Source organism: Muntiacus reevesi, chromosome 1 (genome assembly GCF_963930625.1).
Source record: "Muntiacus reevesi chromosome 1, mMunRee1.1, whole genome shotgun sequence".
Lineage (NCBI taxonomy): Eukaryota > Metazoa > Chordata > Mammalia > Artiodactyla > Cervidae > Muntiacus > Muntiacus reevesi.
The window spans coordinates 216,126,913-216,381,922 of record NC_089249.1 but is presented as its reverse complement, the minus strand read 5'-3'; the positions used below and the strand labels follow the sequence as shown (position 1 = coordinate 216,381,922).

Below are 255,010 nucleotides of genomic sequence, written 5' to 3'. Positions count from 1 at the left end.
TTGGCTGCGCTGGGTCTTTGTTGCTATGTGTGGGCTTTTTCTAGTTGTTTGAGCAGAGACTATTCTCCAATTGCTGCGTGCAAACCTCTCATTGCGGTGGCTTCTTTTTTTGCAAAGGATGGACGCAAAGGCACACAGGCTTCAGTAGTTGTGGCTCACAGAGTCTAGAGCAGGCGCTCAGTAGTTGTGGGGCACAGGCTTAGTTGCCCAGAGGCATGTGGAATCTTCCCGAACCAGGGATAGAACCTGTGTCCCCTACCTTGGCAGATGAATTCTTAACCAATGGAGCACCAGGGAAGTCCTCTCTCCTTTCTTAATAACTCCATTACAGCTGTAAATTTCCTTCTAAGCACTGCTTTTCGTTGCATATAACAAGTTTTGGTATGTTGTGTCTTGATTTTCATTCATCTCAAATTACTTCCTGATTTCCCTTTAGATTTCTTCTCAGACCTGTTAATGTTTGGGAGCTCATTGTTTAATTTCCATGTATTTGTGAATTTCCCTTTTTTTCCTTGCAATTGATTTCTAATTTCTTTTTATTGTAGTGGAGAATATATCTTGAGTTATTTCTAGCCTTTTAGATTTACTGAGTTTTTTTTTTTTTAATGACTTAGTATAATATCTATCCTGGAGACTGTTCCCTGTTCTTTGAGAAGAGTATATATTCTGTTGCTGGGTGGAGGGTTTTATAGTTGTTTGTAAGGTCTAATTTTAGTGTTGTTGTTCAAACTTTATTTTATCTCATTCTATGAGGGTTTGTTTTATCCGTTATTGAAAGTGGGGTATTGGATTCTCCAAATTTGATTATTGAGTTGTGTATTTCTTCTTTCATTTCTGTCAGTTTTTGCTTCGTGTAATTTGATGATCTGTTATTAGATGCATTTATGTTTGTAACTGTTATCTTCTGATGTACTGATATTTTTATCATGATGATATATCCTTCTGTGTCTCTAGTAACTTCTTTTTGTTTTAAAGTCTGTTTTGTATGATATTATTAATATTACAGCCATTCCAACTTTCTTGTGGTTGCTGGTTTTTTTTTTTTTTTTTTTTGACTGAAAAATAACTTTATTTATTTTGAGACAGTGGGCAAGGGACCAGTCTCAGAACGTCTGGAACCACTTCATGGTTCCGGCAGCCTTGGTGGCCTTGAGCATGTTGAAACACACAGTCTTGCTCAGCACTCGCCCACTGTGACAATGTCACTGATCTGGACGTCCCTGAAGCAGGGGGAAAGGTGCACAGACATGTTCTTATGGTGCTTCTCAAAGTGGTTGTAGTGAAGGTAGTCTCGGTAGATGACAGTTGTCCTCTGCATCTTCATTTCTGTCACCGCGCCAGACAGGATCTGCCCTCCAATGGAGATATTACCAATCAAAGGGCATTTTTTTTGTCAATGTAGGTCCCTGATGCCCTCATTTGGAGTCTTGAAGCCCAGTCCAGTGTTTTTATAGTATGGAGGGAGCTTTTCTTTGCCAGCTTCCCCAGGTAGGACCCTCTTCTTATTTTGAAAGATGGTCGGTTGCTTTAGGTTCCCACGCTCATCTTCCAGGTTGCCTGAATAAAGGTCCTGTTTTTTTTAATGTGCTCAGTTGCTCAGTCGTGTCCCACTGTCTGCGACCCCATGGACTGTAACCTGCCAGCCTCCTCTGTCTGTGGAATTTTCCAGGCAAGAATACTGGAGTCCTGGAGTGGGTGGCCATTTCCTTCTCCAGGGAATCTTCCCGACCCAGGGATCCAACTGCGTCTCTTGTGTCTTCTGCGTTGGCAGGCAGATTCTTTACCACTGTGTCACCTGGGAACTCCTTCCCACCGTTTTTTAAAAATATAGACAGTTGGAAATCTATTTTTTAAAAAAGTATTTAGGGGTACTCTTTCTGCCCCCTTCTGATGCCTATGTCAGAAACTTTCTCTATCTCCTTTATACTTTAATAAGACTTTATTACACAAAAGCTCTGAGCAATCAAGCCTCATCTCTGGCCTCGGATTGAATTCTTCTCCTCAGGAGGTCAAGAATCCTGGTGTCTTTTCGTGGGTCAACAACAACCTTTCATCTTGGGGGCTCGTCCGGGATCCTTCAGGACAGGGTAAGGATGCTTGGAGCTCTAGTTCTTTGTTCTCGTAGCGAACATGTTTTCTGTTGCACTTTACTAACTCTACAGTGTGCTTGTGTGAATGAATGAAATGCCCTGCGTGAGCAAGTGAGGACCCCTGCCCTGTGGTTCCGCAGTGATCTCATACAGCTTATGGCAGAAACCTGTCGGGGGTTTATACCGACCTGCTGATACCAAGAAGCACCCAACGTCTCCTTCGAGGACCGACCAGAAATGGGCAAAGTGTGTGTGGACTGAACTCTCCTTCTCGGTCAAACTTTTCGGTCTCTTTGACCATTTCATAACTCCTCGGGAATTAGACGTACTAACCTAATCTATCAGATCATAGACTTACGGTATTATGCCGTAAGTCTACAAGATTACAAGTCAATCGTTTTATGGCCTGGGGTGAATCATCTGGTGCCAAGATTATCACAAAATACATCCTATGGATGAGGGGCCTGGTGCCATTCTGAGTTTTAAGACATTCCTTTCTTTCATTAACAGACTGCAGCTGCTGCTGCTGCTAAGTCACTTCAGTTGTGTCCGACTCTGTGCGACCCCAAAGACCGCAGCCCACCAGGCTCCCCGGTCCCTGGGATCCTCCAGGCAAGAAAACTGGAGTGGGTTGCCATTTCCTTCTCCAGTGCATGAAAGTGAAAAGTGAAAGTGAAGTTGCTCCATCGTGTCTGACTGCTAGTGACTATATAACATCCAGCTGAAAACTAGCAGGGAGATATTCTTTCTGCCCCCTTCTGATGCCTATGTTAGAAGCTTTCTCTATCTCCTTTATACTTTAATAAAACTTTATCACACACCCACACACACATACACAATTTATTTATTTGGCTGCACCAGGTCTTAGTTGGATCATGTGGGATTTCAGTCTTTGTTGTGGCATGTGAGTTTTTTAGTTGTGGCACTCGGGATCTTTAGTAGTGGCATGTCAACTACACAGTACTGCTTCCCCATTTAAATAGATATCACAACTTTGCTTGGTTGCCTGGCCCTTGGTATCAAGCCATTCTGTCTCTATTTTTTTAAAAAAATTATTTATTTTTGACTGTGCTGGGTCTTCATTGCTGCATGGTCTTTTTTTTTTTTTTTTCTAGTTCCAGTGTGTGGGCTTCTCATTGCAGTGGCTTCTCTTTTTGTGGTTGCCATGCAACCATCTCGTCCTCTATCGTTTCCTTCTCCTCCTGCCTTCAATCTTTCCCAGCATCAGGATCATTTCCAATGAGTTGGCTCTTTGCATCAGGTGACCAAAGCATTGGAGTTTCAGCTTCAGCATCAGCCCTTCCAATGAATATTCAGGACTGATTTCCTTTAGGATGGACTGATTGGATCTTCTTGCAGTCCAAGGGACTCTCAAGAGTCTTCTCCAACACCACAGTTCAAAAGCATCAATTCTTCGGTGCTCAGCTTTCTTTATAGTCCAATTCTCACATCCATACAAGACTACTGGAAAAACCATAGCTTTGAGTAGACGGACCTTTGTTGGCAAAGTAATGTCTCTGCTTTTTAACATGCTGTCTAAGTTGGTCACAGCTTCTCTTCCAAGGAATAAGCGTCTTTTAATTTCATGGCAGCAGTCACCATCTGCGGTGATTTTGGAGCCCCAAAAAATAGTCTCTCACTCTTTCCATTGTTTCCCCATCTATTTGCCACAGAGTGATGGGACCAGATGCCATGATCTTTGTTTTCTGAATGTTGAGCTTTAAGTCAACTTTTTCACTCTCCTTTTTCACTTTCATCAAGAGGCTCTTTAGTTCTTCTTTGCTTTCTCCCATAAGGGTGGTGTCATCTGCATATCTGAGGTTATCAATATTTCTCCTGGCAATCTTGATTCCAGCTTGTGCTTCATTCAGCCCAGTGTTTCTCATGATGTACTCTGCACAGAAGTTAAATAAGCAGGGTGACAATATACAGCCTTGAATTTCCTATTTGGAACCAGTCTGTTGTTCCATGTCCAGTTCTAACTGTTGCTTCCTGACCTGCATACAGGTTTCTCAAGAGGCAGGTCAGGTGGTCTGGTATTCCCAGCTCTTTCAGAATTTTCCACAGATTGTTGTGATCCATACAGTCAAAGGCTTTGACATAGTCAATAAAGCAGAAATAAATGATTTCAAAGGCAGTTCAACATCTCAAGAAAACTTGTACTATCCACAAAACTCTTTTCTCAGGGTTCACTTTCCATAAACCTTTTTTTCACTTTCTGTATCCATCACTTTATTTGTGCATTCAGAGAACAGCTACATGTAAGTCAGACTTACTTCCTTTTGCCTTAGTAAAATGTAATTCCACTCCTTATACCTTTTTAATAAAAGCACATGTCCTACTTTCCTTAAGCAACCATGAACTGTGCTTTATTTCAGCACTCTATAGATCAGTAAACATAAATCACCTAAAGCTCTTATCCCATTTGCATTTTCTTTCCTTAAAAGTTTTTCATATCAAGACTTTCCTTGTTGACAAATTTGCAATATAATAAGATCTATTATATTATATTAAATCTAGGCATAATAAAAGTATTATACTTAGTGTTGATGATCCTTAGATATGTCCATATTAATTAGATCAACAAACAAACATTAATATGGATACCAGGTATTAGTTTAATATTGAATATTTCCCAGTTCTTGTGAACCTGAAATTCATTCAGTTTAATTTATCTTGTATTTAGAATTGTTTGTTTCGTAAGCACTTACTTTTCTTTAAGCCAATTAAATTAGAGCTTATTTACAAATTAATTGTAGCGATATTATCAAAAGACAAAGACACACACTGAGACCTACATATCCAGACAGACAGAGACCTCAGGCTTGAGATTTTAAATGTCTCTTTGCCTTTTTTTTCTTTTCTCTTGGCTTGAAGTTCTACTAACTTGCCCGAGTCTGAAGTCTCAAGTAGAGTGGGCTGTGTATTTCAAGGACATGGTAAGAGTTAACTTCAGGCTTTTTCCTAGGTGAGTTTCTGTCTTTTCAAGGTAGTATGTATGAATACCAATCTCCTAATTTATCCCTTCTTCCCTTACTCCCTGGTGACCCTAAGTTTGTTTTCTACTTCTGTCACTCTATTTCTGTTTTGTAAATAAGTTCATTTATACTCTTTTAAAAAAGATTCCACAAATAAGCAGTATCACATGATATGTCTTTCTCTGACTTCACTCTGAAGTCACTCAGTTGTGTCCGACTCTTTGCGACCCTGTGGACTGTAACCCACCAGGCTCTTCTGTCCATGAGATTTCCCAGGCAAGAATGGTGGGTTGCCATTTCCTTTTCCAGATCTTCCCGAACCAGGGTTTGAACCCGGGTCTCCAGCATTGCAGGCAGATGCTTTACCGTCTGAGCCACCAGGGAAGTCCCTTCTAGGTCCATCCATGTTGCTGCAAATGGCATTATTTCACTTTTTGTGGCCAAGTAATATTCCATTGTATATATGTACCATATCTTTTTTATTCACTCCTCTGTTGATGGACATTTAGGTTGCTTTCAGGTCCTGGCTATTGTAAATGGTGCTGCAATGAATATTGGGGTGTTTTATCTTTTCAAATTATTGTTTTCTCTAGATATATGCCTAGGGGCAGGATTGGTGGATCGTATAGTAGCTCTAATTTTAGGTTTTCAAGGAACTTTCACACTGTTCTCCATAGTGGCTATCCTAAGTCCCAATAGTCCTTTAAATGGATGTTTCATTCTCTTATGACTGAACATTTATTTTCAGTATTTTAAAATTACCAATGAGGGAGTTCCCTGCCAGTCCAGTGGTTAGGATTCAATGCTTCCATTGCAGGGGGCACAGGTTCAATCCCTGGTCAGGGAATTAAGATGCTACAAGCCATGTGACACACCAAAAGAAAATCTCCCAAAATAACATAAAATCACCAATGGATAAACTTATGTATATGTATTTTTGTATGACTGAAGGCAGATGTTTCTTTAATCTGATTTATAATATCTAAAAAAATTCAGGTTCAAATCGATGAGAATTTATTAATTATATTGGTTGAAAAAAATAGCTTGCTTGCAATTTCAAGCTGTTCTTCAGTTAAACTGAGATGGAAGCTTTAAAAAAGAGAGGAAAATTTTATTTCTAAATGGAATCAAGAACACTATCTAATGGTGTGTATTCCCTATAAATATAAATATTTCTATCTATAAATAAATATAAATATAGATTTGAAAGAGCCCAATGGTATAATAAATGCTGAGGCCAAAAAATGAAAAAAGAGAAATGAAAAGAAAAAGGAAAAGATTACATCATGACTAACCAAGTGCTGTGTGCATATACTTGAGATTCTTCTAGCATTTTCTTGGATGCTGTGCACATGTGCTTTGATACTGTTCTCTTTTGCTATAGTTTTACAGGAGTAGATAATTATATAGCCCTACATTTTTTTTTAAAGAAAAGTAAAGAATTATCAGCTTCCTAATTATTGTGGTTCGAGGAGGTCAATAAATAACATTCCTGTTCTTTGGCCAAGATTGGAATGGATTGAAAGATTAGTGTGTTAACCAAGTGAGCTTGCTTATATTTCAATCCTGAATTGGATGGGCTTGCCATGTCATGTGTGTGCATGTGCTAAGTTGCTTCAGTCATATCTGACTCTTTGTGCAACCCTATGGACTGCAATCCACTAGGCTCCCCTGTTCATGGGATTCACCAGGCAAGAATACAGGAGTGGGTCGCCATGCCCTCCTCCAGGGGATCTTCCTGACCCAAGGATCAAACCTACATCTCTTCTCCTGCATTTGCAGGCAGATTCTTTACCACTAGTGCCACCTGGGAAGTCCTTGCCATGTTGTGGGTACATCTAAACAGTCTCAGCTTTTCTTGGTGTGTACGGTAGAGGTGAGGGATGGTGTGATGTGCTGAAAAGTTATAGCAGCGAAGAGCAGAAAAAATGTGCTTCATGCAGGTGGGCAGATCTGAGAGAGAGTGAGGAAAGGACTGGGAAAAGCAAGTGCGGTTCCTTCTCTGAAACCTATCAGTCATATAAGTCTGTCCTACTCTGGGAAGTGTGAGGAAGGACGCAGAGAGGGGCCAGACTTTTTACACTAACTATAGTGTTTCCACGTGGAACATGAAGAGTTGTAAACAAATGATTTTCCTATTCTTAATAAATAACCCACTTTAAAAATGACAAGAAGTTCTGTGCGGACATGGCAAGAAAAACTTTAGAAAAAAAAAGATCAACACAGAAAGATTAGATCCCTTGGATGCAGCAATCATTAAATGGTCTCTAGTGATTGCTTATAGAGAAAGCTGAGTGCTGAAGAATTGATGCTTTTGAACTGTGGTGCTGGAGAAGACTCTTGAGAGTCCCTTGGACTGCAAGGAGATCCAACCAGTCCATCCTAAAGGAGATCAGTCCTGGATATTCATTGGAAGGACTGATGTTGAAGCTGAAACTCTAATACTTTGGCCACCTGATGTGAAGAGCTGACTCATGTGAAAAGACCCTGATGCTGGGAAAGATTGGGGGCAGGAGGAGAAGGGGATGACAGAGGATGAGATGGTTGGATTGCATCACCGACTCAATGGACATGAGTTTGGGTAGGCTCTGGGAGTTGTGATGGACAGGGAGGCCTGGTGTGCTGCAGTCCATGGGGTTGCAAAGAGTTGGACACGACTGAGTGACTGAACTGAACAGAGTGATTGCTTTGTTTACTTTATAAATATATGGTTTATTTATTTTAAATTATACAGTAGTTTTAAAAATAAAATGAGAACATTACAGATAAATTAAGGGTCTTTTTGTCTGAACACATTTTTGGACTTCTAGCTCCCTTTCCAGAAGTATTCTCTATTTTTGGCTTATTATATATCCACCCATCCTCCCAGGCCTATGAAAATACTTTAAAAAATTATTTATTTATTTATTTATTTATTTATTTGTGGCTGTGCGGGGTCTTTGTTGCTTTGCTCTGGCGTTCTCTAGTTGCAACAAGTGGGGGCTACTCTTTCTTGCCATGTGCAGTCTTCTCATAGATGTGACTTCTTTTATTGCAGAGCACAGGCTCTAGGTGCATGGGCTTTAGTAGTTGTAGCATGCAGACTCAGTAGTTGTGGCTCCCGGGCTCTAGAGCGCAGGCTAAGTAGTTGTGGTGCAAGGGCTTAGTTGCTCCTCGGCATGTGGGATCTTCCCCGATCAGGGATCAAACCGTGTCTGCTGCATTAGCAGGTGGATTCTTTACCATTGAGCCACCAGGGAAGCCCGCCAGAGTCTTTTTATAACCTAATTTTGGAAATGACATCCCAACATTTCTCTCATATTATGTTTTTGAAAGAGAGTCATTAAGTGTAGCCCACACTCAAAGGGAAGGAGGAATTCCATAAGAATGTAATTGCCAGGAGGCAGGATGATTGGGGGCCACCTTAGAGGCTGCACGCCATAGGCTGGGTCTCTTTAGGGTTGCAAGATGGCTGCTAACGACAATTGATAAACATTTTTCTCTGAAGTAAGATACTTTAAAAGGATATTTCTGGCCCTATGCTGAAACCGTTTCTGACCTCCCCATTTCCCAATTCAATTCAATCAACAAGTTTTGGGTGTTTATTTTTGGCCAGACTCTTTACTACTTGCTAGGGTTATATGGACCATATCTTCAGAAAGTCCACAAGTCATATTGTCATGGTGTGTATACACATATTCATCTCTGCTTGTTCCTCTTACCTTAACCCAAGCTTCAAGACTTTTAAAAAAAATATATACCTACTTTCTCCCCAGAAGGCAGATCATGGTTTTCCAGACTCTAGTCTGCCACCCTCCTCATTTGGTGGCAAATCAACACATTTCTGGAGAGGGCAACGACAACCCACTCCAGTACTCTTGCCTGGAAAATCCCACGGACGGAGAAACCTGGTAGGCTGCAGTCCATGGGGTGGCTAAGAGTCGGACACAACTGAGCGACTTCACTTTCATTTTTCAGTTTCATGCATTGGAGAAGGAAATGGCAACCCACTCCAGTGTTCTTGCCTGGAAAATCCCAGGGACGGGGGAGCCTGGAGGTCTGTCGTCTATGGGATTGCACAGAGTCGGACACGACTGATGTGACTTAGCAGCAGCAGCAGCAGCAGCAGCAGCAATACATTTCTTCTTCCTTTATCCTCAAAACCTTGTCGCCATCAATCTCATTTGGAGTGGTGACAAGGACCAAATTTTCAGTAACACATTTATTGACACATTACTATTCAACAACTCTTCAGTTTAGTTGAGTTCAGTTGCTCAGTCGTTTCCGACTCTTTGTGACCCCATGAATCATAGCACGTCAGGCTTCCCTGTCCATCCCCAACTCCCGGAGTTCACTCAAACTCATGTCCATCGAGTTGGTGATGCCATCCAGCCATCTCATCCTCTGTCGTCCCCTTCTCCTCCTGCCCCCAATTCCTCCCAGCATCAGGGTCTTTTCCAATGAGTCAACTCTTCACATGAGGTGGCCAAAGTACTGGAGTTTCAGCTTCAGCATCAGTCCTTCCAATAGGATATCTGATTGGATCTGCTTGCAGTCCAAGGGACTCTCAAGAGTCTTCTCCAGTATCAAAGTTCAAAAACATCAATTTTTTGGTGCTCAGCTTTCTTCACAGTCAACTCTCATGTCCATACATGACCACTGGAAAAACCATAGCTTTGACCAGACAGAACTTTGTTGGCAAAGTAATGTCTCTGCTTTTTAATATGCTATCTAGGTTGTGTGAGCCTGTCACGGCTAACGCCATGACAGGCAGCCTAGATTAGGAGTGGGCCTGGTTTCCCAGGGTAACATAATTATCAGGCCACCTGGAGCTAGCCAATCAACATGGGCCTAGCAAGAAAAAGGGAACCTATCAGGGGAAAGCTGAAAGCCCACAAAGGATTGGGCCAACAAAAATTGCCTTGCAACTGTGTAACCAATCCACTTGTGCCAACTACCTGCTGTGTAACCAATCCGCTTGCGCCAACTACCTGATGCTTTTTTGACCTAATAAATACCCGAGAGAACTGGGGCTCAGGGCCTTTTCGTCCTCACACCCGTGGTGAGGGCGGGAGGCCCTGGCTCGAGTCAGTAATAAATTCCCCTATTGCAAGTTGCATTGTCTCGAGGAGTCTTCTTTCCCGATCGGGGATTCGGACTATGGGCAGAACGGTCGGTCATAACTTTCCTTCCAAGGAGTAAGTGTCTTTTAATTTCATGGCTGCAATCACCATCTGCAGTGATTTTGGAGCCCAAAAAAATAAAGTCTGACACTGTTTCCACTGTTTCCCCATCTATTTCCCATGAGGTGATGGGACCGGATGCCATGATCTTAGTTTTCTGAATGTTGAGCTTTAAGCCAACTTTTTCACTCTCCTCTTTCACTTTCATCAAGAGCCTTTTTAATTCATCTTCACTTTCTGCCACAAGGGTGGTGTCATCTGCATATCTGAGGTTATTGATATTTCTCCCAGCAATCTTGATTCCAGCTTGTGCTTCTTCCAGTCCAGCATTTCTCATGATGTACTCTGCATATAAGTTAAATAAGCAGGGTGACAGTATACAGCCTTGATGTACTCCTTTTCCTATTTGGAACCAGTCTGTTGTTCCATGTCCAGTTCTAACTGTTGTTTCCTGACCTGCATACAGGTTTCTCAAGAGGCAAGTTAGGTGATCTGGTATTCCCATCTCTTTCAGAATTTTCCACAACTCTCAGGAGCTGTCAAATGTTGAGATACATTGTACTCATTTATGAGTCTTATTTGTAATATTTTATTATAGAACATACTGTTTTATTCATTCACATCTTATTATACATTTCTTTTTTTTATACTTTTCACAAGGAAGCGGGCCTGAACACGAACACGTCTTCTGCACACTTGTAGACATGAAATTGCTGGATCATAAAAATGCAGATTTTAAATTTCACCACAAGTGGCTGTTCTTATTTTATGCTTCTACCTTGCATCTCTAAGAGCTTTCACTTTCCAGAGTCCCTTCTTCTCCTGAAATGGTCAGACTTTAATAACATTTACCATCCGGAGATTGTTTTCATTATCTTATGAACAGATAATTTCAGTATAACTTAAGTTACACGCAAAAACAGGGCCAGACAAGGCTTGATGTGGCAGAGAAGACTTTCAAGGTTTCACGGTAGGGTTTCGCGGACTCTGTTACTACTACTCTTTGGTTTCTTTCAAAGTACTACCAAATGATAAAGCAAAGGAATAAACTGCGAGACCACTGGGAGGTGCCCAGTCGGCTCTTGGAGATGAAATCTGCCTCAGGTTGATGGCAACCCCCCCCACCTCACACAGTTGGTATGTCCTGGTGGCTGCCTCCCCCCTCAGTGCAGGTTGGTTCGTCCTTGGCCGCCCGCGCATGCGCCCGCCCCGAGAGCGCGTCGCAACCCCGCGGTGTTTCAGGTTCGCGCGCGCTCGCCCGCCTCAGATTCCTGACGTGCTGCCGGAGCTCGCGACCCACTGGACCTGAGAGGAGGGGCTCATCCGCGCGGCGCGGACGGTCAGTGAGTACCAGTCGCTTCGGCACACCTTCATCCGCCTTCTTCCCGCCTCCTTTTCTCCCTCAGTGGGGGCGCGGCCCACTTTTCTCCGGGGCGGAGCCTGTGACTTGTGGTTAGGACTCTCTTGATGCTGAGGCGGATCTCTTCGGACGCTAAGGTGGGCGCCTTCTGACAGGACGGCCCTTCGGGACGCCAGGGTAGGCCCGTTAGGACCTCGAGGATGGCCCCTCAGGATACTGGGCGCTTCTGGACGCCGGGGAGGGCCCTCGGGACGCCGGTTGGGCCGCTGGGGGATCCCGGATGGTCTTCCTTCCTCGACTGCCGGGCCCGCTCCCCTCAAACCGACGATGCGGCCTTCATTCTCCCCGGGTCCCTTTCGGCCCTTCTGGGTCTCCGGGGACCGGCTCCGGTCCCCGCTTACCCCTCTAAGGCGTCTTCCTCACGCTGAGCAGCCAGGGAGGGGGCTCCGTCTATGTCGCCTCCTTCCGTGGGGCCTCACAGCCGGGACCTCTCTCGGAGTCAGGTCAACTGGGTCCCCCACCCCCTTTCTCCTCAACGCTCCCTATCTACTCCAGGCTACTGTTTTCTCTTGGTTAGTGGTCTAAGTTATTTTGCCCAGAAATTAAGATTTTTCTTGGGAATCCTTATCGTCGTTTACCACTTCCCCCTGCCACAGTAGTAGTATGTTTCCGTTCCGTACGATGATAGACTGTTTCAGGCCTTTTACAGATACACATTTGTTGAACGTTCACTACAGTCTTATGCAATAGGTACTCTTACCCTCGTTAACTTATGTATTAGATAACTGAGAATCAAAGACACACATGGTGTAAGCGGTTGAGTTGGTTTTGAATCCAGCCAGCCTGACTCAAGTGTTCTTGTATATAGTCACTGAGTATGAATAAGTGAAAGTCTACTGTCTTTATTTTTTCCTGTCAGAGGCAGTGCCTTTTAGTTGAATCAAAAAATGCCTTTTTAAAATCAGATACATTGTGCTTCAATTATCAGCATTCCCGTTTTGAATTTAAGAAATTACCAGATGTTTGATTTTGAATTTCCTAACGTGTAAAATCATGATAAAAGTGTCCTAAAATAATGAAACCTACCACGTAGAGTTTTTGGGAGGAATAACCTCTATAATGCTTTTGAGGTGCCTAAAATAGTGTCCAAGGACCCAGTAAATAACCATTATTCACTGTGTTTGGATTCTGTTTTTACACACTTGTCTTAAACTGAGGCTGAGTATAAACTGGGAAATAGAGCATCAGGGGGTGTGTGTGTGTGTGTGTGTAGTTGTGCATTTACTTTTTTTTAAATTGGAGAAACAGTAAAGCTCATGTGATCAGTTGATGAAGAGCTTGGTACCAGATTTCTTGAATGGTAACTTATTTAGAAGTAAGTCATTCAATCAGAGAGGACTGTTAAGGTTCCTATGCCTCCAGGCTTTCAGAGCAATTTTGACAGGTTTGGTAGGTAGAATGTCAAGATTTAAAATTTTCTTGTCAGTGATTGATCTTCACATAGATCAAACTGATGGATGTGTTGAACAAAAATGACAAATAATATCTTACAAATTGGAGATTTTCAAGGACACTACCAACTGTAATATAACAAGTCTCATTTTTGGGTCGTCTTTCCTGCCTGTGCATTCTTTAAGAGACGTTTTGTTTCTGTTATGATTGAGAAGAGAGTGTTGGTATCTAGACTCTATTCCTTCTTTGCAGACACTTAGTGGTAATTCCTTCTATAGCCTCTATTCAAGTAATTGAAGATAAGCCATTATTTTAGTGATTTTTTTTTTTTTTTCATTTTGAAAGATGGCAACTTTAGGAGTTCAATTATGTTAGAGTGCTTGTTTAAATTGACTGAACAGCGACTTCTTTAGGGACTTCCCTGGTGGCTCAGCAGTAAAGAATCCGTCTGCAATTCAGGAGCTGCAGGAGACATGGGTTCAATCCCTGGGTTGGGAATACCCCTTAAAGGAGGAAACGGCAACCCATTCCAGTATTCTTGCCTGGAGAATCCCACGGACAGAAGAGTCTGGTAGGTTACAGTCCATGGGGTTGTAGAGTTGGACACAACTGAAGCAACTTAGCACACATGCACATGACCTTTTTTACTCTTAGAATTTCCATGGGAATAGTGTGGCTAAATGTCATGAAGCACTGGAATTTTGGAGTCTGTGGGGTGCCTCTAACCTAATGCTTATTGATCCCTTATCTACTATGATTCTTTGAAAACCCACTTTGAGCCTGTAGATGGTTCTGTGCTAAGGAGAACAGTTTTTATTTCGTTACATATCTTTTAAGAAATTAGATGTATTTGGTGGTGTAGCACCATTGCTATCAGATTTGAACATACTGGTTTCAATAATTAAATGTACAGGAAACACTTTAAAAGATGAAAACTGTTCTGTGTAAGATGTTTTCCTAGGGCACTATGATTCCTCCTGTCTGACCCCATACTTATCCCTATTTCCAAGTCCTGTTCAAGCTGTTCTCTTAGATTCAAGGATCACCGCAAGTCTTATTATTCTCCATGTAGCACTTGTTTCCTTAGACCTGTAATTTAGCCTTTTGTGCCCTTTAGCATTCAATATTGTGCCTGTAGCATTCAATAAGTTAAATATATATAATTTAAGCATTTTATTGAATTATATTTTATAATTTAAATATATAGCATAAAGTATGCTAAGTCACTTCAGTTGTGTCTGACTCTTTGCAATCCCATGGACTGGAACTCACCAGGGTCCTCTGTCCATGGGATTCTCCAGGCAAGAATACTGGAGTGGGTTGCTATTTCCTCCTCCAGGGGATCTTCTTGACCCAGGGATTGAACCTGTGTCTCTTACATCTCCTGCACTGGTAGACGGGTTCTTTACCACAAATGCCACCAATTCATCTAATATTTATGTGTCATATCTTACATCAGAAATCCAAAGATTAAGTCGTGGAGTATTGGAGTCAGGATTTAGAGTCGAGAGATAGAAGTGCAAGTCCCTGCCTTGTGACTTTGGGCAGGTTTTGAACCTATGTTTCCTCATAATTATATATACTTCTTAGGTTTTTATAAGGATTAAATAAAATAGTCATTCACTCACAAATATTTATTATTAAAAAAGTAGTGTTTGCATATAGTGAAATGAACCAGTCTTAATTGTATAGCTCAATATGTACATCCATGTAACTGCCACCCAAATCAAGATATAAAACATTTCTAACACCTCAAAAGGATCCCCTGTGCCCTTTCCAGTTAGTACCCTCCAAAGGTAACTAACTCCAAAGGTAACTAGTGTTCTGTCTTGGTCACCGTAGCTTAATTTTTTTAAACAGCTTTATTGAGATATAATTCATATACCGTAAAATTTACCCTTTAAAATGTACAATTCATTGGCTTTTAGTATTTTCACAAAGTTGTAATAACCATCACAACAATCAATTTTAGAACATTTCTTCACCCCAAAGAGAAATTCCACATCCCTAATTCATCAGTATCAATCCCCCTGAGCTGTAAACAATCACTGATCTACTGTCTGTGTATTTAGATTTACCACTATGGGTATTTCATGTAAATGGAATCATACAGTATGTGGTCTTTCTGGCTTCGTTTTACTTATCATAATGTTTTCACACTTCATCTGTGTTGTTGAATGTATCATTGCTTCATTTCTTTTTATTGCTGGATAATTTTCTATTGTATGGATCTGATATGCATTTTATTTATTCCTTCATATGTTGATGAACATTTGGGTTGTTTGCATTTTGGAGCTCTCATGAGTAATGCTGCTTTGTGAATATTTATGTACAGGTTTTTGTGTGGACATAAATTGTAATTTCTTTCGGCTGTTTACGTAGGAGTGGAATTGTTGTGTTGTGTGGTAACTCTAATTTCAACATTTTGAGGGGCTGCTAGACTGTTTTCCAGAGACTCTTCTCTGTTTTACATATCTGTCAGTAGTGTATGTGGGTTCAGTTTCTCCACATCCTGGCCTACACTTGTTACTGTTTATCTTTTTGATTATACACCCATTCTACTGGGTGTAAAGTGGTATCTCATTGTGACTTTGATTTTCGTTTCCCTAATGGCTAATCATATTGAGCATCTTTTCACCCATTTATTTGCTATCTATAAATAATCATTAAAGAAATGTGTACTTAGAGTCTGTGACTAATTTTTATTGGGTTATTTGCTGTTTTATTTTTGAGTTATAAGAATATATATGTATATATATTCTAAGTACAATTCCTTAACACATATGTGATTTTTAAGAATTGTCTCCAGTTCTGTGGACTGTCCCTTTGCTTTCTTGATAGTGTCTTTGAAGCACAGAATTTCTTGATTTTTGATGTTCAGTTTATCTAATTTTTCTTTTGTTGCTTGTGCTTTTGATGTCATATATAAGAAGCCATTATCGAATTCAAGCTTGTAAAAATTTGTCCGTTTTCTTCTATGAGTTTTATAATTCTGCTTCTACATTTAAGTATTTGATCTGTTTTGAGTTAATTTTTGTATGGTGTGAGGGTAGGGATCAGGTTTCATTCTTTTGCATCTGGTTGTACAGTTTTTCCAGCACCATATATTAGAAAGATGATTCTTTTCCCTATTGAATGGTCTTGGCACTCTTGTTGAAAATAAGTTGACTGTAAATATGACTGTATATTTCCAGTTCTGTTCTACTGATATGTGCATTCATTCTTAGCTCCAGTGCCACACTGTCTTGATTACTATAGCTTTGTACTAGATTTTGAAATCAGGATGTGTTAGTCCATCAACTCTTTTTCCCCAAGATAGTTTTGATTGTTTCAATTATTGTTTTGAATTTCCACGTCAATTTTAGGGTCAACTTGTGAGTTTTCACCAAAAAAGTCAACTAGGATTTTATTAGGGATTGCACTGACAGTGTATGTCAATTTGAGAAGTATTGCCATCTTAGTATTGTCTGAGCTGCTGCTGCTGCTAAGTCACTTCAGTCATGTCCAACTCTGTGCGACCCCACAGACGGCAGACCACCAGGCTCCCCCATCCCTGGGATTCTCCAGGCAAGAATACTGGAGTGGGTTGCCATTTCCTTCTCCAATGTGTGAAAGTGAAAAGTGAAAGTGAAGTTGCTAAGTCTTGTCTGACTCCCAGTGACCCCGTGGACTGCAGCCTACCAGGCTCATTCGTCCATGGGATTTTCCAGGCAAGAGTACTGGAGTGGGTTGCCAGTGCCTTCTCTGATTGTCTGAGCTAGTGGAGGTGATGGAATTCCAGCTCAGCTATTTCAGATCCTAAGAGGTGATGCTGTTAAAATGCTACACTCCTTATGCCAGCAAATTTGGAAAACTCAGCAATGGTCACTGTCCTGGAAAAGTTTTCATTCCAGTCCCAAAGAGAGCAATGCTAAAGTATGTTCAAACTACTGTACAGTTGTGCTTATTTCACATGCTAGCAAGGTAATGCTCAAAATTCTTCAAGCTAGGCTTTAACTGTACAGGAGCTGAGAACTTCCACGGGTACCAGCTGGATCATAGAGAAAGCAAGGGAATTGCAGAAAAACATCTACTTCTGCTTCATTGACTATGATAAAACTATGTGGATCGCAACAGCTTGTGGAAAATTCTTAAAGAAATGGGAATATCAGACTACCTTCCTATATGTGAAGGTATGTGAAACCTCTATGTGGGTCAAGAAGCTCCAGTTAGAACTGGACATAGAATAACAGACTGGTTCAAAATTTAGAAAGTAGTAAGTACATCAAAACTGTATATTGTCACCCTCTTTATTTAACTTCTATGCAGAGTACACCATGAGAAATGTTGGACTGGATGAATCACAAGCTGGAATCAAGATTGCTGGGAGAAATATCAACAACCTCAGATACGCCGATTATACTACTCTAATGGCAGAAAGTGGAGAGGAACTAAAGAGCCTTTTGATGAGAGTGAAAGAGGAGAGTGAAAAGCTGGCTTAAAACTCAGCAATTCAAAAAACTAAGACCATGGTATCTGGTCCCATCACTTCATGGCAATTAGATAGGGAAAAAGTGGAAACAGTGACAGATTTTATTTTCTTGGCCTCCCAAAACACTACAGACAGTGACTGCAGCCATGAAATTAAAAGGCGCTTGCTCCTTAGAAGAAAAGCTGTGACAGATCTAGACAGTGTATTAAAAAGCAGAGACATCACTTTGTATCTGTAGAACTGATGCTTTTGAATTGTGGTGCTGGAGAAGACTCTTGGAGAAGACTCTTGATATCCACAGCAAGGATATCAAACCAGTCAATCCTAAAGGAAATTAATCCTGATTATTTATTGGAAGGACTGATTGTGAAATTGAAGCTCCAATATTTTTGCTACCTGATGCAAAGAGCCTACTCATTGGAAAAGACTTTGATGCTGGGAAAGATTGAGGGCAGGAGAAGAGGGTGAAAGAGGACGAGGTGGTTGGGTGGCATCATCGACTCAATGGACATAAGTTTGAGCAAACTCTGGAAGCTAGTAAAGGACAGGAGAGCCTGGTATGCTGCGGTCCATAGGTTCTCAAAGAGTTGAACACAACTTAATAACTGAACAACGACATTTGTTTTCTAGGCTGTCTTCACTCTTTCTCACTCTTTTTTTTCTGTTTGCTGCTGTGATTGGGTGAGTTCCAGCGCCCTGTCGTTAAGTGCAGTGACCTTTTTTTCCCGTGCTTAATCTGGTCTGCTGTTGAACCTTCACATTATTTTTTCCATTTCAGTCATTGTATTCTTCAGCTCTGTGACTTCTATTTGGTGCTTCCTTTTATTTTCTGCCTCTGTTTTGATATTCTCACTTTGTCCCTCCATTTTTCTCTTGAGCTTGGTGAATATCTTTATAACCATTCTTTTATATTTTTATCAGGTTAAATCACTTATCTCTGTTTCATTAAGGTCTTTTTTTGAGGTGTTACCTTGTTCTTTCACCTGAAACATATTTGTCTGTTTTTTCATTTTCCTTGACTATGTGTTGGTTAGATACGCATTAGTTGGTTATGCATTAGATGAAATAGCCACTCTTTAGTTTTGAAAGAGTGACTCTGTGTAGGGGGTGAATCTTACCATTCAACTTTGCCTTAGCTCTTGGTTGTCTCTCAAACCTTTGTGAATGTCCAAGGAGCCTACTTTATTTTCAGTGGCCCCCAGTAGTTTAAGATGTGCCAAGACCTGTCAGTATCCCAAAGTGGAAGAACTCTGCTCCTAGATAAAGACTGATTGGAAGCCAGACTCTTAGGCAGCTGCATTTAAATTATGCAGAGAGGGATTTCCCTGGTGGTCCAGTGGTTAAGAATCTGCCTTCCAATGTAGGGGACATGGATTTGATCCTTGGTCAGGGAACCAAGATCTCATATGCTGCAGGACAACTAAGCCTGTGTACCACAACTACTGAGCCTATGTGTTAAAACAAGAGAAGCCCGCGCTACAACTAGAGAGAAGTCCATGCGTCTCAACGAAGAGCCTGCACGCCACAGCGAAATATCCTATATGCTGCAATGAAGATCCCATGTGCCATAACTAAGAACTGATATAGCCAAATAAATGTTAAAAAAACATGCAGATAGATAGAGTCCTGTGGAATTCTCAGCGTAAGCCTTGTTGACCACTATAATTTGGCAATCTAGAAGTGTCTTCTGGTGGCAACTGCAAAAATCAAGGCATCAGATGAGGGTACAAGCTCTCTTCTGCAAGATACTGACAAGCTGGAGCAAATCAGAGGAAGAGTGCAAAGATGTCACCCACCAGTCTTTGTCTCTGGATAATATTTCAGCAGGTGTTTAGATGTGTGTTAAGTTAGATGCCTGCTCTAAGGCCAGTTTTTTGTGATAAGCAAATAAACCTTTTTCACAGAAAGTTTGGGTGTTTTTCAGTTGGCTTCTGTGCTGGGCTCTTGGTGGTTTTCTGTGTGTGTGAGCCCTTTGAGAACTATTTCTCAGTTTACTGTAGCCTTGTGGATTTCATGAATGCAAGCACTGTCAGGTTTCAAAGTTAGATGTATTGGGGGTCATCTCACAGGTGTGTCTTAAAAGTTGGGCTGCCAGATACAGGGTTCAAACCCTTCACTCCTCAGGGAGAAGATTGGGATTTTGAGTTTCTTCCTGATTGTGGGTCACTACATGAAAGTGTGGGATTTACTTTGAAGTAAATTTTCTCTTGTTTGTCTGATGTGTAGGAGTTGCTCAACTATGAGGTTGTGTGTGTGTGTGTATGTATAATTTTTTTTCTTCCCTGCAGGAAATTGTTCTCTATGTAGCTGTAGATTTGGTGTCTGTGGGAGGAAGTGAGTTCAAGATTCTGCTACATCATCATCTTGAACTGGAATTCCAAATTATCTTTTAATAATGCAACCTTGATACTGACATTGGTGTAACCCACTGATAGATTTCCCCCATTTTACTTATATTTATTTATGTGTTTCTGTGTATGTGTGTTAACTACTACAATTTTATCATTTGTGTGTAGGTTCCTGTATTATCCACCACAACCGAGAAGCTAAACAGTTCCAACACCACAGGAACCCCTTTTCTAACAAAACCTATGTCCTTTCTGCATATCCCCTCTCCTGTCCCTAACCCTTGACAACAATATACTTGTTTTCTAAAATTTTGTCATTTCATGCATTTTTATAAATGGAATAATATAGAACATAAAAGATTTATATATTTATTTATTTCATTTTTTGGCTGTGATAGGGTCTTTGTTGCTGCATGCAGGCTTTCTCTAGTTGTGGTGAGCAGGGGCTACTCTTCATTGTCATGTGTGGACTTCTTACTGAGGCGGCTTCTTTTGTTCTGGAGCACAGGCTCTAGGCGCTCAGGCTTCAGTAGTTGCAGCATGTGGGTTCTAGAGTGCTGGCTCAGTAGTTGTGGTGCACAGTTGCCCTGTAGCATGTGGGATCTTCCTGAACCAAGAATCCAACTGGTGTCTCTCACATTGCAAGGTGGATTCTTAACTCCTGGATCACCAGGGAAGCCCTGTATAACATTTTTGTTGTTCAGTCAGTGAGTCATGTTGTTGTTCAGTCATCTGACTGTGACCCCATGAACTGCAGTATGCCAAGCTTCCTTGTCCTTCACTATCTCCTGGAGTTTGCTCAAATTTATGTCCATTGAGTCAATGATGCTATAATCATCTCATCCTCTGCTACCCCCTTCTCCTTTTGCCTTCAGTCTTTTAGGATGGACTTTTTTTTTTTTTTGCTCCACACAATTCCCTTAAGAGTCATCCAAGTTGTTGCATGTATCTGTAGTTCATTCTTTGTCTTTCTTTTTAACTTGTTTGCCTTTTTGGCTGTGCTGGGTCTTAGTTGTGGCATGTGGGATCTTCAGTCTTTATTGTGACATGTGAACTCTTAGTTGCAGCATGTAGGATCTATTAAGGTGGTGAAAAAGTAATTGTGGTTTCACAGCCCAATCAAAAAGTGGGAAAAAGACCTAAACAGACTTTTCTCCAAAGACATGCTGCTGCTGTTAAGTCGCTTCAGTTGTGTCTGACTCTGTGTGACCCCATAGATGGCAGGCCACCAGGCTCCTCTGTCCCTGAGATTCTCCAGGCAAGAATACTGGGAGTGGTTTGCCATTTCCTTCTCCAATGCATGCATGCATGCGAAGTCACTTTAGTCATGTCCGACTCTGTGCAACCCCATAGATGGCAGCCCACCAGGCTCCTCTGTCCACGGGATTCTCTAGGCAAGAATGCTGGAGTGGGTTGCCATTTCCTTCTCTCCTCAAAGACATACAGATGGCTAATAAACAGGAAAAGATGCTCTATATCACTTGTTATTAGAGAGATGCAAGTCAAAACTACAGTGAGTTATCACTTCACACTGGTCAGAATGGCTATCATCAAAAAATCTACAAACCATGAATTCTGGAGAGGCTGTGGAGAAAAGGGAACTCTCTTGCACTGTTGGTAGGAATGTAAGTTGATACAGGCACAATGGAAGACAGTATGGAGATTCCTTAAAAAACTAGGAATAAAACCACCATATGACTCAGTAATCCCAGTACTAGGCATAGTACCCCAAGGAAACCAAAGTTGAAAAACATGTACCCTAATGTTCATTGCCTGCAATAGCTAGGAGATGGAGGCAACCTAGATGTCCATTGATAGATGAATGGATAAAGGAGCTGTGGTACATATATACAATGGAATATTACTCAGTGATAAAAAGGAACACATTTGAGTCAGTTCTAATGAGGTGGATGAACCTAGAGTTTATTATACAGAGTGAGGTAAGTCAGAAAGAGGAAAACAGATATCGTATACTAATACATATAAATAGAATCTAGAAAGATGGTACTGATAAAATTATTTGCAGGAGTGGAGAGAAGTCTCTACTGTGTCTCCAGCAGTGGAGACACAGACTTAGAGGATAGACTTATGGACATGGAGTGGTGGGGAAGGAAGGAGAGGATGGGTTGAATGGAGAGAGTAACATGGAAACATACATTATCATGTGTAAAATAGATACAGTAGCCAGTGGGAATTTGCTGTATAACTCAGAGAACTCAAACTGGTGCTCTGTAACAACCTAGAGGGCTGGGATGGGACGGGAGGTGGGAGGGAGGTCCAAGAGGGAGGGGATATATGTACCTATGACTGATTCGTGTTGATGTTTGACAGAAACTAACACAATATTGTAAAACAATTATCCTTCAATTAAAAATAAATAATTTTTTATAAAATAGGTGCAGTTTTAGATCGTGAATTTTATGTCACTATAACTAGGCTCAAACACATCTTTATTAATCAAAATAGAAACCATTACAGTCAACACATTTTTACCAATGAAAAATAAGTTCGTTTATTCCTGTAGCATAAAAATTCCTGCTTTGGGATTTAATGAACTCTTGGAAAGCATTTTCTGCCGCCTGCTGGTTATGGCGGAGAAGTCAGTGGCACCCCACTCAAGTACTCTTGCCTGGAAAGTCCCACGGACGGTGGAGCCTGGTAGGCTGCAGTTCATGGGGTCGCTGGGAGTCAGACACGCTGAGTGACTTTTCACTTTCACGCATTGGAGAAGGAAATGGCAACCCACTCCAGTATTCTTGCCTGGAGAATCCCAGGGACGGGGGAGCCTGCTGGTCTGCCATCCATGGGGTCGTACAGAGTCGGCCACGACTGAAGTGACTTAGCAGCAGAAGCTGGTTATGGAAACATTTTCTCTTCAAAAAGTTGTCGAGATGCTTGAAGAAGTGGTAGTTGGTTGGCGAGAGGTCAGATGAATATGGCAGATGACACAAAATTTCGTAGCCTGATTTGTTCAACTTTTGAAGTGTTGGTTGTGGGAAGTGCGGTGAGGTGTTGTTGTGGAGAAGAATTGGGCTTATTCTGTTGACCAATGCCATCTGCAAGCCTTGGAGTTTTTGGTGCATCTCATTGATTTGCTGAGCATACTTCTCAGATGTAATGGTTTCACTGGGATTCAGAAAGCTGTAGTGGATTAGATGGGCAACAGACCACCAGACAGTGACCGTGACCTCTTTTTGGTGCAAGTTTGGCTTTGGGAGGTGCTTTGGAGCTTCTTCTTGATCCAGCCACTGAGCTGGTCGTTGCATAAAATCCACTTTTCGTCACAATCTGATCGAGAAATGGTTCGTTGTCACACAGGATAAGAGAAGGCAACACTTCAAAATGATGATATTTTTGATTTGGGATCAGCTCACAAGACACCCACTTATCAAGCTTTTTCACCTTTCCAATTTGTAATGTTGAATTGTTTGGCAGCTTATTGTGGAATTGTAAGAGGATCAGCTTTGATGATCCTCTTAACTGGTCGTTATCAACTTCCGAGGGCCAGCCACCGTGCTCCTTATCCTCAAGGCTCTTGTGTCCTTTGCAGGACCTCTTGAATCACCACTGCACTGTATGTTTGTTAGCAGTTCCTGGGCCAAAAGCGTTGTTGTTGTCGTGAGTTGTCTCCATGGCTTTATGACTCATTTTGGACTAGAATAAGAAAATTGCTTAAATTTACTTTTTGTCTAACATCATTTCAATAGTCTAAAATAAACAGCAAGTAATAATGTCATTAGCAAAAAGACTAAAGTGAAAAATGTTCGTTAAAATGATATATCACATAACCACATTTATTTAAAAATGTATTCCAATATCAAACAGCAAATTCAGCAATGCAGAACTGCAATTACTTTTGCACCAACCTAGTAGTTCCCATTGGAAGCATGGAGTCTTAGCTTCCATGACCCACCAGGGAAGTTCTTCCTTTTTTTTCATTGTTGAATATGTTCCATAGTATATATATACCACAGTTTGCTTAGCTACTCACCTACTGAAGGACTTTGAACTGTTTCCTCGGTTTGCTATTACAAATAAAGCTGCTGTGAACATTTGTGTACAAGGTTTTCTTGTGAATATAAGTTTTTGTTTCTCTGGGATAAATACCCAGGAGTACAGTTATTGGGTTATATGATAGTTAAGAAACTGCAGAACTCTTTTCAGTATTGTACCATTTTACATTCCCACCAGCTTTGTATGAGGGATCCAGTTTCCCTGAATATTTACCTGACTTTGGTGGTGTGACTTTTTAAATTTTATTCATTTTGATGGGTGTGTATCCAATAGTATTATCTCGTGGTTTTAATAGATTCATTTTGAGTTGATTTTGTATAAAGTGCTAGCGTGAGGTTTTCTTTTTTCTTTTTGCCAATGGATTTCTACTTGCTTTAACACCATTTGTTGAAAAGACTTTTCCCTACTAAATTAGATTTGAGTATGTTGTGATGGTTTCTGAGTTCTTCTTCATTGATGTATGTCTGTTATTCTATCAATACCACACTATTTTGATTACTGTAGTCATATAGTAACCCTTAATATGGAGTGGTGTGATTCCTCTCACTTTATTCTTTTTTGTCAGGATGGTTTAAGCCTTTCTAGGGCCTGTGCTTTTCCATGTAAATTTTAGAATAAACTTGTCTAAGTCTACGAAAAGATATTGCAGGGATTTTTATAGGAATTATGTTAAATCTAAGATGAATTGGGGCTCATATGGTGAAGAATCTGCCTGCAGCATGGGAGACCCTGGTTCAATTCTTGGGTTGGTAAGATCCCTTGGAGAAGGGAATGGCTACCCACTCCAGTATTCTTGCCTGGAGAATTCCATGGACAGAGGAGCCTGGTGGGCTATAGTCCATGGGATTGCAAAGACTTGGACATGACTGAGCGACTGATAACACACACACCAAGATGAATTTGGGACAAATTGACAGCATTATTATGTTGAGTCTTACAATCAATGAGCATATATATATGTTCCACTTATTTAAATCTTTGATTGCTTTCATTAATTACTAAGAGAACTTCATTTCAGTTCAGTTCAGTCGCTCAGTTGTGTCTGACTCTTTGCGACCCCATGGACTGCAGCACACCAGGCCTCCCTGTCCATCACCAACTCTCGGAGTTAAGTCAAACTCAGGTTCATTGAATTGGTGATGCCATCCAGCCATCTCAAATATTTAGGCATAAATCTAACTAAATATGTACAGGACTTATAAGCTGAAAACTACAAAACACAGCTAGTTTTTTTTTTAATATTTAAAAATTTTAAGATTAGAAAGTTTGGATAAAGGAGAAAAGTATAATTTCATCACTAAATTGTTCTAAATTTTGTATAAGTAGTTTATTTAATAAGTATTTGATGATCATCTATTATTTACAGAGAATGTGCTAAGTCCTAGGGCTAGACCTATCCTTGTCTTTCTGAAACTTACAATCTTTTGGAAAAGACAGGTATTTCCTTAAAAATCACAAACATAAATATATAGTTATAGCTGTGATTACTTACTTTGAGGGAAAGCTGATGCATTGAGCATATGTGGTAAGAGATTTGATCAAGTTTGGGGGTCAAGGAAGACTGTCTGAGGTCGTAACTCAGCTGAGATCTCAAGGATGAGAAGGAGTAAACTAGGTGAACGGGGGAGTGTTGGAGGGAATCTTTCATGCAGAAGAAGTGTGTGGGAAGGCTTTGTGGCAGAAAAGTATGGATGTAGCTTAAGAACTGAGGGAGTGGTTAGAGCAAGAGAAATCTGGCAGGAGGTCAGATAATACAGGGCATACCATGTAGACCATATTAAGAGAAAAATATCTTAAATATGAAACAGTGAAATATTGAAGTTTTAAATAGTGGAATATTATTTATTTTGTTTGTTTTGGCCTTGCCATGTGGATTGTGGGACCTTAGTTCCCTGTCCAGGGATTGAACCCTCCAATCAGCAGTGAAAGTGTGGAGTCCCAACCCTACTGGACTGCCAAGGAATTCCTAAATTGTGGAATAATTTATTATTTGCAATTGTAAAAGGTGAAAGCTTCAGTGTATAGAGAAACTTAGACCAGGGGTGGGGCAAGGGTGAAAGTAAGGGACCTAGTTAAGATATTGTTCACATGCGAGTTGCTGGTAGCTTGGAACTAGGGTGGTAGTGGAAATGAACTATGAACTTCCAGATGTTCAAGTTGGATTTAGAAAAGGCAGAGGAACCAGAGATCAAATTGCCAACATTCGTTGGCTCATTGAAAAAGTAAGAGAGTTCCAGAAAAACATCTACTTCTGCTTTAATGACTACACCAAAGCCTTTGACTGTGTGGATCACAACAAATTATGGAAAATCCTTAAAGAGATGAGAATACCAGACTACCTTACCTGCCTCCGGAGAAATTTGTATTCAGGTCAAGAAGCAATAGCTAGAATCGGACATAGAACAACAGACTGGTTCCAAATTGGGAAAGGAGTATGTATATTGTTATATATGTATGTATATTGAGTTATGTATGTTATGTATATTGAGTATGTATACTGGGAAAGACTGTATATTGTTACTGTGCTTAATTAACTTATGCAGAATACATCATGCGTAATGCTGGGCTGGATGAAGCACAAACTAGAATCAAGATTGCTGGGAGAAATATCAATAACCTCGGATATGCAGATGACACCACCCTTATGACAGAAAGCAAAGAACTAAAGAGCCTTTTGAAAGTGAAAGAGGAGAGTGAAAAAGTTGGCTTTAAACTCAAGATTCAAAAAACTAAGACGATGGTATCTGGTTCCATCACTTCATGGCAAATAGATGGGGAAACAATGGAAACAGTGAGAGACTTAATTTTTTTGGTCTCCAAAATCACTGCAGATGGTAATTACAGCCATAAAATTAAAAGATGTTTGTTCCTCAGAAGAAAAGCTATGACTAACCTAGACAGCATATTAAAAAGCAGAGACATTACTTTGCTGATAAAGGTCTGTCTAGTCAAAGCTATGGTTTTTCCAGTAGTCATGTATGGATGTGAGAGTTGAACCATGAAGAAAGCTGACCACCAAAGAATGGTACTTTTGAATTGTGGTGTTAGAGAAGACTCTTGAGAGTCCCTGGGACTGCAAGGAGATCCAACCAGGCCATCCTAAAGGAAATCAGTCCTGAATATTCATTGGAAGTACTGATGCTGAAGCTGAAGCTCCAGTACTTTGGTCACCTCATGTGAAGAAATGACTCATTGGAAAAGACCCTGATGCTGGGAAAGATTAAAGGTGGGAGGAGAAGGAGACAACAGAGGATGAGATGGTTGGATGGCATCACTGATTTGATGGACATGAATTTGAGCAAGCTTCAGGAGTTGGTAATGAACAGGGAAGCCTGGCATGCTGCAGTCCATGGGGTCGCAAAGAGTCAGACACAACTGAGTGACTGAATTGGAAGAGAAAGCTTGCCCCAGCTTTTACTCTCCTCAAGGACTCTCAAATTTCTACTCTGTATACACCATCCTGCTTCCAGGTTTATATAGGAAACTTGGGTCTGCTGTGGATTTTGCATGCATGTACACAGCCTTTCGTCAGTCTGGGATATTTGGAGACTTTATGAATCCTCTTATGGCTGTCTGTCTTCTTGGAATTTCCTGATAAATCTTTGATTCACTCTCTGGTTTGTTGCTTGCTTCATATAGGACCCAACCACAGGCTATTGGCCACTAAGATAGACCAAAAATATTCCTACCTAGTGAGTCCCCACAGCTTTGAAAGTGAAATTGTTTATATTCATGTCCTTCCTTTCCTTGGTTGGTAGATCTAGGGGTGGGGGATATACGGGAGAAGCTGTTAGTATGAATTGCAGAGATTCATGGTGTTCTTACCCAAAGTTAAGTAGTTTTCATGAATAAATATTTTTAATTTTGTTATATTCAGTTAGTTTCCAAGCTGAAATTTGTCAGCTTTTTAAGTTTCTGTTTGAGAAAAGATTTATTAACCACTTTATTGTCATGACGAGTAATCAGAAGTCTGTGGTTGAATTTTGGTCAGAGTATGCACCTGTGTAACCACCTCCTTAATCAAGATACAGAACACTTATCTCAAGAGGTATCTTTATGACTTTTACCAGCCATTTCTTTCCCTCCCCCATTCTGGCCTGAGACAATTACTTATTACTTGTCAGTTTTTTTTCCCCCACTATTGATTATATTAGTTTTTTCCAGAATTTCAAACACAGGCATCCTCAAATACTGTGGTTCAGTTCCAGACCACTGCAGTAAATCAAAATAAAGTGAGTCACATGCTTTTTTTCCCCCCAGTGCATATAAAAGTTATGTTTACACTCTACTATAGTCTGTTAAGCTTGCAGAGTCTAAAAAAATAATTTTGTTGTTGTTCAATTGCTTAGTCGTGTCTGACTCTTTGGGACCCCGTGGACTGCAGCACACTAGGCTTCCCTGTCCTTCACTATCATCTGGAGTTTGCTCAAGCTCATGTCCATTGGATCCATCACCAATTAGTGATGCCATCCAACCATCTCATCCTCTGTTGTCCCCTTCTCTTTCTGCCCTCAATCTTTCCCAGCATCAGGGTCTTTTCCAGTGAGTCAGCTCTTTGTATCAGGTGGCCAGAGTATTGGAGCTTCAGCTTCACTATCAGTCCTTCCAATCAATATTATGGGTTGACTTCCTTTAGGATTAATTGGTTTGATCTCCTTGCTGTCCAAGGAACTCTCAAGAGTCTTCTCTAGCACCACAGTTCAAAAGCATCATTTCTTTGGCGCTCAGCCTTCTTTATGGTCCAACTCTCACATCCATACAATGTATATATTTAATTAATGGGGAACTCTACCCAATACTCTGTAGCGGCCTATATGGAAAAAGAATCTAAAGAGTGGATATATGTATAAATGATTCATTTTGCTGTACACTTGAAACTATTAATAACACAAAATTTATAAATTGACTATAATGAAAATGAAAAAAAAACTTGCTAAAAATTGCTGTCATCTGAATCTTCATTGAGTTATAGTAGTAACATAAAAGAAATCACTGATTAAAAAAAAGAAAAAAATGAAAAAAATCATTGAAAGTGGGTCACCTTGATAAATATAATGAAAAAATTTGAAATGTTGCAAGAATTATCAAAATGTGACACAGAGATACAAAGTGAGGAAATGCTGTTGGGAGACATGCTCCACATGCGATTGCTACAAATATTCAGTTTGTAAAAAAATGTAATATCTGCAAAGTGCAAAAAATGAAGTATGCCTGTAAATGAAATCATATAGTATGTACTTATTTGTGTCTTGCTTCCTTTGTTCACCATAATGTTTTATGTAGTTTCATTGGTGAAGTAGTTTTCTATGGTATGGATAGACCACAATTTGTTTATCCATTCCCCTATTGGTGGATATTTGGGCTGTCTGGAGATTTCATCTATTATGAATAGGGCTACTATGAACATGACTTTATTTCTTTTAGGTAAATAGTTGAAATGGCTAGGTCACATAGTAGGTGTATGTTTTACTTTTTACAAAACTGCCAAACTGTCTTTTCAAAGTGGCTGTACCACTTTATATTCCTACCAGCAGTGTATTAGAGTTCTAGCTGTTTCTGTATTCTTATCAATGCCTGATTTTTTTATTTTAAATTTTAGCCATGCTAGTGGATATGTCGTGGTATCTCATTTTATTTTTTTCCTTATCAATTTTATTGCAAAATGATTTATATATAATAAACTGCATCTATTTGAAGCATATAGTTTGATGAAATTTTCCAGTTGTATACACTTGTGATACTGCTGTCAAAATAATGATACAGTGGGTTCCCATCACCCTCAAAAGCTTCCTCATGCTCTCTTCTGTCCTTCTCTTCTTATACTCCTGAACATTAGTAACCACTGATTTACTTTTTGTCACTATAGGTTAGGTTACATTTTATATAAATGGAATAATACAACCTGTACTCTTTGTGACTGGCTTTTTTCTTTGACTGTGCTGAGTCTTACTTGCTGTGTTTGAACTTAGTTGCAGGATGTGGGATCTAGTTCTTTGACCAGGGATTGAACCTGGGTCCTCTCCTTTGGGAGCATGGAGTCTTAACCACTGGACCACCAGGGCAATTTTTCATTCAGCAAAATGATTTTGAGGTTCACTCGTATTTTTGCCTGTGTCCTTTTTATTGCTGAGTAATATTCTGTTGTATGAATAAATCACGATTTGTTTATTCATCTGTTGATGGACATTTGGGTCATCTCATGGGCTTCCCTGGTGGCTCAGAGGGTAAAGTCTGCCTGCAACGTGGGAGACCCGGGTTCAGTCCCCGAGTTGGGAAGACCCCCTGGAGAAGGAAATGCAACCGACTCCTGTACTCTTGCCTGGAAAGTTCCATGAATGGAAGAGCTGCAGTCCATGGAATCGCAAAGAGTTGCACACGACTGAGCAACTTCACTTCTTAGTGCTTGACATTGTGTGAAAAGCTTCTGTGAACATTACTGTACAAGTCTTTATGTGGTGATAGGTTTTTGTTTCTATTGAGTAAATAGTAGTAAGCAGAATGACTGGCTTGTGTAGTAGTATACATTTAATTTTAAGAAACTGCCAGACAGTTTTCTGTAGTGGCTTATAACATTTTATATTTCCATTGGCAGTGTATGAGAGATCCATGTGTTCCTCATTCCTGCCCACATTAGTGTTTTCAGTATTTTTAATAGTAACCATTATAATGGATGTGTAGTGTTATATCATTGTGGATTTAATTTCTATTTTGATAACTAATGATGCGGAACATCTTTTTCTGTTTGTTTTGCCTATTGGCTATTAGTACATTTGCTTTTGTGTCCATATCTTGCTCATTTAAAAAATTGGTTTGTCATTTTGTTATTGCATTATGAGAGTTATTTGGGCTTCCCTGGTGGCTTCAGTTGGTAAAGAATCCACCTGCAGTGCAGGAGACCTAGATTTAATCCCTGGGTTGAGAAAATATCCTGGAGAAGGAAATGGCAACCCACTCCAGTATTCTTGCCTGGAAAATACCATGGACAGAGGAGCCTGGTGAGCTACAGTTAATGGGGTTGCAAGGTTAGATACGACTTAGCAACTAAACCATCACCACCATAAGAGTTCTTTATATATTGTGACTATGAATCTGATGCAAGATATGTGCATTGCAAATATTTTCTCCCATTTTATGACTTGTCTTTTTGTTTTCTTATTGGTGTCTTTTGGAGAACATAAGTTTTAAGTTTCATTGAAGCCTAGTTTGTCGGTTTTTAAAAATTCTGTGTCTTTTACTCTTTGTATCCTGAGAAATCTTTGTTACTCAGGTCACAGAAATTTTACATTTAAGTGTTAGAAGGCATGCACAAACAAAAAAACCCCAAAATGTAAAAAGGTGAAATAGTCATAATTCTTAAACACAAAAACACTAGGAAACTGGTTATGCACATCAATTTAAATCTTCGTGTTGTTTCTGAAAATGAAGGGGTTTAGCTAGATCATTGGTAGTTCTAAACTCTTTTGGATTTTGAACTCCTCTAAGAGTTGGATGAAAGCTATAAGAATTTTTCCCCCCCAAAAAAAAAAATTTTTTTTTTCCCCAGGGTGCATACAAAAACAAGACAGTTTTGTACACAGTTTCAGGAGATTGTGAATCCCTTGAAGCCTAACCATAGGTCCTTTAAGGGCTTGTGGATTGACAGGTTAAGACCCCTTAGCCTGCAGTTCTTTAAGTATTTATCTAAGATTTATCTCTTTAATTTGCCAGATTCCATTATACTTTCCCCTCAGATGTCTTAGCTGTTTCTTTCTTGGTCTCCAAAGAGATTTGTTTTGTTTTTCTTTGGGTAATTTTCATTATGGCAGTAACAGACCTAAGTCTAAAAGGAGGGATAGAGCGAGTGGTTAAAACTGAAAACTTTAGTGATTTTAGTAATTTATATTAGAGTATGGCACCGTTTATACAAAGTTTTGTGCTGTGTGTGTTTTTTAAAATATCTGTTACAGTTTGGTGTTTGAAGAATTGCTCCCACAACTGGAGGATTATCATTAAAATTAATTAAAATTAATTCATTTTACTTTCAGTTCAGTTCAGTTGCTCAGACATGTCAGACTCCATGAATCGTAGCACGTCAGGCCTCCCTGTCCATCACCAACTCCCAGAGCCTACTCAAAATTATGCCCATCAAGTCGGTGATGCCATCCAGCCATCTCATTCTCTGTCATCCCCTTCTCCTCCTGCTCCCAATCCCTCCCAGCATCAGGGTCTTTTCCAATGAGTCAACTCTTCACATGAGGTGGCCAAAGTACTGGAGTTTCAGCTTCAGCATCAGTTCTTCCAGTGAACACCCAGGACTGATCTCCTTTAGGATGGACTTGGTTGGATCTCCTTGCAGTCCAAGGGACTCTCAAGAGTCTTCTCCAACACCACAGTTTAAAAGCATCAATTTTTCAGCACTCAGCTTTCTTCACAGTCAACTCTCACATCCATACATGACCACTGGAAAAACCATAGCCTTGACCAGACGGACCTTTGTTGGCAAAGTAATGTCTCTGCTTTTTAATATGCTATCTAGGTTGGTCATAACTTTCCTTCCAAGGAGTAGGCATCTTTTAATTTCATGGCTGCAGTCACCATCTGCAGAGATTTTGGAGGCCCCAAAAATAAAGTCTGGCACTGTTTCCACTGTCTCCCCATCTATTTCCCCTTTAGGAAGTAAAAATATGCCTAATCTAAAAATTTGTCTAATAGTGTTATAAGTTAAATCTTTCCACATATTCATGCTTGATTTGTTTTTTCCTTTCAAATTGACAAGTTCATGTCTCGTTATCTAATAGGATGTTAACATTTTGTGTCAGTTTGTACCTTTTTAAATATAATCAGTAGCTTTTTTCATGTATGCTATAAATATTTCTCTAATTTTGTTGTAACTCTATGTATTTAAATACATATAGACTCAAAAGTTTAGGTGGCAGGTGCCGGCTGGTCCCTAGCTGAGCCGCCGCCTGGCTGGCTGGTCCCTGAGGCGGCTGCTGGGTTGAGGGGGCAGGGTGCCGGGCGCGCGGCCTTTCGCCATGTACACCTTCGTGGCGTGTGATGAGAACAGCAGCATCTATGCCAACGAGGTGTTCTGGCTGCTGCTCGCCACCGGCCACTGGAAGCGGCTGTGGCGGGGCAACCCCAGGTTCAACCTGATGCTGGGAGAAAGGAACTGGCTGCCCTTTGGAAGACTGGATTGTGAGCCTGGGCTGATGCCGTTGAATTACTACAAAGGGGCTGACAAACTGTGTTGCAAAGCATCTTTAGTGAAGCTCATCAAAACCAGCCCAGAACAGGCTGAGTCCTGCACATGGTTCCCCGATTTATCCAACCAACCTCAAGGCCCCAGTTGCTCCAGCTCAGAGTGGAATCCATCCACCGCTCCATAGTTCAAGCACAGACAACAGAGAATTTTTCCTGACTTCATATAACAGAAAGAAAGAGGAGGGAGAGGGCAACACTTGGATCACAAAGTCATTAGCCAGAACCAGAGGTGAAGGCATCCTCATCTCCTCAGTGGCTACAGAACTGTTGAATTTCATAGACAACCAAGGCCAGGTGCACATGATCCAGAAATACCTGGAGTTCCTGGATCTGTTCCTGGAGCCTGGTCATCGCAAGTTAGACATCCAAAGCTGGGTCTTGGTGGACCATCAGTTTAATATCTACCTGTATAGAGAGGGTGTCCTGCATACTGCTTCAGAACTGTATTAGGTGGATAATTTCCAAGATAAAACCAGCCACTTGACCAATCACTGCATTCAAAAGGAGTATTCAGAGAACTATGGGAAATATGAAGAAGGGGAATGGAATGTTCTTTGAGGAGTTCAGTCAGTACCTAACAAGTGCTTTGAACATCACCCTGGAAAGTAGTATCTTACTACAAATCAAAGGTAGGATAGCGATATCTAATCCTATCTCTTTTGGTTTAAATGTGTCTTGATGGAGCTTTGGGAGTTTGTGCTTTCAAGGAATTGTTCCATTTCAGTTGTCGAGTTTAAGGACAAAAATTATTTGTTATCTCCCTTTATTATCCTTTTAATATCCATATGAACTGTAGTGATGAAACTTTTAAAAATCCTTATGCTTAATCCTTCAATTACCTTATATTGATAATTTATGTCTTCTCTCTTTCACTTGCGCAGATTGGTTAGAGGCTTTTCAGTTTTATTAATCTCTTCTAAAAGTCAGCTTTTGGCTTTATAGATTTTCTCTATCATTTTTGTTTTCAATTTCTTCATGTTCTTTATTATTTTTATTCTTCTGCTTTTGATGGGCTGGCTTTTCTTTTTCTAGTTTCCTTAAAGTATAAGGTCAGGTCACTGATTTGAGATATTTAGTTTTTTTAAAAAATATAAGCATTTAATGCCATCAGCTTTCCTATAAGAACTCCTTAGCTGCATCCCACAGATTTTGCTTTCGTGTTTTTGTTTTCATTTTATTAAAATACTTTCTAGTTTCCCTTGTGGGAAAAAAAAAGTTTATATGTAGCTTAAATTATTAGAGAAATGTAAATCAGAACCACGATGAGGTATTACTTCATACTGGTCAGAATGACTAGCGAAAAGTCTACACATAACAGATGCTGGAGAGGGTGTGGAGGAAAGGGAACCCTCCTACACTGTTGGTGGGAGTGTAAATTGGTGCAGCCACTGTGGAAAACAGTATGGACGTTCCTTAAATAAAAATTGGTCTGCCATGTGATCCAGTAACCCCACTCTTAGGCATATATCCAGAAAAGATGAAAACTTTTAATTTGAGAAGATACAGATACCCTAGTGTTCAGCACTGTTTACAATGGCCAAGACATGGAAACAACCCAGGTACCAATCTGGTTGGTAGGTTTAAGATGTGCTGGGGGAGGGGTGTGCATGCACATGTGTGTGTGTGTGTGTGTATCTGTGTATAAATGAAATGGAGTATTGTCCATAAGAATAAATGAAATAATGCCATTTTAAACAACATGAATGGACAGCGATTATCATACTAAGTGAAGTCAGATAAAGACAAAATATTATATAATAACACATATGTGGAGTTTAGAAAATAATACAAATGAATCTATCTATAAAACAGAAACAGACTCACAGACATAGTAAACAAACTTATGGTTACCAAAGGGGAAAGGATAAATTAGGGGTAGGGGATTAACAGATATAAACTGCTATACATAAAATAGAGAAGCAGCAAGGATTTACTGTATATCACAGGTTAACAACAATATTTGATATCTTGTAATAACCTGTAAGAGAAAATAATCTGAAAAAATAACTGAATCACTTTGCTGTATGCCTAGAACTAACACGGTATTGTAGATCATCTATACTACTGTAAAAAATTTATGTATAGTTTAATATTTTCATCATTTCGTGTGATTTCTTCTATTTCTTCAAGACTTAAGTCATTTAAAAATAAACATTAAGAATAGAAAAGAAATTTGTGTTTAGCTTCTATTCTTGCGATAGGGAATGATATTGTGAGTGACTAGATTGGAAGAGTTCGAGTGTGTCCTTTCTTACTATCCTCCCTTACTACTCAGGTTGTCCAGATGCTTTTTGACAATGAGGTGTAACATTTCTCTCAGGAGTAATTGAATGATTAAACAATTTGAGAAGTTTGTAACACAGTTAACATTCTTCTTAAATCAGTATTTCAATCAGTGAGTCTCTGCTTTGGTTATACTAGAAAATCATCTGGAAAGTGTTTTTTTTTTAAATTTGGGTAGATTTCATAGAACATAAAATCCAGCAGTCATCTTTTTAAAGTGTATAATTTAATGGCTTTTTGTACATTCAAAATGTGCAACTACCACTATGTTCCTTTTATTTTAAATTTATTTATTATTTTTGGCTTTGCTAGGTCTTTGTTGCTGTGTGTGGGCTTTCTCTAGTTGTGGCGAGCAGGGGTTATTCTTCATTGTGGTGCGTGGTCTTCTCATTGTGGTGGCTTCTTTTGCAGTAGAGCACGTGCTCTAGGTGCGTGGGCTCAGTAGTTGTGGCTTGCAGGCCCTAGAGCACTGGCTCAGTAGTTGCGGTGCACAGGCTTAGTTGCCCCAGAACGTGTGGAATCTTCCCAGGCCAGGGATTGAAACTGTGTCCCCTGCATTGGCAGGCAGATTCTCTGGACCACCAGGGAAGTCCACTTTCTAATTCTAAACATTTTCATCACCCCAAAAAGAAACCCAAGGCCATTAAGTAGTTACTCTGTATTTCTCTCTCCTCAAACCTCTAGTTTTCTTAATCTGCTTTCTGTCTCTGTAGATTAGTCCATTCAGGATGTTTCATACAGACAGAATCATACAATTTGTAAGCTTTTGTGTCTGGATGCTTTCACTTAATGTGTTTTCAAGGTTTATCCATTTTGTAGCATGTATTAGTACTTTGTTTCTTTTTAAGGCTGACCAACATTCCATTGTATGGATGGATGTACCACATTTTGTGTATCCATTCATCATTTGGATTATTTCTGTTTTTGGCTATTACGATTAATGATGTTAAGAACATTTAAGTGCAAGTCTTTGTTTGAATACTTGCTTTTAACTTTCTTGGATGTTTACTTGGGAGTAGAATTACTAGATGTATTTTAATTTTTTGAAGAATTGCCAAGCTATTTTCCACAGCAGCTGCAGAGTTTTATATTCACACTATGAATGAATGAAAGTTTTAATTTCTCTGCATTCTTGCCAACATTTGCTGTTTTCTCTAAGAAAAAAAATGCAACTTTATTGAGATATAATTCACTTACCATATAATCCATCCACTTAAAGTATACAATTGAAATAAAAAAAAAACAGAACTGCTATATGATTCAGCAGTTTTACCTCTGAGTATTTACCCAAAGAAAACAAAACACTAATTTAAAAAGATATATGCATACCAGTATTAATTGCAGCATTATTAACAAAAACCCAAGATATGGATGGAAACCTTTTTGCTATTGAGTTGCAAGAGTTCTTTATTCTGTATACAATTTCTTTATTACATAGATGCTTTAAAGATATTTTTCTCATTCTTTATTTATTTATTTATTTTCTTTATTTTTTTAAGCTTGTCTTAATATTGTGGTTTGGAACACAGGTTTTTAATAAGATGAAGCCCTATTTATTTATTTTTTCTTTCATTGCTTATGCTTTTGATAACATATTTAACAAACTCACCTATCCAAGATTACAAAGCTTTTACTTATGTTCTGCCTTAGAATTTTATAGATTTTGTTCTTTCATTCAGGTCTTTGATCTGTTTCATGCAGTTCTTTATTATGTGAGGTAGAGGTCCAATTTCATTCTTTATGCATTTGTATATCTAGTTGTCAGAGTACCATTTATTGGAAAGACTTATACTTTGTCCATTGAATTATCTTGGTACTTTTGTTGAAAGCAATTGACAGTAAATGTGTGGATGTTTTCTGAACTCTCTGGTCTTTTGTTCCATTGATCTTTATTTTTATTCTTGTGCCAGTGCCACACCATCTTGATAATATAGCTTTGTAGTAAGTTTTGAAATTGAGATGTGTGAGTCCTTCAGCTTTGTTCCTTTTTTTCTAGATTGTTTTGGCTGTTCTGGGACCTCTGTTTTTCCTCTGTTTTTCCTTTCCTCTGTGAATTTTAGGATCAACTTGTCTATGTCAACAAAAAAGCCAGTAGGAATTTTATTAGGAATTATGTTGTATCTGTAGAGCACTTTGGGGAATATTGCTGTCTTAACAGTGTCAAGTCTTCTAATTCATGAACATGGGATGTCTTTGCATTTATCTTTTATATCTTCCAGCAATATTTTATATTTGGTTGCAAGCTTTACACTTTTGTTAAATTTTGTTAAGAATTTTTTTATTTTTGATGCTATTAAAATGGAATTTGAAAATTTAATTTTTGGATTATTTATTGCTTATAGATAGCTGTTCAGTTGACTTCTGTATATTGACCTTGTGTCCAACAATCTTACTGAACTTGTTCATTAGTTGTAATGGTTTTTTAGTGGATTTCTTAGTTTTTTTTTTTTTTAATTGAAGATCATTTCATCTACAAAAGGCAGTAGTTTACTTCTTCCTTTCCCATTTGGATTTTTTATTTCTTCTTATTCCATAATCGACCTGTTTAGAACCTGTAGTGTAATGTTCAGTAGAAATGATGAATGCAGACATGCTTGTTTTATTCCTATCCTAAGAGGAAAGCATTCAGTCTTTTACCTTTAAGTATGATTATTTGCAGTGGATTTTTTAAAAAAGATGTCCTTTTTTGGGTTGAGGCATTGATATTAAAGAAAAAAGCTTTTAGATGAATAATAATATGCAGAGAGCCAGTTATTTAAGCTAATGTTTAAGGAACTATGATAAATTATTATATTATTCCTATTGAAATATCACTAAAAGAATGAGATTTATATATGTATTTTTTCCTTTATAGAAAAAATACAAATTTTAATTAGTAAAAGAGTTCAGAAATCCAATATTACTTCTGTTGGATAGGTATCTTTTTCTTTTATATGACCAAATGATAAATAGCATCTAGAATACTTATATATTAAGTAAATTATTTTTCCTTCTGCTGCTACTGCTAAGTTGCTTCAGTTGTGTCCAACTCTGTGCAACCCTATGGACAACAGCCCACCAGGCTCCTCTGGCCATGTGATTCTGTAGGCAAGAATACTGCAGTGGGTTGCCATTTCCTTCTCCAATTTTTTTTCTTTCTATTTCAGACAAAAGGATGCCGCGGAGAAAGAAAAAAGTTAAAGAAGCCTCTGAAGCTCAGAACCTGGAGAAGATAGATGTAGAAACTACCAGTTCTGTCAATGTGAAGAAGCGTAGACTTGAGGATGCATACATTGTGATATCTGATAGTGATGGAGAGGTCAGTATCCTAAAGAGTAGAGCTCTAGGTCTCAAACTGGGCCTTCTTATCTGTAACTGGTTTGTTTGTGAGACTGAACTTTAATGACATCTTGCCATACCATGTGGCTTTTACTCAGCTTCGTAAATGGAATTAAGAATTACTTAGAAGAAAGTAGTCATACAGTTTGGCTGTGGATGGATCATAGCTCCTCAGTTTTATAATGTATTAACTGAAGGTGATATTTTAAAACTATTTGAATACATCAAATGTGAAAATTTTCATATGTCTGTAAAGTGAGAGAAAGACAGCTTTTTAAGTCTCTAGATATACTCTGTCCAATGTGGTAGCAACTAGCCACCTGTAGCTATTTAAATTTAAATTAATTAAAATTAAATAAAAGGAAGAGTCAGCTCCTCTCTTGGACTAGTCACATCTAGTGTCTGCTGTGTTAGCGCAAGTATAGAACATTTCCCTTCATTATAGAAAGCTTTGTTGGACAGAGCTGTAATAGATTTTAAATCTTTCCCTTGATCTGTGTTTCCATTTGCTTATTGGAGATTTTTGTCTGTTTGAGGGTCACATCCAGTAAGGCAGTAAAGTAAGTCACTGTTTTTTCATCTAAGTTTACCTCTCACTCTTCTTTATCTACTGTCTCATTTGATGGTAGAACCACTCATTTGCCTCAGGTTATAAAGCTCGGAATTGTCTCTGACTCTTCCTTTTAAATTGAATTGCTTTTGTGACTGACTTCTTTCACTTGGAGAAGGAAATAGCAACCAACTCCAGTATTCTTGCCTGGAAAATCCCATGGGCTGGGGATTCTGGTATAGTCCATGGTGTTGCAAAGAGTTGGACACGGCTGAGCGACTTCACTTTCACTTTCTTTCACTTGACGTATGTTTTCAAGGTTCATTCATGATGTAGCATATAACAGTACTTAATCCCTTTTACAAAATTTTTATGTATTTATTTATTTTTGGCCGAGCTGGGTCTTTGTTGCTGCACACGGTCTTTCTCTAGTTGAGGTGAGCAGGGGCTACTTTCTAGTTGTGGTGATGGGCTTCTCATTATGGTACCTTCTCTTGTTGCAGAGCACAGGCTTTAGGGCTTGCAGGCTCAGTAGTTGTGGGGCAGGGGCTTAGTTGCCCTACTGCATGTGAAATCTTCCCAGATCACGGATTGAACCTGTGTCCCTTGTGATAGCAGGCAGATTCTCAACCTCTGGACTACCAGGGAAGTCCTCTTCATGCCTTTTTTCCCCTACAGTTACTGCACCATTTTACATTCTCATCAGCAATATACTGGGATTCCAGTTTCTCTACATTCTTGCTAACACTTGTTATTTTTAAATGTTTAATTTTTATACCACCCTAGTGGGTGTGTAGTGGTTTCTCATTGTGGTTTTGACTTGCATTTCCCTAATGGCTAATGAACTTGAGCATCTTTTTTGTACTTGTTAGCCATTTGTATAGCTTCTTTGAAGAAATGTCTGTTCAAGTTCTCTGTCCATTTATACATTGCAGTTTTTCTTTTTGTTGTTGAGTGGTAAGTTTTCTTTTTTTATTTTGCATATTAAACCTCTTATCAGATACATTATTTGCAAATATATTCTTCCATTCTAGGAGATATCTTTTCACTTTCTTGATAATGTTGTTTGATGCACAACAGTTTTAAATTTTGAAGAAGTCCAAGTTACCTGTTTTTTCTCCCTTTGGTTATTTAATGCTTTTGGTATTGTATCTAAAGAATTTTACCAAATCTAAAGTCATGAAATTGATCCCTAAGAGTTTTCTAATTTTAGCTCTTACAGTTTGGTCTTTGTTCCATTTTGAAATAATTTTTGTGTATGGTATGAGATGGTGTGTGTGTGTGTGTGTGTGTGTGTGTAGTGGTAAAATATACATAACATAATTTAGGATTTTAACCATTTTTAGGTTGTATATTTTCACATATATATTGTTGAATGGTGAAAGTTGCTCAGTCGCGTCTGACTCTTTTCGACCCCATTGACTCTACAGTCCATGGATTTCTCCAGACCAGAATACCACAGTGGGTAGCCTGGAGATCTCCTGAACCCAGGTCTCCCACATTTCAAGCAGGTTCTTTACCAACTGAGCTCTCAGAGAAGCCCTAAACATGTTTCTGCCTGTTTTCAAACCAGGGACCTTTTGTGTATGAGGTGAACGTGATAACTGCTACACTACAGAAATGCCCGTTGAATTCTAGGGGTTCTTTATATATTGTGGACAGTTAGCCCCTTGTCAGATATATGATTTGCACATATTTTCTCTTATTCCATAGATTGCCTTTGTACTCTGTTGATAGTCTTTTTATGCAGAGTGGTTTTAAATTTAGTCCAGTTTACCTGGTTTTTGTATTACTGCTTATGCTTTGGTGTCATATCCAAAAGGTCATTGCCAAATCTTCCATGTCATGAAGCTTTTCCCCTGTGTTTTCTTCTGTGTGTGCTCGGTCATGTCCAACTCTTTGTGACTCCATGCAGTGTAGCTGCCATTCCATTGTCCATGGAATTTTTCAGGCAAGAATACTGGAGTGGGTTCTCATTTCCTTCCCCATGTTTTCTTTAAGAGTTTTAAAATTTTAAGTGTTATATTTAGGTCTTTGATCGATTTTGTGTTATTAGCTTTTGTGTATGGTCTAAGGTAGGGATCTGACTTCTTTTTTGCTTGTGAATATCCAGTTTTTCCAGCACCATTTGTTGGTATTTTAACTTTTAACCTAGGTATTTGTTTATATTTTATTTGGATTTCTTGCAGGTAGCACACGGTCTGAGGTTTCTAATTTTATGCCGTCTGAGAATCTCTTTTTTAAATTGATGTGGTTAGATTGTTTATATGTAATAAAGTCACTGAAGTACTTTAAAAGGTACCATCCAACTGATTGTTTTTGCATTGGTTCTTTGTTTTCTTCCCATTCTTGTTGATCTAATTTTATTTTTGCACTATGTAGAAAATTGCTTTATTGAATAAATTAAATCTATAGAGAAAGAAATACTCAAGTTATCTTGCTTCTCCATTCTATCCACCCTATTCCACATCCCTCACTCCACTGATAACCAATTTCATTAATTTTTTTTTATTGTTTCAACATTGCTTTAAAGCAAAAATAAGCCCATTCACGTTTTTCCCCTCTCTCTTTAAATATTTATTTATTTGGCAGTACTGCATCTTAGTTGTGGCACATGGGATTTTCAATCTTTATTGTGATTTGAGGGATCTAGTTACCTGACCAGGGATCAAACCCAGGCCCCCTGTACTGGGAGCGCAGGTCTTAGCCACTGGACTCCAGGAAAGTCCCGATTCATGTTTTCTTAATTCTGCTTTTTATGTGAAATGTTGCATATCTATTTGCATCTTGCTCTTTTCTCAGAACAGTGTATCTTGTAGGTTATTCCTTTCATTTTTTCATTGTTTTCTTGTATTTCTTTAGTGACTCTTTCAGATTTTTACTTGAATCTGTTTTCCTTTGGAGACCCTTTTTTTTTTTTTAAATACGAACCCTCTTGCATTCTTGGTGGGAATGTAAATGGATACAGCTACTATGGAGAACAGTGTGGAGCATTCCAGATCAGCAGCAGCATGCAGATTCTCAGTTGGGGCATGTAGGATCTAATTCCTCCACCAGGGATCGAACCTGAGCCCCCTGCATTGGGAGCTCAGAGTCTTAGCTCCTGGACCACCGGGAAGTCCCCATTTTTCTTTTTTGAGATGGTTTTATCTATTTTCAGTTTGGGTTTTATGAAGTTTCAATTTATTCCTTTTTTTGTTGGTTTATGGTTTGAGTTTTCTGATTCTAGGCTTTTCTTAATCTGTAGATGATTCTTTAAAATTTGTTTGGAATGTGTTAATTTCCTTTTCTGGGTTGATGATTAGAGGAGAATATTCATAAACTTAAATGTTTTTATTTATATTTTCTCTTTCTGTTTTATAGTTGCTTGGTTTGAAATTTCTTTTTTTATTTTTGTATTTACTGGATAAAAGCTTCCCTTTTGTCTTTTCAGTGTACTTCATTTTAGTTTCTTTTATGGATGGTATTGTTGATGTTAAGAAGAGAGATTGGCATGTTTTTTTTTTCTTCAGGACCTGTCATTTCTTTCCTCCTTTCTTTTATGAAATCTGAGGAGTACCATTTCTTCTTTGTGCATCTCCCTCTTTTCCATTGGTAGTACATCTTTGAGGTTGCCACTTTTGTTCCTCTCACTTTCAAGCCCTTTAAAATGTAGCTGATTATGTGAAATACCACCTCTTGGACCAGTGTTTTGTCTTAGTGTCAGACATTTTGATTTTGAAGATAGTTTTGTCTGTGTTCTTAAGTTTTTCATCTCTTTTTCTTATTTTTCATATAGTCTCTTAAGCCTTCTCTTTCTTTGTTCTATTTACTCATAGATTTGCAGTAGCACTGGGAACTCTGTTAGAATTTGCTATTTCTCTGCTCACTGGTTATTTGAATTCTGTGGTATATTTTGTCTCCTAGTAATGTTGAAGGTATTGGTCATAGGTGGTGTTATTTCTGGTTCTTATTGCATGCTAAGTCGCTTCAGTCATGTCCAGTTCTTTGTAACCCCATGGATTGTAGTCCATCAGGCTCCTCCGTCCTTGGGATTCTCCAGGCAAGAATACTGGAGTGGGTTGCCATTTCCTCCTCTAGGGAATCTCCCTGACCCAGGGATGGAACCCAGGTCTCCTGCGACTCCTGCATTGGCAGGCAGGTTCTTTACCACTAGTGCCGCCTGGGAAGCCCTATTGGTTTTGTGGTTTTTCTGGGAGGATGTATGGAGAGGTAGCTCAGTGGTAAAGAATCCAGTGCAGGAGATGCAGGGTAGATTGCTGGGTTGGGAACATCTAGAGGAGGAAATGGCAACCCACTCCAGTATTCTTGCCTGGAAAATCTCATAGACATGAGAGCCTGGCTGGCTACAGTCCACAGGGTCACAAAGAGTCAGACACAGCTACGTGACTGAGCACGGATACACAATTACTGTTATCTTCTAGACCTTTCATTTTCAGCCATTCTGGATCACTTTGTTATAACCCAGTCTCTTAAATATATATATAGCGTTGAGTTTAATTTTTTGTTATATTAATTTTATTTCTTTTTCTATATTCTTTGATTTTTGACTCTGCTTTTGGCATATATTTTGGTATATCTTTTTTTAGAGTATATAAATGCTTTTCATAGTTCCTTTTTTTTTTTTTTAATTTAGCTTTCTGTAGTTTGGTTTGTCAGTTGTAAATAGTATCCTTTGACTTTCACTTACAGTGCATACAATAGAAAATGAACTTATTTTACTTTCCATTTCTGATTTCTCTCATATATTATTTCTCATTTCTGCATATAATATTTACACATTTTTTTCTATTCTTATCTCTACTTTCGTTTTAGTCTTAGTTCTAAAATTAAATGTTAAATACTTACTATCAATTCTTTTGCCAGATTTTTCTAATTATTTTTTAGTTGAATAGTGCTTGATTTTTACTAGATTTGTCAAGTAGGCCTTGTGACTATATAATTTCCTAAGTTGTTAAGTTTTTTTTTTTTTTTTTTTTTTTTTTTTTTTAGTTGTTAAGTTTTTGATACTGTTTTTTTGTAGTCTCGCTATCTGAAATACTGCTTGATGGGATCCAACATCCTTGGTTTAAAATTTTCTCTTTTCCCTTGAGTTTCTTTAAAATGCTGCCTTCTTGACTTTTGCTTTGTATGTTACATTTGAAAAGTCTGATTTATTTTCCTTTTTTTTGATAAGTGACTAGTCCTTTTTGTTAGTCTGAATGCTAAGAATTTTTCTTTAGGGTGAGATAGGTATATTATGTGTATGTGTTAGGAAACTGATTGGTCAGAGTGAACTTTCAATATGTCAGTTCAGTTCAATTGCTCCGTCATGTCTGACTCTTTGAGACCCCATGGATTGTAGCTCGCCAAGCTTCCCCCTCCATCACCAAACTCCCGGTGCTTGCTCAAACTCTTCATGTCCATTGAGTCAGTGATGCCATTGAACGATCTCATTCTCTGCCTTTTTTCCCTTGTAAATTTTATTTATTATAATCTTAATGTTAGTTTGTTTCATTGTTTGTTTTCTTCTTCAGAGATCCCAGTTATATATTTATGGGATAACCTTTGCCTGTATTCTTTTTTTTTTCATTTTTAATGACATTTATTGTTTTTATCTTAATTTTACAAGCAATACCTGTTGATTGTTTGAAACATGTAAAAGCCTACACTAAAAAATGATAACCATCCACAATTCCCACCCTGTAGAGATAACCACCATTAGCAGTTTGATTCATTTTCTCCCAACACACACACACACACACACACACACACACACACACACACACACACACACACACACGAGTAATTGAAGTATAATTTACCCACAGCACTATATTAGTTCCAGGTGAACAAAATAGTGATTTGTATCCATTTTTTTTTTTTTTGATTTGTATCCATTTTATCCAATCTATGGTACTTGTTTCCTCACAATAAATATTTTATGAAATTTTTCATTTTTACCATTGGTATAGATTAAAAAAAGATACCTACATAATTGTGAATTGCATTTCCATATACATACAAGCTCTTTGTGTATGTTTTTCTGTGAAGTGTGTTAACATATTTTTTGCCTATGGGAGGATGCTTTGTATTGATTTGTAAGAGCTCTTTATATATAAGGAAAATTAGCCCTTTATTTATTCTGATAAATATGCTGCATACTTTTCCTTGGTTGTTCTGTTGCTTTTTAAAGTACTGATTTAAAAGAAGTGAGTATGCACTGGGCTTAAACTTTATTACTGACTTTAAAACATTGAATCGAGCTTTCTCTGAACTTGGGTGCATACTTGCTGGTATTTTACAGATAGGCCAGTTTTTATATGAGCTTGAATATGACATAGTTATATCTGTATATTACAGTTTTTATTTTTATTGGTTTTGAATCTACATTTTTCTTTTTCTACCGTAAAGATCTTTTTCTGATGTTTTCTTTGAACATTTACAAAAAATGTTACAAAACATCTACAAACATTTACAAAAACACTGATTCTTTAGAGGTTTAGTAGCCTCTGTTAGCTGTAGAGGAGGGTAGAAAGAGTACTACTTTTAATGGCAATCAACCTGATCATGTTTCTTGTTTTGCAACAGGAGCCAAAGGAGGAAAATGGATTGCAGAAAACGAAGACACAACAGTCAAATAGAGCAAAGTGTTTGGCTAAAAGAAAAATTGCACGTATGTTTTCATTTTTGTATTGAGAATGGTTTGGAAGTTTCAACAGTCACAGAATTGACACTAGTTTCTTCATTAAGAAGAGGTTTCTCTGAATAAGAATGTGTGTGGTTCTTGTTAATTCTGGATTCCATTAAAATTTGTGGGGATCACAGTTACCTAGGGTGTATACAATTGATTATTAAAGGCAGCATGTTGAAATTAAGAATGTGCCCTTTCAGAGTTAGGCACACTTGGTTTTGAACCCCTGCTTCCACTTACTATGTGGACGTTAGTCAAACCACTAAAGCCTACTGCTGTTACCTCATCAATAAAATGAAGATAACATGTAGAAAATCACTTATTTTCCAATAATATAATAAGCTCCAATAATGGTGTTACTGTTTTGATCTCTAAAATTCTGTGTGTCTCCTCTACTCTCAGCACTTTATTCTGGTCATCAGATGTGTAAGGTTTTTTTTTCTCCCCTACACCAAGCAGTTCTCCAACTCTTTGCCCTACAAACTGTCCAAACTGGGTGCCCTACAGTTTACGGAAATATGACACTGTCAGATCCCACAAGCTAAAGGCTTAGTTCTGCGCGACTTCCCCTTCTTTCAGATGACAATTGCAAGTCCAGGTTATTACCTGTGCTTCTGACTGACTGGCTATAAATCAGAGGTTCCTGTGACCCCTTTTTTTGTGTTCAATTAATTTGCCAAAGTGGCTCTCAGAATTTAGGGAAGCATTTACTTATTAGATGACTGGTTTATTATAAAGGATATAACTCAGTAACAGCCAGATTGACTTCCCTGATGGCTCAGACTGTAAAGTGTCTGCCTACAATGCGGGAGACCCAGGTTCAGTCCCTGCATTGGGAAGATCTCCTGGAGAAGGAAATGGCAACCCACTCCAGTATTCTTGCCTGGAAAATCCTATGGATGGAGGAGCCTGATAGGCTACAGTCCATGGGGTCGCAAAGAGTCGGACATGACTGAGCAACTTCACTTTCACTTTTATTATAAAGGCTATAACTCAGTAACAGCCAGATTAAGATATAGGGCAAGATATAGGAGACCTGGGACCTCTTTGACCTACCCAGGCATGTCACCTTCTCAGTCCCTATACATGTTCACCAACCTGGAGACTGTTCAAACATTATAGTTCAGGTATTTTATGAAGGCTTCATTATACAGGTATGATTGATTAAATCATTGTTCATTGGTGATTGGTCTAACTTCCAGCCAGTCGCTCTTCCTTCCCTGGAGGTTAGGGAGTTGGAATAAAAGTTCTAATCCTCTAGCAACTTGGTTGGTTCCCCTGGCAACCAGCCCCAATCCTTAGGGGCTTTCCAAAAGTAAGTTCATTAATAGAATCTCTGGTGTGCCTAAAAGGTAATTGTTATGAATAACAAAAGGTACCTTTATTGCTCTTTTCATTTAGAAAATTCCGGTTGTTAGGAGCTGTTAGGAGTTGTTAGGAAATTCCAGGATTATTAGGAGCTCTGTGTCAGGTGCCAAGATTCAGTATATATTATTATAAATCACAATATCACAAATATTATTTATTGGAAGTTTTTTCTCTTCTGACTTTGTTACTCAATTGTGAAGTTATTTAATAATGACTGTAGTTTTGCATTTTAATGTCATGAGAGGTGTTTAAGTATTTCAGTCAACTTGTTAAAATGTATGTTAACTGAGATTATTACAAAACATTGAAGATAAAGCAGAATTTTTTCATTATTCATTTGAATTTAGGTGATTTAAAGTATAATTCTCAGCCTTATAAAATTAACCATAATTGTTGTTTTTGCTAAATCACTGTGGTATATCTAGAGGTTGTTATCACTATGATCTCCATGAGGCAGCAGTGAGCAGTGGCATGAAGTAAGATCTTAATTCCCTACCCAGGAATTGAACCTGGGCAACGTGGATGAAAAACAGGAATCCAGACCAGCAAAGGCTAGAGGCTATTTTTTTTCCTGGATCTTTGCCCCTAGTGAAAGATGCATTTATCATGGAGACAAAAACTGTAAATGCAGGTATAAAGTTTATTATTAGAGACATAGCATAAGAACAAGTGGGAGAGCATACAGAGAAACAGTTTGTTTAGTTAAGATAGAAGCAAGGCAGAGAGGCACCTGGAGAGAAGGGATGTGGGCATCCCCCATAGTGAGGAGCACAGAAAAGAGGCTGTTAAGTCATTTATATAGGACAGTTCTTCCTAATCTTCTTTAGCCAGTTATCTGGTTTCCTTTTTCCACACTTGACCTGTCCTAACCCTCCCCTGGGTGTGCACAGACCTTTCAGTTAAGATGGATCCCACTGAAAAGGCTTATGGAAGTGGGTGGCAAGGCTTAACTCTGGTCTGGCGCCCCCCCCCCCCCCCCCTTTTGACCCCATGAAGGGTTTTTGCATATGCATAGTGTCTCCTTTGCCCTAAGGATGGGGGAGTGTGTGACCTCTTAATCTTTTAACAGATTTTAGTCCCACTCTCTCCCTGCCCTAAAACTGCCCAATATCCAGTTATTTACCCTGTTCTTGTTGGTTTTTATATTGAGGTATAGATCTTGAAATACAGATAGGAGTCCAGTCATAAATATGTAGTCCTGGAGCCCATATGTCTCTTACTTCAGGAAATGTAAATAGGGACTGGTAATGAATGACCGACCCTAGGAGGTATGAACTGGAGGCCAGTTGTAGATAGCTGACCTGGGGCCCATCTATCTCCTGCCTCAACTATGAATGTGTATTAGTCACTCAGTTGTGTCTGACACTTTGCGATCCCATGGACTGTAGCCCACCAGACTCCTCTGTCCATGAATTACCCAGGCATGAGTACTGGAGTGGGTTGCCATTTCCTTCTCTCCATATAAACTTTAGAATGAGTTTGTTTTTTTTTTTTGTATCTACAAAATATACTGGAATTTTGATTTCGATTATATTGAATCTACAGATCATGTTTGTAAAATTGGTATGTTGACATTATATAAGTCTTTCTATCCCATGACATGGAATCCCTTTAGTTAGTTAATTTTACTTGATTTTGTTAATCGGAGTTTTGTATTTTTGCTCATATGGATCTTGTACATTATTTTATTACCAATGTAAATGATATTGTGTTTTAAATTTCAAATTCATGTGTGCATATAGTGCCTGACTCTTTGCAACCCCTGGACTGTAGCCCACCAGGCTCCTCTGTCCATGGAATTTTCTAGGCAAGAATATTAGAATGGGTTGCCATTTCCTACTCCAGGGGATCTTTCTGACCCAGGGATTGAACCTGTGTCTGTTGCAGCTGCTACAGTGGCAGATGTATTCTTTACCATTGCACCACCTGGAAAGCAACAGATTTCAAATTACACTTGTTCATTTCTGGTATATGGAATGTGATTGACTACTATTCTTGTATATCATAACCTTAGTATAGTCACTTCTAGGAATTTTGTTGATTCTGTTGGATTTTCTACTTAGATGATAGTGTGATTTGTGAACAGTTTTACTTTTTTCCTTCCTTGTCTGGATGCCTTTTATTTCCTTTTCTTGTCTTATTGCATTAGCTGGTATGTCCAGTACAGTGTTGAAAAGGAGTGATGAGAGGGCCTATTTTTTCCTATTTATAATGGGAAAGCTTTGACTTTTTTCCTTTTAGTATGATGTTAGCTATAAGTTTTTTTTATATATTATTCTCCATCAAATTGAGAAAATTCTCTATTCCTAATTTATCAAGAGGTTTTTATCATGGATGAGTGATTTTATCCATTGCTTTTTCTGAATCTGTTGAATATGATCATGTGATTTTTCTTTTTCATTCTGTTTATGCATTGCATTATGTTACTTAATTTTTGAATGTTGAACTAGCGTGCACATCTGGGATAAATTCCATTTGGTCCTGGTGTATAATTCTTTTTATGTATTGTTAGGTTCAATTTGCTAATATTTTGTTAAGTTTTTCCTCTGTGTTCATGAGAGATATTGGTCTGTACTTTTCTTGTAACATTTTTGTCTAGTTTTACTGTTAGGGTTAATGTGGTCACATGGAATAACTTATGTAGAATTCCCTCTGCTTCTATCCTCTGAAAGAGATTGTAGAGAATTTGTATAATGGCTGTCTGAGGAGGCCTTACACATAGTTGTGAAAAGACACGAAGTGAAAAGCAAAGGAGAAAAGGAAAGATATACCCATTTGAATGCAGAGTTCCAAAGAAGAGATAAGCAAGGAGAGATGAGAAAGGCTTCCTCAGTGATCAATGCAAAGAAATAGCGGAAAACAATAGAATGGGAAAGACTAGAGATCTCTTCAAGAAAATTAGAGATACCAAGGGAACATTTCATGCAAAGATGGTCTCAATAAAGGACAGAAATGGTAGGGACCTAACAGAAGCTGAAAATATTAAGAAGAGGTGGCAAGAATACACAGAAGAACTGTACAAAAAAGATTTTCATGACCCAGATAATCACAATGGTGTGATCACTCACCTAGAGCCAGACATCCTGGAATGTGAAGTCAAGTGGGCCTTAGAAAGCATCACTACGAACAAAGCTAGTGGATGTGATGGAATTCCAGTTGAGCTATTTCACATCCTGAAAGATGACGCTGTGAAAGTGCTGCACTCAATATGCCAGCGAATTTGGAAAACTCAGCATTGGCCACAGGATTGGAAAAGGTCAGTTTTCATTGTAATCCCAAAGAAAGGCAATGCCAAAGAATGCTCAAACTACCACACAATTGCACTCATCTCACACGCTAGTAAAGTAATGCTCAAAATTCTCCAAGCCAGGCTTCAGCAATACGTGAACCGTGAACTTCCAGATGTTCAAGCTGGTTTTGGAAAAGGCAGAGGAACCAGAGATCAAATTGCCAACATCCGATGGATCATCGAAAAAGCGAGAGTTCCAGAAAAACATCTATTTCTGCTTAATTGACTATGTCAAAGCCTTTGACTGTGTGGATCACAACAAACTGTGGAAAATTCTGAAAGAGATGGGAATACCAGACCACCTGACTTGCCTCTTGAGAAACCTGTATGCAGGTCAGGAAGCAACAGTTAGAACTGGACATGGAACAACAGACTGGTTCCAAATAGGAAAAAGAGTACATCAAGGCTGTATATTGCCACCCTGCTTATTTAACTTATATGCAGAGTACATCATGAGAAACACTGGGCTGGAAGAAGCAAAAGCTGGAATTAAGATTGCCGGGAGAAATATCAATAACCTCAGATATGCAGATGACACCACCCTTATGGCAGAGAGTGAAGAAGAACTAAAGAGCTTCTTGATGAAAGTGAAGGAGGAGAGTGAAAAAGTTGGCTTAAAGGTCAGCATTCAGAAAACGAAGATCATGGCATCCGGTCCCATCACTTCATGGCTGATAGATAGGAAAATAGTGGAAACAGTGGCTGACTATTTTTCTGGGCTCCAAAATCACTGCAGATGGTGATTGCAGCCATGGAATTAAAAGACGCTTATTCCTTGGAGGGAAAGTTGTGACCGACCTAAACAGCATATTAAAAAGCAGAGACGTTACTTTGCCAACAAAGGTCCATCTAGTCAAGGCTATGTTTTTTCCAGTGGTCATGTATGGATGTGAGAATTCTATAAAGAAAGATGGATGCTGAAGAATTGATGCTTCTGAACTGTGGTGTTGGAGAAGACTCTTGAGAGTCCCTTGGACTGCAAGGAGATCCAACGAGATATCCTAAAGGAGATCAGTCCCGGGTATTCATTGGAAGGACTGATGTGGAAGCTAAAATTCCAATACTTTGTCCACCTGATGTGGAGAGCTGACTAATTGGAAAAGACCCTGATGCTGAGAAAGAGTGAGGGCAGGAGGAGAAGGGAATGACAGAGGATGAGATGGTTGGATGTCATCATCGACTCGATGGACATGGTTTTGGGTGGACTCTGAGAGTTGGTGATGGACAGGGATGCCTGGCGTTCTGTGGTTCATGGGGTCGCTAAGAGTCTGACATGTCTGAGTGACTGAACTGAACTGAACTGAACTTAAATATTTGGTAAAATTTAATAGTGTATCCACCTAGGCCTGTTGCTTTTTGTTGTGCAAGGTTAGTTATGAATTCTATTTCTTTAATAGATATAGTCAGACTGTCTTTTTTTTTTTTTTTAATGTGAGTGTTGGCAGATTGTGTCTTTCAAGAGAATTGGTCTGTTTCGTTGAGGTTATCAAATTTGTGGACATAGAGTTGTTCATAGTATTCCTTTATTATTCTTTTAATCTCCAAGAGGTCTGTAGTGATGTCCCCTCTTTCATTTCTGATACTAGAAATTTATGTCCTCTCTTTGTTTAGTCAGCCTAGCTAGTGGTTTATCAATTTTATTGATTTTTAAAAAAATACATCAGCTTTTGTTTTGGTTCATTTTCTCTATTCACTTCTCAATTTCAATTTCATTGATTTCTGCTGTAGTTTTTATTATTTTCTTCTTCTGCTTACTTTGTATTTAATTTGCTGTCTCTCTCTTTTTTTTTTCTGGTTCCCTAAGGTTAGATGATTGATTTTAGATCTTTTTTCCCAGTGTATGCACTCAATGCTATAAATCCCCTCTAAGCACTGCCTTTGCTGCATCCCAGAAATTTTGATAAGTTGTGTTTTCATTTTCATTTGATTCAAAGTATTTTTATATTTCTCTTGAGATTTCTTCTTTGAGCCATGAGTTATTTAAAGTATGTTGTTTAATCTCCATTTATTTTGAGATTTTCCTGTTATTTTTCTAATTGATTTCTAGTTTAATTTCATTGTGGTCTGAGAGCAGACATTGCATGATTTTTCTTGCTTTAAATTTGTTAAGGTACCATGCCTGGTACGTTGTGGGAGTGACAGAGTCCTGTTTGTGGGAGGAGGTGGAGGATGCAAAGTAAACAGGTGGATCTATAAAGAAACCAGCCTCATAGGAGAGGGAGGGGAGGAGCCCAACTGTGAGGTATGTGGGCTCAAGAACCATGTCCAAAGTGGGAGTACATTAATCGGGAAAGTTATGAATTGGACAACAGCTTCTGGTTAACCAGATTCACTTAACTGAAGGGCTCCGGTTTCAAAGGGCTCTAAGATGTCCTTGCAGAAATTGCTGGAGTCCTTATAGGAGAACCATTTCCAAGAAGAAGAGCAGCTTCTTGTAGCGGATATGCCAAGATTTGGCATCGGGATAGACACTTGTGTCTTTCCTCTGAGGCATGGCAGTCTTCCCTTGGTTCAAACTGCAGATTACATTTAGCCCCTGGTCACTGACCCTTATATGATGGGCAGGATAGCCTGTGCCAATGTCCTCAGTGACCTCTGTGCCATGGGGGGCACAGAATGTGACAACATGCTGATGCTTCTTGGAATCAGTCATAAAATGACTAACAGGGAAAGGGATAAAGTAATGCCTCTAAATATACAGGGTTTTAAAGATGCAGAAGAGGAGGTGGGAATGTCTATAATGGGTGGCCAAACAGAGCTAAACCCCTGGATTGCTAAACCCATGGATTGTTGTGGATACAACTGTCTGCCACCCCAATGAATTTATCATGCCAGATAATGCAGTGTTGGGTGTGCTTGTGCTGACAAAACGTTTGGGGATGCAAGTGGTCATGGCCATGCACCAGTGGCTGGACATTCCTGAGAAATGGAATAAAATCAAGCTAGTGGTCCCTCAGGAGGATGTGGAGCTGGAGTACCAGGAGGCAGTGATGAACATGGCCAGGCTCAACAGGACAGTGGCAGGACTCGTGTATACATTCAATGCCCATGTGGCCACAAACATCACAGGCTTTGGGATTCTGGGCCATGCACAGAACCTGGCCAAACAGAGAAACAAGGTGTCCTTTGTGATTCATAATCTTCCTATCCTGGCCAGGATGGCAGCTGTGAGCAAGGTCTGTGGAAACATGTTTGGCCTTATGCATGGGACCTGTCCGGAGATGTCAAGAGGCCTCCTGATCTGTTTACTTTGTGAGCAAGTAGCTCAGTTCCGTGCAGAGATAAAATCCCCCAAATACGCTGAAGGCCAACAGGTATGGATTATTGGGATTATGGAGAAGGGTAACCACACAGCCAGGATCATAGACAAGCCCCAGATCATTGAGGTTGCATTGCAGTTGGCCACCCAGAGTGTGAACCCCACACCCGGTGTCACCTCTTAATCTAGGCTGAAGCAACTGTGTGGTTTTGTTTTAAATAGCTACTTCCTTTATTGTCATTTCGATTAGAGACTATGAACAAAGAAAGAATAAGGAAAATAAAAGTTTTTATTTTGTCTTCATTTATTCCTTCTTTGGTATTCTTCCTTTGTTAATATAGGTCTGAGTTTCTGATCTAGATAATATTCCTTCTGTCTAAAGAACATCTTTCAACAATATTTTACTCTGCTTTCTTATTGCTTGCGTGGTTTCTGAGAAGTTGGATGTAACTCTTATCTTTGGTGCTCTATAGGTGAGGTGTTTTTTGCCTATGACTTTTTTCAACACTTTATCTTAGATTTTCTGCAGTTTGAAAACTATATGCCTTGGTATAGTTTTGGGGATGCATTTTTGCTGGTTGGTCATTTTTTTTAAATTGAGGAATAATTGCTTTACAGTGTTGTGCTCGTCTCTGTCGTACATCAACATGAATCAGTCATATATATATATATATGTATATTTATATTTATATATATATATTCCCCGTCTTGAGTCTCTCCCTATCCATTCCCTTGGAGGAGGGCATGGCAACCCACTCCAGTATTCTCACCTGGAGAATCCCCTTGGACAGAGGAGCCGGGCAGTCTGTAGTCCATGGGGTTGCATAGAGTTGGACAGGACTGTGTGAATAAGCATAGTGTATATATGTCAGTGATACTTTCTCAATTTGTCCTACCCTCTCCGTTCCCCAGATCATTCTCTATGTCTGCATCCCCATTTCTTCTCTGTAAAAAGGTTCATCAGTACTATTTTTCTAGATTCCATGTGTATGTGTTAATACACAGTATTAGTTTTTCTCTTTCTGATTGACTTCACTCTGTGTAACACGCTCTAGGTTCGTCCACCTCACTACAACTGACTCAAATTCATTCCTTTTTATGGCTGAGTATTATGCCATTGTATATATGTGCCACAACTTCTTTATCCATTCATCTGTTGATGGTCATCTAGGTTGCTTCTCTGTCCTGGCTATTGTCAATAGTGCTGCAGTGAACACTGGGGTGCTTGTGCCTTTTTGAATTGTGGTTTTCTCAGAGTATTTGCCCAGTAGTGGGATTGCTGGGTCATATAGTAGTTTTAGTACTAGTTTGTTCAGGAATCTCCATACTGTTCTCCATAGTGGCTGTATCAATTTACATTCCCACCAAGAGGGTGGTAGGGTTCCCTTTTATCCACATCCTCTCCAGCATTTATTGTTTGTGGTTTTTTTGTTGATGGTCATTCTGACTGGTATGAAGTGATACCTCATTGTAGTTTTGATTTGCATTTCTCTAAGTGATGTTGAGCAATTTTTTCATGTGTTTATTAGCTATCTCTATGTCTTCTTTGGAGAAATATCTGTTTCTGCTGTGCATTTTTCGATTGAGCTGTTCATTTTTTGATATTGAGCTGTGCTGTATGAGTTGCTTATATATTTTGGAGATTAATCCTTTGTCAGTTGCTTCATTTGCAGTTATTTTCTCCCATTCTGAGGGTTGTCTTTTAAAACTGTTTAATCTTTCCTTTCTTGTGCAAAAGCTTTTAATTTTAATTAGGTCACATTGATTATTTTTGTTTTTATTTCCATTACTCTAGGAGGTGAGTCAAATAGGATCTTGCTGTAATTTATGTTGAAGAATGTACTGCCTGTGTTTTCCTCTGAGAACTTTATAGTTTCTGGCTTTACATTTAAATCTTTGATCCATTTTGAGTTTATTTTGTGTATGATATTAGGAAGTGTTCTAGTTTCATTCTTTTACATGTAGCTGTCCAGTTTTCCCAGCACCACTTATTGAAGAGGCTGTCTTTTCTTCATTGTATATATTCTTGCCTCCTTTGTCAAAGATAAGGTGCCCATAGGTGTGTGGGTTTATCTCTGGGCTTTTTATCTTGTTCCATTGGCCTATATTTCTGTTTTTGTGCCAATACCATACTGTATTGATGACTGTAGCTTTGTAGTATAGTCTGAAGGCAGGAAAGTTGATTTCTCCAGTAATGTTTTTCTCAAGATTGCTTTGGCTGTTTGGGGTCTTTTGTGTTTCCATATAGATTGTGAAATTTTCTGTTCTAGTTCTGTGAAAAATGTCATTGGTAGTTGGATAGAGATTGCATTGAATCTGTAGATTGCTTTGGGTAGTATTATCATAATAATAATTCTTCCAGTCCAAGAACATGTTATATCTCTCCATTTGTTTGTGTCATCTTTGATTTCTTTCATCATGTCTTACAGTTTTATGCATAGAGGTCTTTCATTTCTTTAGGTAGGTTTACTCTTAGGTATTTTATTCTTTTTGTTGCAATAGTTAATGGAATTGCTTCTTTAATTTCTCTTTCTTATTGTTAGTGTATAGGAATGCAAGGGATTTCTGTGTGTTTTATATCCTGTGACTTTACTATGTTCATTGATTAGCTCTAGTAATTTTCTGGTGGCATCTTTAGGATTTTCTATGTATAGTATCATGTCATCTGCACATAGAGTTTTATTTTCTTCTCCAATCTAGAGGTTTTTTATTTCTTTTTCTGATTGCTGTTACTGGGACTTCCAAAACTATATTAAATGATGGTGAGAGTGATTACCCTTGTCTTGTTCCTGATCTTAGTGGAAATACTTTTAGTTTTTAAACAGTGAGAATAATGTTTTCTCTGGGTTTGTCGTATATGGCCTTTATTGTGTTTAGGTAGGTTCCTTCTGTGCCTACTTTCTGGAGAGTTTTTAATTATAACTGAGTGTTGAATTTTGTCAAAAGCTTCCTCTGCATCTATTGAGATGATGGTATAGTTTTTATCTTTCAGTTTATTAGTATGGTGTTTCACATTGACTTGTGTATATTAGAGAAGCCCCGGGATAAACCCCACTTGATTGTGGTGTATGATCCTTTTACCATATTGTTGGGTTCTGTTTGCTAAAATTTTGTTGAGGATTTTTTCAGTTTGTCAGTGATATTGGCCTGTAATTGTCTTTTTTTGTGATGCCTTCATCTGGTTTTGGTATCAGGGTGATGGTGGCCTTATAGAATGAGTGGGAGTTTTTCTTCCTCTGCAGTGTTCTGGAAGAATTTGAGGAGGATAGATGTTAACGCTTCTCTAAATGTTCAGTAGAATTCACCTGTGAAGCCATCTGGTCCTGGACTTTTGTTTGTTGGAAGATTTTTGATTATAGTTTTGATTCAGTGCCTGTGATTGGTCTGTTTTTATTTCCTGTTTCTTCCTGGTTCAGTCTTAGAAGGTTATACTTTTTTAAGAATTTGTCCATTTCTTCCAGATTGTCCATTTTATTGACATAAAATTGCTCCAAAGTCCACAGTCTCAGGCTGATAGCAGGTATTTAATCTGCTGCACCTGTAGCTGCAGGAGCGCCTTCCCTTCGTCTTTGTTCACATAGTGCCTGGAGCTTAGCTTTGGTTTTGTTCCCACCTCTGTTGAAGCTTCAATACTTTGGCCACCTGATGAGAAGAACCAACCCATTGGAAAAGCCTTTGGTGCTGGGAAACACTGAAGGCAAAAGGAGAAGTGGTGGCAGAGGATGAGATGGTTGGATGGCATCACTGACTCAGTGGATGTGTATCTGAGCAAACTCCAGGAGATGGTGGAGGACAGAAGGACCTGGCATGCTACAGTCGATGCAGTCGCAGAGTCAGACACAACTTAGCGACTGAATACCAGTAACAGCTTCTTGTAGGCAACCCTCTGGTGTCTGTTCCTTGCCAAGACAAGAGGGGGTGAAAATAGCAGCTTATGGCTCACCTCTCAGTCGGGCTGGGGAGATGGAGGGGTATGGCAGACCCAGTTGGGGTGTGTGGGGAGTACCTGCTTCAGCAGAGGCCTGTGAGAAGTTGCTATAGTCTGAGGTGGTTGCTCCCTGGTTGTGTGTCCCTTGTTAGAGCCAAGCCGCATAAGTTCACAGGAAGGTGTAGACTGTGACCTCTGCCTGCTGACAGCTTGGTGGCAGCTGCTACCTTGGGGTTGGGACCGCAGCGGCAGTTTGTTTCCTGCCTATTGCACTTGCCTTGGCTTTGACGGTGGCCAGTTGGCCTGAGTGCCTCTTTCTGGGATCATAAATTGCATTTGCGGCTAGTGCCATTTCTGGCACTTGTGCCGGCTTTGGTGGTGGCTGGCCAGCGTATCTGCCTCTGGGGTCGCAATCCACAGCTGGGGCTTGTCCCATGTATGGCGCTCTTGAAGGCTGGGTCCTGTTGTCAGTGAGTGCACAGTTTTTGAGGATCCCCACAGCAATGATCTCCTGTCTCTCTGTCAAGCCCAACATCCTGGACTCCCTCAGCTGTGTTGTACTAGCCACTTCAGAGTATCTTCACAGCAGTCAACCCCAGTCCTCTCCCTGAGGTCCAACCCCCAAAGCCCTCAGCATCCAGCCCATACTGGCTGCAGCAGGGAGTGCCAGCAGCATCTTGGCTGGTAAGTGTTGGTCACCAATAATCTCGTGGTGATTTCTCTCCATTTGCCTTCTGAGCACATGTTGCTGCATTCCCCTCTGTGGTTCCAAAGCTCTTCCCCAGCCCTACAGTGAGGGGGTTTCCAAGTGTGTAGAAACTTTTTCTTCTTCATGGCTCCCTCCCCAAGGTGTAGGTCCCCATCCCAAATCCTTTGTCTCTTTTCTCTTAGAACTTTTTCCCTACCTCATTCTGTGGAGATTGGTTTGCCTTTTTGGAAGTCTGGGGTCTTGCCAGCTTTCAGAAGGTGTTCTGTAGGAGTTGTTCCATACGCAGATATGTTTTTGACATATTTGTGGGGAGGAAGGTGGCCTCCTTATTTTACTCTGCCATCTTGTGGGATCTCCCTGTTTAGTGTTCCTTAAGCTTTCTGGATCTGTGATTTAGTATTTGACCTTAATTTAGGGAAATTCGGAGTCATTATTATTTCACATAATTCTTTCGCTTCTATTTTTCTCATCCTTCTGGCAGTTGCGTTATGTTTTTATTACTCTTTTTGTAGTTGTTCCACAGTCCTTGAATATTGTCTTATCCTTTTCAGTCTTTGTTCTCTTTATGTTTTAGTTTTGGTGGTTTCAATTAACATGTCTTCAAGCTCAGATTCTTTTTTAAAGGTGTGTCCAGTCTACTGATAAGCCCATCCAAAGCATTCTTCATTTCTGTTGCAGTGTTTTTAATCTTTAGTATTTCTTTTTGTTTCTTTCTTAGGATTTCCATCTCTCTATTTGCATTTCCCATCTGTCCTTGTTTGTGCTCTAATTAATCCTTTAAAGCCCTTATATTAATCATAATTGTTTTAAATTTCTCGCCTGATAATTCCAGCATTAGCACCATGTCTGGTTCTGATGTATAGTCTATCTTTTCAAATTGTAGTTTTTGCCTTTTAGTGTGGCTTGTAATTTTTTCTTGATAGCTGGACACGATGTACCAGGTAAAAGAAACTACTCTAAATAGGCCTTTAGTAATGTGGTGTTGCTGCTGCTGCTGCTGCTAAGTCACTTCAGTCGTGTCCGACTCTGTGCAACCCCATAGATGGCAGCCCACCAGGTTCCTCCGTCCCTGGGATTTTCCAGGCAAGAATACTGGAGTGGGTTGCCATTTCCTTCTCCAGGGGATCTTCCTGATGCAGGGATCGATCCTGGGTCTCCTGCCTTAGAGGCAGATTCCTTACCATCTGAGCCACCAGGGAAGTTCCCTAATTAAGTCTCACTATTTCAGTCTGTGAACTTCACAAGTGTTTCTAATTTTTTACTCCCTCTTTAGGTGGGAGAGGATGGCTAGAGTAGGTTGGAGTTTGGTATGTCCCTTCTCACAGGTCAGTTATACTGTTAGTCTAGACTGATTACTTAGTTTCTGCTAGGGCAAGCCTTGCTGGAAAGAACAGAGTGCCCTGATATATTTCAAAATAGCTCCTCTCCTCTATCCTCTTTGGGACATTTAAGAGGAAGTTTCTCCTATATTTATTATGAGAACCTGGTTAAAATCTTGGAAATAAAACTTACAAGTCTGTGGGCCCCCTTTGACTGAGTTTCCCTGGAATTTTTAACTCCCAGACTTGTCCACACCAAGCCTCCAGCAATTTGTCCCTTACAATTCAGGTTTTCTTGGCACTGATTTCTGTGTTAGTTTTTACTCTTGAATCTCTGCTCTGATAAGCCATGACTCCCTCTATTCCCTTGTTTGTCTCTCCATCTTGGGGGCAACAGATTGCCCTGTGCCCTCCTTTCTCACAAATCCAGGAAGAGTTGTTGATTTTTTCAGTTGCTTTATTAATAGCTTTTTATTCTTCAGAACAGAGCAGTGACTTACTTCCAGGTTTCTTATATGTGGAATCAGAAATTGGTTCTATAATTTCCATTATATTTTCATATGGCTTTTATAGACTTTTATCATTTTAATATATCTTCATGATTAGTATTTTGATAACATGAGTCTCTTGAGTTAACATGCCTTATATAACTTAACAGTGGCTTTGTTTTTAGGAAACTTAAGTCAGTCACCTTGTAGGTTATAGTATGTGTGTGTTTGTGTTAGCTGCTCAGTCGTGTCCAACTCTTTGTGACCCCGTGGACTGTAGCCTGCCGTGCTCCTCTGTCCATGGGATTCTCTAGGCAAGAATACTGGAGTGGTTGCTATTTACTTCTCCACGGGATCTTCCCGACCCAGGGATTGAACCCGGGTCTCCTGCATTGTAGGCAAATTCTTTTACCATTGAGCCTCCAGGGAAGCCCAGGTTATAGTGTAATGAACATACTTTTGTGTATAACACATTTTTTTCTTTTCAGTGATTGTTCAGGATAAACTCCTAGAAGTGGTATCACTTTGAGAATGCACATCTATATGGGTACCTACACAGTGCCTTGATGCCTTCAAAAGTGTTTTATAAACTTAAATTGTAACTGGCAATGTGTAGATGTATTAAGTTTATCACAGTTGCAGAGCTATGTCTATTTTGCAAAAAAAAAGTTCTTTGGAAAAGATTTGGGCAGAAAGATAATTTATCTTTTGTTGTTGCATGAAATGTGCCCTGTCAGAACATTTGTTCTGTTCTCTTGGTTTACTTATTTATTTATTCCATGCTGGGTCTTCTTTGCAGTGTGCAGTCTTCTCAATTTTGTCGTACAGACTCTAGAGCATGCAGGCTCAGTGGTTGCAGCACATGGAGTTGTTGCCCTGTGGCATGTGGGATCTTGGTTCCCCAACCAGGGATCAAACCCCTGTTTCCTGCATAGGAAGGTGGATTCTCAACCATTGGACCACCGGGAAGCCCCTCAACCTTTTTAAATAACCACAAATTATACAGGTTATATCTATTTTTGTGTTCTGGATTGTTTGGATTGTTAACAGCCTGTTTACACATCTCAGTGGGCCAACCTGAATGTTGGGAGATGGTAATCATCATAAATTTTGAAGAGCATAATCAGAATCATTTGATAAGCTAGTTGAGCCAATTCAGTTAGAGATTCTAATGTTGACACTTGCTGACATTTCCTCCTGGCTGGAATTCCAGTTTATTTCTCCTTTTCTTCTAATGGTTGGGTTCTTATATTGTAGAGAGGTTAAGTAAAATATGTCCTAGTCAGTAGTGATGTTTATTAGACTTTAGTCTCAGATCATGGTTATATAAAAAATAAGAGTCAGTAACTAGTGAATAGGAGTGTCCTTTTAATTCTGATTGTGGTCAAAGTAAATCTGTAGTGGTGACTTTGTCAGATTATGTGCTTGTATGTTATTGTTTGTTGTTTAGTTGCTAAGTTGTATCTGACTCTTTTGTGGCCCCGTGGACTGTAGCCCGACAGGCTTCTGTGTCCTTGGGATTTTTCAGGCAAGATTTGTGAAGTGGGTTGCTATTTCCTTCTCTAGGGGATCTTCCTGACCCAGGAATCAAACCTGCATCTCCTGCATTGGCAGGAGGATTCTTTACCACTGAGCCACCTGGGAAGGCAGGTGTTATTGTTAGTGGAAGATAATAATCTGAAGTTTTGGATTTCTTTAAATAATATATAATGACAGTAAATAATTTGTTCATTGATATTAATGATAAACAGCTATTAGACACTTGTTACGTGCCAGGTACTATTCTAAATATTTTTCATGTATTGGTTAACCCTCGTAACAGACTTAAATACTATTACCTCTGTTTTTCTTGTGTGTGAAGTAAAACAAATATTATTAAATCATAATATTTATACGAGAATTCTAATGTTAAGAGTATGTTTATATTTACTTTAGATACATGGTCATGCAGATTAAAAGACACAAAGGAAAAAGAGGGAGGAAGCTTATCAGAGACCAGCACCAGTATCCAGGTTTAGAGGATAAATAACCTGCTCAAAATTTTACAACTGAAAAGACATGCAATCAAGAATTAAACCCAGGTAGTCTGGCTGTGGGGGCTTCCCTGGTGGCTCAGGTGGTAAGGAATGTGCCTGCAACGTGGGTTACCTGGGTTCAATCCCTGGGTTGGGAAGATCCCCTGGAGAAGAGAATGGCAACCCACTCCAATAGAATTGCCTGGAGAATTCCATGGACAGAGGAGCCTGGCAGGCTACATATAGTTCTTGGGGTCGCAGAGTCAGACATGACTGAGGGACTTTAATTTCCTTCCTCAGTCTGGCTGTGGAGCTTCATGTCTATGTAGTTGAAAACAGAATCCTTACTAAGTTCTTGTTTTCATGTTAACATAATAGCAAAGCCTGCATCTCTCCAGAATCTTTAGGAAATATGTTGTTCAGTAATTCAGTCGTGTTCGACTCTTTGTGACCTCATGGACTGCAGCACACCATGCTTCCCTGTCCCTCACCATCTCCTGAAGTTTGCCCAAGTTCATGTCCATTGTATCGGTGATGCCATCCAGCCATCTCATCATCTGACTCCCTCTTCTTCTGCCCTCTGTCTTTCCCAGCATCAGGGACTTTTCCAATGAGTCGACTACTTGCATCCGGTGACCAAAATACTGGAGCTTCAACTTCACCATTAGTCCTTCTAATGAGTACTCAGGGTTGATTTCCTTTAAGATTAACTGGTTTGGTCTCCTTGCTGTCCAAGGGACTCTTAATTAGGGAATACAAGATATTTTAAAAGACTGAATATTACGAAGAACTCATTTTGCATTATTACGTGGTTTTGGTTCTCTTAAATGGAACACAAAAGATATAATCAACATCAACATTTTCTTGATGAGTTAGTGACTTCATTATGAAGTCATATTGTATCATATTGTAAGAATGTCAGTCTTTTCCATTTTATCCATTCTATTGATATATAGTGGTAGCTCATTTTAACTTGCATTTTCCTCATGATTAATGATCTTTTCTTATGCTTAATGATTATTTCTTTTGTGAAGGATTTGTTCAGATCTGTTGTTCATTATTGATAAAATTAGATGGCTTGTTTTCTTACTATGAAGTATAGGTATTTCATATACTTTGGATACAAGTCTTTTGTCAGATTATATATATTGTGAATATGTTCTCCCATTTTGTGACTTACCTTTTTCTTTTCTTTCTTTTTTACTTAAAATTATTTTTAATTAAAAATATTTTTTTTACTTTATATTTTTGTAACAAAGAGAAGTTTTATATTTACTTTTTTCTTTCTGTATCATGTCTAAGCAAAATTTGACTACCCCTCGGTTACAAAGATTTTCACCTGTGTTTTCTTCTAGGATTTTTATAGTTTTAGCTTTTACATCTAGATATGTATTCCATTTTGAGTTAATTTTTATATATAGTGTGAGATAAGGGTTAAAGTTTCATTTTTTTTCCTTATGGATATCCTGTTGTTCTGGTACCATTTGTTGAAAAGGTTTGTTGGTGGAAATCAATTGAAAAAAATTTGTGCATCTATTTCTGAATTTTCTATTACATTATGTTTAATGAGCTTGTTTGAATTTTCGTTGGCATTGTGTTGAATCAGTTTGGGGAGACTTGATATCTTATTTTCTGAATTATGTTGCTATTATTTTTTTCTTAGTTTTTGTTAGAATTGACCAGTGGTGAATGTCAGATAGCTTTGGATTTTCTCTATAGCGAGGTTTTTAATTACAGATTCATATTCTTTAAGAGGTATAAGGCTGTTCAGATACTCTTTTTCTTCTGTGTCAGTTTTCATAATTTATGTTTTTCAGTGGGTTTTTAAAATTTGTTTGTTTCAGTTAAGTCAGTGTTTCTCAGTCGTTTTTTCATTACTGTTCCCTGAAGGATTCTTTTTAGGCTTTTTTTTTCCTAGCCACCACTCTCCCCATGAAATTTTAATGCCATAGATAATGCTATATATCCTATTTATGTACCGACTTATACACCTGTATTTTATATATAAAGAGAGCAAGATTTCTTGGACTTCCGAGAACCAATTTTTGTCCACTTGGGGATGATATCATGCCGGTTGAGAATGCATGTTTGTTTGTCAAATTTGTTGGCATAAAGTTGTCCATGGTATTCTGTTATTCTTTTTATGACTATAGAATCTGTAGTGATTCCTTCTTATTCCTGTGTTGTTAACTTACATGTTTTCTTTTTCTTCTTGATCAGTCTAATCAGAGATTTATAAATTTTATTGACCTTTTCATGGAACCAGGTTTTGGTATTAATTTTTATTTTCTGTGTTGTACACCATCTTCTATTTCATTGATATCTGCTCTTTATATTACTTTCTTCTTACTTTGGGTTAATTTTGCTCTTCATTATTTAGCTTATTAAAGAGGAAAGCTTGAATCTCTGATTTTAAATTTTTCTTCTTATATGATCATGTAAAGCTATTCATATCCCTGTAAACATTACGTTAGGTATTTCCACAGATTTTGACTAGGAAAAAGAAGTTTAGAAAGGATTCTTCAGAGAATAGTAATGAAAAAATGACTGAGAAACACTGACTTAATTGAAACAAATTAAAAACATGACTGCAAAACATAATTTATGAAAACTGATACAGAAGAAAGAGAACATCTGAATAGCCTTATATCTGTTAAAGAATTTGAATTCATAGTTAAAAACCTCTCTATAAAGAAAATCTAAGGCCATCTGACATTCATTCACTGGTTAGTTCTGATCTGTTTTCATTCTCGTTAAGATCACTTTAAATTTATTTGGGTACATTTTTTTATGTTGGGATTTAATCTTAGGGATCCCTCATCCTTACTGATTTTATTTTACTTTTTAAAAACAGGTTTAACATTTACCTGATTAAGTCAAAGATATACCAAAAGGTATATCATAGTCAAAGGTATATCATAGTCATATATCATAGTCAAAGAAATGTCACTCGCTCCCTTATCCCTTCCACTTTGTACCTAGCTACCTGTGTATAACCATTTGGATTAGCTTCTAGTTCATCTTTCTTGTGTCACTCTTCACATAAATTAGCATACTATATAATCTTTTGTGTTTTGCTTCTTTTTTTTTTTAAACTTAATAGTGTATCTTTAAAATAATTCTATTCCTAGAGCATAGATACCTTCCTTATTCTTCTTTATAGTTTTATGTATGAATACCAAAATCTATTCAAGCAGTGACCTATGATGGTCATTACGTGGATTACAGTGTTTTGCAAATTCAAACAACGCTGCAGTGAAAAATGTAGTACATATTTGGTTTTGTTGTCATTGTTCAGTCACTAAGTTGTGTCCAACTGTTTGCAGTCCTATAGACTACAGCATGCCAGGCTCCTCTGTCCTCCACTGTCTCCTGGAGTTTGCTCAAATTCATGTCCATTGAACTGGTGATGCTATCCAACTGTCTCATCCTCTGTCACCCTCTTCTGCTTTTGCCTTCAATCTTTCCCAGCATCAGTGTCTTTTCCAGTAAGTCAGCTCTTCGCATTAGGTGGCCAAAGTATTGGAGTTTCAGCTTTAGTATCAGTCCTTCCATGAATATTCAGGGTTGATTTCCTTTAGGATTGACTGGTTTGGCCTCTTTGCAGTTCAAGGTGCTCTCAAGAGTCTTCTCCAGCACCGCAATTCGAAAGTGTCAGTTCTTCAGTGCTCCAACTCTCACATCTGTACATGACTGCTGAAGCAGGCTGGTTGGTCTACAGGTTATGTTTCTTGCCTCTGGCATTAGAGGTCCCAGTTTCAGGTTCCAGATGAGCCCCCAAGGTGCAAGGTTGTTGCTGATCTGTGAAAGACACTGGGATTCTTTACCTGCAGAGGAGAGGGATTCAATCTGGGGCCAGTGATGAAGCTTCATTGCTCAGAACTTTTGCATGAGAAAGTTTTATTAAAGTATGAAAGAGATGGACAAAGCTTCTGACATAGACATTAGAAGGGGGCAGAAAGAGTGCCCCCCTGCTAGCCTTTAGCAGTATGTTATATACCTATCAGCAAGCTGTTAATTAGAGAAAGGAGATATTTCAGAGTGGCACCAGGCCCTTCACCCACAACATGCGTTTTGATATAACATTGGCACCAGGTGAGTCATCCTTGGCCATAAAACGATTGACATGAATCTTGAAGAAAGGCAGGTTTCCAAATAAATACATAGTTTTCATTAACATAGATAAGGAGAATAGTATATGAGTAAAGCATACAGGTTTGTTGAGCCCTTATCTAAGTCTTAAGAACAGACTTGAAGAGAGACAGACTCTGGTGTAAATACATAGTTTAACATAGCTTAAGAAAACTGTTTCCATAAGAAGAACGCATTGGTTAGCTCAAGGTTTGAAAAAAGTTAAGTTCAGGTGGAACTAGGTGTTGTCATGGCAACACAGAATTTTAGGGAAACCTTTTAAATTTGTATAGAGAAGGGAAAAAAAATCTGACACTTGTGGTTTGTTTTCTCCTGCTGCTTAAAAGAGAGAGAAAAAAATGTCTAAGACTTGCAGCCTATTTCCTCCTTTTGGAGACCCCTGGCCTTCCTGCCTGTTACCCTCTCACTACTAGAAAACCATAGCTTTGACTGTACAGACCTTTGTCAGCAAAGTGATGTCTTTGGTTTTTAAATATGCTGTCTTGTGCATATTTATTTTTTTAAAAAATTGAAAATATATCATTAGAGTACATTGCTCGAATTTGGATTGCTGGGTCATATGTGTAGTTAGTCACTGCCACAATCTTGTCCATAAGCATTATACAAAATGGCAATACTCTTTTTTATATTTATTAGCTAGAATAATTCTCTTTAGAAGTATTGCTTTTTAAATTTATTTATTTTTAATTGGAGGATAATTGCTTTACAATGTTGTGTTAGTTTTGCCATACATCAGCATGAATTAGCCACAGGTATGCATATGTCCCCTCCCTTTGGAACCTTTCTCCCATCTCCCTCCCTCCCCCGCCCCCTCTCCATTCTACTTCTCTAGGTTATCACAGAGCACTGGGTTGAGCTCCTTGCATCATACAGCATATTCCCAGTGGTTATCTGCTTTACATATGGTAATATATATGTTTCAATGCTACTCTCAATTTGTTCTACCTTCTCCTTTCCTCACTGTGTCTAACAAGTCTTTTCTCTATGTCTACATCTCTATTGCTGCTCTACAAATAGGTTAATCAGTACCATTTTTCTAGATTCCATATATATGTGTTAATATACAATATTTGTTTTTATTTTTCTGACATACTTCATTCTGCATAACAGGCTCACTACAACTGACTCAAATTTGTTCCTTTTTATGGCTGAATAATACTCAATTATATGTAGGTGAAAGTGAAAATCACTCAGTTGTGTCCAGCTCTTTGTGACCCCATGGACTATACAGTCCTTGGAATTCTCCAGGTGAGAAAATGAGTGGTTAACTGTTTCCTTCTCCAGGGGATCTTCCCAATCCAGGGATCAAACCCATGTCTCCCGCATTGCCGGCAGATTCTTTACCAGCTGAGCCACAAGGGAAACCCATTGTATATAAGTATACACCACACACACATACATATACCACAACTTTATCCATTCATCTGTCGATGGACATCTAGGTTGCTTTCATGTCCTGGCTATTGTAAATAGTGCTGCAATGAACATTGGGGTACATGTGCCTTTTAGAATGATTTTTCTAAGGGTATATGCCCAGTTGTGGGATTGCTGGGTCGTATGGCAATTTTATTCCTATTTTGTTAGGGAATCTCCATACTGTTCTCCATAGTGGCTCTATCAATTTACATTCCCACCAACAGTGCAAGAGGGTTCCCTCTTCTCCACACCATCTTATAACTCTTTAAAGAGAAGCTTCTTTTCATCTATTTGGTTATCTGGTAGTATAGCTTATACTAGAAGAATAGGACAAAAGCTTGATTCTCTATCCTTTTTTTTTTTCCAGTTTTCAAAATAATTGATTCATTATTGATTGAATAATATATTGTTAACATTCTTCAACAGTGACCAATTAGGTTTTTTTTTTTTTTAGGTACTATTATGAATTTATAGATTTAAACTTATTTGTGTGTTAGTCACTCAGTTGTGTCCAACTCTTTGTGACCCCATAGACTGTAGCCTGCTAGGCTCATCTGTCCATGGAATTCTCTAGGGAAGAATACTGGAGTGGGTTGCCATTCCCTTCTCCAGTTAAACTTATTTAGTATGTTTTAATTCATTGTATTCATTATCCTTGTTGATGTTCAGTGGTCTCATTTTTGGCCATTGAGAACCTTTTAAAGTTGAGTCTTAAGTTCTTTTGATATGACGCTAGTAGTATCTGGTAGATTCTTTGCTCATAGCTTTGACAGATATTCTAATTTGTCTTCTATTAATATGTTTCGTTCTCCAGACTTGCAGTCAACTGTTCCTCTCCAGGGTACCCCAGTTGCTTTTAATGGGAAATGGTGTTTGGGGATGACACTCTGGTCTTTAGAGATGTTCTTTTCTACTGGATAAATCAGAAAATTCTGAAAAGTAAAATTACTCTGGCTTGATGTTAAGCATAAAGCAAATATGTATCAGTATGAAGTGATAGGTATTGGAAAAACCTGGATTGGCAGTTAGGTCCTCTTATTCATTCACCAGATATTACCTGTCAAGAGCCAGGTACTCTCCTCTTGTGCTGAAGATACTACAGTGAAGAAAAGTAGGCAGAAACTCTGCCTTCATAGGAGCTCACAGTTTCGTTAATCCTGGACTCTTATAGCTACTGCTGCTGATTTTTACTGGTACCTTACCTTTTGGAACTTTCCTTATTCATAAAATTGTACTAAGTGGTCTTTAGTGTCTTCGCTTATAAAGTTTAATAATTCTGTTTCTTGTATACACACTTATTTAATGTCTATGGTGTCACTCTCTCCCTTTTCCCTATCTTCTTACAGAAATGACAGAAGAAGAACAGTTTGCTCTGGCTCTCAAAATGAGTGAACAGGAAGCTAGGGAGGTGAACAGCCAGGAGGCGGAAGAAGAGGAGCTCTTGAGGAAAGCCATTGCGGAGAGCCTGAATGTAAATATGCTATGTTGAAAAAGTTTGTGAGGATTGATCAGTAACATTTTATTTCTGCAGTGTCATGGCTAATTAGGAACTATCTGTAGTAAGTAGTTCATAGGGTTTTCAATTAACAGATATTTCCCATTATCATTTTTAAAATCTGTGTCGAATTGTGAACTCAGTTTAGTGTTTTGTTAATTCTATATGGGAGAGTTTTCTGCCTCACAAATTTTCAGTCCATGTCTTAAGAGAACCATAGTATTTGGCAGCTTCTGAAAAGAGTTACTGAGTACCAAGAAACCAAAAGAGAGCAAGATAAGGTGCTTACTTCCCCTGTATTGTGGGGAGAACAAAGGGAATGAGAACTGGAGGTGGGTTATGAAGAGACAGAATGAGCAGTATTAAAATTTTAAACATAATATTAAATTGCGATTTGAATATGTGTAATTGAAGTTATTTTAAATGTGAAAGCTGTTTGCCAGTGGCAGATCCTGAGCCATCCTTTATGCCATTCACCTTTCTACATTAGAAAAAGGTGTATTATAGTGATTTAATACAGTGCTTCATACATAGTAGGCATGCAGTACACATTGTGGAATTTATTTGAATTGAGCGTCTACGTTTTGGAGAGGAGAATCTCTTAGGGAGAGTGGACTCCTCTTTTTGTACTTCCTATGAGCCTTCATGTATCGCTATCTTAATAATAAACCTGGTCTGGTGTGGGATCACTTGTTTCAGAGTTGCCGGCCTTCTGATGCTTCTGCTACCAGATCTCGACCTCTGGCCACTGGACCATCTTCACAGTCCTACCAACAGAAAACCAGAGACTCTGGGACCACTGAAGGCATGTCTCCCTGTTCTGGCTCCTTCTTCTCATCAAGCATAACCATATCAGAGGGATATCATGCTGAGAGTAGATATACAGAAATGTCCAGAATCCCTTTGGTGGTATTAAAGAGGTTAAATCAGATAGTAGTTGAGATCTCACTAATATCCAGCATACTTTTATCTCCCAGGAGAAGCCAACTTTTGGTTAAACCCAAAGAAGAGCCTTTTTTACCCACATTATGTAATTCTTGATAAGTGATAACTTACCAAACCCTCTTAATAAAAAATGGTTTGTCCTTAGCCCTACTTTTTCTCAAATACCTACAGGCATATGGCAGCTGGTACCTCCATCACTGTTTAAAGGCTCACATATCAGTCAGGGAAACGAGTCTGAGGAAAGAGAGGAGCCTTGGGACCACACTGAAAACACTGAAGAGGAGCCGGTCTCTGGCAGCTCAGGAAGCTGGGACCAATCAAGCCAGCCAGTGTTTGAGAATGAGAACGTTAAATGTTTTGACAGATGTACTGGCCACTTGGCTGAGCACACACAGTGTGGGAAGCCACAGGAAAGTACTGGGAGGGGTTGTACTTTTCACAAAGCTGCCCAGGGTAGGGGGGACACATCTAGGCACTGTCTACCTACCCCAGCAGATGCCAAAGGTCTCCAGGACATTGGGGGCACTGTACACTACTTCTGGGGTATTCCATTCTGCCCTGATGGAGTAGACCCTAACCAGTATACCAAGGTCATTCTCTGCCAGTTGGAGGTTTATCAGAAGAGTCTGAAAATGACTCAGAGGCAGCTCTTAAAAAAAAAAGGTTTTGGGGAACCAGTGTTACCTAGACCTCCTTCTCTGATCCAGAATGAATGTGGCCAAGGAGATCAGGCTAGTGAAAAAAATGAAGGCATCTCAGAAGATGTGGGAGATGAAGACAAAGAGGAGAGGCAGGAGTCTAGGGCATCTGTCTGGCATTCAAAAACCAAGGATTTCCAAGAAAGTCCAATTAAAAGCTTGAAAGAGAAACTTTTGTTGGAGGAAGAACCAACAACCAGTCATGGTCAGGTAAGGGTCAGTGATGCTGTGATTAAGGATGATTTATTCACAGATTAAACAAGGATTATTTTAGCTGTTTTTTTGTGTCACCCTCTCCTCTCGACTTTTAAAGTAACACATATATGCTCACTATGAAAAATTAGGAAAGTACAGAAGAGTGTAAAGAAGAAAAAAATTGACCATAATACCAGCACCAAGAGGCAATCATCATTATTTTTATGCATATAAAGTTATTTTTCCTTTTAAATTTTTCAACAAAATGAAGACTTTTCTATATAAACTTTGTTTCTTTCTCCTACTTAATAGCTTATCTTAGATCTTCTCCTATTCCTTATGCATTCTTGAAAACATTATTGTATCAGATTATGTATCAATTTATTTTTTGTTTTAAAATATGTATTTCTAAAAAGTTAAGTTTTTGAATAGGTAGTAATGTTTAACTGACTCAGAATTCAAAAAGATATAAATAAAGTTTGTCTTCTATCCCCATCCCCAGCCAACCAGTTCCCCTTCCTGGAGTCAACATTTTTTACTGTTTTCTAGTGCATCCTTCTGAGGATTTCATGTGGTGCAAACAATGTGTATGGATACTTTTCCTCACCTTTTACACAGCTGATAGTGTACTCTTCATTATTCTGTACCTTGCTTTTTTCATTTACTGACTCTATGGGATCATTCCATAACAGTACATAAAGAATTTCTTCTTTTTCTTTTGGAGGGAGAATGTGTAATACATTATGTATGGATGAGTTTATTGTATCTAGTGTTCCTATTGGTGGACATTTAGGTTGTTTCCAAAATATTACTATTACAAACACTACTGCAGTGATTATTAATTTTTTTTTAATTGGAAGAGGATTATTACTTTTGTGCATAAGATGTTTCATCTACATGGGAGATTTTGTAGGGTAACTTGCTGATGTAGTTGGTAGATCAAAGTATATATGTATTTACAATTTTGATAGCTGTTCCTAAATTGCCTTCTGTAGAGGTTGTATGAGTAGCAGCTTTCCCCATACCCATACCAGTACCGTATTGTCAGGAGTTTTTTTTTGTCAGGATTTCTTGATCTTTGCCAGTCTGAGGATGAAACACAGTAGTATCACAGTGCAGTCTTAATTTTCACTTTTCTTATGTGTGCTTGAGACCCATTTGTATTTCCTTTTTTGTCTGTTTACATCTTATCGGCGTTTTTCTTTTATATCAGTCTTTTTCTTAGTGGTTTGTAGGCATCCTTTATGTATTAGGGGAAGTAGTCCTCTGTGATAGGAAGTGCAAGTAGTTTTCCAGTTGACTTTTTTCCCTCACATAATCCTGCATTTCTGATTTTTGCTTGAGATTTTCAATAATTTACTGAAAACGATTCCCTATTTGGGCATATTTGCCTTTTAATAAAGTCTTTCTGAGATACCTAGATTATATTATATATATTTGTATATATGGTAGGTTAAACTTATATTCTGTTTTTTTCTCTGAGTATTAGCAATCATATAATTATAAATTCTTTATAAACTAATTTTCAAGGATATAGAATATTTTATTACTGTACTGCTTTGTGTTGCTGTTTCTGTTATTGTACTCTGAGTTTTTGGTTTTGTTTTACAGTTATGCTGTTTTTTTCTTTTATCTCTTTTAAGGATTCAAGAAATGGTAGCTATGAGAAATTTCATTGTGCATGGATTTGGAGTTTGAATTTTTACTTTAGTGTTTTAGTAACTGCCGTTGAGAAAGCCATTTAACTTCTGAGTCTCAATTTAAAAGCATCTGTAAAATGAAAGTAGTTATTCATATCTTTCAGTAGTTTTAATGAATAAAGTGAATTATGTAAAATGTCTAGTATAATGCTTAGGAGATAATAGCCACTCAGTAAATGGTAGTTTTCTCTAAGGGACCAGAGGTTATTGATTGAAAATATATATGGGAATTTTTCTTCCCTAGCAGCTTTCTTCATCCATGTTGTAGAAAGATAGCTGTGTGGAAAGATAAAGCATTTTTCTTAATAGTTCTTCCAGTGATTTGCCTCTCTTTCAAAGGAAAGTTAAGTTATGCTTATGATAACATTTTGTTTATTCATTGTGATTCAGAGATGCTTCTTCTTAAAAGAATAAACTAAGTCCACAGAGTGAATATTTAATGATTTACTATAATTCAAGTTGTTAGCTTGAAAGATCCCAGGGGCTGGAGTTTTAGAGCATAGACTTGTGTCAGCTTCTGAGGTTTTAAACTAGTGCCTTTAGAATAGGCTGAAAGTGATTAGAACCTAGTAGCTGGCTTTTTAGTTGAAGTTCTCTAACTTCATGAAGAGGCCACCAAATACTACACATAGTTATTATTTGGTACTATTTGGCTTCAAGAACCAAATCAAGCTAGCTTAATTAAAAAGAGGACTTGATCATAAAAAAGATAGATTTTCATAAATTCTCAAACAGAATGGTAAACCAAGCCTAGATAAGGTACTAGGTTTAGAAAATTCATTCCTGGCTCATAGTTATATCTGCTTCATTTTTCTCCCTGCAAACTGGCTTCCTTTGCTTCTCTGCTATACATGATAGGTGGAAGACATTGATCCTACAGTTCCCAAAGGTAAATACAGTTTACAGGAGATTTATTCTCTCCAAATTTCAACTTCAAACTTCTAGGAAATGACTTACAGCCCATGTGGAGTTAGTAATCCTCCCCAGCCCAGTTGTCTGTGGCCCAAAGGGGCCATGATCCAAATTGTACAAATGGCTATGAGCCCACTGCTATACTACCGTTCAAGGGGGTGAGGAACAGTCCTCGGTAAAAGGAGATCAGGTAGACAACCTAGTAAATACTCAGTTTAGTCATTAACATTAATTTTAGAAATCATTTAGAACTTGAAATATGCCAAAAAGTGTAAAGAACAAAGTTGAAAGTATCCAGTCTTACCATCCAGTGATGTATTCCTTCATCTTTTTTTCTATACCTATTTTTTTTTTCTATAGTTTAGATCATATTCCTATATTTTTGTATTTTAACTTAGCATACAAACATTTTCTGATGTTAAAATTACTTATAGATCTCATTTTTAATGGCTGTTTATGAGTTTACTATAATATTTAAATTATTTTCCTATGGAGGGATATTTCAGTTGTGGTAAACATCTAAGTAAAACTTTTATTTATTTAATTACACTAATTTGTGTCTTTAGGGATAGGGAACCAGAAAGATACTGGGTTAAACAGTTATGAATATAGAAAAGAAGACCTACTGTTTACTGCTAAATTGCTTTTAAGAAAGGTTATTCAAATTGGTACTGTTTCCTTCCAGCAGTGTATGAAAATGCCTAGTTCACTTCAATCTTGCCAATGTAGAATAGTATCTTTAAGAAACAAAGAGAAATTAATATCCTAATTCTATCGGCAAATGATGAAAATCTTGCATTTGTAATTTCACATCTTGGTCTTTTGCTTTCAGGAACTGGGTAGAAAGAGTTTATGTGCTTGTTAAACATTTTCTATGGCTATGTATCACCGACTCAATGGACATGAGTTTGAGCAAACTCTGGGAGATAGTGAAGGACAGGGAAGCCTAGTGTGCTGCAGTCCATGGGGTTGCAAAGAGTTGTACACGACTAGTGGCTGAACAACAGCATGACTTTGCTGAAACTGGCAATATTTGAGACTCCTTGGTTAATAGAGATAGCAAGAGTCCCAGAAATAAGGACTCAGAAAAACATTCACCTTGAGGCAAATTACTTAGTCTATACGAAGGTTGCAAAAACTTTGTAAAGACTAAGCAATTTGAATCAGATAACTGGTTTCTGGCATCACTGCAATTATAGAGAAGATTTTAATGAAGATGGGGGGGTCATCTAAATGACTTTACAGCAGGGAGAAGAAGGGTAGTATAATGATGTGGTCATTACTTTTCAGGGTCTGATCTTTAATTTTTAGTCCAGGTACTGGGATTTCTTTCCCAGGTTGTGTGAGAATATGAGAACTGACTTTGACTAACCAAATATCAAGCTGGTATGTATACCAAATTTCTGTTACTTTATTGTGGAAGACAGACATTTTCATTGACCAGAATACAAATACACCATCACATCTTTTTCAAGGATGAAGGATCTGGAAGGCTGAAATAATAATCAGAAAATGGAAATTTTAAGGAGTGGCTCAACTAGGCTGTGGAAAGACCTAATAAGTTACTAGTGCCTGACAGCAGAGGACATTTCTGTGGTGATCAGATGATGTGCTTTCACTTGCAGATCACGGTTTTGAAGCCACTGCTTGATTCTGGGTCTTTTGGATTTTTCTTTTTTATATGTTGCAAATGATCCATTTCCATTAGCATATTTGTTCATGCAGAGTACAATGTCTTGATTAGACCACAGCTTCCTTAGTGAAAGTTTCATTCCTGTCATGCTTCTCTGTTCATTTTGATTAGCTGTGAATAGTCTAATCAAATTTTGTTTGCTTGTTTTGCTCTCTTATTTTCATATTCTGGAAGAACCTTACTTTGCCTCTGTGTTTAGATCACTGCCTTTGAGGTATAAGTTTAGAAATTAAAAATGATTTATTGAAATAAAGACAGTTTGGGATTCTGTATTGACATGGTTAGGAAGAAGATCATTTGGAATCAGAAAGGTCCAAGCTTCACTTTGAACAACTCCATGATTTTGGTAAGATGATTTAACCTGTTGAAGTTTCACGTTCCTCATTTTTAAAATAATTTAATAGCTTCTACTTCAGAAGGTTCTTGTGAAGATTAAAGGAGATAACACATGTAAAGTGATTAGCATAGGCCTGACACATAATAGGTGTAACAATAATTTTTTAAAAATTACACTGGAAAAGATCGTGATGTGCTTTAGCCTAAGGTAGAGTTGGCAGTATCATAACTTGTTGGTTAGTGCCTTATTTGTTTCTGAAGCCTAAGTCTTGATTGGCTAGTCATTCCAATAAAGTAAAATTCTATTAAATGGACACCAGGTGTCAGTATTTATCTTTTGGTGGTTTTTTAGATAACAGGAACAAAACAGTGTCTTGTCACCACTGAGTTCAAACAAATAAAGTATTTATTACTGTTGTATTTTAGTCCTTTTGACAGTTTTGTTCAACCCTCCTTTTTCATGATGACTACATTCCCAGTCATTGTACAGCTTTATCTTCTCTTTGACTGAGGACTCATCCAGGCTTTTCTTATTTGTTAGTGTATTTCATCATTTACTTGAGAGATAGAGAGGTGCCTAACTTGTTTAGGTTATTTATATTCTGTTAGGAGACCCTGAAAACTTCAGCTTTATATCTGTTGGAAGAAGCCTCACAGCCTAGGTACTTCCTCAGAAGTACCCCTAAGTCAGCAGTAACTGCTTTTCCCACTTTTGCATGCACCTACATTTAATGAGTTAACATTTGCACCAACTCTATTAATAGTCAAAGAAAATAATTTTTTCCTTATCTGGTCCCTATTTGTTGTGTTTCTTAAAAGATATCTTTTGTAGCTAAATATTAACCATAATGGCAGGTTCATAGTGAAAAGAATCTTTATAACTTTCTTTTGGATAGCCTATGTTATGTCTTGGTTCTACCAAGAGATACTTCTTTCCATTGAGAACTGAACTTTTCTCTGTATTTCTTCCTTCCACAACAAAAGCTTCATAATTGCTTTTCTGAAATCATAATTCATTTGACTCACTAATATTTATATGCCTTGTGTTTTACACAGTGCATTGTATATATTATCTTGTTTAATTCTCACAATAACACTGTGAAGCAGGTTTTAATACTATTTAAGATGAGGAAACAGATTGAGATGTTACTTTTCAAGGATTAAAAGTTAATAGGTGATTCACCTTGATTTAAATTCCAGTGTTCTGATTCCACAGAATATGTTCTTTTTACTTAAACTCACTGACTTTTGTAAAATGTTTTATTCTTATTACTTTATTACTATGTGCTGAGTGTTAATGTTGAACAATTATTGTTTTTTTTAAAGGAAGAAAAACCAGTGCATCTGTGCCTATATATTTAGGATGTTACATCTTTCTTTACAGTCTTCCCAAGGACTCTTTGTTGAAGAAACTTCTGAAGAAGGAAATTCTGTACCTGTCTCACAGAGGTAAGATTAAATATTATCGTGGGTCTGAATTCTCCTCTGATAGCACCAGAATAAAAGATCGCCACATGAATGAGACTGTATAGGAACAGCTTTCCCAGGGAACTTTTAGCTCTTTTATACACACAGTCAAAGAGAAATTGTTATCTTCCAGTTCTCAAATATGCATCTCACAGAGGCCTAGTTTATTAGGGTGGAAGAGATCTTAGAAGTTTACTTGTCTAACACAACTGTCTTGGCACAAATTCCATCTACACTATTCCTGAAAAGTGGTCACATCCTGCTACTGTTTTAATGACACTTGCTTCCTATGCCAATAACAAGGCTTTAGAATGATTTCTTTACGGTCCTTGTCCTTTCTCCCTTTGTTCCTTATGCTTATGCTTATTTTATCCACATATCCAAACCATATGCATCTTTTTAAAAGTCTTAAGATTTACATCCTCTTTGAAGCATTTATATTATTCAGGCCACACAGAATCTGTATCACCCTCACTCCATATCCAGTGTCACTTTTAGTATGATTTTATCTCATCTTTCCTTAAATGGCTGTGTTTGTATTACCTTCTCAGTTATTCTTGCTGGATGGATTGATTGGGGTTACCTTCTTAAATCTTCCTACTTTAATAATATGTAAAGGTTGATTTCATGCAAAGATGGGCTCAGTAAAGGACAGAAATGGTATGGACCTAACAGAAGCAGAAGATATTAAGAAGAGGTGGCAAGAATATGCAAAATAATTGTACAAAAAAGATCTTCATGACCCAGATAATCACGAAGGTGTGATCATTCACACTCATCTAGAGCTAGACATCCTGGAATGTGAAGTCAGGTGGACCTTAGGAAGCATCACTACGAACAAAGCTGGTGGAGGTAATGGAATTCCAGTTGAGCTATTTCAAATCCTAAAAGATGATGCTGTGAAAGTGCTGCACTCAGTATGCCATCTAATTTGGAAAACTCAGCAGTGGCCACAGGACTGGAAAAGGTCAGCTTTCGTTCCAATCCCAAAGAAGGGCAGTGCTCAAACTACCGTACAATTGTACTCATCTTACATGCTAGCAAAGTAATGCTCAAAATTCTCCAAGCCAGGCTTCAGCAATACGTGAACCGTGAACTTCCAGATATTCAAGCTGGTTTTGGAAAAGGCAGAGGAGCCAGAGATCAAATTGCCAACATCCACTGGATCACAGAAAAAGCAAGAGAGTTCCAGAAAAACGTCTATTTCTGCTTTACTGACTATGCCAAAACCTTTGACTGTGTGGATCACAACAAACTGTGGAAAATTCTGAAAGAGATGGGAATACCAGACCACCTGACCTGCCTCTTGAGAAACCTGTATGCAGGTCCGGAAGCAACAGTTAGAACTGGACATGGAACAACAGACTGGTTCCAAATAGGAAAAGGAGTACGTCAAGGCTGTAAATTGTCACTGTGCTTATTTAACTTAATATGCAGAGTACATCATGAGAAACGCTGGGCTGGATGAAGCACACGCTGGAATCAGGATTGCTGGGAGAAATATCAATAACCTCAGATATGCAGATAACACCACCCTTAAGCAGAAAGTGAAGAAGAACTAAAGAGCCTCTTGATGAAAGTGAAAGAGGAGAGTGAAAAAGTTGGCTTAAAGGTCAGCGTTCAGAAAACGAAGATCATGGCATCCGGTCTCATCACTTCATGGCAAATAGATGGGAAAACAGTGGCTGACTTTATTTTTTGGGCTCCAAAATCACTGCGGATGGTGATTGGAGCTATGAAATTAAAAGACGCTTGCTCCTTGAAAGGAAAATTATGACCAACTTAGACAGCATATTAAAAAGCAGAGACATTACTTTGCCAACAAAGGTCCATCTAGTCAAGGCTGTGGTATTTCCAGTAGTCATGTATGGATGTGAGAGTTGGACTGTAAAGAAAGCTGAGCACCGAAGAATTGACACTTTTGAACTGTGGTGTTAGAGCAGACTCTTGAGAGTCCCTTGGACTGCAAGGAGATCCAACCAGTCCATTCTAAAGGAGATCAGTCCTGGGTGTTCATTGGAGGGACTGATGTTGAAGCTGAAACTCCAATACTTGGCCACTTGATGTGGAGAGCTGACTCATCGGAAAAGACCCTGATGCTGGGAAAGATTGAGGGCAGGAGGAGAAGGGACAACGGAGGATGAGATGGTTGGATGGCATCACCGGCACGATGGACATGGGTTTGGGTAGACTCCGAGAGTTGGTGATGGACAGGGAGGCCTGGCGTGCTGTGGTTCATGGGGTCACAGAGTCGGACACGACTGAGCGACTGAACTAAACTGAACTGAAAGGTTGATTGGTTATAAACTGCATTAATTAGATCAGACATCCAGTTACTTTTCTCTTTTATCATTGACCTTTGGGGATTATTCAAGAGCTTAATTTTGTGTTAACTGACTGTCATCTCCCAAACAGAAGTTGAGGCCCAATTGTCATTTGCTGTTACTTAAGTTGATGTTCTTAGGCTTTTGGTTAAGTTAATAGTACTGGGTGTTTTCTTTCTGAGCTAAAGAATGTGACTTTGGTTTGATTCTCCTGCTGTTAAGACAGTTTTGGAAGTGGTTTTAGCTGGAGTAGCCTTCTGCTTCCTGCAGGCCTCTCTGCTTTGTTGTGGTGAGCCTTCTGCAGAGCAGATGTAGGTTTTAATAAATGATTATACGCTTTGTCACCAGGAGAGAGTTGGAATTGCAGGCAATGTGGTTTGACTTCAAATTGATTAACCCATTTAATAAATGTCAGCAAATTGTTTTGTGATGGACCCTTTGAAAAGAGCTCTAATATTACATGCAGAATAAACTGTATCTTGCTTAGGTTTATAACAAATGCTCTGAGATGTTTTATTTAGAGGGAGAAATCACTTGTGGTTTCTTATCAGGATTTAGTTATTTATCATGAATCAGTGGTGGTTATTCTCTCCTCTCTGTGGTTCTTGGTTGATGTGAGGATTTATGTTTTTAAGCATTCTCTTGCATGCTTGATTAAACTAATTGTAAAGCTCTGTGAAGCATGAGGGGGCTAGCTCAGTTGCTCAGATCTCTCAGCCATGTGCTCCTATGTCAGGAAAAGATTGCGCTCCATGAGCAGTCAGGGTAAACCAGAAGATTGGATGAGGGTAGCCTTTCATAATTATGTTTTCCTCAAAAGAGATACTTAACTTGGTTGGACAGATTTTTGCTGTAGGCAGTTTGGAATTGTATCTTATTTTTGTTGCTTGTAGAGCCACATCTTGAGATAAATAGGAAATTAAACTGCAAGGTGAGGGAAAAGCTATTGTGTCAGAAGAATCTTCATATCTTCTCTTATGAGTTTACAAAACCCTAGCTTTCAGAAGCCTGAGATGGAGACTGTAAAGCAATTTTGACATCCTTATATTGGAGTAGACTTTTTTTTTTGGTCTTCTGTGGTTCCATGGAGAGTCCTTACCCTTCACCCTTCCTTTGTGAAGACTCCAAAAGGGGATTCTTTTCATTCAGTGATTTCCCTGAAACCAAAGTTGTAAGCATATTCATTTTCCTTATTTTGGACTTGGGAGTTTTCACTGCTGATTCCTTGCTTCCCTGTTGAGCTTTTGTGGTATTGGACAGCAGGTATCAGATTACCTGTGGCTTTGTGAAAGACTAACCATTGCTTTTGGTCCTGTGTTCTGATTTATTTTACTGGGGATTCAATAGGGTTTGATTCTTTTTTCAGTGTTGCTGCTTTGACCAGTAAGAGAAGCTCAGCCTTTATGCCAAAGAGTTCTGCAGAGGAAATCACCGTGTGTCCTGGTAAGTACCCCACTGTATTTTTACTAGTTTCTGGTCCCTACCTTTTTGTGTCTATTAATTTTTCTGACTTTTCCAACCCACTCTTAGGAGGTTTATGTGTGATTGATGTGTGTATGTGTTCATACAACACATATATATACATAACACTTTTTTTGATGGGCATTGGTTCTGCATCTCACCTTTTCTCTTCTTAGAGATAGTTTGAAATTAATATGGCTCTTTTGTTTGCTTATTTACTTACTGGTGTCATCAGAGATGGCAGCAAAGCCTTTGGAGCATTTAACTCTACATTCAGAGCCAAGAGGACTTTATGGTTTGGTTTATGGGTTCTCAAAGTGGGTTGTCCTCAAATTTGCCTGTCACTAAGCAGTTTTTTCCCCCAAGACTTTTACTGGTTAGTTTTACATTGCCATTCATGGAGTCTATTGCATAGGGAGTTCAGAAATTGAATTTTGTGCACAGTTCTGTCATTGACTTATTTTTAATCTCCAAATAGATACTTAACCTGGTTGAGTATTGTACTTTGCTTTTGTTAATAATAATGATGAAAATACCCATGTACTTTGTTTAAGGTTTGAGAAAATGTTAATTGAAAGTTGCTTCTGAAAAGGTTTTGATATACAAAATAATTTAAAATGAACTAAGATATCCATTATCTAAGTGAACTCTTGAGTTGAATCATTGTATCATATGAAGAATTATTTTGTGATATGAGTCACTACTTTATATTTCTAAAATTTGTTTTAGCTTATATATATATATGTATATTTGGCTTTTCTTAAAAGTGAGGGCTAATATATAACTTATCAGTAGCCTCATTCATATGAGTAACTCCCTCTTAATGTTTAAACTCTTTGGACAGTGAGAATTGGACAGATGTTACCTTAAGTCACATCTAAGGTTGCATATAACCTGTTGGAGTCAGAGAGACTAGTAGTTTTCTTATTTTGGTTTCTTTCAAGTTTTTTCCCATAGAGACTCATACTTAATTTACACATTAGTCTAGGAAAGTCCTGCCAAAGTTTAAACATTTGGCAGCATATTGTAAAAGTCTTTCTTTACTTATTTTTAAAGTTTAACTGTGTCATTTTTGTTGAAAGTGGTTTCTTTATTATTTGAAGTTTATGTGAATTATTGTCTAATGATGTCACTACCAAGTGCCATGATTTTGGCAGAAGCTCTCAGGAATATGGTGTTATTTTTGTGAAAAAAATGAAAATGCTCCCTCTCCATCTAGGCCTCTTGACCTATGTCATCCAGAGAGAAGCAGTAAGTTAAGGATGATGGCATGTGACATCACCCTGGGATCTTGCAGGAGGAACCTGCAAATATAATAATATTGAAATCCCTAATGAGAGGAAAGTTAATGAGGAAAAAGCATCACTGTGGTTATATAACTTTTGTGATCATGATTTGCTGTCATTAACCTGCTAATTAACTCCAACTGTTTGTTGATATAAGCCACTTCTAAATGAGTTAGGTAAAAGGTTTCCCTAACATTATTGTTCTTTTGCTAAGAAAGTATAACTACTTCTTCATGGAGCTAGACTGAGTCTCTATAATTTAGTGACTTAAAGACTTAAACATAAGACACCATAAAACTCCTAGAAGAGATCACAGACAAAGTATTCTCTGATATAAATTGTATCAATGCTTTCTTAGGTCAGCCCCCCAAGGCAATAGAAACAAAACCAAAAATAAACAAATGGGACCTAATAAGACTTACAAGCTCTTACATAGTAAAGGAAACCATAAACAAAGCAAAAGATAACCAAATGAGTGGGAGACAATATTTGCAAATGATACAACTGACAGGATTTAATTTTCAAAATAGACAAACAGTTCATATACCTCAACAACAAAAACAAACAGCCTAATCAAAAAATGGGCAGGAGACCTAAATAGACATTTCTCCAAAGAAGAGATATAGATGGCCAACATGAAAACATGCTCAACATTGCTAATTATTAGAGAAATGCAAATCAGAACTTCAGTGAGGTACCATTGGCCTCACACTGGTCAGAATGGCCATCATTAAAAAGTCTACAAATAACCAAATGCCGGAGAGGGTTCGGAGAAAAGGGAACCCTCCTACACTGGGAATGTAAGTTAGTACAACCATAATGGAAAACACTGGAGTTTTCTCAAAAAACTAAGAATTACCATATGATTCAGCAGTCCCATTCCTGGGCATATATCCAGACAAAACTATTGATGTAATTTTAAAAAATGCAGCACTGTTCATAACAGCGCTGTTTACAATAGCCAAGACATGGAAGCACCCTAAATGTCTATCAACAGATGGATAGAGAAAGAAGATGTGGTGTATGTGTGTACACACACACACACACACACACACACACTGGAATATTACTCAGCCATAAAAAAGAATGACATAATGCTATTTGCAACAACATGGATGAAAATAGAGATTATCATACTAAGTGACATCTGAGTTAGAAAGATAAATACTGTATGGTATCACTTATATGTGGATCTAAAATATGACACAAGTAAACCTACCTATGAAATAGAAACAGACTCACAGACCTAGAGAACAAACTTTTGGTTGCCAAGAGGGAGTGGGGGAGGGATGAGTAGGAGGCTTAGGTTAACAAATGCAAACTGTTATATACAGAATGGATAAAAAAATAAGGTTCTTCTGTATAACACATAGAACTGTATTTCATTTCCTGTGATAAACCATAATGGAAAAGAAGTAAAAAGACATGTATATATGTGTATAACTGAATCACTTTGCTGTGCAACAGAAATGAACACAACTGGTAAATCAACTATACTTCAATAAAAATAAAATACATAATTTAGAAGCTGTGTATAAAAATTTGTCCTAAATAAGTGAAACACAGATTAGTATAGTAGTCCATCTAACCTATTTTGTTTTGTCTCATATTGCTTATAGTTCCCAGGGTCTGATACTCAAATTATAACATCATCTTAGTGAAGAAGCAGGATTACAACATCATGCCCACATTGTGCATGATGCTCACATTATTTATTTCTATGAAGCTAATGTCCTCTTAATTTGTCACTATCATTGAATACATAGTTAAATGTTTCAGCCATTTACAGAAAGCTTAATGAAAGACTTTTATTGTTACAGTAGTACAAGCAGTGAGCAACTCTTTTATTTTCTACAGATTAAATATCATTTTTGAAAATGTCTCTCAGAAAAGCTTGATAGAGAAGATTTTGAAGTTTATACACTCTAAGTCTTTTTCCAACAAGGTGGTGAAATCTGTGTGTGTAACCAGTTCCAAAAAAATTATGATGCATTACAGTATGGTTAACACTAGAAATGTATATAATCATTCTTTGATGATTGAGAAGCTACCTCAGTACCTTTTAAGTATACTATTTGCCCAGCATTGGCTCCTCATTGTATTTGTGAAGCACAGAAATACAAGTTAGATGTATAGTGTGTATAGTGTAGATAACAGAAAACTTACTGGATTGTGTTCTCAGACAAATTTCCTTTCTGGACTCATTGTCATCTTTTGAAATGTTGTTTCTGTTCTTATATCAAGTGATAGATGTCTAGACCAGAGGTTGACAAACTTTCTATTAAGTTGGTATAAATATAATTGCGGTTTAGGACTGTGAATTTTAAATCATTATCACTAGGCTCAAACACATCTTTATTAATCAAAATAGGAACTGATACAATCAACATATTTTGCCAACTAGAAATAAGTTTGTTTATTCCTGTAGTATAAAAATCTGTGTTTTGGAATTCAGTGAACTCTTAGAAAGCATTTTCTGCCTCCTGCTGGTTGTGGAAGCACTTTCTCTGCAAAAAGGTATCGATCAAGATGGTTGAAGAAGTGGTAGTCGTTGGCGAAAAAAAAATCAGGTGAATATAGATGAGGCAAAACTTTGTACCCCAATTTGGTCAACTTTTGAAGCATTGGTTGTGCAATGTGCAGTTGGGCGTTGTACAGAGGAATTAGGCCCTTTCTTTTGACCAATGCTGGCTGTGGCCATTGCTGTTTTTGGTGCATCTCATTGATTTGCTGAGCATACTTCTCAGATGTAATGGTTTGGCTGGGATTCAGAAAGTTGTAGTGAATCAGGCAGCAGACCTCCAAGCAGTGATCATGACCTTTATTGGTGCAGGTTTGGGTTAGGGAAGTGCTTTGGATCTTCTCCGTCCAGCCTCTGAGCTGGTTGTCTCAGTTGTCATATAAAATCCGCTTTTGGTCATCACATGTCACAAGCTGATCTAGAAAATGGTTCATTTTTGTTGCATAGAATAAGAGAAGACGACACTTCAAGATGACGATTATTTTGACTTGTGGTCAGCTCAAGGGGCACTCTCTGAGTTTTTTCACCTTTCCAATTAGCAACCTCTTGTGGAGTTGTAAGAGGATCAGCTTCAGTGATTGCTCTCAGTTGGTCATTGTCAACTTCTGTTGGCTGGCCACTGTGCTTGTCTCTAGGGCTCTTGTATTCTTCACGAAGCTTCTTGAACAGCCACTGCACTCTACGTTCATTAGCAGTTCCTGGACCAAGTGTGTTGCTGATGTTGCAAGTTGTCTCTGCTGCTTTACAATCCATTTTGAACTTGAATAAGAAAATTGCTCAAATTTGCTTTTTGTCTAACATCATTTCCCTAGTCTAAAATAAATATAAACAGCAAGTAATAAGTCATTAGCAAAAAAACATAAAATGAGAAATGCACATTAAAATGATGTATAACATAACTGCATTTATTTAAGAATGTATTCTAATATCAAACAGCAAATTTCAACAGTACAAAACCAAAATTACTTTTGTACCAACCGAATATAAAAAGACTAAATAATAAGTATTTTAGGCTTTGTGGGCCATACAAAGTACTTGAAATTACTCTGCTATTTTAACTTGAAAGCAATCATAGACAGTGTAAAGAAGAATGAATGTGGCTGTGTCCCATTAAAACTTTATTTTCAAAAACAGGCAACTGGCTCTACTTGACCTATGAACTAGTTGCAGACCCCTGAACCAGAGCATGAGGGGTCCCCATCTTACTGGGTTGGCCAAAAAGTTCCTTCAGTTTTTAAAGTAAAAATACACATTTTTTATTTTTACCAAGAACTTTATAGAACAGTGTATTCATTGTTTTGTTCCACTACCTTCTGCCATTTTCCAGGCAACTTCATAATTCCATTTTCCCAAAACTTTTTATTTTTTTTAAGCAAAGAACTGTTCCAGGTGCCTTTTACAGTCTTCCAGGGAAAGGAAGTTTTTTTCCATCAAGAGAATTTTGTAGAGACCAAAATAAACATACATCTGAAGATACAACTTTTGGTGAATACAGCAGAATGAACTTCCTAGCCAGGATATAGCAGTTTTTGCCTGGTCATCAAAGAAACATGCATCATGCATTATCTTGATGGAAGATGATGTATTTTCTTTTGACTAATTCTGGACCTTTTTCATTGAGTGCTGCTTTCAGTTGGTCTAATTGGAAGTAGTACTTGTTGGAATTAATCCCTTAGCTTTCCAGAAGGACCTTGTAATAGAGGGCTCCCTTCCAATCCCATTATATATACAGCATCACCTTCATTGGATGATTAGCCTTTGGTGTCGTTGGTGATGGTTTTTCTCACTTGCCTCATGATCTATTCCATTCCACATCATTGTACAGTATGTACTTTTCACTGCCCGTCACAACTTGCTTTAAAAAACATCATGTTTTCGTTACATTTAAGTAAAGAATTGCACGTGGAAGTATGGTCAGGAATGTTTTTTCTGCTTAATTTACGTGGCACCCAGACATCAAAGCTATTAACATAACCAAACTGGTGCAAATTTTTTTCAACACTTGATTTGGATATTATGAGTGTGTCGGCTTCCTCCTATGTGGTTAATGTTAATTATTCTCAGTTAATGTCTTGATTTGATTGCTGTCAACTTTAACTGGTTGATCTGACTGTGGAACATTGTCCAGTGAGAAATCATCTGCACAACATTTTGCAAACCGCTTTTGACACATTCGATCAGTCACAGCACCTTCACCATATACTGCACAAATCTTTTTTTGTTTCAGGTGCATTTTTACCTTTCTTGAAATAATAAAGCATGATATGCTGGTAATGTTTTTTTTCTTCCATCTACAATACTAAAATGTCTACACAAAACCCACCAGTTTTGATAGGTTTTTAAAAAATGCATACTGACATAACAGCTGTCAGAATACAATCTAATAAAATTGTTTGAAATGAAGTTAAAGACAACCAAGTGCTAGTAGAGCCATTGTATAGAAAAAAAAAAAAAAAAAACGAAACCTTTTGGCCAACCCAGAACTTGTTATTGCTAGTGGCCTGTACAGTACCTGGAACTTCTTTCATAAACATGTGTTGCATTAATGTTGAATTAATAGATGCTGCTTAAAGAATAATTAAAGGAAGGCATATCTTTGAGAATGTATTTATATTTCTGCTCCCAATTTTTATATCTTCTCTAATCATCCCTTTAGCCTCAGAAATAGCATTGGCAATGTTTCGTTTTAAATATGTAAATATACTTTAAAGCCAGAACTCTGCTGGAAAAGAAGCCAAATGGTTTAACACATGAATGGATAAACAAATTGTGATATATCCATACAGTGGAATACTATTAAGCAATAAAAAGGAATGAACTACTGATATATGTAACAGCATGAATGCTTCTCAAACACATGCTAGAAGAAAGAAATCAGACACAGAACATGACACGCTGTGTTATTTCATTTATATGACTTTCTAGAAAAGGCAAAACTGTAGGAACATAAAGTAGATTGATCATTGCAAGGAGTCAAGGGGAGGATTGACTGCAGAGGGGTACATAAGAACTTTTGAGGGTGCTTGAAATGTATCTTGATTGTGGTTATGTGATATAAATGATGCCATGTATACATTGTATGCATTTGTCAAATATAAATGATTGTAATTATGTGATATAAAGATGTCGTGTATACATTGTATGCATTTGTCAAAACTTACTGTACACTGAAAATTGATGAATTCTGTTGTATATAAGTTATGCTTCAGTAAAGTTCTTTTTTTAAAAATGGAGATCAGCATTAAAAATTTAAAAAAAAATTTTCTTTAGTTTTGACTGTGCTGGGTCTTCGTTGCTGTGTGGGCTTTTTCTCTACTGTGGTGAGTGGGGGCTACTCTCTAGTTGTGATGTGTAGGTTTCTCATTGCTCTGGCTGCTCTTGCGGAGCACGGGATCAATAGAGTGCAGGGCTTCAGCAGCTGTGGTATGTGGGCTCAGTAGCTGCCGCTCCAGGGCTCTAGAGCACAGGCTCTACAATTGTGGCACATGGACTTAGTTGTTCCGTGGTGTGTGGAATCTTCCCAGACCAGAGATCCAACCCATGTCTGCTGCTTTATCATCTGGATTCTTTACTGCTGAGCCAGCAAGGAAGCCCTCAGTAAAGTTTTAAGAAGAAACAAGCTTGATTTATATTGCTACTGCAGTGTTATCATACTCTAAGCTTAAGGAAATAAGTGTTTTCTTTTAACTATGAAAATACAAAATGAAAATTAATGAAGTTTTGATTTTTTAAATTGCAGAGACACAACTAAGTTCTCCTGAAACATTTGACCTTGAAAAAGAAGGCTTTCCAGATGGCAGAGAGACCCTGGATGAAGTAAGAATAATGGCAGATAAGGAGGTGAATATTACTTTTAATTTTTCTCAGTGTTTTCTTTCTACTGGTCATCCTCTCTCTGATGCAATATTGACCTTGGATGAAGAGATTTAAGTGACAGTGGGTTAGGTTTTTATCTTAGATTCTTAAAAGTGAGTTCAGTACTATTTCTAAATATAACAGTAGTTCCATTTCTTCAGTATTTTAATATGCTTTATCATGTCTAGTACAGATGGGGAAATGGAGATTTAGGATGTTTGAGTAATGTCTACCTACAAAAAATAGTCACAACCTAGAAGGTGAGACTTATGTTTTATTTGGGGGGAATTCTTGGGGGAGGGGGGCGTCAGGTTATATAGAAGCTCTTAACAAGGAGCAGGTAGTCTAAACATCAAAAGATTATTGTTAATGAAGGAAAACCAAATAACTCAAGTTAAGGAATTTAATGCTTTTCTATATATGGGAAGATGCCAGAATCTGGACTTACTGAAATCATTCCTTTCATATGCATCTCAGCTGTCTGGGGCCAGTGCTCATAATGGGGAGTGGTTGATGGCTCCTGATAGCAGGCATTGTTCTTCCTGGACTCAGAAATTCACATTTGGAGGGCCAGAATCCCTGATGGCTATGACATTCTTGTTTGATGTGACAGGAAATACTCCATTTCATAGTAATTTGCTCAAGTTCAAACTGCTAATAATGATAGTACCAGAATTTGAACATAGATTTGTCTCCAAAGTCCTGGAGCATTTTCCATTATATAAGTAACAGAGATGAACAGTCTTGGAGAAAGTTGCTACCTTTATATTAGGACCTAACTTTCAGCCCTGATTTTGAGATGTGATCAGAAATGCAAAATCTGGATAGCAGCATGATAAAATAAGTCAGTCTGTGTTTGTACTAGTACCTTTCCTAAGTTCACACATCTGACATTAACCGTAAGGCTGATTGACACAAGTTCATACACCTGATTAAGATTCAGTGCATATTTTTTCATGTTGTGTCTGACAAAATAATTTAAATATCAATAACTCTTTTAAAGAATTCAGACCTTTAAAATATATTGTAAAAAGTAGCCTGAAACTTAAACTAGTGTTTTTGAAAATAAGTTTTTTGGTTATACATGTGCATACCCTTTTATTCTGAGCAATTCTCTTATTCTGAACTTCATTCCCTTATTCCTTTTTATACTCTACATTTTTTTGAAAACAATTTTTGCCTTAGAAGTTATTAATAGATTCCCTTCCTAGTTTCTGTACTGCAGGTAACTGAGTGGAAATCCTGCTTTCATGACTTGTGCACGCTGTTTGGTTCCCTGGAACCTGATCTATCACAACTGACAGACAGAGATTCCCTCATGCCTGTGGTGTTAGTTTCCTAACACCTTTTGGTGAGGAGCTCCCTGTTTAAGAGCTGCTGAAGACAGATCCTGCTACATAGTGTCAAAATGGCCTCAGGTTCTTTTCCTAGGGAGAAACTATAACCTTCTCAATAGTGATGGGGGAACAGAGTGTTGTTAAAACATAGTTATCCTAACATGCAGGAGAAGCTCTGCAAGCCTTTAGCTAATCAAGGCTGATTTCTTACTTTGCATCCATGACTGTGGAGGTAACAGTCTTTGGGACAAAGAGCAAGAACCCTATTTAAAAGTTATGTATGAAAAAAAAAAAAAAGTTATGTATGTCTGCAGCACTACACATCAAGTAGATGGAATTATATGGTCTTTTTTACATGTAATGTCCTCTTTTTGGTGTTGCTATTTGCAACAATTATTGCAATCTGTGGATGCTCTAAATAGTCTTAGAAGTTAACATTAAAAGAAGTCGGAGATGCTGTAGTTTTGAAGTTATTGCACAATCACTAGTTACAAGTAACTTACTAGAAAGATAGAATCTGGGCATTTTATGTGTACAATGATAGTATTACAAAGGGTGTGAACTCTTGCCCTTGGAATCTGTGTATAGGGTCATTTACCCCAAAATTTCTTGTTTATTGTGCGAGGAGCTTGAGTATTGGAACTAGAAGACATGACTTTGAATTCCAACTCTATCACCTTGGTCAGATTAATTCCTTTGTTCACTTATTTGGCAGATATTATAGTTTGTGTACTGTGTGCCAGTCACTGTTTTGGAGTCGTGAGATATAGGTAAATAAAAAAACAACTCCTGCCCTCAAAGGGACACATAAACAGATAATTATAATGTGGTTTGACAAATGTAATGTTAGAAAAATGCCTGAGACATTAGGGGAGGGCATTAGAGGAATGCCCTAATGGAGAGGAATGCTTTTCTGAATTTCAGTTCTTCATTTATAAAATGTAGACAGAAGTAGCCTATATTATTGGGTTGCTCTGATGATGAAATTAGATAAAGAATATGAAACATAGCAGGGATTTGGCACAAGTTAAAGTATGCATGTGGAACTGCTTTATAATACATTGTGGCTGCTCAGTGATATTAGCTTACTTATGACACAGAATTGCTTGACAGTGTTTGAAGTATTTGGAATACCCTTGCCAGAACTGTAGTCCCTCTTGATTTGATTTCCTGCAGTGGTAAGATTCTTTTGGAAATAATATTTTTGGAATATCTTGTTTCAGTGGGGGTCTCAGATATTCATACTCAGAAGTCTGTTAACTGTAGGCTTTATTCAGACTCAGATACAGTTGACCCTTAAACAACAAGGGGGTTAGGGGTGCTGACTTTTCGTGCAGTTGAAACCTGTGTATAACTTATAGTGGGCCCTTGGTGTCTGTGGTTTCTCCCTAACACAGCCAACTGCAGTCATTTAGAACTGTAGTATTTACTGTTGAAAATATTTGTATATTAGTGAACCTGCACAGCTGTAGTCAGTTTAGTCAGTTGGTTAAGTAAACTGTATTAAATAGACTGTGTCTAAGATAAAAGGGGAGATAAACACTTTCCTAAACTATTCATAAATCTTACAGGGAATGGGTAAGGGAGTTGGTGACTGTAGGACATATTCTCATTTTCATTGGATCCATTTCTTGAGATGCAGTTTCTTTTCAGGCCATCCTTTAAGAGATCATGATTTGGTATACAAATACCTGTTTTGAGAAAATACACATATAGTATTTTAAAAGTAGAAGCAGCTCTGCAGAGACCCAGTCCCTGATTGCATAGTCCTCACAAAAGCTTCTTGGCTTGTATTTTTTTTCCTCTTGAGGCTCCTCCATTGTAGCTAATATTTAAATAGACATTTTTAATGGTGCTGGGAAGAAAACTTAGGTAAACATAAAAATGTTTAGAAACCTTCTGGATTGCCTATGAATGTGATTGGAAGTGGTCTGTATTCACAATAAAACAATAATAGATCAGCTTCTCCCTCTTGAGTACTATAATAATAGTTGAAGGTACCTTCTCTGCATTGTATAGAGCTGATGATGGAATACAAAGAAGTATAGTACTGGATGTGAATACAAGTAGCATTCATGTCATATAACTTCTATGCGCGTATGTGTTAGTCGCTTAGTCGTGTCCGACATCTTGTAACTCCATGGGCTGCAGCCCACCAGGCTCCTCTATCCATGGAATTCTCCAGGCAAGAATACTGGAGTGGGTTGCCATTTCCTTCTCCAGTTTCTATGCTTAGTGAACTTTAGAATGCCGAGTAACTGCTTAACTGCCACTAACTTTCAAGACTATTTGCAAATTATAGGATATATTGATTTTTCTTCCTTCTGCTCAAATGGCTTTGCACTTACAGGACAACTTTTCCTTTTACAAAGGAACCTGTGTTTGTGAGAATCTCAGTGACTAAGATTGAAATAAAAAACACCTAGAACTTTTAGACCCACTTGACTTACCCCACATGCTAGAGAAGAATAATTTTAGAACCAGAGTGTCTCCCAATACCTGGCAGAGTCAGCCTCCAGAAACAAAGTGGGTGAGGAGTGCTGTTTGTTTTTGTCATACTGTGGTGAAATACTGAGAGTTTGGATGCCACCATGGGTTTGAGTCTACATTGTCCACTTAGTCATTTTGTGATCAGCAGATTACTTTGCCTTTTCAAGCCTTAATTTCCTCTTGTATAATACTGGAGCAAGTGATACCTCTGACAATTAGGTTGTTGTGAGGTATGGATATGGAAAATGCTTGGCCAAGCCTGACATAGTACAGAAACTCAACCACTCTTGGTTTCTTTCTTATCTTTCTTCTCCCTACCCCCCATCTTTTTTTCCTCCCCTTTCTAAGTAAAGAGCAGGTATGTGTTGAAAATAACATTTTCTGACGGTTGTAGAAATTGTTTTACTTGGTATTTATTTAGATTGCCTGTTTCCCTCTCTGCTGGGTTAGATTCACAGGTGGTAAATTTTAGGGATGGCCTAAACTTAGAGACTAAAAAGAAAAAAACAAAAAAAACCAGTTTTCTCAGAGCTCAAATTATCTATCCACTGCAGTTTTGGTCTCATTTTGTTCTTGTATCAGAAAAGGGTTTATTTTGTTTCCTATAGTAAAGCATAATGACGGCCTAGTTGCTCCTGGCTTTTAAATGGAAGCAGTGGCTATGCAGGATAGTTTCACATTGATTGGATAGGACATGCTGTCCTTTGAAGCAAGTGTTAGGCAGTAGTGCTGCAGTGCTCACGCATACTGTTGAATTAATCACTGCAGAGTTCTTGGCTCTGACCTGTAAAGGTAAAATAAAACTGCCTCTGAGAGATACTGGGAACTGTAGCAAAAATGATGACTACAAAACACTGAAAAGGGAGTAAAAATGGCTTTGTCAGAATTGTTTTAATGATTGCCTTCAGGCCTTCTTAAATGTTTGGGTCTTAGTTGTGTTTCCTTTTTCAACCCAAAAGAAACAAAGAAAACGTTAAGAGGTGGTTTGTCTTACTGGTATAAGCTGAGGCCTAGATTCTTAACTTAAATTTTAGTTGTGTTGCTTGAGCTCTTCTTTTTCCCTCACTCCTGATGTCCGAAGTTACTTATAATGATTCCAGTTCTTTTTGTGTGTTTGTGGAATTAATTCTTTCTTTTTCTTTCAGTTTCATTGAGATATGATTAATATATAGTGCCGTTTTGGAGAAGGAAATGGCAACCCACCCCAACATTCTTGCCTAGAGGATCCTGTGGACAGAGGAGCCTGGTGGGCTGCTGTCCATAGGGTTGCACAGAGTCAGACACGACTGAAGCGACTTAGCATGCATGCATGCATTAGAGAAGGAAATGGCAGCCCACTCCAGTATTCTTGCCTGGAGAATCCCAGGGACGGAGGAGCCTGGTGTGCTGCTGTCTATGGGGTCACACAGAGTTGGACACAACTGAAGCGACTTAGCAGGAGCAGCATAGCGCCGTTTAAGGAGTACAGTATAATGATTTAACTTACATGCATAGTTAAATGATTATCACAGTAAGTTTAGTGAACACCTGTAATCTCATATAGATATAAAATTAAAGAGTTAGAAAATTTTTTTCCTTGTGATGAGAACTCTTAGGACTTACTATAATAACTTTCTAATATATAACATACAGCAGTGTTAATTATTACATTGTAAATTACACCCTAAATACTTATTTATCTTACAGTTAGGAGTTTATACCTTTTGAGTGCCTTCATAATTCTTTTGTGAGATTGAATAACTGTCTTTAAGATGCTGTTGCTAATACAAATTGAAACATAGTGTACTGACTTAACGAGGACAGTGCCTTGCAGTGGGTTAGAGAGAAATGCTGTCAGATTTTGGAGCCCAGTAATCCCTGCTTTGAATTTCATCTCTGCCACTTATTTGTTCTGTAACTTTGGGCAAGTTGCTTTATTGTTTTAGATAATACTTTCCTCAAGTGTAAAAAGAATGTAGTAATCTTTGCAAGATTACCATGAGGTTTAAATGAGCATTATTACATGCAGAATGCTTAGCACACAGTAGGCAGACACTGAATGAGTATTAACTATGTTAGTGTATCTCCCAATCTACTGTCCAGAATTTGGCAAAATGATTGGTGTCATGGAAAGTAAGTAAAATACAGGATGGAGCCTCTTGCAGTTCTTTTTGGGAAAAGATACTTTGTAAAGCTAATACACTTGCTATTTGTCATGTTCTTTAGGTTCTTCAAGTTGATAACAAGAAAGATGCTGAGAAGGAAATATCTACTTCTATCTTCTCATCTAGTGCCCAGGTATCCTGCCCACTCTGTGACCGAGGCTTCCCACCCACAAAGATTGAGCGACATGCCATGTATTGCAATGGGCTGATGGGGCAAGATACAGGTAAAGCCACTCTTTTCTTTGACTATGTGGTGGTTTTGTAGTCCTGTACAGTACAGTGCAACAGTATTTGCACTTAAATCTTTACTATTTAGGTTGTTGATTTTTTCTATTTAGCTAAGTCTCTAGTGCTTTTGACATTCTTTACTACATTGGCTGGCATGCTATTTTGTTGCACATACCTCAGAACAAGGGGATGGAAAAAATCTTTCATCTTTTAATGTTTCAAATTTATTCTTTGCTTTAGGCAGGCCATTTTACTTTAGGCAGGCCAAAGATCAGTGTGATCCCATGGACCTTGCATTTCACATTGTATACAAATACTGAAACTCCTATGAAACTTGAGGAAATAAGTTCTAGAGTTGCCTGTTTTTCATTCAGAATAAGTCTCTTGTCGGGGGGTTGTGTGTGTGTGTAAATTTTACCTAAAGACAGTTACAGCTGAAAAATATCCCTAGTTTCTATTCCTCTCCTATATGTCTCTGATGCATCACCCTGGAGCTTTTGATTATCTCTGAGAGTGCACCAGAGGCCTTGGTTTTGGTATAACATGAGATATTGGCCAAGAGAATCTGCTTGTTCATCACAGCCCTTGAAATACCACCCCTGATCTTGCCTTTCTAAACTCTAAATGTGATAGAATCTGCACAGCTCTTTGTGGTCTAAATATAATAGAATCTGCATACCTCTTTGTGGTCTAACATGTTGAATGTAACCATTCATCAGAAGATTAGAAATGTTGCAATATTTTTCTCAGTTCTACTTGGTTCCCATCACTTAGAGATGTTTAATCTGAAATTGTATAATTGTGAGGTATGGGAAAGAAAGACACATGTTATTTAACTTTTCTGATGTTATACACTTCTCATTAGTTAAATAAGGAAGTACCTAAACTTATAATTTAAATAAATTTGTTGATTTTTCTAATTATAAAGTAGTACCAGTTCATTTTTAGTACAAATAATAATAATGGCATACATTTATTGAGTACTTGAAATGAGTCAGGCACTATTTACATAAATGGGACCATGCCACATATAATTCTGTAGTTTGCTTTTTTTTTTATTTAGCAGTAAATTTAGATCTTTATATGTACAGATATAATTTTTACATAGTTGAGATCTGACTGTATGTAAAATTCTGTTTTTTCTACTTATAGCATTAAAGTTTTCCCATGTCACTAAAAGTTAGCTGTAAAAATATTTTTAATATTATATTAAAATATTTAACATAATATTCTGTAATCCAGAGTGCCTTCATTTACTTGTCGTATGTTTAGAATGCTTCATGTTGCCATGTTATACATATATGACACTGAGCTTTTTATGCCAAAAATTGTTGCTATATTTTGGGGGTTATTTTTTAAGGATATATTTTTAGTTTGGTTGCTAGTGAGAAAAAGATGGGCTCCACAGTCCAGTCAGTCTGAGACTGAGTCCTGCCTCTGTCACTTACTACTCTGTGACCCTATGCTAGTTTCTATTCATGCATCTGTCAACCAATAGAAATGACCTTATTTGGTTTTTATGAAGTTAAATAAGATATTTTAAGTAAAGTGTTCAGTACAGTGCTAGCACATAATAAGTGCTTAAGAACTTTGAGCTGCTGTTACTGTTCCCAGTAGTGGAATTACTAGGTCAGATATTTTGTCATGATTTTTAAGGGTTTTTATGAATAACACTGTAGTCTTTTAAATACACTGAAAGTTGAAGACCTAGATCTGGTCAACTTCCTTTAATTGAAGAGCACTGTAGGACTAGGATTTTAGATGCAGTTTTACTTTGATATAACTCTTTAGCTTGATTTTTAGTAGAGTGTTTTAGTGGCTAAAAGAATTCTAAGGCTGGACATTTGGTGACCAGAGAAGGGAGAGACTGTTTTGTCTATCTCACTAAACATGCTTACCCAACTGGTATTAGTTACTGAGTCAACACCTCACTCAGCACTGAGGTTCAGAAATAAACGAGTTTGAGAAACTGAATCCCCATTGAGCTCTAGGAATAGATGACCTTCTTCCAGTCATAGTTAAAAGGTAAAAAGTATAGAGTAGATTTTACTGACATCTCCTAGACAGACCACTGATAGTTTGTGCTTAAACAGGAAGCTTTGGTATTCATTTTTGTCAGATATCTTTCAGCTTTATGATACTTGCATTTGAGCTTGTTCTTCCTTATGGGGTGTGGTGGGGCAACTCACAACACCACCTTCTTGATTTAGGCTTGTTTCTGAGTTTTCTCAAACCTAATGCAGACTTATACCAGAATCAGATTATTCTCATTGAACTTGTTGAGAAGCTGACACCATCAGGTAGGCAAAGTAGACTGAGACTTGCATTGTTATCTGTTCAGAAAGTCTTTCAAGTTCTCGAATCCATTGGGCCAGTGATCCTGTGTGTTGCTGCTCAGTTGGATTTACACTCTGGGTCTTGAGGACTCTTTCAAACATTATAGATTTAAGTGTATTTTCCAATATAATTGGAAGCTCTTCTACTTTTGACACTGTATGTCTTGTAGCTCTGATCCAAATGTCTCAGACCTCCATCCAAAGATGTCTGCGGTATCCCAAATGACAGTCATACTTTTTCTTAAGGAAATTTGTTTTAAAAATTAGTTCCTTGGTGATCCAGTGGTTAAAAGACTCTGTGGTTCTGCAGCAGGGGGCACGGGCTTAATCCCTGGTCAGGGATCCTGCTTGTCACATGACACAGGCTCCCGGCCTCCCCAAAGAAAAAATCCAAAAGTATGGTGAGGACATGTTAGAATACTGCAAACTTCGTTTCAACACCAGCTTGTTTACCTAGAACCAGAAATTTGTTTTTTTTATACTACCTATTGCCTACCTACTTTAATTCATCCAAATACTTAATAGAAACACCTTTTTTTTTAAATGATGCTCAACCTTGTGTGGGTTACTAAAGAAGTTTAAGACAAGGTTTCTGCCACTAAGGAGCTTGTAGTGTCATTGGGGAGATAAGTGTTAACCTAAGAAATTAATTATAACATGGCACAAAGTGAATATTGTGTACCCTGACAGTAAGTGCACCAACAAAAAGGAGAGCTGCAGTGAATAGGGATGATATTGCCAGAGAAGGGTGGGCTTAGCCTCAACTGGATAGGTTTGGACAAACCCATAGGAAAGTAGGGGGCCCTTTATCCTCCTGTGGGTTCGATAAGGTAGGAAGCAAGGGAAACAGCCACTAAATAACAGCTTCCTCTTAATCTTCCTAGTAATGTTAGCTTACCTAAATTATCCTTTCTGGTGACATTATTTAGGCCTTACAGGAAAATTTGAAGCAGGGAGTCCTCACAAAAAATGTCCCTCTCTCTGCTTATTCCTCTGCTTTCCTGGGGACTGAGCTTGCGGCTCTGAGGTGGGGTAGGGGAAGTACATCAGATGAATTATGTGAAACATGTACTAGTGTGACTGGCATATAGTAGATCTTCAGTGAATTTGCTGTCATTTGGTTTCTCTACCAGCTTGCCTGTCCTGTCTTCCTTGTCATGTATTGTAGTGTTTGTTCTGGTTCCTCTTAGCCTTATGACTGAAGAGAAAGGGCTGTCCTCAGCCTAACATTTTAATCTTTGGTAAAAGGAAGCCTCTCTTACAATGGAGGGGAAAGAGTTTTAACATGACCTCAGGATGAGCGACCATTAGCCCAATGCCTAAGGGGATGCAATAAGAGAGGACTTTCTTTCCAGAGCTTAGGATCCAGCTTTCCCCTTCTTGTTTTTCTCTGAATCTGATCCTAGACATGCTTGGTTTGGCTGTGTAAAAGAAATAGTAATTAAAGTCATTTACATGAAGTGTCTACCATTTATGCCTGTTACCGTACAGCACAATAACAATTATGCATATCATTAAATATGTGTCTGATTAACTTTGCTGTAAGTTTTATTTGATTATAATTCTACACTCTGGTTGAGTTGGCTCAGTCTGCTCAGTTTGTTGCTCAATGACATGGCTGTCTATTCACAACTGTGGAAAAATTAAGAGAGTGTTCTTTAAAGGCACTGTTTGAGGAGAGACGATTTGCTAAATCAGTCTAAACTGTGACAGAAGCAGGTTGCCTTTACATTTGCTTTCTGGAGAATGTCTCCGAGATAATTTTTTCCTTTTTGTAATATTATTTATTTTATTTTTGGCTGTGCTGGGTCTTTGTTGCTGTGCAAGCTTTTCTCTAGTTGTAGAGTGCGGGGTCTACTCTAGTTATGGTGTGCAGGCTTTTCATTGCAGTGACTTTTCTTGTTGCAGAGCACGAGCTCTAGGGTATGCAGGTTTCAGTAGTTGTGGTACATGGGCTCAGTAATTGTGGCTCCAAGGCTCTAGAGCACAGGCTCAGTAGTTGTGGCATATGGGCTTAGTTGCACCCCACCATGTAGAATCTTCCTGAATCAGGGATTGAACCTGACTGTCCTGCATTGACAGGCAGATTTTTCTTTTACCACTGAGCCATCATTGGCTCGTTTTATTAAACATCTGGGAAGAAAAAAGGTATTCATTTGCTCACCCAATAAATACTTACTAAGTACCTACTATTAATACATGGCAGGTATAGTCAACAGAATATACAAAGTCCATGTTGTCAGAGATGTATTCTAGTAGTAGACTACTTCAATAAACAAACATAATACATCATGAGAGAAAGAAAGTGAAAGTGTTAGTCATTCAGTCATGTCTGACTCTGTGACCCCCTGGAGAGTAGCTCTCCAGGCTCCTCTATCCATGGAATTCTCCAGGCAAGAATACTGGAGTAGGTTGCTATTACCATCTCCAGGGGATCTTCCTGACCCAGAGATTGAACTCAGGTCTCCCGCATTGCAGGCAGATTCTTTAATGTTTGAGCTACCCAGGAAGCCTCCTATAATATGTCATGTTGATAAGTATTTTAGAGAAAGAAATCAAAAGAAGAGGGGAATAGAGAGTACTGAGGACAGGTGGCAGTTTAAAATAGGTGGTGTGGAAGCTTCCATTGAGAAGGTGACATTTAAACAGAGGCCTGAGTGAGGGAATGAGGTAGGAGAATTTTGAGTGGAGAGGAGAGAGTGTTACAGGCAGTGGGAACAGTTAAGTTCAGAGACCCTGAGGTGTGAACAGCCTTGGTGTGTGTGGGAAATGACAGAGAAGCCAGTGTGGCTGGAGTAGAGTAAGGGAGAGATTAACAAAACCAGAGAGATAGTTGGAGAGGGGACAAGTGAACAGATCACATAGAACTCATAGGTCATTAGTAGAACTTTAGAACTTTAGCTTTTAAATAAGGAATCATTGGAGGGATTTGAGCAAAAAAAATGAATTAATATTTGAACAAAGGATCACTCTGGATGCTGTGTGAATAGATTGTTGATTGACAAGAGTAGAAGCTGTGAGAACAGCCAGTGCTTAATTTTTGGTAATATGATACAGTGAGAAAAACATAGGCTTGGAACTAGGTAGATCTGAACTTAAATTTCAGCTGTAATACTGGTCAGCTGGGTAATATTTGACAAATTACCTTACTCTTTGAGGATCAGGTGCCTTATTTGTAAAATTAGTCTAGCATCATTAGTATTGTCATGAGAATCAGAAATACTTTTATCAAGTACCCAGCACTGTGTCTGGATTGTTTTAGATAGTCAATAAATGGTAGCTGCTGTTGTTCAATATTTCAGCTAGAGCTAAAAGAAGGATGAAAGACAGGGAAAGGCATTAGAGCCAAAGTGCTAAGAATAAGTTAGTGAGAAATAGATCCTAGCTGAGTTAGGAAAGCTAAAGGCATTAACTATATACTCTTGGGCCTAGATACAGAGGTGTGAATACAGCTAGGAGTGGATTTTCTCTTCATGGATATTTCGTGGAAACATAATGGTGGGTAAGTGCATGGGTTGTTGTTCAGTTGCTCCTTCATGTCTGACTCTTTGCAACCCCATGGACTGCAGCACGCCAGGCTTCCCTGTCCTTTACCATCTCCCAGAGCTTGCTCAAACTCATGTCCATTGAGTTGGTGATGCCATCCAGCCATCTTGTCCTGGGTCATCCCCTTCTCCTGCCTTCAATCTTTCCCAGCATCAGGGTCTTTTCTAATGAATGAGCTCTTCGCATCAGGTGGCCAAAGTATTGGATCTTCAGCGTCAGCATCAGTCCTTCCAGTGACTGTTGAAGATTGATTTCCTACTGGTTTGATCTCCTTGCAGTCCAGAGGACTGTCAAGAATCTTCTCCAACACCACAGTTCAAAAGCATCAATTCTTCAGTGCTCAGCTTTCTTTATAGTGCAACTCTCACATTCATACATGAGTACTGGAAAAACCATAGCTTTGACTATATAGGTAGAGGTAAGAATCCTTAATGGAGATTTGCCTGAGAACTATCAGAGAAATACTGAGACCTAGAATAGGTTTGACTTGGGTGACTCAGCAAAAATCAGAAGACCTGAACGTCTCTAGGTAAAACATTTCTTAAATTGGACAGAGTTGACTTTTTCAGTTTTATATATGTGTATTTACCTACCTGAATGTAATTTGTACTCCCATTCAATCTTCTCAGTTGTATTAATATGGCTTTTCTGGTATCTAGGAGGATTAAATATATCACTGTTGACAACTAACTATAGAGGTGTTAATAATACATGTCAGTATTTAGATGTATTGTTAGGAAGTAGCTTAAGTTTAGTAGAAATAGTATGGATTATGGAAACACACTGACCTGTGGGGAGATATACAAATCCAAACAAAGTGAGATTATAGTACTGTTGGGTAGATAAGACATACACATGAATAACTGTAATGCAAGATCAAAACTACTAAGGGGCATAAAGATAAATTCTGTGGTGTTTCAGAAGAAACGTGATTAGAGATTTAGAAAAAAGGCATTAATGTAAAACAGCAGGCAAAAATCGAATCATATAAATAGGAAAACATGAAAGGTGTACAAAAGAGCATGCAATTCAGTGTGATTGTAGTATGGACATAATGAAAATAAATAGTAAGCAGTTGGAGAATGACAAATGTAACGTGAATTATATGAGTTAATATAGGACAAGGTTTTTTTTTCAGCCTGTAAAAAATTATTTATGTGTTTACTCCGGTGTAGTATATAGGACTCTTTTGGGTGCAAATGTTGGAAATACAATTTAAGTGAAAAGTGAAAGTGTTAGTCACTCAGTTATGTCTGACTCTTTGCAACCCCATGAACTGTAGCCTGCCGGGCTCTCCTCTGTCCATGGAATTCTCCAGGCAAGAATACTTGAGTGGGTAGCCATTCGCTTCTTCAGAGGATCTTCCCAACCCGGGAATCAAACCCAAGTCTCCTTCATTGCAGACACATTTATTACCATATGAGCCACCAGGGAAGCCGTGGTAATCTTAAGCAAAAAAGAGAGTTTAGTTTGCATAATAATTAGGAAGCCTGGGATAGGCTTCAAACTGAGCCAGATCTGGGAGCTGAGATGATGTTTCTCTGTCTTTTGACTTTATTTTTCTCTATTCAACAGATAGACTTTCTTGTTGTTAAGGGACAGGCAAAGTGTCTGCCAGCAGCCATAGAGTTTTAGCCTTTAATGGAAAAAAAGGAGTTCTTTCTCCTGAGACCATAAATCAATCTAAGAAAGACTCTGATGATCTTTATTTAAGTAACCACCCCTGGTTTAGTTACTATTATCAACTGGATGGTTTTGTATCATTTATTAATATGTCAGAACAAGTAACAGAAAGCCCTGTTAGTATCTATCAGAAAATTTTATCAATTCTGATAACAGAAAACACCATATTAATTGATGTAATTAAGTGAGTTTAACATCTAAGGTTTCTCACATAACAAGATATCTGGAGTGAGGTAGTGGCTTAGTGACATAATGAGGACCAAAGCTTTTCTGTTTCAGCTCTACAGTCCTTGACTTGTGGCTTCTTGACTTATGGTTTCAAGATGGCTGTTATATCTCTAGACCTTAAATCTGTGTTCCAGGCAAGAGGAAAGGATAAAGGATCATGATTGTAGGTTGTAATTACTGCAGTCTATTAACTCATTCCTATAATAATCTCATGGAATTGAGTTTATTCCAAATTGTGGAAAAATTAGGTCAGTTACAAATTTAGTATTTGTTCATGTCCTTTGTGTGTGTGTTTGTGTCTTTATGTGTCTTTGAAGTCAGTCATTGATTAATTTGCAGTTAATGAAGTTTTGTGTTAGGTGCTGGGAGTGCTCACAGGGTGATAAGGTGATAAGTGTTCATAGAGCTAATTGAACCTCAAATTTGTATTCAGGAAATTCACAGTCCAGTGAGGCAGACAGACTTGGACACAACTAATTATAATACAAATCAGTTGAAATGCTAAAATAGAGGCACTAATATCAAGTGTGGGTTTTTAACCACCACCCCCCCCCCTTATTGAAAATATGCGTCTAAAATAGCAACAAGCCTTGTTAGGTGTAAATTGTCTGAATTTCTGATGTTTTCTTTAAACCACACTACAAAAAGTAAAATTACTGGATTATATGTATAAAGTTTAAGACTGTTTTCAGAAGACTACTCATTTAAATTCTCATTGGCAGCACATGAGAGAGTGTTCCTTTCACCACACCATTACAAATACTGAGGAATGTTACTTTTTTTTTTTTGTTTTTAAAGCATGGTATATTCATTAGACAATCAGTGATATTTCATTATATTTTATATTTCTTTGATTAGTACAGTTGAATTTGTTTCTTTTTTTAAAAAGCCAACTTGTATTTCTTCTTTGAAAAATTGTTATCTGAACTTACCCAAGTATCTGTTGGGTTCTTAATATTTTTCTTATCAATTTATGTAAGTTCTTTAGGAATGATATTTGTCTTTTGCTTCAAAGGTGCTTTCCAGGTTTTTCCCACCCACCCATCAGTTCTTACCAAGTTTACAGATTTGTGCAGCCTGGCACATCACCCCCTTCTTGTGTTTAAACAGTCAGAGCTTTTATTTCTTAAAGCAGAGGCAGGGCTGATCCAGTTGAAAGATCCCTAATCAGTGGCACTGGTATGGAGAAAAGAGTATTGGAATCCATGCAGTTAGGGAGAGGGCTGCAAGGAGAAATTGTAAAAAATTCATTGCTGCTGATAGTGGGAGAAGGAAGCTGAGAGGTAGGAAGAGATGGTGATCTAGTACAGAAGTCAGTACGAGCTGGAAGTAATACATCTAAGGTAGATTCGTCTTTGATAGATTTGACCCCAGACTGTTTGGTGTTTCTGTAGAGGCCATCATCTTATTTGAATGCCTGCTGACATAGAAATACATCATAACTTTTAGCCACTGGATGAACCCTTAGATCAAGTACATCCACTCCAGACTTGTGATGTTCCATTGCTTGTAACTCTCTCTTGTATGTAACTCTCTCCTCTTGTATGAATAATGTAAAAAAAAAAAAAAAAAAAAAATAATGTAAAAGAACTGTGTGGTTCTGTCCCATTCCTCCATGCTTATCATCTGAATTGTCTTCTGATAATTTTTGTTCCCCCTTTCTGTAGAACATTTCCTTGTATCAGTTCTGCTGTGATGCATACTGTGTGATGTGGCGTGTGAAATGGCAGTATGACTGCACTCCACGTCTGTTTTAGTCCTCTGTGTCTTCACTCTTCCCATTTTGTGTCTCTGAACCTTGACTTTATCTTTGTTTTAGTTATCCCTACTCATTGTGACTTGCTGCTAAAGAGCCAGACATCAGGATTTCTTTTAGCATGTTTTTTCCTTCTAGATGTGCTTATTCCTTCCTCGAAAAAATAAAATAGCTCTTATTAACACCTGAATAATACCCAAAGCATTATGTGTTGAAGGAATATTAACAGCTAAAAACTACTTAAGAGAAGTTCTCTCACTTCATGATTTAGTCACACGTTTTAATTCAGGCATCTGGAGCATTTTAAGAAAGAAGAAAGTTCAAGAAATTAATATTAGGTGAGTTATCTCCATTATAATTTTCATAGAACCACAGTCAGGACTATAAGTATCTTAGAGGTTAAATATTTTTGTTATTTCCATTTTATCCATGAGGAATCTGGTATTAGGTTTAGTTCTTGTCCAGCATCAGATAGTTAAGCAACAGAGTCAGAGCCCAAACCCAAGTCTGCCTGACTCCAGGGCTAGCGTTTTCCTTCACTGCTATTTTCTCTCTGCCTTTCTGTCTGTAAAGATGGGACACACAGTCGAGGAAAGTATCGAGGAGAGCATGTAAGTCTCAGTTTTAGGAAGGTAGAATGCAATCCTTCACCCTTGAATGCAAGTGTGAAATCCGATCTCGTCAGAAATGACCTTGTCAGCTTTTCAGTTACCTAGAGGAAACTGCTTGATGGATTCAGACTATTTTCTGGTGAACAGAGTTGGTATGACATAAGTCATCTCTGAAAACATGTGTGCAAAGTCAAAGGATCAGATGAACTATCAGAATTACTTCTGGTGTTGGCTATGGAGATTGACCATTCACAGACTTGTTACTAAGGAGTTTTCTAATGGCCTAATATAAAGGAAGCACTTGACAGCAAGATAGATTTGTTTTCCCATTAAGTAAAAGGGTTTAATTTGTCAAGTCTTTATAAATCATACCTAGTACAGCTACCATTTATGAGCATCTGCTATATACCAGAAACTGCCCTTTTCATATATTCTGTTTTAATTCTCACAACAATCTTTTGTAGTAGGAAACGAAGGCTTGATGAGAAAATAATTTCCCCAAGGTCATATCCATGATAAGTGGCAAGAACTCAGATATGCAACCAACTTTAATTCAAAAGCTTGTACTCCAGAGAATCATCCAGGAAATATTCAGATTTGTTAAAAAATTTAAGATTACTGAGTATAATATGATAGTTAATATTTTGTTTTAAGAATTTATAGTAAAACTGTGGTTTTATAGAATAACAAAGTAATAATAACAATTTTGAGACTGAAGTCTTCTTGCTGGGAGTGGGTAGAGACAGATGATGGAATCAAGAAGAAGCACAGTTAGCTAATCAGTGTTGATAATAGTGTATTTCTTAAGTTGGGTGATTAATTTGCACATATATTCTTTTGTACACATTATGAAAACATTTTAAAGAGCTTGTATGTTTTTGTTATGCTCCATTGTCTCCATTTCACTTTTGTAGGAACCTTGATAAAGGCAGCCACTAGTAAAATTCAGAGAAATTTATTTCATAGGGAATTTTTTTCTCCATATGAAGCTCATTGAGTATTGTCTTAATTTAGGTTCAGGTAGTAATATGCAGCCACTGGATTAGATTGTCATTAATAGTTTTTAACAACCACTTTGGGTTTTTTCCAGGTTCATTTATCGGTGCCACATGTCTTCCATGCCAGTTTCTTGAAAAGACAATGGCCAGTTTAACTTTGATTATTGTCTTGCAAAAGGACTTTATGTGTGCATGTTTATATTAATTACAAGAACATTTCAGACATAAAAATGGAAGGAATATTAGTGCTTTGAAACTTCCATGTGCTGCCTAGTCATCAACTCATGGTCACTCTTTCATCTGTATTCCATCCATAACTCCCACTGCCTAGATTATTTCAGATCAGATCCTAGATACCATTTCATTATTTTACGAGGTATCCCTGAAAGATAAAATCTCTTCTTTAAAAAACCTTAACTATTAATATAATACCGTTAGGCCAAAATTTGTAATATAAATATCTGGTCTGTTTAAATCTCCTTGAGTCTCATAATTGGTTTTTATAGTTGGTTTTTTAAAATAGTGTTCTAAACAAGATTCTCATATTGCAGAGCATTTTTAATGCTAATTGCTTAGGCTCGCTTAATTTATAGGAAAGTCAAATTCTGAAATATTCCTTTTTAAGACTGAAACGTTCATGATTAATACTTACAAGCTTAATAACAGTAACTGTGTCACAGTTGTTTTTATTTCCTCCTTGGCATCTTAATATAATGCTAAAAATAAAATGAAAAACATAATGCTATGCAGGAGTCCTTAGAAGATGTACTCTTAGAGCAAAAGTTGACAAACTTTTTTTTTTTTTGGCTGCACTGTGTGACATGCAAGATCTTAGTTCCTGGCAGGGGATCAAACCTGAGCCTCATGCCAGGGAAGTACAGATTCTTGACTACTGGATAGCCAGGGAAGTCTCTGACAGACTTTTCTTAAAGAGACAGGTAGTAAATATTTCAGACTTGGCATGCCTTATGGTCTCTGTCACAGCTTCTCAGCTCTGCCTTTATAGTATGAAAGCAACCATAGACAGTATGTAAGTGAATGGGCTCCCCAGGTGGCACTAGTGGTAAAGAATCAACCTGCCAGCTCAGGAAATGTAGGAGACTTGGGTTCGATCTCTAGGTTGGGAAGATCCCCTGGAGGAGGGCATGGCAATCCACTCCAGTATTCTTGCCTCTGGAAAAATCCCTTGGACAGAGGAGCCTGATGGGATATGGTCCATAGGGTCGCACAGAGTTGGACATGACTGAAGCAACTTAGCATGCACGCACAAGATGGCTTTGTTCCAATTAAAGTTTATTTATAAAAATAGGTAATCAGACCATAATTGGAATATCCCTATTCTTCCACATTGGCTTTTCACAGTGTGTTTTGTAGATCACTGGAGTTCTGGGGATTTTGCGTAAGAGCAGGTAGGCTAGCGCTAATACTACTGTTATAGTCCACCTTCACTACCCATTCATCCAGAGCTCTACTTTTACTTATTTTATTTATAGGGTCTGGAATGAGGTTTTATTTGAAAACAGGATTCTCTTGTTTAGAAAAAAATGTTGAAATTCACGGATCTATAATGTGTTCCTGGTCTTTATAATAATGACACCTACTATTACTACTGCTTTGTGCTAGGCACTGTGAACTTATGTGCTTATCCTTATTGCACCTGATCTTTGCAGCAACCTTGCAAATTACATTATATCACCCCCAGGGAGAAGTAAGTAGCTATCAGAATTCACTGAGCTAGTAAGTTGAATTGTTTGACTTTTTATTATCCAGATGAATTTTCTGTATGTCCTAAATTCCAGTCATTTGTAAATAGTATGTTGTACAGATATTTTCTTCTAGTCCGACTTGCCTATTCATTTTCTTATAGGTGTCTTGATGAGCAGAACTTTTAAGATGGAGTCTAATTTATTAATTTTTTTCTTTTATGGTTATTCTGTTCAGGCTTATGATATGTCTTAGATTAATTTTTGTGTATGGTTGCAGTAAGGATTGAGGTTTATTTATTATATATGCATATCTAGTTATTCCAGCACTTTTTGTTGAAAAGACTTCCCTTTCTCATTGGGTTACTTTTGTGCTTTTGTAGAAGATCAAATGACTAAGTATAAGTAAGGCTTGTGTTTGGGCTCTGTTATATTTGTTTATTTTTATGTCAGTACCCCAGATATCTTGATTATAGTAGTTTCATAGAAAGTCTTGACGTCAGCTAGCAAAAGTTTGCTTTGTTCTTTTTAAAGATTACTGTGGACATTCTAGGCTTTTGCATTTCCATAGAGATTTAAGAGCCAATTAATGAGTTACTTTAGTTCAGTTCAGTTCGATCTCTCAGTTGTGTCCAACTCTTTGTGATCTCATGGACTGCAGTACACCAGGCCTCCCTGTCCATTACCAACTCCTGGAGTTTACTCAAACTCATGTCCTTTGAGTCAGTGATGCCATCCAACCATCTCATCCTCTGTCGTCCCCTTTTCCTCCTGCCTTCAATCTTTCCCAGCATCAGGGTCTTTTCAAATGAGTCAGCTCTTTGCATCAGGTGACCAAAAGTATTGGAGTTTCAGCTTCAACGTCAGTCCTTCCAATGAACATTCAGGACTGATTTCCTTTAGGATGGACTGGTTGAGTCTCCTTGCAATCCAAGAGACTCTCTAGAGTCTTCTCCAACACCACAGTTCAAAAGCATCAATTCTTCGGCACTCAGCTTTCTTTATAGTCCAGCTCTCACATCCATACATGACTACTGGAAAAACACTTGACTAGATGGACCTTTGTTGGCAAAGTAATGTCTCTGCTTTTTAATATGCTGTCTAGGTTGGTCATAACTTCTCTTCCAAGGAGTAAGCGTCTTTTTATTTCATGGCTGCAGTCACCATTTGCAGTGATTTTGGAGCCCCTCCCCCCAAAATAAAGTCAGCAACTGTTTCTACTGTTTGTCCATCTATTTGCCATGAAGTGACAGGACTGGATGCCATGATCTTTGTTTTCTGAATGTTGAGCTTTAAGCCAACTTTTTCACTCTTCCCTTTCACTTTCATCAAGAGGCTCTTTAGTTCTTCTTCACTTTCTGCCATAAGGGTGGTGTCATCTGTATATCTGAGGTTATTGATATTTCTCCCGGCAATCTTGATTCCAGCTTGTGCTTTATCCAGCCCAGCGTTTTTCATGATGTACTCTGCATAGAAGTTAAATAAGCACGGTGACAATTTACAGCCTTTGACGTACTCCTTTTCCTATTTGGAACCAGTCTATCGTTCCATGTCCAGTTCTAACTGTTGCTTCCTGACCTGCATACAGGTTTCTCAAGAGGCAGGTCAGGTGGTCTGGTATTCCCATCTCTTTCAAAATTTTCCAGTTTGTTGTGATTCACACAGTCAAAGACTTTGGCATAGTCAATAAAGCAGAAATAGATGTTTTTTCTGGAACTCTCTTGCTTTTTCTGTGATCCAGTGGATGTTGGCAATTTGATCTCTGGTTCCTCTGCCTTTTCTAAAACCAGCTTGAACATCTGGAAGTTCACAGTTCACATACTGTTGAAGCCTGGCTTGGAGAATTTTGAGCATCACTTTGCTAACTTGTCAGATGAGTGCAATTGTGTGGAAGTTTGAGCATTCTTTGGCATTGCCTTTCTTAGGAATTGGAATGAAAACTGACCTTTTCCAGTCCTGTGGCCACTGCTGAGTAGCCACTAAGTTACTTAGTTTCCAGCTTTGTTTCTGGTAATGTTCTCTTTCTTGAAGTGTATTTTATCTGATAGAACAACTAGACAATTTTAGTCATTTCAGCTCTTTTATGCCTGCTGCTTGCCTGGTGTATGTTTTTCTGGACGTTTACTTTTAACATGAAAGTGAAAGTTGCTCAGTCGTGTCCACCTCTTTGCAACCCCTGTGAACAGTTTATGTATAGTCCATGGAATTCTCCAAGCCAGAATACTGGAGTCAGTAGCCGTTCCCTTCTCCAGGGGATCTTCCCAACCCAGGGATCAAACCCAGGTCTCCCACATTGCAGTGGATTCTTTACCAGTTGAGCCACCAGGAAAGCTCACTTTTAACATAAATATAAGTATATATATTTAAAGTATGTGTCTTGTAGACACCATATAATTGTCATGCTTTTTACCCATTCTGACACTGTCTAATTTTTAATTGGAAAATTTAGTTAATCATTTAATTGTTGATGTGACTGGATTTAGGTCTGCCATTTTGTTTTTAAATTTTTGTCTCTTTTGTTTTTTTTCCTTATTTTCTATCTTCTTTTGATTATTGGAATATGTTATAGAATTACTTTTTTTCACTTTTATTTTTTAAAGCCATAGCTATTTTTAGTGGCTACTCTTGGGGGAAGGTAATCTTCCACAGTCTGCTTAGAGTTAATACCACTTTATGAAGTGTATAGAAGTCTACATAAGTCCATTTATTACCTTACCCTTTCTTTTATGCTATAGTTGTCATATATCTACATATATTATAAATCCTATAAAACAATGTTACAGTTTTTTGCTGTGGATTGTAAAGAAATTAAGAGGAAAATGATCTTTACTAGATATTTACCATTTTTATATTCTTCAGTTCTTGATGATCCTCTTCAGTCTGAAGAATTGCCTTTAGTATTTCTTACAGTGTGGGCCTGCTGGCAACAAACTTCCATAATAATTCCTTAATAATTTTTTTATCTGGAAAATGTCTTGATTTCACCATGATTTTTTTTTTAAGTTTATATATTTTAAAATTCTGTCTGTCTGATTTTAACTCTTTTACTTCTTAATCTTTGCCATAATCATTGCATTGTTAAGATAAATGAATTAATAAGCAAATGCTATTTTATTAATATAACTAGTATGAAATTTAAAATGTGATTTTTTCCCAAAAGTTAGTGCTGAGCTTGGTTTTCAAAGAGAACCAATCAGATCAGAATTCATCTTTTAACTCAGTATCTAGCTCTTCTTTCTGATTTTATTAGTTCTATTAATATATATTGTTTTTTTTCAGTCATTGGAGTTCAACTTCCTAGGATCAGTATCTTTTGAATTATCAAATGCTGCCATATTTTTTTCAAGTACTACATCTCTGACATCCATTTAGGATTCATCTGCATTTCTGAAATCCTGTTCATAGGGCACTGTTCTGTTCAAATATCATCAATTGAGTTCTATATGATTTAATTCCAAAACACTCAATCCAACAAATATGTTTGAGGGCCTTGTCATCATTCTTGAAGGATGTCTTCACTGAATATAGAATTTGGGGTTGATAGGTTTTTCTTTTAGCAACTTAAAGATTTTGTTCCACTATCTTCTGGCTTCCATAGCTTCTGATAAGAAGTCATTCAAATGGTTGTACCCCTCTAAATTGAAAACAAGTCACATTTTCCTGATTCTCCTTGTATGTTAAATAATTAGGGATTGTATCCTGGAACTTGTGAATTTACATTGTGGGTGTTCTAGCATGTGTTTTATTTCTCATAAAAGTATTGTATTTTGTTTCATCAGAGAGTTCACTGGATTAGAGTCAACTGCATACTCTTGTTTGGAGAAGCAGTTCAAATCTCAGTTTGGTTATTTATCCTTAACTGCAGTTTGTTTAGTGCATGAATGGTTCTGGAGTCAGCCAGAGACCTGGGCAGTTTCTTCACAGAATATGGAATTTCTCCTCTCTGGCTTTTCCTTCTACAATATTACTCACTTTGGATTTGTCTCATGTTTTCTTATGATTAAATTTATGTTAAAATCTTTTTGGCAGGAATAATAACAAAGAGAATGTTACATTCTTCTAAGTGTATCATGTCTTTTTCAGCTTGGACTGCTCCAACAAAGTACCATAGACTGAGTGATTTATAAACAACCAGTTGTTGGATGGCAACAACAATGGTTGGATGGCATCACTGAGTCAATGGACATGAGTTTGGGCTGGCTCCAGGAGTTGGTGATGGACAGGGAAACCTGGCGTGCTGCAGTTCACGGGGTTGCAAAGAGTCGGATACGTCTGAGTGACTGAACTGAACTGACAGAAACAACTGAAATTTATTTCTCACAGTTCTGGAGGCTGGAAGTCTGTGATCATTGTGCCAGAATACTTGGGTTCTGGTGAGAGCCGTCTTATGGGTTGTAGACATCTGACATCTTGCTTTGTCCTCACGTGGTGGAAAGAGAGAGCTCTGGTCTCTTCAGTCCCTTTTAATCTCATTCATACAGGCTCACCCTCTCTACCTAATCACTACCCAAAGACCCCATATTCTAATACCATCACATTGGGCATTAGGATTTCAATATATGAGTACTGGGGGAACACAAATATTCAATCCGTAACATATTGCATCAGGGAGCAAATGATACCAGTTTTGTTATTGGGGTTCTTAAATTTGATCCTCTCTCTAAGGTAGTGTCTGCCAGATCTCCTTCCGCAAAGGTACTTTTTTCTTTTGTAATCAGTATGTCATCTGTGGGATAATATACTCTGAGGCTGTATAAATAGCCCATTCCCGAACAGACATTCACCCATGGTTTTAGCATCCATTGGCGAATATTGCTTAAATTAATTGTTACTATAATAGTAAATGGTGATTTTTTTTTTGTATTCCTGCCATTCTTCTGTAAGAGAAACTTTCCCCTTTCCCGTTGAAAGTGAAAGTTTTAGTCGCTCAGTTGTGTGATTCTGACTCTATGGACTATAACCTGCCAGGCTCCTCTGTCCATGGAAGAATGGACAAGGCAAGAATTCTGAAGTGGGTTGCCATCCCATTCTCCAGGGGGTCTTCCTGACTTTAGAATCGAACCCGGGCCTCCTGCATTGCAGGCAGATTCTTTACCAACTGAGCCAGCAGGGAAGCCCCCATTAATTTTTAAAAAATAGGATATGAATTCATTTTTAAAAATTTAATGTGTCATAATTAATTCTTTCTGGCAGCTTGTTCACATTGTTCTAGATTTGACCAGTGAAAGTCCTTTCAGGTGTATAACCTTTTGTCATGTGCTCATCAGTTTTACTTTCTAATAAAAGAAGTTACAATGCTGTTTTGACTTTTCCTATGTCAGCCGTGGAATTTGCCATTTATCCAGGAGTTCTGCTCTTAGTCATTATGCTATTTTGCCTCCTGACAATTTTTTTTAAGCATTATATCTTCATTATAGAAGATATAAGTGGAAAAAAAATTTTCTAACTGAAGTGATGTTGGTTTATAACACTGGAAAATTTTACTCAGAAAAATCTCATCCATGATTTTGCCCAATCCAATATGACAGAGGATGAGATGATTGGATGGCATCACTGACTTTTGATGGACATGAGTCTGAGCAAGCTCTGGGAGCTGATAATGGACAGGGTAGCCTGGCATGCTGCAGTCTATGGGTTTGCAGAGTCTGATGTAACTGAGCAACTGAACTGAATTGATCCGAAGCCACTGTTAAGTTTAATGTCTATCTTTTCCTTACTTTTTTTGTTTTTATTTACAGGCTTATCTTGTTTTATTGCACTGTCTTTTAGTCTGTGTGTGTGTGTGTGTGTGTGTGTGTGTGTGTGTATGTTTACAAATTAAATATTTGTGGTAGTCCTTTGTCAAGCAAGACTGTCAGCACCATTTCTCCAACAGCTTTAGCTCTCTGTGTCACATATTGGTAGTTCTTACAATATTTCAAATTTTTTCATTCTTCTTTTATGGTGATCTGTGAGCAGTAATATGTAATGTTACTACTGTAACTCACTGAAGGCTCAGAAGATGATTAGCACTTTGCAGCAATAAAGTTTTTTTTTAAATAGGACTATAGTTGCTTTATGCTACTGTGTCAGTTTCTGTTGTACAGTGAAGTGAATCAGCCATATGTATACATATATACCCAGCAATAAAGTGTTTTTAATTAAGGTATGTACATTATTGTTTTTTTAGACATGATGCTATTACATGCTTAAAATGCTACAGTATAAGAACCTACGGTATAGCACAGGGAACTCTACTCAGTACTCTGTAATGGCCTATATGGGAAAAGAATCTAAAAAAAGAATAGAGATATATCTGATTCACTTTGCTTAACACCTGAAACTAACACAACATTGTAAATCAACTGTACTCCAATAAAACTTAAAAAAACAAAGTGCTTCGTTGGTGGTTCAGTGGTAAAGAATTCACCTGCCAATGCAGGAGACATGGGTTTGATCCCTGATCGAACTCTCTGTAACTAGAGAAAAGCCTGCACAGCAACTAAGACTCTGCACAGCCAAAAATAAAATTATTTTTAAAAATTAAGAACGATTATAGTATAGTATAGATATAATTTTCATATGCATTGGGAAACCAGAAAATATATGTGATTTGCTTTATTGCAGTATTTGCTGCTTTGCACTTGTCTGGAACTGAACCCACAATATCTCCGATGTATGCCGGTAATTAGCTTTGAATAGCAGGTTTATTTTGAGACCATTTAAAAATTTTTATTGTTTAACAGTGTAATGAATCACTATGAACCCATTTTCCAGCTTCAGCAGTTATCAACATATGACCAATCTTTTTTTATATGTAACATTCTTCCCATCTACCTACTAGATTTTTTGAAGCAATTTTCAGACATATTATCTATAAATATTATAATACTAAAAGATAAAGAGTATTTTTTTTAAAAAATACAGCCACAGTACCGTTTTTTATACCAGTCAGCATCTCCCTTTCCTCAGTCATATCATAATTTTTTTTAATGGTTTGTTCAGATCAGGGTCCAAACAAGTTTCATGTGTTATATCAAAGTTACATATGTTAAATCTTGGAAGTTTCTTTCTTTCCTTTTTATTATTATTAATTCATTTTTCTGTGCTGGGTCTTAGTTATGGCATGTGGGATCTTTAGCTGCAGCATGTGGGATTACTGACCAGGGGTCAACATGGGCCCTGCATTGGGAGCACCGAGTCCTAGCTGCTGAACCACTGGAGAAGTCCCAGTGTCTTTCAAGTTTCTTTTAGTCTCTGTATCCTCTTCTCTTTGTTTTCTTTATAGTTTGTTAAAGAGATTAGCTTTTTGTCTTTCAGAATTTCCCTCCTAAATTTTGCTGATTGTATCCTTATTGTCATTTTTAACATGGTCTTTTGTTCTGAACTATATTTTCTGGACGCTTCTGTTTTGATTTGAGGCTTGATCAGATTCCATTTAGATTTTTAAAAGTTTTTTGTTGTTGTCGGCCCTGCTGTTCGTTGCTGCATGCAGACTTTCTCTATTTGCTGTGAGCAGGGGCTTCATTCTGTTGCAGTGTTGGTGGCTTCTCTTGTTTCGAAGCACAGGCTCTAAGCACATGGGCTACAGTAGTTGCAGCACATTGCGTCCTGTGGGATCTTTCATTGCAGTTCTGAGACTCTCTAGTTGTGATGCTTAGGCCCAGTAGTTGGGCCTGGGGCTTACTTGCTCCAAGACATGTCAAATCTTAGTTCCTCGACCAGGGATCCAACAGGTGTTGCCTGCATTGCAAGGTGGATTCTTAACCACTGGTCCACCAGGAAAGTCCCTAGATTTTTTTTTTTTAACAAGAGTATTTCATAGGTGGTATATTATATCATTGGAGAAGGCAATGGCACCCTACTCCAGTACTCTTGCCTGGAAAATCCCATGGACGGAGGACCTGGTAGGCTGCAGTCCATGGGGTCGCAAAGAGTCAGACACAACTGAGCGACTTCACTTTTACTTTTCACTTTCATGCATTGGAGAAGGAAATGGCAACCCACTGTGAGATATGTACTGTCTGGTTATCTTTCTTTTATAATGTTAAGATTGATTAGTGGGATCAACCTAATCCATCCATTTGAAAGCGTATTCAACTAATAGTCATTGATGATCATTGCCCAGATCCATTATTTCATTAAGGGTGTCTCTCAATATTTAAATAATTTTATAAATTATAAAAGGAATATATGCTCATTGAAAAAAATTGGCAACATAGAAGGATAATCATCCAAAACTAACCATCCCCTAGTCTCCTTGCTGCAATTACAGTTAATATTTTGGTTTATTTCCTTTCAGTCTTTATTTTAAAATTTCTGCATAGTATTTCATTCTGTATTTGAACACTGGGTTGTTTTAAATTTTTCATTGTTATAAAAATGCTTTGATAGAATATGTCTTATGATTTTGTCTAAATTCAAGTGATTTCCTCTGAGTAGATTCCCACATTTTAATTCATGGATCAGAACATGTGAATTATGTTTAAATTCTTTATGAAAGTTAAAGTGTTAGTGGCTCAGTCATGTCTGACTCTTTGCGACCCTATGGACTGTAGTGCGCCAGGCTCCTCTGTCCATGGAATTCTCCAGGCACGAATACTTTTCTCCAGGGTATCTTCCTGACCCAGGGATTGAACCTGGGTCTCCTGCATTGCAGGCAGAATCGTTCAGTTCAGTTCAGTTCAGTCGCTCAGTCATGTCCGACTCTTTGCAACCCCATGAATCGCAGCACACCAGACCTTCCTGTCCATCACAAACTCCCAGAGTTTAATCAAACTCATGTCCATCGAGTCGGTGATGCCATCCAGCCATCTCATCCGCTGTCATCCCCTTCTGCTCCTGCCCCCAATCCCTCCCAGCATCAGGGTCTTTTCCAATGAGTCACCTCTTCTCATGAGGTAGCCAAAGTACTGGAGTTTCACCTTCAGCATCAGTCCTTCCAATGAACACCCAGGACTGATCTCCTTTAGGATGGACTTGGTTGGATCTCCTTGCAGTCCAAGGGACTCTCCCAAGTCTTTTCCAACACTACAGTTCAAAAACATCAATTTTTTGGTGCTCAGTTTTGTTCACTGTCCAACTCTCACATCCATACATGACCACTGGAAAAACCATAGCCTTGACTAGATGGACCTTTGTTGGCAAAGTAATTTCTCTGCTTTTTAATATGCAGAATCTTTATATAGTGTCAAACTACTTAAATAAAAATGCCAACTATTAGAGCAAAAGATTGTCCTATAAATATACACATATGTTAGTAGGGACTACAGAAGTGATTGTTTTTCTAAGACCTCCAAGTTATTTAATACCTCAGATTGAAGAATTTTATTCATAAAAATATAATGGTTGTAGACCCTTTATTTCTATATCCTAAGTAGGAATTGTGTGGTTTAAGACACAGAATTAATTCTGTTCTCAGAATTAATTCTTTCCTTTAAGTCTCAGGGTGATGGGGGCACTGCCAAGCACATTTTTATATGAGTATTTTTGTCTTATATGGAAAAATGTTGAAGAAACCATGCAGGGGTCAACTACAGCAGCACTGAAGATTAAGGTCATTTGCTCAACATTCAAGTATACTTTTTTGAAAAAGGCAAGCTTATCTCTTCAACCTGAATGAAAATTGCTACAACTTGAGTAGGGACAGGATGCCTATGTGCCTTCTCCACAACAGAGAGGGCAGTTTGGCATTGTGGTACTGACTTTGGACGCTTAACAGACTTGGAATCGTATACAGTTTGAGGATAGCATAGAAGTTGTGAAATAATTTCTGAGAGTAGACCTATAAACTGACTATGGAGTATGGAGACATACTGGGATTGCTAGGCCATACTGAGGTGCTGCTTGAGGTTTTGGGTCTTAAATATAAGCAATAGTTAGCACATTTGTGCTGCTTAGGTAGGGACACATAATAGGTGTTGAAATAGAATTAACCAGAATTGGGTTTTGTGAGACAGTACAGTAGAAATAAGTTGAGAAAATATTCAGAGGAATGGTTGGTATGATCACCATGAGATCTAAGGTAGGTAAGAAGGAAAGTGAGGATGTTACAGGATGATGGACGATGAAAAGGTGATGGCCTGGAATTAGATGTTCTAGTGGGGCTGAAGGATTATTAGAATTAGAGTATTAAAAGGAGTGAGCTGGAAAAGATAGGTGATGGTGGTCTTGAAAGTAGTGTGATTATTATTGACAGGCTCAATCAGGATTCCTCACTGGAACCGCAGAACACAGAAAATGAATTGAATGTTTTCCTTACTTGTCCCAAGGATGATACATAACTGGTTGGTACTATTCTAAATGCAGAGGACAGAGGTTAATGCATTACATGCAATGGATGCCTGAAGGCATTATGCTTACTTCTCTCTCACAATCCCACTTGAGCAAAGCTAATATCTCATCCACAGGAGCTGATAGCAAAAAGGTCAAGGAAGTGAGAGGACAGATACCAAATTGAACCATAGCTAACCTAAGGTTGAACTACAAAAAATTGCAGCTTGCATATTCTTCAGCTAATATATAGGCATTAAAATCATCAAGAATAATGGCAAGAGGGGCAAAAACAAAGTAAGTCATCTGTTAAAATGTTCAGTGAATGGCCAGAAAAGTGGGTGGGGTGGGTGATGAAGGGGATAGTAGATGACTTCTTCAAGGTGGAGTAGCAAGGGCAGCAGAATGGTTTGTGCTTCAAAAGAGGTTTTTCCAGTAGTCTGGAAGCAACAATGAGGAGTAAGAGGGTAATTACTCCACCTCTGGGTCAGTGGTACTGAGTTGTAAGGAAGAAGAAACAGCCAGTACTTGGGAGGGTACAGGGAGAAACAGTACCTTCAGAGGACAGCCATCTTTTAATTACAGCAAGAAGATGAAGAGTACTTTCACAAAGAAGGTTAAGAACGTCAAGGATTTTTTTTTTTATCACTGACCCAAATTGCAGAGGGCAGTTATTGTGAGAGCAGTAGCGAGAGACTGGGTCATATTAGAGAAGTGTGCCCAGATGACAGATTAGTCATGTGGGAATGAGAATCTAAGTGATGAGAGAAGCCACCGGAAGCTTAAATTTCTCGGGGTATCCAAAGTAAGCAAATTTAAGGCAATGAATGGTTAGTCCTGGTTATCTCTTAAAGAAGTGCTAGCCAGTGGAACTGTCTGTAGTGACAGAAATGTTCTGTAACAGTAGGACCAAACATGGTAGCCACAAGTCACATGTGGTTATTGAACACTTGAAATTTAACTCATGTGACTGACGAGCTAAATTTTAAATTATGTTTAATTCTAATTAGGATTTAAATTCAAATAGCCACATGTCTCAAAGTGGTAGATAATGGTCAGTTCTTTTGATAACCTTTGTGTTGGGACTAGTCTCTTAGGGAAGGCTGGCAACACTGAGGCAGGCAGCATGCAAGTGGAGCAGGCCTTTCCTTTTTCCTCTAACATTTCACTAAGAAATGTTAAGTTGGAGGACAGTCAGCCTTAACAGGAACGTAAACAACTCTGTGGCCTCCCATTATTTTCTGCTGATGAGGTTTTGAGGCTGAGGGAGACAAACTGAGATTAACTTCTGTCATTCTGCCAAATCCCTCTTCTTTGTACGTATATATGTTTAACTCAAGGAGCCATTGTCTTCACTGTTTACAGTTCAAGGTCTTATGTTTTTATTTTTGATTGTTTGTCTGCTTTGGATTTTGAAAATAAATGTGCTGATGCTTACATAGTATTGGTAATTGTTCTGTAATGGTTTGGTTATTTCATTTTATTTGTACAAATTAGAATGGGAAACACTTAAGAGTAAAACCTAATCTGATAGGCTGGTAGGTGTTGATTTAAAAATGGGCTTACATCTTTGGATAAAACTAAGAAATAAATACGGAAGACTAATAACAAGAATTACATAGTAATAAACAAGTAATGTTACCGGAGTGCTTTCTGTGTGCAAACACTCTTAAACGTATTTGGATTATTTGATGTGAGCCTTACCAAAACCCAAGGGCATAGATGCTTATTATCATGTCATTTTGTGGTTAAGTCAGCTGATACTCGGAGAGCTTAGGTAGCTTATGGAAGGCAACACAACTTGTAGAGTCCCAGCTTGGGGATGGATTTGTCCAACTATAGAGTTGGTGCACATTATTCCACTGTGTGTCACTGCTTCTTTGTATCTTGACAGTGCCAAGTCAAGTCCCAAATGCAGTTTCTTAGGGTGTTTTCCATCCAGTGGTTTATAAAAACCTGAGTTAATGGTTGTAGGTTTATGGGTGGCGCTCTCAGTGATGTTCCTACTTTCTGTTTTGCTTAACTTGCCTAGGTAGTTGTTCTCCTGGAGTTGTCCTCAGACTCCATTGTTCCCTTTTGAAATCTTTGGCTGTTGTCACAAGCAACTGAGTTTTTGGATTTAAGTTTCATATTGAGTTCTCATCCTATAGCTAGTTGAAATGGCTCTCTCAGCACTCATAAACCAGAGTAGGAGACTCTTTAGAGCAACTTAACCACCTTTCTGCTCCTTTGTAGGGATAGTAGTTTTCAAAGGAAAAATGTAGCTCCAAGGCCCAGTCCAAGTCTTCTCTGAGCATAACATTCAGTATAGCATTAGCACATAATTCTCAGCCATCTGCCAAATCTCTTTTCCACCTGCCCATTTATCATTTTTTGTCTTCCCATCCTTTGCTGTCTTATTTCCCAAGAGAGGCAGCCTGCTCTTAGAGAAGAACATATATTTCTTTAAAGTCAGACTCATATTGTATTCTTGGTGCCATGTTTCTTTTTTTTTTTTTTTTGCCATGTTTCTTTGTTGTTGTTTTAGCTTTGTGATCTTGGTCAGTTTATTTCATCATATATAAAATACAAATAGTGATATGTGCCTTGCAGGACTATTGTAAAGATTAACAATTATGTTTATTAAGTCCCTGGTACAGAAAAGTTTCTCATAAAATAAGAGTCCTTTTCCTCCATGAATCCCTTGCTGTGACTTAATTGACAAATATTTATTAGCATCTAATCTTTGCTAGACTGTGTTGGGGATAGTAAAGAGATCAAATAAAAATCTGGACTCTCTGGATTCAGAAGTTCTTGTGATATAGAAAAACAACTGACAAATAACAGAAACGTGCTATTTACAGAGGCATAAATTAATGTATAGAGAGCTTCCCTGGTGGCTCAGGCAGTAAAGAATATGCCTGCAACGCAGGAAACTTGAGTTCAATCCGTGGGTTGGGAAGATCCCCTGGAGAAGGGAATGGCAACCCACTCCAGTATTCTTTCCTGGAGAATTCCATGGACAGAGGAGCCTGGCAGGTTACAGTCCATGGATTTGCAAAGAGTCGGACATGACTGAGTGGCTTAACCCCTTCACCTTCATATTAACATGAAGTGCTATAAACAATTTCTTTCCCAGCCCTGTTTGTGGAGTGGTTTTCTAAGTATTTCTTTTGGAAAAATACTTGATAGTCAAGATGGGGGACAAATAGAGAGGTGGCAGCAAACACTTAAAGGTTTATGTAGTCTGAAATGCCAGTCTTTTAAGAATTGATTTCAGCAAGGCACCTGATAAAATCTCTCAAAGTCCTTGTACATAAGTTGGAGAAATGTGGGTTAGCTGATAGAATAGGAGGTGGGTTTTGTAGGTGGTTATACAACTCTGTCCAGGATGTTTTTCTCCTGCAGTACTTTATTTTTACTTACAAAATCTCTGAGTTGGAGGGAACTTAGAAGTAGATCATTTAGTCTAATTTGTGCCTAAGTCCCCACTATAAGCTTGTCTCTATTTCTCCTTTTGAAGAGAAAAGGGAGAAACTTTAAAAAATTTTTTTTAAATTTTCTAACTGGAAGTTTGTACTTCTTAATCTCCCTCACCTAATTCCCGCCCATGCCCCTCCCCGCCCCCTGCTGGCCACCCCTGGCAACTCACTGTTTGTTCTTTGTTTCTACAACTCAGTTTCTGTTCTGTTGTATTTGTTTGCTTTATTTTTTAGATTCTGCATATAGGTGAAATCATGTAGTGCTTGTCGTTCTCTGTCTGGCTTACGTCACTTAGCATAATATTCTCTAGGTCCATCCATGTTGTTGCAAATGGCAAGGGCTTTTTTTTTTTAATGTCTGAATAATATTCCATTGATACACATATCACCTCTTCTCTATCCATTCATCTGTTGATGGACACTTACGTTGCTTCCATATCTTGGCTACTGTAAATAATGCTGCAGTGACCATAGGGATACATATATTTTTGAATTAGAGTTTTAATTTTTTTCAGGTAAATGCATATTTCTTAAAATTTTAATTCAGTAGTATAGAAAACTATATAGTGAAAAATATGTCTACCACCTATTCTAGTCCCCTGGTGTCCCTGTCATCCTCCCCAGAGACAAGACATTATTAATAGTTGCTTCTGTATATGATGATGTTTTATTATGCATATCTCTTTAACATTGTATTACAGTGATTTTAGTGTATGTGCTGTCTCCCTTAGTAGATTGTAAGCTCCTTAAGAGAAAGAACCATGCCTCATAATTTCCTGTTATCTCCCCAGATTACTCACACAATAAAGATTCTCAATAAATATTTGCTTGATTAAGTATTTAAAGAAAATTTGGACTAGGAGAAGATAGACTTCTCTGGTAACATGCCACAGTTTTCTCTGTCCTTGGCCTAGTCATTTACAACCATTTTTCCCCAGTGACTTGGATGAAGATGTAGAAAGCATGCTTGTCATATATGCAGATGAAGCAGAGCTGGAACAGAGAGCTAGTATAACATCAGATGACAGAATCAAGACTTCAGATGATCTCAACAGACTGCAGTGTGCAACTGAAAAGAACAGGGATAAATATAAAGCCCTGTTGAAGGGGAAAAATACCCAACAGTTTAGTTACCCAAGTATAGAATTAGGAGACCTGTCTTGATAGCATTTTGAAGATGATTTGGGAGGAAGGGGGATATATCTTAACTGCCTTTAAGTTCAGTTTAAGCCAGTAGAATACCAAGATTGTCACAGCATTGGCTGAATTAGTCTGAATGAGGTAGCTTGTGGTTCTTATGTTCTCTTTACTGGTCAGATTGCTTGTTGGAGTATTGGATCTGTTTTGTGGTGCCACACATATGGAAGACTTAACAGATTGGGGTATATGTAGAAGTTAACTCGAAAGATAAAACATGGGTATAAGAATCAGACAGATCTAGACTGTATCCTGGGTTCTTCTTCCTAGTTGTGATAGCTTGGCAAAGTCAATTCCTTTGAGTTTATTTTTGTATGTTTAAAATAGGACGGAATAATAATACCAGTCTCTGGAGGATCATTAAAAGGATTAGAGCTACCCTAGGCCCTCAAAAGGGTCTGTATTCCAAGTCTTACTACAGATTAGCTTAATGACTAGATAAAGTACCTGTTTTGAAGGTTACAAGTAATGCAACTTGTTCCATGTTCAAAGAACTGACTTGTGGAAATGGGGGTAAATGTATCCATACAGCCCATAAATGCAGATTGAGCTAGAAATGTTGTGTAGCAGTAGAATGGGTTTCTCTAGGAGGAAGTGAATTCTCCTCAGTAATTGGACATAGTCAAGTTGAGACTGTATAATCACTTGTCAGGGATACTTTTAGAAGCATTTTTATGAGTGGTAGGTTGGACTAGAAGGGTAGGTAAACTATGGCCTGCCAGAGTCAAATACAGTCAGACATCTGTTTTTGTAAATAAAGTTTTAAGATGGTGAAGAATCTGACTGCAATGCCGGAGACCTGAGTTTGATCCCTGAGTTCCGAAGATCCCCTGAAGAAGGACATGGCAACCCACTCCAGTATTCTTGCCTGGAGAATCCCATGGACAGAGAAGCCTGATGGGCTATAGTCCATAGGGTTGCAAAAGAGTCAGACATGACTGCAGTTACCTAACACGCACTACACCCCATTATAATGTTGTCTATGGCTGCCTTCCTGCTATAGGAACGCTCATGCCCAGTTGAGTAGTTGTGACAGAGACCATATGGCCTTCCAAACCTAAACTACCTACTGTCTGGTCCTGTACAGAAAAAAATTTGTTAATCTCTGGTCTAGGTAAATGCTTCCACAACCTAAATTATTTTGTGAACTGATAACCTTTCTAAATCTTCTATCATGGGAATTTCAAGTGTCAAGAGGGACAAAGGCAAGGTTTGAAGTGAGATGTTCGTAATTCTTGTTAACTGCAAGGAATGAAGACTGAAAAACAAGTTGGTTAATTAACTTCCAAACCCTTTAAGAGAGTGTGATTTTGTAAACATACCTTTTGGTTTGAGAAAAGAATTTGTATGCCACCTGGGCTAAAGCTGTCTATATTCACTAGAATTAGGAGGTGGTCCTAGCGTAGTGGAAAAGACTGGTTGTGTTAACTGTTCTGAGCTCTGCTTTTCTCACTGGTAAATGGAACCCTTTCCAGTGTTTTATAAAGATTGGGCACTCAGATGTAGCTATCATTGCTATGTATCAAAAAGCATCTTATTAGAGCGTATATCACACCAGACAGAATTTTCATTGAGAAAGTATAAATCCTTCCCCTGAGTGCTGCAAGTTGAGGTAGTACACAAAAACTTTTCTTGGTGTGGAATAGATCTTTAGATCTAATGGCAAATAGAGGAAAATTAGATCTCATTAGCAAATATGGAAATACCTTGCGGCTGGCAGTTTCAGTCCATATTATGCAAATAATATTCTTTATAGTAGAAAGACAAAGGTTTCCTAGTCACCTCTCCCATTTGGAACAGAATTTTAAACTTTTCTACTTCCAGTACATTTTATATTTACAGACTACTGCCAGCTAACAGATTTTCTTTCTTTCTTTTAAAAAAAATTTTTTTTATTTCTTATCTTTCTTTTTATGTTGAAAGTGTTGACTCGGAGTCAAAGAGAGGCCTTGAATAGAAGTGACAGTGTGACAGCTGCTCAGACTTCCCTAGACATTGACAAGTAAGTAGGTGCACTGTGTTTACGGAGCTCTTGCTTAACATACCATTGCTTAGACCAAATGAGAGACCAGTTCCTCTCATACCCTGGGTTTCTTTGACCAGGCAATCAAATCGTTGCTTTAACGCCTGAATTTCTGTTTAGTATTCTCAGTTTATGTCAGTATTGGTGGCCTCTTCTGTCCCTTTTTGTTACTCTGAAAAGACCCTGCCACCCACTCCATTTCCACATTGCTCTGAGCTTTCTGTTTTCTTTGAATTTGCGTTTTGGTGTTTGGTGCTTTGGGGAAGCAGTGAGCTATTTTGCAATGTAGTGGTACAGAAGTTGAGTTGCAAGAAATTGGGCAATATTGAAGACTTCCTTGGGTTGTGGGTTGCAGCTTGACTAAGAATGCACATTTGTTCCCAGCGGAGGCAGAGGCAAGGGTGGGGGGTCAGGTATAAGTGCTACCTCCTAAAAGTAAAGATATCACCAACAATACATTAGAGCAGTTAGTAATTAGAAACATTTTTCTTTGAAACACAGATCCTATCTTAGACTCTAAATTTCATAGCTGCGTTCCTTAATCCAATTGAGCAGAGCTGATCCACTTCCTTCTTTTAGAATCCTACCGTCATGCAGATATTCTTCTAGGACTGTGTTCATCACACTATTGCACTAATCTTTTTTTCTTTCATTTTTGACATTTCTGTCTCCCTGGCTAGGCTGTGAGTTTAATATTTGAAGACAGATATTTGCCTTCATTCATGTTTATATCCCCAGCATCTAATGGAATGTGTGTGAGACAGCAATGACAGTAATACCTCTTTGTTGAGCTTTTAATATTATGTGCCGGCACTGTGCTGAGTGCTTTATTTACTTTATAACTATCACAATTGTTGATATGGTAGTATTTTTTTCTTTTTAAAAAATAGCTGTGGAAACTGAAGAGAAATTATAGGTAACTAGTTAAGATCGTGTAGCCAGAACTGGCAAAGTCTACCTGACTCAAAAACTTATGCTGCTTTTACAGTGCTGCTTCTCTCGTGTAAGTAGTATATTAATAATGCTTTTTACATTAATGGATAAATCTTGAAAGGTACACTAGTCTAACTTCTCTCATAAAGCAGAGTTTCACTTGTAGTCTTTCTGATGATTAATTACTTGAGAGACTTATTTATCCTATTTTAAAGACCTCTCAGAGAAACTTTTCTTAAAGGCAGTCTAAATCTTTCTATAGTAACTGAGTCGCAAGAGCCAGAAGTTTTGGAAGGTTTTCTTTAGCTTCTTAAAACTAAGATGATCTTATGAGTCAGGCAATCCTGACTTCTGACAATTATTAGCTATAGGACATTGGGGAGAGTAGTATCTTCCTAACTGGGCCAAGGAATTAATTGAGAAATTGTGTTTAAAGGGCCTTGCACCAGTTCTCACCACAGAGAAAATGCTTCATGAGCATTCATTTTCTTCCTTTGTTTCCAGGGATTCCATTTTCACTGATGCCAATAAACCTTACCTCAAGGACATAATTTCCTCTCTTTACACAAAGTCTATGTTATAAGAAGATAAAAATAGATATATATATGAAGTTATGCAAAAGCCTGTGGCAGAGCCACATGGTTTTAGTAACTTCCTAGCTGTAGAATTGAGGAAGGCAGCATATAGACAGACTTGATTTACTTATCAGACAAGTTCACCCTCCCTGGTAGAAATGTCATTTTTGATTTAATGCTCTTGGTGTTCTCTTTTCTGTCTAAATTTTTAACTTCCCTATGAAAAAACTATTACACTTAATTTGAGAAGAGTTTGACAGAATATTTTATGTCTGGAGAGCAATCAGCATTGTTTGAGTTGGTTAGAAGAGCTTATTTCATTATCATCCTACTGCTGCAACAGCAGGATACAAAGAAACAGCCAGGGAAAACCGCTAATCACTCAGTCCTTTGGATTGGCATTGAGTTCATTTTATTGATGATCCTGCTGAGCAGTTCTGCTTTGGTTGACATTTCTCCTCCATAGAATAACTTTATGATTTAAAAGCACAATTTGAGATGTATCTAGGAGCATAGAGGCAAAAGCAAATCTTTTTTTTTTTTTTAACTGCTTTTTCTTCATTTTTTCTGGTTGGCTAGGGATGAGAAGTGTTACCTCTGTAAATCCCTTGTTCCACTCAGAGAGTACCAGTGTCACGTAGAGTCCTGTCTCAAGCGCGCAAGAGGTGACCAAGGAGATGAGCCTGAAGAGGGTGAGCGAGTACGCACAGCTGTGGGGAGGAAGCGTCCGCAGCGGCTGAGGAACCTAAAGGTATGTGTGGAGTGTTTTAGGAAAGGTTACCTAGTTCTCTACATTTCTGTTGGGGACTTCCTTTCTCCCCTTCCTCCCTCTTTCCTTTTCTTCTGTTTATCTTGAAACTAGATTTGTGCTTTTTAAAATTATTTTTTCTTTTAAATAAAAGTAATATATACTCAAGTAGCATATACTTAATATAGAAAATACAGGAAGTTAAAAAAAAAAGTATGAAGAATCAGGGGGAATTATCACCCATAATTTAGTTACTCAAAGATGACATCTTTTAGTATTTTGGCCTATTTTTTTTCCAGTCTTTTTTTTCCTATGCATTTTTAATTAATTGTATATGTACATACACAGTTATTGTAGCATAACAAACTTCCTAAGTATATTTTTAAACTGTTTCTGAAATTACTCTTAATGTTTGTATCACACAGTCAATTAACCATTCTCATATTATTGGACATTCAGATTGTCTCCAGTTCTTTTGTATTATAACGCTATGTTTAAAGCATTAATTGGTCTTTGTATTATTTCCTTAGAATAGATTTCCTGAAGTGGAGCTCTTAGGGCAATGAATCTAAACAGTTTAAAATCTCTTGAAACATATTGCCAAATGACTTTCCAGAAAGTCTTCTAGTCATACTCCCACTGCCAGGAACATATTCACGATCAACTCTGCCGAACACCTCGTGTTCCTAGCCTTATTAGGAAGTCGTAGGATCTGACCCTGGTCACTGGGTCTGTCTTCTGGCCTTTGTGATTAGAGAACAGGAAGAGCAAGTCTTGGCTTTGCAATTAAAGATAAAGCAGCAGCTCCATATTCTAGACTTACTGACATAGCAATCATTGCACACCAAGATGGAGAAGCCATAATATGTCCTGAGGGGAAAAAGGGACCCCTGTATGAATGGGGTGATTTTTGAGGTTGTAATTTGGAATTGAGGCTTATGGGTATGTGTTTATACCACAGAGATAGTTTTTTCTCTGGCATCACTGTCTCTAAAAGCTAACTTGAAACTTGTTATTTTCTGTTTTAAACTTCTCCAAATCTATCATAGGTCAAAGGTTATTATAGAATAAACCACAGTCACAGAAAACTAATCAAACTGATCACATGGACCACAGCCTTGTCTAATTCAATGAAACTATGAGCCATGCCATGTAGGGCCACCCAAGACGGATAGGTCATGGTGGAGAGTTCTGAGAAAATGTAGTCCACTGGAGAGGGGAATGGCAAACCACTTGAGTATTCTTGCCATGAGAACCCCATGAACAGTGTGAAAAGGCAAAAAGATATGACACTGAAATATGCACTCCCCAGGTCGGCAGGTGCCCCATATGCTTCTGGAGAAGAGTGGAGAAATAACTCCAGAAAGAGTGAAGAGAGGGAGCCAAAGCGAAAACAGCCCTCAGTTGTGGATGTTACTGGTGATGGAAGTAAAATCCGATGCTCTAAAGAGCAGTCTCCTTGGAAGAAAAACCACGATCAACTTAGAGAGCATATTAAAAAGCAAAGACATTACTTTGCCGACAAAGGTCCATCTAGTCAAAGCTGTGGTTTTTCCAGTAATCATGTATAGATGTGAGAGTTGGACTATAAAGAAAGCTGAGTGCTGAAGAATTGATGCTTTTGAACTGTGGTGTTGGAAAAGACTCTTGAGAATCCCTTGACTGCAAGGAGATCAAGCTAGTCAATCCTAAAGTAAATCAGTCGTGAATATTCATTGGAAGGACTGATGCTGAAGCTGAAATTCCAATACTTTGGCCACCTGATGTGAAAAACTGACTCATTGGAAAAGACCCTGATGCTGGGAAAGATTGAAAGCAGGAGAAGAGGAAGACAGAGGATGAGATGGTTGGATGGCATCACTGATTCAACAGACATGAGTTTGAGCAAGCTCCAGGAGTTGGTGATGGATAGGGAAGGCTGGCGGCGTGCTGCAGCCCGTGGGGTCACAAAGAGCCGAACACAACTGAGTGACTGAACTGGGAATAATTTGCCTTGACTCTGGTATCCATTCCTGGATATATTCTTGGCATAAAGATGTATCTGTTAATCATATTTGCCTTTTTACTGTGTAAAAGTGATAAGTCACTCAGTTGTGTTGAACTCTTTGAGATAGCATGGACTGTAACCTGCCAGGCTGCTCTGTCCATGAAATTTTCCAGGCAAGAATACTGGTGTGGGTTGCCATTTCTTTCTCCAGGGGATCTTCCTGACCCAGAGTTTGAACCCAGGTCTCCTGCATTGCAGGCAGATTCTTTACCACCTGAGTCAGCAGAGAAGCCCCCCACCTTTTTTTTTTTTAATTGTGTACCCTCCTTTATTAGAAAGCAAATGACTTCCATTCAGCTATGTCCCCACACCTCTTCTCTCGTGGAGATATCTGTGATCTAGGCTAAGGAAGTTGTATTTTTTTCTTTTTTTTTAGGAAGTTGTATTTTAGACTCTCTGTGTAACCTTTTCATCTCTTTTTCTCTGACACAGGATAAAGGCCAAAATGAAGGTCGTCTCCTCCGACTCTTGGAACAATCTGAGTACAAGACTGCAGGTGAGGCCCTCAGGACCAGTTTTCTGAGCTTTTGCCTAAGGCCTTCCAGTAAACATAGCCACTACCAACTCTTTTACTACAGTTTTTACTAGAGTTATGAGGGTACACTTTTGACACAATCAGCTGGCCTTTGAGACTTGATCTAGATCATCTCTCCCTAAGGAATATGAAATACTCTGTCTTATTTATCATGTGTTTTGTTTCAGCTTTTATAAAGCTTGAGCTTTCTTTCTACTGTCTGTTAAATTGGGGAAAAAACATTTCCAAATCATTGGGCAATGGCACAAGCCCTTTTACACTGAAAACCAGACATTACTGTCTTCTCCTGATGTTTTGTGCATTATTCATGTTACCCTTAGCTTAGTGTCTCTACCTACCCTCCTGAGAGTCTGTAGTATTGCATAGAGTTAGTGATACTGGCTTCATAGATTGAAAGGATTATATCTAGTAAAGCTCCACATATATTCCCTGATGTAAATAGGCTCTTGATAAATGTTAGCTGCTATTATTATTATTGTTCTTGTTGTTGGTAGTTGCTTTTGTTAAAATTTACTAGTTGTAGATGAAAGAGGAACTTTTACTTAGGTCTGATGAGATTTGCTTGCCATTTAGTTCTAATAGTTCATTCACACCAAGTAAATCTGTTGTGTCTTGTGATGACTATAAAAAGGCTGCCTCTCTGAGCCCCGTAGCCTGCTGCCTTTTGGTCAGCAGATTATAGATCTGCAGGTAGCATATTTCCCTTGGCAACTCGTTGTTCCTCAAGTCCAGACTTGAAGTAGGTTTATTCAGTGGTTATTCATTCAAAAGTGTTCACCTCTGTACTTTTACAGCTAAGCCTATTGGATGCTAATGCTCACATTCCATTGGTCTGGGGATTGGGGATCTGAGCTACCTGGATAAACCTGATGAAGAGCAGTGCCCAGAACATAGGAGCACATGATCAGTGAAAAGTATTATGATTGTAGCACTACTAAAAAAATTATTACTTTTTCTCTCCTATCACAGATGCAGAGACAAAGACCAAGTTTTCAGAAACAGGAGCCTTCAGGTGAATTGGGGTGTGCATTGAAGTGTGGCTGTCAACAGTTTTAGAAAAGTACAGGCCTGGTCCTATATTCTGTGTATAATGTGGTGTTCAAGCAGTTGAAGTAGAAAGCTGTGGAGCTGTGTGACCACTCTCGATATAACTCTGTGACCCTCATATGTCTAGGCTAAGAATTGGATGACTACCTCTGTTCACTCATGGTGTTAATATAAGCACAGAAAAAGCTGTCTTACTCTTTTTTGCCTGTCTATCCCTACCCAGCCCTCATCTTTTGACTTAGAATTCAAGCAATTTGGGAATTTGGGTCTGAATCCTCATTTCCTCACTGCCCGACTGTGTAGCTTTGGGTGTATGATTTACCCAGTGTCCTCAGCTGTGAAAGGGAAATGACAGTACTTATCTGACTGAATTATTCCAAAGATTATGTGAGCTAGTAGTATATGTAAATACCCCTGAGACACATACTTATTGCTTATTAGTAGGTGTATCTTGAATTCTGATGTTTTTTTTTCTCCTCTCTAGGGTGTCTTCACCAGGGCTAGAAGAAGCAGGCTGCAGCAGAGAGATGAAGAGTTCCCTTACACATCTCGATTCAAATGAGTCTCCCATCAAGTCTTTTGTTTCTGTTTCAGAAGCCACAGATTGCTTAGTGGACTTTAAAAAGCAGCTTACTGTCCGGCCACGTAGCCAGACACAAACCAAAGCAGGCAGAGGAAGGAGGAGGAAATCCTGAATTTCTAGGGCCCGAAGGTTGACAAAATCATTAGCACTAGAAGTCTGCCATGTTTATTAAGCCTTAGTGGCCTGCAGTTCATTGTTAAGGAAGTTTTGCCCCTACAGTTTCTACTACCAGCATCTACTCAGCATTCTGGTTTTTATGTTTTCTATGAGCTATACAGACAACTGTGTGTAGTGTTCTGTTTTATAACAATCTGTTTGAATTCACGTATAGTTAAAAAGAAAATTTAAATATATTTATCTATGTTTGTATGAAGTCTTATTTCAATAAGATGGAGAGTTTCCTTTTTGTCTCTGTGTTGCAGGGCTTGGGGCGGGGTGTTTTAATTATGGAGCTAGTTCTCAGACTCATAAATTGCATGTTTTGGAATTCCATTACTGGTCTCTGACATACTGCATATATTCACTGAATGTGTAGTGTACAGTTTTACTGTTTTGACCTTCTCTGACATCATTCTGGAAGATGCCAAGGGATTGAATACTACTTCTGTCTGCTGTCCTTACTGCTCAGTGACTTGTCACTTCATCTAGCTGCCTCACCCAGTTAAGAATTCTCAGCCAGGGCACAGGACCTTTGAAGGAATATGCCCAGTCATTCTTTCCAGGAATTTGTAAATGAACTCTCAAGTTATTGATTTCTATACAATTATTTTTTTCTTCCTGGATTAACCAGTGGAGATGCCTTTCATATTCATCTTCTAAAGCTGAGATTGCTTCTCTTGCCAAAAGAGGTCATAGCAGCAACAGGAAGTAACTTCTATTTCAGTACATCAGTAGAGGAATGCATATTCTCAACCTTCTTGCTCAGTATCTTCCAGTGAAGAACAGAGCTGTGGTCTATCCTCAGTGCACAGACAGACTCCAAAGATGAGAGGATGTTGAATGGCAGAAGCAACTACTTAAGGGAGATGACCAAACAAGGATGTTGAGAAAACTAGCATTGGCCCAAGTTGATTTGATGTTGTAGTGGAAGTTGGTATGAGGTGACTACCAAGCAGGAAAGGATCTTGGGACAGGATAAATGGGACACCACTCAGACTCTCCTGACTTCTGATTTACCAAGTCCAAAATTTTCTTTTCTTTTTTAAAATTTATTTTAATTCATTTATTTGCACTGGGTCTTGATTATGGCATGCAGAATCTTTAGTTCAACATGCAGACTCTTGGCAGCATATAGGACCTAGTTCCTTGACTGGGGATTGAACCAAGACCCCCTGCATTGGGAGCTCAGAGTCTTAGCCACTCGACCACCAGGGAAGTCCTTCCTTTATTTTAAAACAAATGTGAAGTATATGTCAGACTGGGAAGTTGAGAGATAGCTTGATGTAGGGCACAGCACAGGCTTTTAATGCACTGTTTCCTGCCTAGCTGCCTTTGCATACAAGCTCTTAGAGTTAGAAGAAGGCAGGATGGCAGGCTCACTCTGTTTCTTCCATGTCGTGGTGTTGGATGGCACTGACATTGTGGCCAGCATCACATAAATAATTGCTGTTATTTTTTGAGCATTTGCTATGGTTCAGGCAATGTGTGTGCCTTCGTTTAATCCTCACAGCAGTCTTATAAGGTAGGTTTTATCCCCCCCCAATTTTCAGATGAGGAGACAAAGGCTTAGAATAAAAAAATAAAAAACACTTTTTGTCTTTGGCAGTGAGACTACAGTGCTCTGCCTCTTCAGTCCTAACAAAAACACTAGTATTGATTATTTTCCCGTTTTCCTTCTAATGAGAAGTAGTTTATCAGTTATGTCCCATCACTTTAACTTTCACTAGTTTTCTTTCTCAGTAAATGGCAGTTTATTGGAGATAAAGTTCTATGAACAGGGTAGTATGTTTATCTCTCTGCCTGGAGATAAGAATAGGGAAAGAGGGCTGATTCTGGAAAGGGAATTATTTAACTTATAGTTGAGCAGTCTCCCTAGAACATGAATCAGTGGCAAATTGTTGGAGGAGGGTGTAGATCAGCAGGACTACTGATAGGCTTATTTGTTAACTAATGTGGAATCAGGAGAAAACAGATATCTCCCTAGGCCCTCCCATCTCTGTCTTTGGAAAAGGCTGCTTGCTCATTTGTCTTATTCTCCCAATACTGGTGGTTCTGTGTGAGGGACCTTAGACAGTGAAGAGACAAAGTCAGTGGAATGAGTATGACATCAACTTGAAACTGGCCACCCAATGCGAAGAACTGACTTATTTGAAAAGACCCTGATGCTGGGAAAGATTGAAGGTAGGAGGAGAAGGGGACAACAGAGGATGAGATGGTTGGATGGCATCACTGACTCAATGGACATGAGTGTGAGTAGACTCTGGGAGTTGGTGATGGACAGGGAAGGCTGGCGTGCTGCAGTCCATGGGGTCACTAAGAGTCGAACACCACTGAGCGACTGAACTGCACTGAATCTGAACCTCTGCTTCTGATACAAGTTAACATCTCTGAGACCTAGTTTCCTTTTCTATGAATTGGGGGAAAGCTTACAGGGTTCTAAAGAGTAAGATAATGTATATAAAAGCACAGTATCTATCTCATAGAAGGTGAATGAATGGCAGTAGTTGTTATTTCAGTGTGATGCTAGTTTTGTATGTCTTAAGTAGTGTCACAGGGACAGGTGGAAAAGTCAGAGAGGTGATGTGCAGATGTGAGAGGATACAGTTTGATGACCTTAGTTCCATCAAGTACCAGCCTTCCACAGCAAACTCAGGTGTCTAGAGCTTGCCTCAGGCCATCAAGTTTTGGGGTTTTGTTTCTTGTTTTTGTTTTACTTCTTAAAGAAGGGAAGCAGCTGTTCTGCTAGTGTTGTCAACTCGAGGAGCTGGGAAACTCCATGAACTTCACAAGGCATTGTGATGAATGGGGAAGGAGAAGGTAACTTTTCTATTAGGCACGGTGGTTGTGTCATTTCACTTCATCCTGATAACAGCCCTCTAACCGAAGCTGTGCCTTGCCCATTTCCCCTGGGCACTTATTGTTCTATTGCATACCCACAGGGTCCTATTGCAAGGACCTGCAACTCTCTGCCTTAGCACTTCTCTAGGCTAGTGTGCGGCATAGCTGGGAGTGCCAGGAAGTGAGGGCCTCTGGGGCAGCCTCAACCAGTGAAAATGGAATTTGGAGCATAAATTCCCCAGCCTCCTCACCTCACCAGAGTTCCCTCAGGGATTGAACTTCAGGAGCTCTCAGCTCAGCAGCAGCTTAATTATGTATGTTCTGTTGACTTCCTCCCCTTTCTGTCTCATTTCCAACTCCTGTCAGTGCTTCCTAGATCAGGGCTGGGACTGAGGTGAGGGGCCCTCACTCTTTAGTTCATGCAAAGGAAGAGTTGACACTATAAACTTGACAGGGTTTCTCCACATTTTGTAGCTGGCACTTCACATGCATTGCCCTAATCCTAACCCTGGCCTAGATTGCTTTCCAATTAAATTGCACTCAAATTAGATCCACTTCTGGAGGAACCTGTCCTAAGCATTAGTCTTTATGTTTTATACATAGAAAACTGAGGCTCAGCGAAGTGCAAAAACTCACCTTGTCATACAACTGGTAAATGAGATGGGAGTCAAACCCAGGTCTGTCTGACACCAGTGCTGATTCTCTCTACTATTCCACACTACTTCCTAACCCCACTTGAGTCACAAAATCCAATGGGAATTTTAAGCTTGGATGGGCCCATTCTCACCTGTGAGGCAGAGCAGCTTTGGCCCTAAGTTGAACTAGAAGATGGGAATTGGAGTGAGGAAAAGGCATGTAGTAAGTAGATGGTAGTACCAGTGGGAAGATGGAAGGATGTATAAACCCTGAGTGGGAAGGCTGCTGAAGCCATATGTACCTGGAAGGCAAGAAGAGTTTACTTATTTCCTCTCAGTTTCAAGAGCCCTGCACTATTGAGGTTGTGGGAGAGTTCTTCAATTTAGCAAAAATAAGCTCAGATGGTAAAGAATCCACCTGCAATGCAGGAGACCCAGGTTCCATCCCTGGGTTGGGAAGATCCTCTGGAGAAGGAAATAGCAACCCACTCTAGTATTCTTACCTTGGAAATCCCATGGGCAGAGGAGCTTGGTGGGCTACAGTCCATGAGGTTGCAAAGAGTCAGATACGACTGGGCAACTTTCACCTTCACTTTTCATCTCATGTTAGATCTAAAACACGGGCTCCAGAGATAAATAAGAATCATTCTTTGAGAGTCCACAGTGCAGTGGGGAAGGCAAACAGATTCTATTGATAGATTGTAGTCAATGCAGTGATATAGGGAGATCAAGACTATGGGATCAATAGGCTGCTACTCAGCTGGGATCAGGGCCAGAAGGAGCTTATCTGGGAAGGCTCCCAGCATTGGTGATGTCTTGAGGTGTAATTTAAAGAATGAGGAAAAGTTAAGTGGAAAGGCTGGACGGGGCAAAGAGGGAGTCAATCCAGACAGATCAGCATGAACAAAACACTTAACAGTAAAGAGCAGCTTGTTGGGTATAGGAGAGCTGGAGTAAAAGGGCATGGGGGGAAAGGCAGGAAGCTTGTTTGGGCCTGAGGGCCTGTGTGCCTGGCCAGGGGGCACTGTCAGCTGTGGGAAGCAAGCCTGGGAGCAGCTCAGAGCACGGATGGCCTGGCTCTCATCCCAGCCATGGTACCTGGGCTACAGCCCACCTTTCCCCCAGCTAACTGCCTCTCCTCTTTCCTTAGTTCCTCCTCAACAGCTGGAGATTGGTGTTTAGGGTCTATGAGCCTTGTCAGGACTTGTTCTTCCCCTTGGTCAATGGTCATCTGGTGTATAAAGAGAATGGCTGATCCCTGCTATGCCTCTGCTACAGTCAGGGCTGTCATAGTAGTTCACAGACCCAAAGCCCAGGCTGCCTCCTCCCTCCATAGGCCCTGACATAGGCCTTCTTTGACACTCTGCCTAGGGAACTGGGACCCCTGCTGCTGGGGAAATAGACATGGGACTTTCAGAAACATAGACAAAGAGCCCTGGCATTGCTTGTCAGAGGTGTATCCTCACTCAGGTTCAGGAGACAGCAAACTGTCAGCATGAATCACAGTTGGGCCTTTGGCATTCAGTTCTGTGTTCTCTCCTAACTAAACCAAGTTGAAAGAGACAAGCCCCAAGCTAGGCAGGCTGCTCTGTTGTGAATGACAGCCACTCTATCCTCCCCACACCCATTCCCAATATTCCTGCCTTTAGAGCTTATCTGCCTGATTGCTGCCCACTGAACTGTGCAGAGGAGCTGATGTCTGGCCTGTTGCCAGGTCCAGTCACGCCCTAGACTAATAGAATAGGTATCATCCTTGGTCTCCATCCTGGTGTCACGTGTAGGCCGAGTACTAGCTCAGCTGGTAAAGAGTCCGCCTGCAATGTGGGAGACCTGGGTTTGATCCCTGGGTTGGCAAGATTCCCTGGAGAAGGGAAAGGCTACCCACTCCAGTATTCCTGCCTGGGGAATTCCATGGACTGTGTAGTCTAGGGGGTTGCAAAGAGTCGGACATGACTGAGCGACTTTCACTTCACTTCACTGTTAATGAGGTAGCCTGAAGTTTTAAAGTATCTGCTCACCAATTTTGAGGGAAATTGGTGCAGTACGTCTAGTTGCCATGGTGGGTATCTTAGTCCATTTGGCTTGCTATTAAATAGTACCACAGACTGAGTGGCTTATAAACAATGGAATGTCTAAGATCAATGTGCCAGCATGGTCAGATGAAGGCCCTCTTCCAGGTTGCAGACCACCAACTTCTTGTATCCTCACATGGCAGAAGAGGCATGAGAGCTTTCAGTGACTTATGATGAGAACACCGGCCCCATTCATTAGGGTTCCACCCTTAGGACCTAATCATCTCTCAAAGACCCCACTTCCTAATACCATCACAACATAAGGATTAGGTTGGTGGGGGTGGGGGACAAAACTATTTAGACCACAACACTGGGCACAGTGATACCCCAGCTTTCTGCACATTCCAGAAGACTAGTTCAGGGAAAACCGGCTGGGTGGCCCACAGCTCCACTGCAGCTTGAGAGTCCTCTTCCCCTTCTGGTAGAGAAGTTCCACAGTGTGAAACTACCGTTAACCTCTTGGCCTATAGACTAAAGGCTAAACTCCACAGTCTGGCTGCCTCTCAGCCCACCATATGTCCTCACCTACATGTGTCATCTTGAGGTCCTTGGAGCTGCACCCCAATTCCGTGAAGTTGCCTGTGCTCCGTGATTTTGTACATGTTCTTCTCTTTGTCAAGGACACACTCCCACTCTTTCTTTAGGGCTCGGCTTCCTCAATTTCTGCCCACTCTAGGGCAGGGTTAGTCTCTTCCTCTTGTACTCCCACATTGCCTCTTATTCATTTAGTAAGTCCTTCCATGTTTTGGAAAATTGTCCATTGAATTGCATATTTCCCAGGCTAGGTTCCTCTAGTTCCTTTCCAGGGGTGAGACACCACCTCAGAACTCAGACTCGGAGTGCTTGTAAAATGGATGGAGCTTCCCAGCATTGCAGAGGGGAAATCCTAGGGCTCTTGACTCAGTTCAGGACTATCAACTTTCTGTGGTGATCTTGCTTAAATTTGCACCATGGCCCTGCCTAACCTAACCTCCCCCAGACTCAGAGGGAAGTGCACCTTCCTGAATTAGCTGGTGTCTCCTGAGAGGGTGGGGCTTGGTGACATTGTAACTCATATCACTGGTGAGTTTCACTTTGGGGTGCAAACCAGGCTGGTGGATGTCTCATTGAGAAAGAAGAGCTCAGATCTAAGGAGAGTGACCAATTGCTGCTTCTCCCAGGTAAGAGCCTCCTCTAATTACTGCCAACCTCTCTCCTACTTAGTCCATCCTGGATGAGTGGAGGCTAGAAAGACTAAGTTAGCTTTTCTTCAGTGGTAGTTCCCATCCTTGATAGAGGTCCCTGGCATACCTTTCAGAAGGAAGGCCTGTTCGATGTAATTGATTCAGTTGAAAATTGCCAAGAGGCCCCTAGTTATTCAAACATGAGACCCTAGACTGGGTTCAGGGACCTAGTAATATGGGAGACATGTCCTTTGCCATAGGGACTCTCAGTTGGAAGAGACACAAATGAATGCATTTACCAGAAGTGTAAACACTGGGGTTACTTGAGGGAAGCCTTATAGTCTCTGATGTGTAGAAGTGTTGAATAAATATTGAATAGAAGAAGGAATGAATAAAAGTGAATGAATGAATGAATGAATGAGCTAGCTGGACCTTGAAATCGCACTATGTGTGTATCCCTAGGCCTTCCTTTCCCAAAGATAATTGCCTCATTTACCCCCATGTTATCCTCAAAAGAGACCTCTAACGTATGTGGAACATACGTTTGACAGATTTGAGAGAGAGTACAGGTATATGTGACTTTGGGGAGAATTGTTGGAAACTGATTTCTTGGTTCTCTGAATAAGAAAAATCTCCCCCTCTCGATTTTTCTAGCTGCTAGACCAGCTTTACTGGCAGCTGCTTAGGCCAAGCTCTCTGCTGGGCACTGAAGAAATAATGACTCAGACACAGCAATTCCAGGGAAGGCTGTGAACAAAGGCTGAACAGCCAGAGATAGGACAAAGCTCATAGTGTGTCTGGAATATGAAGGGGAGGAGCAAGAGAGGAAGCTTGGGTTGAGGACAATGTCAGGGGCCTGCAATGCCACAATAAAGCGTTGGGGACTTGTTTTTTCTGCGGTAGAAACCATCACAGTGTGAAGGTTGTCTTCCTTTCTTAGGGGAGATGGAACTGGGGAATGACATGATAAAGTCTATTTTTGCACAGTCACTCTGGTGACATGTTTGCTATGGGTAGGGTGGGGAGGTAGACACACAGGAGCAAGAATATCAGTTAGGAGACTGTTGGAATAGTCAGATGGGTGGGAGGTCTAGGACAGTGTCTGTGGGAACTGGGAGACGGGGATACACAGGGGAGCTCTTTCCACTCTCAGCTTTTTTAGCCTGAGAAATGATTGCATAGAGGAAATGAAGGTCAGGGATGTATAGAGGCAACAGGAATGCCTCCAGCCAAGGTGAAGGACAGGAGAAGAATTTCATGGGGAAAAGTGAAGGAGAAAATGAATGTGACTTTGACCATTGAGTTTGAGGAGCCTTCTCCAGCATCTAGAGACACTAACAGACCTTTGGAATTTGGCTCAGAACAGGGGTAGATTTGAGAACCTTCACACAGAGGTTTTAATCAAACCTTGGGGATGAGTGAGATAAAGAGGAAGCATTGGAGAAGCAGGCTATGGCCAGAAACTTGAGAGCCCCATTTGTTCAAGAGGAGCAAAGTAAAGGAGTTATTGATGAAGACTATGAGGGACTCAGGAAGGAGGCCAGGAAAGACTGACGGGCACAGCCAAGGGAGAAGAGAACTTTGCAGTGAAGAGAATTCTCATGGCTCTGCATGCCTGAGAGGACGAAAAGGCTGGGACTGGGCAGTCAGGAGATCACGGGTGACGACAGGAAGGGCAAAGTCATGGAAGTGATGGGAGTGGCAGGTGAGGAGAGGTTGCGATGGAGGGAAGGCAACTTTCCCAACATTTACCTGCTATAGGAGAGGGCCAGATGCCTTTTGCCCATGTTGGGCCCTCCACTGCACCACCCCTGAAGGGCACTTGAATCCTTGAAGTCTTCTTTGGAAACTTCCTGGTCCCCTTTTCATTCATATCCAGATTGAAAAAAAAAAGGCCTCGAGATGGAGAGGGTCTTCCCAGGTGGCGCTAGTGGTAAAGAACACCCCTGCCAGTGCAAGAGATTAGGGTCGAGAAGATCCCCTGGAGGAAGGCGTGGCAACCCACTCCAGTATTCTTGCCAGGAGAATCCCATGGACAGAGGAGCCTGGTGGGCTAGAGTCCCTAGGGTCGCAAAGAGTCAGACACGACTGAAGTGACTTAGCAAGCACGCATGAGATGGAGAGACGGTGCAGCTGCTCTGGAGAGCTGTGTCCTCAACTTGGAGCACAGGGCTTTCGGGTCAGCATCATCCCAGCTTCTGAAGCCCACCGTGTTGTCTGTGTCGCACATCACAGTTCCCACAGCATTTTCCCTATTGTCACTGTTTAACTCTGGTGACAACCTTGCAAAGGTAGGTACTATCATCTCCTGTTTTTTACACATTAAGAAACTGAAATGCAAAGTCATGTATGCCCAAAGTCATAGCACTAGTGAAACCCTTTTCTGAAGTGTAGATTCGTCCATGTCCCCATCTCTCTTCAGCATGAAATTCACTCAACTTGGCATGAAGGTGCCAAGCCAGCCTGCTTGCTTCTGTGGCAGATCTTAACCCACTCCCCACTTACCTCACACCCTTTGTTCCAAACCTCTAGCACATCCCTGAACTCCCAAGTGCAGCAGCAAGTCCACCTGTCACTGCCTGTGTCAATCGTACTGTGATTACTGGTAAAGCTGTGAAGTCCCTGAGGGTGTGGCCTAGGTCTGCTTCATCTGTACACCAGCACAAGGCATTGTTGTTGTTTTAGTTGCTAAGTTGTATCTGACTCTATGTGACCCCATAGTCTGTAGCCCACCAGGCTCCTGTGTCCATGGGGTTTCCCAGGCAAGAATACTAGAGTGGGTTACCTTTTCCTTCTCCAGGGGATCTTTCTGACCCAGGGATCAAACTTGTGTCTCCTACATTGGCAGGCAGATTCTTCACCACTAAGCCACCAGGGAAGCCACGGTAGACATTAGGGACTGGTAAATGTGAATGAATGGCAGAATGAATGAATGGCTTTGGGATGAGAAATCAGCCTTGCCAGTGCTCTCTTGCTGTACATGCTCTGGAAAATGAGGGTCTTCTGGTTGATTTACTAAAGAATCTTTGATGATCAGAGATTCTGAGGTCTGCCCACTTCTTCCTACCTGGTCCCCTTCAGAAGGAAGAAAGCTAAGGGCCTTCATCACAGCCTCTGCGGTTCATCACAGGCCGTGGGGCACGTGGTTCATCTGGCTATCCCTTTCCTCACCTAGGAGGCCGCCCCTCACCATTGTGGAACCACATGGACTCCATTGGGTCTCTAGGGTTGCAGCCAGGGGAAGGAGCCCCCGGCTGCCCCCAAGAAGGCTTGCCCTGCCCCTCAAACAGCTCTGAGATGGTAAGTTCAACACTAGGTCCCTTCAAGCAGGAGCGGCCCCACCACAGAGCCATGGGCTCATACCCACGCAGCCCTTTCCAGCTTACTGAGCCTTTCATATCTGATCTAGTAACTTCCTCTTTCAAGACCCCACACCATTGAGAGGTGGGGTTTATCTTTTCCTCCAACAGGTGAGGATGAAGGGGCTTAGAGAGGTGACGTGCCTTGAGTTTAAGGCATGACAGGAGCTTGAGCTGAGGTGTTTCAGCTCCAAATATATCACTTTTGGTACGTTGGGTTATCTCAGTCTAGAAAGGACCCTCCAGGGTTTTTCTGGTAGAAAGCTTAAGGCCCTTCCTCTCCTCACTTCTCTAGTCATTCCTCTACATCTCTTTCCCCTCAACAGGGCCACTGCAGTCAGGCACACAGGGATGATTTCAGTGCTGAACTCAACTTGGGAGGTTATTGTGGTCCGTATACCTCAAGTTAGCTCAGAGTGAGTTTCTCTTTTTCCTGTCATCTTGACTAAGATTTAGAAGCCCTTCCCTACCACACCCTTCAGCAGGAAACACTTGGGTAAGCATTTCATATCTCTTCATCTCTGTTTCTTCATCAGTACAATGGAGGAAAATAAAGTCTAATCCCCCCACCCTGGCAGATTCAGTGAGCTGTTGGAGATAAAGGAACTGCCCAGAGGAGGCATTCATGAAGAGGTTCCTGAATTGTTCCCTGCCGTTTCTGTAGTTTCCCGGCCCATTCTGACATCTGCTGGATTTGGCTTGTTGCCCACACTGTGGGGGCATCATCCCTCACTGCATTTCATGCCCCCACTTTACCCTTGTCCAACCACTGCCCCAGACCCTGCTGGAAATATTTCCTCTATGCACAGCCCATAACTGGGCCACAGAAGGGAGCAGGGACTCTGCTGCAGTCTGCCCTGCTGGGCTTGCCTGCCACCACTTCCTCTCTTACTTCACACCACTCTCTCTTGAGACTTGCACACTGGTCCCACACTAACCCTGCTGGCTCAACTGCACACATGTGCAGTTTAAAGACAGTTCTCTTTGGCTTTGGGGGACCTTCACATGCAGCCAAACATCCTGTGGCCTTGGGTCCCCACTCAGCACCACAGGCCTCAGTCTCAGCTCCCCTTCCCATAGTGATCTAAGATCCACATGGTGTTGGAGCCCAGCACCACCTGCGTCCCTTCCACGTCCATTCCCTCAGGACTCTTTGTTTCCAGAAGGAACATGGAGTCAGGCTTCCCAGGCTGGTTGTAACTTGTACTCTGAGAAAAGGGAACCATGTTGAGCTTGTCCTGTAGACCGGCCACTGTCTCACCTCTTCACATCTACTGTCTTCTCAGTCCTCTCACATTACTGAGAAGGGGGTGATATTTTTACTCTTGCTTGACAGAGGAGAGGTGAGGTGATGGACCCAGACTGACCAACACAGCATGTTGGTCAAAGAGTCCCGCATTGAAGTCACATAAAATCCACCCTCACTCTCCTGGCTGAGGTCTCTCCCCACTCCTCTTGGGGGAGGTTCAGTGGGGAGATTCCAGTAGCGTCTCCTGGCTGCTGCACACCCACCAGCACTGGCCAGGGAGTATTATTATTCTCCTGGTGTTGCATAAGAGGTAAGTCTGATCATGTCAGAGAGAAGTTTGACTTGCCCAGGGCCACACTACTAGGACTTCCCTGGTAGCTCAGAAGTTAAAGAATCTGCCTGCATTGCAGGAGAACTGGGTTTGATCCCTGGGTTGGGAAGATCACCTAGAGAAGGAAATGGCTACCCACTCTAGTATCCTTGCCTGGAGAATTCCATGGGCAGAGGAGCCTGGTGTGGTACACCGCAACCCCATGGGGTCTCAAAGAGTCGGACATGACTGAGTGACTAACACTTTCACATTGCTAGGAAGTGGCAGGGTAAGGATTCAGATGTAAGCTTTCTCACCCCAAGTTCTTGATGATGGAGTTTCTTCATCAGCTTTGGGTTCTTTTCAGGTGTTTTTATAAGGCTTCACATTTATTTGGAAACACCTCTGTGTGATGAAGTTTCTTCATCAGCTTTGGGTTCTTTTCAGGTGTTTTTATAAGGCTTCACATTTATTTGGAAACACCTCTGTAGTCAGAGAGGTCTGGATTCAAGTCCCACTCTTCCCCTTACTACTTGGATTAGGCAGATGATTGGCCTTCTCTGAACCTGTTTCCTCATTTGTGACATAGTAATAGCCTCTCCTAGCACACATGGCTACTGAAAGCAGTAACGTGCTTTGAAACTGCACATCTGGTGCTCCAGTTAGAATCCTTTGCTTCTGTAGGGATCTGTTTCCCATCCTCTTCCTAAAGCAGGAGTGGGACTGAGTTGCTTCTGTCTCCCTCAGTGGGCAGCCTCCCCTCCCTGGCTCTCCCTGCCTCCTTATCCAGGTGCCTGAGTGGTACTTCTCAGATATGGGCCCAGTGTGGGGCAGCAGGTCATAGGAATTCTTTTTTTTTTTTTTTTTTAGGAATTCTATTCCTATGAGATGGGTGGTGGGGGTCTGGGAGAGTGGAATCAGGGCGTGGGGCCCTCCGAAGAACTCAAGGAGACTGCTGAGATCTCTTGGAAGGACAGGCCAGAGGGTTGTCTAGGGGAGGTTCCCACACAGACTTGAGGTACTGGAGCTTTTCTTAAGCTCCACTGAGCTTCCGGTGGAGAACCTGGTGTCCCATCCTCTGCTTTCCCTGCCTGCCTGCCCCTCCCTTCACTCTGATCCACTCCTGGCCCAGCCTTCCCCCACATCCATCCCCTTTGCTCTGAAGAAAATCCCTTTGTGTTCTTCCTCCAAATCTTCAAATGGCTCATTCCTCTCCTTCATTTAGGTCACTTCCACAGGGAAACCTTTCCTGACCAATATCCAAAAATACCTCTTCCTCCCCTGGTCACTCCTGAACTTCTATTTCTGCCTTGCTTTTCTACCATTACTACCAGAACCGTATTATGCGTTTCTGTGCTTATTTTCTGTCCTCTACACTGGAATCTGAGTTCCACAAGAGCAGGCTCAGCTGGTTGTGCAATATATGGTGCTTAGAATAGTGCTGGGTACATATTAGGGGCTCAGTCAATGTCTGTGGGAAGGATGGCCAAACTGTGGAAGGACTGTCCTCCACAGTGTGGCCCCCCAAACTCTCCTGGGCCAGGCTTGCCCAGGTGCCACAATGGAGCATATCAGAAGAGGGAAGCCCCTGAACCCGAAGTGCATTCACACATTTGTTCATTCATTTGTTCATCCAACAACAATGCACTGAGCAGCTTGGCTCTGGGTACTGGGGAACCAGAGCCAATCAGTAGTGGGGTGATAGGGGAGAGGCCTCGCCATCCCTGAATTCAAAGAAGTGGAGGGAGGTGCAGAGAGCTGACAAGAAGCCATGCGGGAATAGAGCAGGAGAAAGTGTGTGGGTCGTCGCTCCAGAGAGGAGCCTTCTGAGAGTGCAGGAGCTGGTGCAGGCTGGGAGCGGCGGGAAAGCCACGGGGGTGTAAAGAGGTGAGGGGGGGTTGCTGGATAGTTGCTGGGAGAGCAGCAAGGTTCACGGGGCTCAAGCAGGGCTCAGGTCAGCCCCTAGGAAAGCTGAGGGAAGGCTGCTGCTCTGAGTTAGGGAAGGGAGGTGTGAGCTGGGCCAGGCTGGCCTCTGTCCTGGTTGGAATTGGAGGATATGGCTAGGCCAACAGGCCGCCCGCCCAGATGTCTGCCTGTTTCTCCTCAGGTGCAGGAATGCCTACGGCAGTTCACGGTGACAGGGGCGCAGCTGCGGCAGATCCAAACCAGCCTCCTGGACTCCATGGAGCAGGCGCTGAGGGGGCGAGCAGGCCCTGCCCCTGCTGTCCGGATGCTGCCCACTTATGTGGGGTCTACCCCACATGGCACTGGTGGGTGGCACAGACTAAGATGTGTGGCCAGGCCTGCAGAGAGGGTTCTGATCTGGGAGAGAGGTGGGGTTGGGGGGGATTGTTCCTTACCCCTTGCTCCATCGCTAAGGTCCCTTGATGAGCCTACACAGGCCTTAGGAATGTTTCTGGGAGGTGGAGGCCTTGGTCTCATCAGCCACATGCCTTTCTGTGACCTGCTTGCCCACAGAACAAGGGGACTTCGTGGTGCTGGAGCTGGGGGCCACAGGGGCCTCACTGCGTGTTCTATGGGTGACCCTAACGGGCATCGAGGGGCAAACGGTGGAGCCCCGGAGCCAGGAGTTTGTGATCCCCCAGGAAGTGATGCTGGGTCCTGGTCAGCAGGTGAGCACTCAGCGCATAGTCCGGGCCTGGCGGGGCCGCCGGGGCTCCAGTGGGCAGAGTTAAGCCCCCAACCCATCCCACAGCTCTTTGACTTTGCCGCCCGCTGCCTGTCTGAGTTCCTGGCTGTGCTGCCCGTGGGCAATCAAGGTCTGCAGCTGGGGTTCAGCTTCTCCTTCCCTTGTCACCAGACAGGCCTGGACAAGGTGAGGCCGAGTGGCTATGGGGACAGCGGGTGGAAGGGCTGCAGGGCCGTGGAGGTCGTTGGATTGACCTGACTTTCCTGCCTCCAGAGCACCCTCATTTCCTGGACCAAAGGTTTTAAGTGCAGTGATGTGGAAGGCCAGGATGTGGTCCAATTGCTACGAGACGCCATCCAGAGGCAGGGAGTAAGTGGAGGCAGGGGAGCAAATAGGGCTGTGCCTTGGGTCTGGGAGGGCCCGCTTTCCTGTGCTGTTGGTATCCTTTATCCACTGAACCCTGGGGTAAATGCTGCTACCATTCTCATTTTATGGGCTTCCCTGGTAGCTCAGCTGGGATTCTAAACCCAGGAGAATCCAGGGGACCCCAGTTCGATTCCTGGGTGGGGAAGAGCTGCTGGAGAAGGGATAGGCTACCCACTCCAGTATTCTTGGGTTTCTCTGGTGCCTTAGATGGTAAAGAAACTGATGCAATGTGGGAGACCAGGGTTCAATCCCTGGGTTGGGAAGATCCCCTGAAGGAGGGCACGATAACCCACTCCAGTATTCTTGCCTGGAGAATTCCCATGGACAGAGGAAGCTGGCTGGCGAGCTACAGTCCATGGGGTCACAAAGAGTTGGACATAACTGAGTGACGAAGCACACAACACATTCTCATTTTATAGATGAGGAGACTGAGATTGAGAAGGGTCAAGTAAATATTGAGGACTAAAGGGGAAACAGATGAAAAGACTTGACCCTGTCCTCAAGGACCCTGCAAGCCTAGTGGGGACAGCATCCCAATAAAAGATTGTCCCTGTTGAGAAGGTGGTTCCGATGACTCTGGGAGCACAGGAAGGGTGCAGTGTGACCTGAGCAGATACCTAAAGGCGAAGTTTGCCAGGTGCATAAGCTGTGACTGGGGAAGTTCTAATTTCAGTGAAGGGCATTTTCAAAAGTCTGAATGGCTAAGAAAGGCTGCTCTGGATCCATGTGAACTCGCCACTGTGGGTGCTGCGGTAGTAGCTGGAAGTCAGGACTGAGAGGAGCAGGCTTGGGAAGACAGGCCAGGACCAGGGCGAGCAAGTGAAGTGCATACAGCACAGCCTTCAAGGTGACATGCTTGCTTACCCTTGTCCTGGTCCTGTGAGGAGCACTGGGGTTCCAGAAGTAGTGGCTGAGGCTGAGAGCCTCTGGGACCTCCAGGGCCTGAGACAGGGGCAGAGGAGCCAAGTGGCAGGGGTAAGAGGGAAGAAAATCCTTTATAGGGTGGGAGGACCTCGAGCATACATGGCACAAATGTGTGGACATACCTTTGGGGGACCCTGCAAGTCTCCATCAAATCCAGGGCCCCACCCCACCCACCTCCCAGGCTCCCCAACCTCTGTCCTCTCTGTTGCCCAGGTCCACGGCATTGATGTTGTTGCTGTGGTGAATGACACCGTGGGCACCATGATGGGCTGCGAGCCAGGGGTTGGGCCGTGTGAAGTCGGGCTGGTTGTAGGTAGGTCACGCGGGTGTTTGTGATAGTGGATGGATGGCCTGGATGCCTGATGGGCAGGCCCTGATGGGGTTGTCCCTGCCAGACACCGGCACCAATGCATGCTACATGGAGGAGGCAAGGCACGTGGCAGTGCTGGACGAGGACCGGGGCCGCGTCTGCATCAGCATCGAGTGGGGCTCCTTCAGTGACGAGGGGGCACTGGGGCCAGTGCAGACCGTCTTCGACAGCACCCTGGACCATGAGTCGTTGAACCCGGGTGCCCAGAGGTGGCCTAACTTCTTTCTAGGTCCTACAACTGTGTTGTTCCACTCCTGCTCTATTGTACTCTAGCCTTTAGGCCCGCGTCTCCTGCTCCTCACTTGCATCCTAGGGGGCCCTGGCCAGTCTCAAAGAAGGAATGGCTCAAGGTTCTAGAATGCAGAGTTTTCCACTTTTATTCCTGACTCTGGCCAGCTCCAACAGGGGTTAGGGGTTGGGAGTAGTCAAGCAAAGAGGTCTCCTACCCTCCTTGGGTCCTTCCAGGAGCCCCCTTGAACTTCATCTAAGCCAGGGGGGTAGTGTGGTCTAGGTAAACACCCAACTATCTCCGAGGAGGTCATTTGCTTCTGGACCCTTCAGTCAGGGACCCCAAAGAAAATGAGCCCTCTTTGGGAGTTCTTGGAGGCGGGAGTAGGAGGGCTGAGAGCTTGGGCAAGGCTCTGGCCAGCCACCCTTCCTGCCTGTAGGTTTGAGAAGATGATTGGGGGTCTGTACCTGGGTGAGCTGGTGCGGCTGGTGCTGGCTCACCTGGCCCAGCGCGGGGTCCTCTTTGGCGGCCACACCTCCCTTGTCCTGCGAAGCCAAGGCAGCATCCTCCTGGAACACGTGGCTGAGATGGGGGAGTAAGTGCAGCAGGCGAGGGGGCTGTGACAAAGCCACTCCGTGACTTGGGAGTGGGGGGGGGGGCGTGGTTTTCCCCTGAGGGAGCTGTGCATGGAGCTTTGGTGGGGGCAGGGAGCTTCTGGCCTCCTTGAGCCCCAAAGCAGCACCCTGTCCCCCCTAGTCCCTCTGCTGGGGCAGCCCGTGTGCACGCTGTCCTGCAGGACTTGGGCCTGAACCCGAAGCCCTCAGATGCTGAGTGGGTGCAGCGTGTGTGCATGGCTGTGTGCACGCGGGCCGCCCAACTCTGCGCTGCTGCTCTGGCCGCTGTCCTCTCCCGCCTCCAGCACAGCCGGGAGCAGCAGGCTCTTCAGATCGCTGTGGCCACTGGAGGCCGAGTGTTTGAGCGACACCCCAGGTACTTGGAATACAGCGTGAACCTGTGTGAGCAGGTCACCAGAGCATGTGTGTGGGTGTGATACACACCCAGAGGGCACTCTGGTACCACGGGTGCAAGGCAGTGGGTACGAATGGCTCCCCAGCAGAATTAAGATGGATGAAGGGCTAGGGGAGGTCAGAAGAGGTCAGAAGAAAGAAAGAGGGTTCTCTTGGGTGTGCAAGGGAGGGGATCACAGGAGCACTGGCTGCATGGCTGGTGCATAGATGGGTTTTGAACTGAACTGATTTGAAGTGAGGGACCCCGGGGCTTTGGCCTGCTGCAGGGGTCAGGGCCAGGTGCCAAGCCAGGGCACACCTGCTGTGTGTCTATTTAGGTTTCTCAGTGTCCTACGGGAGACAGTGATGCTCCTGGCCCCTGATTGCGATGTCTCCTTCATCCCCTCTGTGGATGGGGGCGGCCGGGGCGTGGCAATGGTGACTGCTGTGGCTGCCCGCCTGGCTGCCCACCGGCGCCTGTTGGAGGAGACCCTGGCACCATTCCGATTGACTCGGGAGCAGCTGGCAGCGGTGCAGGCACAGATGCGAGAGGCCATGGCCAAGGGGCTCCAAGGGGAGGCCTCTTCCCTCCGCATGCTGCCCACTTACGTGCGGGCCACGCCTGATGGCAGCGGTAAGGACCTGGCCTGAACATGGAGCAGGGACACGGGCTCCCAGGGGTCACAGCGTGTGTGGGGTTGGAGCCTCCAGCTCCGTCCTAGCGCTGAGGGTCTCTGCCTCACAGAGCGTGGGGACTTCTTGGCCCTGGACCTGGGGGGCACCAACTTTCGAGTCCTCCTGGTGCGCGTGACCGCAGGAGGTGTGCACATCTCCAGCCAGATCTATTCCATCCCGGAGTGCGTGACCCAGGGTTCTGGGCAGCAGGTACCCACAGCCTGGAGCTGATGTCAGGAGGCAGGGAAGGGCCTAGTGGCCCGCTCCCTGACTTGCTTCTACCCCGCAGCTCTTTGACCATATTGTGGACTGCATTGTGGACTTCCAGCAGAAGCAGGGCCTGAGCGGGCAGAGTCTCCCCCTGGGTTTCACCTTCTCCTTCCCGTGCAGGCAGATGGGCCTGGACCAGGTGAGAAATGCAGGGTCCGAGGAAGCCATCCTCAGAGGATTTCCGCTAACATGCTCTTCATGGAATGGGCAGGAGGTCCAGAGAGGGCTTTCTGGGCTGGGGAGAGGACAAGCTGGAGGCACTGCAGGGCTGTGCCATGAACCTAGCCTCAGTTTCCCCAGACTTGGCATGCTCAGGTGGAAGGGATGTGGTAAAATGGCCTGGAATCCAGGGCCATAGAAAGACATGGATGGAGAAGGACATAGTTAGTTATCCCTAGAGGCTGCCAGTGGGCAGGAGAGTGGAGTCAGGGTTAGGTCTGGGCACCTGGGAGCAGTGTAGGCCTGCAGGCTGAAGGCAGAGTTTGTTCTGTCTCTCAAAGCAGCTTGTGGTTGCATGGTTTATTTGTCCTTATCCCATTCCCAGCCTTGCTGGTGTTAGCCTGGCTCAGGGTTAAGTGCCTGGCTGGGATTGACAGAGGGGCAGGCACAGGTCTAGATGCAATACCTCCACATCCTTCATCAGGAATGCTAGACTTCTCATGCATACCCCTAAGGACTGCCACGGAGACAGCTCCTCCCAGACCTCTGATTCAAGTTCCTAGGAGTCTTCTTCTCAACACCCCCAACTTCTGCTTAAAAGCTCCTCTGATGAGGAGCTTGCTGGCCCTGAAGGTGCCCACCAGGTTCTTCCACACCTGTGCTCTCTGGAAAGTTCTACCTCCTCTACTCCAACCAGCCTTCCTGTGGCTTCCCCTTCCCCTCTGCTCCTGCTCTGACCTCTCAGACGTGGACCTCTGTGCTCCAATTTCCTTTGGATCATGCAGTGAGCAGTGTCTCTCTGCTGGTCTGTCTGTCTGTCTCTCTGCAGTGTCTCCCTCCAGTCTAAGCATTCTGGCACCTTTTTATTATTCCTTGTAAGGTGAGAGAGAAGGGCTTTCCAGGTGGCCTAGTGGTAAGGCATCTGCCTGCAATGCTGGAGACAAGGGTTTGATCCCTGGGTCAGGAAGATCCCCTGGAGAAGGAAATGGCAGCCACTCCAGTATTCTCTCCTACAGAATCCCATTCTTGCCTGGAGAGGATCCTGGGCTATAGTCCATGGGGTCTCAAAAGAGTCAGACACAACTTAACAACAACAATAATGAAAGGTGTGAGAAGCAGGTGGAACTCTGTGCAAAATCAGGCATGCAGGAAACATGGTCCTATTCATTTTCTATAACAGAACTCAATTTCTATGTTAAGCCAACATTCTTTTCAGGAGTGAAAACGTAATGTTAATCAATTCAGGGACCCCCTTATTCAGGCAGGGGCCCATTCTTTGCTGTATAGAATGTGCAAACAAGCTGGGAGTTTGGGGAGACATCTAGGTGCCAGCTATTTGGACTCCCCCTCTTGCTCTCTTGGGTCTTGACATCTCCCTTGACACCTCACCTTCCCCTCCGTGGAAGGAGGTCAGAGGCCGTTTCTGTTTTCAGATTATCCAAACCCCTTCTGTTTCTTCCCCTCCCCTACAGCAGCAGGCCCAGGGTAGAGGGCTTAGGACATCTTTCTCAGAAAGCCATCCGGAACCCGGCTCTGACTCCTGCCCACCTCACCTTCCCCAGACCAGGGGGTCTTCCCCTCATCTGGGAGCAGGGAAGCTTTGCTGTTACTCACCAGCTGGCTCTCCCTCATACCCACTCTTTTACTCTGGTTTCTCTTTTTGAGACAATGAGCACAGACCACTCTAGCCGTGGTTCTATAGGAAAAGGAATAAAAGGAAACTACTGAGGGAAATGTCAGTTAATATTTCTAAAATCTCCTGCCCCAAAGATTCCCAGATCTGCTCTTCGTGCTTCTACTTGGACAGAGCAGTCATTTCTCCTAATGGTGGTAGAATAGTTTCCCCGTCCCCATCCCACCCAGGGGAAGTACAATGAGAAAAGAACAACCCCAAGTTCAGCCGGGCCGCCGTTACTAAGTCCCCAGTTTAAGGCCAGTTTCTCACGGGGAATCGCTGTGTCCCTCCTGTCCTGCTCAGGCGTCTGCTTATGGCTCTTCCATTCACCCCTTGTTTGCATCTGAAACATGCGTGTGAACCTCCCATTGACTTAGCTCTGTCCCAGCTCGGAATTTCTCCCTCTCAAGTGGCTCTTGCTAGTTGTTTCTGTAGGAGCGGACTCTGCTGTCATTTAGACCTCTCTCTGTCCTTCCCTTTCTCAACACACAGCACTGATTCCGTTCATTCCTAACCCAATTACAAAGGACCATTCCTTCTAGGCAGATGTCTTAAAATGGCCAGACCTTCAGACCATCTCAGCATTCTGGCACTAAAAATAGAAGACCTTGGTTGGATGGTTATTAATAGGCTTCTTCACACTGGAGAGTTGAGAGGGGGCAGAGGCCCTTAGCCATGTGGGTAGAGTAGGACAGCCTCCCACTGGGGAGGGAATCGTATACACTGTATTCCGATGGGATACAGGCTTTGGGGAGGCAAAGTGAGTTTCCAAGGGGCCTCCAGCTTCCTGCCTCTCCTTGGTCCCATGCCAGGGCATCCTCCTGAACTGGACAAAGGGTTTCAAAGCATCTGACTGCGAGGGCCAAGACGTTGTGTGTCTGCTGCGGGAAGCCATCAGGCGCCGACAGGTAAGGAGTCTGTCTCCAGGGCTGCTTTGGTGCAACAGGCCTTGAAGGGAGTGAGGGGTCGCCGTCTGCCTGCTGGGGGGCCCTCTACAGTAGAGACCTCTGGGTCTGGTGCTGGTTGCTGTGACAACCATGTTGCCCAGCAACTAGAGGCATCCTTTTTTGTGCAGGCAGTGGAGCTGAATGTGGTTGCCATTGTCAATGACACGGTGGGGACCATGATGTCCTGTGGCTACGAGGACCCCCGTTGTGAGGTCGGCCTCATTGTCGGTGAGGAGCGCCCTGACTTTTGTGACCCTACTGCCTGATGCTAATTTACTGCCTTCTGTTGATTCCTCAGGTTGGACGTTCCCCTTGCTTTGGGGATGTGGTAACATTCCAACCTGAGCCCATGGGGCCCTGGAACACTATTGGGTTGAGAGGAGCTTGGGTGTCTAGCCCAGCTCTGCTGCTGACTCATAGTCATTTAAGCTCTCTGAACCTCAGTTTGCTTATCTGTTAAATGAATGTGAACTTTGGAGTGTTACAGATTTGGGTAGAAATACTAGCTATGTCAGGCTTCCCAGGTAGCTCAACTGGTAAAGAATCCTCCTGCAATGCAAGAAACACCAATTTGATTCCTAGGTCAGGAAGTTCCCCTGGAGAAGGGATAGGCTACCCACTCCAGTATTCTTGGGCTTCCCTGGTGGCTCAGACGGTAAAGAATCCACCTGCAATATAGGAGACAAGGGTTCTATCCCTGGGTTGGGAAGATCCCCTGGAGCAGGGCATGGCAACATACTCCAGAATTCTTGCCTGGAGAATCCCCATGGGCAGAGGAGCCTGGCGGGCTACAGTCCATGGGGTCTCGAAGAGTCGGATATGACTGAGCGACTAAACACAGCACAGCACACTCGCTCTGTCACTTCCACCTGTATGACTTTGGGCAAATCGCCAAAGCCTCAGTATCCTCATCTCTAAAGTGGACATGATAACATAACAGTGCCAGTCTGAAGGGGTGATGAGGATGAAATGAGAGGGGACAAAGTAAAGTGTAGCAGGATACCTGGCTCAAGACACACACAGTAGTTGGAATGCAGTGGACCCCAGGGGTGGGGGTGTGCAGAGAATGAGTTGAGATGGTCCTTTGAGTAGTCCAAGATTCTAAGTCTTTATTAAGCTCCTCTCCTGTGGCAGTTGGAGGCTGGATGTAGGGACAGGAAGACATTAAAAAGGGGAAAATATCTGCCTTCTTGGAACTGACTATTTAGCGGGGATTGAGTCCAGAAGAGCACCTGGCCATCAGAGAGAGCTGAACCCAACTCTAAATGCCAGGGTGATGAGGCCAAGATCAGAAAAGAAGCGGTCCCAACATGAGTGAGACTTGAAAAGAAAGCCTTGAAAAAAAGGATTGGCTAGATGGAGGAGGAGGGCTCTCATAGCTCCTTGGACATCCGTCTCTTAGAGCGGGGGATCTGTGGCAGCCTCGCAGGAGACTGGGAGCTTCTTGATCATAGTGCCTGGCACTGTGCTGGAGAGTGCTGTGTGGATAAGTACTTGGATGGAGGAGTTCCAGGGGCCAACACACCTGCTTAGAGCTGACCGTGTATTGGGGAGAGGAAGGAAATACCTCTATCCAGGGTGTGCCCTCTGTAAGTTTCTTGGCATCAAGGTCACATCTAAATGTCATGTTCCCGCTGTGGTTTTTCGTTACATTTGAGGCAGGAAGACTCACCTGTGCTTGGGCATCCCATGATGCTCTTCTTTGCACCTCTATTTGGGCAGCATCATAGCTGGCTGCTCATTTCCCCGGCTCTGGCAATGTGGGACTCCTCCTCATAGCTCATTTTTATGTCCCTGGTTCCTGGCCCAGCACCTGCTATTTGACTAAAGACCCGGAAGACCAGTCCAAGAAGGTGTGGGCCTCTCACCTGTGTGACTGTGGGGCTATCACACATCTCCCAGGAGATGACATGACTCTCAGGCATTTGGGGAGCACCCTGAGGCAGCATGGGAGATGGACTGATGGTGGTGCTGGGGAAGAAGTGGAGGCCCAGGGGGCTTGGTGGTGGCAGGGTCTGAAGAAGGGATGTGAGAAAGGAAGGAAGGAGGACTGACCTGGCCCTGGAACGGGCCAACGAGCATGTGGAGATGGAGGGGTAGGAAATGAGCCATCTTGGTGGGAGGGGCTCAGAGGGATCTTGTGGGCATCAGTCAATGCAGACACCCCATTTGGCCCCTCTGCAGGAACAGGCACCAATGTCTGCTACATGGAGGAGCTCCGGAACGTGGCAAGTGTGGATGGGGACTCAGGCCAGATGTGCATCAACACGGAGTGGGGTGCCTTTGGGGATGACGGCTCTCTCAGCATGCTCAGCACCCGTTTTGATGCCAGTGTGGACCAGGCATCCATCAATCCCGGCAAGCAGAGGTATGGGTTGGGCCAGGCAGATGTGACTGGTGGTGGCCGGCACTAGTTGAATGGCTGGTGGCTGGTGGTGGCTGGGGCTGGGGCCTTAGCCCTGTGGGCACACACACACGTTCATGCAGGTTTGAGAAGATGATCAGTGGCATGTACCTGGGAGAGATCGTCCGCCACATCCTCTTGCATCTGACTAGCCTTGGAGTTCTCTTCCGGGGCCAGCAGACCCAGCGCCTTCAGACCAGGGACATCTTCAAGACCAAGTTTCTCTCTGAGATTGAAAGGTGCTGAGGCCTATATTATGTCCCTCCACCTCCCAAAGGACTCTCTCCTGGGGTGGAATGCTGGTTGGAGGGAGGTTCACCCCAGAGGACAGAAAAGTCACGAGAGGGGGTGCTCATGCAGGACCCTGCCCCTCTGTTCCCTCCTGTTCCCAGTGATAGCCTGGCCCTGAGGCAGGTCCGAGCCATCCTGGAGGATCTGGGACTGCCCCTGACCTCAGACGATGCTCTGATGGTCCTGGAGGTGTGCCAGGCTGTGTCCCAGAGGGCTGCCCAGCTTTGTGGGGCAGGCATGGCTGCTGTGGTGGAGAAGATTCGTGAGAACCGGGGCCTGGAAGAGCTGACCATATCCGTGGGGGTTGACGGGACCCTCTACAAGCTGCACCCTCAGTGAGTCTGGGCGGCGGGCTCGGCAGGGGGGCCATGGCCAAATGGGACTGGACTGACCTAGGCTTACGCTGGCCTCTCCCCCTCACAGCTTCTCCAGCCTGGTGGCAGCCACAGTGCGGGAGCTGGCCCCTCGCTGCGTGGTCACCTTCCTGCAGTCAGAGGATGGGTCTGGCAAAGGTGCAGCCCTGGTCACGGCTGTTGCCTGCCGCCTTGCCCAGAGGACCTGTGTCTGAAGAAGCCTCCAGCTACCAGCTCTGTTGGTCCAGGGCTGGGACCCTGTCTGTCTGCAAGCCAGGCCCAGATACCCAGGACTTTCCAGAATAGCCATGTGTGACCCCCGCTGGGGAGACCCCTAGCTCTCCCCGAGAGAAGTAGCACTTGGGTTAGCAATATATATATATAATTTATTTACATTCACGTCCGCTAAAATCCCTACGTGCCCTGGCGGCCGGGCAAGGCTGTGTACATAAGGCCAAGTGTAAGTGCACGAATGCACTTAAAACAGAGTCAGGGCACAAACTTCACACCACAGGCCCCACATGGGGCACCTGCCAGCCCCAGGAATGGGCATGCCATGGCACACACACTCGCCATTGTCCAGCCCGGGACTCCCATTGCATATTCACATGCCCTGTTGGGCAGGGCTCCTCATGGCTGGGGGCGGGAGAGGGGAACAGGGAGGAGCCGTTGGGTGTCCCTGGGTGGGTGGGAGAAGGGCAGCATGTGAGAGGCAGGTGTGGGCTGACACCAGGCCTGAGAGACGTGAGCAGCCTCTGGGTGTACGGCATGAGATGCGTGTCGGGGGGGACACGGGTGACAGGAGCACACAGGACATGCGTGGGCACATGGCCGTGTGGTGGTTGTGTGCCTGAATGCAGGGGCCGCCCCCTGTTCAGCTGTGGCCTTCAGTCTCGAAGGCTTGGAGCCGAGCCCCTCAGATGTGCCCCTACCCAGCAGGCACGGAAATGTTTGCATAAGATCCAGCTCAGGCAGGAGCTCTGGGGCCACGTCCCGAGCCCATCGCGTGCGTGCCTGCCTGTGTGTATGCGGCCCCCTGGCCGGGGCAGGAGGAGAGGTAACATCACACGCACAGACACACACACCGATGGGCTGGTTCCAGCCTGGGCTCCAGGCGCCATCCACCCTGGGACCCGGGGGGCCCGGGCAGAGTCAGAGCAGGTGGCAGTGCCAGCCTGGCCGCGCAGGCTGTGGCGGGGAGGGAGTGCGGGCAGGGTCTGAAAGGGCCAGTGAGAGGGGACCGCGTCCGCCAGGAGGGGGCCTGTCCGCGCAGCTCTCCCCGGTGGTGGGGAAGGGCCCTGTCTTGGCTTCTGCCTGTTCCTGGCGGGCGCCAAAGCTGGTGAGAGTGTAGGCGTTGTGGGCCTCGCCGGCCTCAGCACTCGGCCTCTGACACTGTGAAGAGGCCGGCATCTGGCTGGCCCAGCCCGGCCACTGCTGCCGCCAGCTGGCTGAGGTTGCCGTTGGGGAAGTGCCGTGCCTCCCACAGGTTGAGGATCATGGCTGTGGGGCTGGGCTTGGAGGCAAAGAAGCTGAGATGGCTGCAGAAGGGAGGGGAGCGCGTCAGCGGCCTGGCCTCACCGGGGGCTGCCGCCTCCGCCCTCCTAGACCACCCGAGGACAGGGCCTCCCTTTGCTCAGCCAAGGGGAAGCTCCAGCTGCTGGGGCTGTACCACAGGCCCCACCGTGCATCTTGTCCACCCCCGCACCCACCCCACATCCCTGCCTAAGCTGGGCTGCAGGTGGCCTTCACATCCCCTCCCTGACCCCACCGCCCACCCACCTGTCCAGGTGGAGTTTCTGGGCCAGAGTCCGCCAGTCGGCACCCCGACTGCAGGGTGGGTCCAGGCTGGTAATGATCTTCTGCCGAATGAGGAAGGGGATCTTGAAGGCACTGGGGCCCACTAGGGCTGGGACCCCCCCTTCACTCTCCAGGACCAGCAGCTCAGCGAATCTCGTGTCCTGGGAGTGGGGAAGGATGGAGGTACCTGTCAGAACTTGCCCAGCCCAGCCCACTGTTCCTGGTGCTGTGTGGGGGGGGATGCTTGGACCACCCTAGGGCACACATGGGCACTGTTGCTTCTGGGCACCCACCATGGGCCAGGTTCCTGCTCTCTGGAGTGTGGAGGTGCAGCGACCTGCCCATAGTCACACAGCCAGTGACGGGAGGAGCCTCTGACCCCATTCTACTCTCCTCTCCACCCCTCCCTAGTCACCCCTGCCAGCCTCTGCTGACCACTGAATTCCTTGCTCTCCTCGCCATCTCTACCCTCCACACTGCTTCTTCACTGTTGCCTCATCTACCTTGCACTCATCCTTCTGAGCCCCAAACAAGCCCCTCCTCTCACGGAAGTCCTCCAGGGCCCCCAAACCAGCTGTGTCCCCCTCCCGTCCTGTGGCTCCTCTTCACGGTCTCTGTCTACCTCTGTCTACATGTGCATCTACACCTCCTTCCTCGGGACACTTGGAGGAAGCTGCCACGCGGTTTCTAGGAGATGGGCTTGGGGGGCCAGGTAGGCCCAGAGCAGGGAGCAGGTTATGCGGTGCAGCCCACCTTGGTGATGTTGAAGTTGACGTTGAAGCTCTGCCCATCGCCCTCCACCTGCCACACCCACACCTTGCAGGCCAGGTCGCTGGTGCTGGGGCTGACACGCTCCAGGGTGAAAGTGCAGTGCAGGTACTGCTGCGTGCCATTCCAGATGTGATAAAAGGGGATCTCCTGGGAGCAGGGGGGTGGATTACAGAGAGGTGGTGTCAGGGGAGCGGGGCTTGGGTGAGCCTGGCTCCAAGCACCCTGAGTGTCCTCACCTGGTAGCTGACGAGGAGCTTGCTCTTCCACAGGGAGCTGGGCACATCATGGATGGACAAGCGCAGGTTGTGGTAGCTGTCTTTGAAGTGCAGGACGCGGGGCTCCTGGATCAGCTGTCCTCCTAGCTGTTTCTCCAGCTGTACCACCTCCTGCAGTGCCCCGGGTATCAGCCAAGCCCGCAGGGGCGCCCTCTCTACTGCCCCCCTCCCAGGGCCAGGGGTGGTTAGCCCTCCGGGCCAGCCTCTGTGTGACAGGTACCTTGAGTGCGTCGTGGGTGTCGTGCAGGCAGTAGACTCGGATATTGTACTCGAGGGAGGTGCAGGCCACTGGGGCGAACAGGAGCAGCTTGAGGCGCTTGGCGGCAGCCACGCTGAGGGCCTCTCCCACCAGGGCGAAGCGGCCCAGCTGCTCCGTGAAGACATAGCAGGCGCCGGCCTCTAGCTGGCAGTAGTAGAGGTGAGAGGGCGCCTCTTCACCCAGGTGCAGCACGTCCTGTGAGCAGGCCCAACGGGTCAGCTGGCGGCCAGCTGCAGCTCTGAGGACCCAACGGGTCAGCTGGCGGCCACCTGCAGCTCTGAAGACCCAACGGGTCAGCTGGCAGCCACCTGCAGCTCTGAGGACCCGACGGCTCAGCTCATGGCCAGCTGCTTCTCTAAGGAGTGGCCAGAGACTAGGGCGGGCGCGGGGCCCAGGGGCCAGGCAGGAAGGCAGACTCCACTCTGAGCCCGGGGGGATGGGGGAGGCTTCGGGCTCACCTCCCAGCTGCCTTCGCAGGACTGCTTTTTGAGGCGCAGGCTCCAGCTCTCGGGGCTGGGCTCCCCACAGTGGTCCATGGTGAGGATGACGGGCCGTGTGAGCAGGACTCCGGGGGGCCCACAGCTAACGATGGGACTCAGCAGGGTCTGACAGCCAGCTAGGGGCAACCTCAAGTGGGGAAATATGGGTGGGAAGGGAAAGGCGTCAGGGGGACCATCTTGGGAGCCTGGGGGCTGTGGAATTGGGGGAGGGGCTGTGGAATTGGGTGGCACTTAGGGATGCCCCCCCTTCCCCTGCCCTCCCTTGGGCCAGGCCAGAGCAGGCCCCACCTTAGCGGGGCTGGGTGGGGGGAGGGCAGGGGCACCAGGGTGACAGCAGGTAGGGCCGGGACCCCCACAGCCCCATCAGCAGGGCCCATGCCCACACCTCACGTCTTCCGGCTTGTGCAGTGTGAGGTAGATCTCGTAGATCTTTCCTCGGGGTATGGCGTCCGGGGGGATGAGGAGGCTGATGCCTGTGACAGGGGGCGCCGGGGCTTACCAGGGCTGCAGAGCCACCAAATGCCCCACTCTACCAGCCCCTCCCTGAGCCTCCTGCCGAGGACCGACTGGTGCCAGCCTGGCCTGGGTACAGAGGTGCCACTGGGACTGCCAGGCTGGCCAGCGGGCACAAAGCTGAGGGAACTCATGTGGGCAATGCATGCCTCATTAGCCTGGGCACAGAAGCTTCCCGTGTTTCTGTAGGATGCTGTAGGGAGGATGCTGTACCTCCGTCCCTCATCACCCACTTAAAACCTGCCCCGCCTCCAGGATAAGTCCAGCTCCTGATAGTTAAGGCCCTTGGCCCTGGGCCTGGCCTGCCCTGCACACTCGCTATTCTGAAGCCACGGCCCTAGCTGTGCCTCTGGGGGCACATCCTCCTGGCCTCCCCGAGCTCCTTTCCTCTCCCTCCGCTCGGCCACCTCTGGGCAGATACCTCGGCTCTGTTGCTCTGTGCTGGGTAACGGCCCCCGCCATGGGTGGGGCTGGGCCCTTTAACAATCCTGCCTGCTCTGGCAGCCCTCCCTAGTTTGGATGCCACTGCACACGCGTCCTGTCTGGCTGATTCACCTTTGTCCCAGTGTCTAAAGGGACAGCATCTGAAAGTATCTGCTGGGGCCCGGGAGGGAAAGCAAAGCCAGAAGTGGCGGATTTGCGGCTCCCGCCCCCTTCATGCTCCTGTGCTGCCTCCTGGTGCGGCTGCCAGGGCGGTGACAGACAGTCTGAGTGACCCACGTGTGAGTGCTCTGTGGCGGGGTATGCCCAGCCAGGTACTTATTCAGCGAATGCAAACGCTAAGGGAAAACCATGAGTCCTGCTCATGGAGCGCTCACGGAGTGCTCAGCCCACAGGGAGACAGGTAAGTGGACGGCAGCAAAGGTTGCTGGGTGTTGGGAGAGAGCAGAGAGGCGCACAGCCCCCCTGGCCACCACCCCACTGGGAGGTGAGGGGCAGATGGTCACTGAGCACCCACTGGGTGCCTGCCCTTTTCTAAGATCTTGACAAGGACCATCTCCTAGCAGCCCCCCTGAAGGAGACCATGAAGCAGAGAGAGAGAGGGAGAGCTGCCAGACCAGAAGGGGAAGTAGCAGTTAGGCCAGTGGGCGGGAGCAGAGAGGCCGTGTGTGCAGAGGGCAGCCCAGTGTATTTGGGTTCATGAAAGGACACCGAGGCTACTAAGTGCTGGAGAAGCGTGTGGGGGAGGGGAGGCCCTGGGGTGAGTCCTTGTGGTTCTGTCATGCGGGCTTTGAGGGGCAAAGTGGAAACTCCAGAAACGGACATGGTCAAGTCGGGCTCCTATGAGTAAATGCTTGCAGCTGTGAACCAGACAAGGGGCAAGTGTGGTGGCCGAGGCCTGGAGAGGCCGCAGGAAAGACAAGCAGAAGGAGGCAGGCAGAGTGGAGAAGAAAGAAGGATGCGATCGGTGCATGAATGAAGCTAGGGTGGAGATGAAGGGGGAAAAGTGAAGAAGAGCATGAGGTCAAGGTGACTCCCAGTTTCTGTCTTGATCAACTCAACTGCACTGTCCCTGAGGTAGGGAACACGGCGAGGGAGGAGGTTCTGGGGGAGGGTGGGAGACGGTGCTGTTTTAGGCACGAGGAACCTGAGGTGCTGTGAGACATACAGATGGAGCTGCCCAGGATGCAGCTGGGTGTGCGATTCTGTCACCCAGGAGAACCGCGGAGGAGTGGGAGTGATCTACACAGACACGGCGACTGAGGCCATGGAGTGGGTGAGATCAGCCGGGGAGAGGGCCCCGGGAGAAGCTCTGAGAAACACCTGCATTTAGGGAACAGGCTCCAGAAGCAGCTGGAGGGGGACGTGGAGGTCTGGGCCATGCAGGGTCACTGAAACTTAGGGAATAGAGGATGTCAGGGTGGGAGCAGGCAGTCACACCAGGCACTGTTGCTCTTTCTCAGATGTCCTAGGGGTTTCCGTGAGGGGCTGGGTGGAAAAGCCCCTGTCCGAGTGTGTTTCCTCTGCTCTCTCTCCACTAGTGCCCCCCAGCTCCCTGGGGCCTAGGGCCCGGCACACACAGGCTGGCTGGCTGTGTAGATGAATGGGCAGTCGTCCTGCGTCCTTGGACAACAGAAGGGAGACAGCTCTGGCCTCAGCCTCAGTGCCAGCACCAAAGACCGGATCCTCTCCAATAGTCTGTCCTCTTTCCTTGCTGGGCTGGCCCAGCTCTCAGGCTGAGGCTGAGAGGCACTGGAGGAACGTCAAGGCTGTGCCGCCCTCCTCCAGGAGGGACTCATGCTAGCCCTGCCTCCTAGAGCTCCCTGGGGAGCACCCTGGGGGTGTTACCCACCTGTATTAGGGATCATCAGCCGGCCCCCGAGGAAGTTGAAGGTCCCATAGGCCATGTTGCTGGTGCCGCGGGGCAGGGAGCGGAAGTAGTTCTGGGTGGAGAGGCGGGAGACGAAGTCCTCCGCGTCCGAGGTGGGCGAGCTGTGGTGCAGCGTGTGGCGGCCGCTGCCCAGGGGGCTGAGCAGGTGCCCGTTGGTGAGCTGGAACTTGGGGCTGGGCCCATCTTGCCGGGGACACAGGCTGCCCTGGTAGGTGGTAGTGGTGGTGCTGAGGTCTGGCTGGATGGTGAGCAGATGGGGACTGTCTGCAAGGATCAAGATGGACTCAGAGTGGCACAGGGGCTGGGAGGGTGGGGGCGGCCCCGTGTGGGCAACTCTTGGCGTGGAGGCCCCGGCACGAGTGTGGGGGGCAGGGGCACCCCACCTGCTTTGCTGGGCTTGATGCTGACGGGCTGGAAGCCTGAGGTGAGGATGGACGAGTCGGCCACGTCCGAGTCCAGTCCCTCCTTCTTGCGGCAGTACACAAGAATGAGGACGAGCAGCAGCAAGAGGAGGCACACAGCCACGGCTATGAGGCCCACATAGAGGGCCACGTCCTCTGGGCCAGAAGCAGCTGTGGGAGAGAGTGCAGCCTTGAGAGGGGTAGGGGGCAGGAAGCCAGGAAGGAGAGGTCAGCAGTCTACACCCCAGGGGGACGGGGCCTCCACTCCTTGGGCATCAGCGCCAGGGGGTGGTGGGATGCTGGCAACAAGGGGCATGAAATATCAGCACGCATGCATTCCAGTCCTGCATCTGCCACTGCCCCACTGTGTCACTCTGAGCAAACGGCATGCCTCACCGGCTCAATTCATACTCAAGTTGCTACTGATGGAGAATGGAGGCGGGGAAGAGCCACTTCTCTGGATGGCCTGGAACCTGGCTAAACCAGCTCTTCTGGGGCCATGGGGCCAGGGGCAGCTGAGGATGAGGGTGAGCTCCTAGTATCCCTAAAGCAGGGAATCTGCTTTTTGGGGCAGGGCGTGGGGGTGGGGGATTCTGCCAATCTGTTTACTGGCCAACCCCTGGACCAGGATCAGGGATGCTGGGCTCTTCTCTTCTGCCTCCCCTCCAGGCCTGGGGCAGGGTTGAGGAGGGAGTGATTGACTGCCTGGAGAAAGCGATATTGATTTTAGAAGGGTTTTGCATAATGGAAGAAATGTCCATCAGAAAGGAATTGACACAGATAATTAGGTTTTTAATTGAAAGAATGGGGGAGGGTGTGTTCTAGAGAAAAAAAAAAATCCAACCGAGATCTTTAATTGTTAGTTACGGCCTTGTAATTAACAGGCCTCACAAGCCTGGTGTCCCCACAGGACTTGTATGCGCACTTGGGGGACGGGGCAGAGGTAAAACTGTAGGAGAGGACGGGAAGGCGTTTGGGAGACGATCCCAGAGGCTTGGTGTGCGCGGTAACAGCACCGATGTATGCAAGTCTCAGGGCAGGTGTGGGAAGTATTGGGGTGTATGTGGGCATGTGTCGGGTGTGTTAGGGATGGGGGGGCCCCCTAAAGGTTCTGAGCTTTGAATAGAAGGTGCAGCCTGGGGAAGGGATCGGGCTCCCTGAGCCATCACCGCCCCGGGGCCGGGCAGGGCCAACCCTGGCAACGCAAGCGGGCTCCTGGGTGGAGAGGACTCACTGTGCACGCAGAGGTCGCTGGTACAATTGCGGGTATCCAGGTCAGCCCCTTGGCACTCCTCGCCTCCATTGCGGGGCGCGGGGTCTGAGCACTCACGGCTGCGCCAGTGGGTACAGTCAAGCCCACAGGCCGACCACTTGCTCCACGGGCTCCAGCTGCCATCCACTAGACACGAGACAGACACGGACAGAGACGAGATGGCATGGTCAGCCCAGGGAGCTATAGCCCAGGCTGTCTGCCAGCGTGGCCCTGCTGGGCAGCCGGACCTGGTGCAACGCCAGGGCCAGGGCCAAGCCTGCCAGTCTGCGAGCCCTCTGGTGTCCAGCAGGCCTGGATGACGCATGCTCATGACAGGAGGCACAATGACGCTGGGCCTGCTCGGCTCTCCCCACACCAGGGACCGACCTGGCCCTGGGGCAGCGAGGGCCCTCGGTCGCACAATGACCCCTTGACCCCAGGCGTGGGTGGCTCTGCAGTACCAGGTTGGGCCCTGCCCCACATGGACTGTCCCTGTCCCGATGACACCTCGGACCCTGTGACTCGGCCCCTCCGCTGAGGCTGAGCCTGCACACAGACTGAGCCCTGCCTCCGATCACACTGAACCCCATCCTGGCCTTGGACTGAGCCTGGCCCTGCGTGCGGGTGGGTGGGATGGAGCCAATGGGGAGCAGGCTGGTGGGCACGATGGAGCCAGGGCACGGAGATGGCGTGGTGAAGAGCGATGCGGGAGGTGGCGGCCGCTGGTACCTGGGCACAGGGTGGCGCAGGCTGTTTTCTGGACATTCTGCCCCTCACAGAAGGCGCCCCCGTTGAGAGGCGCCGGGTTGGTGCAGCTCCGGCTCCTTTTCTGCCAGCCGCGCCCACAGCTGGCGCTGCAGACAGACCACTCAGTCCACGTCGACCACCCACCGTTCACTGGCCGGACAGAGAAGGACTGGGTCAGGGAGCGGGGGCTTCCTTGGACATGTTGGCCCAGGGGCCAGAGCAGGAGGACAGAGGGGCTGTGAGCTGGGAGTGGGCAGGGTGCAGCTGGGCTGAGAGAAAAGCCCTGGAGGGGAGGCCACGCTTCTGCCCTTCCGCCCCCTGGAGCCTGGCAGCGCCCGCTCCACAGTCCCTTTCCCGGTGGGCACTGCAGGCGCTCAGGACAGCCAGCCCTAGCTGCAGCTCCCACACGCTCCTCCAACCCAAACCCCAGCCTTTTACAGGGTGACTCCCGTACCCCTCCTTCTGTCTGCTCCTGGGGGCGCCTGGGTCACTCTACTTCCACCCTGGGGTCTGTCATTTTTCTAGACTTCCATCTTGTCCCTTCATCTCCTCCTGCACCATGTTGCCTGACCACAGGTAAGCCAAGGGATGGTCCGGCCACCAATAACACCTCTGTCCAGACAAGCCCCTTGGCTCCTCGACAGCCACGGCCAGCCCTTCTCCCATCCTTCCCCATCAGGCCATGGCTCGGTCGGCCTGGTCCTGGCTCTGCAGAGAGCCAGCCACGTGTGGTTGCCGCGAAGGCACCCCAGCGCCTCTCCTATGCCCGGAGCCCTTCCACCCCGCCAGCACCGGGGCCCACCATAGACGATGACAGCAGCAGAGGCGCTGCGGCGACGAGCCACGATGTTCTTGGCCACGCAGGTGTAGTTGGCCGTGTCGGCCAGGCGGGCCTGTCGCACCACCAGGCTATGCTCCCGTGTGATGTACACGTTGGGGTCCATGGATGGGTCCACGAGGTCCTCGTTCCGGAGCCACTCCACCTGGGGGAGGGAGCCATGCCACTGCACCGCCTGACTGTGCTGGCCCTGCCCAGAGCGAGCGTGGCCCCTGGGTAGGGGGGGATCAGCCTGGAGGGCTGGGCAGGGTGGGGCTGAGGCCTGGGAGCACTGCCACCTGGAGCGGCACCGCAGCCCCGCTCACCTCGGCTGGGGGGATGCCCTCCGGTGGGCGGCAGGGCAGCACGATGCCCTGCTCCAGCGACACCTCCTTGGCCAGGGGCTCCTGCTCAAAGTTCTTCCGCAAATCTGGGGGCAGAACAGAAGCGTCCCCCTGGCTGAGTGCCTCACGCTGGGTCAGCCTGGCTGGTCCTGCTGAGATCATGGCACAGGCCAGGAAGAAGCGTCCAGTGCCCGGGGGGAACGTAGTGTAGTGGGTGGCTGGGCGGCATCCGTAAGCACTCCCTCCAGCCGTCAAGGCAGGACCTGAGGATTTCTTACGGGACCGCCTCCCGGGTGACACCCTGGGGCCCTCTGCCCCGGACTCACAAGCAATGCGGATGTAGGCCTTCTGACTCTTGGTGGTGCCCGAGGAGCTCCACGCCACGCACTGACACCAGAACTCCTCCAGCCCGAACACCTTCTCCACCTGCTGCCGCGACACGTTGATGCGGACCTCCATGGAGGGCAGTCCTGAGAAGGGAGGGGCGGGGAGCAAGGGCCGTGTCTTGCGCATGGTCCTCACGGCCCAGTCCCCTGTGGGGTCCCTGCACCACCACACACACTCCCTCCGCTGAGCAGGAGAGTGGGTGGACACTGGGGGCCGCCCTCTGCCTGGAGAAGGGGCTCCCAGGCAGTCCGGAAAGTCCTGACTATCTCCTGAAAGTCAGGAGTGGGTACTTGGTCACCCAAGGCCTATCTCCCTGGAGTCAAAAAAAGTCAGGAAAGGGGTTTCCTGCTATTTCAGAGACAAAGTCACGGAGGAACCTGGGGCAATGGAGGCTGACCTCTAAAGGACCCCAGGCAGAAGGGGTGAGGCAGATAGGCCAGCCCAGGGGTCCTTTGTGGGTAAAAACAAGAGGTAAGGAGGGATCTAGGGCTTCCCTGATAGCTCAGATGGTGAAGGATCTGCATGCAGTGCTGGAGACCTGGGTTCAATTCCTGGGTCAGGAAGATCCTCTGGAGAAGGAAATGGCTCCCCACTCCAGTTTTCTTGCCTGGAGACTCCCATGGACAGAGGAGCCTGGTGGGCTACAATTCATGGGGTCACAAATAGTCGTACACGACTGAGCTACTAACACCTTCACTTTCACATAGTTATCTGGCTGGCCTCCTGGGGTTAGTAGGTAGATCCTCATGTGTGATGATATAATAACAGCTATTAACAAGATAATGGCAGTGATTATGTAGTATGATAATAGACCCCTGGGGCTTAGACAGGGTTTCAGCGCTGGCTTATCTTCTCCAGTCTGCTCCCTTGAAGGTATTTGCTCCCATTCTGTGGATGGGGAAACAGAGGCTCATAGAGGCAGTGGCTTGCCAGAGGTGCCCAGAGCTGCCTGCTGTCTGAATCCAGAATGTGTTCAGGGTTCATGGGGGTGAGGGGGTGTGCTGCTAGGGGTGCCCCTCGTACCAGAAGAAACACTGGTGATGGGGAGAGACAGCCCACAGAGGGCAAGCTGGCCTGTGATGGGTGTCTGGGACCTACTTTATCCTGCATGGACTAGAAGAGAAGGATCCCTTCTCAAGGGTGGACACAGTACCCAGCCCCCACACATCTGCCACACCCAGAACCAGGTGTGGGGTGTCTTGGGAGGGTCCAGGCCTCTGAGGACCCAGAAGGGAGGGGGGACCCCAGCCCTTCTCCAGCCCTCTGGACCTTAGCTGAAACCAGTGTCCCCAGGAGTGAGAAAAGACTGTTTGTTTCCAATTCCTCCTCCTCCTGACCCCAATTTCCCTCGGGTCACTGGCTTATCAGAAAGAGGGAGAGAGGCTGGTGCTTCCATTGTTAACAGAGAAATTCAATTAGGGCTGCCTTGCAGGAGGAGCAGCGGCCCAGTCGAGCAGGCAAGCCAGGAGGCTGTTTTCTGTCTTAATTTCTCTAACATGTCTTTCTCTGACCCCTGCCCAGACCCCTCCTCGTGAGTCTCTCCGGCTCCCACACAGGTCCCCAGATTTTTCCCACTCACCCTTGTCCCCTTGCACTGTGAGTTCTCACAGGAGATGGGGGGCTCACCTCTGGCTGAGGTCGGTGTCACTGGAGATCCCTCCCTTCTGGGCACCGCCAGCCCCATACTCTGAGGCACTGGATGTGAACATCCTTAGGGGTGGGGTGAGGGCTGAGAGGTGAGAAGGGGTCCCTCACAGGGTCTGTGTATAGGAGAGGGGCCCTGGGCACCAGCTATCTGTCAAGCATCTGAGAAGGAGCTGTGCACCTACTTGGGGGTAGAGACAGGGTCCTCTCTCTCAGCCTTTGGGGTTAGTGGTAGGAGACTTGCAGAACATTCTGAACCGGATGCTTTTCCTCTCTTGGTGGACAGGTCTACGGAAAGACTGCTCCGTCTCCCAGGGTGGTGGGGGGAGCTCACGCACCACCCAGGCAGCTTAGCTCACGGAGAACAGCACTAAATTTAAAGTGCTCCTATTTCTTCCTCCCTGTCTCCTCCCTCTTCTGTCCTGCCACCTCCTCCTCTCCTTCTTGCTGCCACAAATGAGGGCCAAGTTTGTCCACGAGCTCTAGATCCAGGCAGCACCCTTGAGCCGCACAAGCTCTGGGGGTGGGGCAGACCCGAGCCGGCTGGGCCTTGAAGTGAGGGGCTGCACCCTCCCAGCTGCAGGTTGCCGAGCAGCCGGGCTCCCGGGAGCAGTTTCTGGGCACGGCTGTGTCTGCACCTGCCTGGTAAATGGGAGCAGATGCCAGCCTGGGGGAGGGCAGCAGGAAGGTGGGGGGGTCCCTGCTGGCCCAGGTCCGGGAGCAGGTCGAGTGTGTGCAGGCGTGTGAGGGCTTGGGTGTGTGGGGAGGCCCTGGTGTGTGCATGCTGAGTGTTTCTGGGAGGTGGAAGGGTGGGAGTGGGGGCCTCTGAGGCCAAGCAAGTGCGTAGGATACCTTCTTACCAAACTGCTTTTCATAATCAGTCGGTTTGTTTAACACACAATAAATAATATACTCCCAGACCAGAGTCCAGTACTTGGTAAATTTTCAACTTTTACACTATCAGTGGGTTTGGGTTAAAGAGTTTTCAGGCTTTGGTCCCTTCCCCCTGGGTCCCCTAGATGGGGAATGGGGGCAAGCAAAGGGGAGACCAGATACTCTCTCCTGGGGTGTCCATTCAACCATCCCTGCCCTCATGCAGCGCTCCAGATTTGGGCTGACCTCTGCCTCTGTCATGCCTGCCTGGCCACAGCATGCCTGGGTCAGGGTCTTGGGTTTGTGTATATCATGGGTGCCACCCACTGCCTGGGCATCCATTTGTGTGTGAGGGAAACCGATCTCTTTGCCTCAAAGCACTCAGCGGCTTTGGGTTAAGAAGTCAATAAGATCAGAGAAAATTCAAATGGGCTGGCCATGGGAGGCCTCAGGTTGGAGGCTCAGAGCAGGAGGGGACCCTGGTGGCCACGGGTGGGATGTGTCTCTGTGAGCTCTGCTCTCCACCTGGCTTGAAGAGAGCAAGGCCAGGAGAGCCTGTGGGACTGGCCTGGACTGTGACTGCTTTGCAGGCAAGAGCCTGGGTCTCGCCCAAGCCGTGGATATCAGACCTCATGATAGCAGGAGACAAGGAGGGGTATATATGGGAAGCCTGGAAGGACAGGTTGTGAGCAATTGGGGGCTGGCCTGGAGACTTCCCAAGAGGTTGCAGGACACGCCCTCAAGGCTGCAGGGAGACAGGCTGTGGTGATTTCCTCTTCCTCGCCTGTTCCTTCCCAGGGGGACCTACCACAGCAGCAGGAGAACTCTTGATGCTGCAAAGTGAGACTGGGCCCTGAGCATGGGGCAGGGAAGACCTGGAGTTGGGCTCCAGTTGGGTATGAGAAATCTCACAGGTGCCCCCAGCAACCTGCCAGGGGCCCCTCCTCATCCCCATTTTACAGATAAGGAAACTGAGGCCACGGACCCTATCCATTCCCCTCCCGAGGGTGGGAAGCAAAACTGGATCACCAGCACCAAGAGCCTTGCGGGCTAAATTCCTAGCACCTCACCCAGACCTGGCACATGGCAGGTACTCTGTTGACACCTGAGGACTGCAAGAAGGCTGCTGCCAGCAGCAGGTGTGTGTAAGGCCAGGACAAGGCAGGCTCAAGGACTTGGCTGAGGGCTCGTGCTGAAGACCAGCCCCGCTGACCCTGCTAGGGTAGGATGGCGTGTGACTTCTATGGCCCAAAAGACCTGTTTGGAGCCCTGGATGAGTCAGAGCATCTGTAACACGACAGACTGGCTCTGAGGGCTAAATCAGACGCTGCCCAGACTCAGGGCTTGTCTGCTCACACCTGCGTCCTTGTGCAAGCTGCTGTGTTCTCCAGGGCAGGGCCCTGTCCCCTGGCCTCCCTCTGCCCAACCCTGCCTCCCACAGTGCAGTGTGGCTGCAGCTTCCTCGTCCGCTGACCACCACCTCCACCCCTACTCCTGCTGCCCCAGGCCTGGGCCTCTGGCCGACCTGCTGTGCCCTGCACTGGACACCTGCTATGTCCTTTGATCTGCTGGTCATTCCAGGATGGACGGCAGCCCTCACTCTGGAATTCCTTCCTGGGCCGCCTGGTGTCTTCTGCCTGGAGCATGGGCCAGCGCTCTGGGCCTTGGTCTCCTGCCTCCTCTTGCCATCACTGTGAGTGGTTCTGGGTGCCCCCTGCTGGCCCTCTGACTCAGACCTCACTCAAGTGGCCATACCTGGCACGGGGTCCACGTGCTGTGTGCCTCAGGCTGGCTGAGCCGTGGTGGGAAGGGGCTGCGGACTTAACCGGAGGACTCAGCCTGTGTGGGGGGCTCCACGGAGCATCAAGGTGAAGTGAAGTCGCTCAGTCATGTCCAACTCTTTGCAACCCCATAGACTATAACCCGTCAGACTCCTCTGTCCATGGAATGCTCCAGGCAAGAATACTGGAGTGGGTAGCCATTCCCTTCTCCAGGGGATCTTCCGGACCCAGAGATCGAACCCAGGTCTCCCGCATTGCAGGCAGATTCTTTATGGTCTGAGCCACCAGGGAAGCCCCTTCAAGGTGAAAGGGGCCGGAAATGAGCTTAACTGGGGTCCAGTTAGTGAGCAGGAGAGGCTGCTGTCAGCTCCACCTGGCCTGTTCTCGGAGCATAAGTTTCCAAACAATGGCTTTCTGCCCCTACCCCCAGGGCTGGAGGAGGGAAATGAAGGGGCCCACAGAAGCGGCACTTCCTGGGTCTGCCTCTCCTGTCAGACCTCCACACAGGCCCCGAGCATCACCCACAGCACCAGTCATGGCACTCGGTAGCCTTGAAATCCCACAGCACTGTGACCTCACTCCAGAGCTGAACGGGTGAGGCTCCGGGGTGGCCCCAGTCCCCGGCGCCCACTCCACCCCTCCCCGCTGAGCCCTGACACGCCTATCTATCTGCCTCCAGGCCTTTGCTGGCGCTGTATCCTTTCCTGGGTCACCTGGGACACCCTTCCCCTCTTCTTGCCCTGACCAGGGTTACACGTCCCTGCCCTGAAGAGCCCACCCCGGGCAGCCCCAGCTCCCAGGACTCATGGAGACGTCGCCATGCCGCCCACCTTCTCTGCGGGGTTGTATCTCCGGCTGGGGAGTGGTTGCTTAGGGAGTGAGCGCACCAACAAACCATCACGGAATTGAGGTCTGTGAGCTCTTCTGTCATCTGGGACCCACTCTTTCCAAACCTGTCTCTGCTGGCACCACTCACCAGGCAACCAATCCCTCAGAAGGAGCGGCCAGGACCTGCCCCACCATCCACAGCTCTCTGGGATATTTTGGTGGGGAGGCTTCCCTTTCACTCCCCCACCAAGCAATGAAGTCTGGTGAAGGTAGGCCTCCCGGAGACGGCCTTGGTGTGTACACAGGCGGTCCTGCCCGCATAGAGCTGGTTAGTTTCGCCCTGGCCTTTGCTCTCAGGTGGGCAGCAGGGCCCCCTCGCTGAGTCTCCACTGCCTCGGCGGCCGAGACGCCCCCAACCACCCCCTCCCGTCCCCTTCCCTCGCGCCTTGCTGGCCTCACCGCTGCTCCCATCCGTGCTGCGCTCAATCACATGGTCCACCTGGCGCACCCACTCCCCGTTGCACTTGAAGAAGATCTGCGTGGCGGGCGTGGCCTTGCACACCAGCAGCACCGGCTTGTTCTTGACTATGTACACGTCCTCGGGCTCCACCAGGAAGTGGGGAAGCAGGTCTGGGCTGGAGCCGGGCACCGGGTTGGCCACCGTGGCACTCTGCTGGGCACCTGCGGTAGGAGCAAACAGGGCCGGTGAGTCGGGGGTGGGCGCTGCTGGACTCGGGGGCCCTCCTGGGGCCACCTGCCCGCCCAGGGGCCAGGGCCGGGGCCTGGAGACATCTGTGTCTCCCGGGTGAGAAGACACCTGTGGGGCCAGGCTCTGCCGCTTCCAGTCCAGTGAGCCGGGCTGCCTAAGTGGGCCTCTCCCCAGCCCTCAGTGTAAAACGGGAGGAGCAGCAGCCCTCCCCACCTCCCCGCCCCCTGCCCCCCGCCTTATGAAGACCTGTGGAGACCTGAAATGAGACAAAGGCGCAAGTGCCAGCATATGGCGATTGTCGGGGCTCGTTACTCCCCTGGTAGAAGGTCAGGGATCTGGGGAGGTGCCAGGAAGAGCTGGAGGAGGCAGAGGGCCCCAGCAGCCAGGGGTTAGGGGGTCAGGAGTCCCTTCCTCTGGTGCCGGGCTGCCTGGGGGCTGCTTCTGGCTTGCTCCCCATTCCTGGCTCCTGCACTTTGTAGGGGCTGAGAAAATAGCATGTGAATGAAGTGGGGCGAGACTGTGGCAGGTTCGGATGGGAGGGGTGCTGGTGGCTACAGGTGAGGCCCCTGTAGCGGGGAGGGGCAAGCTGGGGTGAGCCTGGGCTGCTGGGTGGGAGGGTCTCCGGCAGGGTGGGAGCCAGGAAGGGGTATCTGGGAGCCTGAGCCTAAAGTCTCACTCTTTAAGGGGAACCGAACATGGGTTTCCTTCTAATTTTAACTGAAAACCACAGCTATCCCACAAGTCATTTGTTGCTAATTACACAGGTAATTGGCTCTGAGGCTTTGGTGGAAGTAAAACCCTCAGCAGTCTGCTCCCCCAGCAGGACCCGGGGAAGGTGGGGAGGGGTTGGAGGCAGAGTAGCCTCAGCCTCCACACCCACCAGACAGGCCCCCTGACAGCTGGGCCTCTCTCGGGGCTGCAGTCACTTCCCCCAACACACACTCCCAACCAACAGGGGCCTCTGGGCATATGGAAGGAAATGCTTGGACTTCAGAGACCCTGCTAGGGTGACCTTGGGTGAGTTACCCCTTCTGTGGAGGTCCTGACTGCCCACTGCAGGTCTGGAGGTCCTCCCGCAGTGGCTTCCCAGTTCCACTACCCTCCTCACCCACAGCCCAAAACCCGTGGAGGGCTTCTAATGGGGGGCCTGGCTCTTTGGGCCCAGGGGGCATCCACACTGCTCTTTCTCTCTCTCTTGCTGGCACAGGACCCTCTCTTTCTAAGGAGGGAGTCCCCTCCCCTCAAGACTGTGATTTTGGGGAGGGGATCTGTGCCTGGTCTGTAGGCGCCAAGGGGGTGAGCTGGGAAAGTCTGCAGAGGCTGAGAAACCTGCTGTGACTTCAGGTAACCCTCACTCCCCCCAACCCCAGGCTGTTTCTCTGCCTGCAAAGTGGGGGTGGGGGGTGTGTGTTAAGTCACTCAGTCATGTCCGACTGCGACCCCACGGACTATAGCCCACCAGACTCCTTTGTCCATGGGATTCTCCAGGCAAGAACACTGGAGTGGGTTGCCATGCCTTCCTCTAGGGGATCTTCCTGACCCAGGGATTGAACCTGGCTCTCCTGCACCGCAGGCTGACTGTTTACCATTTGAGCCACCAGCCAAGTGGGGAATGGTACCCAATTCTTTGGGCTCTTGTGAGGGGAAGGGACAAAGACACAGTGCTCGGCCAATGTCAGCTGCTATCCGTACCCAGAGCTTTTACACGACAGTGGCAAAGGGCTCCAGCTCCCTCCCAGCAAGCTCTTCAGGGATGAGGGCTGACGACAGGACTGAGGACAGAGCTTGCCCCCAGTGTCTGCAGCAGTGGGCTCATCCACCTCTATCCCCAGCCTGTCCCCACGCCTCCGTGCACTTTGTGCTACACTGGAATGAAGGCTAAGCTGCCTGGAACCACACTTGCAGTGGGGAAGACAAGCTCCCCTGGTCCCGCCCCAACCCCTCCTGAACAACCTCCATGGGGCTTGGCCAGTCTGCAGGTGTGTTTTAGGGTGAGGAAGGTGGAGGATACTGGCAAATGGGAGGAGCCCTCCAGATACCTTTCAGATGTGGAGTCTGAGGCCTGAGGGAGAAGCCACTTACCCTGTCCCCCAGCTTCAGCCCTGGGCTCTGGGGGGCCACATGCTGACCCTTTGATGTGACATTCACTTGTCACTCAGCAGCCCTGACCCAGGCAGCGGGCTCAGCCAGGGGGAGGCTGAGTTGCGCTCGGGTTTCCCAAGGTCTGGAGGGTGAACAGGAGGCGGGACCCCCAAGGAGGGGCACTTCTCTAGATGCCTTCTGGGGAAGCCATGGCATCTCTGCAGACCCCAGGGCTGCACAGAGCAGAGCCCATGGAGGTGGGGGCAGGCACCACAGGCTCCAGAAGAGACCTGAGCAGCAGCTTCCGGGCCTGCCCATGCCCCACCTTGCTCAGGCTTGATGTGATGGCTCAGGTCTGCCTACTGGCTCAGGGCTGGGTGGGCAGTGGTCCTAGCTGGGGGCGTGGGCACAGAGAAGGCACGTGGCCCCCCGGCTTCCCTATCGATCACTGCGCCAAGCACTGCTCACGTCAGCCGCCCGCTGAACCCAGCACAATCCCTCATGTCTGCATTTAACTGCTAATGAAAAATAAATGTACTGTGACCAATAAGGGACATAGCTCACTTCTCCCGGGCCTCCGCCACGCCACGTGGGCACAGTCTCCCCTCCCCACCCCCCGATGGGGCATTTATTGGGTGGACCCAGGGGCCCCCACTAGGCTGCATTATGCCCTCTGGCAAGGACACTGTAAGGCAATGGGTGGGGGTAAATTCAGCCCCTCTTGGGGCTGCTGGAAGCTTCCTGGGTGGTCAGAGCTGGTTTCCCCTCTGTCTGGCCCCAGAGCGCACTACGTGACCTCCACCCTGTGGTCAGCACTTGCGATTTGCCTTCCCCGCTCACTGTCCACCTGGGTCTCTCTCCTGGACTAAAGCCCAGTGACAGCCTTGGGTCTCCCTCTCCACATCGCAGGCCACCAGCATGAGTGATCTTTGCCTTTGACATGAAACCCTGTATTTGCTCAGGGTCATACGCTATATGATGCCTTCAAAAGGGCATGACTTCATGTGCCAGCCTGGATGGGAGCAGAATTTGGGGGAGAATGGGTACATGTATATGGCTGAATCCCTTCACCGTTCACCTGAAACCATTACAACATTGTTAACCGGCTATTCCCCAATACAAAATGTATGTTTTGGTGTTAAAAAATAAACAAGCAAAAAAAGGCACGACTCCACCCCCTACTGCAGCCTTCCTCCTCTGCTGGCAATTTTCCTCAGGGCCAATTCTATTCACTGCTTCTGAAAGAGGACTCCCCCACCTGGCCGATTTCCCCACTTCGCCTCTAGGACCCATCCTAACTGGAGCTGGAGCTGTTATCACAGGAGAAGCAGGCGTGTTGCTGAGGTCTCTGTCCCCACTCCCACCCTGTCCTTCTCTGGTCCCTGCCACCCAGCTCAGGCTGCTGAGTGCCGGGGAGGGCGCGTGGGGACAAGGATTTGGGTGCCCGCTCCTGCTCCCTTCTGACTGTGAGGTGATGAGCATGGGAGGAAGGCTTTCCCAACATGGATGCTGGGGCTGTGGGACCGCAGGCAGGGGCAGGGCCCGCCAGCATCACCCCCCAGCTCTCCAGAAGCTCCGCCCACCACACCCTGGCCAGGCCTCTCCTGCTTGCCCAACCACCATCTCGAAGTTCAGTTAGAAGATGTCTTTCACTTACTAGTGGATCCCTGATGGGTTCTTGGTCACTGAAACTGCAGATGGGGCTTTACTAATGCTCGGGACTTGAAGTGGGAACCCCGCTTCCAGTGAGCCCTGGGGCTGGCTGGCTGGCCTCCATGTGTCTCAAGAGGGCTGCGGGTCATTAGCCCAGGCAAGACCTGGGCTCCTGCCTGAGCAAGTTCAGGGTCCAGTGGAGGCAGCAGCATGCCCAATCCTGAATGTGGTACATACCCTGGAGTGAGGCTCAGGGGACAGTGTGGGCACAGGAGCAAGTCAATGAAGAGTATGGAGCCAAGATGGCATCCTGGTGGAAGTGGCTTGTTAGCTGAGACTTGATGTCTGGGTGGGGGAGTTCCCAGATGGACCTCATAGGGCCAGCCCACTATGGCCCATTCCACTGAAGGCCCCCCATCCAACCCTCTACAGCCATCCTGCCTCGCTCCACATTCCAGATCTCCGTATTGCCCTGCACATGGCACCCCAGAGGCTTCCACTGCCCTCCCAACAAACTCCAAGGACACACGCCTATCCCCTCTCTGACTCACCTCCTACTAGTCTTCCCTCCACTCCCTCTGCTCTGGCCATGCTGCCCGGCTCCCGGTCCTCACACAAGCCCAGCTGCGTCCTGCCTGACAGCTTCTGCTGTCTCCTTCTCCTCCTGGCCCGGGCCCTCTGGGCTCTGTTCAGACCTTCACAGAGGAACTGCCCCGAGTCCTCTTCCCTCGGAGCCCTTACACCCACACTTTCTGAATTAGCACCCCTATAACCTGCTTCTTTGGGATTGTCCTGATCACTGCCTCCTGTGCAGTGTTACAAATTTTCATCCATAGTTCTTCAGGCACTCTGTCTACCAGATCTAATCCCGTTAATCTATTCACCACCTCCACTGTATAATTGTAAGGGATCTGATTTAAGTCGTACCTGAATGGCTTAGTGGATATCCCTACTTTCTTCAATTTAAATCTGAATTTTACAAAAAGGAGCTCATGAACTGAGCCACAGTCAGCTCCAGGTCTTGTTTTTGCTGACGGCATAGAATTTCTCCATCTTTGGCTGCAAAGAACATAGCCAGTCTGATTTTGGTACTGACCATCTGGTGATGTCCATGTGTAGAGTCATCTCTTGGGTTGTTGGAAAAGAGTGTTTGCTATGACCAGTGTGTTCTCTTAACATTGTATAGGAGGCAGTGGCCAAAAACATCCCAAAGAAAACAATATGCAAGCAGGCAAAGTGGTGTCTCAGGAAGCTTTATAAATAGGTGAGGAAAGAAGAGAAGTGAAAGGCAAGGGAGAAAGGGAAAGATACACCTGTCTGAATGCAGAGTTCCAGAGAACAGCAAGGAGAGATAAGAAGGCCTCTCCCATGAACAATGCAATAAAATAGAGGAAAACAATAGAATGGGAAAGACTAGAGATCTCTTTAAGAAAATTGGAGATATCAAGGGAACATTTCATGCAAAGATGGGCATGATAAAGGACAAAAACAGTGAAGACCTAAAAAAAGCAGAAGAGATTAACAAGAGGTGACAAGAATACACAGAAGGATTATATCAGAAAAAGTCTTAAAGACCCCGTATAACCACGATGGTGTGGTCATTCACCCAGAGCCAGACAGCCTGGAGTGTGAAGTCAAGTAGGCCTTAGGAAGGATCACTATGAACAAAGCTAGTGGAGCTGACGGAACTCCAATTGAGCTACTTAAAATCCTGAAAGATGCTGCTGCTAAAGTGCTGCACTACATATGTCAGTAAATTTGGAAAACTCAGCAGTGGCCACAGGACTGAGAAAGGTCAGTTTTCGTGACAATCCCAAAGAAGGGCAATCCCAAAACTGTTCATACTACCACACAGTTCTGCTCATTTCACGTACTAAAAAGGTTATGCTCAAAATCCTTCAATTTAGGCTTCAGCAGTACATGAACCAAGAACTTCCAGATGTATAAGCTGGACTTAGAAAAGGCAGAGGAACCAGAGATCAAATTGTCAACATTCACTGGATCATGGAGAAAGGATGGGAATTCCAGAAAAACATCTATTTCTGCTTCATTGACTATGCTAGAGCCTTTGACTGTGTGAATCACAACAAACTGTGCAAAATTCTGAAACAGATGGGAGGACCAGACCACCTTACCTGCCTCCCAAGAAACCTGTATGCAGGTCAAGAAGTAACTGTTAGAACTGGACATGGAACAATGGACTGGTTCCAAATTGGGAAAGGAGTATAACAAGGCTGTGTATTGTCACCCTGCTTATTTAACTCACATGCAGAGTTCATGCATGGTACATCATGCAAAATGCCAGGCTGGATGAATCACAAGCTGAAATCAGGATTGCTGGGAGAAATATCAATAACCTCAGATATGTAGATCACACCACCTAATGGCAGAAAGCAAAGAGGAACTAATCTCTTGATGAGGTGAAAGAGGAGAGTGAAAAAGGTGGCTTGAAACTCAATATTCAAAAAACTAAGATCATGGCATCTGGTCCCATCACTTTATGACAGATAGATGGGGAAACAATGGAAACTCTGACAGAGTTTATTTTCTTGGGCTCCAAAATCACTGGGGATGGTGACTGCAACCATGAAATTAAAAGATGCTTGCTCCTTGGAAGGAAAGCTGTGACAAACCTAGATAGCGTATTAATAAGAAGAGACAACACTTTGCCGACAAAAAGCCATCTAGTCAAAGCTATGGTTTTTCAGTAGTCACGTACGAATGTGAGAGTTGGACCATAAAGAAGGCTGAGTGCCAAGGAATTGACGCTTTTGAATTGTGGTTCTGGAGAAGACTCTTGAGAGTTCCTTGGACTGCAAGGAGATCAAACCAGTGAATCCTAAAAGAAATCAACCCTGAATATTCATTGGAAGGACTGATGCTGAAGCTGAAACTCCAATACTTTGGCCACCTGATGCAAAGAGCTGACTCATTGAAAAAGACCCTGATGCTGGGAAAGATTGAGGGGAGGAGGAGAAGAGGATGACAGAGGATGAAATGGTTGGATGGGATCACTGACTCAATGGACATGAGTTTGAGTAACCTCCAGGAGTTGGTGATGGACAAGGAAGCCTGGTGTGCTGCAGTCCATGGGGTTGCAAAAAGTCAGATATGACTCAGTGACTGAACTGACTCAATGGACATGAACTTGAGCAAACTCGGAGATAAAGGACAGAGGAGCCTTGCATGCTGTAGTCCATGGGGTTGCAGAGTCAGACGTGACTGAAGAGATTGAACAAAAATAATTACCCGCTTCAGAACCCTCAGCAACTTACAGAATCCTTTATTTCTGGAGTGTTTGTTGAGTGACTGAATGACTGCCCCCCTTTTCCCCCTTGAACTTCAGATTTGCCTAAGGATGGTCCCCTTCACTCTTGTCCTGCAGGGAGACCCAGAGAGAACTCAGAGTGGCCCACAGGCAGAGATGTGGTTAGGGAGAGGGTTCTGCACTCCAACCTGCACCCCCACACCCCAACATCCTGCTGCTCTGATGCTGAGCCTCTCTTTTCTCACCAGCAGCCTGGGATGATAAGACGTACTCGTGTAACTCTGAGGCCCAGGGTGGGTGTGAAAGTGCTTTCAAGTGCTTTATTTTTAAAAGCACCACGAAAATATGAGGTGTGATTAATCAAGCTATTAATGAACTCGTATTTACTGAGCGAGGACTCAGTCCCATGGAGCAGGGTGGGAGGGCTGGGGGCAGGGTGTCATCTGGCCTCACTCAGCTGGGCGCTGTGGCTGGCTCAGTCCTGGTCCACAACTTGTTCCTGTTTAACCTCCCAACAGCCAGGCCTGGAGACGTGCATTTGGTAGGTCCGTTGGGGCCTGGGTGTCCTGCTCCGCAGGCCGGGGTGGGGAGAGGAGAGCTCACAGGATGGTGCGCCACACACTTTGCCTGGCATTCGAGGCTCTGCTGGCCCAGGGCCTGAGCTGCCACCTGGCCTCGCCCCCAGGGCCTCCCTTCAAGCGTACAGGTTGGCATCTGGACCCTTTGCCGTTGTGCAAAGTGTTTGTTGCTCAGTCATGTCTGACTCTTTGCAACCGCATGGACTGTAGCCTGCCAGGCTCCCCTGTCCATGGAATTCTCCAGGCAAGAATACTGGAGTAGGGAGCCATTCCCTTCTCCAGGGGATCTTCCCAATGCAGGCACGTATCCTGGCCAGGGCCTTGTCTCCCTCCCCTGTCCTGCTGACAGTGTCTGATTTTCCGCAGGGAATGCCTGGCCCCTCCCCCAACTCCATCCATCTGGCCATTCAGTCCGGGTGGGCTGCCATCACATCTGGTCCCAGAGGTAGGTAGGTGGCACCAACTGGTGCCCAGATGGGCAGGTCACCTCACTGCAAAAGATGGGACTTTGGGATTTGGTGTGGGCTGCTGGGAAGAGAGAACATCTCTGCTGGACCAGTCCTGCCGGCCGTGCAGGCCATAGGAGGCCAAGGGAATGGGAGGCTGTCCATGGGCCTGAAGCAGAGGCTTGGAGAATGGAGGCAACCAAGGAAGAAAGGAGATCGACTCCTGACTCCGTGGGAAGCCTGGGGCCTCAAGAAGCTGGAAGGCAGAGCTACGCCTGGATTCCTTTCTTTGCCTGAAGCCAGTTGGAGTGAGGATCCTTTCACTGCTTTGGTCCAGTCCCCATCTGCTCTCTGACTGGGTGACTTCTACTTGTCCTTCTAGGCCTGCTCAAATACCCACTCCTCCAGGAAGCCTTCCCTGACCTGAGAGCTGGCCACACCTCTCCCGGGCTCCCACAGGCCCTGGCCCTAACTCACCTGGGTACCTCCCACACCTTGTGGTCGCCGTTTATGAATCTGTCTCCCAACTCAGACTGTAGGTGCCTTGAGGGCAGGGACTGAATAGTGATATCCCCCCAACCCTTAGACATCCCCCAGAGTCTGGCCAGGGACTGACACACAGCGAGTGTCCAGTGAGTGCTTGTTGAATGAATGTTAAATATGATTCCCTTGACAGGGACTAGAGCCCAGAAAGGAGGGTTGAAAGAGGGGGACACACACCCAGCTTTGTCTGGAAGCTAGCTCTGCTTACTTTCCAAACAGTCAATTCTCCCCAGTGCTGGACTGTGGGGAGGTGGACCAGGGGACAGCAGAGAAGCTGCTGTTCAGGGTCCAGAGGAGACAGAAGGGCGGGAGCCATGGCCACAGTGGTGGGGAGCATGAAGAGGGGGTGCAGACACACACAGGAACAGGGATTTGTGCTCTCCTGCCCATCTGCACGCCTGCAGCCAGAGACGCCCTCGCGAGTTACTATTTTTTAAATGTGGGCAATTTTATGATGAGGGAGCTTCACTCAGAGGCTCTGATAAGCAGGGGTGAAGTTCACATTTGCTATTGGAGAAACACACACAGTGGCGGGTGGAGGGGTGGTAGGTGGGAGGCCACGAGGAGACAGATCTGGGGGCTACACGAAGGACTCTGAGCTTCCAGGTGGCAACTCAGAGCCATGGACCTGCCTGGAGTTGATGATGGGGTGCCACGAGGCCACAGCAAGGTGGAGGTGCGTCTCGGTATTTTTCTAAATCCAACATGTAAAAACCTCGCTCTGTTCACCAGCTGCTTCCGGGGATCATTGCCTGCTGCAGACCCCTGTGCCGCCCCCTGCTTATTAAGCCTCAGTTTCCTCATTTGGGGCAAATAGTGCTGACCCGGCCCCAGGACGAGGTGGGTCAGGAAAACCACCCCTGGGGCCTCCGGACATGCCCCAGGGCTGCTCTTCTTTCCCTTCCCGGCCCTGTGGTCTGTCCTTCAATCTTCTGTCTCCCTGGCTGTGGCTCCAAACATCACAGGACTTCCAGACGGCAGGGACAGTCCTGAGCTCAGGCTCTTCTGCCCCAGCGTGTGGTCAGTGAATGAGGGGATGAACGACTGCAGGCCCTCTTGTCAGGGAGCATGCCGGAGGTGGCAGACCGGAGTGACAGCCCCTCGCCGAGTCCCTCGGAAGGAAGGACTGATCCCCTAACCCTTGCTCTCACACATGTGTGAATGGCACTGTGGTTTCTATGGTAACGTGTGTGTGAAAGTGTCACAGAGACAGCAGCCACCTTGCCAAGATCGGAGGAAAGTCACCCAGCTCCCCAGCGGGCTCCAGGGGCCTGGTCACAAGGACAGACACGGGCGTCATGGGGAGGACAGGCAGACGGGCTGAACTGCAAAGAACAAGGCAGTTGGGGCTGGGCACGATGCCACCTCAGTGGCTCAGAGGACAGTCACACCGTGTGGGGTGAGTGACTGGATCACTCTGCCCACCAGCTGACGCAGACCAGGCTTGAACCTCTGGCAGCTGCCCTCAGGTGCCTTCCAGCCCCTCCTTGTTTCATAGACAAGGAACATGAAGCTCAAGACTTGTCTAAGGTCACAGAGCCACAGAAGGAGGGCCTGCTCTCCACACCCACTAGCCCAGGCCAGGCCTAGGGAAGGAGTTACGGGCCTTTCCTGGAGCCAGACCTGACCCCCCATCACACCACCCCTTGCTCAGTTGGTTTACGCACTGACCCTTCTCTGCTTCCTAAACCCTCCAAGCTCACTCCTCCGCAGGGCCTTTGTGTAGCTCTTTTCTCTGCCTGCAACACGCTGCCTGCTGCTCTGCCACAGGGCCCTCCTCTAATCCCTCAGGTCTCATCTTCAACTTTAATTCCTCTAGGAGGCCATCCTTGACTGCTACATCTGAGGTGGTTGTTTTTCAGTCACTCAGTCACATCTGACTCTTTGCAACCCCATGGACTGCAGCACACCAGGCTTCCCTGTCCATCACCAACTCCCAGAATTTACTCAAATTGATGTCCATTGAGTTGGTGATGCTATCCAACTATTTCATCCTCTGCCATCCCCTTCTCCTCCTGCCTTCAATCTTTCCCAGCATCTGGGTCTTTTCCAATAAGTCGGCTCTTTGCATCAGGTGGCCAAAGTATTGGAGTTTCAGCTTCAGCATCAGTCCTTCCAATGAATATTCAGGGTTGATTTCTTTTAGGATTCACTGGTTTGATCTTCTTGCAGTCCAAGGGACTCTCAAGAGTCTTCTCCAGCACCACAACTCAAAAGCATCAATTCCTTTGGCATTCAGCCTTCTTTATGGTCCAACTCTCACATCCGAACATGACTACTGGAAAAAACAGAGCTTTGACTAGACAGACCTTTGTCGGCAAAGTGATGTTTCTGCTTTTAAATATGCTGTCTAGGTTTGTCACAGCTTTCCTTCCAAGCAGCAAGCGTCTTTTAATTTCACGTCTGTGGTAGGCCCTTTTTTATTTTCGGTTGCACCATGCAGCTTGAAGAATCTTAGTTCCCTGATCAGGGATCGAACCCTCACCTCCTGTAGTGGAAGCGTGGAGTATTAACCACTGGATCGCCAGCGAAGGCCCTCAGGTAAGTCCTCTAAACCAGCCCCTCGCCCCTTCCCCAGTCTACTTTCCTCAGAGCACCCACCACTGTCTGAAGTTGCGCGCTTGTTTGCTGCTTTTTGTCTAGGTCTCCTGCCCCTGAAAGGTGTTGTGACAATGGAGACCACATTTGTCTTGTTCATGGCGATAATCCCAGGCCTGGCACACAGGTGGCGTTTGATAAACACATGCTGAATGCACGAATGAACCAACTCTGTCTTCCAACTTTGGTCCAGAGCACTGCTAAGAGCCCCTAAGCCCACCAGTGAAGGGGACTCAGAAACTACGAGGTCCCCGGGGGAAGAGTGCTTGAAGGGGGGATAGACCTCCAGGGAGCCCTTCCCAGGGCCCCTTCTGGCCGCAGGGTCTTGCTTTGGACCAGAGAAATAGTTAATAAAGCTGAGGCCTAAATAAGCATTTGATTAACAAACGATAAAATAGCTATTGTGTCCCTGAATTAAGCTGTAATTGTGGCTGATAATTGGCTGGTTAGAATTTAATAAGCTGCAATTAAATAGAATGGAATCCAGGGTAATTATGTGGTCGTACAGCCCAGAGAGAACCAGGGAAGGAAGGTTTTCCTTGCTTTGGAATCTTCTGCCGATGGTGTGTGTGTGTGTGTGTGTGTGTGTGTGTGTGTCTGTGGGCATGTTTCTGGCGATGGTGGTCGTGGCGGGGTGCGTGTGCGAGGCAGGCCTCCTCTTTCACCTGGCAGAGGTGGGCAGGTGGGTGCAGGCCCAGCCCCTCACCAGCGCTTGGCGGCGGGAGATCGTCATCTGAGCCCTGTCCGGGCCTGTTGCAGCTTCAGCTGGAAGAGACGTAAAAGGCTCCCTGGCAAGTGTTTCCTGCGAGGTGGGAGGCCACGGGAGGGAGGCCAGGAGGGCACTGGGGACGTGAGGGAGGCAGGCAGGAGGGGAGAGGGTCTGCCTGTCCTCCTAGTGAGAAAACTGGGGCTCAGATAGAGCAAGAACTTGCTCAAGGTCACACACCCATTAGCGGCCGGGCTGGGCCAGATTCTCGGGTTGGATCAAGAGTAATTCCGACAGGCCAGGAGGCTGGAAGGTGCTCCTCTCTCCCTGCAGCCCCTGCCAACTCCCTAGGCACCCCACCTCCATCCGTGTCCTTCACCAGGGAAGCGCATGAGGTGAGTAAGGAGGGTGTGACTGTGTGCACCCGTAAGACAGACTGTGCCCCCGCTCCCATTTCCCTCTCCTGTGGCTGGCCTGCCCATCCGAGCTCCCCAGCTGCTCAGCGGGACACTGCCCCCTCTGCCCCCAGCCCCGGAATGGCCCCCTCTAGTCCGAGGAGATGATGAACAGCATCGCCGGGGCTCCGTTTATGACCCTATCAGCATTTTTACAATGTTGCTGGCAATTAATTTAATTAAAGACCCTGTCCTGGATATGGTGGGGTTTCATATCTCACTGGTTTAATGTGAGTCCCGCCTGAGCGGGGGCCAGGAGGGCATCCAGGGTTCAGCTCGGGGTGCACAGGGTGGGACAGTGCACCCCCCAGACGGAGCCCAGAGATGAGACAGGGCGCCACCCGGTGATCTGCCCTAGGCTGGTGGGACACACTGCTCACAACCACAGCCAGCACCAGCACACGCACGCAGGCTCTTACACACACCCGCACACGTGCACACACGTTCACTCTCACACACACCTTACCCAGTCATACCATAGTAGCAGTGGTGAGCTTCACACGGATTTTCTTATTTAATCCTCATGACAGTTTTAGGAGCCAGATTATTTTAAAGCTCTAATTTCCAGGCGAGAAAACTGAGGCGGGGACAAGGGAAGTACATGCTGAGTGATGGATTCCCACACAGTGCCCGGCGCCCTGAACCAGGTCACACTGATTCAGCAAGTGCATCAGACACGAGCCACACAGCAGTACCCAAGTCAGACCCCCGCCCCTGCCCTGTGGAGCAGCCAGTGGCCACAGCCCCGCCCGGGAAGTCCTGCCCACTGCCCACTGTCCTCCGGCCTACATCCGGCCAGGTGGCTGATGCCCTCACTAGGATGGTGACCCCGTGGCCAGGCCATCCTGTGACCCCGTTCTCAGCAGGGACCTGAAAACCCGTAGCAGATCCAGCTCCTACTGGCAGGGGTGGTAGGTGGACGCAAGCCCAGCTCCTCCTTCGTCCCTTGTCCGTGCAGCCGCTTGGCTGTGCTCTGCCCTCTCCCGGGGCCCCCTTTCCCATAGCTCCCCACCCACACTTCCTCCTGCTCTCCAGTGGGGCCCCTCACTCCCCCTCACAGCTGAGCTGCATGCTGCTGCCGCTGGATGCCCCTCGACCGCACACTGGGCATGTCCCAAGCTGGGTTTGGTGGGTCCCCTGAACCTGCCCCCAGAGACTGTGCTCAGTTGGCAGGGACACAGCGGGGCTGCCGGGCCTTCTTGTGCCCTCACGGTCTACCATTCTACCTTCCCCCAACCTCTCTCTTTCCCACTCCCTCCTTTCTTGCACTTTGGGGCTACCCCCACCCCCAGCCCCTGAAACCTGTTTTTAGGTGACCATCTCCTGGCTTTGTCAACAATGCCAACACAGCAACTATTTCTAGAAAGAAAATCTAATCCTGCCCTTTGAAACCCTGCAACAGCTCCCAGTGATCACAGGTAAAGGTGGGTTCCCCAAACACCCCCATATTTCCCCCACACACCCAGTGTAGCAGCCTCAACTCTGGCACCAACCCACAACCTACCTCCCTTGTCACTTGCAAGCTCAGGAGTGTATCTACCAGCGAAGGGCCCAGGGCAAGGGCTCTCTGAGGGCGGGAAGGGAGCAAGGCCCGTCCCCCTCTGCTGTTACCTGGCTGTGTGGCACTGGGTAAGTCATTGCCCTCTCTGGACCCCGGAAGGAATGGGATGGCATCAGGGGTGGCAAACTCAGTGCTTCAGGGGCTGATGAAGCCCAGGAGAAGTGGAAAGTGAAGATGCCCATCCCAGGGGCCAGCTCAGCTCAGCCAACCGCTGCCACGTGGCAGACCAGCCAGGTGGAGTTTTTTTTTCCTTTCAAGAGAAGCTAGAAATCATTTTTATGTGAAATTTCCTATTTTAAAATGTTGACAACTAATTTAAACATTTAGACACTGTGTGGGCCAAACAAGTTGGCAGGCCAAAGCCAGATTGGACAATGTCCAAGGTCTCTTTCGACTGTACAGAGCTAAGAACTGGGGTCACAGCAGGGTCAGGGGGAGCCCCGTCCCCTCCCCCGCTCTTCCCACCTTTGCCAGCACCCATCCTATCATCCTGTCTTCACCTTGGGACCCCTCTTCACAATGGTCTCCGGAAGAAGGTTCCCTGGGGCCTGGAGGGGTCATCTGCCCATCACCCCAGGGTCATCACAAGGGTCACCCTCAGCTGAGGCCTGAAGGCACTGCTCTCTCCCAGAGCCTGGAGGTCTGAGAACCAGCAGGAAGCTGCTTCCTGGTGGGGATAGTGGTGGGTTAGGGGCTACCCCACCTTGCCTGCCTTTGCTCTGGGCCTCAGATCCTGAGAGGGGAACTGAGAGGAGGTTGCTGGAGATGAGATCCCAGGCAGGTCGGGGGTGGGCACTCCACAGAGAAAATCTCTGCTACGATTCCCCCAAATCTAGGCTGGCAGGAACCCAGGCCCGGCTATGGCCTCAGAGCTGGGAAGAGGGTGTTGGACCGCACCCATCAAACCCCAACAAGACAGTAATGAGCCCTCACCCCATTTTAATTACCCGCTGTCCAAATAATTACCAGCTTGTTTATTTCACTTAATGGCAGCCGTACTTTTTTTCTCCTGATATTGATTTCATGTTTTCCTGGTTTGTTCATTATCTTTCCTGCCCCTTTAATGTGCTTGGAGGTCTTGCCACTGGAGGAGACGGGGCTGGAGGAAGCGGGGTGGAGGAAGGAGCGGTGCCCCGGGCCTTGCTGTGCAGCCTGAGGTGAGCTCCTGCCCTCTCTGGGCCTTGAGTCCCAGAATCCCAGGCCCCTGCACACCCTCCTGTCCTTGATGTAACCAGGGCGGAACGTTTGAAAATGAAAGAAAGGAGGGAGAGCGCAGCAGGAGAGAAGCAAGTGTACTTCCTCCCAAAGGCGCCCTACAGTCTGGGCAGAGACTCAGACAAGCCAGAGGGCAGGCGGGCTACGGAGAAGGGGAGGGGGCAGTGAGGGGTCACTAAGGGCAGAATGAAGTGGGCAGCAGGTACTCCTGGAGACCAGCCTGGAGGAGGCTGCCGTGTGGAGGGTCACTGGCCAGCGGGGGTGCAGAGGGGCTGGTGGGTGGCCTCCTTACCCCCGTGTCCCCCAGATCTGATGGGGGAGGGAACAGGGGCATCTACCTTCAAGAAACCCAGCCCCTCCCGGGCCTGACCTCCATCCTTGGCCTCTGCCTCACCTACCAGTCATTGTCATGGCAACATGGGTGATGCTCTGATGTCATCCAAGCTGTGAAAGAACTACTCATTTCTCTGATTTGGGGGGGGGGTGTGGACAGCAAAGAGAGATAGGGGCCAAGGGGGAGAGGAGGGCCAGGGCTTCTTTGGGTGAATATTTAGAGTCTCTTGAAGGGGTCATTAGCTCTTAATAAATCACTAATAATTGCATGAATATTTAAATCTTAATAAAAAAAATACAGTAGGCCCAGTGAGTTTCCCTGTGTGGGTATTTATTGCTATCAGCCTGGAATATATAAAAGTTGGTATTGGTCTGACTGAACTGCTGTTATCGCCACAGCTAAACGGGTAATTGGGAGTGAGAGACGCTATCAGCGGATATAAATTACATACAGTAAACCGAGGGCATTAACTGAGGGTTTATTATCAATTATCTCTGCACTCGTTCCCCTTAAAACGAACTTTAAGTATATTAATGAGAAAATTTACAGGTCTTAATGAATTGAGGGAAACGAGTGGGTGCCAAGGGCCCCCACATTTCCCCCATGCAGTGCTCTCTCTGGGACCCCCAGTGGCCTGTTTCTGGGTGGGGGGGTCCTCCCCGCAAGGGAAGCCCTGGAGGGAGGGCTCTTGGGTCAGCGTGCTGGGTCACAGACACTTGCTTTCCTGCCAGGACCAGCAGGGACCAGCGGGGACAGCCGGTCAGTCTCTGAGGCTGGCAATGGGGCAGTTTCACCCAGGCAGCCTTTCTTCCAACAAGACCCCTCCAGGGCCTGATCCTGGCTGTCGGATGTGGAGAATCAGATGGGGCCTGACTTCAGCGAGCCGTGGATGAGGCCGAACTTCATGTCTGCCGAAACCAGAAGATAGGCATCACCATCAGAGCAACACAAATGGATGGTGAGGGGCTGGGAGGCCAAGAGGGAACGCGAATCTGGATGGGAATGGAGGTGCTCGTGGAAGCTCGGCAGGCAGGGCGTTCGTGTAGCATCTGTGTCCACCTGCTCCAGAGCACATCCGCCCCCTTTTGATACGCCAGCTCACTTCAAGGTCGGTGCGACCTCTTTCTGGGCCAGTTCACCACCCAGCAGCCTCGGCTCCCTCGGGGACTCCCCGCCAGGGCTGGGCTGCTCTCCCTGCCCATCCTCGGCCTCTCCTGCCAGGGTTTGAGTAGCAACCTGGATTTTCCACAAAGGGCAAAACCCAGGTCCCTCTCTCATGAGCTTGCTCGTGGGAGACAGATTCTGGCCTGATATCAGGGGCATAAGTCCAAGATTACAACCTGTAGTCAGAGAAACACTGGTGGCAAGAGAGCGCATAACCTGGGGGGGAGTGCTGATCCGAGGTGTCCAAGAGGACTTCCCGGAGGTGGTGTCACTGAGCTATGTAAAATGCCTTGAAGACCCGAGGGTGTCCAAGGATGCTTGCTCCTCTCTATCAAAGCCAAGAAAACCATTTGTTTAACTCTTCTGCCCCCTTGCAGCCTAGGTCCCTTCTCTTTCCCCCTCCCTGGGGCTCCCATTCTGCTCTCCCTCCTGCTTACTCCTAACTCAGCCCTACAGTCGGGCTCTCACCTCACTTCTCCCCTCTGTCAAGGAACCCCTCTGAGTCAAGAGCTCATCTTGCCTCCACCTGGAGGGCTCCGCCCTCCCTCCTGTTCCTCTTATCTGTGCTCCTTGTTCCTGGAGAACAGCAGGCTTCAACAAGGATGTCGGAGCAGAAGACTCCGAAATCCCGTGGCAGGACCTTCAGGCTTGTCTCTGCAGGATGCTTCCTCCCGGCCATCCTGTGTGGCCTCACCAATGGCCCACTCCCCACGCAAACAGCATTATCACAGCCCTGGCTGGGCATCTGCTGGCTCTGCCTCTTCTGTCTCTTGGTCTCCTGTCCCTACAGATGTCACAGGCCACCATCCTCTCAACTCTCCGTCCAACACCCGGCCTTCCATCTGTTCTCCTGCCCCTCCAAGCTCAGTTCTGCCTCAGAGCCACTGTGCTTGCTATTCCTGCTACCCTGGTGCTGGGGCTCTCACTCACCATTGTCCAGATCTCAGCTCATGGCACCTGCTCTCCCTGAGCTGCCCAGCCAAAATAGCATCCCTGTCATTTCCTAGTGCCGCCCTGACCTCTGTCAATGGCAGCATCCTTGTCAGCCCTCTGATGGGTTCCCTGTTTGACTTGTTGTCTGTTTGCCTGGAACCAGAGGCCCTGTCACTGCATATTTCTGAGCGAAGGAATGACTCTGTTTCTGGAGAACCTGCTCCGTGCCAGGCCCTGAGGTCTGGCACGCCATAGAGGGTCTTTGGGACACACACCATTCGGCCGGGGGCAGGCACAGAATGCAGTGTGCATGCCCCGCTGCAGGGCTGGGGTGGGGCAGGAGGGGAAAAGGCTGGGGCCTGAAGAGAACCCAGGAGAGGCATTCTGGGCTGGAGGAGCAGCAGGACTAAGGAGTTTGAGGCAGGACGGATCTGGTGACAGCATGGATGGGATGAGAAAGGGTGTGAATCTACACCAGGACACTGAGCTTGCAAAAGCCAGGAAGGTTCTGGAGCAGGGCTGATGGGATCAGAAACGAGGAGAGAGATGGCTCTGTTGGGAGAGGGAGTGGAGAGAAGGGCATCACCAGGGGGCAGGGAGCTGTCTGCCTTAGAACATGTTGTTGGAGAGCAGGAGTGGATGTGAAAAACCTCTGGGCGGTGGGGGCCAGGGTAAGGAGAGTCACCTTCCTGGCTGGGAGGGAGGCAGGCGGGGAGCAGAGACGAGTCTGTCATTTCCTGCCTGGTTGAGTGGGTAGATGGTGATGCAGCCAGGCGTACACAACTGGAGAAGCCTTGGCCTGCTACTCACACTTGGCGGTGGGGTGCGGGGGGAAGGCAAGATCGGTGCCCTTTGGAAAGGTGGGGCTCCTCCGACAAGCTGAGAGAGCCACAAGCCCACCCTGCTGCAGACACAACTGTGAGAAGATGGCCGGCTGTTGGGGCCCTGGGGTGGGGGGTCCATGGCTGGACCGAGCTGGCCCCGTGACTCCCCGTGAGCAGGGCCGCCTGGGGCTGGGCTGCTGGGCCTCTGTCTTCCAAATGGAACAACAGGAGGCCAAGCTGGCTTTCTAAGGCTGCAGACCGCTGGTCTGCGGGCCCCTAGGTGTGTCCTGTAGGTTGAAATCAACTTTTGGAGATTAGGAATTTTCACACCAGGTATCTATCCCCATTGACGAGTTGGAAGCTGGGGCCACACCAGGCCTTTGCGTACAGGAGCCATCACTGGCGACACTCTTCAGGAACGGCACAGCTCACCACAGCCCCTGTGGGCCCCTCCACCCACTACCCTGGCTTGCTAGAACGAGGGGGTGTCCAGGTTTGGCTCAGGTCATCCCCAGCCACTGGTCTAGCTCAGTCGGGACACGGCTACCCACTCACACACACCTCACCCAGCAAAGCCTGGTGGCCTGAGGGACCCGAGTGTGTCTCCAGGACATAATAAGGCCTGAGGGCTTTGATCTCCCTGCTGAGACACTGCCTTCAGCTTGGACCTGCATTTAGTTACAGCTTTTATTTAAAAGGTGCTTTTGCTCCCCCAAACACCGCCGCATTGACTTCACTCTCCAGCCTTCCACCTTGTTTCCACGCCTCCGGGCCCCCCTCCCTCCCCGCTGTCTCCTACCTCTGTAAATAATCCTCTCCTCTGTGCCTATAATTAGCCCCAAGTAGAATAATTCATAACAAACTTTATTTCTTGTGGCATCTTTCTTGCTAACGTGTCACTGAGTACCTCGCAGGATCAGCAGGGGGGAAACCAGACTCAGGAAACAGCTGAGCGCCGGCTCTGAGCTCCCCGCTCGGCTGTCCGCACCCACGGGAGCCAGGTCTGCAGGAAAGACCTGGCTCATTCTCTGCCAACCTAAGCAGGCAGGTGGGTGCTGGGGTGCGGCCAGGGTGGATCCAGAACATGCATGACTGATCTGGACACTCTCCCCTGGGTGATCCTAATTGTAACAGTAATCATAATAATAGCAACTCACAGTTCTATGGTGTTGACTATGCCGCCGGCTCTGCTTTTAAAGAGCAGTGTTGTCTTTTTATTTTGCCACACAAAGTAAAATGCACTCCCTTTAAATCTACAGTCTGGTGATTTCTGACAAATGTATCCAACACCACGATCAAGAAAGAGAACAGTGTTGTCCCCCAAACGTCCCCCGAGCCCCTTTGCTATCAATCTCTCTACCAACCTCAGTAACCACTGATCTGCTTTCTGTCGCAATAGTTCTGCCTTTTCTAGAATCTCATAGAAATGGAATTATACAGTATGTAGGCTTTTGTGTCTGGTTTCTTTCCCTTAGCACAATGCCTTTGAGGCTCATTGACATTGTTATCTGAATCGGGGATTGGTTCCTTTTGATTGCTGAGCAGTATTCCATTGTATGAATGGACTGTGGCTTGTTTATCCATTCACCAGAGCTGTTTCTAGACTTCAGGGATGACAAAGCTGCCTTTGGCGGACACGTCTTCCCTTCTCACGGGAGTGGGATTACAAAGGCAAGTGGAAAGTGTGTGTTTAACTTGATAAGAAATTCTTTTTGTTACATATATTCTACATGTTTATATATAACGTCTCAATTTCCTCAACAACTTTTTGAGTTAGGTATTATCATTATCCCCATTTCACAGGTGAAAAACTGAAGCTCGAAGAGGTGAAGTAACTTGCCAAGGGCACCCTTTCCATTTGCCTTTGCAATCCCACTCCCAAGAGAAGTGAAGATGTGTCCAGCAAAGGCAGCTTTGTCATTCCTGAAATCTAGAAACAGCTCCGGTGAATGGATAAACAAGTTGTAGTCCGTCTATACCATGGAATACTGCTCAGCAATCAAAGGGAACCAATCACCGATTCAGATGACAATGTTGATGGCAGAACTAGAAGTCTGGCTCTAGAGTCTGCCCTAAGGCACCAGCTATATTGCCGCTCAGGGCTTTCCTGGGCTCAGCCCTGGGCAAGGTCTGGGATGGTGGATAAAGCTCTGACTTGGGAGCTGAAAGCCAGAATCTGAGTCCCAGCTCCCTCTCTGGCTAGTAGAGTGCCCACACAAGTCCCTCTGACTCTGGCTGATCCGTGTCTACAAGTGGCACCCACGGTTGCCTGCATCCCTGAGAGCACTGTGGTTCGAAGAAAATAAACTGGAGCAGACATTTGGCGCCCCCTACAGCTCCAGCTCTGTGATGATGACCACGCTGTCCTGACCCCAGAATATTCCAAGTTTAGCAGAAGGGACAAGAATGTTTCCTGAAACACCCACTGCCTGCCATGACTTCAACACATGACCAAGTCACACTGCATCCATTCAATGCCTAGTCATTCATCTTCCTCTGCTATAGACTGAAAGTGATCCCTCAAAATTTATTTGTTGAAATCCTAATCCCCAGTGTGATGATATTAGTAGGTGGGCCTTTTGAGGTGATTAGATCATGAGGATGGAGGCCTCACAAATGGGATTAGTGCCCTTATAAAAGAGGTCTCAGAGTATTCCCTAGCCCCTTCCACCATGTGAGGACACAGAAGGAAGATGCTGTCTGTGACCCAGGAAACAGGCTCTTGTGCTGTGCTGTGCTCAGTCACTCAGTCCTGTCTGACTCTTTGCAACCCCATGGACTGTAGCCCGCCAGGCTCCTCCATCCACGGGCATCTCTGGGCAAGAATACTGGAGTGGGCTGCCATGCCTTCCTCCAGGGAATCTTCCCAACTCAGGGTTCAAACCCAGGTCTCCTGCATCGCAGGCGGATTCTTTACCATCTGAGCCACCAGGGAAGTGCAAGAATACTGGAGTGGGCAGCCTATCCCTTCTCCAGGGGGTCTTCCTGACCCAGGAATCAAACTGGGGTCTCCTGCACTGCAGGCGGATTCTTTACCAGCAGAGCAGCCAGGGAAGCTACCAGGCACCGAATCTGTCAGTGGCTTGATCTCGGACGGCCCAGCCTCCAGAACTGTGAGAAATAAACTTCTGTTGACAAGCCACCCATGGTGTGGTGTTTTGTTACAGCAGCCCAAACAGACTGAGAGGCGCTCTGTCTGGCGGATGGAGATTTCCAGTGAGGAAACCAAAACCAGAGTGAGGAAACCAGAGGGCAGCAGCTAGCTCTTCCTCAGTCCTCAAGGGCAGTGGGGGCACCCAGGAAGAGGGCAAAATTGGAGATGCAGGAAGCTTTCCCCAGTCACACCCCCACCTGCCTTGCAAGGCTCTCAATGTGGGATCACCCAGGCAGGTCTCTCCATCATCTGGTCCCATTTGTCTCACTGAAGAATGAGATTTCTCTGAAGTTGGCTTGGATGTAATACATCCCCTGAAAGCGTTAGTCACTCAGTTGTGTCTTTTTACAACCCCAAAGATGGTAACCCACTAGGCTCTTCTGTCCATGGGATTCTCCAGGCAAGAATACTGGAGTGGGCTGCCCTTTCCTTCTCCAGGGGACCTTCCCGACCCAGGGGATAGAACTGGGGTCTCCTGCATTGCAGGCAGATTCTTTACCGTCTGAGGCACCAGGAAAGCCCTAGTATATTCTCAGGGTCAGTGATTTAGAAGATGATCATCAGGAAGGCCTGGGACAGGAAGCCTCCCTCTTGTTCTGCCCACTAGCTGTCTCTAGGGAGTGCTCACAGGGCTCACAGGTGACAGAGAATCTCCACTAGTCCCTCACATGAGCCCTCAGCCACCCTGAGTACTGTGGACCATCAGCATCTGGGCAGGGTGAGGATCCCTGTCAAACAGAGAAAGAGATCAGGAGCTGTGGCTACCCCCCTGCTGAGCCCAACTTCTTATTAAAACAGAAGCACGGAAGGGAAAACTGCTGAGGTGTTACCCCACTGAGGGAAGCTGCAAGGCTCAGTGGTGGGAATGAATAATGGCTTTGTCCCCTCCCCAGACTCACAGCCCAGCCCCTGTCACTGCATCCCCTCACACTTACCCACCCCACCCTATGCCTCTGAGTGTCTTCCCTCTCTGACACTCAGCTCTGGTCTCCTCAGTTTTAAACCAGCAAGCTCTTCACAAGCGCTTCCTCTCCCTCAACAACTCTCTTACCCCCCCCCCCCCAAGGCCAGAGACACCTGAAGAAGGTTAACACTTCAAAAAGGAGGCAGTGAAGCCATCGTGGGAAAAGGAACCCAGGGTGCTGCCTGCCTCCAGGTGTCTGCTCTCTTGGGACCCCGCTGACCATCCCCCAAGTGCCACTACTCTCAGGCAAGTCTGCCTTCTTCATGCATGTCCTCTGCTTTCTTGTCACATTTGGACTGGCCCTGCCAGGACAGTTTAGGGGCTAAGAGAGAACTACCCACAGATTGGGCAAGTCCAAATGTTTGCTGGGAGTGAAGACATGGGATGGCCCAGGCTGTGGCACCTGGGACAGCCCATGCTGCTCAACCAGCCAGCCCTCCCCAGCCAGCCAGCAGCTCAGCAATGCTGTTATCTCACCCCATTGAGTCAATGTGACAGCAGCCATCCATCACCCAGCTCCAGCATACGTGCCCTAGGAAGCATGTCCATTCCCCTCGGTACCTGCAGATCAGGGAATGGTGAGCAGATAGAAGGGAGAGGTAAGCACAGTGCTGGGAGGGATCAGAAGAGGTAGACGTGACTCTCCAAAGGAAGAGAAAGGAGCGGTGTTGGGAAGGCAGGGGCACTTAAGAAGGTCCTTGAAGGTGGCACAGAGTATCAGTAGATGGATTAAACAGTGCAAAATCACAGAACCAGAAAAAATAGCATGCTCAATAACTGGACACCTATGACCTGCCCTTCCAGCCTCCATCTCCCCCATTTCCCCAATAGCGGCTCCATTTCTTTGAGGATCTCCTGCTGATCCATATTCAGTCATGTGGTTTTGGAGGAAATGACCCCCCTTCCCAGCTCTGGAAGTAGGCTTTGATTGGCTTAAACCAATCATCTTTCCTTCCCTGGCTGGGGAATGATTTGAGAGAGGCATGGGAGCTGGTCAAGGAAGCTTTTTCCTAAATGGTGTGGGGCAAGGGTGCAGGCGCTGGGCTGCTGAGGTCATTCTGTCCCAGACAGGGACAGTATGGAGCTGTTGGGGGCTGCCCTGAGGAGGCCAAGGATGTTGCCAACACCAGAGAAGGCAGAGCCCAGAAACAGAGAGAGTAGTTCCAGAGTGACATTGCTTCAGTCAATGGACCAAACCTTGCCCGAGGTCAGCCATACTTCTGGGCTTTCCAGTTACAAGAGTCAATAACATCCACTGACTGTTTAAGTCTTGAGTTCAGTTTTCTGTCATATTATAATCAAAAGATTCTTAACTGAGACTCCAGTTTGATTGGAGTATAGGGAGCATAAAAAGAGAGTAAATGATAGAACTGGCAAGATGGATCAGGAACATTTTACCAATGGATTGAGTGACAGGTTTATTTCCATAGGCACTGGGGACTCATGGGGCCCGAGTGGGTCACACTGGGTTTCCAGATCCTAAAGTACCCTCTGAATTGGCCTCACAAATCCCTATTTCCTACCTCTCCATCCCCCTTCCACCAGAGGTAAGCTGCAGAATCAGGTTTGTAAGAAGCATAATCTGTTCATCCTACACAGCCACCTTTCCTGGAACAAGCTCTGGGGACGTCAGTGGGAGCCTATGGTGTAGGGAGTCCTCACCTGGGAGAATGGAGGCTCCACAGGGAAAATGTTCGCTTCATCCCCTAATGTGTTGCCAGCATCTAAAACTGGCACACAGTAGGTAGGTGCCCAATGAATCTTGGCAAATGGATCAATGATTTCTCTGGAGATGGTGGCAGAGGAAGGTAGCAGAGGTCGGAGAGGCAGGCCCCGAAAGCCAGCCAAGAAACCGCATGGGACTGTCCACGGTGCTGAAATCCTTGCTGCACCCAGGACCGCTATCCGTGGTGCTAAAACAGAGCTCACAGCTAGCTTACTCAGTCCATCCATAGTGACTTGGAAAGGGCTCAAAGCATCTTAGGAACCACAGTGAGGAAGCAGACTCCATAACCTTGCCTCCCCTGCTAATCCTAGTCCCCCAAGACCTTCTGCACAAGATAGATAACCTGGCACAGGCCCAACAAGGCCTGTTCCTTGATGGTGACCCTGTCCCCAGTGCAGATATCAGTCCATCCTAATGTGCCCAAGCTCTCCAGGGTTGTGGGTCCCTGAAGGGTTTGAACATCAGCCTCTGTTCAGCCAGCCTTTGCTGGGGAGCCAGGGAGAGGCAGCCAGGCAGAGACGGACTCTGGGCAGGCAGCCGGGGAGAGAAGCTGTAATGCCAATAGCATTAACTGGAAGGTCTGGCAGGAGATTCTAGTCCTCACCGGCTCATGGGCAGTGCCAGGCAAGGCACCTGTGCTAGGAGACAATACACAGAGGAGGATGGTGGGTACTGTGTGATGACGGGTGAGATGGCAGGGACAAGCTAGAGACACAGATCAGCATAAGAATGGAATTCTGGGAGCAGGGCTAAGGAACTCAGGGGATGGAGTTTATGAGGGTGTGGAACAGCAATGGGGGTGATGGACTGGGGAGGAAATAAAGGGAGCTTCAGAAGAGAGGTGGACTGGTGAGAGAGGAACAAGCTAGTCCTAAACGCAGACTCCCCCCTCCCTCTCTCTCTCACACACAGGGACTGTATTGTTAGATCTGGCCCAGGCATTTGGCTCTGCTGGGGACTTTCTCTCTGACATCATCCCCACAGTGTGGAGACCTCCTAACATTCTAATTTTGCCCAAGAACTACACTGATTCTGCTATCCATGAACCTATCTAAACCCTTCTGGAAGCAATTTGTATTTCCAGCCTGTATCACCTCTAGGGAAAATGATTTTCAAAGTTTATTCCCTGCTGAGTGCAGCAGGATTTCCTGTTATCGGTTTTAAACTTCCCTCTCTTGCGTTTTGGTGGGGGGGTGAGGAATGGAGAGGGGTTCATTCTGTCAGGCTGGGATTTAGTGAAGGAGCTGTATTCCCTCCTCTATGCCCTTTCTGATTTTATAGATTTCTACCATATTCCCTCTTAGCCTCTCTTTGTACACTGAAGGTGTCCCGGGTGGGCTAGAATGATTCTATATGACAGTTTCCTTCTCATCACAACTCTCTCAATAACAACCACGCACAGTTGCACTGAACTTACAGTTACCTACACATCATCAACTGGGTGAGATCTCAGTCTCTCCCACTCTGTGAAGGAGGCCCCCAGGGATCATTACCTGCATTTCACAGATGTACAAATTGAGGGTCAAGGAAGGGAAATAAATTTCCCAGACTATGTGAGTCTGTAATAAAGCCCAGGGTCCCCTCAGTCTTGGGCTGGTGCTCCCCTAAGGAGACAGGACCACATAGAACGCTGGATGCATATATACCTCACTCATGTGTTGGGAGTAGAGAATATTTTTGGCTCACTTCAAATTCCCTTCCCAACCATATCCAGGCTTCTATTGCCCTTCTGGATCTCTCTTTAGGAAAGAAGCTTCAAATACCCTCCATTAGACACCATCCACATCCTTTTCCCCAAACAAACTTGCTGGCCATTCTCCGCCCAGCCTGTTGCCTGTCAAGATAAGAGTTTCCTAAAGCTTATCCCTCATCAGCCTTGCATGTTACTTCTACCCAGGAGAGTTTAGATTTAGCAGCAAACTTGGTGATTTCACTGTACACAGTCTCTTCCAGATCTTTTATTTAAATGTTAAAAAAAAAAAGATTAGCTCCAATTCTTGGCCGAGCACACGTTACACTTTTCTATCCAGAAGACTGTTTTTTCATTCAGACCTTTTGTTTCCCTTCTTTGTCAGCTTTATATCAACGATAAGATGGTTGCTTCAAATTCCAGATGAATCTGGTTTTTAGACACACTTATATGTGGAACTCACACTCCAGAACACTTAGGATACATGCAACTGGAGAACACGCGCACACACACACACACACACACGTTTATCATGGCACCTATTTATACTGATGCTGGTGCCTCTACACCCAGGCTCAGGCTCAGAAGTATCTACCCTGCCCCCACATACTTCCCTCCACACTCACTTGCACACCTGCACATTGAGGAGGAACTTGGCGCTGCTCTTTGAGAAACCCAGTGATTTCATATGTTTGACAGGAGGGAAGGGGATGGAGCCAGGCAGGGAAATGCCAGCACATAAGAGAAATGGATCAGAGGCCCCAGAGCATCTGGAAATGTTGGGAGGGGATCAGGGAATTTCCTGAAATTTGGACCAGGGTGCTTAGAGAATCCTGGATGAAGACCTCTTTCAGCCACAGGCAGGGTGCCCAGCTGCCTCCACCTGGGAGTGGTCTTCTGAATCTCATATACTGAGCATGCAGTGGACCAGGCAGGCAGCCACCGTTCACACTGAGAAGAGCAGGCAGCCCCTGAATGGGCCTTGTGGAGCAGGCCTCCATACTCTCCAAGCATGCATGAAGGCACCTCTTCACCCAAGGGCATACACTTGTTCAGTCACATCAATGCTGATGTCCAGGTGTGCAAACCAACCCTGGCCACAGGCATCATTCCCAGGCTCACATGAGGCACAGGAACATCTGTCACTCCAACCAAGTCACCCTGAGATCACCTCTCTCCCGGGTCACAGTGCCTGCAGAGTGCAAGGGTGGCCCACAGCACCAGGAGAGGACTTGGAACTACTTATTGTTTTCATGAGAAGTGGCTGCCACCTGAAATCCCCAACAGGTGATAATTCCCAGCCTAGAGAGTCATGTGAACACCAACCAGGGCCCAGAGCACCTCTGTCGACCTCTCACACTGCACTGCCTTGGAACTGTCGCCTGTTGCAGGGCGGGCCCAGCCTGCCAGCCACTCTGGCCCCACTACAGGAGGGGAACACACCGAGGCGGTCCCCGCCGGAGACCTCACAGCGCCCGCGTGGCTCCTCAGAGAACGGGGAGGGACACTGGCAAACTGAATTGTAATTAGGGAACCATCCCCCAGTCCCTGGGGAGACCTTCTCCTGCAGAGGGGAGGGTGGGGGAGCTCAGACTCCTGCAGGGGTGTAGGCAGAGGGCAAGAGGGTGGGAGGCACTCACAAGCCGGGATAGATATGTCTCTAAGTGGGCAGAGCCCTGCTCCCCTCTGCCTCTGTGCTGCTGCTTGGGAGTTCTGAAGTCAGATCCCTCTTGCTCTCTTTTTCGTCTTCTGCTGGCATTTTTCTTCCCCTCAGGGTCCTCTGAGGAGAAGGCTCCACAGAAAGATCTTTAAATGAATGGCCCCTCCTGGGCTCTGGGGAATATATTAGAGTTCTGAAGAGATGGCCAAAACGGGGGAAGTAATCCAGGGAAGACAGGGAGACGTATTGGGCAGGATGGCCTGCTAATGTCAGCCATGCATCTCAGCAGGGCTGGGGAGCTGGGTCACTTCTCATAGGCAGTCAGGACAGGGCCTGAGAAAAGGAGGGAGTGGGGAGGACCCATTATCTCAGCTCCTTCTTTGTTCTCCTCCGCACTTCCAACAACGTGCAATTATTTCATTTCTTCATTTGTTCACTGGCTCGTGGCCCATCTCCTCCACCAGACACACTTATATGTGGAAGGTGTGGGTAAGGCTCCGCCCTACTTCTGGGCATCCCTGGGGTCTGGATGAGACCCGCCCCCACCACCCAGTGGAGGTGATGCTCAACAATCATTCGTTGAAGACCTGAGTTGAGAAATTAACAAATGAGTGGGTGAGTGAATGAATCAATGAGCAAATTCACCCAGGGCAGATTTGCACTCAGCCTGCACCTGAACCTATCTGGAGACGAAGTCAGGCCCCTGAGGCTGCCCAGAGTAAGCCCCACTCAAGTCCGTGGGAATAACCTGAAAACTCTCTCAAGTTGGGCTCCTTCCTACTCAGCTGTTCCTGCTGCTCCCTGGGCCTTAACCAACTACCATGTCCTCCAGGCGGGAGTGATCACCACTTGTGCCATTCGGTGCTTGGCACCAGGCAGAGAAGAGAAGATCTAAAGAAGCATGAGTCTCCGCAGAGGCCAGCCCCGTGCAGACCCCTGATGCTCCTCTCACCCCTCCTCTGACCAGGCAGTGACAAGCCCTGCCCGTCCACCTTCACTGTGACTGGAACTCTGCCAAGTCTGGGGTGCAGGCCTCGTCAGCCCTCATCTGGACCATCTTGGTACTGGGCTTTGCTCCCTCACCCACTGATCTGCCACTGGGCCACCATGATCCTTCTAAAGCCTGATCACGTGGTTTCCTGGATTTAAAGTCTCCAACAGCTTCCCCACTATGGCTGGCTGGAGAAGACTGGGATGGCTGGAGGAGACTCCTTAGTGTGCCATGGGGGGCCTCGCATAATGTGGACTCAACTCCTCTTCACAGCCTCAACTTCTGCCACTATCACCATGGCAACAGGAAGGACAGCAGCTAACAGGTCTGAGCTCTCATCACACACTCTGCCCTGAGCCGCACGCGTGGCTTATTTGACCCTCTCACGATAGCATCATATAGGATAGGCGATTGCTGTCCCCATTGTACAGATGAGAAAGTGAGGTGTAACGAAAGCAGTCAAGTGACTTGCTCCAGGTAGAACCGCAATGTTACAACAAGAATTATTATTAGAGCTAAAACGTTTGGAGCCTGAACTCTATTCCTGGCACTGTTCCAAGCATTCCACAACTGCTACTCCACATAGTTTTCAGACCAGCCCTCTGAAATCAGACTGCCAGCCAAACACTTGACATGTCCATGCCTCGGTTTCCATGGCTGTAAAATGGGGAGCATCATGACAGCGCCTCCTCAGAGGTCTGTTGTGAAGCTTCGATGAGACAATGTGTAAAGATGTTTAGCACAAAACAGGCTGGTTTCTGAGCAGCGCTGTGCCACAGCACGCTTTGGGAAGATGCAGGCACAGCAGTGGGGCTGGGCCAGGTGAGGGCAGGATAGGGGAAGACCTCTTCAAGGAGGTGGCAGTCAGACCCTGGGGGGTCTTGGGGGTTGGAGGAGGAGAAGGTGCAAGATTGTAGGGTTGTGGGGAGGGCTGGCTCTGGGCAGCACAGGAGTCCAAGATGGTACCCAGGGCACTGATCTCATGTGGCTGGAGGATATTTTAGGGGGACAGGCCCATGTGCCAGCCCTGGCCCATCACTGGCATGACTTCCCGGAAGTGGAAAGAGGGGCCGACCCTAGGTTCACCCTCTAGGGGACGTAGCCCCCCAGGACACTCTTGAGCACTCCTGGGCTTTGATGCAAGGACCCCTGCTGTGTCTCAGTAGGAGGTGATGGACAACACCCTGGCATTGGAGACCCGGCCCCAGGGATGGGGAGAAGGGGCCTGGGGGGACTCCATACCAGCTGACTGGAGTTGCCAGCTGCAGTCCCATAAATCGCACCCTGGCCCAGGCTGGCAGTCCATTAACATGAAAGATTTTATCGCATTTTACAACCTCCCTGTCTTGTACGGCGACAGCAGGTAATTAAAACAATAATTGTTTTCTGATGTTGCTTCTGCTGAACGATAAAAGCTTCCAGTTATTTTCCTTTCACTGGGGTGGGTGGGGGAGGGGTCTGATGATCTGAGGGTATGGGGGTGGGGTGCAGGGCCACAGAAGTTCGGGTGGTGCACAAGGGGGACAAAGGGTCCCCTGTGTGGCCCCCCCGGAGTGAAGCCTGCAGGAGCCTGATTTCCACATGGCCAGGCTCTGAGCATGTCCTGTCACACACACATGTCAGTGAACATGTCCCCGGTTCATGCCCAGACCTCAGCTGCCCTGGGAGCTGCTCTGGGGAGGGCCACCCTGCCTGGAAGGCCCTGGGAGGGAAGGAGAGCATCCCTGGTCAAGAAGACGGGCAGAAGCTGGGTCCCTGGAGGAGCTGGTCTGTCCACAGCCCTAGGGAACCCTCAGTGGCTCCCATTCACTTGGAGAGGGGGCACGGACAGGCTCTCAAGAGTGGGCATGATGAGGGAGTTGGGGGTCAGAGGCTTGTGGGTACCAGCCCTAGTGCTGATGACCGGGTACCTCCCAGATGCCAGGAAGCCTGGCCCAGCAGAGGTGACTTGCCTGAGAGGGCTGGTGTCCTGAAGTCCCATAGACAGCTTGACTCAAGGATAGCAGGATGCACAGTACAGTGAGGGGTCTTCTGGCCCCCTGAACTATCATCTATCCTCCCCTTTCCCATTCCTCCATCCGTCTACCCATGCATTTACCCACCCCTTCATTGTCCACCCATCTGTCCTCTCTCCTGCCTGTCTGTCTACCCATCTGACACATACTGACCTTCTACTAAGTGCCAGCATTACTCCAGGCTCAGGGCACACAGTGAGCAGTGGGAGGGCCACAGCCCCTGGAGAATCTTATGTCCTAACATAAGGGTGGACGTAGAAAAGAAGAACACATGTCAGTAAAGAGGGTCTTCCAATGCACCTAAGTGCTGCAAAAAGCTAAGTCGGTGACAGGCTGCTACTTGAGGTTAAGGGGCCTGGTTTCCACCCCCTGGTCCTGAGACTTGTCCCCTCATTGCCACCTCCAGCATCACACCCAGGAAACCCAAGGTGGGCACGGGTGGGTGTGGGACACTGACTGGTGTGATCTCTGCTTGTACCTATGAATGACGTCACACCCGGGGGCTCCCCCGCCCTCCCCCCCAACAGCCCCCTAGGCCTGCAGTCAACACCCTAATGCTTTAAAACAAATACTTCTTAATCACTAAAAATTGAAATGATTTCATGTGAAAATGTTAATGTATTCGGAAACACAGCCACGCACTGCGTCTGACAAATTAGCACCCAGCCCGCCGCATTGTTTGTAGCTACATTTATCCCCGTGACGAGACACACACACAAAACGGAGCGCGGGGCGGCAAGGGCAGCTCCCCACGGGGGCGTGTGTGGAGGAGGGAGGCAGGGTGGGGGGAGATCGGGCACGGGAGGGCAGCGAGAGGCCTGGCCCTTCCCTGACAGCTCACCTGACCCACTGCAGGGCCGAGTGCCCCCGCTTGTCCCCACCCCCCTGACTTGCCCTTTGATGCCAGTCCTGGGCCATGTAACCCACACCAGGCAGGGTTGGCTGGCCTGGTGGCAGCCTCATGAACATAAACATGAATTCAGGCTACTGGTAAAGCTGGGCACCAGGAGAGGAGAAAAACAATTTTTGCAAGAATTTAATGATTTCAAAAATAAGCATAAGTATGTGGAAAACTGGAACCCTCATGCACTGCTGGTAGAAACACAAAATGGTGCAGTTGCTGAGGAAAACAGTCTGGTGATTCCTCAAGAAATTAGACCTAGAATTACCATATGACCCAGCAAATTCCACTCCTGGGTATATACCCAAGAGAACTAAAAACGGGTGTTTAAACAAATACTCACACACAAATGTTCAGAGCAGCATTATTCACAATAGCCCCAACACTAGAAACAACCCAAATGTCCATCAGCTGATGATAAAGGATAAACGAAATGCCATCTATCCATACAATGGAACGTTAATTAGTCATAAAAAGAAATGAAGCACTGCTACATGCTACAACCTGCATGAACCTCAAAATCATGCTAAGTCAAAGAAGCCAGATAGTAAAAGATACACATCGTATGATTCCATTCTCATGAAATACACAGAATAGACAAATCTGTAGTGACAGAAAGCAAGCTAGGGTTTGCTAGGAGCTGGGGAGAGGGGGGAATGGGGGAGTGACAGCTAATGGGGTCTCCCCTGGGGCTGATAAAAATGTTTTGGAATTAGATAGAAGTGATGGTTGCATAACATTGTGAACGTACTAAATTGTGCACTTAAAAATGGCTAATTTCATGTTATATGAATTTTACCTTGATTCTCTATATAATAAAGTACTCAAGAAGGGCATGATTCTCGACCGCATTGGACTTCCCTAGCTCATTTTAGAGAGTCATATCTGACACTGGGAGGCAGTGGGAACTGGAGGCCTTGAGACAGCAAGGTGGTGCTGAAGGGGCCTGTCCTACTTTCTCCCCACATCCTCCCTCCTCCCCACCCTCACCCGGCTCCTGCTCTCCATTCTAAGGCCTTGGGTCCAGCACCAATGCAGCCCAGGCCCAGGTCATCCTCCATATTTCCCAAATGAGGCAGAGAGTGGGTCCCTCTGAACTAAGAGCAGCCTGGGACTCAGGTCTCCTGACTCCCAGTCCAGGGTGCTGTGCAACCAGTCCCAGCTTGGGCTCTCTTGATCTGCCTTCAGAGGGACTTTAATCACTCAGCTCTTCTGACTGCACCTTTCAGGAAGCTGAGGGGCACATGGCATAAATGAGCACAGAGACAAGTCACACTTCCTCTCCACCCAGTTCATACTTCCCTGTGCCCGGATCACAGTGCACCTCCACAAATCATGCTCTTCCCAACCTTGGGGCACTGCTCACATGGCTGGCTCTTTCTTGTCATTAGGGTCTCAGCTCACAGATCACCTACTTGGAAAGGCCTGACCATCCAGGCTAATATGCCAGACAACATGCCTGCACCTAGCTCACCCAGGGTCACAGGTCACATGGCCCTCTCTGCCTGCCTTCCAAATCCTGGAAAGCATTCCTCATGATCTGAGTCTGTCTACTTTTTATGAGAGTAGTGATGGCGCTCGCCTTGCTCAGTGAGTATCCGTAGGTCCGCAGTAGGTCCTCATCAATGCTTACTTAATGACTGATGTGTTCGCATCTTCACTCAGCCCTGTCCCCCAGTCCATCCTCTTGGCTTCCCTCAAAAGTTCCCTGGGGCCCTGGGCCTTCTGCGCACAGGGCCTTCTGGGCACAGATCTGCACTCAGAGGGCCTGGGGCTGGGACCTGGCCTGCGGGGGCCACGTGTGACTCAGGCAGTCACTTCCCCTCTGAGGCTGCCTGCAGAGAGCTGTGTGCAAGAACTTTGCAAGCGTTGAGCAACCTCAACCATCCAGCCTCTGCTCTCTGTAACCAGGCTCCTGCTCCAAAGCCCTCGAGGATCCCTTTCTGGCTTCTAATGTCCTTCTCTTGAAGCTCTTCAGATCCCAAGTGGCCGTTACTCCCTGCCCACCGGTCTCGTCCCTTTCTCTAAGCCTGGTTCATGCTTCTGGGCACAGGAACTCGGGCACCAATTTCTGGTGCCACTCGCTCATGGGCATGCGCACACACGCCTTCCAGGCCTCATCTGCAGGGGCCTTCCCTGCAGCCCTCCTCATAGCTGCCACCCTATCCTCAAAACTCCTCCCCGGACTCCTGGGCTCTCTCTGTGGCCTCCTTCTGGCTTCCTCAGAATCACTCTCCCAATCCTCCATTTCCATCTCAGCCGCAGCCATTCCCCAGTCACCCCTTACAACAGAACTCGAGCTCACAGTGACCAGCTCCTTCTGAACGGGCCTTGCATCTCCACTTCCTGGCCTCCATGCCCCTCAAAGCGCCAGTCCCAGGTTTCCCATAAGCTTTTAGACTCTTCCACCTGACTAGCTGCTGCCACCTCTACTGAAGAGGTGAAATCTAAGGCCCCAAACGCAGGCTCTAGAGCCGGAAGGGAGGGGAGGAAGGCTTCCGCATAACTTCTTGGTGTTGTGCTGGTGTAAGAATGCAGCCTCAGGCTGCCTGGGGGCAGGGGTGCAAAAGACAGAGGTCAAAAAATGGTGCAAAAGACACCGGTCAAGGAGGTAGCCAGGTCCCAGCCCCTGCCCCCCCAGGAAAATGGGCTCTCAGCGCCCAGATCCAACTTTTCAAGGGAACCCCCAAATCTGGAGTTGTATATGAACTTACTATCGTCTAGAATGTCTGCCATGTGAGGTTGCCACGCCCTGCACGCTGCCACCCAGCCACCTCTGGGTGGGTACTTGGTCCCCATTGTCACATCTTCCTCCTGAGACCTGGTGCTTGGGTCCCTTCAGGTACAGGGCATTGAAATCCAACCAAGCTGGCACAGGCCTAAAGCAGCAAGCTCTTGGCTCAAGCGCTGGGAAGGCTGGGGGGCAGTTCACGGGACTGAGGGGAGAGCTGCGGGCTCCTGAGTCTCTGGGGCCACCAGACACCTCCCTCTCCTGCCTGTCTCTATGTGTTGGCCTTACTCCCCTCTGCAGCCAGGCTCCCTCCATACAAGGGGGAAATGGCTGCCAGTGACCCAACATCTCTGCCTGCATCTTCACAGCTGCCAATCCCAGAGGGAGAAAGGAGGGGTCCTCCACTGCCAGGTGGGAAAAACCATGGGAAGGATCCTGATTGGCTTAGCCCAGGTCCCACGGCCACTATGGACCAATCAACGTGCCTAAGATCTCCACTAGGATTTGCCAGCCTGGTCAGGTGTTTTCTAGGAGGAGGGTGGGGCCCCCTGATTGACAGATCCACCAGGACCTCTCCAAGGTGTTGGAGAGGAGGTCACCTAGAGAAGACTGCTATGCCGGTGACGTGTGCCGAGTAGTCAAAATAATGGACACCAAAGAAATGACAAAGTTCCATGAGGTGAGGTCATCCCTCCAGATAGCCCAGTTCCCAAAGGTAAGGCGCTTCTCAAGGCCAACCAGTAAGAGTGGGGCTGAGGGTGGAGGCCAAGACAGTTCCAAAGTCCACCCTTTCCCCGTTACTATGGGACCTCACCAAGGCCGCCTGCTACCACTCCACAGTCTCCCTGACAGGTCCCCACAGAGTCTGTTTCAACAGCCCCACCAACGGGGAGCTCCCTGCCTGCCAAGGCCACAGGTGTCACTGCTTGTTAGGAAGGTCTTTCTCAGTCTCTCATGTCTGACCTGCTGGTCTTGACCCTACCCTCTAAGGCTACACAGAACAAAGCAAATCCACTTCCCCCTCCTGCCTACATTGCCTTGAATTACACAGGACTGCCCCATCATCGCCCTGACCTTTTGAGGACTTCTCTCCAGGACATGATTTTGTCTCTCCGTCGGTTACCCCTTGGATCTGCCAGCCCTGACCACCCCGGTTACACTTTCTTTGCTTCACCTGGCTAGAACCAGTTTCTGTTACTTGTGACCAAAGTCCCTGACTGATGTCCATGCTCCAGGCAGGGCCTGGCAGGATGAAGCTCACAGTTCTGTAAAGCCCGCTTGCAGCTTCTCCCGTGCTGAGGCTCCCCATCCCTGTTCTGCTTCTGACATCACTTTCCCAGGCTTGAAAGCTCTGAATCATGTTTGCCTCATTCCCACCCCTCACCCTCTACATGCAACATGCAGTGGCTCCTCCCTTCAAATGTCTCCCACATCCATCTCTCTGACTCCATCCCCACTGCCTGATCCCTGAGAAGGGAGGCCTCGTCATTTCTTGCCTGGATGACCGCTGCAGCCTCCTGGCTGGTCTCCTTGCCTCCAGCCTCTCTCTGCTCTCATCCATCCTCCATGTGCTGCCAGATTAATCTTCCTTAAGCACTGCTCACTGCCTGTCACTCCCCAGCTCAACGATGTAGCCAGCCCTGTCGCTCACTGGTCCCCCACAGGCACCGTCTGCTTCAGCCAGGCTGTGCCTCCTGCTCCCCTGTGCACACGCTGTCGCCAGAGGATGCCTGTGTGCTCCCTCCCCTCCCGTCACTGTCTGGCCAGCGCTAAGGTCTCAGGCAGAGTCCCTCTCCTCCTCCGGCCTTGGGACACCCACAGTTGGGAACAGAGGAAGCGATGTGGCCAGGGCCAGCTCTGAAGCCACAATCTAGTCTGTAGGTCAGCAGATGGGCTGTCCTTGCCTGGCCTGTCTGGGCTCTTGAATGTTGCTGTGGCCCCCACCACCTCTCTGCTCTGCAAGTCGTGGGAACCCACCTTGGCTTCCAGGCTGTTCAGGAGTCACACCTGGTGAAGCCCTCTGGATGAGGCATCTCTCACTACATCAACCTTCCTTCTCAGGCCTCCTCATGAATGCCCATCACCCCCGAAGGAGCACCTTCCCAAGATTCTAGATCTGCAGGGTCCTGCCCTGATGCTCCCTGCCACTGTTGTCAACCAAGAACCTGCTCCCCCCACCGCTTAAGGGGGTGTCACAGAGGGAGGCCAAGAGTGAGCATCCCCGTCAATGTCCACGCAGCATCTGCAGCAGCTCCCATTTATAGAGCATCCAGCCTGGGTCTGGCATTGGGCTAAGTGTTCCAAACAGAATAACTCATTCCATCCTCACAACCTTATGAAGTAGAAGCCTTTCATTATCCAGATTTTCTAGATGAGAAATCTAGAGATTCTCAGAGAGCTGAAATCACCGATCTAAGGTCACCCAGTTTAGGATTCTGTTTCAGAGCCCTGACTCTTAACCGTTGAGTGCCTGACACCCCATCCCACAGTCCACTGGAGAGCTGAGGAGGTCAATGGGTCCAGCGGGGAGAGGCCTAAGGAGCTATCATCACTCCCTTTTTGTGACCACTTCTTCAGAGGGCTGGGGTGACCGGGGGAAAGCAGTGTGCTGAAGCCAGCTCATCCTGGCTTAGGAGAGCCTGTTGTTAAAATTTCTGGAATTTTGCAAGCTGGTCAACATCACATTGGTAGCTTGAAATAGGCCATCGTGGGAGTATTTACACCATAGAAATTGGCAGCTCTGTCCCGCACTTTCCCGGAGAGCCAACTGTTAAACATTCACCAGCACACCACTGCTGGGGAGAGGAGGCTGACCACCCTCCGAAGGGCATCCTAGCCTATGCGTGCCAGGCTTCAGGCAACTCACCCCAAAGACAAGCCCCCTCGGTGGAGCCAGGAGTCTTAAAAGCAAGGGGTCTTGAGAAGATTGAGTGGGTCTCAAAGATGGGCCTCTGGCTGTGTGATCCCAAAAGATCTGAAGGAAAGCACTCTCAGAAAGTGTCAGGGCAGTATATTCTAACCAAACATGCCCAACATGGAAAGTTGGCCACCAAACAAAAACAGTGCCACTGATGGGAGGCATGGAATGGAGAACCAAGCTGGGAAGCCTAAGCTCAGGCCCAGCAGAGGCTTGTGGGAAATGCCAAAACAACTTGGGGCAGGAGGGGCTTGGAGGAGGAGGCCCAAGAAAGGGTGGGCCTTCTGACTGGTTGGGAGGTGCTGGAAGGCCCGTCTCTCCACTCTACCATTTTACACCTGAGGACACTGAAGTGGAGAGGCAGGATAAACAGTAAGAAAGCACCGAAGGCAAGAGGCGAGATCAGGACAGGCTGAGTGGTTGCTGTGAATGAACTCAGGTCTCTAGGTCCTAAAAAAACACACCCCAGGTCCAGGCACAGGCCTGCAGCAGTCCTGGGGCAGGAGATGAGCCGACTGTGGTTCAAGAAACAAAAAAGTTTTATTCAGTGGATGCGTCAGTTATGTTCTTTGAGTGTAAGCAACAGAAGTCGATTCTCACAAATTTAAGCAACAAGGGGGAAGTTCTAGTGAGAAAGTAGGTTGCTGAGAGAAGGGGAAAGAGGCTTAAAAAGCAGGCTCTGAAGCAGGAAAGGAACCAGGAAAAGGAATTTACCAACCAACTTGGGCCCTGCTTTCAAGATGAAGGGCCCTGCTGAACACTGACCATGCCTGTATGAGGGGAGAGGTCAGAGGGTCCCGGTGGGGCTAGGAATGGAAGCTGGACAGATACAAACCCAACAATTGTCCACTGCAACAGCCACATCCTGGTGAACCTGATGCAGACCCCAGGCATGATTCTGGTAGCACATCTGAGCCAGTTTCAGATGCCCAAGGCTAGCAGGGACACTGGGAGACAAGATAGGACCCCCAAAGACCTGTCACACCAGGCCATCTTACCTTATCACAGAGTTACTGCTCTGATAGGTTAGGCCTATCACACTGGAGACAGTGTGCCTGGACTTCAGCCAGGTACCTGATAAAACATCTCAAGATCTGCAAATGTAGATGCACAAACCAGGTGATAACACATTAAAGGGAACACAAAATCTTTGGAATAGCCAGCATTGTTTTCTAACACAGCCGATTAAATGACTAATGTTGGTCCACACTTGGGTCTTTACCTTTGAGCCTCAGGCTGTGCCCTTTGAGCTGGTCAGGATTTTTATTAAATACTTGGATAAAATGCACTGATAGCATACTGGTTAAATCTGAGGATCTTGTGCCCATCCCTTCTCCCTGGACAAGAAGCTGTGAGTGGTGGCAAACAGCCTTGGTAAGAGGACAGTGACATAGGTGGCTTGGGCACAAGCTAACCTGCACGACCATAACCACTGGCTGTGGGGAACTGGCTCATTCCGACAGCATTTGAGTTGGAACAATGTGGAGAGACCAGGACATTTGTTGAATGGCTAAGGGAAGAGAGATTCTCTATTTTTTTTCCTGGATTGGGCCTGCAAGGATGTAGCTCTGGTAAGTCCTGGCAGCTCCCTTGGGACTTTGAGAGGAAAGGTTTTTGGAGAGTGGCAGCAACACTTCCCTCCCCCGCCAGCGCAGAGATGAGGGGTGAATCCTGGTCACACGTTTTCCCTGGATCCAACCATGCCTGAAGCCAGAGCTACCCCTGGCCTTTCAGTTACCCGTGGCAAAAAATCCTTCCCGTTCCCTTTTTTTGCTTAAGCCGTTTGGGCTGGGCTTTTCAATATTTGCAACAGACACACTTAGTATCCTATGACAATCCATGCCAGGGTATTATGTCAAGTGGAATGCCCTCCTGGGACTGATATCCAGAGAAACTAACAAAGACGTCAGGGATAGAGAAGGGGACTTGGAACCTGCTACATGAGGAACAGCTGTGTGGACAGGAGGTGCCTGACCTGGGAAAGGGCAGACGGGGTCTTGTATTAAGTAACTGAAAAGGGAGAATCCAGTCACTGTGGCCCCAGAAGGTGAAGTCAAGAACTATCTGGGGGAGCTTCCCACAAGATTCCATCTCATGTAAGAAAGTTGTTTTGAACAGTCCCAGTCATCCTCTATGTGTGGCCCTGGCTAAGTCGGAAAGCTGACCCCCCAGGGATTTTTATAATTAAAATCCTGTGGCCCGGACATCCCAGCCCAGGTTTAGAAAGAGCCTGTACCCCTAGAGGCAGGGGGTTTGAAGAGGCAGGGTGTAGGCGGGAAATGGGCTCTGGGAGACAGGGGATTAGGGCTTCCCAGGTGGAGCAAGTGGTAAAGAACCTGCCTGCCAATGCAGGAGACCTAAGAGACGCAGGTTCGATCCTTGGGCTGGGAAGATCCCCTGGAGGAGGGCAAGGCTATCCACTTCAGTGTTCTTGGCCTGGAGAATATCATGGACAGAGGAGCCTGGCTGGCTACAGTTTATAGGATCACAAAACGTCAGACACGACTGAAGAGACTTAGCACACACACGGACTTCGGATTAGCCCAAGATCATGCAGAGAAGCAAGGTCCCGTGACTCTCCAGTGGGCTTTTAAGTCCATGGGACCCAGACAAGGCCCTGACAGTAAACGGACATGTGGGACTCTGTTCCCTGCTGGTGCGGGTGGGGGAGGTGAGGCCGAGCAGTAGCAAAGTCCCAGCTCTGCCATTTCTCTGAGGCTCAGTGTTCTCATCTAACAAATGGGACTAACCTCACCTACCTCCCGGGTGGTCCTGCGGTTCTGATCACAGGATGCCGGTAGAGTCCAGCACTGGACACGTTTCCTACCACCGCCAAGGTAATTATGACCACAGATGTGACAGTTTAGACACCGAAGCCTCCTCCTATTCCCGCCCCAGGCTTCAAATCCTCTTAGCAGAAGAGGAGACATCCAAGCCCCATTCTGAAACCCCAGGCCTGCCTAGGATGGCAACGCGGGGCCTCGGGAAGCCGTGCCCTCCCTCATCTGGAAAAGGAGACGGACCCCAGCGGCGCACGCCTACGGGAGGTGCTCCAGCAATCTCCTCCTCTCCGCCGCGAGGTCACCCGGGGGGCGGCTCTGGAAGCGCTACCCCCACCAGACCGCCAGAGGGGCCCACCGCCCGGCCACTTCTCTGGGGACCCAGGGGTAGGCGGCGGGGGTGAGAGCTACAGCCGGGCGAGCGCGGGAACCGAGGAGCCGCAGAGGCCGCCTTGCCCGGAGGCCGGACGCCTGCTCCCCGGGCGGCAGCCGAGCGCTCAGCCAGGAACTTGTTAACAGGCCCCGAACAAAGAGCCGCTAATCCGGCGGGCGGCCGCGGGCGGGCTGGCGGGCGGAGGGATCCCGCCCCTTCCCCGCGCGGCCACCGAGTTTACCGCGCACTCATTACCCCGCGCCGGGCGGGGGCGGGCGAGGGGGACGGGGGCCGGGGTCCAGGCCGCGGAGCTGGACGCTCGGCGCCCCTTCTCCCAGGATGGCCCCGGGGCGCGCCCCTCCCCAGGGCCCGCGGCTAATTGCTAATCCCTGGGCTCGGGTTCCCATTGGCTCGGGCACCTGCCGCCCCAGGCCGCTCACGTGCCCAGCAGCTCGCCCGCCCAGCGGGAGGCTTGCGCTAGCCCCGGACCCCCGCCCGCCGAGCTATCCCGGACAGCGTGGTGGGGGTTGTTTGGGAAGAGGAGAAGGCTCCGGTCACGCTGGGACGATAAGGAACCATTCCTACCTGCCAGTGCCCGTCATCCCCCTTTTTTATTTTGGTGGGGGAGGGGGAGAGAGGGGCTGGAAAGATGTGGATATGGGAAAAACCAACAGCCCCTCAACTCCATCTGGTCTGTGCTCCAGTAAGGAAGGGGTAGGGTCTAAATCGGGGTGTGTCTCCCTGCAGGCGCTGGGCTAGACCTGCTGGGGTGGGGCACGGGGGACTCCCACCTGCCACCCTGGCTGGGGAGGTCTACGGTAGGGGTGGGTTACAGGGGTCAGAGCTCCCTCCCCAAGGGTCAGTCTAGACTGACTGCCCCTCCCCAAACCTCGGCCACGCATTCGCCTGGAGCTCAAGGTGACCCCGAGCCTTCCAGAGGGACACGGCTCTGACATCCTGGCGTGGGAGGGGCCTGAATCTGGGGGACTCACCATCAGGACACGGGGCCTTGGTGGGCTCACTGTGGACAGGCAGGGGGTTGAGTCCCCTCCCCCATCTAAGTGGGACATCAGCTATGCCCTTTGTGGCCTCCTCTGGGGAGTAGCTGCGACTTAGGCCTCTCCTGATGGCCATGAATCTCCCTGTCTCCTCCATCTCAAACAGGGCTGGGATGGCCCAGCCAATGACCACTCTCCCTCTGGAGACAGGGAGGGGCAGGGGACTTCTGATCACCGCCCTACCCCTGTCATCCCTCAAAGGGGGCAGAGAAAAGACACCAGGCCAGCCCCTATCTCCAGGCCTCTGTCCTCTTTCCTGGACCCCTAGCTGCACCCTCTCCCACAAAGAGGGAGGACTCCCCCACTCTCTGTGGGAGAGGAGAGGAAGGAACAGTGCCCTTTGCCATATCCGTCACCTCGATTGCTCACATTTATTGAGCACCTTCTGTATGCCAGGATAGGCATGCATCAGTCTGCCTAACCCACACAAGGACCCTGTGAATTAGGTCCTTTTATAATATTTTGGCTGATTCCTAGGTGGCGCTAGTGGTGAAGGACCCTCCTGCCAATGCAGGAGACATAAGAGATGCGGGTTCTATCCCTGGGTCGGGAAGATCCCCCGGAGGAGGAAATGGCAACCCACTCAGCCTGGAGAATCTCATGGACAGAGGAGCCTGGCAGGCTACAGTCCTCGAGGTCACACAGAGTTGGACCCGACTGAAGCAACTTAGCACGCATGCACACATGATATTTTAGAGACATGAAATGAAGGAATAATCCATGGCCAGGACTAGGGCGAGGCAGAGGGTGTCGAGAGCACAGATATAAGGCAGCTTTTGCTCTCAGGGGCAGACCCTGCACTTGCACGACTTAAATCTTGCACCCTAGGCCCCTCCCTTGCCTCACCCTCGGAGCCCTGGTCCAAACCCAGACCCCAGAGCCTGCCAGCTCAACCACCCTACCACCTCCTACACATGCCTGGGGTTCTGGCTCCTAGGGGGCCAAAGGCTGTCTGCAGCATCTTCTATCAGTCCCCGGGAAGTGGGTACGCCTCAGGCACTGGCATGCTGACCTTCTGGGCATCCTGCGAAGGCCTGTTTTTGCCACTGGGGGGTGTTCAACCAGCTAAACAGGACCTGGCTTCCTTGCCAGGGTGCTGGAACTCCCAGCTCCCACCTCTGTGTCACAGTCACCTTCGGCCCTGCTGCAGCAGCCACCTGGCTCCAAGGCAACACAGGCAGCTGCTGCCAGCGTGGGTGGTGGCTTTGGCAGGTGCTGGGCAGGTGAGAACAGTTCCTGAGGGAACCTGCTGCTGAGGGCACAGTCTATCTCAGGCTTACGAGGCAGCCTGTCTGGGTATAGCCCCCAGTAGTGATCCCGCCCAGCCCAGCCCATTAGCACACAGAGGAAGACAGCCCAGGGAGGTTAAATGGTTTGTTCAAGGTCACACAGCACCAACAGCAGAGTCTGAACCAGAACTGAATTGCATCTAGGATGCCCATCCCTGCTTTGCTGCCATGTTCTGCTGGTCACCACAGATCCAGGACAAACTGGGCCCAAATCATCGTCTTCACAGAAGCTCCAAAGTTCTTTGCACACTGTGGGGACTGGTGTTTGAATCAAGTGTCTGAACCAGGCGCCCTGTGAGGGGTGGTGTGAGCATAGATGAGGCTTCTTCCATCTAGAAGCAATGACTTCTCCCAGGGGCAGCAGGAGGCGAAACAGCTTATACAGACATGGTCTTCTCTCTTATATACGAGGTTGGGGCCTGACACAGCTTAAGACCCCGCCCTGTCCTAACTCACTTCCCTTCAAAATGCAGGGAAGATGGAGGAAGGAGGCACACGGGTACCTGCTCCATGTTGGGGTCCACCTGGGCCCTCAGTGTTGCCCATCAATTCGTTATTCTAACCCCAGGGAGCAGGGGTGACCCCATTCTCCAAAGGTGGGAACAGGCTGGGGAGCAAAATGTTCTCATCCAAGGTCAGGTGGCTTAGACTGAAACTTGCCTGCCCCGCCTGCCTCCAAAGCCCTGCCCTTTTCACTCCACCTTACAGGCTCCCCAGAGGCAGGAAAGGAAGTAAAAGTAAAGTCGTTCAGCCGTGTGCCACTCTTTGCGAACCTATGGACTATAGCATGTCAGGCTCCTCCATCCATGGGATTTTTCCAGGCAAGAATACTGAGTGGGTTGCCATTTCCTTCTTCAGGGGATTTTTCCTGACCCAGGGATGGAACTCGGGTCTCCCACATTGCAGGCAGACTCTTTACCATCTGAGCCACAGGAGGACCCTTCAGTGCCACTCTCATGTGAGCAGACAAGGGGAGTGGAGAGCTGGGTCAGCAGAATTGACTGCAGGAAGCTGGGCGCCCATCTGGGTGGTGAGGAGGGTTGGGGCCCGGGGCTGGGCTCTGCTGGGTCTGGGAACTGGGAGCCCTGCTTGGTGCTCACAGAGCCTCCAGTCTTGGTGTCAACACCAGGCCTGAGCATCAGGGTGGGGCCCAAGGAAGAGGCCACTCAGACAGATGGTCAGGGTCAGCATGGGTGGCACCACCAGAGCGGGGTGCCCCTCAGCCCCACCTTCCAGGGGCTAGAGTCTGCAGGCTCGGGGCCCAAAATTACATTATTCACATGAGATGACACCCACCTGGGAACATCTATGTCTGGGAGGGCTGGGGCGGGCAAGATTCCTGTTCCATAGACATGGGTGCACCTGTGTGAGGGACCTACAACACACAGCCTCCGGTGAGCTGGTTTGCCATCTGTGTGGGGCCATCAGCTAGCTGGTGCTGGCCCTGGACAGGAGCCATGGCTGGCCTCCCTGGAGCAGGACAGTGTGTGTTTAGGCACAGGGATGGGGGTGGGGGGGCGGGACAAAGAGAGCTGCGAGGGGACAGAGCAAACTTTTCCCCACTCCCCAGCCACAGCTCCCACCCCGCCGCCCCCCTGCCTAGCCAGAGAACTCAAACTCAAGCAGAGGAAATAGAGAGAGAAATAAGCATTTGACTGGCCACGACTCAGAGCATGTCTGAGAACAGGGTCATGGTGCCATCGACAATGGCAATACTTGTGGGAAGCCCTGGCATGAGTGAGGAGGTGCCCTTCCCCCGCCCCAGATGCCTCTGGCAGCTGCCCCAGGCCACTCCAGGGCTGAAGAATCAGTACCTCTGTCCTGGAGCCCACTTGGAGCTTTCCAGTGGGCCGTGGCCCCCACACGGGTCTTATGAGGAGTGAAGGAGGCCTCTTGGAGGGGGCTGGATTGAAGCTGGAGGCTGAGATGAGCACAGTGGGGACCAGTAGCAGCAGCGAGGGCTTGGCCTGGTCCTGACCGGAATTTGAGGATGTTGGGGTATAGGATGGGGATCGGGGCTGGCTGGCTGCGGGAGGGGGCACCACATTTTGCAAGGCAAGGGAAGTACAGTGGGTGGAAGCCAGAGCTTGTCTGGGAGTGCAGATGGCCAGCCCGCCAGCGGTCACAGTCAGGGAGGACACCTAGCCTGCCAACATGTCCGCCCAGGGATGTGTGTGCTGCAGGCGTTCCCCTAAGGGCTCCTGGGCTCGGGGTTCAGACTTTACCTGCTGCCACTGAGGTGCCACAGAAGGCGTTCTCGTGCATTCTAGCCTGGGCACCAGCGGCATCAGTCTAGGCAGAGGATGCAGAGGAGGGAAGGAGTGAGGGGTGGCCATGGCACCGGCCCAGGTGAGAAAGGTGAGGGGGAAAGGGCTGGGGTGGGGAGGACAAAGGAGGAGAGGGACACGAGCAAAGTCACAAGGAGGGCTGAGCTGGAGGACCTGGTGACGGATTAGACATGAAGCGTGAAGGAGAAGGTTAGAGCCAAGAGAGACTCGAAGGTTTCCCGCCCCAGGCTGGGGGAAAGGGGGAGGGGGCCTGGGAGGACAGACAGCAGGAGAAGGCTGGCCTGGAAAGAGCAGGTCTGGGCATGTGCATGAAACAGTGTGTGTGTGTGTGTGTGTGTGCATGAGGTGTGTGTGCGCGCGCATGTGTGTGCATGCATGCATGTGCGTGTGTGTGCGTGTGTGTGTACAGTTGTTCTCAGGAGGCAGCCAAGCCCAGCACTAGGGCCCTCCCCTGGAGAAGTTCGTCATCCCTGGCTCAGGGCAGTTTCTGCCTCTGAGACTTCATGGCTTCAGTCTGCAGATCTGGGGCCCAGAGCAGCACAAGGCAAGAGAAAGGGTTGTAAGGACGGGGGAGTCCTGGCCCCTGTGCGTGCTTACTAAGTCACTTCAGCCATGTCCAACTCTTTGTGATCCCATGGACTGTAGCCCACCAGGCTCCTCTGTCCATGGGGATTCTCCAGGCAAGAATACTGGAGTGGGTTGCCATGCCCTTCTCCAGGGGATCTCCCCACGCAGGAATCAAACCTGTGTCTCTTATATCTCCTGCACTGGCAGGTGAGTTCTTTACCACTAGCGCCACCTGGGAAGTCCCCTGGCTCCTGGCTGAGGCCAAAGTTGGCTGTTCCTAGGAACCAGGTCCATCAGTGCCTCTAGGTAGGGGGTCTGGAACCTGCATCAGTGCCAGTCCCCAGGCTCCTAAAGGAAGTTCCTCCCAGCACAGGGCAGGAGAAGCAGGAGGGCCAGAGGACCAGCCCTCTCCTGTGGGTGCCTGGGGGGCCACCAAAGAGCAGACGCCCCTCCCAAGGCACGGTGACTGAGAGCAGGGTATCTCTTAGCCCTGAAGAATGAAGACCCCCTCCCAGCAACCAACGACCCCAGCTGACGGGGGGTGGAGAGTGGGTCTGGATCAACCCTGTAGGTGGGAGAGGGGCTGAGGAAGCGACCACGGCTCAGGGATGCCCCCCAGTCCCCCCTTTCAGGAGGTCCAGTTCCCCGTGGGCCCCTCCACTCAGGTGTGCAGAGATCTGAGACCAGGAGGCCGGCAGGTGTGTGCAGCCCACAGGGGCGGGGAGGCAGGTGCCAGCTGCGTGAGCGGATATGAATGGGAAAAGCCTGTGAGACATGTGGTCTCTGCGTGTGGGGGCACAGAGAGGGCCCCCTGGGTGAGTGTGCCAAGGGACAGGCTTTAGACAGAGGGTGGGCACCTGGCCTGGGGAGCAGGAGGCTCTGGTCCTGCTGGCCCCTGGCGCCCCCTGCAGCCTGACTGACTGTCCCTCCCTCAGACCCATTTTTCACTGGCTGCTGTTGCCAAGGAGCTGAATGGGCGATGCGGGAGGAGCCAGGGTCAGCGCAGGGCCAGCCTGCTGGGCACATGTGCCTGGAACCTGCGGGGGCCAGCAGTAAAGGGGCCCCAGATGACAAGAAGGACCCCATGCCCTTCAGCAGCCCCTCACGCAGGCCTGAGGGTTGATGCCAGAGGCAGGCTCTGCTCCAGGGCAGCCCTGCGGCACTGGTGCCCACCCGCCAGCACCCTGGGCAACCTTGCATGAGGCCCCAACAGGTGCCCCACGGCCCTGGGATGCAGTTCCTGGACTCTGTGTCCTCCTGAGGGATCCATGCAGCACCCGCCGGGGCTGCGTCACCCGGACTCACCAGTACCCATCACCCTCTCGTCTACACATGCTCACCTGTGCCACTGCTCACAACCGTCACACACGTGCAGCAGGCCTGCCGCCACGCACGCTCATCTGGCCACACGCATACCCAGGCTGCACACATCACCAGCCCCCGTCATCGCCAGGGCACACATGCCAACCCAGAGCCCTCACACGTGCTCACGTGGGTGACATGCAGATATGACCACACAACCTTCCTGCATGCATCTGACTCAGTAAACAAGCCCTGGGCCCCTACCGAGTATCTAGCAACACCTCCCCTGTGCGCGGAGCATGAATACCCCCCAGCTCACCACGGTCAGTGGTTCAACCCGTGCCCCCTGAGCGATGCACACATACTCCTAACACGCACGTGTGTGCAACAGGAACACACAGCCAGTGGCAGTGCAACCTCCCAGATAAGGAGGGGAGGTCAGGGGGCAGAGGGGTTTGTTAAAGTGAGGATTCGGTGGGCGGATGCTGGGGTGATGGAAGGTGGATGGGGTGAGGGAGGGGGGCAGGGTGGGGAGGGCGGCTAGCCAGTGGATGAGGATGCAATACGCAGAGACCCTTGAAGGAAACAGACATCGGCCTCAATCATCAGGCTGGTTTCTGAGCTTTCACTCATTCCTCTTCAGTCTGGCTTCCTTTCTCAGGAACCCCAGTGCTCCCTTCTGACACCCCTGGGATTAACAATGGCCTGGCCAGGCTCAGCGGCAGCCCCCAGGGTCTCAGCTGCAAGAATCAAGAATTGCTAGGGCAAGCTCCATGCCCCCCTGATCACACAAATGACCCCCTCCCGTCCACATAGATGCTCAGCTCTGCTAAGTGCAGGGGGGCAGGCAGCCATCAGGAGGCCCCAACAACTCAGCCTAGGTGGAAGGAAGCTCTGGGAGAGGAGACAAAGGATGCAGGGGAACTCCTCCCACCCCCAGGAGTGGGCTGAGGGCTGTTATGGGGCAGGTGAGGGTGGGCAAAGGGACACGAGGGGAGGGAGAAGGGTGGTGGAGAGAAACGGAGTGGGGAGAGCGGTAGAGCTTCCACTCACACAACTCTGGTCCCTATGCACAGGAAGGCCAGGAGCCACAGCCCGGGGCCCCGGACCCTGGTGCTTAGACTGTGCAGGACTGCAAGGGCTCGGGGGCTGGTGTATGCGCCTCCACGCCTGAGTGTGCGCGTGTGCGAGAGTGTGTGGCGGGGACAGAGGAGGACACTGTGTTCCGGACGTGGGCAGCGGCCAGGTGCCAAGCTGGGAATTGTGAGTAGCTGTTTGGGGCAGATGCTGCCGGGAAACCGTGTCTTAAACCCCGTCCTCAATTTCCTGGGCACTTGGGATGTGGTCAAAACCCTCTCACCTGCTAACCGGCCAAGTCAGATTCCCTGGGGCGTTGATCTAAACCCCCAACCCTGTGCTGGGGCCAGGCAACCAGCAAACTTCCCCCGCCTGGAGGCGTGGGGCGTCTACACTCGCCAGCCCCACGCGCTGACAGCTGCTCCTGGACTTGGCAGAACCCAGGCTTCCGGGGAAGCGCGCGGGGAAGCTGCGCAGCGGCGACAGGCGGCCCCCGCGTCCCGCCTCGCAAAGTTTGGCCTCGGGGGGCTCCCAACCCGGTCCGGCTGCGCGGGTCAGGGACCCCTAGAGCCGCGAGCATTAGCGAGCACGGTTCCCCGCAAGCCTCCCCACAGCGCGCGCGTGACTCACCCGAACCGCGGAGCCAGGCGGCGAGGACTATGCCCAGGAGCGCTGGCCACAGGCCGGACCGGACGGCCATGGCCGCGGGCAGGCGGGCGGCCCGGGCGCGGGGCCCCGCGGACAGGAGGGCGCCTTTCAGCGCCTCAGCCCAGAGCCCCGGCCCCGTCACCCCCAGGGCCCATGCCAGCGGACTGCGCTGCCTCCGGGCGGCCGGCTGCGGGGCGCAAGCGGCGCGTGCCTCCCCTGGGCACCGGGAGCGCAGCAATGCAGCCGGGGCGGAGCGCAGCGCCAGCCGCGCCGCGCACAGAGCCAGCCGGCGCGCGGAGCCCGCAGCCGGGGAGCGGGCCGGCGGGCGCCGCAAAACCCGGACTGGAGCCGCGGAGCTGGGCGGCGTCAGGGCGGGGCGGGGGGAGGAAGGAGGGGCCCAGCAGCCCCGCGCCGCGCGAACGGGCCACCCCCAGCTCTGGGGATCCCTCTCGGCGATGCCCGAGGCTCCCCCAGGGAGGGGCTGGGGTGGTGGGCGGGAGGCCTCCCACCTCCCTGCGCGATCTCCAGGGACCGGCCAAAAGTCTGAAACCCGGAGTGGATCGATTCTCCGGATCCGGGTTCTCCCGGGCCCGCCAGCCAGCGCACAGGTGGCCCGGGAGGGGCCCAGGGCTGCAGCGATCCCGGCGCGGCGCCAGGCTGCAGACAGCGGCCAGGGACAGCGGTGTCCGGCGGCGGTTCCGCGCAGCCCCCTACCCCCACCCCACCCTACTCCGCACCTCCCGGCCGCGCTCCGAGGCGTTCAGCGTGTTGCTGTACGCCACCTAGCCCGCGGCTCGGATAGGGGACTGCGGGAAGCTCTCGGGCCCTGGCCCGCGCGCAGAGGTACGCGGGTAGGACAGACTAGGGGCCACCCGCAGTCCCAGCCACGGAACCAAGTGGGCCTCAGAGTGATCCTCGGTTTCTGTAACCCCACGGCACCGTTTCCCTAAAGAAAACAACGCTAGGACGCAGCGCAATCAACAAGACGCGCAGTTTGCGCCCGGAGCGCGCACCTCGCCGGAGACGTGGGCGTGAAGGAACCAACTGGGTTTTGGGAGCTAGAGAGATCTGGGGTAGAGTCTAGGGGCCTCCGTCTTCTAGCTCTGTGACCTTGGGCAAGTCACGGTGTCTCCCGGAGCCTCCAGCAACGACCGCTGCTGGAGCCTCCTGTTCCCCACCCCCATTCCCTAATCGGGTTTAAATAAACAGAGGGTTGCCTTGAAGGAGAAAGGAAATGACAGATGCGCGCCATGTGCACAAGGAGAGTGGTTAGAAAAAGAAATCCTACTCTGTGTCGGGAGGAGAAAGAGCAGGGTAAGGGCAGGGTCACAAACTAAAATGCCTATAGTCGATGGGCATTCTAAAAGGCCAGTCGATGATATATAATCAACTGATGCTGCACGCTGGGCGACAGAAGAATGGTCTTCGCTTCCACAAAGAGATACGAGCTCTCCTATATTTCTTGAAACACGAGGCCCTCTCTCGGTCTGTCTTTTGTTTCCCACTTTTGAGAGAGAAGCGTTGTGAGAAATGTTTTGCTTTCCTCTTAACTCTGCTGTGAAAAACACCAGACAGTGTCCAGTTAGGTATCTATAGGTGCTGGGCTTCAGGGCCAAGGAGGCCAGGGCAGCGCTGGGGACTGGGCACAGGGTGCCATCTCCAGGCGCAGCTGGTTCTTTTCCAGGTGCCAGGCTGACAGGGTGGGGCCCAATGGGGCCACATCTGCCAAAGTTTCAGTAGAAGCCATTGTATATGAAGTTGTTTTTATTTAAAATTTTTAACTAAAAACAGCAACAAAAAAATTACTTTCATGTGAGCCCAGATGCAAATGTCCACAAATATCCACCAGCTCTGGGTTTTGAACTCTGCTTTGGAGTTTGCTTATGCATAGACTGTGTCAGGGGGCCCTGATCTACCCAACAGGACTGTGTGTGTGAGTTGTGGGGAGCAGTGTGCCCAGGCTGCTCCCTCTGACACTATACCTCATCCCACTTTCAGGAAAGAAATGGGTGAGAGGTGAAACAATAGCAGAATCTTCCTTTTCAGCCTTCATTGTGGGAAGATGATTAGGGACTAGGATTTGGGTACTGGAGGGAAGTAGTTGAGGATGAAAGACTGGGATTGGGGCTAGGGTATAAGATGATGTCCTAATGGCGTGGGCTAGACTCTGCTATTTCTATTACATTTGGTTTGATCCTCACAAGAAATCCTATGAAATAAACATTATTAACCCTATTTTATAGATGAGGTCATTGAGGCTTGGAGGAGGAAAGAACCCTATGTCCAGGGCCAATCTTATACAGTCATTGAGAGGTTAGCTAAGATGACTCTGTGCAAGGTTTGATTTCAATGTCCATGCTCCTTAAATTTCATCCTGCAGTTTTTGCTCTGGGATGAGAACTTGGGAATGAGTTCTGGGGTACAGGAAAAGAAGGGGTCTCTTTCTCTATTCCGTTTAGTTGCTCTGGTCATTTCTCTGGCCCCTCTCTTCAGCTGGAATAAGATGGTGTGTGTAGCAGTCATGATAGACTAGATTGTGTTGTAGTAACAGCCCCCAAGTCTCTGTGGCTTAAGTCAACAAAGATTTATTTCTCATGGGTCCACTGCTCCAGACCTTCTTCACTCAAGGACTCGGGCTGACAAAGCAGCCACTCTCCCATGAGGGAGAGGAAACGGGAGCTCTGGAGGTACACCCTCCCCCCAGTCAATGGCTCAGCCTAAAAAGGACATCACTTCCACTCACAATTCAATGGCCAGAACTATGGCCCCACTCAAGAGGATGGGAAAGGCAGTTACTGAAACCCACCACATGCCTGGAAGGCAGTTACTGAAACACATGCACAGCAGCAGTGGTGATGGCCACAGCCTCCAGGCCCAGCATGACCCTCCCCTTGCCTACTCTGCAACTCGGTGTGGGCCCTGGCCATGGTGGCCTCCCTTCTGTTTCTCCAGCATCCAGGCCCATAGCACCTCCATCCGTTTGCTTTCCTGTCACCCAATATTCACAGGCATGCTTCCTTTTAGTCACTCGGGTTAGCTGTCCTCTTCCAAGTGGTACTCAGGGCCATGTCAGGTAAAGGAGTAGGAATTCCCTTGTGTAGATGGGCGAGTAGATGTCTCACCTGAATTCTGTGTAAGAATCCGGGTTGGAGGGCTGCCAGGAAGGGCTCACCTCAAATTCAAAGCTTGATGGCCAGATAAGAGGGCACCTGTCACCTCCAATTTCATTTACTCTTGAGCATCAGTCTCCAAGGGAAGGAGGAGCTAGATCCTCCTTGGGAGGACCCTCCTACAAGTGTCTGTAGCCCCTTGCAATACCCCACTGACAGGGCAACTGCTCTGCTGGACAGATATGTCTCTTCTCAAGGGAGCAGGAATCTGTCGCTCATTGGGTTCATCTTCCGGGGCCACGTCAAGCATGTCTGCCACGTCTCTTCTTCAGAAGGCTTACTTCTTCGACTTTGGAACACCAAGTCTGGATCTACCCTGGATTCTCTCTCTCCAGTTCTGCTGTTACAGGCACCCTTAACACATTGCCCTCCCCCACCCCCCCCGCCACCCGCTCGCCCTTTGCAGGAGTTCTCCAGTGGGAGCATTTCTCTGAAGCCATCTCCTGAAGTGAGCTGGCATATCTCCTGGCCACATGGCCTTGTGCATGCATGAGTAGGGTCCCAGTCAGCTTTGATCAGGGACATCGTACAGTTAATGCCCACCAGAATGAAGGACCTCAGAGTTCATGGTGAGGCCATTGCTGACTTGAAGATGTGCCAGAAACTCCTGTGATGGGGATTAAAATGCAAATCTCCAGGCCCTGCTCCTTCCCCATTCTGATTCACGGGAGGTGTCTAGGAATCCACACTTTTACCAAGCTCTCACCATCCCCTACCGGTTATTTTTCTTTTTTTTCTTACTGGTACCAGTGGTCTGAAAACCTCTCTTTGAGGAACACTGTCCTAGGTCTTTGCCGTGGGTGCTGCCAGCAACAGGGTGTTACACATCTACCCTGGGTTGCTGGTTTTCTGAATTTAAATTCAGAAACTTCAATTCATCCCAGTCCTATTCCACTGTATTACATCTAATCCCTCTCTCCCGCATGGAGCCCTCTCAGGATATGGAGGATATCAGGCAGGGGGCTTGCTATTTTCTTCAGCTTCCTGTCATTCCCAGATGAGTCTGGGAAGTTGTATATGCTGTCAATCAAGTTGTTACTAAACAGGTGACTCAGAGCAGGACCAAGGACAGCTCAGGGGCTCTCTATATGCTGTCTACAAGTTGCAGTGGGACAATAAGTCAGCTCTTTCATCCACTTGGAAAATTTCTGATCACTCCATCCTTTAGCTCACATATAACTGCCACATCCACAGAATAAATGGAAATACCCTGCATAGTCAAAGACTCACAAGCCCCCTGCTTTGCTCTGACCTACCAGGCCAATAATCCAATCAAACAGGAAATTAGTTTGGCAGGACTTGTTCTTGGTGGCCCCAGATTGGCTCTTGATGGTCCCTGCCATGATTCCAGCATTCATATCTGCCCACTGCTCAGCATGTAGTTTCTCTCTTTGGGAAGCAGTATCTTCCCCTCTTTCCTTTGAGGGAGCACGCCTCCCCACCATCAGTGCATGAGATTCACGTGGGGCTACCCCACCCCAGTTCCAGAGGATGGCACATATTTCAGGACACACAGCATCCACTCTTCCCTAAACTGTGTGATTCATTCAAGGATGAACATGTGACCCAAGTCAAACCACTAAGGCTCGTTTCTAGGACTTTTGTTGGGACTAAGGAGAGAAAGAATTTCTTCTCTTGCTGTACTTGAAGAAGGAAAGAGGTGATCTTAGAGCTTCCATCCTGTGAGGAGCACATGCTGGAGACTAAAGCTTGGGCAAAGAGCAGAGTCTGGAGAAGAGAGAAGGGCTGAATCCTGGTTCTTCATTCAAATCCCCTGGATCCAGCTTCTCCTGAAACTACCAGATACACACTTGTTTTTCAATTTTTGTTGTTGTTGTTGTTGTTGTTGTTGTTATTGTTTTTGCTAAAGCCCACTTGGGTTTCTATCATGTTTTATTTGAAATAATGACACAGAATCATCCTTTATAAAAATCTGTTCTACAGACTTTTGAACTCTGTGGGAGAAGGTGAGGGTGGGATGTTTCAAAAGAACAGCATGTATATTATCTATGGTGAAAGAGATCACTAGCCCAGGTGAGATGCATGAGACGAGTGCTCAGGCCTGGTGCACTGGGAGGACACAGAGGAGTTGGGTGGAGAGGGAGGTGGGAGTGGGGATCGGGATGGGGAATACGTATAACTCTATGGCTGATTCGTGTCAATGTATGTCAAAACCCACTGAAATGTTGTGAAGTAATTGGCCTCCAACTAATAAAATAAAATTTAAAAAAAAAATCTGTTCTAGAGCCTCGCCTAGGACAGGGCAAGTATTTATTAGTGCCTAGTGTTTGCATGGCTTAGCGTTACCCACTGGGGGAAACTGCAGCCTGTGGGAGAAGACATAGCAGATAGGCTGTAGTGAGAGCTCAGCTAGAAGACAGATGAATGTGTAGGGGTTAAGAGGGTAGAGAGAACTAGAAACAAATCTCTTCACAGGACCCCCAGCAGTAACTGGACCAGTCCCTTCTGCACATAGAATCCCAACGTTCACCCATTCCCTGAACCCAACACACACACACACACACACACACACACACACACACACAGAGTATACTCTTTTAGAGTGCTTCAGTTTATATCTGCTCAAGTAAACCAGTTCATCCCTGCACCTTCCTGCTCACTGGTAGAGCATGTGCAATTTAACAAAGGTATCTTCCTGGTTCTTCACTAAGCACATTTTCTTTCAGAATTCTGTCTTAATTCTTTCAGGTCATTATAACATCATTATCCTTGGTGGCTCAGATAGTAAAGAATCTTCCTGCAATGCAGGAGACCTGGGTTTGATCCCTGGGTTGGGAAGATCCCCTGGAGGAGGGCATGGCAGCCCACCCCAGTATTCTTGCCTGGAGAATCCTATGGACAGAGGAACCTGGTGGGAGACAGTCCATAGGGTCGCACAGAGTCAGACATGACTGAAGTGACTTAGCACAACACAGCATATAACAAAACACCATACAATATCCACTCAATCTCTGCTTATAGCACAAATGAACTTTCCACACACTACTCACACAGATGCACGCAATCAATAATATAATCAATCAATACTGAATCAATATTGAGCACAATCAATAAAAAACACATATCATCTCTGTGCATTTACATATGTAAAAATACTACCAGATATCTCCACTTCTTTCATGCACAGGTTACTTTTTGTGTTCATGCTCCTTGCAGTCCCATGCTACTGAGAATTTTGTGCCTGGGCCCCTCCTATGCCTCTGCTCAAGAAGTGAGGTGTTCTCACCATGGAATCTTCAGGACCAAGGCCAGCGCCTAGCATTTCTTGAGACACTGTTTCCCCAGCACAGGGCTAAGCTCCTCACCTGGTTAATCTCTATGGATTCTCACAGCCCCTTAGGACACAGATGTTGTTATAACCCCCACTGTGTGGACACAAAAACTAAGGCACAGAGAAGGGATGTACTTGCCTAAAGCCACTCAGCTTGTAAGGGATGGAACAAGGATTTAAACTCAGACTCTGCTCCAAAAATGTTTGTTGAGTGATTGAAAGAATGTTCAGTCTCACAAATGGTTTTATTAGAGACACATGCTCCTATGATATATGTGCTACCACACACACACACACACAATCAGAAACACACAACCAGAGATAACCTTTCCAGCTCCACGAACTCTATGGCATCTGTGACTCAGACATTTCCCTGGCTACACAGCCCCCTTCTCTAACGTTCCCCACTGGGTGCTCTCAGGCAGGTTTGGAGGTGAGGTGTTCCCTGCTGAGGGGCCAGGGTGAAAAGGAGGGGGTGGGGGAATTATCAGGAAGGGGCAGGGGGAGCTGAGGAGGAGGAGGAGGACGGGATTGGACCAAGTGGAAACCTGGCACCATGCCCTCTGCAGATGACCTGATGAGCATTTTGCAGAGTTAATTTCATTAGCGTCTCTGGGAGATGAACAATTAGCAAGATGCTCTGATGCCTTTAAAAGCTTAAGAGAGGGAGAAGGATGCCTTTCTGGCTTCCCTATCTGACCGCTGTGTCCCTCCCTCCCCGTACTTTCTCTGTGGCTCCCTCCATCTCCATCTTCATCTCCCATCCACTCTCGCTCCACCTTCCCCTCTCCTGCCGTCACGGAATCACTTATACCCCCCACCACCCCTCCCTGCTCCTCAGCCACCACGATGGCCCCTCCCTCCCTCTTCTAGGCTCCCATCTGCCCCTTGGCAGCCCTGTGTTGGACCACTGCCCACAGAGCATCAATTGGTCCCCTGTGTTCTGATCACTCAGACACCCAGGGCTGATGCTTGGCACTGGACCAGTCTTGCAAAGAGCTTTCCTTTGGCACCCACAAAAGGCAGGGCCAGGTAGAAAGTCTCTGTTTTCTTCTTTCCTTCTTTCTTTCTTTTTTTTTTTTTTTTTTTTTTTTCACTGATTTTGCTACCAGGTCTTTGGCAATCCCCAGAGGAGGTTACATCCCTGACAACTTGGAGCTCCCATTGCAATCCTGGGGCTGGTGGGTGTGCAGGGCTGGAGTAACTTTCTGCCTCCTCCTTGGGACTGGGAGGAGGTTGGTGGGGTTCCTGGAGAGAGACCCAGGTCAGTGTGGCTCTAGCGCACAGATGGAAAAGGGGGCTCCAGACACTTGGGTTAGTGTTTGTTTCAGCTTCTAATTACCCACTTCTTGTGTTGGGATCACACTCCTCATTGTGACTTCTCCAAGTCCTGGTCAGTTGGAGGGGTCCTGGTCCCGTGATCAGACTCCCCTGAGCCTCTTTGAAGTTCCTTGGGGCACCTCTGCCATAGCGAGGCCCTGCCAGCCGGGGACCAGTCTTTGTGAGTTGAGATTCCAAGTTCTCCAGGACTCGGTGGGGGCTCCAGACAGACCCTGTCCTCTCAGTTCAGGTGATCTCCTATAGTTCTATCTCCCTTCCACCTCAGAGCTCTCCCTAGGTCAGGGCATCAGGGAGGTACACTTGGAGCTTGCTAAAACCCAGATTTCTGGACTCCCTCCCAGGCTTATTATGGGTTCTCAGCAGCGGAGGAGGGGCCCGGGATCTGCATTTTAAGAGATTTCCATCTGGGCCTACTAGACTGAGAACCATGGCACATGATGTCAGGGTTTGCAGGCCGCTGGAGCCAGAAACTCCAGCTCTACATCATGAATTCTCATCAGGGGCAGTATCACTCCAGGGGTGATACTCAAAGAGTTGGTTCTTTGGGGGTGGAGGTGGGTGAAAAAATCTGACTCTTTCTCTATATAAAGCACAGATCTATATACGGTACATCAACAGATAGACAGGGTATCGTGGTATTACAATTTTAGAGAGGGGGCGATTAGGGAAAAAAAGTGTAGAGGCTCCTTATGGGGGTGAGAGTGAAAAACAGGTTGAGAAACACTGTTTACTACTGAAAGGTCCTAAGAAGCATGAGAGCGTGACTCGAAACTGACCCTCCATACGGGGACACAAGCATACACACACCCGGTTGCACACACACGCACTCAGATTTGCACACGTCAGCACACTCTGCACAGAATGCATTCAGAGGCTTCTGCTCACACATATGCAGACACACACGCTTCCATCTTCACCCTCCCACACAGACACCAGGAGGCTCCAATAACACTGCATTAGTGAAGAGGGGACTAGGTTAGGATTTTAATAAGTCCTTAAATAAATAAATATATAAACCCCCTTTACCGGGGCCTCTGTGCTTCTTATTAATGTGACATCCTCGGCCTCACGCTCCTTGAGAACAGAGTTGTCTCTGTGTGTGGGCGTGTTTCTGAGGTGGTGTGTGTTCTGCGCATGGCTGTGAAGGAGCTTGCCTGTGATCGGGTGTTGTGTACAGGTGTTTGTGAGGTGTGTGCTGGGGCAGAGTGTTGTGAGCAACAGGTCAGAAAGGAGTGTGTGTGTGTGTGTGTGTGTGTGTGTGTGTATACTTGGGGGTGACTCTGGGGTTCTTAGCCAGATACTGGCCAATTTTCAGGGAGCCTGGGCTCCAAATCCTCTCTGTTCATCATTGTTTTGTTTACTTTTGTCAACACATAGCACGTGCTCCATAACTATGTGCTGAATAAGTGAGTGAATAAGTGAATGCAATTATAAAGCATCTTGAGCTCTGTTCTCTGAATTAAACTTCATAAGTTGCTCCATGTCCTCGGTCTCACCATGCCCATTTTACAGATGAGAAAACTGAGGCCAGGGCATTGAAGGCAGCACGCTGCACCATCACCATTAAGTAAGTGGTAGTTTATTACAAGTCTTCTGGTTCCCAGGCTTTACTCAGGGCCTATTGCTACTCTGCAGGCCCGAGGGAGATCCAAGTAGGATGGCCCAGAGTCACTTCCAAAAGGGCTACTGAAGAGGTGGCCGTGTTGGAACCCAACATCTTCCTGAGAGGTTCCTGACAACCCCACTCTGCTTTTCTCTCTGCTCCTCCCTGGTACCACCAGACCCCTGGCCCTCTCAGCCTGCGGTCCCAGTCCCTGGAGGGCCAGCTGAAGCTAGGAAGAGCAGATGGGCGATGCTCACCCAGCGAGGCGATTCTGACTCAGTCCCTCGGGGGCTGGTACAGACTGTGTGCCAAGGTTAATTAAACTGGTAATTAGAAGGAGAGATGCTTAATCTATCTGGTTAATAAAATAACCCCCTTGCATGAGCACGTGGACGCAGTTGCTTGGCTGGGCGGAAGCAGAGAGGCTGCAGCCCTGGTGTTATGGGACCAGTAGAGTGGAATGCTCCCTGCTCCCCCGGACACTGTCCTCCCGCCCTCTCTGCTCTCCGAGTCCTAGAACCAACTGCTGGGTCTGCCTCTGTCACCTTAGGGTGGGGTCTTGCGGGGAGCTGTGAGAAAGGTCAGGTGTAGGGAGGCAGCCAGGGTACCCTGTCCTGGGGATGCCCCAAGGTAGAAAGGCAGCACTCACAAGGTTTGAGGTTTGCCAGCCACCAGCCCAGCCTGCCACGGGTTGGGGGGAGGCTCCAATGCCAACCCTCCAATGCCAAGAGGGTTGGGACCCTCTTATGCCTTCCCGTGACTCTTCATGTCACTTCCTTCCAGGGCTAAGCCTGATCATTCTACTCTAAATAACATCCTTGGTGAATATCTTTAACAATTAAATTTGCAATTTCATGTATAGAACATGAATACCTTATTTTTCTTAAAAAAAAAATTAAAGACTACAAATGCCATCCCTCCTCCCAAATCTCAGGTTTTGCCAGGGAAGGGACCACTGATGAAAGTCTGGTGGGTCACCTTCAGGGCCCGTCTCTGCTTGTACACAGGTGTAACGTGTTGAGATAACGAGGTGAAGTTTTGCTTGATGTTAGATTTTTTTATAACATAGTCTCTTACTGTATCTCTCATTCTGCTGTGTATGTGTATTTCCCCCATTCAACGTGTAGAACTGATGTTTTCTTCAATCAGATTTCATCAAGATGGAGGTTTCCAGGTAGGGTCTTCCTCACCCTCAGGACCTCATGCTAAGAATGGCCTGGGACCTGCATCAGGGCACTCTCTGACTATGGACTCTCAGCCCAGTGGGTCCAACCCTGCGCTCCCCGGGCTCCTAGCCCAATCCCATCTTCCTGAGTGCTCCCCCGGACCCCGTTCCTCTTCAGTGATTTGAGTGAGTTGGGGTCACAGCAGTGCCCCCTTCCTCCTCCTGCCTCTGTCGCTGAGACACCGGGGCTGCTCACACAAGGCTGTGTGTGTGTGAGGCTGCCATGGTCCCACTGCAGCAGCCACCCCCATCAACCTCACAGGCACCCGAGCTCAGGCGGGGGGTTCTCAAAGCAACCAGCTGCCTCCTGTTTCCCACCTCCGAGAACCTCCCTGGGGGACTGAGAGACGCCCTCCCTGGGGGTTTCCTTGAGGACAAAAGAGCTCAGCTCACCTGTGTGTGTGGCTTGCCAGGGAGAGGAGCTGCTGAGCTCTCTGCCAGCTCCCGGCAACAGTGACAGGCAGGCCAAGTGATCGGCAGAAGGCAGCAGGCAAGGGAGGAAGTGGGTCCCTGCAGTGTACTTACTGCAGGGTGAGGGGCTTTATTAACCTCCTAGTGATCAGTTTAATAGTTGTTGAAGTCAGGTGAATTCAGCAACTGGAGCAGGTGGCACTGAGGCTATAATAAAGTGGGGGGTCTGAAGGGGCTTTAGCTACCAGAGCCCCAAGTCAGCTTCTAATCTAAAGGGGTTAACAGGACACATTTTTTAAAGGGCAAGAAACAGGTTAGAGAGTGAAGGTAGGGCTAGACAGAGCATGGGCTCAGCCTACCCATTCATCCACCATCCAGCCACCCATCTACTCATCCACCCACCCACCCACTCACCAATCTACCCATCCACCCATCTACCAACCTACCCACCTGTCTATTCATCCACTAACTAATCTACTCACCCATCTACCAACCTACCCATCTATGTACTCATCCACAAACTCATCTACTCACCCATCCACCCATCTATCCAGCTACTTACTTACCCATTTCCTCACTAACCTACCCACCAACCCATCCACCCACCCATCCACAAACCTACCCATCCATCTACTCACCTACTCACTCATCTTCCTACTCACCCAGCCACCATCCACGAACCATCTCTCTAACCATAAACTCATTCATTTAGCAAGCATTTCTTGGCCCCTAACTTTATGTCAAGCCCTGTGCTGCACATGGATCTTGTTTTCTTGGATCTCATTATTCCAGAGGGGCTGTCAGGCAGGAGAGAGACTGGCAATAAATAAACCAACAAGATGGTGAAAAAATATAAAATGGCGAAAAAATATGAAATGGTAAAGTGAGAGAGAGTGGAGGGGAGAAGGCCTGGAAGGCAAGGAAACTCTGAGAAAGTGATGTTCCAGCTGAGACCTTAGTGAGGAGAAAGTGACAACTGCTTGAAGATCTGGGGGAAGAGTGTTTCCAGCAGAGGGAACAGCAAGCACAAAATATCTGAGAAGGAAATGAACTTGGTGTACTTTTGCCCCCACAGGAAAAGCGGTGTGGCTGAGGCACAAGGCGCTGGCAGAAGGGGATACAGGGGGTTGGGTCTGAGAGGTGGCAGGGACCCAGATCCCAAGGACACTCGATGGGGAAGGAAGAGGAACTGGACTCTTCCAAGAGCAAAGGGAAGCCAGTGGAGAGTTTAGAAAGAGGAGTGATATGATGTGATCTGCTTCTGAAACTCACTCTTCTTGATGCCTTAAAGTGATGACTATAAAACAAGGCAGGGAGGAGGGTGGTGGCCAGTGATTTCTAAGTCCCTTTCCATTTCAAAATCCTGCAGTTTTCAATTCTAAATTGAAATTCTAAAACAACGTGAAGGATGATCTCTAACATCTGAAGGGTGTTTTCACCATTTACAATTCACATTTGTGGAACGATTCTGTGTAACTCACAGTAGCTCCGTTCAGTATCAAGGAAGTGACCTCCTCTGAGCACCAGCAGGGCAGCCCCAGAGTGGAGCCTCCCAACCTGAAGCCCTGAGGCGTGCTGCTCTGCGACGCCTGCTGGAAGGGTGGGAATGCCGCTTGGTCTTGCTGTGAACATCTGTTATTTATGGCTGGGCCCCCAGACCCTCCCTTCTGGTAGCCTCAGTACCTTGTCCCTTTGGAGAACCTCCTCCACCACCACTCACAGTCTTTGTGATTCAGGTAGAGCCACTACCTCTCCCTGGCTCCAGGAGTGATCAATCAGAGATCCCAGTATCCTGGCTTCCCATTATCCTGGTGGTTGGTTCAGGTTAGGCTCCCAGTTTGTGCCAGTGAGAATCAATCCTGGGACTTAAACCAGCACTTAAGCTTAATGGGAGATGTCCCCTTTCAGATGGAGTTGTTCATCTGTCAGCATACCTGACATGAGTGGGTGATGGCCATTTATTGGCAAGATCCTGCCCCCACAGAGAGCTAACAAAGAGACAAGGAGAGAGACTCATTCTGTTAAAGCACCCTGATCCAGCCATACCTGAAGGCAACATCCTCTTCCTAACTTTTCAATTACAAGAATCCATGAATTCCCTTTTGTGCTTGAGCAATTTTGAGATATGATTTCTGACCCTTGAAGCCAAATGTGTCCTCACAATGCATACTTGCACAACCCTTGAAGATTTGTAAAAACACAATCACATGCAGAGCTAGGTTCATTCTTACAGCAGCTCTGGGAGGTAGGCATTATTATCTCCATTCCACAGAGGAGGCCAGCTCAGTCAAAAGTCAAGATGTGTTGCCGGGTGCAGGATCTGGGCTTGGATACAAGACTTTAGTTATTCTCCTCTTGGAGGATGAGTGCAGTCTCTTTGTACAGTTCTCCTCCAGGTGCCCCTGTCTGATCACGAGTAAGCCCTCTGTTCACCCTTTGCCTACCAAGTAGCAGGCCCCACTTTCCTGGCTTCTCTTTCCTGGTCACTGTCCCCACCAGCCTGTGGTCCTTGCAAGCTTGGTGCCTGTGGCTTCCCTCCACTGACATTTTAAGCAGGCAAAGCACTTTTAGGAATGTGAGTGACTCTAGGAAGACAGACAAGGCCCCTAAGACCTTTCTCCAACCTGCTGGGAAGCCACAAGCCACAGGGGAGATGTGGGATGTAGAGTCCCAGTCCTACTCTTCTCATAAGCAGTGTGACTTTGGACATGTGATTTAAGCTCTCAACTGCCTCAACTGTGAGTGGACCTAGTAATACACCAGTTTCAGGTGATAAACAAAGTCACGCCCATTTCTTCAGCTGCATTCCCCTCTGCCCTGTGCAGTTTCCTGGATGTGGGCTCCCCTTTCTGGGGACACTTGGTCTCCTCCTCCAGGATCCACTCCTTCACTGAGGGCCTATTTATTTATTCAATGCCTATTGTATTCCAGGCTCTGCACCCAAAAGGTGGGAAACAGCAGCGAACAAGACAAGAGCTTGCATTCTATAGAACAGGGACACACCACAACCACATAAGGGAAATAGTTTCATATAGGTGCTCTGCAGAAAACAAATAAGCAAAACCCAAGGAGATGAGACCGTGCTGAGAGGAAGGAGGGGGGCACTAAGAGGGGTGAGGAGGCTTAGCCACTGAGACCTAAATGATGAGAAGAAGGCAACCAAGGCAAGAACTGATGGTTTGAAAATATACAACAAAAAAATTAAAAATAATAATAAAAATTAAAAAATAAAGAAAACAAGAACTGATGGTTTGAGCATCCCAAGCAGCGAGGACAGCAAGTGCAAAGGCCCTGAGGTAGGACCAACCGGAGGAACAGTAGGCTGGCGTGGCTGGAGAGCTGAGTGAGGAAAAGGCGGCCCATGAAGTTGGAGAGGTAGGTAGGGTAAACCCTGGGGCCTTTGTACACTATGAATAGGATTGGAGCTTTATTACATGTGCGATGGGAAGCCATGGAGGGGATGTGGGCAGGTGAGGGATGGAGCCTACACTCATTCTAGGAGGAGCGATCTGGCAGCTCTGGGGGGTTGCTTGGCAGGGGCAAAGAGCAAGCAGAGCTGCCAGCCTGAGCCCCTGTCTCATCCAGACCCTTCTGGAGCTCAGCCCAGCCGTCCAACCCACCCCCACCAAGCAGATAGTGTTGGGAGCCCCTAGTGCTCTCTGCTCACCTGCAGATCCTTGTGACTAGTGCCGGACACCCAGAGAAAGATGCACTGTGATAAACTCAAGCAGACACTATGGTTTCTCCACCAATGTCCTCAGCTTCTCTTTGATGACTCATCCCCAGGGATTAGCACCACCACACCAGCCCCACCCCACCCCCTGCCCTCACATGGGAAATGGTCCGGAGTTTCCTATTACTAAAGAAGCCTCCTGTAGTGTGGGAGACCTGGGTTCGATCTCTGGGTCTGGAAGATCCCCTGGAGGAGGGCGTGGCAACCCACTCCAGTATTCTTGCCTGGAGAATCTCCACGGACAGAGGAGCCTGGCGGCCTACAGAGTTGGACACAACTGAAGCGTCTAAGCAGCGGCAGCATCACTGATAAAGACACACTTCCTTCCAGGTAATTTGCGCCAAAGGAAGATCCCTTCCTTCTAATGCCAGAGACGATTTCCCTTCTCAGTAGCATCTCAGGGTTTGGAGGGGCCAGCCCCGCGCCCCCCCTCCCCCTCCGGCATCTGTGGCTGCAGGAGGCAGCCATGTGCGCAGCAGGGTGTGCCCTCGGGTCCACGTGTGTGAGGGCTGATGACTGAGCGCAGGCGGCAGGCAAGGATCCTGGTGGAGCGGAGAGAGGCCCCGGGCTATGGGAATCCAGCCACCATCGCTTGTCTGTTCCCATCAGGAGAGCCATCGGCCTTGCAGGCTATTTCATCTGTGTTTATTTGTCTGTCTGCCTGTGTCTTGCTCTATCTTCTGATGTGTCTGTCTCTGAGTCTTCAGAGGCCCCTTCAGCTGGAGTCAGTGTTTCTGAAGTCAGACACAGCCCGCGTCTTTCCCCCCGGGGGCCGGGCACGCACGCGTTCTGGCCACGGGGAGCTGGTCCACGCCCCGTGAGAAAGAGTAAAAACAGCTCCTCAGGCTGCGCGGTACTTTACAGTTTGCATGTCTCTGTCCCACGCGTGTGTTTAATTATATCCTTGCCTTGTTCCCGAAGGAGTTCAAGGCGATAGTCCTCTGTTCTTCGCAGTGGCATGGGCCCCAGCCCAGCCCCGCGGTAGGCAAGGACACAGAGGTTCACAGGGGCTTCGTCAAGGTCATGGAACAAGCGCTCAGGCCAGAGCAGGGACCTGAACCTCGAGCTTGGGTTGGATTGCTCTTGCAGGAAGTTTCCAGAGGCCTCCTTCTCCCAGAGGTTTGGAGCTTACTCTGCCTGGGGGGTGTCACTGGCCACCTGCTCTGTCACAGGTCCAGTGGGTAAAGCCAGGTGCCTCCTGGTTTGTCTGGGCCCTGGTACAAGCCTCAGTCCTTCTGTCTGGAGCCCTGGGGAGCAGTAAAGTGGGAAATCCCATGGGAAGGGAGATGGAGATTGAGACTCTGGGTTGGGTGGGGGTGGGGGCAGCAAGGGGTGGTGAACGCCCCTGCCTCTTCCCCACTCTGTGGCCTGGTCATGAGGGGCTGAGGCCTGGGGAGGGCTGGGGGGGTCTGGAGGGGTCTGGCAGGGGCATGGGGAAAGAAGGGGCTGCCCAGATGACAGCAGATGACTCAGAGCCCAAGCTGCTGCCGTTGCATCAAAGGAGGGGCGCGAGGGGGGACGACGAGGCTTGGCAACCGCTCCCCCAGCTGCTCTGGGTTTGAAGCTGAGCCACTTTGCTGGCTCCAGCACAGCGCGAACAGGTGGCAGCAAGATTGGCACAGCCAGGAAAATCCATCTTGCGGAGGCCAGCATGCAGCAGAGTGGGAGAGGAGCAGCCAGACGAGGGGGAGGAAGGAGAGGGGGGAGGGGGAGGGGCTGTGGGGAGGAGACCCTCCACTTCCTTCCACAAGCCCGGCCATCGCCCGGGGCAGATCCTCTCTGCCCTCCTCCCCCCACCAGATGTCTACATGTCCCCACGCAGCCACCTCGGCACACCCAGGCCAAGGCACTCAAGAGTCCTCAAGGACCCTGAGGGCTCATGGGCTGACCGGGTCTCGTCCTCAAAGGCTCACATAGGACGTCTACCTTCCCCCTTCGCCCCACTGCCCACACCTCCCAGTCAGCTCTGGGATAGATGTTAGCCAGTTGGGTTGTCTGGCACTGGGGACAGTTGAGCACCTGGTGAGGAAAGAGGCACCTGGGCCTCCCAGGTGGGCTCCCAACTCCAGGAGCTGCAAGTCAAGCTTTTTCGCCTGGTTTCTGCTCTGTCAGGATGGGGTGGGCGGCCCAACATATGCAGAGGCATCTGGTGAGTTGGCTGGGAACAGGCCCTACCCCGTGGTGCGCTAACTCCTACCCCAGAGCTCCACCAGCATCTCATGAACTCGGCCTTAGCGAGGCCATGCTTGCTTCTCAGCAGTTGCAAGGCTGTGTGTGATGCTCCCGACACCCTTGATTGATGCCCAGATAAACCAGGTGGCCCTGCATTCAGTCAGGCCGCATTCAGGAGACGGCTGTGAAGGCTCTCCTCTGGGTCAAGTACGATTCCAGGTGTGCTGGGCACAGCAGGAAACAGTGCAGACAAAGTCCAGGGTTCATGGCACTGTCGTGATAGAGGGACAAGTCAAACCAACAAACACGACAATTTTAGGTAGTGTCAGGTGTATGTAGAAATGTATCAATGTCAAAAGGAACTGGAGAGGTGGCCTTCTAGATGGGGTAGCCAGGAAGGGCTTCTCTGAGGAGGTGGCATTTGAGCCGAGACCTGAATGAGGAGTTGATCATAGAAGGGGCTGAGGAAGTGTTCCTGGCAGAGGGAGCTCTGTGTGCAAAGACCCTGAGGCAAAACAACCTTGATAAGTTGAGGAATAGAAGGAAGACCAGTGATGGCGGAAATAGGATCTGGATCATACACGACCTGAAGGCCATGGGCAGGAACTCAGTTTTTATCCTAAGTGAGCTGATGCAGGAAAGATCCATCTATTGGATGTGGGGAGGACAGATTGGACCAGGTTGAGGTTAGGAGAAAGGCACTGGGAGACCAGGCAGAGGCCGTTGCTGTAGAGATGGGGGTGCCACGCTGGAGTGGAGGTGGGGAGGAGGAAAGAAGCAGCTGGACTGGGGTGTGTTTTTGAAGCTGAGCCTATAGGACCACTCTGGAGTTGGATACAGAAGAATTAAAGACAGGTTTGGAGTTGAGTTAGGGGGAGGGGACATTCCCAGGGTAGAGGAGGACTGGGGACTCCCACAGGATTAGGGAGAGGACATAGAGGAATTCTTTCTCCTCTTCTAAAAGTGGAACACAAAGGGAATTCCCGCGCTCTGCATGGCCTGGGGCAGCACATGCCCCTGTCGCTGGTCCTCACCTACCAGGTGAGTGTCTATCCTTATCCCATGAATGCGTCCCCCAGGACCCCAGATCTCGTGTGCATCCTGAGCAAGTCGTGTCCCTTCTTAAAGATGGACGGCGCTTACAAACTCCATATGCTCAGTTTTCTTTTATTATTTTAATTTCTAAATACTTGGGAAGGTTTCCAGCATTGGCTTCTGCTATAATTCTGGTGCCAACAAACACACTTTGCTCTCTCCCCCTCCACCTCATCCTTGCCTTCATCCAAACCACAGAGATTTCTTCCAACCTGGAGAGGATTCAGGAAGGGAAATTTAGCCAGCACGTGGATGCCCCATGGGTCTGGTCAAAAATGGAACTGACTCCAGAGGCTGTGTGTGGGGGGCTGGCCAGGTGGGTATGAGTCCAGGGTCTTGCTCAAACTGGGAGTTCCTAGAGAAGCTGTCAAAGGGACCCTGGCAGGGGATGAGAACTGCAGCCTTCTTCATACTGCCCAGTCCACACAGTCTTCCCCCAAGGCTTCTCCCTTTCCTAAAGCCACAGGGAGTGACGTCTCCCTTCCTCTTATACTAAAAAATTCCCCAGTGCTCACTTCCTCCAGCAGTTGGACTTTTTGACGGCTCAGAGAGCTCCCAGGGACTTTGCTTTTCTGTCTGCCGGGAGTGCTGTCCCCCCAAACCTTTGCAAAGCTCACCCTTTTTTACCCCAATGTCCCATCTTCTGGCAAAGCCTCCCCTGGACACTCAATCTGAGCTGGTGCCTGTGAACAGTCCTTGAGACTCATGCTGAAATCTCATGCATTGCTTTGATGACATGATCCCATGGGAGCAAGATCTTATCCATCTTTGGTTTGCTGCTGTGCCTCTAGTGACTGGAGCAGTGCCTGGAGTGGAGTCATAAGTACATATTGAATGAATGAATGGATTTCCTGCCATCTCCTGGTTCTGCCAGCTCCCATTTGTGGAAGAAAGATGGGGTGTCCCGGACAACGCGGACTGGTATGTGGAGGACAGGACAACATTTGCTGACCGGTCACACGTACCAAGAGCAGTGCAAGCGACCTTATTCAATATGCTACCCTCATTCTATACACAAGAAAATGAAAGATCAAAGGAATAAAAGAATCCACTCAGAAGCAGACAGCTCGTAAGCCGGGCAGCCACAGTTGGGAATCTCAGCTTTCCTACCTACCACACTGCAGGTGGACCACAGATAGATGGCCAATTTTCAATAAAAGGAGTAATAAAGTGCACTCAGTACCCCTACAGTTATCGACCGTAAGTCAATGGCTCTTTGATGACTCAGAAGGGGATGAGTTCAAAGCCCCGGGGGGTGGGGCTGTCCTGCAGGGTCCCCACCTCACACCTGGCACTGCACCTGGGCACCGTGTGGGGCCAGGTACAGCTGCAGGGACCCTGGGGGCTGCTTTGCAGGCTACACCATCTCATCTCTGCAGGTCATCTTTGCTTGTTTATACCAAAGGAAGAGAACAGTGCATTGATGTGGACTTTTCTTCAGGGTGTCATAGCAACCAGCGGGAGTCTCCAATCCTAGGCTCAGTAAGGAGGGGACAGCAACATGATGGGTCCTTCTGATTCTCCTTCCTGCTCTGTCCCTTTCCCGGGGCATCTGTGAAGGCCCCACTTACCTCCTCCAAGCCTGCCCTCATGGCCAGGTTTTCAGTGAAGCTGTACCTGGTGGGGTTGCAGGCATAGCCACTCTGTTCCCTGCTTAGGATTCATGCCAGATCACCCAGCGTCATCTAACATGGCTGCATTTTACCCACTTCTCTCCTATGAGACCGTAAGCTCAGTGAGGACAGGGTTTTGCTGCCTTGGTTCCCTTCTGGGTTCCCAGCACCTGGCATACAGTAGGCAGGTAGCCTGTGTTTGTGCAATGAATATTCCCCCAACTTTCGTCACTCACATCCCACCTTCACACTTTTGATCATATCTGTGTCCCCCTCTCATATTTTTCTTTCCAACAGCCCCCCTGTAAAAAAAAAAACTTAAAGAAATGAAATGTAAGGAAACTTTTTTATCACTGCCATAAATGGAAAGCCAATATCACTTGCCATAAATAGAAGACAACTGTTAAAATAAATGCCACGAAAACAAAATAGTGTGAAGAAATTTGAGCAAAAGCCTGTTGCCTGCAGAAGGCAACAGGCAGAGGTCTGCTCTCTCTTTCTCTCTCCCTTTCTCTGCAAGAGGGAGGACTCAGGGAGTGCTGGAGAGGTGTTAGAGATGGGCTAGTGCCAACCCGATTTTGTCCTTGATGGAAGGTTTTAGAGAGAACTACACAGGGAGCAGCTTTCTCACCATCTGAGCAAGATAGTGTGACTTGACTCCACTCTCGGTACCTCCTAAAAGCCAACCCCGGCCATGGTCCTCATCCCACACTTTGGGGAGCACAGAATCTGGACCACTTAGTAAGGTTAGGGATCAAGGGACTGCTCCACAAATGCACTTGGCATGTGGGACCACGCTAGCCCCTGCTGTGTCTTCGTGGGGGTGGGGAAAGGCGTCCTCTTGGGGTAGAGATGATGGCATGCCCTGATGGGGCAGCGTATGTGCATGCATGCTAAGTTGTTTCAGTCATGTCCGACTCTTTGTGACCCCATGGACTGTAGCCCTCCAGACTCCTCTGTCCATGGGATTTCCCAGGCAGCAATACTGGAGTGGGTTGCCACTTCCTCCTCCAGGGGATCTACCTGACCCAGGGATTGAACCCGTGTCTCCTGAGTCTCCTGCATTGACAGGCAGGTTCTTTACCACTAGCACCTCCTGGGAAACCCGGTGGGCAGGGAACATCACCCTATTCCCTGGTTCTGTCTTCCCCTCAGCCTTCTTCTGCTGGATTCCCAGAGCCGGTCAATCCGTATTTCTATCTTAGCACATATCCCAGTCCTGCTTGTATCAGATGAGCTCTGTCTGAGCCTGTCTTCCTCACCTGACTGGGAGCTCCCCGCCGTGGGGATTGCCCGGTTTGTGCGCGCCTCTTCCATCACTTGGCAGAGTGTCCTGCATGTGACTGGCTTTCCGGAAACATTTGTGGACTTGAATGGAATCGGAGATTAATCAAACTCCAAATAGCCAATATTTCTTCCTGCCCAGTCAGATGGTATCAAAGATTCATCTACTCTCTCAGCCCTGGCTTTTTTTCTGAAGTTTCCCCAGGACCAGGTGAGTAGATGGAGATTCCGATCTCCCTTTGGAAGAAGTTTGTTTTCCTGATCCCTGAGCTCGTCTTCCTGATCTGCCTGGCCCAACTGGCAGGGAGGTTTTGTTAAGATGCTTTGCGTTGCAAGTGACAGGAAAAACTCAAATTAATGGTTGTATCATGGAGGAGTTTATTGAACTAGAGTTTTAAAGTCTGGAGGTAGGGCTAGTATCAGGTGAGGCTTGGTCCAGCAGCTCCAAAGATGTTCACAGAGACCTCATTTCTCTCCAGCTCTCTTGTCTGACTTCCTTGTTTCACCCTGAGGCTCTGCATGGAGCTCCTCCCCACACCCCACCTTGGGAAGCTCCTGGCTATCCCTTCCTGGTAGCAAAATAGCTGCAGTCATCCTAGTCATACCACATCCTTCAGGGGAACAATGAAGACCTCTTTCAGGCTTCCATGTAAGACAAGGCAGACCTTTCTTTCCCAGAAGCTCTAGGAATATTCTCATGTCTCATTGGCTCTGACTGGGTGACCTGACCATCTCTGAACCAATAGATACAGCCAGGAGGAAGGGATATGCTGAGCAGCCAATCAGGGTCTGTTCCTGAAGGTGGGTGTGGAGTTAGCTCACCAATCATAGGCTGAGACATGGTGTTCATATTCCCAAGGGGAATATTGGAGGACTATTTTTTGAAGGAAGAAGGGATGGATACTTGGGGTAAACCACAGATGTACGGAGCTGTGGGGGAGATGAGCCAAGGGAGCCAGCCACTGTGGGGCTTCTTCCTCTGCAGGACGGGGGACTCTTGGCTGGGACCAATCCCTGAATCCAGGTGCTGTTGGGTCTGAAAAGGACACAAATAAACACATAGAACCTACCTCCAGTCCCCCACAGAGATACAGACAGTGAGGACACGGAGCAACCATGGGCTCAGAGTTCTTTTTTTAAAAAAATATTTATTTTATTTTTAGCTACACTGGATCTTTGTTACTATACACAGCCTTTCTCTAGCTGTGGCCAGTGGGGATATTCTTCCTTGCAGTGCAAAGGCTTCTCATTGCAATGGCTTCCCTTGCTGTGGAGCACAGGCTCTAGGGCGCGGGCTCAGTAGCCGTGGAGCATGGGCTTAATTGCTCTGTGGCATGTGGAATCTTCCCAAACCAGGGATTGAACCAGTGTCCCTTGTATTGCAACATGGATTCTTAACCACCAGATCACTAGGGAGGCCGGTCTCAGAATCCTTAACATGGGATCTGCAGATAGATTTCAGGAGGTTCAGAAACATCTGAGGTCACTTGCCAGATCTGTGGGGTCCTGTGTGTTCACTTTTCTGGGCAGAGGAACCACAACTCAATGAAGTCTCAGAGGGGTCTGCAGCCTGAATGAGCTTCCCTGAGAGGGGCAGCTACGTTCGAGTTTGAATAAGAGCTGGAGGCACAATCCAGAAGAGAATCCGGGTCCCCCAGCTCCTGCCCCTACGAGCCTGGGTGGGATATCACCATGATGTTCTCACTGTGTCAGTCCACATGGCTCATCTCATTAATGTAATCCTCTCTATGTGCCCTTAGAAGTAGCTGCTGTCACATCATGTGGATGAGAGAACCCACGATGTGCTCACGGTTACACATAGTAGGTTCAAGTGGGTTCACCAAGTCTCCACAGGTCCCCCTCGTGACAATGCCGTGTGCACGGCCAGGCCTGAGGCAGGCGAGAGGCTGCTCTTGGTCTTGGGGGACCCGCAGTGTCTTTTAGAGGTCATCTGCTGGCTCCCAGGACTCCTGCTTTCCCCCTGGGTGGCAGTGACTTCCCCACAGAGGAGGCGGGAGAACCAAGCTAACGTTTGGGGGGCAGAGTCTCTCTTCCAGCTGCTTTTCCTACAGACTCTGTCCCTATTTGCTGTCCTTTCAGCACCACTTGGTAGGCACCACTGACCTTCCCACTCTGCAGGCGAGGAAATGGTAGCCCAGGGCGTGAGGTCACTCAGCCCACGCGACACAGCGGTGATGGGGCTGGGAATTGAACCCAGGTCTGTCTGAAGATAGAGCTAGTTCGTGCCTTCTCTCCCGCCTTGCTCACTGTAAACAAGAGGGCAAAAATCTTCTGCTATTTCACTGGGGGACCCGGGACAGCTGCAAGGCTGGCCTGACCATCACTTAATTTAGATTTGCTCCTTACAAGTTGTCAGGGAGGTGCCAGGGGCCATGGCCTGGTTGGGGACAGCCTGGCCCGGCCTCGTTTCTCCTCCCGCCCTCCCAGCCTGCCGGTCTCGCCCAGCACTGAGGTCACCGGCCCTGCTGCCCTCCACAGGACCCGGCCACGGTGGGCTCCGACACGGAGGTGGGGGCCCTGGCTTTCTGCTCCAGTGCGCAAGGCCACCGCCACCACCACACACTGCTCCGAACGGCTCCGAAAGCCATAAAGCAGCTGAGAAAAAATGACAGCGGGCGAGGAAACGAGCCACGGAGGAAATTAACTCGTACCCAGGGAACCACGCGGCTTTCTGCTGACAGAGAGGGCCGGCTACCTCATAAAACTAAACACTTAAACTCTCCTCTTTACAATAATTACAGCGCCTTGAATGCCTCTTTCCTCTGCCCCGGCTGGCCCGGGCCGGCTCCGCACAGGGTACCAAGGGGAGAAGGCTGGAAGCCAGCATGGTTGCCAGGGCCAGGGGCCCCGCAGCAGGAGGATCGGCCAGAGAGCTAGCGAGTGTTAGAGCTGACCCGGGGCCTGGGGACTGGCTATTCCAACCCCCGCATTTGACAGACGAGGAACCTGGATGCCCAGAGAGGTTTCGTGACTAAGTGAAGGTCACCCAGCCAGTTAAAGGTGGAACAGACTAAAGGCAGTTCCTCTCCCCGATGGGCAGTAAACCATTTCCACCAATCACTGCCCTTCATTCCACAAACACTTCCCGAAGCCCATTGGTGAGCCATACTCTGTGCTAGAGCCCAGGGAAAAGCCCATGGGCTGTCCTGGCTCCAATCAGAACATGAGCTCTGCACACCAGGGCCACGTCTGGCCCCTTCGCATGTGTCCCAGCCCCCCAGAGCAAGGCCAGACTCACAGGAATCCCTCTGGGGGACTTCAGACCGGCAGCCCTGGACCCCTGCAGGAAGACAAGCATCCTCCTTGTGCCCTGACCATCTGGGCAACTCCAGGAAGACGGGCAGCCAGCTAGAAGCTTTTCAGCAGCAAAGAGCCCAGGGAGCCAGGGTGTGCCTGCCAACAGTGGGGGTGTGGGGGGCGGCAGGCGTCAGACTCATAACTGAGACGAAAGGACAAGGCTTTACCTCCAAGCTGCACCAAACTGCTCTCTGGGCCTTTGACCCCAGCTTCTCTCTCCTCTGCTCTGCCTTCAGGGCTGCCCATCAGCCATGCTGCAGAAGACTCCCGCCATCTGTGACCCTACACCTGCTCCCCAGCACCCCCCTCCCCCACCTCATTGCCCAGTCCTCACTCAGACTTCTCCGCCAGGAACAGCCTTTCTCTCCTGCTTGGCACGTGGCTGCCTTCTGTACTTCAGCGCTCCCCCACCAGCCCCCTCCCCGAGTGAGGGACAGCTGTTGTTTTTTTTCCTGCAGGCAGCAGGCCCCCTCTGTGGGACCACCCCTCCCCCTCATTCAGTTTGAAAGGATCTGATCACTCGGGAGGGGTGGGAGTGGGGGTGGTGCATGCCCCATGCCTGGCCCATCAGCATATCTCATCACCCTGGTTACTGAGGGTAGTTTGGAGATGGACAGGGAGTCTGAAATCTCATCCAGGTGAATCCTGGGATGGTGGGAAGGGGTTCTCTCTGCTGGGACTGCTGAGCTGAGAGTATAAGCCTGATGCTGCAGAGGACTTGAGAATAAAGCCAATGCAGAGAAGAGCTACCTGAGATAAGGACTTACAGCTTCCTGATGACTTCTTGAGCACCTGGATCTAGCCATGCTTGAAGTTATATGAGTCAGGAAATAATATTTATAATAATATTCATAACTATTCTATTATATCCAATTTTATATTTATGTGATTAATCACATAAGTATATGTTAATTAATAGTGCTTATCATGATGATTTTTATATTGTGAATAATAATTTTATTATTACTATTTTGCTTTAGTCAGTCTGAATTTAGTTGCTGTCACTTGCAACCCCAAAATTCTAAGTAATGTGGAAAGACCCCTGTTTCGGGACCCAGCTAACAGTGTTAATGGTCTCTCCCCAGGTCCTTCCCATGGAGAAACCTCAGGACCTGCCTGAGCCTGAGCTCTGGGCTCCAGTATTTTACTCCTTCTACAGGGAAAGACTCTGCTGTTCATCACTCTGGGGATACCTGCATTAAGCAGAGGGGTCCAGCAGTTCCCATCCAGACTTCTGAAGGCCCATGTCATCACTTCTTCCTGGAACCTGGCTCCCAAGAAGGTGAGCAAGAATTCAGCCAGGTCTAGAGTTTTATAATTTTCTGTGATGAATTATCATACATGTAGATTTGTTAGCAAACACATTTTTGGATTAGAATGTACACTGGGTTATTGAAAGTGAAGGAGAAAATAAGGAATGAACACCTGGTGGCCCCTGCTCTACTGGTGAGTCCGGCATCCACCCTCCACCTCACTCTCTGAGCCCAGATTCGTCCCTCTGGACCATGCACCCCTCTCAGGGAGTGGACACTTAGGACAGATACCGAGAGCCTGCCATCCCTGACACAACAATGTCGGAGTGAACACATGACCCTGCATAAGCCAAGAGGGTTCCATTCCATGAAGAATAAAGTCCTTTCTTTCCTCTGGGGTACTTGGCCTGTAGAATAAAAGTCTGGAGCTGCTGGGACCACCATGGAGAAAGAAGCTGCCAAAGAATGAAGCCAGTGCAGAAGAAACAGACCTGGGTTGGGAGGGGGAGCAGGGTCCTGATGACAGTGTTTTTATACCTGGATCCAGCCATGCCTGATGCTGCAGCTCAAACTCTTGGACTTCTCAGTTTGCTTATTTTCTGAGCCAGTTTGAGCTGGGTTTCTGACTTTTTCAAGCCAAAAAGTACTGACTAATATAGAGAAGTGTTCCAAACAAGTCATTTTAAGGAAATAACAATGACATTTTACAAGATGCCAAAGTTGTATATGACTGTTACAGTAGAGACTATTAACAACAGGGGTGATGCACTATGAGAGCAGATTGGCCCCTCTGTGCTGACCAGGCTCTGAGTGGCCAGACGAATAGAATGGTGCTTTTATCTTGTGCCTTTTGGTGTATGTCGTGACTCTTAAGGGACGGGGTGGCTTCCACCAACCTCATTTACCTGGTGGCTCTGTGTAACTTTGTTCAGTGACTCAGTTTTTCCTCCTTTTCCTACGTATGACCAGGAACGTACAACCAGCCCATAGACCGTGATGAGAGAGTACTCCCACCCTCCACCCCACAAGAGCACTTCACGTGGCGGCTCTCCTGTTCCTGGCGTGTTCCTGAACACGAGCTTGGCAAGCACTTCAAGCTGGAAGACACATTGCCCAGGAAAAGAATTGCTCTCAGGGACTCACTGTCAATAAGTTGCTTCTGGAATTCTATTTACCTCTATTTCCCCTTTTCTCACAAAGAAAACAAGACACAGATGGCTTTGCAAAATTCTCTGAAGGACGTTGCCAAAGATCTTTAACCTCCTAAGTTTCCGTTCTCTCTCTCTTGGTCCTGAATCATTTGGACCACATGTCACTCCTCTACTCAAAAACCCACCCGGCATCCCACTGCCAACTGAACTGAATCCAGGTTTTCGTGCTGATTCTAAATGCCTCTGGGCCCTGCTCCCCACACACCTTTCCAGAAATAGGTCTTACTCTTCCAGGCGCTCTGGCTGCTCGCTGCCCACCAGGCATGGCCCTGATTGCTTGTTGAGCTCACGCTGCTCTGCCCCTGGAATGCCCCCATCAGCTTGACTGCGCTCCTACACGTGCGGCCACTTCATTCCCTGGTCAGCCTGGGAGGTGGACACACCTCCACCCGTTCTGCAACAGCAAACAAGCTCTCTGAGAGTCCACAAGGTCTGTCTGAGCCCACATATTTATGGGAAGAGGGTGGAGAATCCAATCCCGGACCCCTTTCTCAGTTCCGGGATCCCTGTTCCTGATTCCACTTGTGGAATCACTGCAAAGGCCACACCAAATACTCTCCTTTGGGAAATGCTCCTCCAAGCGCCCTGAGGAAATGGGTGGGGTCATCTTTGATGGTCACACCTCTTGACTTCAGGCAGGTTTCTGGCAGGAGACAGAAGGCCAATCCGTCATATAGGACTAAAGGCTGGGACTCTGAGGGGACTTTAATGAGGGTCTGTGCAGGGGTGATGGGGTGCACAGATCCCATCATTAATGAGGGGTGATAAGGGAAGTCACAGTGGGGCTGGCAGCACCAGACACGGGAGAGAACAGCGTGACCAGAGCTGGGAGGGCCATCCACAGGAGCCCAGGATGCAGCCACTGACAGGACCACCTCCCAGGCAGGCAGGGGGAAGGAAGAAAGACCCTGGCCTCTCTCTCTGCCCACCCTCCTGTCTGCCATGGGGGCGGCTCATTGGCTGCACCCACCTGGAGGACCAGGGAGCTGGCTGTACGGTCATTCATGGGCCAGCCTCCCAGGCACAAAGCTGAGAGAAAGCTGGGTACAGGGTGGAGCAGAGGGCTGGGTGGTGGGTGGGAGGGTCCCGTATTGGTTTCTGATCGCTGCTGTTAAGAAATCACCACCAACTTTGTGTCTCAGAGCAACACACCTTTCTCCCTTACAGTTCTGAAGGTCAGAGGTGAAGATGAGTCTCACGCTAAAATCACGGTGTCAGCAGCATTGTGTTCCTTTCAGGGCTGTACGGGAAAATCTCTTTCTCTGCTTTTTCCAGCTTCCGGAGGCTGCCTGCACTCTTTGACTTGTGGTCCCTTCCTCCATCTTCAGAGCCGGAAACAGCCTGTCCAGCTTCACGTGGCCATCTCTCTGGCTGCCCCTCTGCCTATCTCTCCCCCACAGGGACCCAGTGTGCCTCTCACTTACCATTTCCCTTCAAGTGTGCTAATATATTTGTCCCCGCTCCCCACCCCAACTGTGCTAGTTTCCTAGGGCTGCTTAGTAGCAGAGTATGTCAAACCAGGTGACTTAAACAACAGGAACTTATGGTCTCACACACCAGAAGCTGCACGTCCGAGATCAAGGTGTAGCACGGTTGGTTCCTTCTGAGGGCTATGGAGACCCTCTGCTTCACGCCCCTCCCCTCACTTCTGGAGGCCTCAGGTATTCTTGTAGATGGTGTTCTACCTGTGTCTTCACATTGTCTGCCCTCCATGTGTATCTGTGTCCAAATTTCTCCTTTTCATAAGGACACAGTCGTATTGGATTGGGGCCCACCCTAATGACCTCATTGCAACATGATTACCTCTGTAATAACCCTACTTTCAAATAAGCTCACATCACAAGGTACTGGGGATTAGGACCCCAACATATTTGTGGGGAGGAGACACAGCTCTACCCATAGCATCCACCCCGTCCCCTCACGGCCTTAATTATGTATTCTGCCTGGCTGCCCCTAGCTGTTAGCCGTGAAGACCCAATCAGATCTGCCTGTTACAAAAATCTCATAGGTGACAGTATGGAGCGTGTTTTTGGAGGAGGCATGGACTCAGTTTAGGGAATATGAGGCCGCCTGGGACAGGGTAGAGCAGTTGGTCCTAGGAGCAGGTAGCAGGGTCAGTAGGGAGCTGAGAGGTGAAATTCATGGGCTTGGTGAGACCCTGGAGGGGCAGAGAGGGAGGCCGATGTCAGGCTCCAGGTTCAAGAGAACAAATGGTCAGTTGTGCTCTTGCTGGAGGAGGGAGCAGATGATTTGGGCTGAGGTTCTGTACAGGGTGAGAAATGCAGGCCGAAATGGAGAGAAGAAAGAATTGTTCACACAGCATTTCCACCAGAAGCGACCTGGGCCCAGGTTGGCAGAAAGAAACAGGAGGAGATCGCCAAACAGGAGGGCAAGAGGGGACATGGAGCAGAGGAGGAATGGGGTGGGTCATCTCAGAGGCTGGAAGCCTGCCCGCCCTGCGGGATCCTCACTCACCACATGACTTCCAGCAGACGGTTTGTGGGCCCTGGTTTTTTCACCCTCTCTGTATCTTTTTCTCATGTGAGTTAGCAGTTCCTCTCTCCGCCCCCAGAATTGAGTGTGTCCCCTCCCTCATTACCTTTGGGTGCAACCATCTGACAAGCTTTGGTCAATGGAACGTGGACAGAGTACCCATTCTGAGCCTCTCTGCACTTGCATGGGTTCTCTTGTGCCTCTGTCATCACCATTTGAGAATATGATCCAGCTACCCCACCATCCCAAAGAAGACAAGAAATTCACTGAGCAGAGCCAGATCTGGCCAGCCACCTCAGGCGGCCCAGGCTGAATCAGCCAACGCCTGGACAACCTTGATTGCATGAGCTGCACGGTGCTTGTTGCCATTAAGTCACTCACAGCCTATGGCTGTTTGTTATGTAGCAGCAACTGACCGGTGTACAGTCAGATCACACCATTTTACAGGGGAGGAAACTGAGGCCTCGAGAAGGTTAGAAACTTGCCCAAAGGTCTCTGGATACCTCACTCAAGGTTTCTTCTTTCTAATCCATTGCAGTGACTGTCACCTATCTTCTGGTTTGTTTGTTTGCTCATTCAATAAACATGTTTACTTGGGCGATGTGAGCCAACATAGATGACCTGGGTTTTTTCTTAGTCCTCCAAGAGCTCTATGTGGTTGCAGTAGGGAGACAGACCCCAGACAGATCATGATAGCCATAGTGAGTGGGGTCATAGAAATGTGCTCAGGAGACAGGAAGAGGTACCCAACCCAACTAGGAAACAATCAAGGCAGGCTTCCTGGAGAAAGCATTGTATCTGAGCTGAGTTGTAAAAATGAGAAGGAATTGACAAGGCAAAGCCGAGGAGGGAAGCGGTTTGAATGAGCGTGGGCTGGAGGTGAGATGTAGGCTGGGGCTGGCGGGTAGGGGTGGTGGTGGAGGGCAGCAGCAGGTGAATTTCAAACTCCTTTGAGCTATTCAAACCACTTCAGGTGAGGCAGATAGTGGCAGGAGGTGGGTTTGGAGATGAAGGTAGGGTCCACATCCAGCCAGGCGCTGTATCCGAGGGAAGGAGCTCAAACCTTCATGAGCAGGTGACTGGGGGGTGTGCCCTGTGGGTGTGGTCTTAGACCAATCGACTCATTCTCTTGGCCTAGGTTTGTCCATCCCGAAAATGAAGAACAGGGCAAGATGGTCTTTGGGGATCTCTTTAAATCCAAAACCATTGTTGGGGACTGACGGGGAGTGGGCATGCTAGAGCGGAGACCACCCATCCTGGCAGCCGATCCAGGCCAGGAGTAGAGGAGAGAAGGCCCCCTTTGCTTGCAGAATGGGGCTTGGGTAGCACCTCAGAGAACCAGGACCTCTTTCTCCACTTTGGCGAGGAGCAGGGGAATTTCCTCTGAGCCAAAGTCTGGCCCAGGAACACGAAGAACAAGGACAAATTGGACATTCAGCTTTGAGGACAGGACTGTCCAGATGGGGACGTGACTCTCCCTTTCTCCTTATCTCATAAAGGGAACTGGGGTTGGGAGATAGGGAAGGTTGGGATTATTCACTGATGGCAGAAGAGGGGGCCTTTCTGATGGCCGTCCAGGCTCAAATAGCCTCATCCTGGAGCCCTGCCTCAGAACCCCCGACAGAGGCCACTTGGAGGAAAAACAGACACGTAACACAAGAACTCCTATTTAGCAGATGAGGGCCAATCCAGCCAGGCTGGCAAGAAAATTTCAGGTAATTGATGTTATTTTTCCTATTGACTATGTTCTGCTAGAAAAGATTTTGGTTACAAGGTGTAATCAAATCACCCTTAAGAATTCTACTAAAAGATTACTTTTGTAATGAGAAAAAAATGTACTTTTAAAAAGGAATCTGTGGTATAACCTCCTTGGAGGGCAATTTGGCGATACTGAGGAAAATGGGAAACGCTCACACTCTTGGATACAGCAATTCTACTTGTGGGAATTGATGTTGCAGGTGTTTCACTAGCAAACCCACCTGTGCGGGAAAAGATGTCTTTGCAGTGTTGTGTGTGTAAGTAAAAGATGGGGAAAACCTCAGTTCATCAGTAAGAGATGGGGTAGACCAATCAACAGTATATCCATCCATACGATGGGCTACCATACAAACATAAATAAGACCGTTGGCAGATGTCTGTGAGAGAGATTTTCAAGCAATGCTTAAATGAAAAAGGCAAGAAGTACATTGATTATGATATTCTCCTTGTATTTAGAAAATGGTGGAGGGTGGGGAGGGATAGAGAAAGAGAGAGAGGAACTCTAGTTCCCTGTGGCCGCCTCTAACAAATTACCACAAACATGGTGGCTTAAAACAAAATAAATTAATTCTGTCACTAGTCATCATGTCTGAAATCCATGTGGCAGCAGGGCCATCCTCCAGCAGTTTTTGCATCCCTCTGCTCATGGCTGCATCCCTTCAGTTTCTGCCTCTGAGTTGGCACTGGCTCCTCCTCTGTGCTGTGTCTATTTTTAAGGACACTTTCATTGGATTTAGGGCCAAGTGGACAATCCTGGATAACTTTTTCATCTCCGGATTCTTACTTAATTAAATCTGCAAAAGTCCCTTTTCCCCCAAATAAGGTCACACTCACAGGTACTAGGGATTAAGGCATGGGCATATCTCTCTGGGGACCACCATGTGATTCAGCTCCGTGGGAAACTGGAGGAAGGGAAACCCATAGACTGGGGGTCTGGGTGAGCAGAGACTTGCTTTTCATGACAACTTCTTGAAGCGCTTGACTTCTTTTCTATGAGCATATTTTTACAAACTTCAAACAGTAAGGAGTAATCAAGTTAGTCAACATTTTGAGCACTTTAAGAAGGTCTTTTTCACACAGCATCATCAGGATGCTGACTGCCCTTATGCATGCCCCTGCCCAGAGTGGCCAGCTCCCCAGGGCAGGGGTTGGCCCTGCTCGTCTTTGCTGGGTACCGTGGCTGGACCCACAGAAGTCAATCAGGAGGGATTGGCTTATGGGGTTTGAAATCTATCTTCAAATGAAAACACGGTAACACTCAGGTTCACCCAGAATATAACTCAAGATACTCATAATGTTGCAGCATGCTCAAAGCAAGTCACACACTCAGATTCCAAACAGTGAACACTTCGCTTCCAGGGCTGCCCCTGCCATAGCAACAATCCCAGTGCAGAAGTGACAGTCCCTCAAGCAGGGCCAAAGGCTGCTTCAACGCCGTGGGGCCCGGGCTGTGCGACAGTGGGCTGAGAAGGGGATTGCTTCCCATGGCATTTTAGTGGATTCGCTGGAAGTAGACACACTTTACTTGCACATTGAACATGTAGGAATTGTCTCCACGTACTCAAGAAATTAGTCTCTCCCCCACCATTCCTCTCTCTTGATCTGTGTTTTGTTTGCCTGCTCTTGATCGAGGGACTTTGAGAAATATATGCCTTTTTCCTTTAAATCCCCAAAGAGAAAAATCAGCTGGGCAAACCTGATGGTAAATGGCAACTAACACTTGGTCTCGGGGGTGGGGGAGAACTTGGGGCATGGTGGAGGCTGTGACAAAGAGGACAGAATGTGGGATGCGGGGCCCAGGGACGCCAGCGCTTCTGGCTTTTCACCCACGTTTTTACGTAAACTCTTCCCGTTATTTAATGTGGGAAACATTTAAATTTTCTGTTACTTCTGAATAGGCCGAATAAAACATCCTCCTGTTGGATTTAGCCTGCAGCCCTCATTCTAGAAACCTCTGTCCTAATGCATTTTCACTTTAAGTTCTGACCAGCCTCGAGCTATGTCTTCACTTCCACTTTTTTATTTAAGCAAATTCATATATATATATATATATTTGAGCTTCACTGGTAGCTCAGCTGGTAAAGAATCAGCCTACAATGCAGGAGACCTCGGTTTGATTCCTGGGTGCGGAAGATCCCCTGGAGAACGGATAGGCTACCCACTTCAGTATTCTTGGGCTTCCCTGGTGGTGTAGATGGTAAAGAATCCACCTGCAACGCGGGAGACCTGGGTTTAATCCCTGGGTCAGGAAGATCCCCTGGAGGAGGGCATGGCAACCCTTTCCAGGATTCTTGCCTGGGCGGGCTACCAGTCCAGGGCGTCACAAAGAGTCGGACACGACTGAGCGACTAAGCATAGTGTGTACATTTCATTTTTCTCAGTTCTCAGACTAACAGTTTCATGTGGTAGTAAGAACCCAATCTGAAGGTGCGCTGGGATGGGGAATCACAGCCCAGGGAGATACAGGCAGACAAACTGGCCCCTGCATTTGGGGGAAAGGAGCGGCCTGCCCGGCAGAGGCTGGAAGAGGGGGGCAGTGTCTGCTCCCTGGCTAATCGCCTGGTTGTTTTGGACATTTGCTTGTGTAGACTGTTCTGTTCTCAACCTAATGATGCCATTTTTAGTGACTCATTAGGATCCTCATTAAGAGTTGTTAGCACATCAAAACAGTGTTGGTGAGGGCTGGCAGAGGGCGGTTTCCTGGACATTAGCAGTTGTCTGAATTTCCTTGGCAGCAGGGAAGGGACAAAATGGCAGCAAACAGATTCCCAGATGCTGGCGGTTCAGAGGGTGCAGTTTGTGCAGCCGGCCCTTATTGAGCACCTACTGTGTGTCGGCATGCACACACAGTGCCTTCCTTGGCGCCAGATGCAATGCAAAGTCATCAACTCCCACCCTGTCTCTGGCTTAGCCACGCCAGCTACACCCACCTTTCTCCTCTGCAGACAAGTTGTCCAGTCCCTGCCTCAGGGCCTTTTCACCTGCCTTGCCTCCTGCTTGATGTACTCTTCCCAAACCTCAGTCCGACATCACCCTTTTCTGGAGAGAGCCTCCCTGACTCCCTATATACTCTTGAAAACCTTCGCCCATCACTCTCCAGCCCATTGCCCTGTTTTATTTACCACATAGCACTTATCACGACATGAACTTATATTTATTTGTTTATGGGTTTATTGTCTATGTCCCCCACCTCCTTCTAGAATGTCAGCGATGTGACAGGAGAAGACAGGCTCCTCTGGGTCCCTGGCTCCCATAAGATGCCTGGCACATAGTAGGTGCTCAGTGAGGGTTTGCTTAACAAGTGGTAAATGACGAGGAAGACATAGTCCCTATCCCCTCAACCCAGGGTCACAAGTGATCTGGCATGTCCTGTGGACCAACACCCCCTCCCCACCCCACGCCACTACACACACACACAAACACACACACACACACACACACACACACACACACACACACTGCATCACTGAGGAATAAATCTCACTTCATTCAAGAAAGCTGAGATTGGGCTAAAAGGGAGATTAGGGATTGCTTTCTACATTTCCTAATTCTCTTCAGCAAGGGTACCTGTGTGAGAGCCCAGGCCCCTCCTCTCCCCATTCTGGTCAGTGCCTGGAGTGAGCCTCAGGTGCTGGCTGCGGCAGGCAGAGATCAGCCAGGGGCACCCCAGGGCCAGGCTGTGCCAATAGATTATTTCTCCAAGTAATTAAGATGGAATTAAAAATTAATTCTTTCCTTCAGTCTGATTGCATTTCAAGGGATAAACTGAGTCTTATGGCTTTTGTGCTTTTTCTCCCTAAATTAAATTGGATCTTGTTTTCAGAGGTGGGGAAGTGAGATGCTGTGATTAATCCAGCAGCTGAAAAAAATCCCTGGGGAAGGAACCAGGTAATTCTGCCTTGGGAGTGGATGAATATGA

General features: G+C 45.9%; 3 protein-coding genes and 2 pseudogenes across 9 annotated transcripts; 3 read left to right on the top strand and 2 right to left on the bottom strand.

Annotated features, from left to right (window-relative positions):
- Positions 1-1,103: 1,103 nt before the first annotated feature.
- Positions 1,104-2,538, bottom strand: LOC136157241 (small ribosomal subunit protein uS17-like; annotated as a pseudogene).
- An 8,903-nt stretch (positions 2,539-11,441) lies between these two features.
- Positions 11,442-131,656, top strand: UIMC1 (ubiquitin interaction motif containing 1). Of its 7 annotated transcripts, XM_065918252.1 has the most exons (16): positions 11,580-11,727; positions 13,502-13,613; positions 38,548-38,699; positions 45,840-45,924; positions 69,232-69,356; positions 70,080-70,185; positions 70,497-71,233; positions 77,244-77,308; positions 81,017-81,093; positions 88,658-88,758; positions 94,806-94,968; positions 124,666-124,744; positions 126,853-127,024; positions 129,501-129,564; positions 130,573-130,615; positions 131,135-131,653. In XM_065918252.1, exons 1-16 carry the CDS (start codon positions 11,698-11,700, stop codon positions 131,343-131,345), a joined length of 2,322 nt encoding a protein of 773 aa, XP_065774324.1. In that variant the 5' UTR covers positions 11,580-11,697; the 3' UTR covers positions 131,346-131,653. The 7 variants fall into 7 exon arrangements, with proteins under 7 accessions (XP_065774321.1, XP_065774323.1, XP_065774324.1 ...); XM_065918246.1 differs by lacking the exons at positions 70,080-70,185; positions 70,497-71,233 and having other exon boundaries at positions 131,135-131,656; XM_065918249.1 differs by lacking the exons at positions 11,580-11,727; positions 13,502-13,613; positions 70,080-70,185; positions 70,497-71,233 and adding an exon at positions 11,442-11,569 and having other exon boundaries at positions 131,135-131,656.
- LOC136156235 (selenide, water dikinase 1 pseudogene) lies at positions 53,043-54,042 on the top strand (annotated as a pseudogene).
- Positions 131,657-137,851: 6,195 nt separating the features above from the next.
- Positions 137,852-155,762, top strand: HK3 (hexokinase 3). Its single transcript, XM_065934657.1, has 19 exons — positions 137,852-138,097; positions 141,276-141,400; positions 145,126-145,288; positions 145,497-145,651; positions 145,735-145,854; positions 145,942-146,037; positions 147,232-147,331; positions 147,414-147,597; positions 148,057-148,212; positions 148,374-148,607; positions 148,963-149,258; positions 149,370-149,509; positions 149,589-149,708; positions 152,216-152,311; positions 152,479-152,578; positions 154,535-154,718; positions 154,838-154,993; positions 155,147-155,380; positions 155,469-155,762. Exons 2-19 carry the CDS (start codon positions 141,305-141,307, stop codon positions 155,611-155,613), a joined length of 2,775 nt encoding a protein of 924 aa, XP_065790729.1. The 5' UTR covers positions 137,852-138,097; positions 141,276-141,304; the 3' UTR covers positions 155,614-155,762.
- Positions 155,763-155,773: 11 nt separating this feature from the next.
- On the bottom strand, positions 155,774-220,251 carry UNC5A (unc-5 netrin receptor A). The gene is made up of 15 exons (XM_065934671.1): positions 220,102-220,251; positions 171,379-171,600; positions 165,733-165,876; positions 165,389-165,492; positions 165,048-165,228; positions 163,481-163,645; positions 162,229-162,417; positions 161,807-162,109; positions 159,386-159,473; positions 158,959-159,127; positions 158,462-158,695; positions 158,203-158,352; positions 157,949-158,113; positions 157,178-157,356; positions 155,774-156,936 (listed from the first exon to the last, which is right to left on the bottom strand). Exons 1-15 carry the CDS (start codon positions 220,169-220,171, stop codon positions 156,771-156,773), a joined length of 2,529 nt encoding a protein of 842 aa, XP_065790743.1. The 5' UTR covers positions 220,172-220,251; the 3' UTR covers positions 155,774-156,770.
- Between the last annotated feature and the right edge of the window lie 34,759 nt (positions 220,252-255,010).

Excerpts from the sequence above, each read along its gene's own strand:
- UIMC1 (XM_065918252.1), top strand. The coding sequence starts at position 11,698 with ATGCTGAGGCGGATCTCTTCGGACGCTAAG. Across the intron at positions 70,186-70,496 it reads AGACTCTGGGACCACTGAAG|GCATATGGCAGCTGGTACCT; the intron begins GCATGTCTCCCT and ends AAATACCTACAG. Across the intron at positions 71,234-77,243 it reads CAACAACCAGTCATGGTCAG|TCTTCCCAAGGACTCTTTGT; the intron begins GTAAGGGTCAGT and ends CTTTCTTTACAG.
- HK3 (XM_065934657.1), top strand. The coding sequence starts at position 141,305 with ATGGACTCCATTGGGTCTCTAGGGTTGCAGCCAGGGGAAGGAGCCCCC. Across the intron at positions 145,289-145,496 it reads GTCTACCCCACATGGCACTG|AACAAGGGGACTTCGTGGTG; the intron begins GTGGGTGGCACA and ends GCTTGCCCACAG. Across the intron at positions 145,855-145,941 it reads ACCAGACAGGCCTGGACAAG|AGCACCCTCATTTCCTGGAC; the intron begins GTGAGGCCGAGT and ends TCCTGCCTCCAG.
- UNC5A (XM_065934671.1), bottom strand. The coding sequence starts at position 220,171 with ATGGCCGTCCGGTCCGGCCTGTGGCCAGCGCTCCTGGGCATAGTCCTC. Across the intron at positions 163,646-165,047 it reads TGCTGCTGTCATCGTCTATG|TGGATGGCAGCTGGAGCCCG; the intron begins GTGGGCCCCGGT and ends TCTCGTGTCTAG. Across the intron at positions 158,696-158,958 it reads CCTGCGAAGGCAGCTGGGAG|GACGTGCTGCACCTGGGTGA; the intron begins GTGAGCCCGAAG and ends GCCTGCTCACAG.